General features: G+C 34.6%; 1 protein-coding gene across 1 annotated transcript; it reads left to right on the top strand.

Moving 5' to 3' along the window:
* Nucleotides 1-49,054: 49,054 nt before the first annotated feature.
* On the top strand, nt 49,055-254,546 carry CPNE8 (copine 8). Its single transcript, XM_081311441.1, has 20 exons — nt 49,055-49,262; nt 77,437-77,477; nt 78,667-78,713; nt 95,005-95,108; nt 102,425-102,464; nt 134,220-134,296; nt 158,691-158,754; nt 167,176-167,279; nt 170,847-170,951; nt 172,168-172,209; nt 194,979-195,054; nt 200,338-200,391; nt 201,406-201,467; nt 215,646-215,692; nt 223,979-224,160; nt 231,256-231,383; nt 239,005-239,107; nt 240,824-240,881; nt 245,015-245,088; nt 252,625-254,546. Exons 1-20 carry the CDS (start codon nt 49,126-49,128, stop codon nt 252,811-252,813), a joined length of 1,734 nt encoding a protein of 577 aa, XP_081167567.1. The 5' UTR covers nt 49,055-49,125; the 3' UTR covers nt 252,814-254,546.
* The last annotated feature ends 33,812 nt before the right edge of the window (nt 254,547-288,358 follow it).

Below are 288,358 nucleotides of genomic sequence, written 5' to 3'. Positions count from 1 at the left end.
TCAAGTTTCAAGGATTTTAAGCAGAAAACATTGTAACGCCTTCTAAAAGGATGGGAAATGGCTGACCACAGGGAAGGAAAGGAAAGGAAATGAAGGAGTCCAGAATGACTTGGAAAATGGCTTTAAAATAGATGAAGAGAAAATGAGATACCATAACAAAATGTGAAAGATAAATAACTAACTTAAGGATAGATGAATTAAATGTCCTGGTCACAAAACTCACTTTGATTATGAGCATGCAAAGAATAATAATCAACTAAGGTGTTGGCTGAGCTAAAACACCACAAATGGAAAGAGTTCACGGGGAAAGTACTATAGCAAGGGAAATAGCATGATGCATTTCATGTCATCGCTCAGGGTCCTGGTAGGTATATGTTTGTCTTTGTGGATATGTGAGGGTGTACACACACATACAGACACACACACATACACACACACAATTTGCTCCCACTCTCCATACAAATGCAGACATTCACTAGGCGTGGTGCCACACGCCTGTCTGTAATCCCAGCAACTCAGGAGACTGAGGAGGGATTGCAAGTTCAAGACCAGCCTTAACAACTCAGTGAGGCTCTAAGAAACTTAGTGAAACCCTGGCTCAAAATATTTTTTTTTAAAAAAGGGGAACTGGGGATGTGGGTTTAATTTAATTTTTTTTTGTACCAAACAAAAAAAAAAAGAAAACAAATGCAGATATTCAGTAATGAGGCTAGAGAACTATGTAAGTACTGTGGCCTTTCAACTTGTGGATTTTCTAAAATAGATAATGTAGGTATGCACATAAAGCTAAAAGGAAAATATCATGTAAAACAGAATTTAAGGAGATAATCAAAGGTATTTTCTCACTATGCTCAAAGCAGCTTCCTGGAAAAACAATGTCATGGCATAGATTTGATCCTGCTAAATGTTGCTTCTTAGTATGTTGTTTTAAATCAGATTTTAAGTGCACTGAAGGCATTTCTCTTCTACTAAAGGTGAATAGAAAAGAAGATTGCTTCTGAAGAAGATTGGGTCACAGGGACCAGCTACCCTCCCACCTTAGATAGCTACAACAATAGCCACACACACACACACACAAAAAAAAAAAAAAAAAAAAAACATAGGAAGCAGGAGTTTTCAGTGCAGCACAATAAGGTAAGCCCTGGAGGTCCCCACTTCCTGCCTGGAGAGAGGTTTCAGGCCATGGAGTAGGGAGGGGACATAGCCACATAGGGGACATAGTTGACTCCCCAAGTCAGGATACAAGAGTCTGGAGTCTTGGGAGGCCAACACAGCTAAAATTTTCGTAGCAGAGGACCAGAGAAGGAAGAACTGACTTATATTTCTGTTAAAGAAATACATTTCTTTGGTTAGAATCAAAGAAATAAAATATTTTTAAAAAGCCAAATGCCAACCTATGAATCTGCTAATCCAAAACTACTCACCAATTCCAATCTACTTCTAAAATAGTTCCATTTTAAATGCTAGTAAGTGATACAATTTCTAATCTACAATAGCTTTTCCTAAAATCCAGTGTTATACCTGTAGTTGAACTGAAGCTGTAACATGTTGAATTCCTCATGCTCTAACTCCCCAGAACCCAGCAAGACACTGGAGTGGTCCTGGTCTTGACTCTGGTAGCATACTAGTAAATAAGTAGCACACCACAGAATAACCCTATAAATGCAGAGGTGAGTCTGTCATTTGATTCTGGTAAATGTTGCCTCTCACCGAGTTGCTTTAAATCAGATTGAATGTGCACTAAAGGTACATTTGTTCCATTGCTCATGCCTCCAACCTTTCCCCACCAATTCTTCATATTCACTATTACAAAATCTCAGGTGCCAAAATCTCCTAAAACTCTTGTTAAGGGAGAAGAAGCTGAGGGGGATGAGAAAGATTCTTCAGCAGTCTTGGTGGAGGAAAATTAGGAAGAGCAAGGACTGCCTAAACTCTCAGACACTTTTTCCTCCTCTTGCATTGAGTCAAACAACCTCTCCAGTGGCATGTCCTAAGAACAAAAGAACTGAGTTTTGGTTATTCTTCAGAATGATCAGTGCTAATTTGTAATTCAAAATTGTTTTAGTCAGTTTTTTTTTTCCTGCTATGACTAAAAGATCTGACCAGACAATTGTAGAGGAGGAAAAGTTATTTGAGGGCTCATGATTTCAGAGGTCTTAGACCATAGAAGGCCTGCTCCATTGCTTGGGGCTCAAGGTGAGGCTGAACACCAGGGCGGGAGAAGGTGGTGGAGGGAAGCAGCTCACATCATGGTGACCAGGAGAGAGAGAGAGAGAGATTCCACTCTCCAGATACAAAACACATACCTCATAGCCACACCCCAATTCCCACCTCTTCTACCCACAACCTACCACTTCAGTTAATTCCAACAGGGATCCATTCACTGATTAGGTTAAGGCTATATCCCAATCATTTCTCCTCCAAACTTTCTTGCATTGTCTCACACATGAGCTTTCAGGGGACATCACATCTAAACCATTCAATAACATTTAATATGGATCACTGTGACCAAAATAATAATTCAACTCTAAGTATTCTCAGTATTCATTTGGGAAAGACAAATTGCTAGGAAGAATTTAAAAAAAATATTCTGTCAGGATTTTAAAATATTGAATTTATTTGTTAGAAGCAAACAGTTTAGAAGCCAGAAATAGCATTCAAGCCAGCATTGTTTCTTGAATATCAGGTCATTTATTTGAGAATCTATATATATGCGTGCGCACACACACAGAGATAGGTGGCAGATTCCTCCCACATAGATTCTTATCAGTAAGTAGAGAACTTTCAAATAGCTCTCACAATCAATAATAACTGAAAAGTATAGAGGTGATGCTGAGAAATGGACTTATTAATGTGATGATAATAACTCATGAAAATTTGTTAATCTCTATTGAAAAGATAATCAAATGAGATTATTGCACATTCATGTATCTGCCAAGTTCTGAGTAAAATTTCTTGATTGCAAATTTTTAAGCATGAATTTTAAGCTGTTATAACTGAAAATAATCATAATTTTCTTGAGGAACAATATTATTGAAAGAGATATACAAAACTACATTAATATTTAAATTCTTTGATTTAAATATTACCAAAGATACTCATAGAAGAATATCCTACAAATAAAACCTTTTTGTTCCTCACACTCTTGATTTTTGTTTTAGCATCAAACTGAAATGTAACTTTTGTTCTCATCTGAGAGTTTGAATGAATCACATAAGCCATATCTTGCTGTAGAAATAAAAGTTACTTATTTACATTTTTTAGACATAATTATCAGTGAGGTAGAAATAGGACTTGCTAAGTGAAGGGTGCAAAGATGTTTTTAAGTTGAGGCAATCTAGTTATCTATACTAATGAGCCATGTATATCCTAGGCTTTGTTTTGTATAAAGGTTCAGATCTATCTTGAGAGATATCACAGGACCTTTGGCAGGAGAAAAATATGAAAAGAAGATCAGTAATTGCACTACTGGAATTAAATAGAGACATAAGAAGAGAAATGAACAGTGAGCTTAGGGTTTGCTAGGTGAGAATTACCTATTACCAGCATCCTCACATTGTATTCCAAACTGAAAAGATGGGGAGCTAGGCGTGGCTGTCAAGTTTTGGTCTCTCTTTCTCAATAGACTGATTCTTATCCTCTCCACAGAAATAATTGCTTGGGACCACTTGAATCAAATCCCCCCTCAGCTTTTATTCAGAGAGCTGGAGACCAACACTAACACACCATTGTCAATGCAGAGCAGAAAGGAAGGTGTGCTGTGATAGAAGATTAGACCTCCTGCTTCAGGGAACTAAGTGAGAGAGTGACTCACTCCAGGGGAAACATGGAGACATGAGAGTGAGAATAAGAGGGGTAGCATTATCATTTGAGAGAAGAGATAGTTTATAAAACACAATTTTTTAAAGTAGTAATATAGAATTTGCAAGCCATACCCTGATAAACACAAAGAAAAAAGACAATAAATAATTTTTTTATAAGTAATGCACTCAAAAAGCAATCAAAAGCAAAGAAATTTCCTATGATAAATTTCACTTTCTAAAGAAGATAGAAGGTTAAAACTTAAGGAAATTTGTGATTAGAGAATTTAAATCCATGTTTACTTGGGACAGCCTTCAAAATGTGTAATACATGGTTCTGACCATCTACCCAATTGTATCTAGAATGCAATTTAAAGGTTTTTTTTTTTTAAGTAAGTTTCTTGTAGAAGGCATAGAGTTGGTAAGTCACAGACATAGGAGAAAATCGTACAAATTATGTATATAACAGAGTACATCGATCCAAAATATATAAAGATTGCTCATAATCAACATATCTTAGATACAGAGATATGATAAATTGTGGTATAAAGGTGTATCAAGAATTGTAATGCAAAAAACAATAATTAATAAGAGATCTCATGTAAAAAATAAATAAAAATTTTAAAAAAACAATAAAATAAAAATTTCAACTAAAAATGGACAAGTAACTTCATCAAATAGTTTGCCAAAAGAATAATAAGAATGTCAAATAAATACATGAAACAGGTTTTTTTTCTTTTTTTCTTTTTTTTATTATTAGTTGTTCAAAACATTACAGAGCTCTTGACATATCATATTTCATACATTTGATTCAACTGGGTTATGAACTCCCGTTTTTACCCCAAATACAGATTGCAGAATCACATCGGTTACACATCCACATTTTTACATAATGCCATATGAAACAGGTTTGAACATCATTGACCATTCATTAAAATTGCACAGCTACTGAAATGTCTAAAAATTAATTGAAAATACCAAGTGTCACTAAACATGCAGAGTAAGTGGAGCTCTTATTAATTACTTGTGGGACTGATAAATGTCAATACTTTTTTGTAAAGTATTTGTTTTGCAGAATTTACTTTAAAGAGTCATAGTAATTTGTCTCTGTCTTGAATATTTACCCTAGGGAAAAAAAACTAATATTCACACAAAAACCTGTGAATGAATGATTATAGCCCCTTTATTCATATTTATCCAAAATTAGCAAGAATCTAAATGTTCTTTAGTTGACAAATGGATAACTAACTAAAGTACAAACATACAATGAAATGTAACTCATTAATAAAAAGAAAGAACTGCTGATACATGATATCAAGTTGGTGAAATCTAAAAGCATTATGCTGAGTGAAAGAAGCCACTTTCAGAGTAACAAACTGTATGATATAAATTGAATGGTGCACTAGTCATGATATTAGTTGCCCAGAAAAACAGAACTAATGTGATGTGCATGTATATATAAAAGATTTATTATAAGACCTTTTTTTGTATGATTGTTGAGGTGAGAAATTTCCAAGATCTACAGGATGAGTTAGATGACTAAAGAACAAGGAAAGCTGATGGTTTTATACCAGTCTAATCTAAAGGCCTGATCTCCAAGAGAACTAATACTTTATTACCTGTCTGAAGATGAGCAAGTATGAGACTCAGGAAGAGTGATATCCTCATTTGAAAAGAATCTGTCAGGGAAGAATGATTTCTTACTCAAGAAAAGATGAGACTTTTTGTTCTTTTCAGGACTTTAACTGATTTGCCTAAATACATGCAGCAAAGCAAATTGCCTTCCCTAATGTGGAGAAATGCTTTTCATAGTTTGTCAATTAAAATGTTAATTTCATCCCAAAACATCCTTACAGAAACATTTTAAATAATGTTTGATCAACTATCTGGACACTACATGCCCAAGCCTAAAGGGCACATAAAATTAAACATCACATGTCTATCTAAAAAAAAAAAAAAGGTTTTTTTTTCACATCTTTTTGTTTAATATGTTCTATTGAGTTTGTGGGAAATTAATATAATTTTTGCATATTAAACATTGCCTAGTAAGATATGATTGATAGATTCTTGAATTATATATATATATATTTGGGTACCAAAGGCATGTAAAAACTAGTAAACATGAATAGTATTTATATTTGAATTAGTAGTATTCATACCATACTGCAATATCAATATTATATACCGCTACAAATTTCCTGATTTTGGCAGCATATTAGGATTATATAAGATGTTTTCAATGGGGGAAGCAGATTGAAAAGTAGATAAGGATTCTATTTTCACAAGCTTTTATGGGTCTTAAATGATACAAAAATAAAAGGTAATTTTTAAAAGTATTAACTGGGAAGATATTATGTGAAAGATGCTTGTACTTTGTTATTGTTGAATTTGCTTTGGGGTTTATGCTAGATGCATAAAATAAATTAGAACTCTTCTTTTAATATACATCAAAGGTACTTTGTATTAGGGATTATTAAAATATATTGATTATCACTATCTGATCACGTTACTTATATTAAGGAATAAATTACCTAGTGTAAAAAACCAACTGTGGTAGCATTTATATAACTTGTTAAAGGTGAAACAATGAATGGACTAACAGTTTCCAGTTGGAGATGTTTCTGTTCTATAAAATGTTATAAATTCATTCTAGGTTCTTAAAATCAAAAGAAATCTCATATAGCAATTAATACAATTTAGGCTTCTGTAATTCTTTTTGTAAGAGCTTCCCCATCATTAACTATATGCTAAATTTTAAGAATGTGGCCTTTCAATGAGCAAAACAGACTGGAGTAAAGAAATTCATATTTATAAAGTATCTATTGTGTATCAAGCGCTAGGCTGGACACTTCCCTTTTCTCATTAAATCCTCCTAATGACTCTGCAAGTCAAGTATTATTATTTCCACTTGAAAAATGTGGAAATTGACTACAAGAGATCAAGAAAGTTTTCAAAGCTTTCATAGCTAGTAAGTGTTTGAGGCTGTGATTTAAACTCAGAACCACAGCTGTCATTCAGTCCCCACTGTCTTCTGCTGGTAGGGCATGATTCTGATTTTGATACTTGCTCAGTAATTGCACTTGTCTATAGAAATAATAAATCTTTGATCTTTCTTTAGCCTGGAAAAGTATTCTGTTTTGATCATTATGTCCTTCTAATCTGTCTACACTTCTGGGGAACACTTGTTCATGTACAGACTAAATTTTAAATATTCCTGAGCACTTGCAATTTTCTCCGATGTTTCATGAAGTGATTCAGTCAGTTATCCACACCCCTCCAAACAACAGAATCTACCTGTACCATCTCCACAGAAAAAGAATTTATATATATTTGAAAGATATTGGATAGGTCACAAATCCCCTAGTGAGGTAGAGAAGCTGGAAATAATTTTCAACCATGGAAATTTAGCTAGGACTTGCCTAGCTAAAGTATCATCTGCTGCTGATGCTTGATTTCTTTTACTTTTAGAACTGGATATCAGGATCTGTACCTGTATCACACCAGCCAGAAAATCAACAACCTTCCTGAGCTTAAACACAACCACATAATACAAATTTTTATATCCAGGACTTATGTTGTTAGATTGGCAGAATTTGAGTCATATGACTTCATTTGGAATAAACAGGAGAATAAACAGGAGACCAGGTCTATTTGAAGAAAGACCTTTCAATGGTGACACAACTATTGTAAAATCTTCATTCTGGTCTTTGTCATTAAAATAGCCATTTATGGTATCTACTCAGTGCAGAAGGAGAAATGCCTAGGAATTTCAGGGCTAACAGAACTCTGAACTGACATGAATCCCAGATAACCTAAAATGATTTTATGCTTCATCAGTCAGAGTGGGGACCAATGGAAACCAGGAAATAAGTGGAGTTTGGGCTCAAGTTCCTTTCAAAGTGGGTTTCTATGGCCCTGAATCTACTCTAGAGTTCTGAATTTGTAATTTGGATAGATGACTCAGCACTTGCTCAATAAAATACTTGCCAGCAGTAGTGACCAACACTGGGCATGTGATATGGCACCATTTCCTACAGAAGCATCTAACTCTCTTGCCTTCCATTATGGATGGTGAAGCAATTTGATTTCACTGGACTAGACATCAAAGGTATTGATTTGTTCCCCCTGCCCAAAATGTTTTAGCCAGCATTATAATCCAGAGATTTACTGTTTGCTTTCTTGAACATCATGGTATTTAACAACAATATTTCTTCTGGTCAAAGGGCAATTGTTACACCAAAATAAGTAAAAGTCTTGTCAGGCTCATATCCATGAGAATCATAAGTCTTTTCACATGTACTGTACTGTTAATAAAAGCAGAGACGTGATAGAACTATTCATAATGTATTAAAATTTGAATTGTGGAGTAAGTAATGAAGAGTGAGGGATTGATTAGATACCCCAAAAGATTCACCAGGAACTCTAAACCTTTCCAGTTTGTGGTGTTTTATTTCCCATACTCAGAACACAAGAGGCTAGAAACTAAGGGTAGAAAAAGGAATTTACACTAAGTAATTATTTGCTTTTAAGGCCCTCAAGTCTGAGTCTGTGAATTTAGAATTGTTTCTGAGGAATATAAGGAAGGGAGAAGAGTCACTGTATTGGATAAAGAGGTTGGTTCCAACTGTCAATGAAAAAGAAAGCACTGCTACCCAGTGGAGATCCAGAGCAATACGAGACTGAGAGGACTACATAGGGTGATTCTTAGTGTTTCCATACAGTGATTGAAGAATGGAAGACTACAGTATCCTAATTAGGAACACAAAGGACCCTGGTTCTTCAAGAATAAGGGTTTGAGGAATGAAACTAGGTAAACAAAAAATCAAAACAAAATTTTGACCAATCAGGAGACCAGATTAAGGAATGTTAGAATAAGGGAATGACAAATATAAAAGTGAGTTCATAATTTGGTAAATAAATTAGGACTATAATAGCTGTAAATTGTTTCTTTCTTTCTTTGATACATGTATATGTTTTGTAAACATTAATAATTTCATCTCCACTCTGTAAATTTTATATAGGATGTAAAGGTGATGTTTTTAATCCTGTAATTCTGTAGTTGGTTTACAGGATATCAAAAAGAGATAATGACTGCTTAGAAAAAAAAAAAAAAAGGAATGACCATTATCCACAGATGGATTTGGTATCTTAGGGGAATTGTGCCTATTTTGCACATAGGACTCTGATTGGATTCCACAATGAGAGACAATCTTGATGAATTCATAAGGACAGGTGGAAAAACAATTATTCTTCAGTAGCAACTACAAGAATACTCATGAACAGTAACAGACAATAATATCAAAGCTGACACGGGTTAGACATTTTAGCCTGCTTGCATCAAATTGGCCTGCCACTGTTCATAAATGCTGGCAAAACACATGAAACTCCTGGGCCAGAAAAAAAAAAATACCTGTATCACTCATGGCACAGCAGGTAGCATAAGCTTCATGTGCACACCAGTTCCTCTTGCCCACGTCCTGTGGGAGTGATGTGGCACCACATAGATAGATGCTGGATATATAGTGACTTTGCATCACAGCTGAGAAATCCTGAATTTCGGAAATCTCAGTCTTCTAAGGGATTGATAGAAAATCTGAGCAAATTTTGCTCAGGGGAAGGACAATATTTTTATGATCCTGATAAGAAATAAATCTACTCTCTGCCCCAGAAGGCTCCTAAACAGCTTTGGAAAGATAGTACAGAATGAGACTGGTCTGAGATATGCATGCAGAAATATCATGGTGAATGGTTTTTTAATAAACTGACAAAGAGGCACTAAATCCCATCTACTCAAATTACTTCTTTTTTTCCTAAGTAAATCTGAGAAACACAATTGTTTTCTGTAAACTCTAGCTAAGGTGATAATATATAAAACAGAAATAAAAGAAAATGGGAATAACATTATCATTTGCATGTCACAAAATTATGTTCTAAGTATATTCCTAAGATCTGCTGAAAATATTGGGATTACTACTAGAATACCATTAAAGTGACTGGAAAAAAAATATATAAATATACAAGTTTTAGTAGCTCTCCGAGGCATCGATAATAACTTGTGATAACACCTACTTAAAATAATTCAGAACCAAGTATAAGGTAGTCACAAATATCTAGGAGTTAATTTAAATTGAGAAACAAAACTGCATGAAGAAATCATTATTATTGATACATGTGAACAAAAATTGAATAACTGAAGAGAAATATAGAACACTTGGGTGGTATAATCTACTAATATACTTAAATTCCCTCTAAACTAAAGCCTTAGTACATTTTTTTCTCAAAATTCCAACAGCATAAAAAAGGCTCAGAGTAAAATGAAACTATGGGTGAGAAGTCTATCATCAAATATCTAGCGAGAGAAGAAATCAAGTCTAGATGGGTTAGATAGGCATTAGAATCATGAAAACAAGACAGAATGTTGATGAAATGTCCATAGTTCTTTCATTTGAGTTCATTTATTGTGTCATATTAAAATTTTAAATTTTGTTTGCATTTCTATCTCAAAGATGAATGAATAATTTTAGTGGAAGTAATTCTAAGGCAAAACATTAAATGTTCATTATTACTGATGAATGTGACATTATTGTCAAAGACTTAAAATGCTTCCAATGGGCTGAGGTTTTTGTTATGCAGCTCCCACCCGACCCTGCCCCCCCCCGTGTTTGGTAATATTACTGCAGTTTTCCTTCTAGGGAACCACTTCTACTCCTTTCACATAACAAAGGTTTCTGTGCATTTACTCTTCTCAGCTCCAGGAGTTTGCTTGAAAATTTGAAGAAATAGGTAAATGCAGGTAGGAATGGGGCTAATCCATTGGAGCATCTCATGGCCACTGTGATTGAATCAAAGTTTTGCACGGGCTCCAATCAGACCTAATGGGATCCTAATAGAATAAGTTATATTCCATATATATATATATTATGTAAAAATACATTCTACTGTTGTTTGTATAAAAATAACAAATAAAAAAGGAAATATAATGAGATATTTTATATCAGGATCACTGAGGGAGAGGCAAGTCTTAATTTCATTGTAGCTGCTGGAATTCAGAATGATGTGAAACTAGAGCTGTCTAGAGTATGATAATGTAGCCATCAGAGGGATAGGAGTGAATCATTTGAACTCTTAGATCAAGCTCTATTAAAAAATATAAATATATATATAAATACACATATATATGTGTATGTATATATAGCATATATAATACATATGTATTTGTGTGTATATGTATTCTATATAAATATTATAAATATAATATTATATATTATACTTATATAATTTATATAATATTATATAAATATCATAATAATATGATATAATAGCATATAATATATACTATATAATATTACATATACACACACATACTTTTACATATTTTTTAACAGAGCTTGACTCAGGAGTTCAAATGATTCACTCCTGTTCCTCTGATGGCTACATTATCATACTCCAGACAGCTCTAGTTTCATGTCATTTTGAATACCAGCAGCTACACTGAAATTAAGACTTGCCTCTGCCTCAGCGATCCAGGTATAAAATGTATCATTACATTTCTTGTTTTAAATTTTGTTCTTTTACACATATATACATATACATACCCCCCAACACACATATATATAAATTTACAGTTTTTTGGTTGATTCTTTTCATAAATTAATTGGGTGTTCTATTACAGTCAGAAGCCCTAATTGAACCAACTATTTTAAAGTGATTACAGTAATACATTTATTATAACAAAGTAGAAAAATCTTATATAACATACAAAATCTGAATGAAATACAGTATAATTCAGTGGCAGTAATTTTTAAAAGCTTTTAAATTCTATTCATAAGATATCTACAGCTTTTAATTTGAGATAAGCACTCTTTTGAGAGATACTTGCTTTGTATGCAAATTTACTTAATAATATTTAAAGAACTCCATTGAAGAAGTAATATATAATAGGTGATACTCAAGATAAATATGTATTCATACTTATTAATTATTAACAAAAGCTTGAATCATTTATAGAACAAAAAAATTTAGCTTGACTACTGAGTTACTAAACTGATAATGCATGTGGATATAAAAAAATCCTCTTTTCCTAATTGATGTCTTTTATATATCTCCTTGTCACTTCCTATATACCTGGTGGCTTTCATCCAGCTTGGGGGATCTTTACATCCATGTGGTCAATCACTGAAAAACTTAGTCTCCTTTATTCCCATTCAGGATTATATACAAGGAATATTTATTAAGCTTGTAGTCTTCATTTGCTATGGAAAATTAAATTTCTCCCCATGATGAGCTTATCCCTCACTTGAAAAGACTTGAAAACTACATATTATAACACCAGGTAGTCAGAGACTATTAAATAAAATAATGCAAAGACATACATTTTGAACATTATCTAAAATAATACTATTTTAGATAGAACAGTCAGGAAGTGATTCTGAGGAGTGACATTTAAGCAAAGATTTCAATGATCTAGTGAGTTACACCATCTTAGGAGAGAGTTGATAACAGTGCTATCCATAAAGCCTGTTCTGTTGGAGGAAGAGCACGAAGTTCACTGCCCAGAGTAGAGTAAGTGATAGAAAATGAGCTCAGAGATGTAGCCAGAAGCCAGATTCATATGGCCTTATAGGTGGAAGAAGTGTTGAATTTAATTCTAAAAAGCCATTTCTAAAAGTCTTAGGCAGTGAACATTAATGGTCATTAAAATCAAAAGAGCAACAACCAGAAATGATATAGTTTATGATAGCAGCACACAATATCACATGTATAGTAGTTTTCTAAATAGCTGGTTCTGAGTCTGAGCAAACCTTTGGATCTTACTATCAATATAAAAAATAAATAGATGGTGGGCTGGGGTTGTGGCTCAATGGTAGAGCGCTCCCCTAGCATGCACGGAACCCTGTGTTCGATCCTCAGCACCACATAAAATAAGTGAATGGAATAAAGGTATTGTGTCAAAAAATAATAAAAAAATAAATAGGGGACAGTGGAGCATGATAATTGATACAAAAGAGATGCAATCAGCAAAATTCGGATGGGGAATGCTACAAACAAATGACAAGAGTTTCTGCCATAAATAAATTACAAAGTTGGGAAGTGGAGGAAGAGAGAGAGATGGATATTGATAGTGATAGAGCTAAGAAGAGAAAGAGAGTGTGTATATTTAGGTAATTTATACATATATTTATGAATTACAATGTGTGGACTTTATTAATTCTCACATTACACTGATTCAAACAAATAAACTCCAAAAATTATTAAATAAAACTATCAAGGAAATGTGAGTACTGACTGGATATTTAACAGTAATAAGGAACTGTGCTTAACATTTTAGGTTGTATGTTAATTTTGAAATTCTGTTTTTAAACACAGTTTCTATCTTTTAGAGCCATGTGCTAAAATATTTAAGATGGGATGATATTATATCTAAGAGTTGCTTCAAAATTACTTGGGGGAAAGGTAGAAGGGAGTTAGATACAGATGAAACTTGACGACTTTGGGTAGGTAATTATGCAAGACAGATCATGGGAACATGGGGTTTTAATATGTCATTCTTTATACTTCAACTCTTTTGAAAATGTTCACGATAAAACCCTAAATTAAAATCGAAGCAATTCCTTATCCTTCTTTTCCTTCTCTTTATCTCTCTTCCTCCCTCCCTTCTTTTCTCTCTTTCTCCTTCCCTGTCTCTCTCTTTCTGTCTCTATCTCTGAAATCAGGACTAGAAAAGATTAACAAATATACTCAAGGAACATTAATTTTCAAGGATCAATTTTGGGAATACAGATCAGATGATCACTGATTTCATATACCTGCAGGAAATACTCATATATGCATGTGTGTGTGTGTGTGTATATGTGTGTGTGTGTGTGTGTGTCTTTGAGTATTTGCCACCTGGAAATATTATTTTTAATGGACTCTGAAAAGAATGCAGAATCTGATATGGACTCAGAACTTTAGAGAGTAAATATATTCTATTTTACTTTAAATTTTTCATTAAATGATTCACTTTGTGTATTGAGATAATTTTTTAAATTAACTATAAGTAATAATGTGTTTGAAATGTTCTACCTTCAGTCCTGACCAAATTGCAGCTGTAAAATAATTGGAAGCTTCATCTCTTAGAATTTTATAGTGAAGACAGGAAGTTTTGAGTTCTGGTTGTAAGAAATGCAAAAATAAAATGCCACTGACAGTGAGTTTCAAGGCCCACTGTATTGGTACTATGAAAAAACATAGTACCAATAAAGGCAGTATCTGCAAATTATAAGTATAAAGAGCCACCGAGACATTTTCCTTGGAATAGTCTCTACTTAATTTAGCCATTCAGAATTTTCTATGAATTTATCTTTCTATATATTTGCAGAAATGTATGATTTTTAACATACATAATGGGGAGCACTATATATGTTTTTCTGTGGCTTGCTTTTTTTTCCCTCTTAACAATAATCATTAACATATAATTCTTTGTAAACTTCTGAAGATTATCTCAGCCTCTTTTACCATCTTATTTGAATGAATAGTATGAATGTAGCATATTTTAACTATCCCTATACCAATAGATACCTAAATTGTTTCCTGTGTTTGTATTACAAACACATGCACATCCTTGCATGTGCAACTTTGTGGGCATGTGAAAATTCTTCTGTTAGATATGTACCTGTTGTTAGGATATATACCCAAAAGTGAAGTTAGGGGTCATTGGCTCTCTTTAAAGTTGTAGTCAGTCCTACTGAATTGCCCTCCAAAAGGTTATCTCAGGACAACAGATTGTCTCAACCCTGATCTCAAGGAGGCCTAGAACCCACACACATGAAAAAAAAAATTGTACAAATTACATTTTCACTGACAGTGAGTTCAAGGCTCATTTCCCCACATCCATGGTAATCAGAGTTATTATCGATTCACTTAATCAAATCCAATGTTAAGTATTAAAAGTAGTAACATATATTTTCCATATACTGGTCAGTTTGAATGTTAGTAACAGTTTTAGAGACTGTTATTATTTCTTTCTTGCATTTCACTCTTCTTTGTAAGATTAAGAACATTTTTGTAGACACTTATTTTATAAAACAGATACTAAGTTTTTATTACATTAATTTCATTTATCTTGTCAATCTTTCCCTAAGTCAAATTTTGATTATCATGTTCTTTGACAGAGTTTTAGTTTTTATGGAAATTTTAGCTTATGAACCAAAGTGATATTTCTTTCCTGTAAAGCCTCATCATTATCAAAATATAGAAATATGAATTGTATTCTAGTAGTATTATACACTTGTTTTATGTGTTTGATCTATAAACAATTTATTATTTATTTCTTTAATAAGGTATGAGTCAGATTATTTTTTACAAATTTCTAATTTTCTTAATAGCACCTATTAAATAAACTATCTTCTCTGTTGAATTATCAATTTTAATATAAACTACATTTTCTTTAAGACTTTTTTTGAAACCAGTTCTTGTGTCAACACAGTACTCTTTTAATTAACAGGATCTTTCATGTACTTAGACATATATTATTGACACATTTGTGTGTGTGTGTGTGTGTGTGTGTGTGTGTGTATGACAATAATGTAAACTTTCCAAATAATTCTTTAGGTTATTCATGCACATGCACATTTCCTGTTCTCTGTGAACTTTAGAATCCAGATCCCTTCTGGTATTTTATCAGTTTCATAGAATTTATAGTCATTTAATTTTTTTTTATTTTAAATTATTTAATTATTGGAAAAAGTAAAATGTATTTAATTTATTGGGGCTTCTTTCATATCTTTCAGCCAAATTTGATAGTTTTGTTGTCATAATTATTAGATAGTTCTTATCATGTTTATTCTATTTTTAGTAGAAGGAAATGTATAGGATGAGTCTAAAATATCTTTTCATACTGCAAAGAAAATAAGCTATTAAAAATTGTTCAAGCCATGTCAGGAAAGGAGTCAGGAGCCAGGAGCCATGTTCAATGGACTCCCAGACCAACAATGAGAAAACATAGTACCAATAAAGGCAGTATCTGCAATGGCTTGAAACTAAATTATGTTGAAGTCCCTATGTTCAGCACTATGAATATATATTGGATAAAAGATAGCCTCAACAAATGGTACTGGGAAAACTGGAAATCCATATGTAATATAATGGCATTGAGCCCCTATTTCTCACCCTGTACAAAACTCAACTCAAAATGGTTCAAGGACCAGAGCTATGGTTGTGGCTCAGCTGCAGAGTGCTTGCCTAGGATGTGTCAGGTACTAGGTTTGTTCCCAAATACCACATCAAAATAAATAAATAAAAAATAAGAAAGGTATTGTATGTAACTACAACTAAAATATATATATGGATATATATATATATATATATATATATATATATATATATATATATGGATCAAGGAACTAGGTATAAGACCACAGACTCTGAAAAATTACTAGAAGAAAATGTAGGCCCAATTCTCTATCATGTTGGCCTAGGAACCAACTTCCTCAAGAAGATTCCTAAAGAGCAAGAAGTAAAATCAAGAATTAATAAGTTGGATGAATTCAAACTAAAAAGCTTCTTCATAGCAAAGAAATATTTAAGAATGTGAAGAGAGAGCCTGCAGAATGAGAGAATCTTTACCACCTGCATCTCAGATAGAGCATTAATCTCCAGGATATGTAGAGAACTCAAAAACTGAACACACACACAAAAAAAAATAACCAGACCCAATCAATAAATGGACTAAGGAACTGAACAGACACTTCACAGAAGAAGAAATACAATTGATCAAAAAATACACAAAAATATGTCCAACATCTCTAGTGATTAAAGAAATGCAAATTAAAACCACACTGAGATTCCATCTCACTCTAGTCAGAATGACAATTATCAAGAATACAAGTAACAATAAATGTTAGTGGGGATGTGGGGAAAAATATTCACTTACACATTGCTACTGGGACCCTAACCACTCTGAAAAGCAGTATGAAGATTCCTCAAAAAGCTTGGAATGGAACCACCATTTGACCCATTTTTTCCACTCCTCAGTATATACCCAAAGGACTTAAAATCAGCATACAACAGTGATGTAGCCACATCAATGTTTATAGCAGCTTGATTCATAATAGCTAAGCTATGGAACCAATCTAGATGCCCTTCAACAGATGAATGGTAATGAAATGATGACATATGTCCATAAATGGATAGAACTGGAGAATATTATGCTAAGTGAAATAAGTCAGTCCCCAAAACCAAAGGCTGAATGTTCTGTCTGATATGTGAATGCTAACACACAATAAAGGAAGGGGGGACAGACGTTCATTGGATTAGACCAAGGAGAATGAAGGGAAGGGAAAGGGTATGGGATTAAGAAAGACAATAGAATGAATCAGACATAACTTCCCCGTGTTCATGTATGAAGACACAACCAATGAAACTCAACATCATGTACAACCACAAGAATGGGATCCTAATTAGGATAAGTTATACTCTGTGTATGTATAATATGTCAAAATACACTCTACTATCATGTATATATAAAAAGAACACATAAAAATGTTAAAAAATAATCTCTATCTTCAATAATGATACTAAAAAATATCCTTTGTTAACTTTGGAGATTGCTAAGGAAGTCATTATTTGGAAAATTGGTAAATAAAATTAAAAAATCAAGCATTTCCCTTCCCTTCCCAGTGTAAACTGTACCTCAGGATAGGCAAACTTTGGGTAAAGGATGTTTCTACAGAAGCATTTCAGATAATAACCAAAGAATGAATGCATTTGAAATACAGATTAATTGAATGCATCTGTGTAATTATACTCAATGGTTCATGATCTAAGTGATAGGGATAAGCAGGAACCATAGGAAGTCACAGAGATGCATTAACAGACGGAGATAAAATTAGCTCTCTAAAGAACACAGGATGTGCTGTCAGCTGTCTCGTGAGAACAGGATGCCTCAACTCTGATGCCAGCAGGCCTACAAACTACAAGAGCAGAACAAGGAACCCCGCCCCATCTCCCCTCATGTAAAACAGGCCTTAAAACATAAGCTAATCAGCAGATTCCACCATGGTAATTGTGGGGCCCATCTACATACTACCTTGCTTGTTCTCAATTCAGTCCACACGCCTGACAAAACCAGGATCTAAAGGTGTACGTAGAAACGACTCCCAAATACACAGGTGCGGTTCTCACTCTCGAGACCCACCATTGGGTGTCTTTGCCAAACGTACTTTTGCTTTCAACAGACCTCTGATGTGTGCAGCTACATGTGCTTGCACAGGTGTGTGGTGCTTGTATGTGTGTGTGTGTGTGTGTGTGTGTGTGTGTGTTCATTGCCATCTTGTAATCTTGCCTGACTAGAACACAAGAATGGAGGGACCATGCTTTCTGGTGGTACATTCCTGGCATTCCCACAACATAAGGACAGGCATTATGTACCTCCTAATGGAAGTCTATACCACCACTTATCAAGCTTCCATGAATGAATCCAATCAAGCCACTTAATTGAACTACCAATTGCCAAGAAATACAGGGAACAGAAGAACAAGTTAATAGATAAAGCAGTTAAAAATAAAACACAAAGATTTTAAGAAACTCTATTAGATAAACAATTTAATTCTTTCAACAAAAACAAGTCCCCTAAAAATATTACCAGGAAAAAATATAGCAAGGAAAACTAGAACATAAAAAAAAAAATTGAGAGGGTTATCAAGTAGCAAAAATGCCCATTTTGTTTTCTGATTCCAAGGAATTAATGAAAACACTGAATGGTTAAATGTAAATTGACTGGGTATGTGATGATATAAGAAAATTTGTGTTGCATTTTGAATGGCAAAATGAACTATGTTTTAAACTACATTCTGGGGATAATTCTTTTATTTAATTTTCCAGCTTAATAATACAATCTTTAGCTAGACTTACATTAGTATTTAATTCATTTGCTGAAAATTTTTTCCATTTTAACAATCACTGTTTACATTTCTACAATCCTTTTTCCTATGAGTCCATTAGTATTTTATGAATGTAATAACTTTTAAAATTTTCTTTCTTTTTCTTTTTCTCTTTTGTATAGTAGTGGGGAATGAACCCCGGTGTGCTCAACCATTGAGCTATATCATTCCCAGCTCAATTTTTTTATTTTTTAAAATCTGAGATAGGATATTGCTGAGTTGCCCAGCTTGGTCTCAAACCTGGACTCTTCCTGCCTCAGCTGTCTCCCTTCCCCAGTAGCTAGGACTATAGTTGTGTGCCACTGTGCTTGTCTTTAATATATTTTAATGTATTTTTTTTGTCCTTTCATTCCACCCCCCCTCAGATGTTAGCTGTTCTGTTGACTGAATCTAGTCATTCATGATGTTGATTTTCCCTGAAGTTTTACAATTCTTTTTTTTCTCTTGTTTCAACAACTCTAGTATCTAAAGGAAGGCCTAAAATATCGATGGGAAGTGTCTAGAGAAGACAAAGGGTATAATAGGAAAAGTGATTAAAGTAAGAAGAAATAAGGGATAAGTATGGAAATGCACATTATTTAGTATGGCTGAAACGAAAATTGTGGTGATGATAGAGTAGGCTAGACAGTTGAAAAAAAGATGTCACGAAGGGTTTTTGTACCATGTTAGGACATTTGGAATTGTATTTTCAAATCAATGGGGAGTGATTTTATGATATTTGTGACTTATAAAGATCTTGTTGGGTAAACAGTTTTCAAAGAAATATAAAGCCACCCCTTAACAAGCCATAGAGTTAGAGGCTTTGTTTCATGGCTGGATCCACAACTTGTAAGCTTTGTGTACTAGGACAAATTGCATTACCAAGCAACCACTTTCTGAAGTGCAGTATACCTAATAATCCTTCCTCCTGGCGTTATTGTAACAATTAGATAGTTTTGTATTGCACTTACCACAATAATGTAGTGAATACTCAAGGAATTACAGTTTAAAATTATGATGATCATTATGCCAGTAATTCTTCTTTTGGACATTTTGGGGTTGTGTTGTAAGATATATTAAAAGCCTTAGCAATTGGCAATTTATTTTGGACACAGAGTCATAGCATCCACCCAATAACCTTTATTTGCTTGTGTATCTTGAGCTAAGTTTGAGGCCAGGTGATTAGTTCTGGTCAATAAAATATGAAAAGTGATATATGTCTATATCATAACGAACTCGTAGGTCATGTGTTTCATGTGACATGGCTAAAATATAAAGGTGTGATATGTGAAATAAAACTTAGTTGTGTTAAACTACTGAGATTTGAGGTTTTATTTGTTACTGTACCATATTGGATCCCAATAATATTCAAATATGCCACAAATGATAGGTGGTAGAATGAAGAGTAGAAAAAAATTTAAACCACTGGAATGTAGCCAAAATGTTTTTGAGAGAAAGCTTGCAATTTGGCTGTGGGTTAAAAGAGAAAAACACTGGACAACAAGAAGAAAAATTAGAATGTGGGGAACATTTTGAAAAGGCAGATTCCAAGGCCCCACCACAACAATTTGAATCCTTTACAAGTGACCCAGATGATAAAGTTTGAGAACCAACCATCTGGAAAAAAGCTTTAAAACATTAACCACATAACTGAAATAGAAGAGAGTGTGCATGAGAACTGTCATGTAAGATGTTCAAGTAAACAGTTAGGACAGCTCAGAGAACCTGTGTAAGATGATCTTCATTAGCCACTAGGGAAGATATGAAGACGTTGGCACTGAAATGAGAGACGGAGGGATGATAAGATTTAGGCAGATGAACACGCAATTCAGGTGAAGGAAAATGGCTTATATAGGGGAGTAGAGATAAGGTATTGAACTTGCACCTCATAGTGATATTTATAGCCAGTCTAGTCATTAAGTAAATAATTGAATTAATTAAGGGAAAGGATCATTGAATCTGGATGTCCAGATTTAAGCTCTTCTTCCAAATCTAATTATAAAGACAAATGTTAGGGATTTTTTGGTTTGTTTCATATAGATACTTCCATACTTAGAAATTTACACTACAATATCTTAGAAATACTTTGTGAAAATAACAATTTCACAATTAGAGAAGTAACACTTTTCTTTTACTGTTATAGGCTGATTTTCATCATAAATTTATAATGTGGGATTTAAATTTATTACTTGTTTAGATTTTTTTTCCCATAAATTACTGATCTTTCTTGCCATGAAAACTGATGGGTTTTCCCAGTCCTTTTACCAATAATAGTTTTTAGGACTCTCCTTAGATCCTGAGTCATAAAAGAGCTCCAAGATGTGTTAATTAATGACTTCCAATGGAAACAAAGAAGGAAGTTGTGGGGGAGTGATTGATATTTACATCCTGTGGCAGTTGAGTTCAATTATACCATTGAAACCTAGAACAAAGCAATGCTTTAAAGACCAGCTTCTCATATTCTTAAATGTTCCCTGTCTACTTATTCTGGAGAATTGTAGGTTGCTTACAGGTTTGGGAAGAAAGGCCTTTGTACATTAAGGTAGGTGCAAAAGCAGCATTTTGAGTCTATTATTTGTGATGATACCTTGTCATCTACTGCTACCACTATGGCACTTACACAATCTTTCTCTTAAACCCTTTTAGTATGTTACTATGGAAACACATTTTCACATAAAAATACCTCTTTTGATTTAAAAAATAAGTTTATCTCAATTCCCTCCTATTCCACAAAGTTCCTCAAGTCACATGTATGGGGTTCTCTGGAACAAGTGTCATAACATGGAATATAGTACAAAATATGTTTTTCTAAAAACATACTCTGTATATAAAAACTCTGTGTTAATATTTCCTACCTTTCAGAATAAAAATGCTTTGTGTTATTTCCTACAATTACTTGGTAGGAACTATGTAAAAAGGCACAATAAATAAAACTTTTCAAGTCACCATCTTACAATAAAACCAAGTCTCAGAATAAGGCACATAACTTCCTATCTAACTTTAGGCATTGTTACATAGTGTTACTTAATGCCAAAATAAAAGCAGGAAGTAAGAGAGTTCATTGCCTTTTGTAAGAAAGGTATTAATTGAGTGATCCCTGGCTTCAACATTTATGGGTCACTGGGCTACCATTTCAAAACACTGGACCTGCAACATTAATCTTTTCTGAGAAATGGCCTATAGTTTGCAGTTCTGATCTAAATTTCATACTGGATAAGAGGGAAAGTAGCCTACTGACTTTTAGTTTAATTTTGTAAGTGTTCTTTTTTTTATTTATTGGTTGTTCACAACATTACAAAGCTCTTGACATATCATATTTCATACATTAGATTGAAGTGGGTAAGTGTTCTTAATACAATCAGCTTACTTTTTGCTGATTGAAGGTCGCAATGTAGGATAATATAATGGGTGGAATAGTTCATTACTGTTGAGGTTACAAAACTAACAGTTTTTCTGCTAGTTCATTATTCTTTACTCATTCAATCATTAAACCTTTTTAAGTATCTATTCTATAGTAAGGATACTCTTATAGATTTCATGAATCAATAAGGAAGTGAATTAGATACAGTCTTATCCCTAGTCTCCAGAAATTAATACAATCTAGTGGAACAGTCCAGAGGGACAATCTAATGATTATCTTGCATTTGGGGGTGGGACATTTTTGGGAGTACCAGGGGTTGAACTCAGGGCACTTGACCACTGAGTCACATCCCCAGCCCTATTTTTTTGTATTTATTTACAAACAGGATCTCCTTGAGTTGCTTAGTGCCTTGCTTTTGCTGAAGCTGGCTTTGAACTTGTGATCTTCCTACCTTAGCCTCCAGAGCTGCTGGGATTATAGGTGTGCTGCAAGATGTGCCCTGGCTCGGGGGTAAGATTTTAATAGCTAACCATTTATATTTGATGTTTGTAAACAACTACATAAGTGTGTACGATTGAAGGAAATTTTGCTGGTTAAGAAGGTACTATATTCCAAACTGCTAATTCAGAGAAGGAAAAATTTCTCTTTCTACAAAACTCAGGTTCCAAAATGCAATTTTCTTTTCTTTCTTTCTTTTTTTTCCCCTGTAGCTAAACTTAGCTTCAGTTAAGTTCTTCTTCCAATTAGTGGTAAGAAATCTAATCTTGTAAATTTAGGATATACTCAATCCATGTTATTGTTATTGTCTTTCCATTCTATCTCCCCATGCATTTAGTTTTCTTGAGGCTTTCATGTTATTATAAAAGCCAAGGTTCAAGATTTGTTATTACTATTAACTAGGAATCATATTTGCTTCCTACTTCATTATTTCTTTTACTGTAATGTGAGTTCAGTAAACAAAACAGTGAACCAACTACATGAGTATACAAGGCAGGAATGCTTTCAACTATAGTTGGTATAGGAATGGTTCTGTTGGATTAGAAGCTGTGAATTTCTGCTGGATAAATGCTTCTTATTTAGCTTTTTGAGGCTGTTCACTTGCCTGGCATTTAGTAAATACATGTTTGTGGTCTAATGTTCTGATTTGCATGAGATATCCTAGATTTACCACATACCCCTACATTGAGAGACAATTTTTCTTTCTGACTTTTCTTAAACAGTACAAGATCCAATTACAGTGCCATCTGGGAGACATCCTTTTAAGGCTGAGGTGTTCTCCTATATATAGGATGCCTAATATACTCTGAACTCATTGAATGGTGATTTTTTTTCTCATAGTCACAGTACTTGCTGCTTATGTGTATATCTCTGGTTCTTGTAGCTTACAAGTTTGAGTATATTCATGGAAGAATACTTTGTCTTGAAGATACTTAGGGTTCCATTGAATTTCATGTGGAGATTGTTGCCCCCAAATTTTAGGCTTCGAATGTCATTGAAGCAGGCAATAGTATCCAGGGTTATGTTCTTTGCTTGGGTGATATAACCTGAAAATCAAATGGAAACAAGTTTGCTGCTATACAATGGAGATAGAAAGAAGAACAGATAGAACCCAGGTATATCATGTCAATTAAATGGAGTAAAAAGCAATGGTATAGAGGTAAAAATTTCAGGGATTGGTTTCTAAGAAATAAAGTTGTAACTTAAAAATTTAGGCAAGGAATTATGCTCAGATTTGGTTTTGGTTGAATAATAGGGATTGAATAAATGTGATTATTGATGAGTATGGAGGTCATAAATACCAATTTTAGATATAACCAGTTGTAGAGGAACAGCCATGACATGAAGTTGAATATGCTTGCATTTTTTTCTATAGCCATGTATACACATACACACACACACACACACACACTTTAAACTAATCTGCATTTCTTTCTTTTCTTCCCTCTTTCTCGTTTTATTTTAGTTCATTTATTAAAGATCATTGACACAGGAATATGTTAGAATAAGAAAAAGAATGGCATTCCCTAAAGGTCTTGAAACTAGATGTGATAGCTGATGTCTTTGTGGAAGAAAGGAGTGCATATTTTATGAGCAAGATATAGTTATAGAGTGCCATATATAATCATACATGTACATCATCCAAACATTTGTATATTTTAAATAAGGAAAGCCTCACCAGACATGTTTTTTGTCTTCCAAGTGCAATAATGCCTTTCCATATTTGGATAACTTTTACTTTGTGAGTTTTGGTGGCATACAGCTCATTTGTTTCTATAAATGCCAATTAACTCTATATATTCATCTTCACAGCTTCCCTTTCATACCAATTTTAGATATAACCAATTGTAGATATGAAACAGGAACATGTGTTTGGCTTAGTGTCTCCAAAAAGGAGAAATGCAGTATTTTCTCTTTGTAGTGATGGAAATGGTGAGGAAGTTGCAGAAGAGGTGGTGAAAATGGTGACAAGGGTAAAATATATGGTGGTTTGGGGGCGGCGCTGCATGAGTGTCCATTTTCCAGGGCCAGTAACAGGAGTGGAACTAGGGGAAGCATTGAGTATCTATGCAAGGAACAGCCATGACACAGAGCATCATCTAATGGTTGTTGATAGAAGCAATGGTATAATCATTAGACTCATGTTGAATTCTCATCATTGGGCACGGTTTTCTAACTCCATTGTCTTTTGAGACTGGATTTCTTGAACTCGTAGTGATTCTGGGAAATCCAATTAATTTGGTAATTTTGGCTTAAATCAACCTGCAGCAGCACTGGTTGCTTGCAATTACATAACTCGAATGAAGAGACCTGTTGATTCAAAGCCTTCCTCTGAGGGAACAAAAGGATGTGAGGCCAGGGAGAGGTTTTGTTCTCGTAGAAAACAAAGATTTCTTTATTCTTCTTTTGGTTACATTCTTCCATTGAATATGAGCCTCAGAATTTCCTAGATTAAACCACAAAAATCCCGTCTTCAATAACATTAAAAATATATCATTTACGGGTACTTGAAATTACTTCCCTAAATATTAAATTGGGTTTTTCTTATCATCATTATAAGTTTTCTTGTATGTTATTTTCTGGGGTTTCCTGTTGGGGGGTCCTCTCAAATTTTTTTTATACTAAATGGCTTATAAAATCTTATTTTTTTGATCAAGGTTTTGGCTCAGTGTGAGACAGCAAAAAGCAAGAAGACTATTTAAATAAAGCTGCAAAAGGACCATTAATTAAGTACTGTGTGCCTGGAACTTAAAAGATGTCTAAATTTAACAACAGTTTAAAAAAGTTACACTGGTATATATTTGTTACAGGAGTTATAAGTGAAAACGCCTCAGAATGAGAAAATGCAAAGTACTTCAGGCTTCTTTAAATTAACTTGGTTCTAAAATAAACTATGTTAAAAGATAAAAAGATAACAGTTTTGAAAGGTACCATAAATGTGCAAGGTAAAAGATAAGAAAATGTCCACCTTTATGTTTATAATAGAATTCAAAGTAATTTAAAGAAAATATGCCTATCACTATATCAATTTTTTGCTTGTTAATGTTTACCTTGTCATGGAGAATTTAACAACACAAGCTATAACTCTCCTCAGGAAAAAAGAAAAATCACTCCCCCAAACATGTTTAATATTATCTTTTAAGATTAATTTGTCCCTTGAAATATTTATAATAACCCTCCCCTTTTTTTCCCCTCTGGTGGTACTAAATTCAGGGCCTTGCACATGCTAGGCAAGTGCTCTACCACTGAATTACGCTCTAAGCCCTTTTTATTTTGTTTTGACCTGAGGTTCTGCTAAATTGCACAGCAGGCCTCAAACTTGCCATCAAACAGCCTCAACTGGGATTACAGGTATGTGCTACAACATGGCTCCATTAGTCCTTTCTTAAGGTTTTTGGCTATCATTTTAGAAATCTCTGTTCTACTCAAAAGCACATAGAGAATGTAAATTTTTCTGCCAGTTTGGTTTTCAATTTATATTATTATATTATAGATCTAATTGCTTATTTAAGAATTTAAGATTAACTGGTTATAAATAACTTAATCTTTTTTACATTGACTGTCCTTCAGAGTAGAGTTTAGGGGAAAATGCACTGAAGAATAATTGCCATTAATCATCTTTAAGAGAGAATTTTATTTCTATTTGACTCAAGCAAGACTTTAAGTAGAAGGAAACACACATATGCACAAAAATCTAGTAAAAACGAAAGTAATACACAAATCTGAGTCTGAGCAGTCAGAGCTGTTCATGGCAGCAGGAAGGAAATGCACTGGCAGATGTGTGGTCTCTGGTTATTTGTACTCACCAACCACCTGCAGGTCAGGTAGTTTGAACTGTGAATATTCCCAACATGCTGCATGTGTGAGTTGAGAGCCTGAAGAAGGTGGATATCTTTTCACAAAAACAAAACCTGTTGGGAATCTATCTCTTTAGGTAGCTAGCTACCTACCAACTTACCATATTTCTACTTTCTAAAAGGAGGTATTGTATCATAGAATAATTCTCAAATCCAACTTCAAAGCTTGTAGATTTCATTTATGATGCATGACATTTGTTTCACATTTGAAATGAAACCCGTTGTGTGTACAAACAGACTCTAGTGTTGAGGTTGTTTTTCCTATTCACTGAATCTCTTTCCACCAAAGTACATATGTTATGTTATATGTTAGGAGAAGAAGTTTTAACTGAGATGTACAAATAATTCTTGGAAGAAACTTATTTATCTATCCATAAAAAACTGAGATGATGGTAGAATGTAAGGTACCTATCAATACCTCTTACAAGTGATTTCAAAGATTATGGACAGCTCCTTAAAGTAATCATATACAAGGCTATAAAATAAATCTTCACATACCCTAAATGTTGTTTTATAATTCATGTTAACTAACAATATTGCAATTGGATTATAAATCAATAATTAAAAAAGTGAAAAAGAGTGTCCTTGGAGAAACAAAAATACTTTCTTAATTAATTGATTAATTATACATGAATTTAAAGTGAAATTGACAACATATGTGAAGTTGAACACAAATTACTATATGTTAAAACTCATGGGATGCAGCTAAATCAGTGCTAGAAGGAAAGTTATAGCTGTCAATCCATTTATTTTACAAAAAAAAAAAAGATAAACTAAGCATTAAACTTAGTAGCTCAGAAAAAAACATAAACAGGATAAAGACAACCCATTATAAAAATAAAAATGGAAATTAATAGAAAACAGATAATATGATCTACAAAATTACATTATAGATTAGGCAGCATCAGCAGAGCTCAATGATTAAGAGCAATTATAAATGTTGTGGGAGCTCAGAGGAGGAAGAAATTGACTGTGATGGAAGGGAAGTTAACTTGCCATAATGAGAATAACTCTGGAGTTGACTGGAGCCATTTGCTACTTGTTCTAGTGTTGTGACCTTAAATAACTTAGTGAGACTCCCAAAGTCTAAATTTTCTTGCCTAAAAACAGGAATAAAGAAAACCAATTCAAAATACTACCTATTTCACAAAGTTTTGGTGAGAAGTAAATGATATTAGTTATTAGCATTATTTAATATATTTCAATGTTGGCTTTCATTACCTAAAGAGTGCTGTGATACAGTGAATTTCATTCAAGGCTTTGAAACGCATGATATATATATACATTTAAATGGCTTTCAGTCCTGCAGTACATGTGTGCAAAAGAAAGCAAAATCTTTTATGATGAGATTTTCAGATTTTAAAATTCTCTGGATTGAAAAATCATACTGCCACCTATTAACTCTGCCAATTCATCTTCATATTTAAAACAAAAATCTCCCATTTTTAATGCATTCAATACATATTTACCATAACTAACTGTGCCAGGTCTGGACCTCAGGAGTTAAGTGTCTTGGCTCATTCTCAGCTGATGGACAGGTACCATCTCTTGGAAGCTGGCTTAGTTAATTTTTTTGTGGGTTATTTTGTTTTGGGTGAAAACATATTTTGTTTTCATAGTTGCAGAGGGCAGAATAGAGATCAGTTTCAACCACAAATAGGGAGAGGGATTATTTCAAGATTTTAATGTTTTTTTATTCCCCCCTCCCCACTGGTTTGATTATGTTTTGGATCACATGCAACTGTTTGCTTCCTTAAGTAAATCTATTTATGTAGACTTTTCATATGGTGGTTAAATAGCAATCTGGAGCTCTGTCATTCACTTGTGAATGCTGGAGTCATGGAGTCACCACTTGCGTGATAAAAAAGTAGGCTCATGGGAAGTGATTTGCACAGATGAAGTTATCTAGCATTCCCCCTACCAAGGTTACATAATACTGTGCTATTTTTGGCTATACTTGTAATAAAGATAATGTGGTCGGATGAAGTCTCATGAAAAGAATAAGAATATTGTGTCCTTCAAATCTCCAATTCTTTAAATGTTAGTGATTTTTTTCAAGAAGGAAAAGATACCAGACTTTTATCTTTTGTAAATGCAATATAATTGTCAATCTTAGTAATCAGAATAATTAACTGCCAGCTAATACAATGAATTACATTAGAAATGCTTCTTAAAACAAGTATGCAAACACCATCCCCTTCAAACCCCAAGATTTAAAGGAAAATGTTTTTAATGGCTTCCTTTTAAAGGTAAGCCATTCTAAAAATATAAATGGATTTTATGAATAGGCCATTTAAATGTTAATCATTGTTTTATGTGTGTTGATATTATTGGAATATACATGAGTTAATTTTTAAATGTGTCTAATAGAGGTATGTATGGTTTTGAGATTCTGTAAATACCAGATAGAATATATAGGAATCAGTCATTACCCTGTAGAGATCTACTACATCCCCAATACAGAGTATCCCAGAAGTTGCTAAAAATCTCGTGGCATCATGTGATACTAATAATTTATGAAAAGAAAACAGACTGAGGTAGAAAGAGTGGAGCAATAGGAAAGGATATTAGAGAAAACACCCCTGCAAGCAACAGCTTGTCAGTCTGTGGCCAGTGGGGTTGGAAAGGATCCAAGCTGGAGTAGAAAACAAGCTACAGAGGTATGATTAAATTGCTTGAATATTTTTCCACTTATCTAACAAATATTTATTAAGTATTAAAAGAACCAGGCACTGAGGTTGTGGCTCAGTGGTAGAGCACTTGCCTCACACATGTGGGGCCCTGGGTTTGATCCTCAGCACCACGTATATAAACAAACAAATAAAATGAAGTTATTGTGTCCATCTTCAACTATGTTTGTGTATGTGTGTGTGTGTGTGTGTGTGTGTGTGTGTGTGTGAGTGTGTGTATTATAAAGAAGAACTAAGAATTTTCACTAAATGTATATATAACAAATATAACAAATATTTGGAACTAAAAGTTGTCTTCCTGTAACTGAGCGAGAAGCCTTAAAATCCTATTTAAGGCTTGAAGGATGTATTTTTCTGATGCCATGAATGCAGCATTTTGCTTAATTTGTAAGAGACCTAAATGTTCTGACACCTCTCCTGTTTGTATCAGCTACCACCTTATGTCTATACTAGAGTCTAACTACCTCAAAATATTTGCATAACTAGGTAAGAGTATACAGGAAAAGTATTTCAAGTAACATTTAAAGCAATAGTAAATGTCTGCTAAACTTTGGCTCTTTAAATTTTGGTAGTGATATACAATACAATAAGTAAAGCAATTTTAAAAGGGTTAAAATACAGTTACTGGGTTTGACATTATACAGAGGTGGCTCTGATAAAGAAATGAACAAAATTCAGAAGAAACTAGTGGGCATACAACAAAAACTCTCTTGTCATTCTTTTGTCCCCAAACCACCCATGGGTAAGAATGCACAATTCAAGCAACTCTTACAAAGTTTTATTTGCACCCTCCAAGGATAATATTTTACCACTTAAAATATGCATCATAATTATACCTGTTTCATTTTCAAGTACAAAGGTGAGCATGACAGACACATTGCCCTGCATTTAGTTTTTACTAATTGATCTATTAGTGATTTTCCCCTAGCAGTAGAAAAGGAAATTGTTCTTTATTTTGTCTGTCTAATATTTAACTGTGAAATACAATTTATCTATTAATTTCTCTACTGATAAGCACTCATTTGTCTGTAGTCTTTTGGTATTATTAACTACAGTACAATAAATAACCTTTGGCAGATATCATTTCACATATTTGTAAATATTTCTGTAGAATAGACCCTTGAGTTAGAATGGCCAGCCCAAACAGTATATGAATTTTTTAAAAAAGTTTTTTTGAGGTGTTATTCACATAAAAGAAACTACACATAATTGAAATGTATACAGTTGGATGCTTTAACCTATGTATTCAATCAAAAAATTATCACTACAATGAAGATTGTGAACATATACATCACCCCTCACAATGTCCTTGTGTCCCTTTGTAATCTCTCCTTGCTCTCCTCCTACCACCTCTTAGTTCCTAGACAATCACTAATCAGTGTTTATGTCCCTATGAATTAGTTTACATTTTCTAAATTTTTATGTAAATTTAATATACACTAGAATGTAGTCTTTTTATCTGCTTTCTTTTAATAAGCATACTTATTTTTAAGATTAATCTATGTTGTAGCAGAATACAACAATTACTAATAGGGCATTATGTAAAATTGTGGATGTGTAACCGACGTGATTCTGCAATCTGCATTTGGGGTAAAATTGGGGGTTTATAACCCACTTCAATCTAATGTATGAAATATGATATGTCAAGAGCTTTGTAATGTTGTGAACAACCAAAAAAAAAAACAAAAGAAATAAGATTCAAATTTAAAAAAAAATCTATGTTGTTGCCCATTTTAACAATTCATTTCTTTTTTTGTATGCCTAGATCACTATTTATTTGCATGTCTTTTGGTAAAATTCTGGGTTGTTGCTAATTCTGGGGTATTACAAATAAAGCTACTGTAAACACTCCAAGTATTCATCTTTGTAAGGACATGTTTTATTTATCTTGCATAAGATATCAAGTAGTAGAATAGCTGGATCATGTGGTGAGTGTATGCTTAACTTTATGAAACTGCCAAATGGATTTTTAAAAATTAATTAATTAATTAATTAATTAATTTTAATTAGGTATATATGACAGCAGAAAGCATTTTTATTCATTATGCATAATTACATTCATCTTTTCATTTCTCTGGTTGTACATGATGTAGCATTGCACCATATGTGCAGTCATACATGTACTTAGGGTAATGATGTCCATGTCATTCCACCATCTTTCCTGCCCCTATGCCCCCTCCCAACCCCTCCCTCTCCTTTGCCCAAAGTTCCTCCATTTATCCCATGCCCCCGCCCCCCCATTATGGATTAGCATTCACTTATCTGAGAGAACATTTGGCCTTTGGTTTTTGGGGGATTGGCTTACTTCATGTAGCATGATAGCCTCCAACTCCATCCACTTACCTGCAAATACCATAATTTTAATTTTATTCTCTTTTAATGCTGAGAAATATTCCATTGTGTGTGTGTGTGTGTGTGTGTGTGTGTGTGTCTGTATATATATATATATATATATATATATATATATATAAATTTCTTTAACCATTCATCTATTGAAGGGCATCTAGGTTGGTTTTACAGTTTAACTATTGTGAATTAAGCTACTATCAACATTGATGTGGCTGTGTTACGCTAGTATGTGGATCTAACGTCCTTTGGGGTATGGACCAAGGAGTCTATACCCCAAAGGTATAGTATATACCCCAAAGGTATAGTCTATACCCCAAAGGTATAGTCTATACCCCAAAGGTATAGACCAAGGAGTCTATACCCCAAAGGTATTATTTAGTTCTATAGTTTATTTGTTTAGTTTTTGTTTGGAAGATCTATTCAGTGGTGAGAGAGGTATATTAAAGTTACCCATTATTATTGTGTTGTGGTCTATTTTGTTCTTGTATTTGAGAAGGGTTTGTTAGACATACATAGATGTCCCATTGTTTGAGGCATAGATATTTATGATTGTTATGTCTTCTTGGTGTATGAATCCCTTATGCAGTATGCAGGGATAGCTGGGTCAAATTGTGGTTCCATTCCAAGTTTTCTAAGGAATCTCCATAGTGCTTTACAGATTTGTTGCATCAATTTGCAGTCCCAGGAGCAATGTTTGAGTGTGCCTTTTCCCCCACATCCTAGCCAACATTTATTGTTGTCTGTATTCTTTTTTTTATTATTAGTTGCTCAAAACATTACAATGATCTTGACATATCATACATTTGATTCAAATGGGGTATGAATTCTTATTTTTCCACGTGTACAGATTGTAGGATCACATTGGTTATACAGCCACGTTTATACATACTGCCATATTAGAGTGATAACTGCCATCTGACTGGAGTGAGATGAAATCTTAGAATAGTTTTTGATTTGCATTTCTCTAATTATTAGAGATGTTGATCATATTTATATTTTCATATATTTGTTGATCAAATGTATAGGCTCGTCTGAGAAGTGTTTGTACAGCTCCTTAGCCCATTTATTGATTTATTGACTTGATTTTTTTTTTTTTTTTTTTTTTTTTTTTTTGCTGTTAAGTGTTTTGAGTTCTTTACGTATCCTGGAGATTAGTGCTCTATCTGACATGCATGTGGCAAAAATTTGCTCCCCAAATGTAGGCTCTCTGTTCACCTCATTGATTGTTTCTTTTGCTGAGAAGAAGCTTTATAGTTTGACTCCATCCCATTTATTAACTCTTGATTTTATTTCTTGCACTCTAGGAATCTTGTTAAGGAAGGTGGGGCCTAATAGGACGTGATGAAGATTTGGGCCTCCTTTTTCTTCTATTTAGGTTTAGGGGCTCTGGACTAATTCCTTGGTCCTTGATCCACTGTGAATTGAATTTTGTGGATAGTGAGAGATAGGGATTTATTTTCATTTTGCTGCATATGGATCTCCAGTTCTCTCAGCACCATTTGTTGAAGAGGCTATCTTTTTACTCTAGTGTATGTTTTTGACACCTTTGTCTAGTATGAGGTAACTGTATTTATGTGGATTTGTCTCTGTGTCTTCTATTCTGTACCATTGATCTCCATGTCTATTTTAGTGCCAACACAATGCTGTTTTTGTCACTATTGCTCTGTAGTATAGTTTAAGCTCTGGTGTTGTGATACTTTTCTGCTTCACTTTTCTTGCTAAGGATTGCTTTGGCTATTCTGGGTCTCTTATGTTTCCAAATAAGTTTCATGATTGCTTTTTCTGTTTTTATAAGGAATGACAATAGGATTTTAATTGGAATAACATTGAGTCTGTATAGCACTTGGGTAGTATGGCCATTTTGACAATATTAATTCTGCCTATCCAAGAGCATGAGAGATCTTTCTATCCTCTAATGTCTTCTTCAATTTCTTTCTTTAGTTTTCTGTAGTTTTCATTGTAGAGGTCTTTCATCTTTTTTGTTAAGTTGATGACCAAGATTTTTTTTTTTTTGAGGCTATTGTGAATGGGGTAGTTTTCCTAATTTCTCTGTCAGAGGATTCATCAGTGATATATAGAAATGCTTTTGATTTATGGGTATTGATTTTATATCCTGCTAGTTTTCTGAAATCATTAATTAATTCTGGAAATTATTATTGGAGTTTTTTAGACCCTGTAAGTATAGAATCATGTCATCAGCAAATAATGCTAGTTTCACCACTTCTTTTCCTATTTGTATTCCTTTAATTTTTGTCATCTGCCTAATTGCTCTGGCTAGAATTTCAAGGACTTTGTTGAATAAAAGTGGTGTAAGAGGGTATCCTTGTCTTGTTCCAGTTTTTAAAAGGAATGTTTCCAATTTTTCTCTACTTAGAATGATGTTGGCCTTGGGTTTAGTGTTTATCTTTTAGAATGTTGCGGTGTATTCCTACTATCCCTAGTTTTTCTAGTGTTTTGAACATGAATGGGTGTTGTATTTTGTCAAATGTTTTCTCTGCATCAATTCATATAATCATATGATTCTTATCTTTAAGTCTATTGATATGATGAATTATATTTATTGATTTCCGTATCTTGAACCAACTTTGCATCCCTGGAATAAACCCCACTTGATCATGGTGCACTATTTTTTTTTAACATTTTTGTATGTGATTTGCCAGAATTTTATTGAGAATTTTTGCACCCATGTTCATCAGGGATATTGGTCTGAAATGTTCTTTCCTTGATGTGTCTCTACCTGGTTTTAGTATCAGGATGATACTAGCTTCATAGAATAAGTTTGGAAGGGTTGCCTCCTTTTCTACTTCATGGAATAATTTGAGGAATATTGGTGTTAATTCTTATTTGTATATCTTACAGAACTTAGCTGTGTATCTGTCTGGTCCCGGCTTTTTTTGGTTGGTAGGCTTTTGATGATGTTTTCTATTTCTTTGCTTGAAATTGATCTGTTTAAATTGTATGTGTCCTCTTGATTCAGTTTGGGTTGATCATATGCCTCTAGAAATTTGTTAGTGTCTTTGAGGCTTTTTATTTTAAATTTTCAAAATAGTTGCTAATTTTTTTTCTATATTTCAATAATGTCTTTTGTGATATTTCCTTTTTCATCACAAATTTTAGAAATTTAAGTTTTCTCCCTCCTATTCATTAGAGTGGCTAAGGGTTTGTCAATTTTACTTATTTTTTCAAAGAACCAGCCTTTTGTTTTGTCAATTTTTGAATTGTTTCTTTTGTTTCAATTTCATTGATTTCTGCCCTGATTTTAATTATTTCCTTTTGGAAATAACTACTTTTGGTTTGTTCTTCTTTTTCTAGGGTTTTGAGATGTAATGTCAGGTCTTTTATTTGTTGACTTTTCCTTCTTTTAAGGAATGAACTTAATGCAATGATCTTTCCTCTTAGCACTGCCTATGTAGTGTCACAGAGATGTTGATAAGTTGTGTCAGAGTTCTCATTTACCTCTAAGAATTTTTTTAATCTCCTCCCTGATGTCTTCTGTTATCTATGTGTCATTCAATAGTGTTTTGTTTAGTCTTCAGGTATTGAAGTAGCTTCTCTTTTTAATTTTATCATTTATTTATAATTTCATTCCATTATGGTCAGATAGAAGGCAGGGTAGTATCTCTATTTTTTTTTTTTTTTTGATTTGCTAGGACTTGTTTTGTGACATAACATAAGGTCTATTTTGGAGAAAGATCCATGTGCTTCTGGGAAGAAAGTGTATTGGAATATTCTATATATGTGTCTGTTAAGTCCAAATTATTGATTGTATTATTTAGTTCTATAGTTTATTTGTTTAGTTTTTGTTTGGAAGATCTATTCAGTGGTGAGAGAGGTATATTAAAGTTACCCATTATTATTGTGTTGTGGTCTATTTTGTTCTTGTATTTGAGAAGGGTTTGTTAGACATATATAGATGTCCCATTGTTTGAGGCATAGATATTTATGATTGCTATGTCTTCTTGGTGTATGAATCCCTTATGCAGTATGAAATGTCCTTCTTTATCCCTTTTTACTACCTTTGGTTTTTAAGTCCATTTTGTCTAATATAAGGATGGAAATCCCTGCTTGTTTACATGGTCTATGTGAATGGTACATTTTTTTCCCATCCTTTCACCTTCAGTCTGGATGTCTTTTCCTGTGAGAGGAATCTCTTGAAGACAACATATTGTTTGGTCTTTTTTTAAATTAAAAATCCATTTTGACAGTCTATGTCTTTTAATTGATGAGTTTAGGTCATTCACATTCAGGGTTATAATTGAAATATGATTTGTATTCCCAGATATTTTGGTTTATTTTTGGTTTTTAACTTGACTTGGTTTCCCCTTTGATTGGCCTTTCCTTTAGTGTAGTTCCTCTCATTGATTATTTTCATTTCCTCCTCCTGGAATATTTTGTTGAGAATGCTCTTTAGTGCGGGCTTTCTCACTCTAATTTTTTTTAACTTTCGTTTATCATGAAAGGTTTTAATTTTGACATCAAATTTGCAGCTTAATTTTCTAGATATAAAATTCTTGGATGGTATCCATTTTCTCTCAGAGCTTGGTGTATGTTGTTCTAGGATCTCCTGGCTTTAAGGGTCTGGGTTGAAAAATTTGCAGAGATACAAATTAGTCTCCCTCTATATGTGATCTGATTTCTCTCTCTTGTGGCATTTAAGATTCTATCCTTATTCTGTATGCTAGGCATTTTCATTATAATGTGCCTTGGTGTCGATCTGTTAAATTTTGTACATTTGGTGTCCTATAAGCCTCTTATATTTGATTTTCCAATTCATTCTTCATGTTTGAGAAATCTTCTGATATTATCTCATTGAAGAGATTGTACATTCCTTTGGCATGAATCTCTGTGCCTTCTTCTAGCCCAATCAATCTTAGATTTGGTCTTTTGATGCTATCCCATTATTCTTGGAGGTTCTGTTCATGGTTTCTTACCATCTTCACTGTGTGGTCAACTTTATGTTCCAGATTGTATACTTTGTGTTTATTATCTGACGTTCTGTTTTCCAAGTGATCTAGTCTGTGGGTGAGGCTTTCTATTGAGTTTTTTGTTTGATTTATTGTTTCCTTCATTTCAAGGATTTACTATTATTATTATTGTTTAGACTCTATCTCTTTTTTGAAGTAATCTTTTGCTACCTGTATTTGCTTTCTTGTCTCTTTGTTGTTGTGATCAACTTTTGCCTGTATTTGCTCATTTATGTCATTATTTATTTCACAGATCATTTTAATTATGTATATTCTGAACTCTTTTTCTGACGTTTCAACTGCACTGTCCATGGATTCTATTATTATAGTATACATTTTTTTGCCACTTTCTTTCCTTGTTTTTTCATGTGGTCTATGTGTCTTCCTTTCTTGTAGTGTAGATCTGAGGTAACACTGTTTCTACCCTATAATGTTGTAGTATCCCTGCAGATTATCTGTATATTCCCTTAGTGTTGGGCTTCTAGACCCTGCCACTGTACCATGATGAATACTACTTCAACTGAAGTTGGTGGATACAATAGCGGAGGTAACTCGAGATAGCAGTGGAGGAGCCCAAGATGGATACAACCTCTTTCAGAGATGGGGCTAAAAAGGTAGGCTTTACACTGGCTTTGGGATGCCTGTTCCAAGAGGCAGCTGCTTCTAGGCCTTGTGTGTTGTCATAAGGTGGAGGCTACTGTGTGGGGAGGTCTATGTTGATGGCCTGGGGCTGGAATAAGGAATCTGTCTTCTGGCTGGCAGGGGTGATTCTGGGCTGGGGCTTGGGCTCTGGAGTAGATCTGCAGGTGGGTGGGGGCAGTCCTGGGCTGGGGCCTGAACTCTGGCCTTGGTCCGCCAAAATGTTTTTTAAAGTGTCTGCATCATTTTACATTTTCAACAACAGTATAAAAAAGTGCAAGTAGCTCCATATGTTCACCAATATTTGGGATTGCTAGTCTCTTTCATTTTATCTATCTTAATAAGGATGAAGTAGTGTCTCATTGTGATTTTAATTTGCAGTTTTCTAATGATTAATAATTTTGAGCAGTTTTGCTTCTTTGCTATCTGTGTATCTTCTTTATTTACTTGTCCATAAAAATGTTTTGCCCATTTTTGAAATTCGGTTGTAAGTTTTCCTATTATATCTTGAGATATAATATCAAGAGCTCATTATATCTTCTGGTCATTGATCAGATATATGTTTTATAAAATATTTCCTCTAGTGTGTAATTTGTCTTTATTTTCTTCACACTGTCGTTCAAACAATAGTAACTTGTGATTTTTAATTTTGATGAAGCTTAGTGTACCAATTTGTTTTTTAATGGATTTTATTTTCAGTGTTATACCTATGAAATCTTTGCCTAATCTGGGATAATAAAAATTTTCTCCTATATTGTCTTCTACAAGTTCTATAATTTTAAGTTTTATATTGAGATCTATAGTCTATTGGGGTAAGTTTTTATATATGGCATGATGTATGCATCCAAGTTTATTTTTTTAAAAAAATGAATATCTAGTTGAATAATTTTCAATCTTGATAAATATTGCCAGATTGTTCTCTATTACGATTATACCATTTTGCATTTCTACCAGCAATGTATGAAGGCATCAATTTGATTGTCACACAATGCTTAATATTAGGAAAATGACAGAATTTTCACTATTTTAATTAGATTTTAATAATTATAATTGAGATTGAGCACCATTTCATGTTCTAGAGTTACTTGCATTTCCTCTCTGTAAACTTTTTCTTTTACTCATTATTTTCTATTGGGTTATCACTTTTTGGTATGTTTTAGGGAATTAATTTAAAGTGTTAAATTGTATTTGGTTGCATTTAAAAAATAAATAGATCATCATACATAAACACTGTTTGTAAAAAATTTCTTGAACTTTTAACACTCTAAAATAGTGTTTTTGAAGGAATTCTCAAACCAAATCAGAAAACTAGTGCTGAGTTTAAATGGGACTCCAAGATTCAAATTGCCTAATTCACAAGGAAATTTTTTTGGTGACATGGCATTAACCAAGCCAATGTAATAGTGAAATGGTGAGGCCCTGTAAATAAGCTGCTTTAACTTTAATAGATTCAATGTTTTGCTTTCTTTTACTATGTATGTATTTGCAAAACAAAACCACAGAATCCAAATGCTTGGCTCCAGTTCATCAAATACTTGTGGGCTTCCAACAACCAGGTTGCTGTGGCTCTCCTTGAGAGACTAAAGGCTATTCAGCAGAAATATGAGGGTTTGGTCCCTCAGCATCAACAGGCAAAATTAGAAAGATTTTATGGTGCTGCAACTTTATGAAAGCTAATTATTCCCTTGGATAGCTGTTGGTAGATCAATTTTAACTAATGGTGAGCTTTATAACAGCAATCAGTTCTCCTTTTATTAGAGTAGAAACTAAACCTTAACACATTTTCTTAGAATAAACAATTTAAGTTTTTCCTCCTTAGCCAAAGTTACTATCCTCAGAGACTGTCAAACTTTCTTTCAATATTTAAAAACCCAAAAACCTAAATTTATTTCTATAAATCTTACTCCATTCTAAGGAACTCTTTTGAGAAACCTAATGATTTAATTATTTGAATGTCCAACAAAAAAATTCTCCATCTTCTGTGTCAAATTATAGTGAATTTAACAGCAATTATTCTGGTTATGAAAATAATTTTGTTAAATCACAGTATTGCCTACATCTCTTGGACAGGGTCTCACTAATTATTTAGGGCCTTGCTAAATTTCTGAGGCTGGCTTTGAACTGGTGATTTTCCTAGCTCACTTTCCAAGCCAACATTTTAGCAAAGATCTTTTTTCTTTTTTTTTTTTTTTTTTTGGTATTGGGGATTGAACTTAGGGGAACTCAACCATTGACCCACATCCCCAGCCCTATTTTGTATTTTATTTAGAGACAGGGTTTCACTGAGTTGCTTGGTGCCTCACTTTTGCTGAGGTTGGCTTTGAACTTGTGATTCTCCTGTCTCAGCCTCCTGAGCTGCTGGGATTACAGACCTATGCCACCACATCTGGCACATTTTAGCATTTTTAAGTTAAAATAACTATTTTCAAACATACCAAAAGCTAGTGATCCCAGCGGATTGTTAATTATGTCAAGTCATTAAACACCCAAGGTTTATATATATTTTTCTCTTTGTCTCTTGTTTCCAATAAAACTTTTTATTCTTTTGCATGGTCGTGCATTTTAACTGCTCAAGCAGGCAAGAAACCAGAGTAGACCCACCCACATATTAATGAATGCTTATCTGCCCTGCTATAGTAGAGATCTAAATCAGGTTTGAAAATTAGGCATTAGTTGCTCATACATTATGGTCATAAAAGGCCAGGCAGCTTGCTCCTGTGCCAGGTCCTCAGTGATGCATGGCTTGCTTGAAACTTATTTTCTGCATCAAAGACTTATGAAGTAGGATGCTCTTAACACTCAAGACAGCACTACCACTGACATTTCAGCCAGATGAATCTGAAAGACAGATGTGGGGTGATAAATGAAATCTTTACAGGATTCTGTAAAATTGGTACCTGCCCAAGAAAAAGAGGCAACCCACAGCAGTACCAAAAATAAGGCAGAATGTGGCTTCTGAAGCATCTGCTGGAGTGATCCTTGTTCCTCTTAAGAACCTTTTCTCTTTATTGTTAGAGTCTTGATTCTGTATTCCACCCTGCCCCCCCCCATCTCTGTTGTCCAAGTTCTTTCTGACCCATTGCCTTGGTGGGACCTTCTTTACCCTCCTTTTTCCAAGGCAGACACTCCTGGGAGTTGATCCTTATTTTCACTCTTCTTTCCTTTGTTCCTGGAATGTTACCTCCATTCTTGGCTTCAACTACTAATTTTAAGCTACAGATTCCAACCCCTACAATCCTGTCCCCCTCAGTGTCCCCAAATACCTGTTTGACATTTTACTTGAGTGCTCAGCATCCTGCTTGAACTCATCATACACAAGTGATCTTAGACACTTTCAATAGACCTTGGCCACTGGCCCCTGACATCTGACTTCATCAGTGTGTACTCTGAGGGCAGAAGAGAATCAGAGAATCAGACAGATAGACCCTTGTGCTCTTGAGGCTCCAGGACTAGCAGGGGAAGTAGGGATTAAGCAATTGTCACATAATCATTATTTTAATTATGACAGTTAAAAGTAAAAAGATGCCATGACCTGGCCTGTTTGGGCATCTAGAAGGTTTCTGTAGAAGAAAATTATTTTAGACGTCATAGTCCTATTGTAAGAATGCATTCTTTCTTAACATTCCTTTGACAGCTATCGATTCTTTAGGCCTGCCCTTTCTGATTCACTATAGCAAGTGGCTTTCTTGTGGCAGCCTTGAAAAATCAAACTCTCTGAATTAGCAGGTTTAGGGCAAGGCTACTTAGGAGAAACTTTTGATACATTCAGAGGCTGAAAACATTTATAGAACTTGTCTTCTTCTGTGTTTAGTAACTATGAAAAAATATCCTTGTACAATTCTTCTGACAGGCCACTTTGAAAGACATCTTTGAAAGACATCTACATTTTAAGAAATGTATGCATTATTCTAAGGTTTTCGAAATCACCTGGTTATCATTGGATGATCATATTCAAATAAATGTCTATAACTTTAGAAGAAATAAAAGCTGCCATTTTTAAAAACTATCTCACATTTCTTATTTTCATTTCTTCTCTACACATAAATTGTCCTGTTAGATTCATTATTTAAAAAGCAATGTATGAAGGATAGTTTTTGGATACTTCCATGAGGAAATGACATTTTAGACAGGGCAAAAAGACTAAAATGGGAATTTGGACAAGGAAAGATGGAGCTAATAAGTATAGTTTTAAAAGCTTTAAGAAGGAGAGGGACATAGTAGATTAGACTAATTCATGGAAGGAGATGTGGTTGAAACATAGTGAATGTGGATATCCTTTGGATTATATGAATCACACAAGTAATTTTAAATTATTACTTGGAGGATAAGGTGGCACTTTATATGGGACTCTGGGAAGTTTGCATGAAAAAAAAAAGAACCAGGAGTGTAAACCATCATCATCAAATGAATACTACATCTTTATAATCACTATTACAATCTCACATATGTGCTAAATGCTAACTGAGTTACATATCTTATCTCTAATTTTCATGAACTTTGTATCAAGGGCAATGAAATTATTTCCCAGATAAGAACACTGAGGTCAAGATATCTAAAGAGTCTTCATCAAGGACATAGCATCTAATCTGGAGCTAGAAAAATGCCTAAGGGTTACTTAAGGAAAGAGGGGAGAGAGGCATATTCTGGAAATAGAAAATAGCAAGAATAACTTTGGCAGGACATTGTCAACATGAGATTCATGTTTTATAAAGAGCATTCTAGCTATGAAATGAGGAGAAGACGGAGAAGGGTGTGACTGGAAACAGGGAGGTGAGGTAGGAGTGTGGCTTTAACCCAGGTGAAGGATGCTGTTAGACGGAACTACTCACAGTGGCAGAGGGAAGGGAAAATTGAATAGTTTTCAGAAATATTTAGGAAGTGGAACAATTGTCAGCACTCTTCAACAGAACTTTATTGGGTTAAGGAAATGTTCTATAACATGCAACTGACCAATAAGGTAACCACTAACCACATGTGGGTATCGAGCATTTGCAAGTTGTTAGATAACTTAACTAGCCAGTGAACAGCATTCTGAACTTTATTTAGTAGTAATTTATTTAAGTAACCATTTGGACTCCTGGCTACTTTATTGGATAAATTATATAATTTTGTTTACTTTTTTTTTTTTACATATCATGCCTTTAATTACAAGCTCTTTTAAAATAACCTCAATCTTTCTAGCCTAATTTGCATATTTCTTCGCTAGTGAGTTTAGGCTTCTCTCTACTGTACAAACATATGCAGTACTTAATTTTGTATTTGCTTGTATTTCCCCCTCATTTGAATTTCTTTGTCATCTCTTTTTACCAGTTGAAAATATGAAGTCCTGTATCTGCAGGAAAGTTTTAATGATTATTCTTTCTCATTAATATGCCTTTCCTTGAGCATCACTCATAATATATACTATATTACCTTATGATGAGTCAATGCTTATGTATAGTATTCCTGTACTCTTCCTTGGTATAATGAGTCAAAACTAAATTTCTCACCAAACTGTAAGATATCTGAAAACAAAGGAGGTCTTCTTCATGTTTTCTACATTTCTTTCTCCACCTCAACTGTTCAGCATGCAGGTAGTATAGCAATTCCTGAAGACAAATCCTTGCTCACTACTATGAGTGTTCAGTTTTTTTTTTTTTAATAAAGGTTTGAGTTTAAAAAAAAAGTTGAAAGTAGCAGAAAATTAAAGTGTTTTTTTCTTAAGTGAAGGACATGTTTAATTTTAACCTTCATTGAATTAACTATTTTATGTAGGTAGTCTCCAAAGATGCCTGCCATTAATTCCATCTCCCCTAACAGGTGCATGTTTCTCTACTCTTTAAGTCAACCTAGTAACACACTGCTGCTCCCACCACTGCCTGGGCTGGGCTTGTGACCTACTTTGACAAGCAGAAATCAGTGAAAGTGACATAGTATCAATTCCTTTTGAAGGAGGTCTGTGCTGTGGAGAAGCTCAGGAAAGACTGCCGCTTGAGAAGAAATGACAGAGTACTGACATGTGGGAAGGCCATTGAACTTCTGGACATGGGAATTTCCAGTCCAGCCAGTCTCTAGCCGCCATGTGTCTGACCCCAGCTGATACAACTTGGAGCAGAACTGCCTGCCAGGTCCTGCCCTAATTTCTGACTGAAAGAATCATGAAAAGATTAAATCATGTTTTTTTTTGTATGATTAAATTTTGGACTGACTTGTTATACAGCAGTAGAAAAATTGAGATACTCCCATTACAAAATCAGAAAACTCAGTTATACAGGTAACTGAACAGACTTCCATCACTTCCATTATCTTCCTCTCCTCTGACTCCAGCAACTTTGAGGTATCCCGTTCTTGAATAGCCAGGGGTTGGGGCCAACTTACTCTGTGAAAGGAAAAACTAAATATTATCCAAACCAACTCAAGATCTTCAAATATTTACATACTTAAATACTAAGTGTGTGAAATTTTTAAATTTAAAGAATTCTGCATTCCAAGTGCTACTTTGAATGTAAAATTCACTTATCAAACTCAGAAAAATATATATTCTTGACAATAGGTTTACCTAAATACCCGTGTACAATCCCTTAGAATAGTGTTATTTGATTGAAATATTGGATTTAATATTACCAGACATTTCTTTACAACATATACGAGCTGTGCTATTATTTGTAATATTTTTAAAGTTGATTTTAAAAGTGATATTTTTTTCTGATTGTCCTAGACATGAAAAAGTTAGTAATTTCTCAGATTGGTGAGATATTGATTTTTAATGATAAAGGTAACTGCAGGATTAAAATATCTGTGATGCTGGCTGTTTTAATATATGCAGTGATTGAATTCTCTGCAGATTTCATCCACTTTTGGTTGTTCAGATACAAATGGTTATCAAGTCCAGAGAGAAGGCAGGTAATCAGAGAACAAATTTTGGCCAATCATTAAATTGTCTCCCTTTATGTGCCGTTTTCCTGTAGCTAAACTGCTAGCCCATTCTTTTCTATTATGTAAATTTATTTTATTTTTAGCTGTGCCTTCATAAAGCAGGCCACATGGCTAAATTGATTGTACCGCTATCCACAAAAAGCAAGGCCCTTGCCCTGCATTTTCTGAGGCCATTTTAAAGTTGAACACACGCCAATGTTGGTATTTTGGGCTTATCTCGGGGTAGACCAGTTGTTGGGTCCAACAGACAAATGTTCCATTGATGTGGCTCCAGTCTAAAAAAATACTCAATCCACCATTTTCTCAAATTTAATTAAATTTCCTTTTTTTTATGTTTTGTGAATTGACACACCATTTGCTTGTCAAGGTAATGTATTTGTCCTTATAAGTAAATGCTTTTTTAGGCACCGCTGATTCTTCAAAATGTATGCCCCTCCCCCCACCCCTTTTTGTTTGTTTTCTTGCTCTTATTGGCGTGCCAATAGTTTTTGTTTGTTCTGGTTTTCTCTCCATTTGTTTTTCTCATTGGCATCACCTTAACCATACTATTTCGTAAATAAGTGCTTCCGAAAACAATGGATAGTAACAATTTCATTTACAAACTGAGGTCTTCTCTTACCTTATATTAAAATCTGAGAAATGAAAGGAAATCAGTAAGTCAGTCAGTATAAGCTCTCTTCAATCATTTATCTTCTTGCCAGTTTTTACTTAGTCTATAAGTACCAGTAGGAGTTTCTGTCTTGAATCTAGCATAGTGCCCGATATGACTAATGTGTGGTTGAATCAGACTCAGTGAATAATGACGTATTATAAATTTTGGTAAGTATAATTTATCTTTAATTTTTAGCACGTGTTAGCTTTTCATTGCTGTTTCAAAATACATGACAAAAGCCACTTAGCAGTTTATTATGAACTCACAGGTTCAGTCCAAGGTCTGCTGACTCCATTGCTCTTGGCCCAATATGAAGCAGAACTTCGTGGCAGAGTTAAGCTGCTCAGTTCTTGGCAGTGAGGAAGCAGAGAGAGGGAAAGCAGGAAGCCAGGGACAAAATATAATCCCTAAGGGCACATCCCCAGGGACTTACTGAAAGGAAAGTGAGGAACCCAGAGACAGGTGAGCGAGAAATAGAAGATGGAGACCAGGCAGAGATATTCAGGAGAGTTTATTTGTAGAGCTGACAAATAAAGGCACATCTCTCCATAGAAGGAGAGAGGCAACACAGGCTTGGGATTCCAGACTTTTATGGGGAGGCTCAGGGATTAGAGCCAGGTGAGTCCTAATGTGGGCAGTTAAGGGTGGGGTTGGTATGAGGCCTTTCTCAGAAAGTCCCTTGGGCGGGAAAGCAAATTTTTTCTTAAGATGGCAGCTGTCACTTAAGATGGCCACCCAGATGCTAAGCAAGAACTTTACACCTACTTCCTCCAACCATGCCCTCCCTACCTGCTTAGAGTTATCACCTAGTCGTCTATCCAAATTATTAATCCATTGAATGGATTAATTCACTGATGAGGTTACAGTTCTCATAATCTAATCATATCACCTCTGAACATTCCTGTGTTGCCTAACACATAAGATTTTTAGGGTACATTAAATATCAGAAACATAAAAGAATATTTATTTTAAGGTTATTTATATTAACTTAAATTGATTTTAATAAAGACAAAATTTTAATTAAAATTTTTCTAAATGAGAGCCTGAACAGAAATTTTATAAGTTATGAGATTTATATATTATATATATACGTTATATATGTACATATATATATTTTTTGTGGTGCCAAGTTTTGAACCCAGGGCCTTGCACATGTTAGGCAAGCAGTCTACCACTGAGTTACATATTCCATTCCAAAACACACCTGTTGAATTGGCTAAAATTCAGAAGACTAACAATAATAAATGTTGACAAGGATGTGGAGACTGGAATTGTTATATACTGCTGTGGGAATAGAAAATGGTAAAATTAGTTTGGTAAACAGTTTGGTAGTTTTTTAAAGAGTGAAACAAATACATCCCATATAACCCACCTAATCCACTCCTAGACATTTAGCCAAAAGTAACAAATGCATATGACCATAGAAAGGACTTGCACAAAAATGTTCAGTTTTATGTTTAGTAGCCCAAACCTGGAAACAACCAAAATGTTCATCAAGGTGAACAATTTGTGGCACATCTGTATTGTGGACTACTACTTACTATGGATGCACTCAATAACATGGGTAAATCTGTAAAGATTTTTTTTTCTAAAAAGCTAGATTAAGAATAGTACATGTTGTAGAATTCCATATGTACAATTTAAAAAATGCAAATTATAGCGACAGAAAGAAAATTATTGGTTGCCTTTAGCATCGTTTTTAGGTGAAGGGAAGGATGGCTTACAAAAGGGACATGAGAAAACTTTTCAGGTGATGGAATGGATGATTCATTATTTAGATGGGTGATGGCTTCACAGGAGTGTATATGTATCAAAATTTATCAAGTGACTTATTTTATGCATGCTTTATTATGTATAACTTATACCTCAGTTAAGTGAAAAAAAATTAAGATTTCTATGGGTTGAGTACTATTTTAAGTTCTCAACTTCAATAGACTTCCATAAAAAAAAATCATTTTACATACATGTTTTCCTCCAAAGTATTTTGGGTAGCATAATAGAAATGCCTGAACTTTTTTTTTTTTTCCATAGACGCATTACTTTAATCAAAACCTGGGGCTGGGAATACAATACAGTGTCAGAGCACTTGCCTAGCAAGTGTGAGGCCCTGGATTCAATCCTTAGCACCACACAAAAAATTAAAAAGTAACCCAAATCTGGAAACTACCAAAATATCTACCAACAGTTCAAAGGTTAAATTGATTTTAGTTCAGACCTATGGTAAAACACTATGCATCACTGAAAATTAATAAACTACCAGGCCAGGTGCAGTAGTGCATGCCTCCAATCCCAGTGGCTCAGGAGGCTGAGACAAAGAGGATTGCAAGTTTGAAGCCAGCCTCAGCAACTTATCAAGACCCTAAGCAACTCATTAGGGCAACTCAGCAAGACCCTGTCTCTAAATAAAATATTTTTTTAAAAGAGTGGAACCAGGAGCAGTGGCACACCCCTGTAATCTCAGTGGCTCAGGAAGCTGAGGCAGGAGGAATTTAAGTTCTAAGCCAGCCTCAGCAAAAGCAAGGCTGCAAGCAATTCAGTAAGACCCTGTCTCTAAATAAAATACAAAACAGGGCTGGGGATGTGGCTCAGTGGTTGAGTGCCCCTGAGTTCAATCCCTGATACCAAAAAAAAAAAAAAAAAAAAAAAAAAAGCTGGGGCTGTGGCTCAGTGGTTAAGTACTCCTAGGTTCAATCCCCAGTACAAAAAAAAAAAAAAAAATTAATAAACTTCTTCCACTTGCAGAATGGATGAATCTCATTTTTTAAATGTTCTTTTTTTTAAAAATATTTTTAGTCGTAGATGGACACAATACCTTTATTTATTTTTATGTGGTGCTGAAGATCAACCCAGTGTCTCACAAAGCACTCTACCACCGAGCTACAACTCAAAATGCCTGAACTTTTGGGGGCAGTTTTAGTCATACGCTACAGTTCAATTTGTTATAAGTCAATAGGAAGAAGAACGTAGAACTTCTGAATTTAAGGGATGACTAGTGGTGAATGAGGAGATCAGAAAAGAAAACCAAGAAAAAAACAGGGGAAGTGCACGCGGCAGGGGGAGGTGGCAAGAACCTCTACATTCTCACCTGCCAAGCTATAAATTCTCTATGCAGGTGGCTCAAAGAGGATTACAAGGTTAACCAGAAGCTGGATCCTCAGCCGCGAAAACAGCTTTTCCGTGAGTTAGCCCAGCCAGCTGCAAACTCCGCACTCCGCGGGTTAAGTGCGCGCGGACACCAGCCCATCGCCCCCCTACTTCCCACAGCTCCGCGTTCTGCTCTGGGTCGCCCCCTGGTGGCAATCGCCCGAGGACCCGCAGGCGCACAGGAGAGGCCGGCGGGAAGGTGCGGGTAATAAAGGTCACAGTGGTGGAAGGGCTCTTCAACTACCTCCCGATACTCTGGCCGCTTCTACATCTAAACACCAATCCCACTACCCTGGCATTCAGTGTCCCAAATGCAGCGACCACTTTAGCTTCTCTTTGCTTCTTATTCGTCAGGTTTTAGGTTTTGTGGTTGGGAGTTGGGATGAGATAACTGCATTATTTGGTTGTGACCTTCCGCTTTCAGGGCAAAAACTGCATGCATTTGGAAACGAGGGACGCAGTAAAACTCTGTAGGAGGACTGTCACCGTTAGATGCTCAAGCTCCAAAGAACCGAGAAGGGAGACGCAATCCAGAAGCATCCCTTAAATAAATATATATCTATTCTATATGTGTGTATGTATTCCCCCACCCACCCACTTGAGTCTTCGGTCGCCCCTATTGTCCCATGTATTTGTCTGCCAGTTTATCACCGGGAGCCGAAGGTTGGAGAACGCCCTCGTGTCCCATTGTCCCCAACCGTCAGGTAACCCAGAGTTGGCAGTTCAGAAGCCGGGGCTCAACTCAGCTGCTCGTGGTCACAGTGGGCGGAAGCCCCGGGGACTCCGAGGGGGAGATGAGAACCTGTGCGGAGAGTTAGGGACGGCAGAGCGAGCTCACCTCCAGCTTCCAGCACAGGCGAGGAAACTGCGTTAAATTCCCGTGCACACCTGACACCAGGAGGGAGTCAAGGCCCAGAAGGCGGGGGATGTGTAGAGGCGGAGACAAAAACCAAAACTGCAGAGCCCCCCAGGGGCTCGCCCTGCTAGACGGTAGGGGTGTGCGTTGTGGTACCACAAACCCGGCCAGGCCCCGGGGTAGTCCGCAGAGACTGACGCCCAGAGCCGGGAGGGGGTCGCAAGGTGGCTTCCCCGTCCCGCTGCTGCCCGAAAGGAGGGGGCAGGGTAGCCAGGAGTCCCGCACGCCACTTCCCCCGGCAACTCCAGCTTCACCCGGGACTGACTCTGGGTTCCCTCCCGGCTCTGCGCGGAGGTCCGCCTCTTCCCTCCCTCTTTCCCTCCCCCTTCCCGTGCTCTGCTCTGCCTCCGCCTCTTTCCTCTGCCTCCACCCTCCACCCCCCCATCCCCGTCTGTCGGGAGCTAGGCTCCGAAGGAGCCCAGAGTCTGCCTGAGCTCCGGATGTGGGCGCTGGACAAGTCCACTGCGCCTCCACTCAAGATGGACAGCCGCTACACCAGCACTGCTGGCATCGGGGACTTGAACCAGCTGAGCGCGGCCATCCCAGCCACGCGGGTGGAGGTGTCCGTGTCCTGCAGGTGAGGACGTAACCTTTCCCCTTTCTTCAGTCCTCCCGTTTACAGGTTTGGGAGCGCTTGGCTGGTGCTTGGGTTACCACGAGGCTTTACGCGGGTGAAAAGTTGCCGGATGAGTGGGGAACACCCCTGGTTATGGGGTGGAATCCTCCCTAACCCCCTCCGCTGGATCAAGTGACACGGAGTGGGGAGCGGGAATTAGAAGCGAGTGATGAGCTCTGGGACTGAGACTTTTTTCTTTCTGGGAAATGCTGTAAAAGTTGGCTGAGCTGTGACTCAGCTACGGGAACCCTCGGCCGCCGCCCACTTTACAAGCCCTTTTCGCGTCCCAACCCCTCGGGAGCTGGATGGTTGACTAAAGACTGGAATTGAAGGGACAGCACTGCCAAAAGCGCTCGTGACCGCTGCGCGCAGTGGCCGGGCACTCCCCCTGCTAGGCGTGTGCAAACCTCTTGCCACGGTTGGCTCCCCTTCCTGCGGTTTCCTACCCACCCACTTCCCGGAGCCAGCCAACTTCCTCACCCCCACCCCCACCCTTTCAGGTTTTTTGCCTCAGGCCTGATAGAGATTTCAGCTTCAGCCCTCCTTGGAGAGGAATCTGTGTATGCCTTACCTAAGATCTGGCAAGTCACGACTTTCTGCCTGCTGGTAGACGCATTTGAGTGCTTACAACAACTCTCAATGTGCCAATGGACTATACCTTTCAAACTCATTTTCCTGACATTCAGTGGGTCAGTTTCCCTGAAAAGAAAACAGCATAAATGCTGTATCCTGGAAGATTTCAAGGACGACACGGGCTGACTATATTGTAATTGTAATGGCAAAAGAAGGAGTGGGAAATTCTTGCACTATAGACTCCGGAGCCCCCTCCCTTGTTTGTATACTTCCATCTCTCTCAGTGGAAAACCCATTTATCCATTTTTCCTCTAAGATTGTTTTTAATGCCTTCAAATCCTTCCCTTCTTTCTGCAGCAAAACTTGCTTTAAAGAAATCTTACAAACATAGGTAATCTTTGATGCAGTTAAGCCCTGAAGTTTAAAATGCCATCAGCTTTAATTTTTGCAGAGGAACTCATGGAAATTCAAGCAGCATCACCCCGAGTAGTGGGGTTATTTCGGGGCAGGGAATAGCCTTTAGCTATCCCTGAGATTATATCTTATGATTGCTTGCTTTGTCTTAAGGCTGACTTTAAACTAAGAAAATAATAATGCTGATAATGATAGCTAACATTAAGCTCTTGCTTTATTGGGGTCACTGCTTTTAGTACTGCCTGAGATTTCTTTCTGTCAATAGAATGGGGGAAGCTTGTAAAAAACTCTTTTCTAGGCCTTTTTTTTTTCCTTTTCTTTTTGTGGCTGGCTTTGGATGCTAGAAGGTTATTGATATATAAAGATAATGGATAGCCAAAATTCCTACAATACAATGTTTTCTAGAGTTCTTATCCTCTGCTCAATATCCTGCAATGTTTGAATGGCATGTAGCCTGTATGTAAAATGAATAGAAAAGGTTATAGATCTGAATGTCCCCCAATTCTTTAGGGGTGGTGAGAAAGTTATACTTTGGCTGATCATTTTGCCACAGAATCTACGTTAATTTCTCCCTCCCCTCTTTTGATGCTTGTTTGCTGGGAATACTGAGGTCAATTAGATTAGCCAGTGTGTTTCAGCTTGCTACCACAGGCCCTGGAGATCCCCTTCTCTAGCCACTTTGTGTACTGTGGCTTTGGCATTTTTTTTTCTTTAAATTTTTTTAGTTTTTTATCAGAAAAAAAATAAACCTTGAAGGAAGATCCAAGAACTTAGTTTCAAATATTCTGCTAAGGCCACTGGTTAGTCCATTATTTGAGTTGCTTTGACTCAGTTTACTATTTATTTCTTGGTAAGTTTGATATATAATACATCTTTTGGGTAAACAGAAACACCATTAAATTCTCAGGTTAGTGCCTTATGGTGGGTAAATTTTATTTTTATATTGCTGAGAATTGGATCTTGTAATCACAGGATGTGTTACAAATTCTGGCTTTGTCACTTACTCTTGTTCCCTTGAAGTGAGTTTTTATTTAATCTCTCTAAGCTTCTTCATCTCTAAAAATGAGGATAATTACAGTCTTGACTTCATATAGAGTGTTATCAGGATTTAATAAAATGAGGTGGGAAAAGTGCTTGCATAGTACACAAAAGAATAATATCAAAATGCTTGCTATTATTATAATATTGGAAACATCATTTATTGAATAAATGTGTCATATTTGAATCATTTACAGAATTCTGTAAGTAGTCCTTCTATTGGTTAAAGAAAACAAGGACAGAACCAGCACTGGGATACTTGTTTCCTCTTTTTCTTTCTTCTTTGATGTGCATAAGGCACTTAGTTCCCAGGGTGTTTGTAGAGATTTCACTTAGCAACAAGGCACAATCATAGGCCTCACTATGGGCAAGAGAGCACAGCATTCCCCTGTTTTACTATATCAGAGATTGCTGATACTTCAAAAGCAGCTTAGGAGTAGGATCTCTTTGATATCTGTTCACTGTCCCCTATCATTGAAGGCTTCATCTTCACTTTGGGCGAGGTGACAGGGATCAACCACTAAAGCTTGAAGCAAAATATAATTCTATTCACTCATCAAGTATCTGAATGTCTTTTATATGTCTAGAATTATGTCATGCTCCATGCAAAATGAAAGATAGTTTCTCCTCTCTGAAAATATAAAACCTGGTTGGCAGATAAACATGACATAAGACATGATAGCCTAGGACAAAATCCAAAGATGAGGCTCATGCATGAACAGGGAAGGGATATTGTGCAATAAAGTGCTTAGAACATATTATATAGATGAAGGCAAATGGGGTTCTAGCAGAGACATGATGGATAGGCATGGTTTGAGAAAAGTGACAGTATCCATGTTGTTAGGGTGGGGATAAGTGCACTTTTCTTGTTTTATTTATGTGAAGGCAAGCTCTTACTTTGACTTCCTTCTTCGTATATCTATCATATAGCTATTCTTGCAATCACTTTCTTTATTAAAACAATTTGTAGATTTTTAAGTTAATTAGGTTACCTAATTAACCGAACTTGTCTATAGCTGCAATGATACAGCTTTAGATAGACAAAATAACTTTTCCATTTTATTCTGAAAAACAGATTGATACATAGTGGGGGAAAACCAGTGGGAAAAGTAATTTAAAGTAATCTGTTTTCCATGGAGTTTTGGTTTGTTTCATTATTTGAGTGATTTTTGTCATTTTCTGTGATTGAGAAATCAGTTTATTGATTATAAAAGCAGTGAAAAAGTTGATCTATACTTGATTGCTATCACATAAAGTTCTAGACAGCAATCAAGTATATATCATTTCATATAAAGAATCCTTTAGTGGAAAGGATAATAATTTTTAATGTTACTTTGGAAAGAAGTGGATATTTATTACTTGCCTACTTTGTGTTAGGTCTGAAAAGCCAGACCTGACCTTAACTCTTTTGCTTCATCAATCCTCACATGAACTCTTACTGAACTGAGTCCAATAAACACATGCTTACTATATGCCAAAACTCATGCCAGATAAATATGGCTACAAAATATGAATAACAGGCACAGTTCCAAAATGTGTGTCAATATTGTAGCTGACTGCACTCTTTGTGCCTGTGTGGCTATGCGCCTGCTCTCATGCTCTCTCGTCTTCTTGATTAAATTGTGATCCTTCTTCAAGACTCGGGTCAACCATCATCTTCTCTCATGACTCCTCTCCCAAGCTGGATTTTTCCGTATTCCGAAAGCAGCCACTATGACCAGTACTGTAGATATATAGTAATTCTTGGTGCCTGTATACTCCTTGAGGACAGTTCTTGTCTCTTTTGTGTTTGTGTATTCTGGGTATGGTACAGGCTGCATAGTCAATAAATGATGCTATCGTTCTCTAATGAAGTCATTTCACGTGAGGAAGAGGGATTCCTGTTAAAATAGACTCCTGAGCCCCATGGCAGATTTACTGAAACAAAATCTCTGGCAATGGGACCTTGCAATCTGGACTTTTAAACAAGTTTTCCACATGCTGATTATGTGCATTACAATTTTTAATTTACTGGTTTCATAAGTAAATGTGTAGTTTCCTGAGCTGAGTCAACAATACTCTGCTACAGGTTTAGGATAATACTGTTTGATGGTGTGTTGGAGCTGGCTTAAATGGGCTTGAGATGGGAATTTGTGAGCCAGTTGTGAAACAAATTGATTGTTAAACATTAAGTTATGTAAACTTAAAATTAAACATTATATTAAAGACAAGGCTAAGGGATAAAACTTATAGCTTTGTAATTATTGTACTACATTTTATAATTCTTTGTGTTCTTTATTATCATCTATCTTTTTATGTATGTGGTTAAAATACTGTGCAATGGTGTATTATTATTCATCTCTTCCCAATTCATGTACAAGGATGTCATACTGGTAGCCATAGCAGGAATATTTACACCATAGAAAGCAGAAGACTACTACACTTAAGAAAGCATTCTGTGTTAATTACTGAGATGACTTTTGAATTTGCAATCCTCCTGCCTCAGTCTCCTGAGTCACTGGGATTACAGGCTTGTGCATGGGGGCTTGAGGTTCCTTTGATAAAAGCACATTAATCCCTCTTAAGAAGGCTTTACCCTCGTGGCCTAATGACCTCCCAAGGCCTCAACTCCTAACACTATCACATTGGAGTTTAGGATTTCAACATACGAATTTTGGGGGAAACACACATTCAGTCCATAACACCAGACTATCAGTATTAAAAGTGATTATGTCAGGTTTGGCATTATGTATTGTCATATCTACTGGAATATTGGGGTTGTGTGATATTATAATCCATGAAAGGTCATGACAGCAAATATATTATGAAGGGAATCAGAAGCCAATTGAAACTTTGTGGTTTTACTTTCTCCCCCTCCTTTTCATGTGATCCTTTCAATATTCCTTATTTTCTGACTTTGAAATTTTGTTTGTTATTTTTATTTTTTGTTTCTCCATCTGCTGCCATTTTATCCTTTGCAGATTTACATGTTACAGTTCCAGCGACACTTAGTGATGAACTGAGTGTGAAAGCACATTCAGATTCCAGGATAGAGAATCTGACTGGTCCTGCTGGAACTGCCCCAGTATAAAACAAATACCTGATTTGTTCTAATTATTTATGTTGAAAGAGAATCGAAGTATTCCAACACAAATTATTCATCTAGACATTCTTTACCTTTCCTTACTCAGACAAAAATTTTGAAGATATTCTGTAAATAGGTTTTCAAATGATACTGCTCCCTGGTAAATTCTAGTACTTTAAGCTGGGGGATATTAGAAGGCCTATTAGGATGAATGAACCATGGGTGAAGTTATTGCATGACCATACATCCCATTCTTGTGACTCTGCAGTTCCTGGGGTCCAGTGGTTCAAGATTACGGTCACTTCATAGTGCTTTTTTTTTCTGCCATATTTGGGTTTGTCTTAGCCCCAAATATTCAGGAAAATCTTTCCTAAGATCATTTCCCATCTGTAATTTGACATCTTAATGTGGATGTGGCCCAGGTACATCTTTTCAGAGAAACACCTTGTGTTGTTGTTCCACTGATATTTTGGTCTGCCCTTCATGTCTTAGAGTTTGGGATCCCAGGGTGTTCTAAGAGAGCCCAGGGATATGGAGAATGTGAGTCCAGGAGAATTCACAAAACAAGTCCCCAGGAGAGGGGTGGCATCAGCCATGTGTTATTTGTGCAACAGAAAGAGGCTCCATCCTCTACGTGAGTTTACTCAGGGAAGAGAAAAAAATGCGATTTTCAAAAGGATTTATTCTGCAGTTAGCCTCCTTTATATCAGTTATACTTGCTTAGCAGAGCCAGTTTTGCTTAACCTTAAAGAACATGGATGTGAAGTAGGTTAGTTCTACCACTTTTGAATTGTAACTCTTGTATTGTGTACATAAGATAAAATATAATTATATATTGTCTACAGTGTATCTCCTATGATTTTCCGTTAACATTTTATATCATGAATAGTTTGCTGTCATTAGGCTTTAAAAACACAAACTTCCTTTTCTGCAGTATTCTATTATATGGGTATAATATACTTATTTAATTTAGCTCTTATTATTCAAATTTTATTTCAAAAAGTTGCCATTCAAAACAGTGCCAACAATTAGTATTCTTATTCACAAACATTTAACATCTCTAATTTTTTTTTTCTGGGGTTAGTTTTTTAGAGCTGAAGTTGCTCAAAAACTATCTTCTCAAGGGGATTTCAATAGCTTGTTTTGGTAATTTCTCCCCCATTTCTCTAAGTAAGCAGAATAAAAGCTAAACTACTGACTGTACCTTTCTAAAAACTTTTATTCCCCTGAGATGTTTTCATTTGAGATTAATAAGAATTTGGGGCAGCAGAGTATAGCAGCAAGAAAATGGAATTAGGAGTCAGGCAGATGTCTTTAAATTACATTTTTATCCCAATATTATTTTGGGTAACTTCAACTCTTGGAATCTCATTTCCTAATCAGTAACATAGAAATGATTTAGAAGCGAATTTTCAAGGTTGTTGGGCAAGTAAATGAAATAAGTTCTGTAGTGCCCAGCACAGGTATGTCACAAGAAAAATACTTAATAGTTTTTTGTCTTATCTCAGTTTCACAAGAGTATTTTACTGGGTGACATATAAGCATCATAGGAGAGAGTAACTTTACTTTGGAGAAATTTACAAAGCAATTTAGAGAGACATAGAAACATAGTGATAATTATAAAGCTGTATATTAAAGATAATACATTTTATCCCAGGCTGAATAATTCAGTGTAGTGGGATATAGAATAAAATAGTGGTCAGAAGACTGTGGATTTGGAAATGCAAACACAGTTTCTACAGATAGCACTCCATGCTTCTACCCCTGCCAAGACACACAGATATGTGGAACTACTGGGATGTGACAGGCAGGAGGTTGTCTACCATAACAAAGTTTTAGAACAAAAGAACATTCTAGCATATTCATATTTCTGACTAATAAAATCAACATGTCTACTTTTAAGATAGCTCTTTATTGTTGGATATGTGATAAAGCAGAGATTGCAGTAGGTTACACCACAGGCTGAGGGTGGGTAGGTGTTTATTGCTATTAATAAAATGAATTGCATTTAAAAGATGCCTGCCCGAGTGACCGCTATTCACTGCCTGACACAGTCCTGTAATATTTGCAAACATACGACAGCTGTCAATGTTTATGCCTCTCCAGCCGGGAACATTGCCTACTAGACATTCTCTTTCCAGTGATGAGATATTTTTTCAACTTTATTCTATGAGGAATAGTGTTCCAAATATTCCAAGGGAATAATCAGTTGATTTTCTAAAAATGAAAAAATATCATTGATAATCCCTGAGAAATATTTGTATTTATTAGACAGTAAAGTAATTCAAACATAATCTATACTACTGAAGCCAAGAAACAAGAAAGCTTTGGATGTTTGCTATGAATTTGATTTAAATTAATGTCAAAGTCAAACTCTATGATAGACAATATGTAAAGCACTAAATGTAGGTTAATTTCCTCAATCCTTACAACAATTTTTAAAACAGATGATATTAGGTCCTGTCTTACAGATTTGGAAATTGAGGTTCAGAGAGAGTTTAAATAATTTTGTCTAAGTGATGCATCTAGCAAATGACAAAATTGAGTTCTTCATCCATATATGTCTAATTCCTAGGCATATGCTTTTGATTGCCAGTCATATGCTGTCACTCTTCCATAATTTTTTTTTTAATTTTAGTCTTGAAGGTATGGCTCTTTTCTATCAGTATCACTGTGTTATTAATAACTGAAAAGGAATTGAAAACCTGGGAGACACAATAGGTAATATCAACACATCCCAAAGGAAATATTTCTCTGAAGGGGGAAATAGGGAATTCTTTTGTGTTTTTCAGCACCCTATTGATGAGAGCTATGAGTAGAGCAATTCAGGGGAGTGGCATAAACTTCAACAAAAAGATGTTACATTTCCAAGTACTGATTCTTGTCATTCTTATGATACTGCATTGCCTAATGAAGCTGTGGGAAATTAAGTAATGAGAGGACTATTTAACTAGAAATCAGCAGGCAATGTGAGATGAACACTAAGTGCTGGAAAAAGGTAACGAAAAATTAATTGAATCAACTCTGTGACCTTCAGATCCACTAGTGAAGTTGAGAATTAACCTTAAGTTCCATCATTTTCAGTCCACTGCTTTCTTAATGGGGAAGTCATGATTTAACTTGCTAACTTTTTGTAATACTCAATTCCTGGATTGCCCATCACAACAAACTTGGAATTCCATGTAAATAAAATAACTACTTAGATATTGAAAATGTCAGCATGTTACTCAGACATGAGTTTATAAAAGTCAGTATTTTTTACCTTGCTAATTACCTGCTCACTTGTGCTTCCTCTCCATATATTTGTGTAAAATAAATAACAAATGACACATTCATTTTACTAAGAAGGATCTCAAATGTCAGAGAGTGTAATGAACCAAAGCAATGATTATAATTGCCGTAACTATTTGAAACGAACACATTTCTCAGCCTTGTTAGCATAATGGTGGTTGTACAGTCCATTTTGGGAAATGAAATTGCTCCTTGTTGCCTGAAGATCCTTGATTTTGCATCATCTCAATGTGTATAACTCTGGGCATTCCTAAAAATCTCTTCTATCAAAATGTCCTCCTGTAAAGAGAGTATCACATTATTTGTAGTTTTCTAGGTAACTGAAAGAAACTCAGTCATTCTTCTTCAATGTCTTTAGTAGGTTTTCAGGTTTTTCAATAATAAACAAAGAATATGAGAGGGAGGGAGGGAAGAAGGAGAGAGGAAGAGAGAGAGAGAGAGAGAGAGAGAGAGAGAGAGAGAGAGAGAGAGCGAGAGAGCTCCAGAGCAAGAGCAAGTGAGTAAAACTAAGATATTTGAGAACTATACCAGAACAATAACTTTTATTTGCTAATATTCTAAATGACTTACTATTTTGATCTTTTTTGTTTATTTGTTTTGGTACTGGGGATTTAAGCTGGGGGCATTTAACCACTGAGCTACATTCCCAGCCCTTTTTAGTTTTTACTTTGAGACAGGGTCTTGTTAAGTTGCTTTACGGTCTTGCTGAGGTGCTGAGGGTCGCCTTGAACTTGAGATCCTTCTGCCTAAGTCTCCTGAGTCACTGGGATTACAGGTGTGCTCCACCTCATCCAACACTTAGCTACTATTTTGGATTTAGCTTATTATCTAACTTACCTTAATATTTCAGTTTTCAACTTGATTGTGGAAACAGAGATAGTAGAAGTTGATTATAATTGATTTTTATGTCAGTGATTTCATTCAAAGCGTTTTTGTAGGCTTTGGGAAATGGAGGCATAATCAATATTCTTAGTGACCTTTTCTTTTAATTGGTAATTTCACTGAGCAAATTTAAACAGATTTTGAGAAAAGTTTGAAATATATACCTTAAAATGATTGATTTTTCAACTCAAGATTCATCTTATAACTTAATTTTTCTTGGTTTGGGTTAAATCATTTTTTATTCCATTTATGCCATTGGAATGTCAGTGTTTTGCTTTCTTATGCCACACAGCAAAGTGTATTTAGAATCCCTAGGTTTTCATTGCCTCTCTAATTAGTTTTGTGACTTTGATAATTGTTCTATTTCTCTGCATCTTAGTTCCTATAGAAAAGTTGGGTCCCTAGCCCAAATGGTCTTTTATGTCACTTGGAGCTTTATAATTCTATGATAGGAGAAGTAGTACCTTGAAATGAAATATAGACATGCTCTAGTTTAAGGAAATCTTGTGCCTGTCAATGCACATTTGCAAATTGGCTAACCTGGGTGGTTTATAAAACAAACAAAAAGCAAAGGATATTTCACCCCTCAAAACATTTATCTCAGATTGTCTTTTGTTTAAATTTCTTTTTAGTTGTAGATGGTCACAATACCTTTAATTAATTAATTAATTTTTATGGGGTGCTGAGGATTGAACCCAGTGCCTCATATATGCTAAGCAAGTGCTCTCCCACTGAGCTACAACTGTAGCCCCTCAGAGTGTTTTTTAAGCAAATGATTTCTTTGATGTATTAAAATGATATTTATTTATAATTTTAATAAGAATAGATTTTAATAATAAACAGAAAATGAAATATAGTACTATTTAATGAAGAACTTTAGGATCATGGAAAGTTATTTATTATCTGAGTTTTTTGATAAATGAAAGTGAGTAAAGAAAAGTCAATAGGAAAAAGTTTAGATTAATATGTATTTAGAGAAATCTCCATTTTCTCTATCATGGTATAATTTTATTGACACAGTATGCATGATTTTCTGAACATAGTCTCTTAAGCCTTTGTGCGACCACATGAGACTTTAAAAAGTTAGGACTTAATTTTAGTATCTGAGAATTGTTTAAAAAGCTATCATGATAGATGATTTTAAGTGCGAGCCATGGTCTATTTCAAAGTCCTCATTTTACTAACTCCCCAAAGGGGTGTCAAGTTCTGCTGTCACTGTTCTAGTTTTTCCTCTCAGTAGGAACCTATAGCTAGTTTTTCATCTTAGGAATGAACAGTGTTTGATATTAATAGATACCTGTGCCTTTCCTGCAATTTGTTTTTGTAATATGTTGCTGCTTTTTATAAATATATATTTTCATTGATGACCATGTGGCAAATAGAGTTTTCAGTGGAGATGGTAAATGGATTTGATCTTGTGTGCTAGCTGGTCAGTTGCTGCTGAGTGCCAGCTGCCTAAAATTATCTGGCGGAGTTCAGAGGGGACACCAGGGCTTTGTGGAGAAGAGTTGACTTGAGAAATAAAGTACACTGTAATATGCGGCATGTGTACTATTAGTTCTCTAGCCACACTTGACTTACTGTATTTCATAAAACTTACAGTTACAGCATGTTGCTTTTTTTTTTTTCCTTTTGGAAGATTTTTTTAACCACATTTTTCCACTGGTGCCTTATAGTTATACAGACCAATGGGATTTGTTGTTGCATAGCCAATATCATTCCCCAGCACTGCCCTGCTCACCTCTCACCTCCCACTCCCTTGATCCTTTAGTGAGATCTGTTCCCACCCTTCTTTTTCCTTTTACCACTCCACCTTTCACATATGAGAGAAAATACAGGACCCTTGATCTTCTGTTTGACTTATTTCACTTAACATAATGATCTCTAGTTCTATCCATTCTCCTGCAAATGAGATAATTTCATTTTTTTTAATGGATGAGTGAAACTCCATTGTATATACCACATTTTTTTTTTCTATTCTTCTGTTGATGGACCCCTAGGTTGGTTCCATAGTTTGGCTGTTGTGAATTGTGCTGGGTATGCGTGTGTCCTATGGTATGCTGAGTTTGATTCTTTAGGATAAACACCAGGAAGTGGGAGGACTGGGTCATATGGTGGTTCCATTCTTAATCTTTTGAGGAACTTCCATACTGATATCCACAGTGGTTGTTCTAATTTCCAATCCCACCAACAGTGTGAAACTGTTCCTTTCTTTCCACATCCTCTCCAGCATTTATTGTTATTTATATTCTTGATGATAGCCATTCTGACTGGTGTGAGATGAAATCTCATTCAGCATGTTTTTGTTAAATCACTTTGTCAGTCACTGAGACTTTCCTGTGTCTCACCTCCTTTTCATTTCTGCTGCTACCATGCTGGTTCAATAAGTAGTCACTTTACCCCAGACAATTAAAGTGTTCTTGGAATTATCCTTTCGGATTCTAGAATTAACTTGTTTCATTCTTCACATGTTGTGTGGTTTCCCAAACAAAGGTTGAGTTGTCTGATTTTTCTTTTGCAGAAACATACAGTATTTCTCCTTGTTTACTGAATAAAGTCCAAGCACTCTCCATGGTATTCAGGGTACTTCCTCATCCTGCCAGCCAGGCATTTCCATTCTCTCCTAGACATTGGACATTTGAGTCAAAGTGAAGTATTTGCTAATGGCCACATTTATTTATTTATTTATTTATCCGTCCAGTACTTAGGGTTGAACCCAGGGTTGCTATACTACTGAGCATCCAGCCTTTTTTATTTAGAGACAGGGTCTCACCAAGTTGCTCAGGTTGGTCTGGAACTTGCGATCCTCCTGCCTTAGTCTCCTAAATTACTGGGATTATAGGCATGCACTACCACAGCTGGACAAATTTCTTATTTATATTCACTTCCCAACATATTTGATACTGTTTTACCGTCTGAAAGCCTTTGCCTGTTTCTGTCTATTTGCGGTTGGCTTTCAAGGTTGACGTAGAAAGAACTCATGTTTTACTCGATTCTTGCAAATGGAATTAATTAGTTCTCACACTACATTTCTTGTACTTTAATTCAATTCATACTTAAAATCATTCAGATTTTTGCATGTCTATGTCCTCAACCAACTGTAAAAGTACCTGTTTTGATATTATTATAAAATCTAACTTTGTGCTTTTCACATAAAATATTTTCAATACAATAAAAGTTTGCCACTTGGGACTGGGGTTATGGCTCAGCGGCAGGGTGCTTGCTTGCATGTGTGAGACCCTGGGTTCAATCCTCAGCACCACATAAAAATTTATAAGTGAAATAAAGGCATTGTGTACAACTACAACTAAAAAATAAATATTTTTTTAAAAAATAAAAAAATAAATATTTAACACTTGATGAACAAATTGGAAAAATGAAATCTGAACATTCATTATAACCAGAACTTGAGTACGTTTACACTCTTGAAAATGGTTTATATGGAAGGGTAATAAAATGACTGATTTTTACTAGTACAATTTAATAAAACATAATCACTTGACTTTACTCATAGAGCATATCTAAGTAAGAAAATGGTTACACATATATTTCAACCAAGAAAGATTCTATTTTGGGAAAAATATTTTGAATAACTTATTTGGTGAGCTGATGAGATGCTGCAGTGTGTGATGGTGTTACTTGGGTATAATCTACAGTATAGAGAGCTGCTTGGTGGTCTGGCCTCTTGAGGGAGCAATAGGATATTTATATACTGATGTTCTCTCTTCCAGACCCTCGGTATTTGCTCCAACAATTGTAGTTTTGTACCACACAGTACAAAAACAGAATTTTCAAAAAGTCCAATTCAAGAACAAAATAAAGTCTCAAGAATGGTAAGATGGAAGGAAACAATACAAAAGAAACTGTTTTCATGGGCACAAGTTAAAAATGGATGAGTTTTACTTAATCAAGTCACTACCCATAAATCATGCCATTTCTCACACTTGTCTGGCTCTAAAGTTTTGTGGGATTGTCTGAGTAATTTCTTAAGTGCTTCTAACACAGCTGAAGAACCTAAGTGCTCAATTGATTATATTTAGCCTAACATGTTGTCATGCCTGATTAGATCAAGTCTTCTCAGAGGCACTAACCTCACTAATGGTTGTTTTGATGAGAGTGACGAATAGGTGAATTAGTTTAATACATGGTAGTGATGATGAGCAAATCCCAGCCCGCCTAGGACACTCCCTGATTTTAAAAAAATGCAATTATTGTGTGGTTGTATCTTTTTTATTTGGGGGCATGGTCTAAACCATCTATTCTCAATCGGGGTTTCATCAGAATTGCCTCAGAGGTTTTTCAGACTACATATGAGTGCTCTGAAAAATTTTAGTTCACTTCTCTGCAAAGAACTAAGTTCTTTCCACCATTTTCCCTATGTTCTGACTCTCTAGTAAACTCCTGTCAGTTGAGCCTCAAGCCCTTACTGCCTGTCTCTTCTGCTTCCTTATATCCCTTTATCATGGCTGACTATTGTCCTGACTGATTCAGGCCAGACTGACCCTTAGAGAGAACCAAGTTCATGTTCCTTGACTCTTTCGAACTCACATCTTGTCTGGTCACCCTCTCCTCCTTGTCATCAGTTCTGCAGTTTGGGCTGGTAGGGCCCAGTTAAAAGGAACAATTACCATTATACTATGGCTCGCTTTTTGAGAACTCTTTAATTGCCTGTGTAATAAGGATCTTTTGAATCCTGACCTAACTTTTCAGCTTAATCTCTTTCTCTCCATGTCCTACCACCCTCCTCCTCTGCATTGTTCCCTCTAAACTCTGTCCTGAACTTTGAGTCACTTGAGGCTGCTTGTGTTTCCTGAGAGCACCTGTGACGAATACATGTGTTGTCTCTTGTAGGAGACTCCCTCATCTCACCCGAGGGAGTCCATCAATGGTACACAATGATATTCCTCTCATTGTGAGGACTTTTTCTGAACCTTTAAATAGAATTGACTACTCCTTTCTTTCTCTTTCTCTAATCTGTAACAAATTGTTTTAGGATCCCACATTTTACTGCACATATTTTTTTTAACAAATCCTTATGAAATATAAATAACCTAGGGCCAGGAGCTCATGTGTTCATATCACAATCTCCAACACCAAAACTTTTTTTCCCCACTCTGGCGCTCAGTAACATAGAGCTTGTTGAGTAAACATTTGGAAGAGTATCAGATAGCCATTAAACCATAAATTCTCATAGAGCAGATACTGTGTATTACTTAGATTTTGGTCCAATACCTTTATATGTTGAAAGTGCTTAGTAATTATTCATTCAATGTATAGTTGAAGAAAGGAGAGGAGATCATCTCAGATGAATGGGAATCATGTATGGCATCAATTGAGTTAAAAAAAAATCAACTGTAAAAAGTAGAACCAATACGACTTGGCTAAGCAATTGCTTATGCTGGATTCATTCTGTTGTGTTTTAGGGTTTGTAGAAGTATATGTAGCTTAGGTTTGTAGTTACAATTATTGTTGTTTTTTGTTGTTGTTTATTTATTGTAGCTAGATGAGTGCTTTTGAGTCGGGGACGTATTTCTAAACACTTGTGATGCATATAACAGATGCATATTAGGGAATTATTTTCAGGCTTCCTATATCAGTGGGTCTTTATGCTTACGTGCAAATTCTCGTTCCAAATTAATTCCTTCAGTTTGAACTCTGTTGTTGAATCTGCAAAGCTCAGATTGCTGTTAGGAACATTTGAATTATTCAGTGATTTAAGCAAGTTACAGAAGAGAGAAACACCCTTGCAAATCTACCTTTACCTTTCTAGGCATATTATTGTTCTCACTGGCATAGTGTGCATATTGATGGGCGAATCTTAAAGATGGCTTACACAAGGCAATCTGGAATATAAAGATTTTCTTTTGAAGCGTTATCATGTTGAATCTGAAGATCAATGAGGATTTCAACTTTATGTTGCTCAACAGTTTATGGATAAAGAACAAATAGTTAGGAGACGTGGACATAGGTTTATCATATTTGAGGAGTGCCTAGATCAAGGAAGAAACAGCTGAGCTGATGTTGGTTAAAGTATTCTAGCCTTCAACTTTCTCCTTCCTGGTGATTTGCAGACATGGCACAATCGTGAACACTCACTTCTTGGACCACACATGCTTCATGCATTGACTCTAGGAGAAATAAATGCCGAAAGACTACTAATCTAGCCAATTGTCTAAAATATGTGGAAACTCCTTGCCCACTTAGCTGTTAGTAATGAGTTGAAATATGGTTACTATTTGCAGAGTGTCAGGAAGAGGGATTGGGAAAAATGGTGATATGAAATTCAAGTGTGTAACATAATTAGGTGAGTGTATTAAGGAGCAGAGTGAAAGTTAAGAGCCAGAGAGATCTGGTTTTAAACTGCAGCTCCATTCATTACCAACTATGACAATACAGATTAATTAATCTCTGTGCTTGTTTATGAATAGGAATAGAAGCTGTTTCTCATAGTTGCTTTGAGGATTGTATGATACAATATCAATAAAATGTTTTGAAAGTTCAATGTCACTTGGCAAGAAACTCTTAATTTTTATATTGGCATTCAACTGAAATAGTTGGAAAGCAGTGAATTACATCATGAAGATGGGGAAGGCTCTCTAAAGAAATCTAAAAATCTAACAATGTTTATAAAAGGGCTATATGATCATTATAAAAATACATGGAAAACCAACCCAAGCTGTTGAAAAGAGCAAAAGAGAAAATACAAATCTGTCCAACTTCCCCACCCATTAATAAATAAGTCATGCCAGCTAGACATCTCTCTTTGCATTTATTGATTTGCATGTAAGGCACATTTCCATTGAAATCCGTGTGATGACCACTTAGCTAAGATGAAAGTCCAACTTTTAAAAAATAATTCTACTCCAGATAATAACACCTGTGTGTGGTTTCCTCTTAGCAGCTGGTACCCTCTGCCTAGAGAGCACCTTATCAAGTGAATGACCTGTGCTATGAATAGGTCACTTTATCAAGTGAATGACCCACGCTCTTTTCTTCTCTCTGCCTCCAGGGAGCCTTTGCTGCTGCTGAGAGGGACCCTGGAAAGTGGTAGTGTTGCCCCATTGTTGCAGAGCCTGGTACATGCTCATTGCCTCTTGGTGCCTGGCTCCCTTGATTTACCAGATCTTTGTGGTTCTTTTTGATCTCTCCAGGATCATTTTAACCACAAGTCCCCCTTTGTAGAAATTCTCTAAACATCCTTAGTTCTGCAAATCCATATATGCACAGATTTTTTTTTTTTCTCTGTGTCACAAACTACACAGCTCCAGGGTTCAGGTTGTCTGGGTCAATGCCTTGTCTTTGAATCTGGGTTTCCAATAGGATCTCCACTGACTCTAAGAGACAGAATCCAGGCAGGGGCTCCCATGTATTTTCTTCCCATCCAACCCCAGCTGTCCAGGAGTACCATATCGTAATCTTTCTTTTTTTCCAGGAGGCTCTTTGGCCTTGAAGGGACATCATTACCTACCAACCCTGCCAGCCACAGGCCACGTCAGCCTCGATATTATTGTGTTTACTTTCCCCCCTAGTTGCTTTTTCTAGTTTTACTGTATGCTAGTATATTCTAAGGACATTTTTGACTAACTCATTTACTCCTTGGACAACTCTATGAGGCAGATTCTATTATCACTTATTTTTTTTTAACAGAAAATAAAGTGAAGCATAGAGAATTTAGTTTACATGGTACTGAGCAGAAGAATTAGTGATTCCAAAGACTGTGATTATAATGATTGCACTATGCTTCCTCTTCAATGCTAAATTTTCACTAAAATGCTTCAGGACATTATTTTTTTTTGGAATCCAATCTTTTAACCAATCTTCATTTTATGACTCGTTAGTTTTACCTTCTTTTTTTTTTTTTTTGTACTGGGGATTGAACTCAGGAGCACTCGACCACTGAGCCACATCTGGGAATGCCCAGAGACAGGGTCTCACTGAGTTGCTTAGTGCCTCGCTTTTGCTGAGGATGGCTTTGAACTCATGATCCTCCTGCCTCAGCCTCCCAAGCAGCTGGGATTATAGGTGTGCACCACCACACCCGGCTAGTTTTACCCAAGTTTTTAAGAATTATAAGTATATAGTATGTAACTATATAAGTGAAAAGAATGTCATTGTGTATATATATATATATATATAATATATATATATTATTTACTTCTGCACTTGTCTCTATTTCAGGAAAATAGATTGTTATATCACAAGGAATGCACACTTACCATTTTGACGAACATGTTAAAGCTTTGGAAAATACATCAAGATGGATTTCTGCCTTGTTTTATGAGAATTTCAGTTCCCCACAGACTCTCCAGTCTTAGTAAACTGGATATTTGTTTAAAACTATGTAAGCCTTCTTTTTCAGGACAGTAACTTTCTAACAACATTCACAACAACATTCACCATGAAATTGTACATTACTGTGGCCACAGGAGTGAGCTCTCTCTCTGCCTCTTCTTCACCTCATCTCACCCTCACTTTCTTCTACTGTCTCATGTCCTTTGCACTTATACTGTCGGCCTAGCGCACTACATGACCAGATCTTCCCATGCTTGCCTCTTTTTACTTTCTCAGTTCAAATGTTGTGTCAGAGAGGCCTTCCCTGAAACGAGCCTCTAGATTTTAATGTCTCCTCTGTTCTTAACACTAACAGAAATGCAAGTGGCCACCTCTCTATGGGTTGCATCTTTCCTCCTCCTGGGAACTGAACTCAGTATCAGGCTTTCACTGTTCTCTTATACCATTTTATGCCTACTTCCTAGAACAGTGGTTGTTATGTATTAGATGTTCAGTTAATATGTGTTGAAAGAAAGAGGGACTGTGGTTGAATGAGTGTGACCCTTGTCCGTGATCACAGTGTATGACTTAATGTATACACATCCAGCCACAGTTGGTTGTCTCAGAGGTAGGCATCCTGCCAGCTGGGGATAAATACATGAGGTTTGGTGACTGTAATGAAGAAAAAGATGGCAGCCCTTCTAGGGTGCCAGAATTATAAAATGTAAAGTTTAAGGTCTCTAGGTATCTGTGTTTCCTTCCACGTGGACAAGAGAAGTAGAAGAAACAGTTAAAAAAAAAAAAGGCTGATAATAGATGCTCACAGAAAAAGTTTTGCTGTTTCTGTCCTTGTTTTAGCTATTCTCATAGGATCAGCTGCATGGATTTTCATCATAGATTTCTCTTTTTTTCTGTCACAACTAAATGAGCCCTCATATGTCATTTGCTACTGAGTAGCTAATATTTGTTTCATAGGAGAAAACTAGCTTTTTATTTATTTGCACGTCGATGCTCATTATTGAGGATGAATTTCTTTGAGTGTGCTCAAAGACCAACTATATTTTTACTTTCATAAAATACAATGCCTTGTTAACTTCTTTAGCCAGATGTTTTCTTATGGGGTGCTTATATTTTTTCCTTGGTAATTTAGAGAATGATTCGTATTTTTATAGCCATAACATTTTAGCTATGATATATGTAGCAGATGTTATATTTTAACTTTAATTATTGAATCATTTTTGTACAGAATTTTAAAATGCACTAGTTATCAAATAGGTTAGTCTTTCCTCTGGGCTTTATGTGACACTTATAAGACAATCTTCATGCCAAGATTTAAAAAATGGGAACATGTTTTATTTTCTTCCCATCGTGTCCAGTTACTTCTGGTAGATAATATATTTTTTTGCTATTTACTTTCAAATATTTTAGCAAAGGCAGTGTCATAAATGTGTGTTTTAGGCTGTAAAGTTAAATCTGAATCATTTTAATCAGCATAATTTAGATGTGGTGAGATAGTATTTGAAGTTTAATCATAAGTTCATATGCTCTGGACTACTTACTACACCATCAATGGTTAATGAGCACCAACCTGTGTTGTAATTATTATGGATGTCAGAAATGTTTTTTTTTTCCTTTTTTCTGGTAATCAGATGTATGGATTAGTTGCTTCATACAACATATGGTTATAATACAAAAGACAGGCAATAATAAGTATTGGAGAGAATTTGGAGAAATTAAAACCCTCATCCATTGATGGTAAGAATATAAAATAATGCAACCACTTGGGAGAATGGTATGGCAGGTCCTCCAAATGTGATAAGTGTAATTACTAAAAGGCTCAACCTTCCACTGCTGGGTATATACCCAACAGAAATGAACATATGTCTGCACAAAAACTTGTATACAAATGTTCACACCAGCATTATCTGTAATAGCAAAAAATATGGAAACAACCCACGTGCCTAACAACTGATGAAAAATATGTGGTTTAACTAGGCAATGGAATATTATGTGCCCATAAAAGGTAATGAAGTACTGATTCATGCTATAACCTGGAAAAGTCATAACTTTTATGACTAGTGAAAGAAGGCAGTCATAAAAAATCATATATTGAATGATTCCATTTGTATGAAATGTTTACAAATAGGAAATAAAGGAAGACAAATGAATGATTACCAGAAACGGGAAAATGGAATAGGCTATGATTATTAACAGGCACAGGATTTTTTGGTGGGAGGCAGAGAGGAAAGAGGTGAAAATGTTTGAAAACTAAATAGAGGTGATAGTTGCACAGTTCTGTGAACATGCCAAAAACTAAATTGTACATTTTGAAAGGACAAATTTCATAGTACAAGAATCATATCTGAATAATGCTGTTATGAAAAAAGATTGCTTAACAACAGATATATGGAGATGTGTCAGTCTGCTGCTGGCCTAATTACAGTAACCTTTCTTGTATATAACTAAAAGAAGTATACTCTAAAATAACCCTGATTAGTGTAGTAAATGCATAAACCAGTAAGTCATATATTGTCATTATCAAATATTATATAATATACATAATTCTATGTGTTCTACACTTATACAACTGGCAGCACGGTAGGTTTGTTTACACCAGCATCACCACAAATATGAGTTAAGTGTTGGTCTGTGATATTGGAATGGCGGTGATGTCATTAGGTGATATGAGTTTTTCAGCTACATTATAGCCTCATGGGGTCACGGTTGCATTTGTGGCCCGTCCTTGATTGTGACTATATTGCCAGAGAGAACAGGTCACACATGCCTAGTGAGCCCTTGCTTATGCCTTTAGAATGTTCCCCTGGGCTTAAAGACTCCTGAAGTCCTGGGTACAGAATGTTTAGGGAATTATCTACACTGATAATTCCAGAAGCTCAGATGAATTATGACAACAGACCATAGTCACATCTGCTTTAAAGTGCTGTTTGGAGTGCCTGCAAAGACTGAGCTGAAAGTTGATTAAACTCAGAGAGCATATTGTGTGACTGTTGTGGGTCCTGCTTGCTAATGAATGTTTGTCTCTTTGGTACATTTGGTCTGAGATTTGCTTTGGGAGTGCAGTTATAGTGAAAGAGAGCTGCCTAACCCTCACATACTTCAACAAGGGAAGGCAGCAGATCTTTATTGAAAAGCCTGAATTGGATAAAAGAATTATTAACAGTTGGTAACCCAGAGTTGACCTTCACCTTTCCCCCCTGCTTCCAATCACTTTACTGAATTATCTATTAATTTTAGAAGCTTTTATTAGTTAATTCTCTTGTTTTTCTCTATGCAAAATTAAATCTTCTATAAGTAAAACTAATTTTTCTCTTTCTACTACTCTTGTCATTTTATAGCTTACTCTCTAGAACATCCAAAATGATGCCAAATGTTAACGTCATTTGCCTGTCATTTAATTTTCTTGTCAATGATAGCAACCAATAGTTAATATAATCAATACAAACATTAAATATCAAAAAATAAGACCAAAGTTTTATTTTTAATTATAAAAAAATGTATCTTAAGCACTTCTGTGGCTTTGACCACTTTATTTAACATCTCTGAATTTTGTAATCTCATCTGGAAAATGGATTTTGCCAATAATCACTACTTGCTGGGACTATGGTGAGGATTAGATGAAATGGTTTATTTAAAGTGCTGAGCTCAGAGCCTGGAACTGGGTCAGTGAATAAATAGTAGGTGTGGAATTTGTGATATAGGTTCATTTTGAGTGAAGTGGGGCACATTGGAGGGAACGATCAGTTCTCCATGCCTAGGTGATAGCTGTGGGAGAGTTTGAAAGATGTTGGTGTGGAAATTTCTGGGGGAGAGAGTGCTGTGGATAGGTAGTTTAGGGGATGCAGAAATTCTGAAATGTCTGAAGAAGAGTCTATGAAATACATGTGTAGAGGTGCCCCCAGAGACACAGTCAGGTCTATATTTGTCAGAATGTGGCTAGTGCTATGTAAAGAGTTTGGGCCAGGCATGATGGCATACATCACAAGTCCCAGCTACTCAGGAGGCTGAGCAGGAAGATTACAGGTTCAAGGCCAGCCTTGGCAACTTAATAAGACACTGTCTCAAATAAAAATAAAAAAGGGTTGAGGATAGGTTGGTGGTAGAATCCTCTGGGTTCAGTCTGTAGTACTTAATTAAAAATGGAATTCAGAATTTCTGTTAGCAAATGAATTTTGTTTTTTGCAAGGGAGCCATCTATTTAGGTATTTTCTGTGGAGAAGTATCTCTAGGAGGCATCTTAGTGAAAGAGTTGGAAGATGGGAGACAACCCATTAAGAAATCTTAGGCTGGCTTCCGAGATCAGACGAGATCGGGCGTGTTCAGGGTGGTATGGATGGCATTAGAGCAGATTATGCTAAGTGAAGCTAGCCAATCCCTAAAAAACAAATGCCAAATGTCTTCTTTGATATAAGGAGAGTAACTAAGAACAGAGTAGGGAAGAAGAGCATGAGAAGATGACTAACATTAAACAGGGATGAGAGGTGGGAGGGACAGGGAGAGAGAAGGGAAATTGCTTGGAAATGGAAGGAGACCCTTAGGGTTATACAAAATTACATACAAGAGGAAGTGAGGGGAAAGGGAAAAATAATACAAGGGGGAGAAATGAATTACAGTAGAGGGGGTAGAGAGAGAAGAGGGGAGGGGAGGGGAGGGGAGGGGGGATAGTAGAAGATAGGAAAGGCAGCAGAATACAACAGACATGAGTATGTCAATATGTAAATCAGTGGAAGTGTAACTGATGTGACTCTGCAATCTGTATACGGGGTAAAAATGGGAGTTCATAACCCACTTGAATCAAAGTGTGAAATATGATATATCAAGAACTATGTAATGTTTTGAACAACCAATAAAAAAAATAAATGCATTTGACAAAAAAAAATCTTAGGCTGGGAAAATAGCTGGTTATGAAAGCACACATCATGGTGGTAGAAGCTTTAGGTTTAAAGGAGAGGAGAAAAGGAAGGTGACCCTGGAGTCTTGCTTGGAAAAGTGTATGGACAGTGTTGTGCTATTAGTTTCTTGTGGCTGTTGTAACAAAACATCACAAAGTTGTTAGTTTAAAGGAAACAAAAAAAAATTTTTTTTCACAGCTCTGGAGACCAGAATTCCTAAATCAGTCAGTGGGTTGAACTCAGTGTGTTAGCAGGATCACTCTCCAGTGGAGGGCTGCTGGCATACCTTGATCTGTGACCATAACACTCTTACAAGGCTGCAGGTCTCCCTGCTCTGTTCCCATTTCCATTCTGACTCCTCTGTGGGTGTCAAATCTCCCTGCACTTTCTTCTTATAGGAATGCATGTGATTGCATTTATGACCCACCCAGAGAACCCAGGATAATTTCCTTATCTCTAGATTTATAGTAGAGTCACATCTACAGAGGCTTTTTTCCTTTTCCCAAATAAGGTCACATACATAGGTTCTTGCAATTGGAACTTGTCATGTTCACATGGCTCTTATTTCACCTTCTACAGTTGCCATTCACCAGGATAGGAAATATAGGAGCTGAGAGATTGGGGAGAGATAGTGAACTAAATTTCGTACCTGAGTTTTAGGTTTTTAAGAAGGCCCATACTGCACTCTGTCTTTTTTTCTATCCATTTTTTAAAATACAAATGTTGTATTTCTTTTCCCCAGCTGAAATCAGGGATTGCATGCTATACCTTTTTCTGGAAACTACATCACCCTCAAGTAACTCCACATTTCTTCAGGTCATTAGGTTCTGTTTATTTCAGGTTAACCAGAGCAAATTGTCAGATTGTGACAGAGCTGGGCTACTTTGAAGTAATTTCCAAGAGTATCAATCACAATCGAATGCCTCATAAGAAAAACTAAAAACGTTTACTGCTAATTGTCTTCCCCTCAAATTTCTTTTAGTATCTAAACTAAACTTTGCTGATGCAGAAGTTGAAACTGTATTTTTATCACTGGCCTTTTCAGCTCAGCAACACTAATAGATAAATGTTTGGAATAACTAATTTCAGCAAAAACTGAAAAATAAAGTTTCTATTATTCCCAGTGTGTGTGGAGTAGTATCTGTCATTTATGATAAAGTTCTACCTGTATGCTCAGGCTTTCAGAGGAAACTGTTGAGACAAATTTTTTGGTCTATTTGTGCAACTTCAAATCTAAAAGTCTATTCCTACTTTCTTGAAAGCTGAATAATCTTGTTAAGTACTTTCCAATGACCCTATCTTTCAAAATTACTTGGTATCTTATTAGATTCTAGCTGGGTTTGGCTTTTGAGCAAGTTTCAGTTTCAAAATACTTCATTTTTTTTTCCATTTCTAAACCTACTTTTGCCTCTGAACAGTCTGTCTCCTTTTGCCATAACAGTTACAGTTTGGAAAAAAATATATTTTTTTCTTAAATATGTATGCTGAATGTCCAGAGATAATGTTTGTTCAGTGAGTAAAATAATGAATAAATGAATCAGACGATGTAAATGTTACTTTCAAATCATTCCTAAAGACTAAGTAAATTTTCTTTCAATTACTCAATAGATATTTTGATTTCCTTGTCCATAAATAAATAACAACTTCCTAATTCTAGACCATGAGGTAGTATAATACCCCAAATAAGAACAACAGGGATGGCCTAGTGACATGGGCTCCTTTATAATTCCAATGACACTGCCGCGGTCATGTGTTTTCAATTAATGGATTACTTATTAGGGCAAAGGCCCCAAATAGCACCTTCCTCTTCTACTCCACTTCCCATAATAAAACACCTCACCATAACTGATGTGAAAAAAGTTGATGCTTCTGATTAGATAAGAAGATTCTTCATTTATGCAGCAGGTGTTTGGCTTCTGCTTATGTTTGAGCTTTTGCTAGTTTCTGAGCGAGCCTTAGCAATATTTGGGAAAGACTTTGCAAGCTGCCAGTGGTCCAGACAGTACACTGAAAAATAGCAAATGAAGGCTCTTAATAATTTTCAAATTTTAATTAAGCCCAGATTTGTTCTGCTTATTGGTACAGGACAATTTGCAGGAGAGACTGTATGATACAGAGATGTTGGTCTCTGTCAACGTGTGGAAAATTTATGCTGGAAAATATTCATCAAGTGATAAGGCATTGTTGACTCTAAATATTTATTAGCTCTATTTATATCTACATAGGAAATTAAATAGATTTGTTTTTATCCTTTGTCTGTATTTATAAGCTATATTTCTACTCCTATTAAAAAATTTAGTGGAACAGTTCCACCCAGTTATAGCAGTGAAGTCCTCTGTGTGTTGTTGGAGCTTGGCTGGCCACAAGTGACATTGTTTTTTGGAACTTACTCCATCCCTTCAATATGAGGACTTACTCTGTAAAATACCTATAATATATGGTTTTCTGAACTAGTAATTTAAGAGTTCACAGATACTCCACTTGTTAATACTCTGAAACTATTAACTTTGGAGTTCATATAAATGCCAAGTAGATTTTCTTTTCCAAGTCACATCTGTGGTAGGATAATGTTTCTTTTTTAAAAAAGAATGCTTGTTAGTTGGTTTCAGAAATGAGGAAGTAGGAGGCCTGTAACTACTGGGTGAACCCACAGGTCACTTTTAGTACCTCTATTCCTTAAATAGGTCATTTTGTAATGTTCATTTTATGTATGAGGAATTTGAGGGTTTGATTTTCTATTATTAAAACTTCATCATATATAAATAAAAAAGAATATTTGAGACTTTTAAAACTTAATACTTATTTCAGCTTATGTATTTGTTTAGATTATTTTAATAATGTATAAATATCTATGTTTTTTTTCATAGTATGGTTTAAAAAATGATTGGAATAAGAACTATCCACGCTACCTGATTTTGTTGTTGTTGTTGTAGCTGAATCAGTTTGGCTGTTTTTAGGTTCCTATACCTTCTCCCCATTACACACTGTTATTTGATGTACCACCTAATTTTGCTACTTAATTGTTTCTGTGAATTTCTTATCCCACTAAAATTCAGGCTCTTTGAAATCAGGGAATGTGTCTGTAATATTTATATATATGTTTGCTAGTGCTTTGTTCGGTCTTGGACATTCAATATTTGTTTGAAAAATACTTTCAGAATTGTGCAGAAGTTTAAAGAGAATTGTTATTTTTCAGTTCGAAAAAGGAAACCTGAGGTGCCATTTCAAGAGGCTTCCTGGCTGTTAAGTGTGGGACACAGAATGCCAATGGACAGTAAACTCCTGACATTCATGTTCTCCACTCAGCTCATTTTCTGGGCTTAAAAAAAAATGTATAGGAAGATTTCTTAAAATAGGAAAGTGGCTTGTTGAGCATTTAATTGGAGGAGGTAGGCTTACCACATGAGCTGACTGACTGTTGTCATCAGGGAAGATAGCTGGGTGCTCTACTGTTTGGGACTAATAGCCACAAGGACTGGACAGTAAAGAGGGCAGACAGGGAATCCTTTCCCCTGGATGCTCTCAGAAAGATCTTACTAAATTCTCACTTATCTACTGTCTTCTTGTAGATGTATGAAATATGCCTTTTCCATTAGCCCAGTGTTTCCTGATACTGGTTAGAGTTAATTGTCCAGGTCTCAGCTTTAGTTGTGTTGTTTTAATCATCTTCTTTTAAGTCCAGAGACCAGGAATTTTAATTGGAATTTGAGGGTGAGTGGTTATTAGAACAAGTTGGGCAATTCACTTACAATTTTGATCATGCATTTCTTCAGGTATTATTTCTACCTCACTATTATTTCTACCTTCATTATTATTTCACTCTGTTTTTTCTAGAACTTTTTATTTTTTTCAAGAATTTGTTCTCATTCTGGTTTTCTCTCTCTTTCTCTCCTGGTTTTGGCCAAACAATTATAAAGTTAAATTTCATGGAGTTTTACTTCTTGTCACATCATTTTTTTTTTTTGTTTTTGCCTTGTCATTATGTGTGATGGATCATAACTGTGGGAAGAAACAATGTAATGAGGAAAGTCTTTTCATTAAGGATATTAATATCTGTTGTTGCTAAAAATCCTTTATTTTATATTTATGATTAACAATGTAATCTATCTTTGCATAACCAAGGCACTGAAATTGCATTATTTTCCTTAAAGTATGGATATATCATAGTTACAGGGTCTGAACCACACTGAAGTATTTTGCTCTATTGATTTTTGTGTACTTTGAAAGAAAGTGCTTAACTAACATTTTCTTAGGATACTTAATGAACAAAAGCTGGAGCTACAGGAAGGGTTAGAGAATTTCCACTCAAGTGGAGAACTAGCTTTGTAAATATAATATCACAGTAATTTTTCAAATGGAAATGTTTTAATTTACTGTTTGCCAACCATTACTGGAGTCATGGTGTCTGCTTAGGGGACAGAAAGGATTATTTTAATTTGATTTCTGACTAGTGGTCTTTTTTTATCTCTTGTAATTCCAAATATAAATATATCTGATGTTTTCTTTCCAGGAATATTTCAAAACATATTTCATTTTATGATCTGTGCTTCATTGTTCTGTTGAATATGTTTTTATTTTCTTAGTGTCCAGTGATTCCATGGAAGCAATCATGTTTGAGGACCTGAATGAATTAAAAATGGATGTCAGGTTGATATGAAAAAAGCAGGCCTGTTCAAATACCAAGGGCACAACAAATATATGCACAGGAGCAGTGGTCCTGCGGAGGAATAAGACAGCTTGCACATGAGATTTTCATTAAAGTATTAGAGACAGAAATATAATTTAGCTATTATTACCAATAAATGGAGGATGAATATGAAGTACAAATTTGAACTTTTGGAACCCTCAAGCCATCACCATTAATAACCCCTTTTCAGAAAAAGGATGTATCTTCAAATTGTCCCTTTAAAAAAAAAGTCAGTTTTAGTTAGGATTTTTTTCTAATTCAACTTAATAATTGCTTCCCTTGTTGATCATAACATATCAATCTTAAGTTTTTATTAATTGCCCTGTGTTACTCTTATGAGCATAAGGTATAGGGCTGTGTTACTGCCACTGAGGATAACAGGATACCTCAATATATACTTTTCTGATTTCGATTCTTTCATAAATGTATAATATATACCAAAAAATAAGGTACTGATAATGATGGTCTGGTCTACTTGTTTAATCTTTTCCTTTATTGAAAAGAATCTTTACCCAAGATCTGTATGTTCATATTAAATTTCCAAACTGTAATAGCAACATAAAACTCATCAGGGTAGATGTGACAAATGGCAAGAGACAGTGCTTCTCTACTTTGTTCTAACTGATCATGGGCTCTGAGTTCCAAACAGTTTTGCAGGATTCATAACTCATGTTTCAATTCAGGAAGCATTTCTGAGCATGTAAACTTTCAATGAAAATTTAGAAATAAACCTGAAACAGTTACTTCTCTCAAAGAGATTTTAATGTTAGTATGTGAAGAGTTCATGTTAGTTAACTGCAAGGCAAGGCTGAGGTAATAAACCCACGCCCTGCCCAGCTTCCTGTGCAGTGATATTCAGACCTCTAGCACATTTTTAATTAGTTACATATACCTAAGTATATACACATATTTTATGTACTTATAAACATTTCATACATTTATATAAATATAAATGGAAATGTTTTGGCCTTATACCCATCTAACATTTTCTGTTTTATTCAACAGAAATCTTCTTGACAGAGACACATTTTCTAAATCTGATCCAAGTAAGTATTTATTAACTTGCTTCTATTTATTTTGCTTACTTTATTTTGCAACAATTATATGAAACTCATAGTTCCAGAGGGAGATGGTCCCAAGCTTGTTTATCTATCTGGGCAGAATTGTGGCTAAAGATGAAGTGGCTTAGCACTTTGAGAATAAGGAAATGCAGATAACTCCAGCATAGGACAGTTTCCTTTGAAATTAAAACTTCATGATATGGGCACATGGTAGAAATACCATTTGAAAGGTAGCCATAGTAGGCTGTAAGTTTTAAAGAGTTTAAGTCACAGAATAATATTTCTTTTAAAAAAATCATTGAAGTGGTATAAAAGGCATACCAACCAGTGAAATGCTGGCACGAGCTGAATTTGATTACTAAGTAAAGAGATTGAAATTTACGAATAACTTGCAAAATGAAAATGGTAGTTTGAATTAGAAAACAGCAGAAGTGAGTAAATCAATTAGTGTTTCCAAATCTCGTAATATTTAGAAATTCATGTGCAGGAGTTCTGCATCTCTGCAATGTATGAACAATGTGGTGAATTACAGGAAAGAGGTCTTTGTCAGGTGCTGGAATATTCTTGAAGAGGTCATTGGGGAAAAGGCATTAGAATTTTGGGGATTAAAAAGTCTTGGGGTTTATTTTATGAGTAGATGAGATTCTTTTTATCCCTTAATCTTTATCCAAAGCCCTTAAACTCCCTTTCTTGGACTCTCTTTATTGATTGATACAATTTCTTACCTGTTTAAAAATATTGAGGGTAGATGTTGTAATTATTAAATGGAGACTATGATTTGTGCCAGTTTGTCCCTCTTAGGATGACTTTGAGCACTTTAATTATCTTAGAAGAAATTTGACTTATACTTCAAATTATTATAGTTTGAAAATTTACCTCCATCTGTATGTAATAGAAATAAAGATATTTTATTAGCAAATAATTATAGTGTTCTTTACATGTCAAGTTTGTATGCATATCAAATTTCAAAGGTCTGATATAGTTTGTTCTCTGATTCATTCAAATAATTTTTAATCATTTGATGATTGACTAGTAATTTTCTTGCCAGGGTAAGGTTAGGAGTTAGGCATTTAATTGTGTTGTAGCTTTTGGACCATTGAAAAGGAAATTCTATGCATTCCCATCCGGTGTTTATAAGAGAAATTTATATATGTATTTTTTTTATCTTTTGTAGTTTGTGTCTTATATGTACAAGGAGTTGGAAATAAAGAATGGAGAGAGGTAAGACAGAGTATTTTTAAAAAAATCACTGTTCTTGAAGATATAGTATAAGCTATATTTTAACAATTTAATCATAATAGAACGTCCCTGTTTTTAAGTCTTTTCAGTCCAAAGATTTTGTCTTTCATTTTATGACAGCTATCTTTGCATCATAGTTTTTAATATTACTGAATGCTTATGACAGTTTAGCTTATTTATGAGCTTGTGAAATATTCTAAACCTGAGACTTTGGCTTGCGTTAAGCCTAGTGTTTTATTATAGTTTACTTCACATGATTCCTCCTGCAAGTATGTTAACTTAGTCTCCCATTCAAAGGTCAACTGATGTTTTATAAAATTCCACATAAAAGTGTTTTGTGTAGTGCTTGATATCAAATATCACATGACTATTACCGGTTATTTGTTTAAAAATAGACACTTAGTATCCTAATACAACTAATGCTGTTTAATGAAGCGAAAGCAGAGGCTGAACTATCATTTTCATTCATTTATTTTCTAGTGCATCTCCAAGTTTGAATAGAAAGGTGATCCCTGGAGGGTGGGTGCATGTTAAAACATGAGGCATTCCATGTATCTGTCATTTCTGGCTATTTCAGGAAGAGAGTGCATTGTTTTAATGGTGTTTGTTTCTGGGTAGATTTTCCTACAGAGATTTGTGCTATTTGTTCTCACAGATTGCTTTGTATCAACCATGTTATCAGTGCATCTCAATTGTGAGGTAGAGGGTAAGAGTAGATCTTTGTAATTTATTGTCATAACTGGGGTAGAAGACACAATTCAAAACTTGTTGCTACTGGTAATAAGTTGGTAGCCATTGGGATACTGAGCACAAGATTCTTATGTTAGTCAGCTTTCACCACTATCATAAATACCTGAGATGATCAACTTATAGAAAGAAGGTGATTAGTTTGTCTCACAGTTTTAGAAGTTCCAGTCTGTGGTTGGTTGGCTCTTTGGCTTTGGATGAAGCATTACATCATGTGGGGGATACATGATAGAGCAAAATGCTCACCTCATTGCCAGGAAGCTAAAGAGAGAGAGGAAGAAGCTAGCCTTTCACAATCCCCTTCAACCACCATTGACCTAAACACCTCCCACTAGGCCCTGCTTCTCAAAAGTTGCACCATTTTCCAATTGGGCCATCCCGAGGACCAAGCCTTTAACACATAGGCCTTTGGGGGAACTTTAAGATCCCTGTCCCTGGTCTGCTAAACTTCACGTCCATCTTATAATGAAGAATGCATTTAGTCCATCCCTAAGAATTAAAAAAAAAATAAAAAATCTGTATGGCCTTGCAGATTTCTGTTTCACCATTTCTCAAAAGTTTAAGTCCAATCTCCTATGAGATATAAGGCACACTCCACTTTGGGCTCTATAAGGAATTAATTATAAAAAAAGTTACATATTTCCAAGATACAGTGGTTGGAATGGCATAGGGTAAACATTCCCATCTCTAAAGGGAGGAATAGAAGAGTAGAAAGAAATTGTACTTAAGCAAGACTGAATGAAACCTAACAGAGCAAAAACATTAAATCTGAAATCTCCACATCTCACAGCTTGTGGCAGGATGTAGGCTCCCAAGGACTTGGTCAGTCCCCTGCCCTATGGCTTTGCTGTCCATGTGGGCTACAACCAACCTTTCCTCTTAAAAAATTCCGTCTTGGGCTGGCTCTGCTTGCTGCCTGCTCCTTTCCCTGATGAATGTTGCATGTTGCTGGCATCAGTAACTTCCTGGGGTCTCTGTTACAGCTTGATCTTTGTCTTACAGTTCTATGCATTGCCCTGTCATGGCAGCTTATAGGACTTTGAACCTGCAGAACACTGTCTTGCCTCAGGCTTTCATTTCAGGTCTTGGTGAAGCTTCTCTGACTTCATTATGTTTGCATTCTGCATACCTGGAAAACTAGCTTTGTGTAGGTGACATCAGGGTTTTGCACCAGCTTGAGCTGTACCTGGGCCTATTTGTACTATGATTGCAGTGGCTTTTTAGCAACCCGATGACTAACCATAAGGAAATGATTCCCTAGTGGATCCTAGGTGAAGAGGGTGCCCAGGGACTCTCTTCTTAAAAGAAAGGCTTGAATACAAATTTGCATTTCTGTGCCTTTGGGTCTGTGATTCCTAGGATGGCCTTGCATATTTCTGAGATGTCCCTTAAAGATCTTTCCTATTATCCCAGTACAGAGACTTCTTTTTATCACTTTCCTATTATCCCAGTGCAGAGACTTCTTTTTATCAGTGTTAATCCTGGCACTGTTTTTTTTTTTTTTTTAAATGTGTCTCCTTTTCTGGCCAAACTGCAAATTTTCTAAAATTTTCTGCTCTGCTCCTCTTTGTATCTGATTCTTACTTTAAATTTGGTTATCGGCAGCCCATACTACCAATGCTGCAATTTGAATGCTTTATTGCCTTGAAATTTCCTCTGCCAGATAAACTAGTTCATCATAAACTTAGCCTCCCACATGGACATGGACAAAAAGCATCCAAATTCTTTGTCATGTCGTAACAACAATAGTCTTTGGTCAAATTCCAGTGCAGTCCTTTTTTCCATCTAAAACCTCATTAGCATAGCCTTTACTATTGCATCTCTATTAGCATTCTGGTCTGCATCACCCAATGAAGCACCACTTATTACATTTTAGGGCTTTTCTAGCTTGCTTCTTTAAACTTTTCCAAATTTCTCCTGTAAACCAATTCCAAAGGCTTCTCTACATCATCATATGTGTAGTAGTGATAAAGATCATGCCACTTCTTATTACCAATTTTTTATTAGTCAATTTACTGTTACTCTAACGGAGACCTGCAATAATTAATTTATGAAGAGATTCAATTTAGCTCATAGATTTAAAGTTCCAGTCCATGATTAGTTGGCCCTGTTGTTTTGATTGAGGAATTACATCATGACAGGAGTAGGTGGCATGTCTCCATTGAATTCAAGACCCTCAGGGGCATGTCTCCATTGAATTCAGGACCTTCCACCAGGCTACACCTCAGTGGCCCTAGCACCTCCCAGTAGCACCACCCTGGGGATCAAGCCTTTAATTTATGGGCCTTTGGGAGATATTTACTATCCAAGAGCATCATATCTAATTGCTTTTGCACATTGCTGTATTGTTGTTTGGTACTTACCTTGAACTCTAAATATCCAAAAGTAAGCTCCTCTTCCCTACCCTATGTCTGTTCGTGTTTGTTGCAGATATGGTCAATAACATCATCAACCAAAATATAAAACCAGTTTTTATAGTTGTCCTCGCTTCCTCCCCACTTGTGATTGAGTCAGTTACCCAGCACTGTGAATTCTCCTTCATGAATAAAAACAAAACAATAACTCTCATACAAGCCTTGCCCTTTATTCAGATTTAGGTTGCCTTTTGTCTTCCTTGTTGCATCATTTTCCTGTCTGTCTCTTGTTCATCTTTCTTTTCATTCCTTTGATTTTTCCTCCTGAAGGTCACGCTGTCTCTTATCATTCACTCTTGAGTTCTCTTTCTCAAAGGCCTGGGACAGTCCAATAGGGAATTTCTGACTGGCAGAGGTACCAGGCTGCATGGAAGCTTAGAATATACTAGGAGTGTTCAGAACATGGTATTACTTCAGAAACCAAGAAAGGAACCGGGCATCTGGGTCAATGCAACTCCCTAATGATGGGGCAACTTGAAACTTCATTAGATAAGGAGATTTGTCAGAAAGAACTATAGAAAATATTTCAGAACTGAATCAAGGATCTCATTCTTATTGAGTGGTAAAGGACAGGCTGAACTCCTTGCTTGAAAATTTCCTATTTCTTAAGCAGTGAAATATAAGTTTCTTGCATAACTTACAAGTTCTTTCATAATAGTAATGGCTAACTACTGTTTCAAGCCCTTAACATATATTGATTAATTTAGTTTTTACCACAACTTTAAGAGTTGGAAACTATGATAATCCTTATTTTATGAATGAGGAAACAGAAACACAGAAAAGTGAAGTAATTTGACCATATTTACTTGTTTGTAAATGATAGAGTGAAGATTCTAACCCAGACTGACTGGCTCCAGAACCATTAGGCCAGCCTACTATGCAACATTGCTAATCTGATCTCAACCATTACAGTCTGGTTTTAGAAATGGAAGGACATTTTGTATCAGATTTTGGACTTTTACAATGACTTTCTTGAGTTCAATCTGAAAGAAATTCAAGTAGGAAGAAGTTTATTTTTTAAAAGTGGCATATTATTAAACTTAAACAAAGAAAACAGGATATTTTGTTGCAGTAGAAAGTTGGTAAGAGGAAATCATACTCAAACTGGATACTGAAAATAAAGTAAACATGGAGAAGATGATGAGCAATAGGACCCGAATTGTATAAAATGGGTAGGAGATGGAGATGGAGAGTCACCAGTTTGTTTTGTGTTGCTATAACAGAATAGCACAGGCTGGGTAATTTATAAGAAAAAACTATTTCTTTTATTCCTAGAGGCTGGGAAATCCAGGATCAATGCTGAGAGGCCCACATCTTGAGAGAGCCTTCATGTTGCATTATCCAGTGGTGGAAGGTAGAAGGGCAAGAGAACAGGAGGGATGAACTCATGAACTTATTCGTATTACAGGAACCTACTCACTCCATAATGAACCCTCCCCTGAGATGATGGCATTAATTGATTTGTGAAAGCATTACCTAATCATCTCCTGAAAGTCCCAGCTTCCAGCACTGCTGCATTGGAGATTAAGTTTCCAACCCAGGAATTTTGTGTTGGGGAGGTGGTGGTGGTGGTGGTGGTGCATATTTATACCATATTAACAATGAAGAGGTGATTTCAATGGAGTTTCAAAAGAGTTAAATGTGTTCCAGAAGGAGAGACAGTATGGAAGGATAGGAAAAAAAAAAAAAACATGCCAGATGCAAGAGATAATCATCATGTAGCATTTAGCAATTAAAGGAACTTACTGGGGAAGACATAGGGAGGAGAAAGTGAAATATACCACATTTGTTGGTAGGCCCCATTAAACATTTTGAGAAAGACAGTTTTCTTTGTTTGAGAGCCATGCACTGCATCTCTCAGTGATTCTGTTTCCCCATCTGTAACATGAGGGAGGATGATAATGATTTTATGTTGTATGTTTGTTCTGACGATGAAATGGGAACCACTGATAACAGTATCTGGTACCTAGGAAGCATTATACCATTAAAGATACATTGGGATTCCAAGAGATTAAATGACTTGCCTTGAAAAAAAATAGCAAGTGGCAGGTAAGTAAATTTCTACAGTATATAATTTTATAAAATTCTTTACACAAGCTCAGCAGTTGATGGGAAAATGACCTATGGGATTTACTTGGCCTCAAACCTAATCTGAAGCTGTGGTGTTACACAGCTGTTAAAAAGCTAATGCAATCTGAGGCTGCATTGATGGATGTGCATTGCTCTACATCAAGGAAGATAATACTGTTATTCGGAATCATATGAAATTGTCATTTTTGTAGGTCAAAAGTGGTTGAGTGTTGGCAGTTACATGTGATTCAGAGTAATACTGTTGTATTTTGCTCTGGTGGGAGAAAATTTGGAATGTTACTTTTTCAGTTCTACCTTTTAGTCCATCAAAATGCCAAGTATGGCCAGATGCCTTGGCATATACCTGTAATCCCAGTGATTGGAAGGCTGAGGCAGGAGGATCACAAGTTGGAGGCCAGCCTGGCCATTGTTGCAAGATCCTGTCTCAAAACTCAGTGGTAGAGTACTTCCCCTAGTTTTCATCCCCAGTACCACCAACAAAGGAAAAAAACAAAAAACAAAAAACCAAGCATGTATTGGAGGAAGATTACCATGTTGAAGTAAGGGATAGAAGCTCTGCCATGTGAATAAAGGAAGGTTTACTCTGAAAAATGTGGAGACTGAGTAGTCACAAAATGATTGTCTTCAAACTCTTAGAATATTTTCATTGGTAAGGGGGGCTAGGCTAACTTGATACTGTTTAGGAGGAAACAAAAAAAAAATAGGAAAGGCAGCAGAACACATCAGACACTAGTATGGCACTATGTAAAACAGTGGATGTGTAACCGATTTGATTCTGCAATCTATATTCGGGTTAAAAATGGGAGTTCATAACCCACTTGAATCAAATGTATGAAATATGATATGTCAAGAGCTATGTAATGTTTTGAACAACCAATAATAAAAATTAAAAAAAAATTTGATCCAAAGGTTGGAGGGACAAAGAGGTGATGTTTAGTCCTCCATGAGGAAGAACATTTTAGCACATAGAGCCTCTCAAAGTAGAATGAGTTTCCTGGAACCATATTTAGGGACTATAATGGAGGTACCATTCATTACAAGCAGTGTTCATACAGGGGCCACATCCAATCATCAGGAAGAAGATGGACTCAGCTTTGATATCCTTGCTAGTGTCTGTTTTATGATGTTATGGAGTTTAAAAAGAGTTCCCTAATCATTTTATCAATTTTCCAAATACCTTTTATATATTAAACATTATTTTATAAGGATGAAAATTAGTTGTGATATTTCAGACTGGGAAACTTTGGGTACTTTATTAAAAAATACCCATTTATCAATTAGACCAGCATTTAGTGGGTGCCAAATGTGTAGCTGGAGTGGCAACTGAAATTTAAATAGAGTGTTTTTATCACAAGGAATATATATATATATATATATATATATATATATATATATATATATATATATAGAGAGAGAGAGAGAGAGAGAGAGTTTTTATCACAAGGAATGAATATATATATATATATATATATATATATATATATATATTCATTCACACAGAGGGAGAGAGAGAGAATTTTCTCAGCAATCTTGGTATATCTATAAAATTAATTTACTGATTTATGTATCAATATTATCCTAATAACATAGTGATTGTGTTTTTATTTGAATTCAGATTGCTATGGAAAAGCACATAGAAACATCAGATTTTGTGTTCCAAGATAAATTTTTTTTATTGATTATTTAAAGCATTACATAGCTCATGATATATCATCTTTCATACATTTGACTCAAATTGTGTTTTGAACTCCCATTTTCACCCCAAATACAGATTGCAGAATCACATCTGTTACATATTCACATTTTTACATAATGCCATATTAGTGACTGTTGTATTCTGCTACCTTTCCTATCCCCTACTATCCCCCCTCCCCTCCCCTCCCCTCCCATCTTCCCTCTCTACCTCCCCTGCTGTTGTTCAATTCTCTCCCTTTTTTTCCCTCCCCCTTGCCCCTCATAACCTCTTATAATTCTATGTATCATTGAAGGTCTCTTACTATTTCCATGTGCTTTCCCTTCTCTCTCCGTTTCTCTCCCCCCATTCGTCTTTGTTTACTGTAGTCTTTTCCTCATGCTCTTCCTTCCTGTTCTGTTCTTAGTTGTTCTCTTTATATCAAAGCAGACATTTGGCATTTGTTTTTTAGGGCTTGGCTAGCTTCGCTTAGCATAATCTGCTCTAATGCCATCCATTTCCCTGCAAATTCTATGATTTTGTCATTTCTTAGTGCTGCATAATACTCCATTGTGTATAGATGCCACATTTTTTTTATCCATTCATCTATTGAGGGGCATCTAGATTGGTTCCACAGTCTAGCTATTGTGAATTGTGCCGCTATAATCATTGATGCAGCCGTATCCCTATAGTACGCTCTTTTAAGGTCTTCAGGGAATAGTCCGAGAAGTGCGATAGCTGGGTCAAATGGTGGATCCATTCCCAGCTTTCCCAGGAATCTCCATACTACTTTCCAAATTGGCCTCACCATTTTGCAGCCCCACCAGCAGTGTACAAGTGTACCCTTTTCCCCACATCCCCGCCAACACTTATTGTTGTTTGACTTCATAATGGCTGCCAATCTTACTGGAGTGAGATGGTATCTTAGGGTGGTTTTGATTTGCATTTCTCTGATTGCTAGAGATGGTGAGCATTTTTTCATGTACTTGTTGATTGATTGTATGTCCTCCTCTGAGAAGTGTCTGTTCAGGTCCTTGGCCCATTTGTTAATTGGGTTATTTGTTATCTTATTGTTTAATTTTTTGAGTTCTTTGTACATTCTGGATATTAGGGCTCTATCAGAGGTGTGTGGGGGGGTAAAAATTTGTTCCCAGGATGTAGGCTCTCTATTTACCTCTTTTATTGTTTCTCTTGCTGAGAAAAAACTTTTTAGTTTAAGTAAGTCCCATTTGTTTATTCTTGTTGTTAACTCTTGGGCTATGGGTGTCCTATTAAGGAATTTGGAGCCCGACCCCACAATATGTAGATCGGAGCCAACTTTTTCTTCTATCAGACGCAGTGTCTCTGATTTGATATCTAGCTCCCTGATCCATTTGGAGTTAATTTTTGTGGATGGCGAGAGAAAGGAATTCAATTTAATTTTGTTGCATATGGATTTCCAATTTTCCCAGCACCATTTGTTGAAGATGCTCTCCTTCCTCCATTGCATGCTTTTAGCCCCTTTATCAAATATAAGATAGTTGTAACTTTGTGGATTAGTCTCTGTGTCTTCTATTCTGTACCATTGGTCCACCTGCCTGTTTTGGTACCAGTACCATGCTGTTTTTGTTACTATTGCTTTGTAGTACAGTTTGAACTCTGGTATCGCTATACCTCCAGATTCACACTTCCTGCTTAGAATTGCTTTTGCTATTCTGGGTCTTTTGTTTTTCCATGTGAATTAATTTTACATAGTAAGGGGTGGAGGAGTGAAAAAAGAGCTAGAAATATGAAACAAAAAGCTCCAAATAATGAAATAGAAATTATTTTAAATTAATCTGTATTTGAAACCTGCAATTTTAAAATTACCCCTGTCACTATTAGAATCACCTCTTTTTCTTTAATAAATTCTATTTATTGTGATTGTGAATTATGAAAAGCTTTTGAAATAATGGATCTTTTAAAACTAAAATGATTTTCAGTGCATAATAATGTCAGAACTAGAAATGATACTTAAATGCCATGAATTATGAAAGTCTGAAAAGCTTTTATGGCAAGTGGATATAGTGAAGTAACATTTTTAAGGGCACACTTCAAGAAGTTCAGAAAATATTACAGTTAACTTATTTGAGTTAGATTTTAGTTATATATAAGTAATCCACTTTGTGAATTACCTTTAAATATTTATAATAACTGAGTTGGTTCTGGATTCCCTGACTTAGTATGTAATGAAAGAAAGCAAGCTGAAGTTGTTTACAAACCACAGTGATTGTAGTTTAGAGCAAACCATTCTACTATAGTTTGATGTTGCATTATTTCTTTGACATGGAGCTATTTTAACACCCATTCATCTACATACTAAGAAACACACACATGTGCACACACACGTGTTGAAGAAGGATGAGGAAATTCTTAACACTTCAGCTGAATTGTTATTTTTCCTTGTAAATCTCCTGCTGGTGGAGTCTTGGTCCCCTCCTTGCTGTCTGAGGTTGAGGGATGGATGGATGCAGTCAGTCACCTGACTGAAGCAGTTCCAGTGGCTCTATCCATGGATGTTGGCTTGGAGGCAGGGGTTTTGGGGTTCTGCCCAATACTTTTTACCATGGGGGCCAGATTCTGGGTTTTAATTCTAAAGCTTGGTCATAAATCTCTCTCCTTCCTCCAAGTGAGGGGTATTTTACTTCATACTGTTTGGAGTGGAGGAGGGATAATACTGGCAACTTTTTCTTCCTGCCTTATTCAATGCATCTGTTCTTTTTATTATGCTAAAACCAAGTACTAAGATCTGTCATCTGGCTTTGTTAGCTCTTGAGATGATGGTTTGTTCTGTGGGGAGAGGAATACTGGAAGAACTTAGCTACCTTTGGGCTCTGTCTCCAAACTTTACACTTTTCAAATCTATTACCAGTTGAATTTGGATAATCATATAAATTAAAATAATCCAACTTAAAATAATTGGAAGATTCAAATAATTTTGTATTAATCTGTGTTGTGTGCTATAACAAAATTGTTAAGGCTGGATACTTTATAATAAAAGATGTTTATTTAGCTCACAATTCTGGTGGCTGGAAAGTCTAATAACATAGTGCTACATCTGGCTGCATTAAAACATGATTTACTAGTATTCAGGGAACATGGCCATGTATAGGACGGCATATACGCAAGTAAGGAAGCAAGTTACCCAGGAGTCATCAGGCTTATTACTTTTTTTTTTTTTTAACATTTTTATCAGACCTGACTCACTCCTGAGATAATATTAATCCCTTCCTGAGGGTGCCACCCCCATGACCTTGTTACCTTATGTTAGACTTCCCCTCTCAAAGGTTCTGCCCCTTCAACATTGCCACATTGGGTACCAAGTTTCTAGTTCAGGGCCTCTGGGGGACAAGCCACAGCACTTCATGATTCATTTAAAAAAATGTTCAATCTCATAAATATAAATATTTAATTGATATATGAGAAAACTAACTCATATTCCCCCAAATTAAGTCTGTAGTTTTTTTTCATTATACAGTAAAATATATCTCTAATCACACAATCAATAGCTGGTGATAACTTGTGAAAATCAATCCCTTTAAATATTATTTTTAAGAATATGATTTGATTTTCAAAAATGTTTTCAGTATAATTTAAACCTTGATAGAGTTTAATCCTTTCTATAAAATGCAAAGATATGATCAAGGTATTTTTTTTAAATATTTTAAAATTGTAGATGGATACAATACTTTTATTTATTTATTTTTATGTGGTGCTGAGGATTGAATCCAGTGTCTCACCCATGCTGGGCAAGTGCTCTACCACTGAACTACAATCCCTGCCCCAGTATATGAGTTTTGATGGTTAATTATTTAGGTGAATTCCTAATAAGATCTTAAAAATTAAATGAAGTTTTTTTTTAATGTGAAACATTGTCTTAACCAAGAATATTAAGACATGTACTTCTCTTCCTGTGTATTCGTTATATTTTTGGTTCCATCTCATTGACCTATAATAATGTAAGATCTAGATAGAGTCTTTGGATTTTTAATGTCATCTTAGAAAAAAATGAATTTCAGATTATTTATTTGTGAAAAAAATCTGTCATGATGAATTACATGACAGAACTACCTCTCTTTCCCCCAAAGAAAGAGGGCTGTCAATTCTTTGATGAGGTGTGTTTAACTTCTATGAGCATATATATGAGTAGATAGATCTTTTTTTTTTCTTTTTCTTTCTTTTTTCTTTTTTTTTTTTTTTGTGTGTGTGTGTGTGTGAGCTTGCCATCCTCTATGCAGGTGGGATATTTATAGTCCTAAATGGAGCATTTTGGTTTGAATTAATCTTAATAGCTTTTATTAATATTGTTTTCCCTACAAAGTTTATTTTCTTCTTTTGTCTAATCTCTGGGAAGTATCCTATATATGTCATTAAGATTTAATTATGTGGGATGGTGTTGTAGCTCAGTGGTAGAGCACTTGCTTATCAAGTGTGAAGCACTGGGTTGGATTCTCAGCACCACATATAAATAAATAAAATAAAGGTTCACTGACAACTAAAAACAATTATAAAAAATGTTTGAAAAAGATTTAAAATTATGTAAAATTAATGATGTGTCCTAGTTCATAGGACCTTGTTATTACATCATTTTCTGTTCAGTTCAGTTGACAATCAAATGTGAGACTGGGGTTTGTGCTATCCCTTTACAATTTATTAAACCCTTCTGAACATTTTTCTTGAAACAGCTCAAGTACTTGGTGCCATAAATAGATGGAATTACTGACTGTTCTTTCCACTACTGTTCCTCTAGAGCAGTTTAACAATTAGTTGATTTAGAAATCAGGAGTATTTCCAATCTATCATTTTCTGCAAGATTTGTTCCTAAATTGGAAAAGTAGGTATTTATCCGATTAGCTCAAGCATAAAACAAAGAAAAACCTTCAAAGACTTGATTGTGAATTGTTCTTTATGAAATTTTTTTGCTTAAAGTTTTGCAAGAAGCAATGTTTTATGTTCTAATAAAACTCACAGTTTGCATGTTTTTTCAAATAACTAAAAGCTTTCATATTTTGTAAATTAAAAAAACAGTTCTCTAATTATTAGTTGATGAAAACTGAATATTATATTATTATGTAAAATTTAATTTGTATATTTTTATTGTGTCAGAAATTATTGTAACCAGGCTTGTACATACTTTTGACTAAATCTAGATTGGTTAATATTCAGAACAAGACTTTTTGGGACACAAGTTATAATTCTTTCAAATGTAGTTATTCCTGTACATTTATCATCAGTAAATATTATTAATAATTGTCTCTCCTCAATATTTTAAACCCATCTGATATGTGCAAAATGTTATATAGCTGCCTATTTTCTAAAGAAGTAGACATTTTTTATTTAGCAATAAAAGATATTAGCTAAGACCTACATTTTATTTCAAGTCAAAAAGATTAATCATTAGGTTGAGAGCTAATATATTCTAGCCTCTGGGAAGGAACCAACATATTTCCCATGAGCTGAACTAGTCATAATGTATTTGTGGATTTCTTATTATTTTCAGTTTTCAATTTTCAGAGTATAATGAATTAAAAGCAGGAACATTGTTTAAAGTTTTTTGATTCTGATATTTAAAATAAAATGTATTCATTGTAGGAAATTGGGAAGACTTATGCCAAATATATATCAAATTAAAAATATATACCAAATTAAAAATAATATAACATTCTGATTTACCTTCTATTTTTATGTATGTGTTTGTGGATATACTTACAGTTTGTCAAAATTGGTATTATACATTGCTCTTGACCGTTTTTCCCCCTCTGCATAGTCTTTCTGATTTATTACTCTTTAGTTGTTCATTTGTTCAATTTTATTCAGGTGTAAATCAAACAGATATGTATGTCCTTTGCCTTCATGGAACTTGTTGCCTAGGGGAGGAAACATAAAACAAATGTAAATGTATATTTCCAAAATGTAACTTTTGTGAAGGAGGAAAAAAGTTGGTATGCAATTAAATGTGGGTAAGTGGGGCCAACTTTAGATTAGATGCAGAAATGCTGACATGCTGGATGCTTATGCTGAGGCTTAAAGAGTGAGAAAAGTTAGCCCTGAGAGAATGTGGTTAGCAGCATCCTAGGAAGAGGAGTTTTCAGGTATAGAGTCTACCAGGTAGGAAAGGGTTTGATGTGTAGATGAGTCTAACAGAAGGCCAGGAGGCCAGAGCAAGGAAACAGAATGTACTGCCCATGTGAGATCACAGAGGAAGTCAGGAACCAGGTTTTATAGACCAACGTGATTTTATTTTGGGTACTCTGGGACACCACTAAAAATTCTAAGGTAGTGAAATAGCAAGATCATGTTTATATTCTTCAAAAACATTACATTGAATGTTGTATGGAGGATTAATTGAAGGAAAACAAGAGTAGAAGCAGGTGAGTTAGGAAGGCTTTTGGAAGTAGCCCTTGAGAAAGATGAAAAGCTTGAACTCAAGTTGATGACATGAGATATGGAGAGGAGTAGACAATTGTGTGGTATGTTTTGGAGTTAGAATTGGTAATTTATGAGGTGGTGTTGAATAGAAGCTGATGCGTTGAAAGGAGAAGATAGGATAGATGACTGTATATGACCTGAGCAATCAAAGTGGATAGGGGTATCACTTATTGATAGGATATAGGCATGGAAGGTACCAGGAGTGTATGTGTGGGGGTTATTTTATATAAGTATGTCTGGATGATAATTTTGGGGGGCCTATAAGATAACCACATATGTAAGTTAAGGCAGTTGTATGTGTGAATCTGTAAAGAGGTGAGTCTAGGCTGATGGCATACATTGGAAATTATCATCAAGTAGCTGGGATTTAAAGCCAAAGGAACTGTCTTAATCTGATTTGTGTTGCCAGAGCAGAATGTGACACTAGGTAATTTATAAAGAAGAGAAATTTATTCTCATGAGAGACTGTCAAGTCCAGGATCAAGGTGCTGGCATCTGGTAAGGGTCTTCTCAGGTGGTGGCAGGTGAGAGGGCAAGCCATAATTGAACACCCTTGCAAAGCTTCTTTTATAAGGGCCTTAATCCCACCCATAGGGGAGGAGCCTGCAGTCACCTCTTAAAGGGCCCATCTCCAGGGGCTACCACACTAGCAGCACTTCAATTTTGGAGAGGACACTTTCAAACATGAGGAAACAGATGGCATATCCTGGAGAAGAGTGACTATGGAGAGATGAGGAGAGCCTGGAACTGTGCTCTGAAAACAGGAGATGTCAGGCCTGAGAGTCTGAGTACAAGAGATGCATAGGAGAGTATGCTACCAGAAAACCAGGAAAGACTGCTTCAGAAAGGGTGGAGTGGACAGCTATGTCAAATGCTGCTGAGAGGGCAGTGCAGTGTGGACCATAGAGTGACCACTGGATCTAGCAATATGAAGGTCACTAGTGATATTCTCAAAAGCAATTTCAGATTATGTGTCAGAAGACATCAAAATGAATATAGTCGTACTTTATAGATGATTAGCTAAAATCAGAATGGCTACATATTAGTCTTCACCAGAGCATACTCAGCTGTTCCTATTGCTGATGAATCAATATTCAAAGCTCTTAGTCCCTGGGGAACTACTGGCTTGGAATTCAATTGAGCTTACCCTGGGAATTTCACTCTGTCATCTAAATTTTCCTTTAAGTGTGGATTTGGGTTAAAATTCATAAGACAGATTTGGGTGCTCAGGAATATGGATATTGGCTGAATTTCTGTTTGAGAGACTTGTGTTATTTTGCAAATTTGCCAGTTTGATGCTCTGTGCTCAGGTTTGGAAACCATTCGCCTCCTGGCAGTAGGAAGGCTGCGGGGGCCCAGGCACTCTCTACTTTACACTCAAACTCTTGTCCTCTGTCTTCTTTTGATGTGTGTGGCACTGCCAGCCTGTGGTTATTTAGGTACATTCTCTTTTTCCTTTTTCTTAAAATTAGAAAGCACCGATAGATCCATAGTTGGATCTTCCCCAGGATGTGATATGTTCTGTGCTTAAATAGAGGCAAATCCTAGAAAGAACGCAGATATTGTAACCAAAGTGGCTTAGGTTAATATCCTCTGCCTCAGTATTCTCATCTATAAATTGAGATTAATAATACTTACCTTACAATTCTATAGTAAAGATTTAAAGTAAAGTAGGACAAGTGCTAAGTACTTAATACATAGTGCCTTGGTGCCTGAAATTATTAACATTGTCCAGTGTAAATGGTCATCATTTTTGAAATGTTGGATTAACTACCCGAGTTATTACCTGTCTGTATGACATTGGTCCTTGATATAGAATATTGTCCAATGACATAACCCTCTGTCCATTAGTGCTTTTTTTTGGTGGGGGGCCTTCTATTTGGTAATTGCCCTAGTAAATCCTTTATCAGTATTTTATACTATAGTTTTATTAATAAATTTAAGAGACTTTCTGACCTTCACATTTTAATGGATTAGCACAGTTGTTCTCTTTTCCTATTAAAAAGATAATATTTCCTTGAACTGTAATGAAAGTTCCTTCTTTGATAAGACAGCATGCTTGATTGCATAATGTTATGCAAGAGCTAAGGTTAAAATTCCCTCATTAGAATTCCATGGCAGTTGGAGGGGAAGAATATAAAAGCCAAGGACAAAAAGATCTGTAAAGTTTATGTTTGTGCTCTGTCTTTAGGAGTGGTGCCTAATGGCCTTCCTTCACATTGAAAAAAGGAGGACCTGATGTGGATTTTTCTTTCCTGGTTTCTATTTGCTAAGAGATGTGGAAACTTGTTTTTTTTTTTTTTCTAAGTTAAAGTAAAATACATATCTAAAACACACAAAAATTATTTCAGCTTATAGATTACATAAAAATTATAGAAAAACAAAACAAAAATGACTGATCTTTGTGACATCAATGTGTCACAGGAAAATTCTCCCCCAAACATGGCTGATAAACTCTACTGGATGAAGGACTGTTTTTGATAAATACTGAAGATGAGAAATCTGAGTATTTGACCCCTCCAATTGAGACTTTTGTGTGTTGCCTGGATTATTTATATATAAGATTAGGGAAATAATTTAAATTTAATGAACATAACTTCTTTTGAGTAGAAATAGATTTGGCTTTCAAGAAAACAAGAGAGGAAGTGTTACTGTTACATGAATTTTGAGGAGGAGCTCAGCTTTTGATGAACTCAGAGCTCATTTTCTGATTTCCCTGAGTGAGCAGGAATGATGATCTGATCTCTAAAATTTTTTATAAAAGATTTTATTTGATCAAATCATTTGGATATTTATTGCTTATGTTTTAAAGGAACTGTATCAATACTAAAGATTATTCTTAAAGTAATCAACCACGTGAGGCTTGATTTTAACCTCTGACTTTCTCTGTCTCTCTCAACAGTTTGGAAGAACTGAAGTGATTGATAATACTTTGAATCCTGATTTTGTAAGGAAGTTTATTCTGGACTACTTTTTTGAAGAAAGAGAGAATCTTCGTTTTGACTTGTAAGTTCTACCGAAACTTGCAATTTTTAAAATTGAGTCTTAAAAAGACAATTTTCATAACATAAGTTGGGGTCCTATGGTTGCACTGAATGCAGGATTATATTGGCAGGAAAGTAGATTCATTCTATTCAGAGTGTAGACCAACACTGCTTTGCATTTTGTGGGGTTTTACCTACATGCTTGTTGAATAAATAAGTGAACAGTTTCACTATAATAGGCAGTAAATATGGGTGTTCTTTCAAACCTCTGATGTCTCAGTGAGTTTCTTACAATTTCTCTGTAAACTCCAGTTTGATAGCTAATGTCTTTCTGTAGCTTCTTAGCGTTGTACATGGATCTCTGCTTACCTGTGCCTTCCTCTTATCTCTTGATAGCCCAGTATTTTTAAGACCCTGGGTGGCAGATATAGCATTTTTAATATTTTAAATATTCTTACTACTTTGATGCTGAATCAAGCATATAGAATTATTATTTTCAAATTCAAATTCCTGTCCACAGAGACCTGGAGTCATTTTGTTTACAAGGTATATTAATTAGAGTCTTTGTTCCACAGAGGGAAACTCTGGTGATTGTTGAAGTTTCTGCATATGATTAAAGGAAATCTATTGGGGAGGAGAGAAGAAATATCATACATTACAAAATTTGCTTAATATGTCAAAATACTTAAAGGGACTTTGTAAAATATCACAACCAATTAAAAAGATAAATATCTTTTTTGATGCAGGGTGGTACTGGGGATTGGACTCAGGGGCACTTAACCACTGAACCACATCTCCAGCCATATTTTGTATTTTATTTAAAGGCAGGGTTACTTGCTTTTGCTGAGGCTGGCTTTGAACTCATGATCCTCCTGCCTCAACCTCCTGAGCCATTGGGATTACAGGTGTGCACCACTGTGCCTGGCTAAATGTCTTATTTTAAACAACTGAAATATTAAGTATGCCATTATCACAATTTATAAATACTTTTTCAATAATAAAAACTGCCAATATCTTATTTTAGAAAGTTCTAATTTGCCTCCTAATGTAAAGATAAGATTTTTTTCTGTTAATAGACATTTTCATTTTCCTCTAAAATGTATGTCATAGCCAGGCATAGTGGCAATGCCTATAATCCCAGAGGTTTGGGAGACTGAGGCAGGACAATTGCAAGTTCAAGGCCAGCCTCAGTGACTCAGTAAGCAACTCAGCCAGACTTTGTCTCTAAATAAAATATAAAAAAGGGCTGGGGATGTTGCTCAGTGGTAAGCACCTCTGGGTTCAATCCCTGGTATCAAAAAAATAAAATGCATGCAGTAAATAACCTGCAGTGCTTCTTTTTGAGCATCATCTCGTAACAGCCCCTTTTCTTCAGAGTACCAAGTATTCATCATATTTATCAAACAATCTTTATTAAGTTCACACTGGTTTTTATTTCTTAGACACTCCTTTCTAAATAATAAAAATACGGTTTATTCGAAGAAAATTTGGAGTGCAATGTAATGACTTCCTGTTTATCATGGAGGTTGCACACAGTGTTGTTACTCAACACCAGACATAAGTCATGTAGAATGTGGCTGTGTGCTTCCCTTGTTCAGGTCTTCATAGCCATTGCTTTTAAGAATGTTCTTTCTCATACCTCATGGTACCCCCTCAACTTTTCCCCTTAGTTTCAGACTTTTATCTTAAAACCATCCACTATTTCATGATCCTTTGTTCTGTTTTTCTTTTTCTCTTTCCCTTTCTTATTCATCTGTGTTACATTCTCTCATTTAAAAGTAATAAATATTTATTATAAACTAAGTGATATATGTATTTAAAAATAAAGATTCCCTGCTATCCCAATATTTTAAAAAAAAGGTAAATAATTCAGTGCATATCTTGGCAGGTTTTTCTTTTGCGTGTGCAATTCCCGTACCTTAAAATTTTCAGATGTTTTTCTATGCCACCAAATATGTATATACCTCATTCATTTTAAAGCTTCTGTAATTTTTATTATTTGAAAATAATAATTTTCATTATTGATTAAACATTGATTGATGGACAATTTTGCTTGTTCCATTTTTTTCTTTTACATGTGCTCTGATAAAAATTTTCTGTAACACATGTTTATAATTTTTGTTTGTACTTTCAGAGGATAAATTACTCAGAGTCAAATTTTAGTATAGAAGGACATGTGTAAGACTGCTTACTGCCTGGTCATCAATCTTTGAAACTGACTTGGAGACCCTGTGAGCTGTGTTCTTCCCTGAACTCTGTGTCTGCTTTTAAGCTTTAACTTTTAGAGCCATTTTTTTTTTTTCCTGGGTTCTGCTGGCTCTTCTCTGCTGACAGGCCCTGTCATCTTTCTGAGTACCTCTGCCAGGTGGCTGTACCTACCCATTTTGCCACTCTGTTGTTTCACTCTGGCCCTCCTTCTGCCAGCTTCTTATGTCCATGTCCTGCTCATGATTCCTGATGCTTACTGCTGTGGCTGTTCCAGGAACATTTCTCTCAGTGTGATAAGAAAACATAAAGAAATTAGTCTAGGTAAATTGATATGTTTTAACATCTTCAATTTCCTACAAATTATAGTAATTCTCACAAAAACCGTGCAATGTTTTGAAAAGTGAAACATTGCAAAATTGAATTAAATAGCTATCAACTCTTGTCTTTTGAATGCATTTGGTTAATTTCGGAAATTCAATTCAAACAACATCTCAATTTTATGTGATCTCTAAAATATTAAAACAGGTATCTCTGGAAAGTGTTACTTGGCAAAGATTATTAAGAAAAGTAATGAGTACATTCTCTGGGCTCATGATGTATCTTTGATATCACTTTAATTCCTTTTGATTTCCAATTTATTAGAATAGTGCACATAATACTTTTAAACTGTTTTTTTTTTACATTGTGCTAATTTTTTTCAGTGAATAAGTGAAATAAGTATGGAAATAATTTAACAGTTTACCAGTTTTATAAATATACCTGAAATTGTCTTTTTTTTTAAAGAGAGAGAGAGAGAGAGAGAGAGAGAGAGAGAGAGAGAGAATTTTTTAATGTTTAATTTTTAGTTGTCAGTGGACACAACATCTTTATTTTATTTTTATGTGGCGCTAAGGATCGAACCCAGTGCCCCGCGCATGCCAGGTAAGCGCGCTACCGCTTGAGCCACATCCCCAGCCCCTGAAATTGTCTTTTAACATTTGTCTAAGCAAGGTGCTGTTCCTTGGAGAAATAATATAAGTTCATTGTAAAAAAACTGGAAAACAAAAAATGGATAAAGTGAATACAAAAGTCATCTGTAGTACCAACCTCCATCGCCTAGAGAATTACTGCAAATATTCCAACATATCAGCAGTAGCATGACCCTTGATGGAACAGTTATGCAGAAAGTCACACCACTGTAAAATGGCCAGAAGATAGATGGAAATGATTTTCTGAATTGTTTTCAATTTAGTTGATGTCTGTTGATTTTATAAAATTATGAAAGTGGCTGTCAAAACATCTTTTAAAAACTTCAACTGATAAAGAAAATTATATATCTCTATCTATCTATCTATCTATATATATATATATATATATATATATATATATATATAGAGAGAGAGAGAGAGAGAGAGAGAGAGAGAGAGAGAGAAAGAGGGAGGAGGGAGGGAGACACAGTCAGAGACAGACAGACTGACAAAGACTGTATTCCTGGTATCACTGATCTAAATTCTTATCAGTTCTGGTTAGTAATTTTTCTTTTGGAGCCATAGTGGTTTTTGCTATTATTGCAGTGGATGCCAGAGATGCATTTTAGATTAGTCTATCAGTTTTGTAGCTTCAAATTCTCTTGTCTTTTAATCTGATGTGTACTTATTCATTCATGAGACATGGTCATTGTCATTGTGCTATGTATTTATCACATTATAAACTTTGGCATTTATTTTCATTATAATTATCACACTGATAGTAATATGGGTGCCTCATAAATATTCTTTGTTGTCATAGTTTAAAACCTTATTGGTAGAGTACCTGTACCAAAATGTCTTTGTGCAAGAAGTGTGGGTGTCTTATCAATAATAGTATGTGCTGGAATACAGAAGAAATGAGATAGAACCCTCTGAGGTGTTTCTTTCCATATACTTAAAAATCAGTCTAGATTTGTCCATCCAGCAAATTATTTTCCTTCTTGATAAATTAAATGGTGATAATAGTGAAATGTATACTATTATTACAACCTATTTTTGGAGGATCTCAACATTTTAGAAAAAATGTTGTTTCATTTTTCAATAATTGTCCCAATGTGTGCATTCCATTTTTTTCCCATTGATTAAAGGTTTCCTTAACAAAGTCCAGGCTGAATTTCATGAATTTGCGGTCACTTTTATTAGAATCATCATATATTCTAATTGTTGGGTACATGTCACTTTAAAACTTTAATCTTGAACTTATTTCAAAGTTCTTCATTTCCTTTTTCTCTCTTGGATCTCCCCCAGCTCTTTTCAGGAGAGAAGAGAGGGGAAAAGTAGGACGTGTTCCTAGGTAGAGATGTGGTTATCTTACCTTCTAAAAAACTTAGGCCTCATCTTAAGTACCAGCTTGAGGGACACATTTTTAGCACTCTGCTTATCATGTCATTGTGATAGAGAGGGACCCCCCGCCCCCCCAAAAGAAAAGGAAGTTGCTCAGGAAAAGGAAAGTGTTCCTCAACTCTCAGAATGGGCTTCCTAGAACATTCATGGAACATTGTTTGTTACTGGGAGCCTCAGGGTGGACCTGCTGGGGAACCAGATTTTGTCCTTCACTTCTCATAGGTAGCCTATATTTTGAAGCTACCCCCTTGCTTGGCTTTGTGGAGTGGAAAAGAACTTCCCTCCTGCCTTTTATTAGGGAGGGAATACTTATGAATTCAGGGTTGATCACAAGACCATGGACTGGTTTGACCCTAAGGATCCTTGACTCAGGTAGCTCTGAGCCAATATGAGGGAATTCTAAGCATCTTGTGTTGTCCACTTTGAGCAATGGATGCAGTTCCAGAAATTCAGAAATTATTCCCATTGACATCTGTTCCTCTCTAATAGAAAACATATTAAGATCCCTTCAAATCAGATACTGTCAATTCATTACTGTCATCATCAAGTTTCAATAGCAGAATGAAGTAGTTTACTTATTCCCCTTAGTTAGTCCACTTAGACACAGTGGGATGCCCCCTCCACTGCTCAGCTTCCTACTCTGTCTTGGTTTATGGCTTCTTCAAGACACTGTGACTCTCATAATCATAGTCACACATAGAGACATTTAGGATATAGTGTGCATGTTCTGACCTGTGAGGGTGATAACTATAATGGTCCTGATATTTTTAGAAAAGTTAGATGGAAAATTCATTAGAAGAAAAAAATATAGTAATTTCTAGTGCTCTATAATCCAGCATATTATCTAAAGTCTGCAGAGGAATGACATAAATTAGCTATTTTTGAGATAATGGTATCAAAAGTGTTTTGTTAAATACAGTTAAAGAGGATTGTATTTGAAGATACTTAATCTCTTTGTGATGAAAACATGAACTTTTTTTGTTAAATTCTTCTGATTGAACTGAGCATCGTATTCTTCTTGGCCACAGTAACCTAAAAGACATTTTCAAGGGTTGATTTGTGAGAAGGAGCCAGTCTAGCTTTGTTTCCTATCTATCTGTTATTATTATTATTATTATAAAATTATCTTGAATAAAAATTATCTTTGAATTAACATCTGTGGGTCTATAGTGGATATGGTATTTTGCTGATCTGTAATTCTAAGCTGTAGCTGTTGGAAAACAGTCAAAGTGCCCTGATGTGAAGTTGAGAGTGCTTTGTGATTATTCTCAGGCATGTCTTTATATCATACAATTTTAAAGCCAGTTTGTGGTAAATATTTTTTTTGCTAGAGAGTGAGCTCATCTCTGTGCCGCAGTCTTGGCTGGGCACAGAATCACGAGCCACCACAGCTTTGTAGATTCAAACAGCAATTCTTTATTCCCGAACTCACACCGGCCTCCACACACGTTCTGGGGCATTCCCAGTTCTGCTGCCACCCAATTCACCTACTCCACGAGGCTTTCTTCCCAAAATCCACTCTGAATCTCACGAGAGTTCAACAGGAGCTTAGGCAGCGGGAACGCCCTAATTCCAGCAGCAATAATCCTCAACATCGAACTTCCCTAAAATCCAAGGTCTTAAACTGGGAATGCCTTAAACTTGTCTTAAACCGGGAACGCCCTAAACCCAAGGATTGGGATACTTCCTCAAACTGCAGGATACACCCTAATCCTGGATCCACCCTAATCCTGGATCCACCCTCGTCCTTGGGCAGGGTCACCTAACATGCAATGTCAACAGCGAAATTAACATGGGGTACGCTGGCAAGGAAATTTCCTACTTGGTAATGGCCCTCAGCATCTCTGCCCATCAGGGCACTCAATAAACTGTCCCTCCCCCTATTGATTGAGATGCTTTGTTTCATTGTGAAAACAGTATTTATACATGAGAGACTTTAATTAACCTTTTAAAAAAAAAGAGTTAATTTTTGGTAGGAAGCGACTCACAAGACATATGAAGGGAATGGGATTTGCGAGAAAGATTGGAACCAGTACAGATATTTTCCTATGAAAGAATTTGGCACATTGAAGTTATTTTGACTGTTAGTGGTCTCTCCATTTCTAAAGACTCTTCAAAGCAAGAGGCTCAAGTGATGGTGAATGATATCATCCCAAAATCTAAAAGATAATGGATTTTTTGGTATCAACCAGGGAAAAGCAGAACATGGAGTAGTCCAATGGAAATATATTCCTATTTCTATAAACACTCAGTTTGCACAAGTCCTGTAATCAGGGAAAAATACTCTCATTACTTCAGTTTCCAAAGTTAACAATACTATTTAAGACATTAAGTAAGAATTATAACAGCAACTATAATAGCATTTAAGACATTAAATAAGAATTATAATGTACAAAAATGACAGCCTGTTGTGGGGACCTGTTTATTTTATTACTTATATCCAAAGAAGAGGCGTTTTCAGTTCTTACAGAGTTTTGAAGTTACTTGAGCATTACTAGGATCCTGCTGATGCCCCAAAAAGATAAATTTTAAAATTCCCAAACAACAGAATTGATGATTAGGCAAATAGTAAGACTTCCTAGATTTGTAAAAATGAAAGGATCCAGGGTTGTGTAAACTCTTTCTTTTGCAGATAGGTCACAGACTATTAGAAAATTCTTAATTTGCTAAGTTTTTCTCTCTTTTGGTATTTTTTTGTTCATTTTTACATATTGGAAAATATTAATTTTCTAGATTTACTTTGTGGCAATAATTTGAATTTTTTATTTCAATTTTTCAGGTATGATGTTGATTCAAAGAGCCCCAACTTGTCCAAACATGTAAGTTCATATTTTTATGTTTTAATGATAATTGTATAGTGTATATATATATATATATATATATATATATATATATATATATATATATATATATATTATGATGATTTATTGTTAATACTTATGATTATTTTATTAATATTAAAATTATATGTTTATAACTTTTCATGTAATGTGATTGTCATAGAAAATAAATAACATTTCTTTTTTTCCCTCTCTACTGGGGATTGAATCCCAAGTCTCACACATGCTAGGCAAATGCTTTATCACTGAACTATATCCCAGCCCTTTTTATTTTCTATTTTGATACAGGGTCTCACTAAGTTTGCTGGGCTGGAATTTAACTGTTGATCTTTCTGCATTAGCCTCATAAATAGCTGGGATTACAGACCTGTGTCACCACTCTAGGCTATAAATAATATTTTTTTTCCTTTTATTTGGTTTGAGGATAGAACCCAGGGTGCTCTACTACTGAGCTACATCCTGTTCTTTTTATTTATTTTTTTTTATTCTTTTGAGATAGGGTCTTGCTCAATAAGTTGCTGAGGCTGGCCTTGAACTTTTCATCTCCTGCCTCAGCTTCCTGAGTCAAGTTGCTGGTATTATAGACATGAGCCACCTCCCTTGGCTATAAATAATATTTTGAAAGAACCTGAGAATCAATTTTGGGAAAAACTTATTAAAAGAAAAGTAAAATGGACTGAACTTCTTATTTTATATTTTCTATATTTAAGAGATGATGACAGTTCCTTGTTATCATTTGGATCAGTTTAAGCAAGATGAAATAGCGAGCTTGTATCTTTTTGGAAGGCTTCAGTTCTGAAAGAACAGGAATTACTTGTGTTTGGGTGGAGTGATTTGTCATCTGCTTTCCGTTTAGTTCCTTTGTTTATCAAGGTTTATAAAGTTCCTGAGAAACGCCTTAGTCCAGGCACATGCCAGTTTCTGAGGGTTCAGTGTGAGCAGGAAGGATATATTCACTCTGTCCTCAAATCACATGCAGTTTTTTAATGTCTTATGTAGTCCTGATCTCACCCCCCACCTCTTCTACCCATTCCTCCTTCTTAGGGGCTTCACTTGCCAGACAGTACTCTACCTGGGGTAGTTTACAAATCTGGAGCCATAGCGTCCTTGAGCACGGCCATTGAAAGGCAGTGGCAGGAGGGGAGGAAGAGAGTGAATTGTTCCAGCCAGGCACTGGCATTCCCTCCACCTGAGAACAGAAATCAGACCTCACCTAGTAGGAAGGGCTGAATGGGGGTGAAATTAGCATCCTGAAAAGGGTTCAACAAGATGCAAAGTGAAAACTGAACACACAGACAGAATTGACACTTGTACTAGGGTTGGGAGGCCAGATGGACCAGTACTTGCTCTCAGGGATTTTTTATTTTTGTATGTGGTTCAAATTGAATAGCTGGGCAATTGTTATCCAGTGTAGCTTAAGATAGGTGGAATGTCTTAATTCAGAGGAGAGAGATAACAAAAAGGATTATTATAAGCCAGGAGATAAATTTGGGGAAACTGGGAACCTGGATTGTTGATTTAAAAAATGACAATTCATTACTCTTTATTTCTTTGAAGAAAGTATGGTATTTATTGGTATGATGAAGCAAGCAGGAGAATCATGTGAAGTGTTCCAAAATATTCAAAGTGATTGACTTTTCTATCAATTGAAAAAATGCTGTAATTAGCTCATCCTCTCCATAATTAACTTCATTGCAGCTTCCATGGCACCTTCCTGCTCTCCATGGGCAGACGTACACCATTATGAATGGACATTTAAATTGTTTTACGTACCTTTGTACCGGAAGTTTCCAAATGTCCTTGGAAGAATGAGGAAAGGAACCATATTATCTCAGTAAAGGAAAGAAAAGAGAAGTATCCACTTATGTCACAGAGGGGTTTATTAAAGATTAGGAGCATTTCATAAATATCAGGTATAGCTTGGCCTCCTGAGAACTGAAGCTGGAAACAGGAAGTGGGTTGGAACTGAAATACTTAGATTTCTCTATTTCCCTCTCTTACTCTTTCACTCACTTTCTCTCTCTCTGAGGCCATATATTCTTTTTACTGTGCCTTTTCTCTGATCTTCTGTTCTCCAAAGAACAGGTATCTCTGTTTATCCATCTTTTTACATATGGAAAAATGAACTCCCTAACCCTGGCTGATCATAGATATCTAAGTCCTCATTCTCCATGAATATAATTTCTGTTTTTCTTAGTTCAAATTATTCAGAGGGCATTGTACCTGGGCAGTTAGGGATATTCCATTAAATGGATATTTGGAGGGTAAGTGTGATGGTTCCTACCAACACAGTTTCTTGTGTTTAGGGAAGAAAGTAGGATATGGAATGGGAACATGCCTCTGACAGGGCTGTCTTCTTCAATGATCAGGAATTATTAAATGATACTATATGACATATGTCTCATCGAAGGTATGAAAGATACATATTTTAAATATCTCTCTTTTATGGGAAATATCCTTTTCCCCTACAAGCAAAGTTTCATATTTTTCTCATCCTAAAGTATTTTGTTTTAATTCTGACTTACCCTCATGATACATCTTGAACTATGGACTCATCGCCATCCATCTTAAGGATGCCTGGGTTTGTATCATAACTTCCTTCCTTCCCGTTCTCTTTTCAGCTAATTGGACTCTAGTTTCCACTTGTACTTATACTACTCTGACACAGTGTGGGTCAAGATTTAGTGCCCACTCTTCATTCTTTACCATAGTTGACTTCCTCAATTTGGGGGACAGAATTAACTGTTCCCTTCTAGAAAATATTCACTTCCCCTGAATTCCATGGAAACTTCCTCTGGGCTTCTTCCCCTACCTCTCTGTTTACTCCTTATAAAGCTAATTTCCTCCACCTATCTCTCAATATTAGTGTTTCTTACCAATTATTTTAAAATTTTATGTCAACTTACTCTATAAGTTCTTAGAAGAACTCAACCATTTTCATAGCTTAGCCCGATGACTCCCAAAGGTTAATCCATCCCTGTGTATACACAAGTAAATCGAGTTTCTGATTGCTCAGTAAGGATTTTTTAGTAGATGGCTTACAGAAGCAAAACCAAAATATATAAAAAATTTATGACCCTTTTCATGTCAATCTTGTTCTTTTGTCTATATTATCTGCCTTGGGAATAATTCATCAACATAGTTTGCTTAGAAAATTTGGATGCATCATTAACAACTTTCTGTCACACACTCCACGTTTAGTGAATCAGTGAATTCTGTTATTCTGACAAAGAATTGTTTCTGTGTTCTTTTTTGCTGTTAGTGCCTTAGTTCAAATTCTCTTCACCTTTTTTTCTGAAGTCTTGCATAGTCTCCCATATAATCCTATGGTTCACATTATCTCACTTTTTAATCTGTTCTTATATTACTGTGCTGTAATTTTAAAAATATATTCAGTTGACAGGATAAGTTGGTTAATAAGTGCCTCCATTTGTAAGTGGGTGAAGCATGTCAAAGAGAAAGGAAGTGTGATTTTGAATTATTGTAAGAATTGTTAGAGATGACTGCCTTGAAATTTTGTTTGAAATTAACAGCAGTAAAAGCCCTTCCTTTCTTGAAAGCATCAAGAACAGATTTTAGGTAAAGAGCATATAACTCATTCAGCCTGAAAGAAATTCATGATGCATTTGAAAATCAGAGGAACCAATAAGTAACTAGGGCTAATCCCTGAGGATATGAATGTTTAAGGATATGAATGTTTAAGGCAGGTTGTGCACCTGCCAATTTTACAAAGTGAAATATAAACTGGAATATTTTAAGAAAGATTACTGAGTGTTTAGGCTTGCATGTGGAGTTAAGGTACTTTTTTTCTGTTTTACAAAAGATTTTTTAGCAAGAGAATCTTTTATTTTTCATCATAATTTTTGATAATTTTGAAAGAATTCCCATTGGGATGATATTATTTGGTGTCTAGTACTCAAGGGTCTTGGGTTAAACTTTTTTATATACTATTAGAGAAAATAAATCTATATTAGATTTTGAATATTGTAAATGAATATAAGGTGAGATATAAAGGGTCCATATAACTAATTTGTTCTGCTGGTAGTGGAAAACTTTTCAGTGGAAAACATTGTGCTCCAGGTGAAAAATTACAGAATCCAAGCACACCTGCCTCTATAATACTTGTCCCTTTTGTGATTCTGAGGAAATATCTTTACTAAAATATATTTCCCAGGAAGTGTTAGGTACTATGAGCAAAAAATGGTATTTTGAATTCCAAGTTTGTTCTCTGAGGTGCCAGTGAACCCACTCATCTCAATGCTATTAACAGAACTACATAACATCCTTTCATTTGCATAATTTAATTGCATTGACTGAATAATTAATAAAACAATTAATCAGAGGCCCAGAATTTGTGCATCTAGGATCCTTCTCAGTATGCTGGACCAGATGACAATGACACTGTACTTTATGTACTAAAATTTCATACCCACTAGGCAATCAAAAATGCATTTATCCACTTGATTGATCTCAGAAGGCACCCACTAAAATTGATCACACTTAATAAAGGCTTACTGGATTATTTTGGGCACACGTCACTAGCTTTCAATAAAGGCATGTATGTTCTTTGATATAAGTATCATGCATATAAACTTCTAGTGTAGATTAGTTGTATTTTTCAATTTCATTTGAAAATTATTTGCACCATGAAACGAACTTTTGCATAGGAACAGATTTATAAATGAGGCAAGGTTCTTTCATTATATTATAAAACTTAGTTAATAAATATATAACCAAACTGAATTTTGTGTGTGTGTGTGTGTATATTTATATAGTCAGGCAACAAATATTTTACAGCCACGGTTGTGATGCTGGTGAATAGGCAAGATCTCTGTCCTAAAACAGCTTACATTTTGGAGTTGGGAAGGTGAGGTGGGAAGATTTAGTGAATGAACATGAATTCACATAAATGATTAAGATAACAAATTTTCTTTATAAAAGTTACATTAGTAAGATAATAATACTGAGAGAGAGAGAGTGATTGGAAAAGCAATGTTAGCTAGAATCTGAACAGCATGGTGTTATTCCAGTTTTCACCCGAAGTATATACTTACTGAAGAAAAAGAGGGGACTGCCAAGAATGTGGGATAATAGTATTCTAGGAAAAAGGCACAACAATTCAAAGGCCTTGAGACAGGAAAATTTGGTATGTTGGTATGACAGAAAGATGGCTGGCAAGTATAGAATATTATGAATGATGAGGAGAGTGGATTGAACTAGTTTGGAAAGGGATATATGATACAGAAATTTTTAGGTCACATATAAAAAATAAATTTGGGTTTGTTTTTTGAGGATATCACAGGAGAGTACCTTATCTGATTTGTGCATTTAAATGAAGGCTATGATAGTTGAAGAGGAGAAGCCAGATTGGAATTAAGGAGACCAGCTATGTTGCAATTTGGCTGTGAGCAATGTTTGGTGGTTAAAGCCATTATAGTGGTAAGAAGTTGTGGTTAGGTTTGTAATGTATTTTTATGTGTGATTGCTGATGATTGCTGATGAGTTGGATGTCAGGTATAAAAAATAAGAGAAGGTGGAATGACTCCTGGATTATTAACTGAGTAAATAGTGATGCAATTGATGCAACAAAGTCATTGGGGAGGAAGAGACTGAGGCAAGGAATGAAGATTGATAAACCAGTGGTAAAGCTTGGTTCATGTTAAGTTTGAGACCCCAGTAAGCATCCACATGGAGATACTGATTAGGCAGTATCTGGAGATTAGAATTATATATTCAGGAACCATAAGCCAGTACAGTTGGAAATCAGAGTCATCTAAAGACAATAGAAATGGAGAAAATAGTAGGATAGAATCTTGAAGGAACTTCACCATTTAGAAATTATTGGAAGGAGCTAAGCCAAATTTGTCATTTTAAAAGCAAGTTAGTTAGAATAGTCACTTTCTATTCAATGCACTCATGGCTTTCCCCTCTCTTAGGTGTGCTGTAGCCCCTGTGACTTCTCCTGTTCTCACTTCCTGGCTTATTCTGCTCTAATCCACTGGTTCTCATGCTTTTCCACAAGTACCTGGAGTACCTGAGTACATTCTTGTCTCAGGGACTTTGTGCTTTCTTTTTCTCCTGCCTGGCATGCTTTTGCCTCAAATATTTACATGATTCTCTCCCTCAGATTAGTCAGGTGTTTCTTAATTGTCACCTCTGAGAGTTCTTGCTCTCCACATCATCCTCTGATGCCTGGTTAAAAAAAATGGTATTATTTCTATACATAGGCCTTCCTTCTGGCCCTTTGTAGATGGTAAAAGCTAGCCTTAAACAGCTATTCAAACTGAAGTGTTTATGTACTTTATAAGTGGGTTGTATTTCCCATTTACATTTTTTAATAGCGTCTTATAGAATCTACTCTAGACTTTGAGACAGAGATAAGGATAATGCCTGGGATGGGTTTGATCAGAGTAATTTTAGCACTTATTAAGTTATATTAGGTAGTATTGTTCGTGTGTAAAACTGGCCCTTATGGAGGATTTAGCATTTAATATTAACATTGTGATAGTATTATCATATTTAATAGTATTCTTTAATAATAATATTTTTATATATCTAATAATTTTAATAAAAGCATAATAAGTAATAATGTTTGGTAGGTTTTTTAGTTTTTTGGCAAGTCAGTTGTCTAACTATATTTACTAGCAATAATATATTTACTTACTTTCAATTAGCATGTTACATTTCAAATTTTTTAAAAAATTATTTATTCTAATTTGTTACACATGATGGCAGAATACAGTTCATTTTCATATTACACATATAGAGCACAATTTTTCAAGTTGTACACACAATAGAGTCACACCATTTGTGTCTTTATACATGTACTTAGGGTAATGATGTCCATCTCATTCCACCATCCTTTCTACCCCCATGCCCCCTCCCTTTCCCTCCCTCCCCTTTGCTCTATCTAAAGTGCCTCTATTCCTCCCACACCCCTCCACATCACTATTATGAGTCAGCATCTTCATATCAAAGAAAACATTTGGACTTTGGGTTTTTTTTCTTATTTATTTATATTTTATTTTTTTGGGTTGCTTTATCCTTTTTTTTTATTGATTGTTCAAAACATTGCAGAGCTCATGATATATCATCATACATTTGACTCAATTGGGTTTTGAACTCCCATTTTTACCCCAAATACAAATTGCAGAATCACATCGGTTACACACTCACATTTGTACATAATGGCATATTAGTGACTGTTGTATTCTGCTACCATTCCTATTCCCTACTATCCCCCCTCCCCTCCCCTCCCCTCCCATCTTCCCTCTCTACCTCCTCTGCTGTTGGTTCGATTCTCTCCCCTTATTTTTTCCCTCCCCCTTGCACGTCACAACCTCTTATAATTTTGTGTATCATTGAAGGTCTCCTACCATTTCCATATGCTTTCCCTTCTCTCTACCTTTCTCTCCCCCCATTCGTCTTTGTTTACTGTTAGTCTTTCCCTCATGCTCTTCCTTCCTGTTCTGTTCTTAGTTGCTCTCTTTATATAAAAGAAGACATTTGGCATTTGTTTTTTAGGGATTGGCTAGCTTCACTTAGCATAATCTGCTCTAATGCCATCCATTTCCCTGCAAATTCTATGATTTTGTCATTTCTTAGTGCTGCATAATACTCCACTGTGTATAGATGCCACATTTTTTAATCCATTCATCTATTGAAGGGCATCTAGGTTGGTTCCACAGTCTAGCTATTGTGAATTGTGCCGCTATAATCATTGATGTGGCAGTATCTCTATAGTACGCTCTTTTAAGGTCCTCAGGGAATACTCCGAGAAGGGCGATAGCTGGGTCAAATGGTGGATCCATTCCCAGCTTTCCCAGGAATCTCCATACTGCTTTCCAAATTGGCCTCAACAATTTGCAGTCCCACCAGCAGTGTACAAGTGTACCCTTTTCCCCACATCCTCGCCAGCACTTATTGTTGTTTGACTTCATAATGGCTGCCAATCTTACAGGAGTGAGATGGTATCTTAGGGTAGTTTTGATTTGCATTTCTCTGATTGCTAGAGATGGTGAGCATTTTTTCATGTACTTGTTGACTGATTGTATGTCCTCCTCTGAGAAGTGTCTGTTCAGTTCCTTGGCCCATTTGTTAATTGGGTTATTTGTTATCTTATTGTTTAATTTTTTTAGTTCTTTGTATATTCTGGATATTAGGGCTCTATCTGAGGTGTGAGGGGTAAAAATTTGTTCCCAGGATGTAGGCTTTCTATTTACCTCTTTTATTGTTTCTCTTGCTGAGAAAAAACTTTTTAGTTTAAGTAAGTCCCATTTGTTTATTCTTATTAATAACTCTTGGCCTATGAGCGTCCTATTAAGGAATTTTGAGCCCGACCCCACAATATGTAGATCGGATCCAACTTTTTCTTCTATCAGACGCAGTGTCTCTGATTTGATATCTAGCTCCTTGATCCATTTTGAGTTAACTTTTGTGGATGGCGAGAGAAAGGGATTCAGTTTCATTTTGTTGCATATGGATTTCCAATTTTCCAAGCACCATTTGTTGAAGATGCTATCCTTCCTCCATTGCATGTTTTTAGCCCCTTTATCAAATATAAGATAGTTGTAACTTTGTGGATTAGTCTCTGTGTCCTCTATTCTGTACCATTGGTCCACCTGCCTGTTTTGGTACCAGTACCATGCTGTTTTTGTTACTATTGCTCTGTAGTACAGTTTGAACTCTGGTATCGCTATACCTCCAGATTCACACTTCCTGCTTAGAATTGCTTTTGCTATTCTGGGTGTTTTGTTTTTCCATATGAATTTCATGATTGCTTTATCTATTTCTACAAGAAATGCCGTTGGGATTTTGATTGGCATCGCATTAAACCTGTAGAGAACTTTGGGTAATATCGCCATTTTGATGATGTTAGTTCTGCCTATCCATGAACAGGGTACATTTTTCCATCTTCTGAGATCTTCTTCTATCTCTCTCTTTAGGGTTCTGTAGTTTTCGTTGTATAAATCTTTCACCTCTTTTGTTAGGTTGATTCCCAAGTATCTTATTTTCTTTGAGGATATTGTGAATGGAGTGGTTTTCCTTATTTCCATTTCAGAGGTTTTGTTGCTGATATACAGGAATGCCTTTGATTTATGCGTATTGATTTTATAATCTGCCACTTTGCTGAATTCATTTATTAACTCTAGCAGCTTCTTTGTAGACCCTTTTGGGTCTGTTAAATATATTATCATGTCATCCGCAAATAGCAATAATTTAATTTCTTCTTTTCCTATTTTTATGCCTTTAATTTCTTTTGTCTGTCTAATTGCTCTGGCTAGAACTTCGAGAACTAAATTGAATAGAAGTGGTGATAGAGGGCATCCCTGTCTTGTTCCAGATTTTAGAGGGAATGCCTTCAGTTTTTCTCCGTTTAGGATGATGCTAGCCTGAGGTTTAGCATATATAGCTTTTACAATGTTGAGGTAAGTTCCTGTTATCCCTAGTTTTTCTAGTGTTTTGAACATAAAGGGATGCTGTACTTTGTCAAATGCTTTTTCTGCATCTATCGAGATGATCATATGGTTCTTGTCTTTAAGTCTATTGATGTGGTGAATAGCATTTATTGATTTCTGTATATTGAACCAGCCTTGCATCCTACGGATGAATCCTACTTGATCATGGTGCACATGTTTTTTGATATGCTTTTGTATTTGATTCGCCAGAATTTTATTGAGAATTTTTGCATCCAAGTTCATTAGAGATATTGGTCTGTAGTTTTCTTTCTTTGAAGTGTCTTTGTCTGGTTTCGGGATCAGAGTGATGTTGGCCTCATAGAATGAATTTGGAAGAGCTCCTTCTTTTTCTATTTCTTGAAATAGCTTGAAAAGTATTGGTATTAATTCTTCTTTGAAGGTTTTGTAGAACTCCACTGTATACCCATCCGGTCCAGGGTTTTTCTTGGTTGGTAGTCTTTTGATGGCTTCTTCTATTTCTTCCTTTGTTATTGGTCTGTTTAAATTGTGTGTGTCTTCCTGTCTCAATCTGGGCAGATCATATGACTTACGAAATTTATCGATATCTTCACTATCTTCTATTTTATTAGAATATAGAGTTTCAAAATACTTTCTAAATATCTTCTGTATTTCTGTAGTGTCTGTTGTGATATTGCCTTTTTCATCCCGTATGTTAGTAATTTGAGTTCTCTCTCTTCTTCTCTTCATTAGCATGGCTAAGGGCCTGTCTATCTTATTTATTTTTTCAAAGAACCAACTTTTAGTTTTATCAATTTTTTCAATTTTTTTTGTTTCAATTTCGTTGATTTCTGCTCTAATTTTAATTATTTCTTGTCTTCTACATTTGCGGTTGTTTTGCTCTTCCTTTTCTAGGTTTTTGAGGTGTAGTGTGAGTTCAATTATTTGTTGGTTTTTTCTTCTTTTGAGGAAAGAACTCCAAGAAATGAATTTCCCTCTTAAAACTGCTTTCATTGTGTCCCATAGATTCCGGTATGTTGTGTCTGTATTATCATTTGTCTCTAAGAAATTTTTTATCTCCTTTATGTCTTCTGTAACCCATTGATCATTCAGTAACATTTTGTTCATTTTCCATGTGATGTAGGATTTTTCCTTCCTTCTTTTATCATTGATTTCCAATTTCACTCCATTATGATCTGATATGGTGCAAGGTATTATCTCCATGCCTTTATATTTACTAAGAGTTGCCCTATGGCATAATATATGGTCTATCTTTGAGTAGGATCCATGTGCTGCTGAGAAGAACGTGTATCCACTTGATGATGGTTGATATATTCTATATATGTCAGTTAAGTCTAGGTTATTGATTATGCTGTTGAGTTCTATAGTTTCTTTATTCAGTTTTTGTCTAGAGGATCTGTCTAATGGCGAGAGCGGTGTGTTGAAGTCACCCATAATTATTGTGTTGTGGTCTATTTGACTCTTGAACTTGAGGAGAGTTTGTTTTATGAACGTTGCAGCTCCATTGTTTGGTGTATACAAATTGATGATTGTTATGTCTTGTTGGTGGATGGTTCCTTTTAACAGTATATAGTGTCCTTCTTTATCCTTTTTGATTAACTTAGGTTTGAAGTTGATTTTATTCGATATGAGTATGGCCACTCCTGCTTGCTTCTGAGGGCCATGTGAGTGGTATGATTTTTCCCAACCTTTTACCTTCAGCCTGTGTATGTCTTTTCCTATCATATGAGTCTCCTGAAGGCAGCATATTGTTGGATTTGTTTTTTTGATCCAGGTTACTAGCCTATGTCTCTTGATTGGTGAGTTTAGGCCATTAACATTTAAGGTTACAATTGAGATATGATTTGTACTTCCAGTCATGTTTATTTATTTATTTATTTTAGTTTGGCTAGTTTTACTTTTTGGTTATTTTCCTCCCCCTTTACTGAGATACCTCCTGCTGCTAGTTTTGGGCACTATTTTTCAATTCCTCTTCTTGTAGTATTTTGCTCAAAATGCTTTGCAGTGCTGGTTTTCTTGCTGCAAATTCTTTTAGCTTTTGTTTATCGTGAAAGATTTTAATTTCATTGTCAAATCTGAAGCTTAATTTTGCTGGATACAGTATTCTTGGTTGGAATCCATTATTTTTCAGCATTTGAAATACATTGTTCCAGGATCTTCTTTCAAAGTCTGTGATAAGAAATCAGTCGTTAACCTAATTGGTTTACCCCTGAATGTAATCTGCCTCCTTTCTCTCGTAGCTTTTAATATTCTCTACTTGTTCTGTATGTTGGCTATCTTCATAATTATATGTCTTGGAGTTGGTCTATTATGGTTTTGAATGTTTGGAGTCCTGTAGGCTTCCAGGATTTGGCAATCCATTCCATCTTTCATCTCTGGGAAGTTTTCTAGAATTATTTCATCTAATAAGCTGTCCGTTCCTTTGGTTTGAATCTCTATGCCTTCTTCTATCCCGATGACTCTCAAATTTGGTTTTTTTATGATATGCCATATCTCTTGAATAGATTGCTCGTGGGATTTAAGCATCTTTTCTGTGTTGACCATATTCTTTTCAAGTTGATAAACCTTGTCTTCATTATCTGATGTTCTGACTTCTACTTGATCAAGTCTATTTGTAATATTCTCGTTTGAGTTTGTAATTTGGTTTATAGTTTCCTGCAATTCTAAGATTATTGTTTGATTTTTTTTTTTAAGATCGCTATCTCCTGGTAGAACTCATTCTTTGCCATTTGAATTTGTTTGTTTAATTCATTTTCAAAATATACTTTTATTGCTTGGACTTGCTGTCTCATGTCTTCTCTAATATTCCTTTCCATTTGAGTTAGGTATGCCTTGAGTTCTTTCCCTATCCCTGTTTCTGCTGTTTCTATGTCCTCCTGTAGAATTAAGTTGTCCTGCATTGTTTGTACTCCTTTTTTCCCTTGTTTTCTCATGATGTTCACGTTACTTTCCCGCTCTATTTGATTGCCGTGTTTCTGCTCTCTTCTATAGATTTGTTTTGGTTCTGTATTACTCTGTATCTCCTTTGTGTCGTTAAACTATGCCTGCTAAGGTGGATTCCTCTGGGAAGGAATTCCGACGGCTGAGCTCCAGTGACGTCACTTCTCTGCTATGACGGGCCCCAGGTTCCTTGCCGGGGTATCCTAATGGGGGGGTGTGACTGGACTGTCTCTGTTTGGTTTCACCTTCCGGTCGCGGAAGTCAGGCGATCGCCAGCCGCCCAGTAGCACAGGCAGCGGGCGAGTGATCAGTCGCCGGCGGGGGGGGGGGACTCCAGCCATCCAGTCGCGCAGGCAGCGGTCTGGCTGTCGCAGGTGGGCGGGCTATCTCTAGCCACCCAGTGGCGCAGTCGGTAGCCAGCAGGCGGGCGTTCTCCTGCCGCCCAGTTACGTGGGCAGCAGGTGGGGTGTTGCCGGCGGGCCTGCGGTTTCTGGCTGCCCAGTCACAAGGGCCTGGCCTCTAGTCCCCAGGTTTCTCCTGTTAGTCTTGGTTTCTCCTGCTAGACCAGATTTCCCCTGGGTGATGGCTCTCGGCAGTTCAAACTGTACTCTGGGCCTTCCATTTGTTGGGTGTGGATGGTGGCTATTGGGAACCCCGGCACTGTATTGTTTTGTTTTCATTGTGGGGGATAGAACTGTACCACTTCCTTCTCTGTCTGAAATCCCCTACTCAGCCCGGGGGTTAGTGCAGGCTCAGCTGGCGGGATTCCACGGAATCGCAGCCACTTTTTTCCCTGCTTGCTAATTAATCGCTTCTCTGCGGCGCCCCACCGTCTGTAGCCGCGGGGCAGGCCGAGCGAATCAGTCAGCCCGGATCTCCGGTCCCACAGTTGGCTATTGGGATCCCCGGCACTCTATCGTTTTGATTTTTTCTGCTTGCCCCTCCCCCCAGCGCTGGCTAGACAGGTTTCGTTTTGGCTGCTGATGGGAGGGGGAGTTGAAGGTCAGGTGTCTCTAGTTTTCCCCTAGTCTTTATGCAGGCTCACTCTGATACTCCCTCCCCCGGAAAGCCTAGGAGAGATTTTATGTGAATTCCCCGATGTATGGGGGATGAGCTGAGTGACATACACCTGTTTTGTTGTTGCAATCTGTCGGAGAGTGGCGGTGGTTATTTCAGCTCTCCAAGATGGTGGCCGCTGATTCTGGACTTTGGTTTTTTAGGATTGACTTACTTCACTTAGCAATTGTATTCTCCAACTCCATCCATTTACCTGCCAATGCTATGATTTTTATTCTCTTTTAATGCTGAGTAATGTTCCATTGGGTATATATACCAAAGTTTCCCCATCCATTCATCTACTGTAGGGCATCTGGGTTGGTTCCACAATTTAGCTATTATGAATTGTGCTGCTATAAACATTGATATGGTTATGTCCCTGAAGTATGCTATTTTTAAGTCCTTTGAGTATTAACCCAGGAGTAGGATAGCTGGGTCAAATGGAGGTTCCATTCTAAGTTTTCCAAGGAATCTCCATACTGCTTTCCATATTGGCTGTATCAATTTGCAGTCCCACCAGCAGTGTATGAGTGTGCCTTTTTCCCCACATCCTCACCAACACTTATTGTTGTTTGTATTCTTAATAGCTGCCATTCTGACTGGAGTGAGATGAAATCTTAGAGTAGTTTTGTTTTGCATTTCTCTAATTGCTAGAGATGTTGAACATTTTTTCATATATTTGTTAATTGATTGCATATCTTCTTCTGAGAAGTATCTGTTCATTTCCTTGGCCCATTTACTGATGGGTTATATTTGTTTTTTTGGTGTTACGGTGTTTTGAGTACTTTATATATCCTAGAGATTAGTGCTCAGGATGGGGACATAGCTCAGTTGGTAGAGTGCCTGCCTTGCACCACAAAGAGAGAGAGAGAGAGAGAGAGAGAGAGAGAAGAGAGAGAGAGAGAGAGAGAGAGAGAGAGAGATATTAGTGCTCTATTTCTTGTGTTTGTGGTAAAGAATTACTCCCATTTTGTAGGCTCTCTATTCACCTCACTGATTGTTTCTTTTGCTGAGAAGAATCTTTTTAGTTTAAATCTATTCCATTTATTGATTCTTGGTTTGAATTCTTGAACTATAGGAATCTTATTAAGGAAGTTGGGGCCTAATCTGACATGATGGAGATTTGGGCCTACTTTTTCTTTCATTAGTCCCAAGATCCCTGGTTTAATTCCTAGGTCCTTGATCCACTTTGAGTTGACTTTTGTGCATGGTGAGAGTGTTTTAATTTCATTTTGTTAAATGTGGATTTCCAGTTTTCCTAGAACCATTTGTTGAAAAGGCTATCTTTTCTCCAATGCATGTTTTCGACTCCTTTGACTAATATATGATAATTGTAGTTATAGGGGTTTGTTTCTGTGTCTTCTATTCTATACCATTGATCCACAGGTCTATTTTGGTGCCAATACCATGCTGTTTTTGTTACTATTGCTGTGTAGTATAGTTTAAGGTGTGGAATAGTAATGCCATAAGCTTCATTCTTCTTGCTAAGGATTGCTTTGGGTATTCTGCGTCTCTTATTTTTCCAGATGAACTTCATGATTGCTTTTTCTATTTCTAAGAGGAATGTCATTGGAATTTTGATTGGGATTGCATTAAATCTATAAAGTGCTTTTGGTAGTATGGTCATTTTGACAATATTAATTCTGCCCATCCCAGAACAAGGTAGATCTTTTCATCTTCTAAGATTTTCTTTAATTTCTTTCTTTAGCATGCTATACTTTTTATTGTAGGGCTCTTTTACCTCTTTCCTTAAGTTTATTCCCAAGTATTTTATTTGTTTTTGAGGCTATTATAAATGGGCTAGTTTTCCTAGTTTCTCTTTCAGAGGATTTGTCACTGATGTACATAAATGCCTTTACTATGGGTGTTGATGTTATATCCATCTACTTTTCTGAATTCATTTATTAATTTTAGGAGATTTCTGGTGGAATGTTTTGGGTCTTCTAGGTATAGAATCATATCATCAGCAAATAGTGATAATTTGAGTTCTTCTTTTCCTATTTGTATCCCTTTAATTTCTTTTGTCTGATTGCTCTGGTTAGAGTTTTGAGAATTGTGTTAAATAGAAGTGGTGAAAGAGGGCATCCCTGTTCCAGTTTTTAAAGGGAATGCTTTCAATTTTTCTTAATTTAGAATGATGTTGGCCTGGGGCTTAGCATAGATAGCCTTTGTAATATTGAAGCATGTTCCTGATATCCCTAGTTTTTCTAGCATTTTGAACATGAAGGAGGATGCATATTTTATCAAATGCTTTCTCTGCATCTATTGATATGATCATATTATTTTATCTTTGAGTCTATTAATGTGATGAATTACATTTATTGATTTCCTTATGTTGAACCATCTTTGCATCCCTGGGATGAACCCTACTTGATAATGGTGTACTATCTTTTTGATATGTTTTTGTATTCGATTTGCCAGAATTTTACTGAGAATTTTTGCACCTGTATTCATTAGAGATATTGGTCTGAAATTTTGTTTCTTTGATGTGTCTTTGTATGGTTTTGGAAACAGGGTGATATTGACACCACAAAATGTGTTTGGAAGTGTTCCCTCTTTTTCTATTTAATGAAATAGTTTGAGAAGTATTGGTGTTAGTTCTCCTTTAAATGTCTTGTAGAACTGAGCTGTGTATTTTTTCCGATCCTGGGGTTTTCTTCATTGGTAGGCTTCTGATGGCATCTTCTGTTTCCTTGCGTGAAATTGGTCTTTTTAAATTTTGTATATCATTCTGATTTAGTTTGGGCATACTATATGCCTCTAGAAATTTGTCGATGCGTTCAATATTTTCTATTTTATTGGAGTACAAGATTTCAAAATAATTTCTAATTATCTTCTGTATTTCTGTAGTATCCATCGTAATATTTCTTTTTACATCCCATATATTATTAACTTGAGTTTTCTCTCTCCTTCTCTTTGTTTTATTTAAATTTTTTTAGATGTTGATGGACCTTTATTTTATTCATTCATTTATATGCAGTGCTGAGTATCATACCCAGTGCCTCACACATGCTAGGCAAGTGCTCTACTACTGAGCCTCACCCCAAGCCCCTCCTTCTCTTTGTTAGCATGGCTAATGTTTTATCAATTGTATTTATTTTTTTCAAAGAACCAACTTTTGTTTTGTCATTTTTTCAATTGTTTCTTTTGTTTTAATTTCATTGATTTCAGGTCTGATTTTAATTATTTCCTGTCTTCTACTGCTTTTTGTGTTGATTTTTTTTTCTTTTCTAGGGCTTTGAGATGTGAATGTTAGGTCATTTATTTGTTGTCTTTTTCTTCTTTGAAGGAATGAACTCCATGCAATGAACTTTCCCCTTAGAACTGCCTTCATAGTGTCCCAGATTTTGATATGTTATATGGTGTTCTCATTTACCAGTAATTTTTGCTTATTTTTGTTACTTAGCTTTATTTGGTTTCTCTTTTGGTTAGCTTTTCCTTTATTGTAGTTCTTCTTCTTTTTTTTTTTTTTTATTGGATGTTCACAACATTACAAAACTCATGACAAATCATATTTCATAGATTAGAATCAATTGGGTTATGAACTCCCATTTTTACCCCAAATACAGATTGCAGAATCACATCGGCTACACATCACATTTTTACATACTGCCATATTAGTGTCTGTTGTATTCTGCTACCTTTACTATCCTCTAAAATCCCCCCTCCCCTTCCCTCCCATCTTCTCTCTCTACCCCATCTATTGAAATTCATTTCCCTCCATGTTTGTTATCCCATTCCCCTCGTAAACTCTTATATATAATTTTGTATTACAATGAGGGTCTCCCTCCATTTCCATGTGATTTCCCTTTTTTTTTTTCTCCCTTTCCCTCCCGCCTCATGTCTCTGTTTAATGCTAGTCTTTTCTTCCTGCTCAGCCTCACTGTTCTGCTCTTAGTTGCTCTCATTATATCAAAGAAGACATTTGGTATTTGTTTTTTAGGGATTGGCTAGCTTCACTAAGCATAATCTGCTCTAGTGCCATCCATTTCCCTGCAAATTCCGTGATTTTGTCATTTTTTAGTGCTGCGTAATATTCCATGGTATATAAATGCCACATTTTTTTATCCATTTATCTATTGAAGGGCATCTGGGTTGACTCCACAGTCTAGCTATTGTGAATTGTGCTGCTATGAACATCGATGTGGCAGTATCCCTGTAGTGTGCTCTTTTAAGGTCTTCAGGAAATAGTCCGAGTAGGGCAATAGCTGGGTCAAATGGTGGTTCCATTCCCAGCTTTCCCAGGAATCTCCATACTGCTTTCCAAATTGGCCGCACCCGTTTGCAGTCCCACCAGCAGTGTACAAGAGTACCCTTTTCCCCACATCCTCGCCAGCACTTGTTGTTGTTTGACTTCATCATGGCTGCCAATCTTACTGGGGTGAGGTGGTATCTTAGGGTGGTTTTGATTTGCATTTCCTTGACTGCTAGAGATGGTGAGCATTTTTTCATGTACTTATTGATTGATTGTATGTCCTCCTCTGAGAAGTGTCTGTTCAGGTCCTTGGCCCATTTGTTGATTGGGTTGTTTGTTTTCTTATTGTCTAATTTTTTGAGTTCTTTGTATACTCTGGATATTAGGGCTCTATCTGAAGTGTGAGGTGTAAAAATTTGTTCCCAGGATGTAGGCTCCCTATTTACCTCTCTTATTGTTTCTCTTGCTGAGAAAAAACTTTTCAGTTTAAGAAAGTCCCATTTGTTGATTCTTGTTATTAACTCTTGTGCTATGGGTGTCCTATTAAGGAATTTGGAGCCTGTCCCCACAATCTGTAGATCGGAACAAACTTTTTCTTCTATCAGACGCAGAGTCTCTGATTTGATATCTAGCTCCTTTATCCACTTTGAGTTGACTTTTGTGCATGGCGAGAGGAGGGGATTTAGTTTCATTTTGTTGCATATGGATTTCCAATTTTCCCAACACCATTTGTTGAAGATACTATCCTTTCTCCATTGCATGTTTTTAGCTCCTTTATCAAATATAAGATAGTTGTAGCTTTGTGGATTAGTCTCTGTGTCCTCTATCCTGTACCATTGGTCCACCCGCCTGTTCTGGTACCAGTACCATGCTGTTTTTATTACTATTGCTCTGTAGTATAGTTTGAAGTCTGGTATCGCTATACCACCTGATTCACACTTCCTGCTTAGAATTGTTTTTGCTATTCTGGGTCTTTTGTTTTTCCATATGAATTTCATGATTGCTTTATCTATTTCTACAAGAAATGCCATTGGGATTTTGATTGGCATTGCATTGAACCTATAGAGAACTTTTGGTAATATCGCCATTTTGATGATGTTAGTTCTGCCTAACCATGAACAGGGTATATTTTTCCATCTTCTAAGATCCTCTTCTATTTCTTTCTTTAGGGTTCTGTAGTTTTCATTGTATAGATCCTTCACCTCTTTTGTTAGGTTGATTCCCAAGTACTTTATTTTTTTTGAGGATATTGTGAATGGAGTGTTTTTCCTCATTTCCATTTCAGAAGTTTTGTCGCTGATATACAGAAATGCCTTTGATTTATGTGTGTTGATTTTATATCCTGCCACATTACTGAATTCATTTATTAGTTCTAGTAGTTTTTTTGTAGACCCTTTTGGGTCTTCTAGGTATAGAATCATGTCATCCGCAAATAGTGATAATTTAAGTTCTTCTTTTCCTATTTTTATGCCTTTAATTTCTTTCGTTTGTCTAATTGCTCTGGCCAGTGTTTCGAGAACTATATTGAATAGAAGTGGTGATAGGGGGCATCCCTGTCGTGTTCCAGATTTTAGAGGGAATGCCTTCAATTTTTCTCCATTCAGAATGATGCTAGCCTGAGGCTTAGCATAGATAGCTTTTACAATGTCGAGGTAAGTTCCTGTTATCCCTATTTTTTCTAACGTTTTGAACATAAAGGGATGCTGTACTTTGTCAAATGCTTTTTCTGCGTCTATTGAGATGATCATATGGTTCTTCTCTTTAAGCCTATTGATGTGGTGAATAACATTTATTGATTTCCGTATATTGAACCATCCTTGCATCCCAGGGATGAATCCTACTTGATCATGGTGCACAATTTTTTTGATATGCCTTTGTATCCGATTCGCCAGAATTTTATTGAGGATTTTTGCATCTAGGTTCATTAGAGATATTGGTCTGTAGTTTTCTTTCTTTGAGGCGTCTTTGTCTGGTTTCGGAATCAGGGTGATGTTGGCCTCATAGAATGAATTTGGAAGAGCTCCCTCCTTTTCTATTTCCTGAAATAACTTGAAAAGTACTGGTATTAATTCTTCTTTAAAGGTTTTGTAGAACTCCGCTGTATACCCATCCGGTCCTGGGCTTTTCTTGGTTGGAAGTTTTTTAATTGCTTCTTCTATTTCATCTATTGATATTGGTCTGTTTAGGTTGTGAGTTTCCTCCTGACTCAGTCTGGGCAAATCATATGACTTAAGGAATTTATCGATGTCTTCACTTTCTTCTATTTTATTGGAATATAGGTTTTCAAAATAATTTCTAATTGTTTTCTGTATTTCTGAAGCGTCTGTTGTAACATTGCCTTTTTCATCCCGTATGTTAGTGATTTGAGTTCTCTCTCTTCTTCTCTTCGTTAGTATGGCTAGGGGTCTGTCGATCTTATTTATTTTTTCAAAGAACCAACTTTTTGTTTTGTTAATTTTTTCAATAGTTTCTTTTGTTTCAATTTCATTGATTTCTGCTCTGATTTTAATTAGTTCTTGCCTTCTGCTACATTTGCTATTGTTTTGCTCTTCCTTTTCTAGGGCTTTGAGATGAAGTGTGAGCTCATTTATTTGTTGGTTTTTCCTTTTTTTGAGGAATGACCTCTAGGCGATGAATTTCCCTCTTAAAACTGCTTTCATTGTGTCCCATAGATTCCGATATGTTGTGTCTGTATTTTCATTTATCTCTAAGAATTTTTTGATTTCCTCCTTTATGTCTTCTATAACCCATTGATCATTTAGTAACATATTGTTCATTGTCCATGTGATGTAGGATTTTTCCTTCCTTTTCTTATCATTGATTTCCAGTTTCATTCCATTATGATCTGATAAAGTGCATGGTATTATCTCAACCCCTTTATATTTACTGAGGGTTGCCCTATGGCATAATATATGATCTATTTTTGAGAAGGTTCCATGTGCTGCTGAGAAAAAAGTATATCCACTTGATGATGGTTGATATATTCTATATATGTCAGTTAAGTCTAAGTTATTGATTGTGATATTGAGGTCAATAGTTTCTTTATTCAACTTTTGTTTGGAGGATCTGTCCAATGGTGAGAGAGGTGTGTTGAAGTCACCCGTGATTATTGTGTTGTGGTCTATTTGATTCTTGAACTTGAGGAGAGTTTGTTTTATGAATGTCGCAGCACCATTATTTGGTGCATAAATATTGATAATTGTTATGTCTTGTTGGTGAATGGTTCCTTTTAACAGTATATAATGTCCTTCCTTATCCCTTTTGATTAACTTAGTCTTGAAGTCGATTTTATTCGATATGAGAATGGGCACGCCTGCTTGCTTACGAGGACCGTGTGCTTGGTATATTTTTTCCCAACCTTTTACCTTGAGCCTGTGTATGTCTTTTCCAGTCAGATGTGTCTCCTGGAGGCAGCATATCGTTGGATTTGTTTTTTTAATCCATGTTACCAGCCTATGTCGCTTTATTGGAGAGTTTAAGCCATTAACATTTAGAGTTACTATTGATATATGTTTTGTACTTCCTGCCATGTTTGATTATTTATCTCTTTTTTTTTTTCCCTAATTTAGTTTGTTTCTCCATGATTAGCTTTCCTCCCATCCTCTGTCTTTACTGAGGCACTTCCCACTGATGGTTTTGGTTATTGTTTTCCATTTCTTCCTCGTGTAGAGTTTTGCTCAAGACGCTTTGCAATGCTGGTTTTCTGGCTACAAATTCTTTTAGCTTTTGTTTATCATGGAAGATTTTTATTTCGTTGTCGTATCTGAAGCTTAATTTTGCTGGATACAGGATTCTTGGTTGGCATCCATTGTCTTTCAGTGTTTGAAATACATTGTTCCAGGATCTTCTCGCTTTCAGCGTCTGTGATGAAAAATCCGTTGTCAACCTTATTGGTTTACCCCTAAATGTAATCTGCCTCTTTTCTCTTGTAGCTTTTAATATTTTCTCTTTGTTCTGTATATTGGATAGCTTCATAACAATGTGTCTTGGCGTTGGTCTATTGTGATTTTGTGTGCTCGGTGTCCTGTATGCATCTACAATTTGTATATCTGTATCTTTTTTTATTTCTGGAAAGTTTTCTGTAATTATTTCCTTCAGTAAGTTACCCATTCCCTTGGCATGAATCTCTGTGCCCTCCTCTATCCCGATGACTCGTAAGTTTGGTTTTTTTATGTTATCCCAAATCTCTTGGATGTTTTTCTCGTGGTTTTTTACCAGCCTATCTGAGTTGGCTAGACTCTTTTCAAGGTGATATATTTTGTCTTCATTATCTGACGTTCTGGCTTCTACTTGCTCCACTCTGTTAGTGATACTCTCGATTGAGTTTTTAATTTGGTTTATCGTTTCCTTCATTTCTAGAATTATTGTTTGATATTTTTTTATAATTTCTATCTCCTGATAAAGATGCTTAACTTCCTCTTTTATCTGTTTTTGTAATTGATTTTCAATGTGATCTTTAAGGTTCCTTTCCATCTGTCTAAGGTGTTCCTTGAGTTCTTTATATGGCCATTTTTCTGATGACTCCAGGTCCTCCTGAATATTTAGGCTGTCTTTCATTGTTTGTACTCCTTTTCTTCCTTGCTTTTTTATGCTCATGATACTTCTTGTTCTGTTTGACTGTTGAGTTACTGTTTACTCTTATAAGTTTATTTGATGCTTGGGAGGAGAGGTATTAGAAGGGAAGGGAAGAAGTCACTAAAGAGAGCAAGTGTAGGCAGGTGGAGTTCAAGAGAGGGGGAATAAGAAAGTTGAAAAGAAATGAAAAGACAAAAGAAAAAAAAAAGTGAGAAGAAAGAGAGAAAAAATGAAAAAATAGAAATTTAAAACAAACGAAAAAAAAATTATAATGGTAATAAAAAATGGAACTTGAAGTTTAAAAAATAATAGTAATAATAATAGAATAAGAAAAATTAACAACAAAAAAAAAATTGAAACCATTAGTAAGAAAGTTAAAGAACACAACAACGTCAACTACAAAAAGTGAGAATAAAAAAAAAATACTAATAATAATCTTTAAAAAAATAAAAAAAAATTACTAATAATAAATGCAGTCATAAAGCTCGATTGAGTTCTCTTCCAGTGGGTGGAGCTATGCCCACTGGGCCAGGCTTCTCCTCTTGATAGGTGGGAGCCAATCACTGTGCCTCAGCTCTTCTTCCCAGACTGTGCGGGTCTCCAGTCCTGAATGCCTGGGTCCTTTTCTTGTGGTTCCTCAATCCGGGCCCCACTCGCCTGTGATGCTTATTGCATTTCTGTCTACACGTCGGGTCTGCTGCTCCTGGGAGCCCTGTTTTCATGGATGTCTGGGCACACCCTTTCTGTTTGCCTCCCTCAGGCCCTAAGTTTGTAGGGTTTGGGGCTGAGGACCCCCAGCGAATTTGTTTGCCCTCAGGTAGCAACTCCCCTGGTAGGTGGTGCAAGGGACCTCTGTTGTCGGCCCTGGTGGGGGCGATAGCCGGGAATTCTGTGCCGCTAATCCCACATCACTCCCGATTCCCTGGGTCTGGCTATGGTGCTGTTTTTTTTTTTTTTTTTTTTTTTACCTCTGTGAGATCATGTGGGCCGACTAGTTATTTCAGCTGGGTCGTTAGTGCTGAGTCACGAGAAGCAGGCGATCCGGGGCTTAAACGCCACAGATACGTGCTCAGTGTGCGTTTTCTGAGGGGCCCAAAGTGTACGCCCTAGCTCCACGTCAGCTCAGCATTGCCTAGTGATCCTGAGCAAATAGGCTTTAGATAGCAGCGCCGCCGCAGCCTCCGCTGTTCCTCGGCCCGGTGCCTAGCTCCCGGGGCCCAAGCGGCTGCCGCCGCGGCTCTCCAACCGCCTCCTCCGGAGCACGGGTCCTCTCGCACGGGGATGCCGAATGACCCAGCCTTCGGAGGACAGGGCTCGGCACGCAGCCCCGTTTTAGTCTCTAGCTGCTGCAGCTAGACCGAGTAGACAGGGCCCTCAAGGCAGCATGCCGAAAGCAAATGGCGGCTCCCGTGGAGTGGATTTTCGGCCCCGAAACCCCAGCCCAGCCAACAATTTCAGTCCACTAATTCTCCTAATTTCCGGCAGGTCTCTTTTCAGCGGAGTTTTGCTCGAAGTTCATCAGTAGGTAGAATCTGGGTGTATTAATGGATCTTTTTGATCCCGTTACTGTAGAGATACTGAACGTGCTGTTTCCTCGCCGGCCGCCATCTTTCCTCCCCCGACCTGTAGTTCTTCTTTTTGCAGACTTTCATTGTTGTTTTTCATGTCCTCCTCATGGTATGTTTTGCAAAGAATATTCTATAGTATAGGCTTTCTTGCTGTAAGTTCTTCTAGCTTTTGTTTATCATGGAAAGTTTCTTTTCACCTTCAAATTTCAAGCTTAATTTTGCTGGATATGATTCTTGGTTGCAGTCCATTATCTTTTAGAGCTTGGTATATGTTGTTCCAGGATCTCCTGGCTTTGAGAGTCTGGGTTGAGAAGTCTGCTAAGATCTGAATTGGTCTTCCCTTATGGGTAATCTGATATTTTTTTCTTGCAGCATTTAAAATTCTATCCTTCTTCTGTATGCTAGACATTTTTATTATAATATCTCTTGGTGTAGATCTGTTGTAATTTTGTACATTTGGTGTCCTATAGGCCTCTTGTGTTTGATTTTCCAATTTATTCTTCATGCTTGGGAAATTTTTGAAATTATTTCATTGCAGAGATTGTGCATTCATTTGGTTTGAATCTCTGAACCTTCCACTATCCCAATAAATCTTAAGTTTGGTCTTTTGGTGGTATTCCATAATTCTTGGATATTCTGTTTATGGTTTCTTATCATCTTCACTGTGAGGTCAACTTTATTTTCAAGATTGTATATTTTCTCTTCATCGTCTGAGGTCCTGTCTTCCAAGTGATCTAGTCTCTGGTGATGGTATCTATCGAGTTTTTAATTGGCTTATTGTTTCTTTCATTTCAAAGATTTCTTTTTTTTTCTTCCAGTATCTCTATTTCTTTCTTGAAGTAATCTCTTGCAATCTGTATTTGCTCTCATATCTCTTGGTTGGTATGATCAATGGTCACCTGTATTTGTTCTCTTATCTCTTTTTTTGGAGTGACCAATTTTTTGCCTGTATTTGCTCACTTGTTTACATTTAGGTCATTCTTTAATTCCCAAATTATTTAAGTTATGTATATTGTGAACTCCTTCTCTGACACTTAACCTACTGCCCTATCTATGGATTCTATTTTTTACTATCTTGGTTTGTTTGAGGCACTTTCCTCCCTTGTTTTTTCATGATGTGTATGTGTCTTCCTCTCTTGCAGTGTAGATCTGAGGTATTACAGCTTCTGCCCTACTGTCTTATAATGTCTCTATAGGTTACTTATACCTCACTTTTAAGGAGGAGATCAATATTACTCTACTCAATGTACCCAATGTGCAGCCATATATCAATTAGCTTCTATTTTTACATTAACAGTTTAGTCATTATAATCAGAAAAGATGAGTTCAATTATCTTCTACCATATAGTCAATAAGTTTGTGTAATGGTTTGTAGTGTCTAATGGTATAAGGGGACCTGGGGGTTGTCTGAGATGTTTATGAGTTAGGATGTGAGAATATGGAGTGATTAGATTACATGTAGGGAGAGGATGATCATAAGAAGTTGGCTGTTATTAAGAAAAACAAGAGATAGGCAACTCCATACAAGATTCCCTGTTACCTCAGCAATAGAATAACTATTAGCACCCCTAGTAGAGAAACCTCTGGTACAGCCAGGCCCACAGGTACCTTGGTGGCATCTTACTATGTCCTTATTGTTGTCCCTTGATAAAGTGGCGATATCCCAGTTTCGTGGTCATGGCAATCTCAAGTTTATATGTACCCTGATGTTGGGCTGTGGAGACACACTTTGGTGATTAAGATACCACAGCGTGGGGTGGCTCTCTGAGTGCAGCCACCAGGTGGGCCTCTCACCGGATCTGTGGGACGTTGGGTAGTGGGGTGGGCGGGCCTCCCATTCTAAGCTTCTTTATTGATGAGAGCTGTACTACAAAAGTGATATGTCTCCAAGAGGTAAATATTTTTACATAGGTTTATTCTTATGTTTGTGAATAGTATATAGCTTTTTAAGACTTTATATATTACGTATGTTTACTAATATTAAATATATATGCATAGATAATTTAAAAATGGATTAATTTTAATCCATGATCATCCACTCCTTAAAAGATTAATTTTCTTTTTTTCTTGGTACCAGGGTTTGAACCCAAGTGTACTTAGCCATAGAACCACATCCCCAGCATTCTCTCTCTCTCTCTCTCTCTCTTTCTCTCTCAATATATATATATATATATATATATATATATATATATTATATATATATGTATGTGTATATATACACACATATATATACACTCACACATGTATATATATGCATATATATATATGCACCCACACAAATATATATACACACACACACACACACATTTATTTTGACATACATATATATTTTAATTTGAATGTCTTAGGGCCTTGCTAAATTGCTTAGACTGGCTTTGAACTCACCATCTTCCTGCCTCTACCACCTGAGCCACTGGGATTATAGGCATGTACCACCATGCCCAAACAAAAACTTAATTTTATTTTGGTGGCTTATTTAATTGCCTCATTTGGATGCTTAGAAAGCCACAAGTAACTGGAAAATCATCAGTTGTGCTGGGAGAAAGAAATAAATTCAGCTTTAAGGTATAATTTTTTAAACTATATTTGTAATTTATTCAAAAATGTGTTAATCTCTTGGAGGTAGGATTAACATCTTTGAAAGTGGATCTGTCCATTCAAAAGACAAATCCTTGCTTTGAAAATAAAGTTTTTTATAATGCTAAAATGCAGCAAATTGTTCTAATATGTTGAATCCATTTATTTTCATGTTGAGTTGTGTTATCACCAAAATCATGTGAATGTGTTAACAGTCATTAAAAAGGAGCTACTACTGAAATAAAGAAGTACCATGTTCAGTTATTAAAAATGATTGTCATATAATACACAGTGCATAACCTATGTTACATCTTGGTCTTTACTCTTGATGTTATTTATATTAATTTAATTAAATACAAAGCAAGTCTAAAATATTAGAAAGGAGTAGCAGCAATAAAATATAAGAACCAGTAATACAATTTTTGCAGATAAATTTCCCCACTGATTTTTACCACAATTATTAAAATATTGCAAAAGTAAGAAATTTCTATTATGTGTGTTCTCTAGTTCTGATTGCCTTGGTATGAATGTGCTAAAAATCAGTTAACATATCACGAAATACATAGAAGGAATAAAAAGAAACTAATCATGTCTCTGTCTTATGAAGAACTCTAGTGATTAACTCCTGAACAGTTGACTACACCCAATTACTATACTATATTAAAACTGAACTATCAATGAAACCATTTAATGTCTTTCAATCTAAATCATCTATTAATTAGGGGAATAACATTTTCAAATTCTCATTGATCACTTTATAAAACAGGAAAGTCATTTAAAGATCATCTTTAGTGGAACTTCCAGGAGAAAGACACTACTGTATTGAATGCTTATGAAATTGTTTATAATGATGCTAATCATAAATTACATATGTTGATTACCTTATAGTAGTAGAGAAGTCAGACATTTTCATTGCAGTTAATGCCTTATGGCTCCGCACATAATTATTTTCAAAATGTCACTCTTTTACATGTGTATGTTGATTTTATGTATACTAGTCAAATGTAACACAAGTTGGTATATAAGGCTCATTTGGATTTCATAATAACATTTACAATAAGCATTTATTTAAACAAACCTGTCTTGACCATGAATGTAAAATGGTCTTGGAAGAGAAAATATAGTATTTTACTTAAACAGTTATAGAATCTCTAATAATGAAATCCAGTAGCAAGTATTAAGTGTATTCTTTTAACCCAGGGGAGTAGGATGATGAATAAGTCATTTACTACTAGATGTTTATGTTCCAAGCATCTGTCCTAAGTGCTTTGCATAAATTATTTTATGTAGTCCTTGTAACAATCCAGGTGGTAGGTATTATTATGTCCATTCTTTAGATTAGGAGACTGAGATATGAATGCATCAGTCTGGATATGAACACAGGCAATTTAGAGCTTAATAATTTTCATTCTTAAGGCGTATGTTGTATTGCTTTACAAAATAAAAAATGTGAATATGTACATGTATATGTATGTATAAATTTTTTAAAGGACGTACAGGAAACGTTAAGTTTTGTACCTAGCAAGTGAGGTAGCAAACAGACCAATAAACAATACCAGTTCTTTTACTGAGAAGTCAGTTTCACTTTTATATATGCAAAATTACTAAAGCCCATGATATTAATGTAATTTTCATGAATATAGACAAATAGTAATCTACAAGATAAAATATAGTTTAGGTACAGATAACTTATTGGTACTTAAAAAATAATTAAATCAATAAATTTGAAGGAATAAAAGTATTATGCTCATAGAATAGACATTCTCCTGTATATTAATAAAAAAAGAAGAAACAAATGTGTATAATAATAATTTGGAACCTAATAATATAACAATGCTTCTTTAGAGTTTGAGCCAGTTGTTAGTAATAAAATCTAGATTTAGATTGTACAGGAATAATCTGAACTGCTCTTTCTGAATATTTGATTGATTTTTTTTTTAACTATGTAACGTAGGCTGGAGTTGTGGATCAGTGGTAGAGCACTTGCCTAGCATGTGTGAGGCACTGGGTTCAATCCTCAGCACCACATAAAAAGGAATAAATAAAATAAAGGGCATTGTGTCCATCTGCAACTAAAAAAAATTTTAAAAACTATGCAACATGAAACATATTATTATTATATATTTGCCTCGTCTTGGTGAATGTGCTGCTCATCTCTTAGCTCTTCCACCTCTCACTGTTAGGTCCTTCAGTTTTAACACCCGCCTACTGAATTAATGATGATATTTAGATTCATTTTAAGAGTATTGGAAATCATCCTGTGTATTAGCAATATGGTTTTTTATACTTAAACAGATACCAAAACTAAGTTCTATCAGTTTATTATTATTTAATGTAATGATTCATCATTTCCAACATTTATTGATTTTATGGTTGGTTTGAGGAAGCCCAGTGGCTAAAAAAATGATTGAATAAATAGAAGCATTTCTCAGGAGCTGGAGACATTCCAAGTAAATTTGGTCTATGTGTGGGTTAGAGTTGTGGAACTGGGCCTGGACCTGTTACTGAAAATATTACCATAATCTAATTGTAATGACTCATTAGTGGGAATACAGTGGTAGAGGAAGAAACAATAAAGCAGCTCAGAGCTAGCTTGCTTTCATTTCCATCTTTATCTAACTACAGACCAAAGTATCTAAAATATTTATTTAAGGATACTGTGTTACTAGTATTATATATGTACGTAGGAAATGTGAATCATGAGAACAGCTAAAACATGAATTTGGTAGAACATTCCCACACAATAAGTAGTTAATAAATATGATTTGGTGTCTTTGCAGTGTGAATAGTAAATGTGCTGCTGGATAGGGAATATATCAGCACACAGAAACTACTACATAAATGCTGTCCATACATGGGGACACAGTGTGTAATAACAATATGGTCAGTACCTATTATATTAATTAATTCTTTAAATTTCTTTTCAGCAATGATGATTCAATGATATTCTTTTCTATTTGCTAGCAGGCATGGACCCTAATCTAAAACATGCTCAATATTTTCTGATTTGTTTTCTTGAATAATCACATCACATAGCTTTTACTGAGACTACTCAGCCAAATCTATTTAATATGTAACATTTGCAGCTGTCCATTAGTGCAAGTAAGCTTAGAAAAGAGTTCTAGAATCCCTCATGCATTTTTTTTTGGAGCTGACTCAGAAAAGCAATGATTTATTCCAAATAAATGTTCAGTATTCTGCTCTATCGAGCTATCATGAGATTTAGATGAATTTAGGTTTATTAAACTCCCATAACCATATTTTAAAATCTGTTTTGAAATTAGTAAGGATATGCTGTTAAGAATGTTTAATTTAAATTTTAATGCTTCACTTTTTCTTTTGGCATTCCTGAAAGCAAACTTCAAATGATTTGCCGTTTTATGATGGAATAGCCACTCTGTTAGTTGCCACGTTCTAGATTCAGTTATTTTTCATCTCCCTCTTCTGGCCCAGCTGCCCCCAATGTGCAGGAACAGTTTTCACCATCTTTTCTCTCTGTTGTGTACTGTTCCCTACCATTTGCTTCAACCTTAGTTTGGGCCTTCGCCCTGCTTCTTTTTAATTCCTGTGGCCTTCTGATTGGTCTGACTTCCAGTTTTTCCCTTACTCTTTGGTACATTCTATAGACTGGTACTTGAATAATTGTCCAATCGAACTATTCTAATGGTGTCCCTGAAATGCCACAAGGCTCTGGTCACTTCTGATTACGCTAACACCACTTTTTCATTTAGCCAAGGGGGTTCTCCACAATAGTCTTGTCTCCTCATCTCCTTTTCATTTACTTGGGCTCCTTTCTTTTCTCATTTTTTTTTTCTTGACTGTTAAATCTGATCTGTTCTCTAAATCTAGAGTGGCCAGTTCTCTTCTCTACAATCTGATTCCTACCTGGCTCTCATAGCTTACTTTCTCTGGGAAAAACTTCCCCTGACTATCTTAGTATTTTTTCTATCTTTTGACTCAGAGCTTCTCTACCTTCCCCCTTTTTTTCCCCACGGAAAAACATAGTTCTTACTTTGATGGCTTGTTAGGTTTCTGTGTGTCTGGGTCTCATTGTTCCCCTTACACTAGAAGTAGAGAGGTGTCAAGGAGGGGCAAAGTACTTAGTGGATGAACCTTGGATTTGGACTACTGGGCCCACATCATGGCGCTGAGCAAGTTGCATATTTTCTCTATACCTCAGGTCCTTTATCTGTAAAGTAGGATCGGTGAAATTTCCCAAGCATGAATTGGCTTTTTTTAAAAAATAATTTCTCTGTAACTCCAGTGAACAAAGTATAATGATTTGTATATTTAATAAATAGATTTGCTAAATTGGATTTACTAAAAAAATAAAACATTTTGTTTACTGTTAGTCCTCTGTTCATCCTTAGGGCTTCTCTAGGGCCAGTTCACTGTACAATCAGTTCTGATAGATCTCTCATCTTCTCCTTCAGGTCAGTGCAATTCTTTGAATCACAAACAGGCTAAACTGGAGGGGTGGGTATTTTTCCATGAAATAACTCCCTATTTCTTGATCCACATATTCAGATGGTGTTGGAACCCTTATAGTATGAACATGTGAAGTTAAAATGTATTTTTATTGAATGGTGGCATGTCAGTTTCTAGCATCCAAGTATTAGAGTTAGTCCTGGCTCTGCTACTTACTGACTGCTTAAGACAAAAAATTAACCTCTTAGATTATTAGTTTCTTTTTATGTAAAGTGTATTTCTCATGTTGCAGGGTTATTCTGTCTTGAAGAATTTTTCTAGTTGTATGCTAATGAACACTATATTTTACTTAACCCATTTTTAGACAAGTACTATATGCTAACATTAACTCATACAGTAATTCAGTGAACCCTCAGAGCAATGCTGTGGGTAGGTACTAATACATTTTAGAGAGGAAGAAACAGGAGAAACTAATTGCCATAATTGCAGGTGTTGAGTGGTGGTACTGAAATAGACACATGGCAGTGTGGCTCTGGACCCTGGTTGTGGCTGTTACCTCACAACACCTTTCTCTAAGTAGTGCTAGCTCATTAGCCACCTTTGCCATGTGCACTCTAGATTTGTCTCCTCAGCTAGCACTTTGGAAGCCTTGGCATTAAGTCAAGCATTCAAAACCACAAACATTTTTTTCTATTTTCATTTTAGTTTAGACCATAAAACAAACACCGTGTCTGAAAACTCAAAGTAACAAACCTGTTCTGTGATTAAAAGCACAAAATACCATGCAAAGTTATGGGAAGGCCTTATGCTAAAATTAATGCAGATTGGGCTTATTTATTATCAGAAGTTAAAAACGCAATACTTCATTAATGAAAATAATGCAAATGTGATGTACAAAATATATACTGAAAGGATAATTTGGGAATTGATGAGCTTTAATTTTTTTTATCTATTTTAGGACTTTCTGGGGCAAGTGTTTTGTACACTTGGGGAGATTGTTGGTTCACAGGGAAGTCGCCTGGAAAAACCAATAGTGTAAGTATTTTTTAATTCAGACAATGAAATGTTAAGTCTTCCATTTCTGTTTTGGCAGTTTGGGATTCATGAACATGTGGCTGTAAATCAAAAGTGGGCTTTAAAACCTTGTTTGATTTTTTTCTTCTAATAATTAATTTTAGACATATATGTAAAGAATAATTTATATTTTAGCTGTTATGCTATGCTAAAAAAATGTTTACAAGATGAACAGACTTAAACAAGGAACAAATAGTTTTCTTTCTGGTTGTACCATTATTAGATCAAGTGCTCTTTGAGGAAGAGATATTATTCCTTTGGATCAGGGACTATATGTAACATCCCATTTATACCATGTGTTTAATAAATGTGTTTTTGACGATTGAGATCTTAAAGATGTTGTTGGCTATAAAAGTGATTTGTGGAGAAAGTGGTAAGTGTGCAACTGTTGAGAAGGCCATTATTAACAATCGCACCCTCCATCTTTTTCTTCCATTTCAGTAGCATGTTTAGTTTTTGAGTTGTTGAAAGAGATGATACTATTTTTCCCATTTCCAAATAAGGAAATTCTAGAACTTTTTCATGTGTCTTTTCTTGCCTGTTCCTCCCCCTTTCTCCTCCTTCATTCTGAGTATTTTGATTCATTGACCAGTTTATAAAAAATCAGAATGAAAAGTGTATTTGATAAATATCTCTGGTTTCATCAATCTTGATTGTTTTTTTTAAAAAAATGACTTATTAGTTTAAGAAGTTCTTGTATAGCACTGAATAGTGACATTGTACAAAACTAAACACAGTGTCAACAGGTTTGGGTACTTTTAATCTCTGTCTTCATCATTCTTTTAAAAATCTCAAATTCACAAAATAAACTGTCAAAACTAAATTTGTTCATTTCTGACATCAAATACTCAAAGTGTCCAAAACATCATCCTCACATTCTGTCAGTAAAATTAAACTTCATATTTAGTGTCATAAAGCATTTCCACTTATAATATTTTAAAAAAGTAAAGACAGCTATTAATCTTAACTTCTCTTGTTTAGCTTTATTTCCTTAGAAAATTATTACTGAATATCAATTTGAAGATTTACACATTTCAACTCCATTTTTAATATTCTTTTTATGTGTAATTTCTTTTCATGTCATTGGATAACTTGGATGCTTATTGTTAAAATATTTTATGCTAACTTTAATAAGTAATAAGTAATCTGTAAAGTAAGGATAACTATTTTATTAAGTACATATAATTCTTACTGCATTTTCTAATCCAGTGAATTAGACCCACAAGGTTACTTAGAAAATTACTAAATCTATCTCATTTTTGGTGCACAAAGAATCAATATTATATATAATGCCACCTTGAAAATCCCTTTAATATTTTTCAAGAGAAAACAAAAGCATGTAAAATATTGAATTTTCATTTCACATCAGAGCAAGAGAATAAAGATTTTTATGAAGTGACATACATATTTTTAAGTTGGTGATTTCACTGGAAATTTTTCTGTTGTTATTTTCTCCTTAACAGGCAATCATAATTGTAATTTCAGAAAACTGTTGAATTACAAATAACTTTTCCAGGTGGAAAATCCTATTTGTATTAATTTTGAAACATGAACAGTTGATATGATGTTGGTTGGGGTATTTGGTAAATAGAACATAGCATACGATCATAGCCCTTATTCAGGGGATCCAGAATTTCCACTGGACAAGACCATCAAATACCAATACATGCTAAGAGATGAAGATATCTAGGATGATGCTTGGATAAATATGCAAATGTGGAGAGAATTTACCTGTGGTTGAGTCATGATCATTTTCCATAATCAGAAAGATTGGGTTGACCTTTAGATTTTTCTTAGCTCTTGCTGAGGATGGGATGGCATAATGAGGCAAAGCCTTTGAAACCTGTTCATGGGATGTGGAACTATTGTGGTGCATGCTGTGATTCATCTAGAGGGTACTTTGAAATTTAGACAGCTTTGTTGAATGTGTTGTTGTTCTGGCTATCCCTTGGGAAAAAAATACAGTTCCTTTAATTTTCTAAGTATATGTATGTAACTAATATTTTATTCAGTGTTTGATTTTATTGAGCAATCTTTTAAGGCAAACAAACATTAACAAAAGGTTTAAAAGTGGGCTTACTGTTTGGGCAGTGGGAGATTTTTAGAATTTTACTAAGGGAGCTTAGCCAGGCTTAGTTGTAAGTGGGTAATGAAATGCAGAACTTGAGTTTAACAGAGAGATTGGCTAAAAAAGAAAGAAGTAAAGAAATATAACTAGGAACTGAAGAATGGTAGTTGTTACATGAGGGAATGTAAATTAGACAACATGAAATAAGCAACAGAAAAAAGGTGAGAGAAGAAAATCAAATAGAAGACATAAGTCAAAAATAGAGTAAACCTGAGTGTGCTTGGTTTACTAGTAAAATGATATTTTGGCTTGGTTACTTGGAGCATGCAGTAGTATACTCACATGCTGTCACCTCAGCATGCTCCAACCCAGGTAAATACACCGGATTGGAGAAAATATTTTGTGGGTACCTGTTCTCTGGCTTGAAAAAAAAAAAGTTTGGCTTTTATGGAAAATTCTGTGAGAGAGGCATGAATCTGTAAGAAGAACATATAAATTGAAGAACAAGGTGCATTGTGTTAAGCATGAGATTTAAGTGGGTTGAGTGAAGAGGCAGCTTCTAGGAAATTGTATTTGACTCTCTTACCTCAACCTCAAATTAAAGCTATCAAAACCATTCATGCTTTTTGTTAGAAAAAAGCATACTGGGTTGAGGAAGTGTGAAATGTTGTTTTTCGTGATTTCTGGAATCATAATAGGAAAATGGTAGGGATAGGTGGGAAAATGGAATGACCCTGGGATGTTTTAGTGGAAGAGGGAATGGCTTTGGAAGGAAGGATGAAGCCAGGGGGAATATCAGGAAGATTTTTTTTTTTGTGACAAGTGCAAGTCCTAAAGGTGTCTTGTTATATCATACAATATATAAAAACAGTGCATTTTATGAAATGATGCAGTTCACATTGGGGAAATAATAAGTGTTTAAGATACAGAGTGTACATCTGTTTCCATAGTCCCAGCTGCCTTCTCTAGTGTATGAACCTACCCTGGCTGGACGTGTGGTCTCTAGTTAAAGGTAACACTGTAGAGCAGTCATTACATATTGGACTATATTTTTCATGATTGATTTCTCATAACTGGAGATTGAAGTTGTACATTGTCCTGTTGCAGCCATCACCTTTGCTATCTTGCTAGGGCTTAGACCATCTTCCCTGTCTGGGTGGCTCTAGGTTTCTGATTTGCAACACAGGATGCTTCCTGAGGCAGATAATCCACCCACAATTAGCTAAATTGACTCATCTTGAATTTAAAAAGTCCTCCTGTGTCCCAAATGTTTTTATCCTAAATAGCATTATCCAAGTGATTTAGCTCTTATTTACTAATTTGTTTTAGACTAGAGATTTATTTTCTAATTAGTTTCCCATTTATATTCTAAGCTATTTAAAATCATCCCTTGTTTTCTTCTCTTTAAATGTCCTCATTTAAATTATTTTCTGATAAGGTATTCAGGATAATTTCTTCTAGCTTCTGAATTGCAATTGTGTTATAATATCTCCTCGGAGATACTATTTTAAATTGATGATAATTGTAAAATTTTGGAATATAAGGGAGACAAACTAGAGTTCTAAATTATTTATTAGTAATCACACCTTTAACAACTAAGCCAGCTTTGTTACAAAGAAAAAAAAAATTGTTACTTATGCATAGCCTCATGCCTTATTAAATAACCAGAATTTGAATTTCAACTTAAGCCTTTTCACTTTAATACTTTAATTATTATCATTTTAAAAATCAGATTTTCTCTTCCTATTATGAAATCAAAATTATTATTTTAAATTATTTTTAAGAAATAAGGTGATGAATTCTCATTTATTTTTTTAATGGCAAGTCAAGATTTTGACAATTTACAACAATCTTCTGTTGGATTTAGACTTGTAGCAAACACATTTCTCATATCTTAATTCCATCCTATACTTTTGGTCTTTTTCCCTGAACCCTCCCAAAATGAGTGTTGAGCTACTTAATTCATCTGCAGCATTTACTGTGTCTTTCAATGACTCATTGGATCCTCTCTTTAGATCCCATGCCATTGTTATTTAGCATTATTTCCACTCAGCAGTGTGTTTGTCATGCTGTGAGATTGTATCCAATTTTCTGTGTGATGCTGTCAGAGCATCTCACTTTGTCTATCTTTAGGGATCTCTGTGATGGATTCAGCAAGCCTTCTAAAATGCTAGAATCAGCACCAGTTTAAGAAAGATTGCCATTCTCTCCTTTTGGGGGAAAACATTCATTATGTTCATCAAGTAACAGACCTGTTTGTTCCTGTTGCTCAAAGTCAGACATGATTGTTCTGTATAAGAAGATGGAGCAGGATAGCAAGGACTAGTGATTACAAAGTAGGTTCCTATTCTGGGAAGGAGCAGCGATCTCAGGGGTAACTGAACCAGCAGCTGTTTTGGTTACAGAAAGTTAAGGAGGGAAGAAGTTACATTCTTTTTAGGCTGGCAACAGCACTTTGTGAACTGGGTAGTTTGTAGTGGATGGAGGATAAAGGGAGGGATCCAAGATGGATCAGTGAGTACCCTAACAACTGTGAAGGGCACATGGACAGGAACTAAGATGCCGGTTATAATCAGAAGGCAAGATGGGAGTTGTGTAGTACTTGCAGGATTCCCAATTGTGACACAGCATTCAAAAACAGAACCAGATGGGTCCACAAGTTATGCAGGGAGAGGAACAAAGCAGAAAGGATAATTGGGAATAAGGCAGGAAACCAAAACAAAAGAACAGGGCCCAAGGGAACTTGAGGCTCAGCCTTAAAGTATTGGCTTAAGGATCTGGACTCAGACGTGAACTTACCTTGAATACCATGTGGTGACTGGGAACACAAGAGATCAGATGTCATTGTGAAAGGAAGAGGAGGAAGAAGAAGGCTGAGAGATGGTTAATCTTGAAGAAACAAGCATGAAAATAGAATAAAAGGGTAATGTCTTCATTGTGCAAACATTTGCATGTGAAAATAGTCAATCTTGAGATAAATTTTGGCTCTCAAAGTCATCTTTATTTTATTATTAACTTCCCTGCAAATTTGATTGTTATTTTTATACTTCCTAATTTGGATTGATATCTTTATTATCTCTAATTTACTTTATTGGAAAGAATATTGGGCTAGAATTCAGAACATATTTTTAGTCCTATATGTGCTACTGATTTGTTATGCTGTCCTACATTTTTATATCTGCATTGTGTCAGTCAGCTTTCTGTCACCATAGCCAATTCTTGAGATAATCAAGTTCTAAAGAGAAAATGTTCATTTTGGCCCATAGTTTTGGAGGTTCCAGTCCACGGTCATCTGGCCCCATTGCTTTTGGGCCTATGGTGAGGCAGCAGTCATGGTGGAGAGTACAGGGTGCACCAGAACCACTTACTTAATGGCTGGGAAACAAAGGAGAGGGGAAATGACAGGGTCCTACTGTCCCCTTTAAGGGCATGTCCCCCGTGACCTAAAGACTTCCCATTAGACCCCACCTCTTAAAGTTTCCACCACCTCCCAGTGGTGCCACCCTGAAGACCAAGTCTTTTCAACATTTGGGCCTCTGGAAGACACTTGAGGTCCGAACTATAGGATATATTATATTTTTACATCTGTAGTCATGTTTATAACATAAAAAACTTTCTTCTAGAGAAATGGAGGTGAGAGTACAAGAGTCTTGCAGCCAGTCAGACCTGGATTTCACAGTTTATTATGTCTGTAATTTGAGCACATTCATTTAAATTCCTCAGCCCCAATTTTCTCATTTAAGATACCTTAATAGGACTTGGGGTTGTGGCTCAGTGGTAGAGTGCTTTCCTAGCATGTGTGAGGTCCTGGGTTCTCTCCCCAGCAGCACAGAAAACTAAATAAACAAAGGTATTCTGTCCATCTAAAACTAAAAAATATTTTTAAAAAGTTACTTTAATAATATACTGTTAAGTGGATTACAATAATAAATAGCAATATTTTGTATATTTCTCGTGAAAACACTGGAATTTCATAAAAACTCAAACAGTGATTAGTTAATATTGTTATTAGAATAGTCAATGTCTTTTAGGAAAAACCTATTTTTATTTTTATTTTCACTTTCTTAGCCACAAATAATTTATTATTCAGGTGTGAATTTTTTGTTTCTTTTTTTTCTACTTTTTAAAAAATTGATGCATTATAGTTGCATATAGTAATGGGACTTGTTGTTACATATTTGTACATGCATATAATATAGCAATATAATTTGGCCTGTGTTACTCCCCTGCACTTTCTCCCTCCCTCCTTTCCTCTATTGATCTCGTTTTGATTTTTAAGAAATCTCTGTCCCATCCTTTCTTTCCCTTTCTCCTCTCTAGTTTCTACGAATGAGAAAAAGCATATGATTCTTGAACATCTGAGTTTGGCTTATTTCACTTAACATAATGGTCTCAAGTGCTATCCATTTTCCTGCAAATAACACAATTTCGTTCTTCTTTATGGTGAATAAAACTCTATTTGTGTATACCACATTTTCTTTATTCATTCATCCATTAATGGAAACCTAGACTGGTTCTATAGTTTGGCTATTGTGAATTATGCTGCTATAAACATGGGTATGCATGTAACTGTAGTGTGATGACTTTTATTCTTCAGAATAAAATACCAAGGAGTGGGATAGCTGAGTCATATAGTGGTTCCATGCCTAGACTTTTGGGGAACCTCCATACTAATTTAGGAAAAACTTCTTAAATCATCTAATATTCTCTTTCCTTCCTTCCTTCTTTCAGTCTAACTGCCTCCTATTTCCTCTCTCCCCCCTTTCTTACTTTCTTTCTCCTTCCCTTCCCTTTCCTTTTCCCTCCCTCCCTCCTTTCCTTCCTTCCTGTATTTTTATCTGGTAAGGTAAGAATTCAGGGGATAATATTAAACCAAACTTGATTACGTTGTGTGAATTAAGTACTATCAAAATGTAAATATTTAAAATTATTTTGTCTGTTCTCAGTATATAGCTGAACAGTCCAATTGGGGAAATGAATTATAGTTCTGTTTTTCATTAATTTGGATATTATAAGATAGTTTTATATAGTTTTTTGGAAATGTTCAATATTTAGCGGTATTAGAACTATGTTCCTATGTAATTGCAAAATAATCTCAACTTCAATATCTACTCATTATTTTTAGTCTTTCATTTTCAAAGATCACACAGATAAATACACGCATATTATCAATGTTCATAGGATTCAACATATTAAAAACTAGACCACTGGTTGTATTTTAGAGTGGTGCTAGATTCTTTATCAACCTGGAGTAAAGCATTTATCTAATTCTGGGAGAGCCTGTCTGAAAAATCACATATGTTATTTAAAAGGATAGAGGTAGAAGGAATTTTAGTACATTCCTTATATATATTTCTTATATGTCTTTCAAGGCATCTGAAACTTACCTGTGATAAAAGTTTAATAAATATTTAGCTGAACCACTGTCTAACATTTATTTTTATATCTGAGTTCATGCTCTGGAAAGATCACCAGGAATGTAATTGTTTATTCCAAATTATAAAATTGTTCACAACTGCAAATTACATGACTATTATGCTCAGAAGTTTCAGTAGTTACAAATAATTTCATAGAATGAAGGACTTTTCTGGATATAGAGCCTTATAATTGGTGTGGTCAGTCATGAGAGATTTTAGTAAAATGCATTTTTCTCAAAAGTGCCTTTAACACTCCCATCAGAGACAAGCCCCACAGTGGTTAGCCTGTCACTTTGACATGCTGTGACATTTCTCTTGCTCTTATGAGGCTTGTGTGTAAGTAACTCCTTTAGGCATCCCACTTCAAGAAAGAAAAAAACATAAAAAAGTATTTTATGTCAGTGCTTAATATACTGAGCAAATAATTTACTGATTGAGTTTATTTACTTCTCTGCTGGGTAAACAGAATCAGAGTTTAATAGAAGCCTTAGGGATTATTTTTCAAATTGATTTACTTAACAGATCTTTACTGGGAACCACTTATGGACTAGAAACTGTTAGGTGCCCAGTATAAATGATGAAAACGCAACGTCGTTCTGGTCTTTAATATGTTTACTATTTATCCATTAAAGGACTAATTACATAAACAAGTATAATTACAGACTTATATAAGCTCTATGAAAATTAGACTATTAGCTTAGACCAGAATATGTACACCATTTTTAGTATTGTGAATTTTACCATGAATGTGAGGGGGAGAATTCAGGATTTTTGTTTAAAGAGGATCATTTCTTTCTGTTTGGAGAATGGTCGTGTGTGGTTAACCAAAATGACGATAGTTTGGACTAGAAAGATGAAGAAAAATGGGAAGATTCAATATATGCTTTGAAAGGTGATTTCTCAAAGCTTGATGACAGGTTAATAATCTGGCTTGAAGAAGGTTTCAGAAATGACCTTCAGATTTCTTGCATGAATAACTGGATATAATGGGCTGGATGCACTACATTCTGATAAGAGGATGAACATCAATTTCTGACCTTGCTGTTACCTATTGGTAAGCTGTAGAAGGAAGTGGGTCATTCTGTCCTTGTGTTTCAGGTGCCAGAATTTGCTTAGACTGTAAAGATTAGCAAGATGCTTTTGTTTGTGTTTGCCTAGCCTCATTGGATTGGAAAACCTAGTGGAAGATTTTGTCTTGAAGGAAACAAATGGTGAGACATGATCTGTGCTATTTTAGAGGATGTGTTATAGGTTAATTAGCGCTTATCATATGGACTGCATAAACAGTCCTAATTTCAGTAAGTTTCAGTATCAGATGTGTTTCTAAAGGATCACCCTTTCTATAGACAGTGTTTGGAAATCATGCTGGGACAAGGTTTTTCAGAGAAACTACCATTTTCTCTACACAGAAATTCATTGCTCCTTTCTTCTTTCCAGCCTCATGTGCATTGCAGAATTTGATGATTCTAGGATTCAAGTTGCAGGCAGGAATAGAGTTCTATAGTTAAGCAAACTAATAGGTAAGGAAAGACCATTATGAATCAACATTATTATTCTCATCTAAGTCTGAGCTTTAGCCAACTGATGAAATGGATGTTGGAAAGACATGTTTGGGGATTCTTTGCTCTCGTACGTGTGTTCAGTTGGTTCTTAGTTATCAAAGCAAGTGTGTTAGTCAGATTTTTGTTACTGTGAAAAAAAAAATACCTTAGAAAAACCACTTAAAAGGAGGAAAGATTTATTTCCTCATGCCTCTTCAGAGGAAATCGCAGGTTTCATAGATTTCAGTCCATGGTCACTTGGCCACATTTGTTTGGGCCCGTGGCAGCACAAGTACATCAGGACAGAAGCACAGGGTAGAGGAGGCTGCTCACCTCATGATAGTTGGGAAAGACAGAGGGGCACTCGGCAGTTGGGAGGGGTCAGGGTCAGGGTCAGGGTACACCCCCAGCAACCTCATTTTCCTTTCTCTAGGTTCCACCTGCCCACAATTCGATTACCTCCCAATAATGACACAGGCTGGTGATCAAGACTTGAGCTTGTGTGCCTTTGGGAAACAGGATCTAAACCATTAAGCAAGTGAGAGAAACCATGAATTGTTTTCAGTACAGCCAATGGCTAACTTGATTGTATTCAAGTGTCAGTTGCTATTCTACCTGCTTTACATATACTAACTTTCTTAACCCTCATAGCTATTTTTAAGTCTTTTTAATATTGTTATCCAGCAGAGGGAATAACTGAGACAAGGATTCTGGAGAAGCCAAGCTAAGAGTAGAGGTGGTTTGGCTTCTGAGCACATATGATCAACCACAGTGGTATATTGCCTGCCACAAATGAATTTATTTATGTATAGTTTTGAAAGAAAATTCGGACTTTCCTTTTATTTTAGTAATATAAAAGTACTTACTGAAAAGTCCTGAACGTCTCTGGATGGTTAGAAGAGCTTTCAGGGACTACTGATTCTGACAGGTCTTTTCAAGGATGAGGTTCCTTCGAACATCTTTTACCCACACACCTGTTACTCAAGTATAGTACAAGTTCCCACCTTTTTCTGAGATAAATAGCACTCAATGCTCAATTGCTTATCAACACAAAACCCAAGTAATCCAAACATAGGAAGACTATTGAAGCCTTAAAAAAAATCCATATCAAGTTTTTAAAAGAATTAAATAAGTACACCAGGATTTTCCCCCTAATCTGGAAAATCATCATTTTGAATTTATAACATGATGAGAAGAAAACTGCATGGAGTTCCCATCCTTCCTCATTTCTTCAGTTTGGTGCTGAAAGATGACTTGTCTCCATCTCTAATCATACTAAGTGTCTTAGTCAGCTTTTCTGCTGCTTTGACTAAAAGATCTGACCAGAACAATTGTGAAGGGGAAAAGATTTATTTAAGGGCTCATGGTTTCAGAGGTCTCAATCCATAGACAGCCAGCTCCATTCCTCTGGACTCCAAGTGAGATAGGAACAACGTGGTGGAAGAGCATGGCAGAGGGAAACAGCTCAGATGGTGATGAGGAATCACAGAGAAAGATTTCACTTGCCAGATACAAATATATACCCAAAGCCACGCCTTAATTCTCACTTCCTCCAGCCACATCCTACCCCTTCATTTTCCACTCAGTTAATTCCTATCTGGGGATTAATTCCCTGATTGGGTTAAGACTCTTCCAACCCAATCATTTCTCCTTTGACCCTCTTGCATTGTCTCACACATGAGCTTTTGGGGGACATCTCATATCCACACCATAACACTGAGCTTTTTGGAACTGTTTTCAAAGTTCCTGCCTGAATGGCTCACATATTCCTTTGGAGGATGAGAAGGAGATGAGATTAGACATACTATTAATATTTTTATCTATTTATTATCTTCTTTTAAAAAAAGTTGTTGTGAATATTTAGACCTATGGCACCATTTTAGGTATATAATGACTCAGAGTACATTAGACTTCCCTGAGAATAAATTCCAGTAAGTGAAAAATCTCAGTAATGTGTGTAATCCACTCTGTGCTGTAATATTCACTGGACCCTCCCAGTAATCATGAAAATAGGTCAGTTGGATCTGAACTCTTTCTCAGATTGAGTTAACTGATGAAAGCCTCAAAGTGACATTTCCAAATACAACTACATTCTGATGTGCATTTTTAACTCATTTGCATGAATTATGAGTTTCTCCCAGTGTTACAGTGAAGATTCTATCTCCCCCTTCCTTTTATACTATCTTTGTTTTAAATTTTTTATTGTCTTTGCTTAAGCAGATTCACTTAAGAACAAAATTCAAAAATAGCAAACACACACACACACACACACACACACACACACACCCCACAAACAACAAACAAAAAACCAAAGCATCCTCAGTAGTTGTCCCTGCTCCTTTCTTAATGATTCTCCTGAGAGCCAGGCTGCAGGCAGTTCCATAGCAGTCAAGGAGCTGAATACTTTCCACATCCCTTTCTTCACATAACAATTATGAAAAGACTTAAAAAGGAACCATCCTATCCCCTGCATTGTATGGAGCTGTTGTGTCTTGTAAATATTCAAAACTCAATGAATGCTTATTGAACCAAATATTCCAGACTAATAGTCACATTTATGTGTCTTTTTTGTTGTTAAGTATTTTTAAATGTCTCTTCTGCACATTTTAACTTTGAACTCATTTCTCAGGACTTGGGATGTAATTTTTAGATTGTAAAATCCTTGCTACAAATGCAGTTTACTACATTAAAAATGCAAAGTGCGATTTTAGTAATACTAACCTAATATTTCTATAGATAGATCTAATTTATCAAAGCACAATAAACTAATTTCTTAAAATGTTTTTGGCATCTGACAATTAAGAGCTAGAACCATTCTATATTCAGTTATTGCTTTTTAAAAAAGTGTGACTTGCCAGAGATTATGAACAGATTATTTTGTTTTTGTTACTGAAAATTATGTATCCAATACATTGGTTGTACCTCTTATGACTTTGTACCATGATAATAACCAACTTTCTTTTCTTTAAGTGTCAACATTTACATTCTAACTATAAAATGAAATCACATTTTATTTAATTGCAGCATTAAAGAATACAGGGTAACAGATGGATTTACTGATGATCACAGTAATTCAAATTTTAACAAAAATTGCAATTTCAGTTTTCTGGCATATGATATATTTTATCAGCAACACAGTATTTTTCATTTTGAGATAACTGATGTACTAAAATCTTAGAAATGACATTTTGTTAAGAATTTGGAGATAAGACATATTGCATAGAAAGATAAATGCATCAGAATTAAATTAAGTGATCATTAGTTTTGAAAAACTGCCCTTGCATGGATCTTTACACAATTTCCTCATGTAATTAGATCTCTGAACAAAATTAATATACTAAATTTCTTTTCACATACATTTTAGAGTTTTCAGTTATTTGACTCATCCCGACTCTGACTCTTTTGTTTGCTCTAAGGAGGGACTTTTGAGATATTATGGCTACACATCAGTTTGGCAGGCCTACAACATATATTTTAAGGCAGTTTGGTATCTTATGTAGATAGCGACTACAATATAGCTTCTCATAATGTGTATTCTGTTCTAAATGATATAATAACTGTCACAACTGATTATGACTTGTTAGCAACTAATAAAACTCCCCATTTTTTAGTATCTTTATAGAAATCTATATAGATTCACCATGAATCCCACTGAAGTAATTTTATTTTACCAGTGAATACCTCAACAATTTTAAATGTACATTTATTGTCCTCTTTAGCCACATGTGACCTACAATACCTATGATTCATTATTCCCTTCCCTTCCTTCCAGTGAACATGCATGATCAGACATTTCATTGAATTTGTTGTCAGATCTTCCAACCTTTTCACTCCTGTCTCCTTCCTTCAGGCTGTCATAAACCCTGGCTAGTTACCTCTGTGCGTCTACACCCACAAGTCCCAAGCACTACAGGACAGGACAGACCCACACAGGTTGGTGCCCCCACTAACTGTTCAGCTGTTCAGCCAGCCACAAGTCTACCCACAATGCACTGTGGCCAAGGAGCACACTTCCACTTTCTACTCAGGAGCTTTTTCAAAAAGGCATAAATGACCTTCCAGCCATCCACCTCACACCCTTTCTTGTTCTCACTTACTCCCAGCCTTTTCCTTTTACATTTTACAAACTAAATTTCCTTAAACTGCCGAGAAAATAATGCCATTATAATTATCAGTGCTTGTATTTGTTATTCAATACACTGTCATACTGTGCCAAGAGCTTTTCATTTATCATATCTTTCAGTCTTTCCTCAACCTAGCAAAATATACTCTACCAGTACATCTCATATTTTCCAGACGAGATGAGTGAGAATATGTTAAGTTTAATTCCTTGTCTTATATCGAGTCAGGACCCAAACTGGTTTATAAAATTCAGGTCTGGCACCTTAAACTTCCATCAGAATTTCATCTTAACTACAGATGAGATTCTTTTTACCTCATCCTGTCTTGGTTTAGATCAGCATTTATAATTATTCTTTACACAGGCAGTTCATTTGAGAGCTCTGGATCACTGCTAATATATCTCCCTCCCCTTCTCTTTACCTCCCTGCCTGCTGGCCTCAGAAGCATACAGCTATTTCTACCTGTGCTACAACTCTCCCTCCATTCTTCCCTTCAGGGCACGAAGACTCTTGTCTAGCTCTCAATTCCTGCTTCCTCTTAGCACGTTCTTTATGCATGCCCTCAGATGGCTTACTTGGGGTGCATTCACAAAGTGCTTGCAGGTCTCCTCTTATTTGGCCTCTCTATGGCTCTTGATACTCTTGCTCCCCTCTTCCTTGTATCTCCTCCCTCTTTGTTTTCAGGACAGCATGCTACTCCTGATTTTCTTCCTGGTTTCCTGGTTAGTCTTCTTACTCTCCTTCATAGGCCCAAGAGTAACCTAAAATTGTATGAAAAATACCAGATGACAATTTTCTTCTGAAAAATCTGCTTAACTTAAAATCTCAAAGTTGTCTATGAATCAACAAAGTTTAAGATCTGTAGCCTACAGTGTATGATAGCTGAGTGACCTCATACATGCCCTGTTTCAATTGGCACTCACATGCCAGCAGTGCTTATTTCTTATACCAATCTTATTTCTCTCCTTATCACACCTTCCTATAGAACATAAATGTTCTAAAAAATTGCATGCCGGATATGCTTCTAAAGTGAACTTATCATTTATACCATCAAAACTTCTTCTCTTTTTTTCCTCTGTGGTAGCATCACAAGATAGTTTTCAAAGTAGGATAACTGGGAGTCATATTGCATTCTTTTCCCCCCTCTCCTTTTCCCAATTACTTTTTCAGACTCCTGTGTCCACCCCATATCTCTTGGGCAGCAACTCTTCCTGTTTAGCTGTAAGACTCTCCCAGATGGTCTTGGTGTCTATGGTTTTAATCTGTACTCATCTCGTCTGTGTGCAGCAGCTCCCACTGGTCTCCTGGTATGGGATCTAAAATTCAGCTACTTCCCTTTTATGAAATCTTCCCAATTCTTCTCCATTATCTTTGAGGAAAACTAATCTCAACTTTTTGTGATACTACTTGAGATGTAGCAGTGCACTCTAGTTTCCCCAAATACATATTATGCTCCCACTTACTTGGATTTCCTTCAGTGGACTATATTCCCATAATACTATATTTGATTCCTTTGTCTGGAAAGTACTTATCTTAGTCTGTTTTGTGCTGTGATAATAGAATACCTTAGACTGGGTCATTAGGGGAAAAGAATAAACATAGAACTTGATGCTCTCAAAGTTGTAAAGCAGGAAGTGGAAGGTGAAGTCACCAGCATCTCATAAACATTTTCTTACTGCATCCTCACATGGTGCAAAGTGGAAGGACCAGAGAGAAGTGAACTCTGTATCCTCATATAACAGAAAAGCTGAAGAGAGAGAACCCACAGAGAACCTAAATGTGTAAATTTTCCTAAATGTTTATTTTTACAGCATTAATCCACTCTTGAGGGCAGAACTCTCCTTGACATCTCCTGTTTTAGTCATATTTTTCGTTGCTGTGACTAAAAGATCTAACCAGGATAATTTTAAAGGGGGAAAAGTTTATTTGAAAGCTCACAGGTTCAGAGGTCCTAGTCCATAGAAGGCCAGTTCCATTCCTTGGGGCTCAAGGTGAGGCAGAAGATCATGGCAGAAGAGTGTGGTGGAGGGAAGCAGCTCACATGGGAATCAGGAAGGAGAGAGAGAAGAGAGAGAGAGAGAGAGAGAGAGAGAGAGAGAGAGAGAGAGAGAGAGAATATGAATGAGAATGAGACTCCACTAGCCAGATACACATATATACCCCCAAGACACACCCCAATTTCCAGATATATCCCACCACTTCAATTACCACTCACTTATCTCTTCCAGGGGATTAATTTACTGATTGGATTAAGACTCTTAACACCTAATTATTTCTCCTCTGAACCTTCTTGCATTGTCTCACATGTGAGATTTTGGGGGACACCTCATCTAAATGATAATACCTCCCAAGAGGCCCCATCTCCCAACACTGTTGCATTGGAAATTAAGTTTCCCATACACAAACTTCAGAGGGGACACAACATGGAAACCATAACAGTTTGTCTACACTTTGTTCCATTTGCTAGTTTGTACTTAAGCATTTTCTTAGACTCACTTTCTATTACCTTATTTCTGCCAGACTAGGATTATTGTTCCATTTTGGTGTTCCAGAACCTTCACCTCATTTCACTGGTGGTTCCCAGTCACCCCTTACTGTTACTGCATCAGCTATGGATGGTAACTTTTCTGTGTTTTTTTCTTTTTCTTTTTCCTTTCTGCTCAGTTCCTTTAGGCTGGGAACCATTTCTTCTTCCACTTTGTGCCTTCTCTGTCTCATACAATACCTGTGAAAGCATAAGCACTCAAGGCATCTTTTAAAAATGTTTGTTATAAGACACATCATCACATTACACTCTGATTTAATAACATTAAGTGTTATTAAATCAGAGTGTGATGTTCACAGTGAAATACTTTATTGTGCTACTGGGTAATTCTTATAATTACATTAACATTTTTTTTAAATTTATATATAATAGTGGAATGCATTACAACTCTTATTACATATAAAAAGCTCAATTTTTCATATCTCTTGGTGTATACATAGTATACTCACACCAATTCGTGTCATCATACATGTACTTTGGATAATAATGTCCATTACATTCTACCATCATTAATAACCTCATGCCTCCTCCCTTCTCTTCTCACCCCTCTGCCCTATCTAGTGTTCCTCTAATCCTCCCATGCTCCCCCTCCCTACCCCACTATGAATCAGCTTCCTTATAGCAAAGAAAACATTCAGCATTTGCTTTTTGGGGATTGGCTAATTTTAATTAGCATTATCTTCTCTAACTCCATCCATTTACCTGCAAATGCCATGATTTTATTCTCTTTTACTGCTGAGTAATATTCCATTGTGTATATATGCCACATTTTTTTTATCCATTCTTCTACTGAAGGGCATCTAGGTTGCTTCCACAATTTAGCTATTGTGAATTGTGCTGCTATAAACATTCATGTGGCTATTATGCATTAACATTTTAATTTAATTTTTTAAAAAAATCAATCCTGAAATATTTTTTAAAAAAATTGTTTTTGCTCCAGTCATAATAGATTGTGTGACATACAAAAAATATTGCTCCATTATTTACCCTTTTAAGAAATAACCCTGATTAAAGCCTATGTCCTTTTCCCCCAACCTCTCCAAAGTGGGAATTAGCTGATTAGTAGAAATTGGTCAAGTCTGTATACCAAGTTGATAAATTTGGTCCTAAGGATGTCCCTTGATAAGGCAAAACATTTGGCAATTCCATTTTTCCCCTTTAGCTGTCCAACATTCTGTATGAAGAACCTCCATTCTGTTTCTTTATCACTTGCCACCTTTTTCCTGCCCACATTCAAAGAATGTACTACATTTTATTATATTCTCACCACAGACCTAGTGTAATAAGCTTATCAGTGCTAGGTTTTAGCATGCTAGGCATGCTAATCTTAATTTGTTAGTCTTGTACATCCACTGTGAGTTATATCATTTAGCTGTAGCCTCCTGAAATCATTCTCTTAAATCAAAAGTATTTAATTCAACAAATGTTTAGATGATATCTGAAAAAATGACAGACATCTCTAGTTGTAGACATATAGAAGGAGCATTGCATAGTCTTTCAGTTTCTGGAATTCACTACCCTTAGGAAATGATGTATGTAAACATATAATACTATAATCTATTGAATACTTACCCTGTGCTATGTTTATTATGCATGTGACATTTAAAACACATTATTATCTTGATTTCTCAGATGAGGAAACTGAGTTTTAGAAAGGTTAAGCAACTTGTTGAAGGTCACAGTCGTCTGTTGATGGATATGGGATTTAAGCTGCCCTATGTAAACTCTCATTGTAATCTCTGTGTACTGGGTCTCAGTGTACCACAGTATGAATGTCTATAAGGTAGAGAGAGGTGGGGGTAAGAACTAACTCTCATTTTGGGAGACTGAGAAGTGACATCTGGGTTGGACTTTGGAAAATGAAGGCAATTTTACCACGTGAACAGCATAAAGATAAATTTGAGATCCTGAACATTTTAAACATTAGGAAAGGCTAATGAAGGGGATACTTTGAGGCAGAAAACATTTTATGTTACTGAAGACATTGTTGCTTTTAGTCATCAAAAACAGGTTAGTTTTCTGAAAAATATTAAACCTTATGACAACTCTTTCATAATATCAAGTGTGTTTTTTCATATTTGTCCAATTGATATAACTGAAATCATATATGTTTTTGTGTGACTTGATTTTTTCGCTCAAAATAATTTGTGAGAACCATTGATCTTGTGTGAGGCTGTAGTTTATTCATTTTTTTCATTGCTGTATCAGTTTCATGAATTGCAAGTTTACCTAATATTAGGCATTGGGCTTTTTTGTTGCTTTGCTATATTTTTTTTCTTTTTTTTTCTGTGGTGTGGTAATCCATTTTGTGAATTACAAATTTACCTAATATCAAGCTAGTGGACTTCTTAATAGTTTTATTTTTCCTATACAAGCAATGCCACAATAAAAAACAATCATATACATGGGAATGAAAACCTGGGACTTGGGGGTGTGTGCAGTGTGGAGTGGAGAAGTTTGGCTTCTGTGACTTGTGGTATGGTGTCCCATTTATAGTTACGCTACTTTACGAGGAGAGAGGAGATCTGTGGATCTAGTTAAGGTTGGTAATCAGTTGAGCTCAAGAAAGAGGTTTATCATGATTATCTAGCTAAGTTTCCTATGATCACATGAACCCTTCAAAACAGATGAGAAAAGGCAGAAGAGGAAGTCAGAAAGATTGCAACAGGTGGGGAAGCCAAAGAGAATCAAAGCTTGAGAAGGACTTGAGCTGCCTTTGCTGACTTGAAGCTGTAGGGAGTCCTTGGAAATCATGCCCAGGAAATGAGTTCTGCCAACTGCTAATGAGCTTGGAAGTTAATTCTTTCCCAGATCCTGTAGATAGAAACCCAGACCTGCTGACACTTTTTATTTTTCAGCTTTGCAAAATCCTAAGCAGTGTGTGTAGCTGAGTCTGCAGAAATTCTGATCTACAAAATAGCCTGATAATGAATATTATTTTAGCCCATTAAGGTTTTGGTAATTTGTTAGGGCAACAATAGGAAAAAATAGAAATAGGAAACTGAAACATTTTGGTAGCTGGAATTGAATGCTGCCGTAATAGAAAGCTAAAAGATTATAAGTAGCTTTTAAATAAAGGAGTGGGTTGAAGATGGGAGAATTTTGAAGAATATGTTGGGAAAAAAAAATAGACTCTCTTGAGCAGAGTTGATAAATTGGGAAACTCTCTGCCTTTTTAAATGCAAAAGACTCATGCAAGGAAAAAGATTGGAGATGTGACTACAACTCCTGCTAAAACGTTACTGATATCTAAAAATGTTAGTATTCAGTTACTCAGAAGTCTCTTTGAAGAGGCCAAGTGACTCCTAAGTTCTCCCAGGTAGGAGTAATCCATTTGTAAACATCCAAAAATGGCCTGTGGAGGAGCCTCTTGCCCATGACATGTGCAAGAGCCTCACAAAGAATTGAAATTTTTGTTGCAGGCAGAAACACTGCTGTCTCAGAGCTGAATGAGCGGAGGAGAGTACAAATAAAAGTGGGCTGTCAGACCCCCTATATTCTACTGGCAGTATACCAGCTGATAAGGCTAGCCAGTTGCAGTCTCTTGCTACCTTTTCTGAAAAAAGGAAGAACAACCCAGGGGTGCTACCGTGAAAACTGATAGTATTCAGCTGGACTTTATAAAACTCACCTTCTGCCTTTTCTTTCTTCCATGTTTGGACTGAATTGTCTACTACTATTATCCTGTGTTTACATTTGGGGAGCAGGAAATTTGTTTCTTTAGAGACATGGGCCCCTCTGTTTGATCTACTATAAAATCTACCCATTGAATTTTATATTTCTGTTTTATTATTTATTATTTGTAATAAAATAGAAATACAGTAATAATAATCTAATGATTTTTTTAAAAAAATTTAAGTTGTAGATGAATACAATACCTTTATTTATTTATTTATTTATTTATTTTTATGTGGTACTGAGGATTGAATCCAGTGCCTCAAATGTGCTAGGCAAGTGCTCTACCACTTAGCCCAAGCTCCTAATGATAGTTACTATTGTTTATAGAATTTCTATTTGTTTTTTCCAAATATTCTTTTTTTTAAATTTCATTGTGTATATTTAAGGTGTACAGCATGATGTTATAGGATAATATATATAGTAAAAAGGTTACTTTTGTGAAGTATATTCATGTATCTGTCCTCTCAGTAAACAGTTTCCTGTTTTTTGTGTTGGTGTGTGGCAAGAACAGCTGAAATCTACTCAGCATGCATCTCATATGCAGTTCAATCTTGTTTCCATAATCTTGTTATTCATGAGATTTTCAGATTGGTTCATCCTAATATTTTCTACTTTGTATTCTCTGGCTTAGATCTTCTCATTTCCTCCTCTCTTTGACAATCACCATTTCCTTCTCTATCTCTGTATTTTTGAATAGTTAAAAATATTATTCATATGAGATAATGCAAGTATTTTTCTTTTGGGGACTGGCTTATTTCACTTAGCATAATGTTCTCATGTTTCATCCATGTTGTGGCGAACGGATCTAGTTCATTATAAGGGCTGCATAATATTCCTTTGTATGTATGTGCCACTGTTTTTTAATCTACTCATCTGTCAGTAGGTACTTAGGTGTTTTCAATATCTTGGCCATCACAAATAGTGTTACAGTCAACACAGGAAAGCAGATACCTTTACTAAGTGGCCATTTCAATTCCTTTGAGTACATACCAAGAGGAGGGATTGCTGGGTCATATGGTAATTCTGTTTTAACTTCTTAGAAACATCCATAGTGTTTTCCATAATGGCCATACAAATGTAAGTAGAGTTCTCTTTTGCAAATGTTCACCAATATTCATTATCTTTTGCCTTTTTGATAATTATCATCCTAACAATGAGTATGTGGTGCTATCTTATAATTTTGATTTTTGTGGTGATTAATGATATTGTGCAGCTTTTCATATACTTGTTGGTCATTGTTATGTCTTCTTTGGAGAATGGAGAAATGTTTTTTATTTCATTTGATTTTCACATGTTCTCTAAAAATTCTAGATGCTGACCTCTTATCAAATCCATGGTGTGCAAGTAATTTTTCCCATTATGTAGGTTGCTCTTTCATTTTGTTAATTGCTTCCTTTGCTGTGCAGAAGCTTTTTAACTCGATGTAGTCATGTTGATTTATTTTTGCTTTTATGGACTAAGCTTTTGGTGTGACATCCAAAATACCATTGCCAGTGCCAATATCCAGGAGCTTTTATCTTATGTTAGCTTGTAGTAGTTTTATAGTTTCTGTTCTTACATTTAGGTCTGTTATCCATTTTCAAATTGATCTTTTTGTTTGAAATAAGATAATCATACAGTTTCATTCTTTTTTATGTGGAAATCTACTTTTACTACCACTATTTATTGAAGAGACTTCTCTATTTTCCATTTGTCCTGTTGGTGCCTGTGTCAAAAGTTGGTTGACTTTGTATGTTTGAATTTATTTATGGGATCTCAATGCTGTTTCAAGTGTTCTTAGTTATTTTTATAATCCATTGCTAATTATCACATTTCCATTCTTCTCAATTTTGGGTAAATTATACATGCTTATATTTTCAGTACTGTGAATAATACTTTCAAGTATTCTAAATCTGTGTTTGATTCTGTAACCAATTGTTTTGGAGATTCCAATACATAGTGCATTTGTATTTTGTGATATGTAAAAATAAACCTATGTATACTTTTAAAACTTTTAATGTGAAAATATTTTAGCATCCAATTTAAAGGCAAACCTGCTTTTACCAGGCACCTATGATCAATTGAATTAAACCGAATTCTTGAAGTTTTGATTAACTACTCACTCACATGGTAGCGATTAAGGCAGTAAGCCTCATTGAGTTTTAAATTATTAGAACTGTTTTTTCTCTTTTATTCATCTAGTTTTAAGGCAATGATTTTTATTTTGTAAGTACCTCCAAAGTGAATGTTTGTATGTAATTCATGCTATGGTCAAGCAATCTAGTCATTAAGACTCAAACTTTCTGCTGAACTCCCACTTTGGGTGTTCCTTTTCCTCCCCTCTCTTATCTCTATGTACTAAAAAACCATTAAGAAAAAAAGAAGGGGAAGATAAAGGAAAAGCCCAAGAACAAATTCCCCTGGATTCATTTCAGCTTCTAATTGGTCCTTGCTTTCCTGCCAGGTTATCAGAACATTTATCTAAACCTTGACATATTTTATTTAGCATTTTATAGTATTTCCAGGTAGATGCTCAGTCCAGATGCTTAGTTTGTCACCATGCTGAATATACAAATCTTGTGATTAACAATAGAAAGAAGAAAAGAAAGTTACTACTGGGTTAGAAAAAATAAGGCACACTGGAAGGATGCTAAAAATGATATATGCAATATTTTAAGAAAAATGTGCATAGATTAATTGAGCTCTTAGTCAAAAGGATCCAAAGAAATTAAAGATTCTGACATGTGCAATTTACCTGATGGGGAATAAGGATGTGGTGGAGACCAGATTTTGTGATAGACAATTTATTGCACAAGCTATGAGCTGGCATTGTTAGTATAAGCCTGAGTGGCATGCTCCAGAAGATTTCTGAGAACAAAGAGAGAGTATGCAGTAGGTTTCAAGTGAACATAATTTATATTAATATATTTGCAACCCTAGTATTATAACTTTCTATTATTTCACCTTGTTCTCAATCATGATATTCAGACTACAATTCTATACTTTGAGATAAGAGAGGTAAGGAACTGGTTGCATATATGTTGTAATAAATTATTGGGAATGAATTATATTTTTGAAGACAAAAGTACTTTTGTTGCTACCATTTGTAGTTCCCAAGACACACAGGAGGGTCTGGGATATGGTTCATGACAGGGCAAAGAAGCACAACATACACCATTAGAGTGTTAGGATTGCTCTTTGGAAACTTCTCATGGAATTGTCTGTATGTTTCCTTATATAAGTAGGGAACTATGTTGATCAGCTTAATGCTACTGTGACAAAAAAAACAAAAACTGCCATTAACTTATAAAACATAAAGGTTTACTTTGTTTCACACTTCTGGTGTCCCATCGTTTTGGATCCCTGGCAAAAGTGATGCATCATGGTGGGAGTTATATTAGAGCATACTAGCATACTATGTCCCTCCTGACCCTGGAAGGAAAGTAAGACAGAAAGGGGCCATGTTCCCACAACCCACTTTGAGAGCATATCCCCAATGACCTAAGAACTTTCTACTAAGCTGTACCCACTAAAATCCACAGCACACTGGGACTGATGTTTTAACCCTGGTGTACCACCCTGGGACTGATTTTTTTTTAACACATTGAACTCTGGGGGACATTTTTCCAAACCATAGGCACTGTACACAATCTTGCATGTAAGAATATTGACTTTGTTCTTGGAGTCAGCTGGAAAGCCAAAGCATGTAGAGATTAAATTTAGTGTGGATTTTACTTTGCTTAGGTTTGCTTATATATTACATGCTTGCTTACATAATGTGTACCTGCCATGCGTAGATGTTTAACTCTGTGGATTAGCAAGAGGTTTATGTCATGACATTTGCTGCCATAGAACTTACCAACTTGAAAAAAGAAGGGGCAAAAATATGTGATTTTAACAATTTAGGACTAGTTAAATGCTAATCTGTATGGTACTAACTTCAAGTGCAAGTAAGTATACAGAAAAGGCATAAGATTTTTCCTGGAACTTCATCTTGGGTTATGGAAAATTTGAGACATGTAGGGAACAATTAGCAAGCTATAGTATGTCAGATCCAGGCAGTGAACACAAAGAGAGAGAAGCACAAAAATAAGGAGCCTTTTTGACGAAAGAAGAGGGAAATAGTGGAAGGCAAGATTTCAGGTGTTTTTTTTTTTTTCACCTATATATAGTATTGAACTATGTGAATATACAGAAATAATTGTCATTTATCTTCCTAAAAATTGATAATAGGTATGGTACTTTATTTCCTTTTGTTTTGCTGGGATGAATAGTTCTACTTTAAATATACCTTTACACATCTCAGTGTTGTACACAACAGCAAATAACTGATAACAATTGGAATTTTGCATAGAAAAAATTCATTGTAACTTGGTGCAGACAATGCCAATATGTTTTCCTTAATGGTTGCTATATAAGCTACTCGATCTTTTTTAAATATATAATTGTTCTTTTTAATTTTTTAATATGTTTTAATTAGGTATACGTGTCAGTAGAATGCATTTATGCACTTTGATATATCATACATAGATGGGATGTAATTTCTCATTTTCTGAGTGTACATGTTACAGAATTATATCAGTCATGGAGTCACATATAAATATACAATAATAATGTCTGTTTCATTCTACTATCTTTCCTATCCCCACATCCCTTTGCCCATGCAGGTTTTTAATATCATTGTTGAAACCTTAAGACACCATAAGGGAAAGTTTTATTATAGTACACTGTGTTATGTATGGTATATCTTAGACAATACAGAGATATTGAAGATTCTTGAGCAGAGGAATAACATGTTGAAGTAATGTGAAAAGTTTAGCTTAATCGATAGATGTGGATCTCTATAGGATAAACTAAGGGTTGAGCCTGGGAATTTATTTTGTTAGAGAAGAGTCATCTATTAGTAGTATGCTCTTTATTTGATCACATGAAAATATAGCATATTAATTTATATTGGATATTAATATAAGGGACTAATGTAGATAAATATATTTTTGTTGTTCCAGAGGAATTCCAGGGAGGAAGTGTGGTACCATCATACTTACAGCTGAGGAATTAAACTGTTGCAGGGTAAGTAAATATTTCTTTGTTTAAAGTCACTTTTAATGCTTATTTGAAATACTTTTTCTAAAATTCCACTTAAATAATTAATTCTGAAGTAATCTTAGCAAAAAATTTGAAATTAAGTGTTATATCATTCTATTATTCATAAAATATTATTCCTGGTATTTAGAACTTTGACCAGAGAAACTATAATTAATAAGCTTTTTAAAAAATAAAAAGTAGGGGGCTGGGGATGTGGCTCGGGCGGTAGCGCGCTCGCCTGGCATGCGTGCGGCCCGGGTTCGATCCTCAGCACCACATACCAACAAAGATGTTGTGTCCGCCGAGAACTAAAAAAAATAAATATTAAAAATTCTCTCTCTCTCTCTCTCTCTCTCTCTCCTCTCTCACTCTCTCTTTAAAAAAAAATAAAAATAAAAAGTATTAAACTAAAATCCATTATCAATATCTCTTTTTCTAGGCTTTATTATAAGGTATTGTCAGTTACACCAATTGGTTCAGTTCCTGAAAGAAATTTGGCAGATTTATATCTAATTTTGTTTTTTTAATTAATGAATTTATTTATTAGTTCTGTAGAGTTATACATGACAGTAGAATCCATTTTGATATAATTATAAAAGCATGTAATATACCTTAGTCTAGTTGGGACCCCATACTTGTGTATGTACATGATGGTGAGATTAACTTTGATGTGAGATTCATTCATTCCACTGTCTTTCCTTTTCCTATCCCTCCCCTTTCTTCTCTCTATCCCCCACTGCCTGATCTACCTTTTTCCCCTCTCTCCTCTTATTGTGGGTTAATTTCTACATATCAGAGAAAACATTCAACTTTTGGCTTTTGGGGACTGGCTTATTTCACTTAGCATGATAGTATCCAGATCCACACATTTACTGGTAAAAGTTGATTTATGCCTAATTTTGAAGGAGTTTGCTCTTTTTTTAACCTTTATTTTATTTATTTTTATGTGGCGCTGAGGTTTGAACCCAGTGCCTCACACATGCTAGGTGAGGACTCTACCATGGAGCCACTATCCCCTTGAAGGAACATTTCTGATCACTCGATTTAGCCTTTCTGTACAAGTATTTCTCCTCATATTTCTAACAGAATTACCCCAGAATTTATACTGGTTCTATCTTCTGCTAGCTTGGGAAGTTCATATTTGAAGAAAGGACCAACTGCCACTAGAAATGGGAGTTTGACTTGTAGAATACATTGACTGTATTTTTAGAAAAGTGTTATTTTTAGTTGTGATTTGCTGATACGCCCATTGACTCATCTTCAATAATTTCACTCTCAATAAGAAATGGGGTGATAGCTGTGACACTCTGCAGTGGAGGTAATGATGGCTTGCTGAATCCACCATCAATATTATCTGCTTAAAATGTGGCCCAGTGAATCTCTGGGAATTGTTATTTCTGGAAGGAAAAAAAAAAAAGTTTGCCCTAGATTATACCTCTAGGGCTTTTTATTTTCAATGTCTGCTTGATGATTTTAGGAACAGAGACTTCCGAAGAATACCAAAAACTTAATACTTTCACTTTAGCATCAATTTTTATATAGAGTAACAGTGTTTTACTATCTTGAGGATGTTTAGATTTTAGATAATACAGTGGATTTATTTTACAATATATTTCGGAGACAATCTTATCAGAAAACTACAATATTATTGACTAGGAAATGATAGGAACTGAGTATTGAAATTGATTACATAGTTTTGGGATCCTAATGGGCAAGGGAGGAGGAAAAGGTGAAATAATCACAGGAAACAAAATCATAGGAGAGTATGAAAACAGGCTTAATTCTGAAGGGAATTAAATAAGAATCAAGCAAAAATGTTAGAGTCTTAGGAGCTAAAAACTTGCAAATTGAGGATTTTTGTTTTTATCATCCTCCCAATGTCTTTGTCTTCTTAGGCTGGCTACAAACACTACTTTTCTCATCTGTAAAAACCCAGAAACTACCTGCAGTGTTAAAATCCCTCACACTGAAATAGAATTTTAGTCATACTATGAGTTTGTACTTTGTATTATCAACTTACTTGACTGCTTCAAGTTTTACTTTCCATATTTAAAGGAAAAAAAAATAAAACATGTGAATCAGCTACTGAAATATCTTCAAAAATTCTTTGAGCTCTGATAATTGACCCATAGCATTAAATCTGATAACACAGTGTACATAAAAGTACTTTGTATGTTTTTATAATGCCTTACAAAAACATCATCATTGTTTAAATGAAGAAATACTCTCTTCTCCCCACTGTCGAAAAAATAAAATAAAATAAAATAAAGTGGCCCGATGACTTGAAGTAGTCATATTTTATGCTTCTTGTCTCTGAATTCATGTATGTTGGTGATAATATGTGCTTTGCAGAATAATAAAGGAGGGCGGAGAAAAGGAAGTTCATGGTCAATAAGATACATGTCCTTTATGGGAATATTAATATGCTAGTTTGTCAAAACCTTGAGTTCATTGAGCTAGTTCTGTTTTAAATTTGCCATGAACACACTGTTATAAGTTCTGTTTCAAATAGAATTAAGGTACCAGGGTATAGGTTGAGCAGAGATGTTCAGGTTGTATCTTAAATATCTTTCATGTTCAATTCTATTGTATTGCTTAGAAGAATGTGGAAATTCTTCATGGTTTCCATGCAAATGAAGTAGAACTTGTTACTTGTTGATCTGGGTACTTCCCCTTTTCTACTGTGAAAGCTTGAAGAACATCTGAAGAGAGAGAGAGAGAGAGAGAGAGAGAGAGAGAGAGAGAGAATTTTTGCCCTGTGCATGCCAGGTGAGCATGCTACCGCTTGAGCCACATCCCCAACCCCTCATTGTATATTCTTTAAGTTCTGATTCTTAGTTATAGCCTTATGATGGTCAGCATCATTAATAATAAACCTAGAAACAGAATTTCATTCTATACTAATATAGTAGATGCACAAGTGTATTCAAAATAGTGTTTACGGAAGAATTAAGTTTTTTTGAATTTATATTTTAGGGAATTTTTAAAGTATCAAGCATTATCACTTAGAATTTTAAATGAAATAATTTTATTTCACACTCAACACCATACAAAGCTATATTTCTTTCTTCTTTCAAACAAGCATTGGTTGTTAACTTGTACAGTGAGCCTAAGCTTTAGAGTCTAAGTGCCTGAATTTCATTCTTGTCTCTTTTGCTAGTCAGCTGGAGGAATGTTATATACTTAGATCTTTAATTTCTGCAATTTAAAGGCTACTATCCTGTTTTAAAAACCAGTTTATTGAGGTGGATTGACATACAGAAAGCTCTATATATTTAATGTGTGCAACTTGATGAATGGAGATGAATATGTACTTGTGAAACTCAGCACAATCTATACTATAAACTATCTTAAGTTTCTCCCAACTTCTTTATTATTGTTGTAAAAGTTGTTGTAATAGGAACACTTAAGATCTACCTTTTTAGAAAATGTTTAAGTATGCAATACAGTATTGTTAACCATAAACACCACATTGTTCAGTAAATCTCTAGGACTATTCATCCTGCAAAACAAACTTTGTGCCTTTTGACTGATACCTTACAGTTTTCTCCTCTCAATCCTTGCAACCATCCTTCTACTTGTTGCTTCTGTGAGTTTTCTATTTTAGATTCCTTGTATAAGTGGCATTGTGTACTATTTATCTTTCTATGTCTAGCTTATTTCACTTACGTAATATTTGTTGGGTTCATCTATGTTATCAAAAATAACAGGATTTCCTTCCTTCATAAGGTTGAATAATATAATATTCCCTCTCTCTCTCACTCTCTCTGACACACACACACACACACACACACACCTAAAACAAAACAAACAACAAAAAACCTTCAAGCACAGGCACACATTTCTGGAAATTCCTTCACTGACGGGCCAGTTAGGTTGCTTCTGTATCGTAGCTATTGTGAACAAAGGGTACAGATATTTCTTTGAGATACTGTTTTAAATTTCTGTTGCTATGAACCCAGAAATGGAATTGCTGAATCATTGAGTAATTCTATTTTTCATTTATTGAGGAAACTCCATACTGTTTTTCATGGTATCTACACTAATTTTTTTTTTAAAGAGAGAGTGAGAGAGGGGAGAGAGAGATAGAATTTTTAATATTTATTTTTTAGTTCTCGGCGGACACAACATCTTTGTTGGTATGTGGTGCTGAGGATCGAACCGGGCCGCACACATGCCAGGCGAGCGCGCTACCGCTTGAGCCACATCCCTAGCCCCAATATCTACACTAATTTGCATTTCTATCAACAGCTATAAGGATTTTTTTTCTATATCCTTTCAACACTTGTAACCTTTTCTCTGTGCATTTTCATAATAGCTATTTTAACAAGGGTGAGATGGTATCTCATTGTAGTTTTAGTTTATCTTTCCCTGATGATCAGTGATATTTGGACTCTTTCATGTACCTTGTTGGCTACTTGTATGTCTTCTTTGGAGAATCATCTATTTAGTTCCCTGGCCCAATTTTTAAATTGAATTGGTATTTTTTTTTCTTTTTCTGACTGAGTTGTAGAGTTCTTTTTATAGTTTGGAGATTAACTCTCCATCACTTATTTGTTTCACAAATATTTTGTCCCATTCTGTAGTTTCCTGTTTATTTGATTGTTTACTGTGCAGAAACTTTTTATTTTCATGTAATTTTACTGGTCTATTTTTGCTTTTGTATCTTGTGTTTTTGGCATCCAATCCAAATATATATATATATATATATATATATATATATATATATATGTATAGAGAGAGAGAGAGAGAGAGAGAGAGAGAGAGAGAGAGTGTGTGTGTGTGTGTTAAGGTCAACAGCAAGAAAACTTTCCCAAGTTCTTTTCCAAAAATTTAAGTATTCCTAATACCTCTTCCAGGTGGATACTGTGTATGGAAAAAAAGGGCTTCATTTTAGATATTTATCAATATTAAACTTATAAAAATGTTTATTTTTATTTGATAATCCTAATTTTCTTAACTTAGTATTATATATTTTTATTATCTAATATAATGACAGTGGAAACTAATATCATTTAAGTCATACTGGGAATGTGTTTTAAAAATAGCTTGAAATTATTCAGCAAAGAATATTTTTTGCTTTCATGATTGATGTCTTGATTCAGTAATATTTACAGAATGTTGAAATGTCCCAGGAGTGGTTGCTTGGAATGTAATGGTGAGAAGAGGTCCTTGTCTTTAAAGAACATTTAGTTAGGTGGAACCACAGACATTACCTAGCTGGCAATACAGATAAATATATCATGATCTATTCTAAGTGATTCAGATCTATATGAGGGAGTGCAGTGGGCATCTGATTTATATTGAGGAGGGGGTAACTGCATTCTTCTTTTAGAATGCAGCATTTAAACTCAGACCTAACAGGAGCAGTGGTCTGTCAGCCAAAGTGTAAGAATTCCAGCAGAGAGCACAGCTTGGGTAAGACTGGGAAAGAAATGTGTCCAGGTGTGATGACCAGGGACTGGCAGTAGGGGATAACTGGGTTAAACTTTCCCCAGATATACGTAGAAAAAAACCGGTCAAAGCCCATTTGATGCTGGCTTTTGAAACGATGTTCAAAATTCTGCATTTCTCCTAAATGCAAGGGAAATCCTTGAAGAACATTAAGCTGAGAGCAGCCTGATTTCTTTTATATTTGAAAAATCTTATTTTATCTGTTGAATGTTCAGAGAATGGATTGGACAAGGTCTAAAAGTTGAAGAAGGAGAAAGGAGTAGGTGCTACAGCACATGTGTGGGTGAGAGGTGAGGTTGGCTGGGACTGAGGTATGGCAGTCAATGCAAAGAAAAGGTTTGTGAGAAGTTTTACAGGTGGAATGGAACAACCTGGTGCTGGATTGGATAAAGAGTAGTGCAAAGCAAGGAGCTAAGGATGGCTTCCTTGAGCTCTTGGGAGGACAATTCTGCCACTAATTGAACTGGTAAAATTGGAGGAGAAATAAGTTTATGGATAGACAGTAGATGCTTCATTTTGAACTTGTTAGACATGCCTGTGAAACATCCAAGCAGATTTCTTTAGTAGGAAGATCTTTATACTGCAGTGAAGCATCAGCAGAGATCTTAAAAATCTATTTGGTGGCACAAAGTGAAGAGAAAATGAAAACCTCAAAGCTGCGCAATGATGCTGGTATATTTATAAAAGTATTTTAATGCTTATTTTCACCCCACATTAGATTTCTTTTGAGTTTAATACATTTGTGTTAAAAATATTTTCCTCAACATCACATAATTTGCTTCATTGAAAGCAATCTTTATTTTGAATCAGTTATTCATTTTTATCAGATTTACGGAATAAAATTTGAGATATGAAATGTTGATATTAAGCTTACTAATGATCATGTAAAGTTAATGCTTTAAAAATAACATATCTTTGAAGTTTTATTCACAATTTAAAATACACATGATTTATTTATTTAAAAAATATTTTTATATTTTAGTGATGCTGGAGATTGAATCCAGGCATGCTCTACCACTAAGATCCATCCCCAGGGCTTTAATTTTTTTTTTTTAATTTTGAGACAGGATCTTACCAAGTTGCTGAGGCTGACCTTGAACTTTCAGTCCTCCTGCTTCAGCCTACCCAGTAGCTGAAATTACTGGTGTGTACCACTGCACCCAGTTTTTACATCTTTTTTGCATTCTAAGTATATGTTCCTTGGAAGTTTATGTTTTGTTCCATGCACTTCACAGGGGTATATTGAGAAGGAGTGATTTTTCTGCATCAAGAACAATGTCATTGTAATGTCTCCTGTTCTTAGAAAACCACTGTTTCCCAAGAGCACTTCCATATATGTATATATAAAAATATATGAAAACAAGCAAAACAAAACAGTCCTTCCTTTTTAAATCTGTTCTTGTGATTATTCTCTCATTACGGATAGTATAGAAATTTTTAATCTTTGGCCCTCAAATTAGAAAGTAAAGTGATCATATTTGATTACTTTTCGCTGGAGGTGACAGAAGTCTATACTGTTCTTATTTCTGTTCTTTTAATTTTCTTCAAAATGTATATTACCAATATGCTTGGCTATGTTCCCCTGACAGAAGTTATCATAGCTATATGCTAAATAATAAAGTAAAATAACACTATACCATTATCTCTGAAAGTGAGAAATTTAGAGTTGTGTGTGCTGTCGCACATCTGCAATCCCAGCTGCTCAGGAAGCTGAGGCAGGAAGATCTAAAGTTCAAGGCCAGCCTGGGCAACTTAGGAAGACCCTGTCTCAAAATTAAAAAAAAAAATTAAAAATAGCTAGTGAAGTATCTCAGTGGCAGAGCATCCCTGAGTTCAATCTTTGGTATCTAAAGAAGGGATGGGAGAGGAAGGGAGGAGTGGGGAAATCTAGAACTATGACTTTCTAAATGCAGAAATTGTCTAATCACCCTATTTCCAAGTCTGACTTGGATTTCTTGAGAAATATTTGCACAGTAAATGAATGGATGGATGATAAAGAGAGCATCATCCTTTTCATTGTTTATAAGTATTGTTGGACTCCCCCAAATAAAATAGTGAATAAGTCTGATCTTTTTAGGCATCATTAATATTTCCACCACATACTACTCAAAACTGTGACCTCTTCATTTATTCTGAATTGCTTTTCTACTCTACCTCTTCCTAAAACTTTTACCATCTCCTGTCAGTTAAAACAACAACAACAAAAAATCTCCAAAGTATTACTTTTAATTTTTAAAGAACTCTACATTATTTACCTTTTAAACAAAAACTTATATAATCAATGTCTAACTTCCCTACATTGAAATCATGTAGATTATGAGTTCCTGAATACATGAATTGATAGCAATGATTGGTTTGGCATAATAATTCACATGCAAATATTAAAAGAGTGAAAGGAAGTAAACTCTTTTAATTTTCTTGAAACTCAGTATCATAGAAATTATTTTTAATAATTATTCAGACATTTTGATGTATTTGTTTATAATTTAAGAAAGAATTCACCACCAACCCTGCCAAAAAAGATCCTGAACTATGTTGTCAGAGTGTGTCTATCGTGTTGCCTTCAAATCATTTAGTGTATTTCAACATCTAATACATGGCAGGTGCATGGCTTGTTCTAAATCTGTACCTGAGTGATTGAAAACATGAATGTAGCTCCTATATGGCAATCTCGAATACCCAGAGACATTCAGCTTAATATCACTTTTTAGGGAAAGAATGTTAACAGGTTTTGATAAGTAAGTTTTGTAACTTGAATGAAAATTTCCAGGGCAATTTTTAAAGTTCCACAATCCTTGAAAAAGAGATTTTATGTTGTGTAGAGCTCTTCCACACTTGGCAATTTGCATTAAAATGACAAATTTGTTTTCTTGTCAAGTCTTGCTTGAGGTCTGCAGTTTCTAGTTATTTATAGCCCAGCTTTTGAGCCTTTTTTATTAATTTTGTTTTCAGGATGCTGTTTTGATGCAATTTTGTGCAAACAAATTGGACAAGAAGGATTTCTTTGGAAAATCAGACCCTTTTCTTGTATTTTATCGAAGTAATGAAGATGGCAGGTAGATTTATCTTTTATTCATTTTAACTCTTTGGTGAGAGTGATATTTGAGTTATTACATTTGAGTCAGAGGAGCATATTAAGTTGATAAATGGAGGAAAATATTTTGGTACTTTAAAAATTGATGTGATTTTTGTGTCTCAGTAGTAATGTGTAACTTCATAATCATTTTGTATATTATATTTGATACTTAAGATGAATGATTTCAAGTTTCACAGAAACATTTCCTATTTACTTTTTATGCAATTATGATATTGCCTTAGGATTGTGGAAGAATGATATTGTGTAGAAACCCAAAATGCTGAAACAAATGTATTTTGTTGTATTATTGAACTCTTAAACCATTTTCTTTAGAAGGATATGAACCTATATGGATTGCTTTTTATGCTAAAGTGGTTTTTTTCCAGTAATATCTAAGTCCAAAGTCAATAATTTTTTTTAGTATATTATAATAAAATCTGATGTTTTTGCTAGTTATTATTAGATTGTTTTTTTGTGTTTTTGAGTACATGTCTATGATTTACAGAGCATAATTTAGCATAAATAATTACCATTAAGTATATTTGATTATCATGTTCTGTGATTCATGTTGTACTTACTGTCAGTATTCATGAAAAAAAATTTAGTGGTTAAATATATTATCAAAATTATGTTGTCAAGGTTTAAATCATAATCATGTTACTTAACAGCTATAGGCCTGTGGGTGGGCATTAAACTATGTTGAGACTCAGTTTTCTAATGTATAAATTGAGGTAATGATCATAGTTACCTTCCAGGATTGTTAAAAGAATTAAATGACTTATTACACAAAATGTCTAGAAGTTTTTCTAGCATGTAAGAAGAATTTAAACATACTTATTATTATTGCTATAATTATTATTGTTTTATAACAATAATTAAGAGAGTAAATTAAGAGTGAAGGGCATAAAATGAAAAATAATTTGTTAGTACTGCTACACTTTAAGTAAAACACACAACATGTTAAAGTTATGTGGAAACTCATAAGATGTCAAGTAGAAATAGAAAGTTTGCTATTTAAAGTGAATGCACTGGGCAGTTTAGAATGATGCTTTACTTATTGTGAGATTTTTGCTGATGAACCTACTAAGTAACTGTTGGAAATTTTTGTTGTAGTGCCTTATTATTGTATATGTCATTTGAATTTGGTGGTAAAAATGTAAGAGTGTGTCAGTTGCATTTGTACATCAATTATAGCCATATGAAAAATATTGAAGAAAGTAATCATATTTCCCAGGCATTTCAAATGTAGAGAGAAACAAAGGAATGATTCAGACTTTCTGGAGTAACAAAGTTCTTGTCTTCTCTTGACCAAACTATTTATTTACTGAATTTCCTATTTTTCTTCTTACTACTTTATTTGTAAAGATTAGTTATACAAGCATAGGTGTTCAGGGTATCATACATTGGATGCTATGTCTTTGTTGCAAAATGTTATTATGCTTTTAAGAAAGATACTCAATCATTAAAAAATAATTATTAAGAAAGAATATAATTGGGGCTGGGGATGTGGCTCAAGCGGTAGCGCGCTCGCCTGGCATGCGTGCGGCCCGGGTTCGATCCTGAGCACCACATACCAACAAAGATGTTTTGTCCGCCGAGAACTAAAAAAAAAAAAATAAATATTAAAAATTCTCTCTCTCTCTCTCTCCTTTCTCACTCTCTCTTTAAAAAAAAAGAAAGAATATCATTTAAAATTATAAAGCAGAAATTGCTAAAATTTGATAACTCTCATTTCAGAAAACTTTCCATATATATTTAGACACAGAAAACTAGTTCACTAGCTAGAGCCAAGTGTATTCATTAATTAATAAATGAATTAATATAGATCATTCTGTTTTGATGGTGAATGAGTAAAATGCTCTGAAGTACTCCTCACTTTTTACATGTATGTCAATTTCTTACTCAAAAGATTTTGCTTTATTTTTATTTAATTGAACATGGAACTATTTCAAAAACTGTCTCTCATTCATATTGTGTGAGGCTTATCTTATTTTAAAAAGAAGTAACTTCTTTTCTACTAAAAAGACTAATTTAAAACCTCTTTTTTGCTTTCACAGTTATTTAGTAACTCGACCTTTGTAGTAAGTAATCTTGGTAAATAGATTTAGTTGAAGTATCTTCATATAGATTATTTAATGAGTATTTTTCTTACAGTATTTTTGTGATAGACATCTATACACATTTATATTCATATCCATACTCCTGAATATTAGAAAAAGCTACATCAGAATCCTGTTAGAATTTCCACCAACTACATCAGCTCTGGAATTCTTACTGGTGAAATTTTTCTGTCCACATCACATCTAATGTGTTACAAATGAGAATGATTAACAGGAGAAAAATGAGTACCTGGCTCATCAATATCTAACTAAGAAGATGAGTCACTTTCTTATGCAGAGAAATTTCAAGTGTCAAATTATTTAATCACTGGGACTGGTGACACTAGGAATATACCAGAAATTTTCATTTAACCATAAGCAAATTAGCCCAAAAGTCAGTAGACTGTTGAGCATGTTACTTTAAAGATGGTCAGTTGGTTTTTATTTTCTCTTGTCTACTGTCATTGATCTGAAGTACATTGCTCCAGTCTTTCTCTCCTTTCTTTGACACATGGTATGATTTCCCCTCTGCTAGATCTTTTCATTTGTCAAACAATCTTGTAGTTGTTTCTTCTGTCATGAATAACAATAATAATAAAAATAACAAAAACCCTTTCCCTTATCTAATTTTTTTTTAACTTTAAGCTATTGTATTACTCAACTTTCTGTGGCTGGGAAAAAATATCTGAGAAAATCAACTTAAAAGAGGAAAGGTTTATATTGGCTCATGTTTTCAGAGGTTTCAGTCCATGGTCAGCTGACTCCCTTGCTTTTGGACCCATTTTGAGGCCGAACATCACTGTGGGGAGCCCATGGTAAAGCAAAGGTACTCACCCCATGGTGGCTGGAAAGAGAGAAAAGATTCCCCATATCTCCTTCAAGGACACATCTCTGATGAACTAACTTCTTTCCACTGGGCCCCACCTCCTCAAAGTTCCACTATTTCCCAGTGGCACTGCAGATGGTGGCCAAGCCTTGAACACATTGTGGGATTCATTGAAGACCCAACTCATCTGAACTACCCTCCACTTCTGTTTTTCATTTCATAGCTGCACCATTCAAAAATATTGTACATGACTCTTAGTTTCTCTTTTCCTTATTAAACCCACTTCAACCAGGTTTTTCTCTCCAACACTCCAACAAAATCATTCGTTTTAGAGTTATAGATCATCTTTGTATATGGCCTGTGAGTTTTTATAAAAATAACTTATAAAATAGCTTTAGGTTTATTGAATCTGTGGAAAAACAGTTGTGATAAACTTATAGCGAAATCTCATTGCTTTATATTATAGTGAGCTAATCTTAAATGTTTTCAAGTCATTCTCTTTTTCTTAAATGGTGTAGCAACAAGAGTGGGATCAACAACATTTATTCTGCATAAAAAGAAAGAGGATTGGCAATGATCATAACTGAATCATGAAAGTAACTGAAAACATTTTTTTTTACAGTTTTACAATTTGTCATAAAACTGAAGTTGTCAAAAACACTCTAAATCCAGTATGGCAAGCGTTCAAGATCTCAGTCAGAGCATTATGCAATGGAGATTATGACAGGTAAAATAAATGGCAACTTCTCTGAGGATTTCAGATGTTTAGTATAGATCTAATAATGAAGCAAGATTATTTTTTAAATGGTGGGCTTTTTTGCTTATGTAAATATGTATTTATAAATGGTTGTTTAATTTATTCAAAAAATTTTAAATGACTCTTTTTCGATAATGATTTGGGCAATAGATGTAATTTGGTTAATTAAAATTTGGTTAAACTGATTTTCCAAAAATGAAAATATGCATGAAAATATCCAAGGTATATTGAACATTAATTTAAGCTTTAACTTGTTATTTGAGAGTCATTTTGGAATTCTGAACATCCTTCTCGAGTGGAGTAAGTACATATACTGGAGTTACAAGACAAGGACCACATTATTGTCACATAAAGTCTTGAAAATGTTACTTGGCACAACTGATGTCATGGTTGCTGATTCATAGAAATTCTATAGATATAGAATGTTGTTTTGATGAGTACCCAGATGAGGTGGTCCTGAAGATATTCCCACATTCCTGATGATTTTTTAAAATCAATTTTTTTCTCTTTTAATGAAAGTAAATCATAAAGTTATCTTATTTGCATAAAAGAAAAAGGAAGTTTACTCTATTAACCAATATTATACAAGGAATACTTGATTACCAATGTGTCATTAAGTTTACTTTAAAATGTGATATGCTACTTAATTATCATGTAATTTATTTAATAAGACTGCAGGTTTTTTTTTTTAAACTGGACTCATTCTTTTTCTGAGAAAGTGGTTCTTATAATGTGATTAGTTATATTTGTACCATCTGGTAATCTTGTAGGAATTCAGATTTTCAGGTCCAATTCCAGACCGATTGAGCCAGAAACTCTGCATAAGAGGTCCAGTTACCTGTGTCTTGATAAGTCCCCATATGATTCTGACTTTGAGAAATACTGTGCCAAGAGAGTGGTTTTCAAAAGTGTGGAAGTGGGGGCCTGCCTCCTGGTTGAGGAGCTTCATCCCATGTACTTTCTCTAATCCCATTAAAGAATCAGTATAGATTCTAGACATTGACTTAAAATCTGAAGTGAATTCTAGCAATGAAGTTAGCTAAATCACTTTTAAATTACTTTGTAAATATCTACAAGCTGGCACTGTTTTAACTGTCAATAATATCTGACAAATTAGTTTTTAATTCTCAATCATATTATTTTGATCATACTAATTAATGTTAATGTGTGTTTTTCCCATGGACAGAACAATCAAAGTAGAGGTTTATGACTGGGATCGAGATGGGAGGTAAGACATTTTCTTTTCTTTTATTCACGTTTTTCAAACTACATATACTTTAAGAAGCAGGTACATGGAAATGGCCCTAATTTTTAATTTCCATTTTTAGATTGCATATTTTGTCTGTTTTTTTCAAATGACATTGAGATGTTTACATGAGATTTTAAAAGAGTGTATCTTCTTTCAACTTGGAGATAAAAGAGATTTTCATCATTTACAGTAATAAAGATTTTTCACTCTGGACCTGATGTTTTTCTCATGGCTTCCGACTGGAAGGTGTCTAGTTTATTAGCTGTAGATCAGAGATTCTCAAATTTCTGCATCCTGAAATCTCTCTGAAGATTCCTACAACCTTTATATTCTGTACCATTCAAGGGAATATATCTGAGCACCAAACACACACTCTTCACTCCCCCTGCAGAAACAGAGACTAGACTTATCTCACAAAGAAACCCTAGAATTGTGTCTGGGGATTGGTAGGGCAAATGGTTGTTCAGAGCTCTGCAGGACACTCTCCCCCTGCATATCACAGTAGATGCTAAAGACTAAAAGGGTGGAAACACACTACTTCTTCCTTTTCTTCTTTGAGCACTTTTCCAGTGTTTCTGCCATTTTAAGTAGAATTAATATTGAGATATCTTCAAGTATTCAAGCCAAGGACCCAGAAATGCTCAAAATTCCAGATAATTGCCTTTCTAGGTGCTTCCAGAAAGGACTGAATGGACTCATGACAAAAGAGAATGACAACTGGGAAAGTAGTAAAGGGCTCTTTTAATTTTCCACTTGGCTAATGCCCTAAACCCCAGCCCACAGCTCACTGGTAAATGGAGCTGAAACAGGAAGTCAAAGCTCAAGATGCAAGCATGCAAGCAAAGTCCTTCTCTCTGCAATCCATAGAAACCAGCAACCATACCCAGAGATGGGAGTGAGCTCCCTGAGCACTCCTGTGGGTACAGGAACAGTTTCAGAAGCCCAGCCTATGCCTAAAGGTCAGCCTCTCTCATTCCTTTGCTGCATAGGTAGGAAAATGTCCAACTGGACAGACACTTTCATGCATATATGTGACATTTGCCCACATATTCTCACACATGGTCTAATAATGTCCAAAAATTTGAAAAAAGTAGTATTTTTTCCTTTTTAAAAAAGAAGTGATAAGGGAAGATGAAAGAGAGGTGGAAATTTTATATCACATTTTAGCTACCAACAAATAACTATAAGACTTAAAGCTTTCAGTCTTCAAACTGTATCTCAAACATGATTGTCCTAAAGTCCGAAAGTCATGGTTTGGAATTTACTCTTGGCAATAACCTGTGTTATACCACTGATAGTTGCATTTCTGCCAGGTATTCATTGAATTAATTTTTTGGGTTTCCTTTATAAGAATTTGACATGCATTCTGGAGTAAAATCTTATCAGAAAACTTTCTGTTTTTCTGTTGGAAACTTATGCTCCATTGCTTCATTAAACTTGATTCACAGAGAAAATGAATTTTGCTTTCTAGAAAAATAGAAAAAGAAATAATGCTGCTTTAAGTAAAGAAGAACTTTAGGCCCTTTATCATATAAGTTATTTTAAATTTTGAGAATTGGGCAAAACTGGTAGCCTTTTCCTAATAATTTTTACAAGTTGGGGAGATGGTTTTAATTTGACCACTTAGGAATGAGGAGTGTAAGTTCAGATTTCATTGTATCCATGAGCATTCAATCGTGTTTGCAGATTTGTAGATATTATATTATCTATCTCTGAAAGATGTGATTCTATGACTCTCTTTCAATATTCCTCTTAAGTTGCAAGCATTTCAAATACCTTTGAGTATCAGAGTTAACTTGGAATGTGATTCTTCTTTCTTTTGATTTGGGGGTTTTGAGTATTCCTATCTAAGATATGACTTGATGAATGTTTCTATTGTATCAGGTATTCTCTAAGCATTTTTCATGTTATTATTAATTTAATTTTTACAATAAATGATAGGTATTCTATTAATTCCATTTTAGAGATGAAAGAAACTGAGGAAAAGAAGTTACTTGCTTAAGATCATATGACTAATAAAGGGTAGAGCCAGACTTTGAAACCTGGTAGTATGCTTCCAACAGTGCAGTAATAATTAATGCACTGTGTTTCTATAGGATATACCCTAAAATTATAAATTCTTCTACTTATATGAAAGCTTTTTTCATTAACATTGGTCACGATACTTTAGTAATTGATAATGTGTTAATTATGAAGCATGCAAAGGCTATTTAGGAAACCATTTACTATAGTTTGACTATTTCGTTACCTGAAATGTTATATTATCGGGAAAAATGTTCTTAAGTAGCAAGTCTTGTATAACCAAAAATTAGGTGCAGATAAATGAGTATTATATATTCTTAGAGATTTTTAACAGATATTGAAATGGGCAATAAAATAGACACATAATCTGGGTTACACATACACGAGAGATAGAGTAAGAGCAAGAGAGAGAGACAGATAGACAGACATACACAGAGACACCATTTATGAACAATTAATGGAAATGGAGGATTTAGACCATTAGATTAGGGAAACATTTTTCAATAAATAACTACTTTTGAGACATCAAACTTAGAAGCAAAGAAACTATTTTGATATTGAGATTGACAAATTCATTTAGTCATTGGATTGTTAACTGCTTGATATGTTGATTTATCTTTTAATTTTTGCTTCAATATACCATCATTAACAGCACATTCATAAGAGGTCTGAACTGTAAGACTGAAAATAAAGAGGGTGAGGTTGGAAGTAGAAAACATTATTATGGAGAAATTTAAACATTCCTTGAAATGAATTATAGGATTAGCAGAATGAATAGTTAGGGAAATGGATTGCAACTTTGTAAGTGCCTTAATATATTTTTAATGTTATGGTAGAATACTTTTTCTTTAGTTGAAAATGTAGCTCAATATATTAATAAAAAATTCAGTGTACAATTCTGTATGATACATGTGCATCAAAAAACAGATTTTTTTCAGTGTTAGCAAGTTACTGGGTTGTGGATCATATATGAAGCAAAATTAAGATAATTTTTTCTCATTAACTCTTCCAATTAAGTAACTTATTTAAAAATTAAGAGGTATGTTAGTTCCCAGTAGGAAATAATGCATAAAAACTTTATAAATTTATCTTTATATAAATTTTTAGTAATTTATAGTAACTTATAAATTTATATTTATATACTTCATAATATAAATTCAAATTTATATTACCATATAAATTTATAGTAGTAGTCACCATATGGGTTGATACACAAATTGATATCCAGCTGTGGATAAATGTAGAACAATAGCATACTTATTAAGCTTTTTACATGCATTTTTGTTTTTCTGACATAATTTCCCAAAGTTAAGTGTCCTTTCATTAAATCAGAGTGACTATGATATGACACTCATTATTTTATGACACAATGTTATGATTAAGAGACTTTCTTATTCACTGTTTGTCCTTCTGCTCTCTTTAATATTTGTTCAAAATCCTGTATGCTTATCATTTTATATTCCATATGTACATCCAGAACTTTTGATGCTTCTTATTAGAATAGATTATTTGCTCAGTGGGTTTGTTTTTTACACTATACACTACCATTGTTCAATGGAAATATAATGCAAGTCCCTAATTTTACATTTTCTAGTGGCAACATTAGGAATTAAAAATAGGCCAGTGAAATTGATGATATAATATATTTCATTAATTCTGTGTATTTAAAATGTTATCAATGTAGAGTCAGTATAAAAAATAAGGAGAAGTTTTACATTTTAATACTGTCTCTGAAATTTACAATGTGTTTTATGCTTACACCACATTTTAGTTCATACTTGCCACATTTCGGGTGCCCTCTAGCAACACATGGCCATCAGCCACCACACTGGACAGCACTACCATAGTATTTAATGAAGCCCATCTGATAAATATCATAAGTAACTTTATATTAGATGGAATGTTTTCTTGGCATTTAATAGAAGTTTAGAACTGTCCCCTGACAGAGTGGGAAAAATTGGTCATCTGTCTATATTATTTTGTGTATAAATTTGACCTTAGGAAACCAGTAGAGTAATCTGCTCTTTCAATCTGGGGAAAGTATTTCAGGTAAAAATTAAAATGGGGGCTGGGGATGTGGCTCAAGCGGTAGCGCGCTTGTCTGGCATGAGTGCGGCCCGGGTTCGATCCTCAGCACCACATACAAAACAAAGATGCTGTGTCCACCAAGAACTAAAATACATAAATTTGAAAATTCTCATTCTCATATTCTCTCTCTCTCTCTCTCTCTCTCTCTCTCTCTCTCTCTCTCTCTCTCTCTTTCTCTTAAAAAATAAAATAAAATGGAAAGTGCTTGGTTAGTTTCCACCTACTTAGAACATTTAGTTTTTGCAGCAAAGGGTACTTCAGATAATTGTGGTCACAATGATATTCATGGTCAGGGAACTTCAGATAGCAGTGTGGTCTTGTCAGAATTCTGATAGTATTTTTAGCTATCAGATTAATAGTTAATTCATCAACTTGAAATTAATTCTGTGAGGAACATCTCATGAATCTATGAAGTATACACAAATGTGGTAATGCTGTTAAGCAAGTTAGCACTTAATGTTAACTTAGGTACCCTGAGCTAATCTAGAAGAGAAGAAATATAGTCATCTGTCCCTTTTATTTAAACATACTGACAATGTCTGAGAGTGCCAGGGGCATTGCTTGACCTTAGGATGAGTAATTGGTTTTAATGCACTTCATTTTCAAAAAGTTAAAATCACTTTACTAAAATCATTCCCTTAGATTCCACTTTTTCTTTAAAGGATGAGAAGGAAGATTATTTTAAACCTCATTTTAACAATTGGAAGCTAAAGTACTGAAAAACTGACTTGTCTGAGTTCTGGAGCAATCAGCGGCGGTGTCCTTGAAAGGCTTCAATTGCTTGAAGTTGCTTTAGCTGAATTTGTAGCTTAATTTAAAATTCAGTGAGCATTAATGGAGTAGCTCTGCATTAAGTCCAAGTATCTATTATATGGGACTGATTGTAAATGGGCTACCAAGTAGATCGCTGTCTACCAGAAAATGATGATTTGATGAAAAGGCTGAGATAGTGAACTGCCAATCAGGAAATTCCAGCTTGCCAAAGTCTCTTGAATAGGAACAGTAAAAGTTTCATTGTTACCACTCTGTATTTTGTTAAATGGTGTCATTTAATAGGGGCATTTATTATAACTAAGTGCAAACTTCATTTTGCTATACAAATACTCTTTTTCTAGTACGTTACCTTTGAAGCTAATATTTGATAAATGCATTTGATGTTTTCATTCTGGGATTATGCATCATCATGTCCAAGTGATTCCCGGCCCAGTGCTTGAGAATTGTGAGTTGTTTAAGATATTAGACCTCCTTTTAGGAGGATCTTTGTAAATCTTTTATGTTTTTCATTTGTTTTCAGTTTCTTTACTCACTCTAGCTAATCTCCCCTGAAATATAACACATCATTTGCCTATAATTAACCCTGAATATCCTGTATATTCAGTAGATAAGATTCAATCTTTTCCTTATTCCATTGCCTATTCTTTGAGATTTTTAAAATATTAATAAGTGGAATTTCTTAATGTGCATATTATTCACTGACATATCTATTTCCCCCATCTACTAAATGATTCTTCTCAGATATAGCTTGTGAGTTCTTCATTGCATTTCCCTTTAATCTATAATTCTTACTCTTAAGAAAGGCTGATTTAATTATATATCATTAGGTACTTAGTATGGTAATCAACTTTTAACTCTTGAACTTCTTCATTTATTTATAATCCAGTAGAAATTCTGTTAATTAATTTGGAATAAATTGTCATTGAGCACACATTGTGTTGAACAGTTTACCAGGTGATGCTATTTAACTAAAAAAAAAAAAAAAGAAAGAAAGAATGCTTTATACAATAATATATTAATCACATTTAAGTTTTTAAAAATTCTTCTACTTTAAATGATTTTGGATTCTCTCAGATATATATTTCAAGAAGTGCATACATCTTGTCTTCAATTAGATTATTTTTAAAGAAAATTTTATAACTCATTCACACAGGCCCTTTACTAACAGAAAAATGCAAGACAGATTTTGGAAAGTGGTACTCTAGCCAATTTCCACCATGCAGTCTCATGTTGGGCCTGTCCTCTTCCATTGTGCATTTACTGAGATCCCTTCACCCCTTGGAAAACCCTGCTGTGTTCTTTTTGCCTCTTGGTTTTCTGATTGGGCCAAATTTAAATGCCATCAATTGTATGAAAGCTTTTATTTGTCTCTGAATTCATTTAATCCCCCTCTCCTGTGTGTTTACCACCTATGAATGTTTATTAGCAGACTTAATACATTTTGACTTGTATCGAAATTATTTGTTTCTGCTTTGCCTTTTGTGATAATTATTAACTCCCTAAGGTCAAGAACTGGGTTTTATCTTTTTATTCCTCACAGGGTAGATTAACTGCCTTTTACGTACTAGCTCCTTGCTGTGTTATTTTTCAATATTACAGAAGAGAGTATTTAAAATAGCTGTTATCTGTTTAATGATCACTCAATCCTCTGTCAATACTTGTTGTTTTATCTCTTCATTATCATGCTTTAAATGAAAATATTTTGAATAATATCGGTGCTTTATTTCTACAGTGGAACTTCAGGGAGTGAGTTTTGAGCTGTCATTTCCTGAGTCTCTGTTTTACTGTTTGCAGTTATCCTTGGTTTCACATTCATGTATTTATGATCTTATGATAAAAATTGATATTTTTTATTTTATTTTGTGTTCAAATACTGATAAATTTTCACCCACTACACAGAGTTATCAAATTCAAATCAACCTGTGTACCCATATTGTTAAATTTCATTTTTTTATCACCTTACTATTTAAATTCTTTTGTCTCCATTAAAATGTTATCATTCAATTGTGAAATATAAATTAATTTCTAATTCCAGTACAAGGTAATATTAGAATCCTTAGGACTGAGAAAAACTATTCAAATTAAAACTCTATTTTACAAAGAGGAGATTGATTTTGCTTCATTCTGTCCAATCCTGAACTAGTCATCAATTTCACCACTAATTCTGCCTTTCTTCTCTCAGGTTTATTCCATTGTGAGATTTCCAGGGGTGATGTTAAAATGTTCATACACCATCAAAATAGAGAAGAGCCATGCAATGGGAATAGGGATCTGCAAGCCCTTTACATTGCCAGGGTCAGTCTTTTAGGATTAGGGGATAACCTGGAAAGTCTAGGGGCATCCATGGAATACAGGCAGTAACAAACCACACAAGAGACTGAGCAGTGACTAATTATTACCAGGTGGGCAGGTCTATTATCTTTCTATTTTTATATTTACTTTGGCTCTACCAATTAATATTTCTTGAAAGTAAGTCCTCTAATCCCAAACATGCAGAACTGAAGGATCATAATCATTTTTGGCCCTTCCTTTCACTTATCCACAGTGTCCAATAAGTTGTAAACGCCTGCATCTCTCAGAAATAAACAGTGAATAACAGCATCACTGTCACTAGAAGAAATTAATGATTTTCCTAAAATAGTTCTGTAATTATCTGTAGTTTCCATGAGGTGAAAAGATGAAGTAAATACAGATGTAAATAAAAAGAGTATAAAAAGTTACTAGAATTTGCTTTGAAAGAATACTATAATTTATACAACAAAACACTGGAAATGATTTTTTAAAAAGTAAACAGATACTTGGGCTGGAGTTGTAGTTCAGTGGTTGAGCCCTTGCCTCGAGTGAGTGAGGCACCGGGTTTGATCCTCTGTACTACATATAAATCAATCAATTAATTAATAAACGTCCATTGACAACTAAAAAAATGTTTTTTTAAAAAAGTAAACAGATGCTGGAAAGAGAAGAATAGTAAAGAGAACAGCATAGCAGTAGGAAGTAATTTTATAATACAGCCCAGGGGGAGAGAAAATAAATCAAGAAAAATGAAGGCCTGAATATTACAAATGGAAAAAAAGGAATGTAGGCAGAAAGGACTGTCCAAAATAGGACAGAAATATTCTAGCAAGCTTTGGAATAAGGGCAAATGGGTGAAGCTAAGGTCTTATTAATGTCTCTTCGAAAGATTTGGATTTTAAGTCCACCTTTCCAAAATACATCATTTTATGTCTTCAGGGCCACTATTGCTGAATTAAAGTTAACTATCACAGAAAAGGAACTTAAACTGCGTGAAAATGTTAGCTTTTAGTTTGGTCTATAGATAAGATTTAGTATTAAAGTCTGTAGTTCTCTGAATCCAAAATCCTACAGCAACTCAGGTTGAGACCTGCCAGGGAGGCAGGCTGTTTGAAGGCAACCAAATTCCTTCTTTTGAATTAGATTTGGAAGAATGAGAAATTAGAAAATAACCAATTTAGCCTTTCATACGATTTGAGATGATTTTTATATAAGATTGAAACTAACCTAAGAATTAATCAAGACTCAAACCATTAACAAAATAATTTCCACTAAATGGGAATAACAGAAAGAAAAGAAAATAGAAGGCTAGGAATGAATTTCTGAATTCAAACCTCCCTTAAACATAATAGGAGATGGAACTTATGGGTCCATCTTAAGAATGACTTTTGTGATTCAATTACAGTTCACTGCAGCAAAGTGTGCAAGTCCTAAATTCACAGTGTAATGAAGTTGCACAGATTGATCACACCCTGTGAGGAGCACCTGCATGGACACACAGAGGTTCAGCAGCAGTTTAAAACGTTCTCCTGCCCGTTTAAGTCACTATTTACCTTCTTCAAAACAGCCACTTTCCTTCCTTCTATTACCATGGCTTAGTGTTGCATATTTTTTAATTTAATATAATGTATTCTCAGAGTAACTCCTCTTTTATGTCTGGTTTTGCTTGACATTGAGAAAAGTTTATGAGATTCATGTTGTTTTTGTTCATCGCAGTATCTTTAGCTTATCTTGCTGGTCAGTAAGCTACAATAAATCGAATTAGTCCACGCTTGGTGGACCTTTTTTTCAATGGTTTTGGTTGTTATGAGCAGTGCCGCATGAACATATTTGTGTATGTCGCTTAGTTGGACATGGTGAAATTTGATACAGTGGGATATGTACCTGGGTCTGGGTCCTGTATTTAACTTTAGTAGGGTCTCACCAACACTTTTCTAAAGTGATTTGCCAACTTACTTAACAAGGAACATTGTGTGAGAGTTTTAGTTGCTGTGTATCCATGTCAATATTTGGATCCAGTTTTAAATTTTAGCCAGTTTTGAAGGCATTTCATTGTGCATATCTCATTTTATTTGTCCCTGGGGACCAGTCACCAGTCAGGTTGACTGCTTTTGACAGTTATTGGCCATTTGAAGAAATCCATAAATTTAAATATATAAAGCTTTATAGATAAAATATAATTTCTTTAATACATGAATACTCCTAGTATAATAAGAAAATGCCCACACTCAATTACAAAGACACAAAGACTTTATCATTGATCAGAAAAACACAAATAGTAAATTCATAAGAAAATAATCAAGTCACTAGTAATCAACAACAAAAACAAAATTTCAAACATATATATATATTAAATTACATTTAAGCCGAATAACTTTTTAAGCCAAACTAGAAAATATTTTAAAATACATTATTTGATATTGATCATGGGATTGAGATAGGTGTTTTATACTTTAATAGGGTTATAAATGGTAACAAAATATTGGGAACTGATTTGTTTACATCTATTAATGTCTTTAAAAATACCTCTTTAACTTTTCTCTACTACTTTCATTTCTAAGACTCTAAGATAATTATCATAAAACAGAAAAGAAGGCTTATGCTAAAAATGTTCAACTCATACATAACAATTTAAGTGTTCAAGTTAAATTCTGAGACATCTATCAAAAGGAATATTATGTATTTATTAATAATATTGCTTTCTAGGGAGGTTTAATGATTTGTGGGTATGCTTTTAATAATTTTAAAATTGAAATTTTAGAGTACTATTCAGTAGAAGTAGCATATGGTCACATTTTTCTGGTAGCCACAGTAAAAAAGAATTATAATCTAGTGAAATTATTTTAATAATATATTGTACTTAAATTGATGTATCTGAAGTATTATTTTTCAGCATGATTAACATCAAGATTGTTAATGAGATACTTTTTCTTTTATGCATTGTGTTTGAAATACAGAATATTTTACATATTTCATGCAAAGCTCCATACTGGTCATATTTTAGGTATTCAATGATTCTGCCTAGCTAATATCTAGTAAATTTAACAGTGTAGCTTTAAGTGCTGTATCTGCAATATTTAGAATATGTAAATAGAAAAGATACATCAACCATCAGAAATGTTCTCTCTTTTTACTTCTTTTTTTATATACCTTTCCATATTCTCAAAAAATTTCTCCATGGTTTCTTAAAATATATTAAGAAAAGAAGGTGTCAACCAAATGTCTAGAAATATCAATATTATAAATAAATCAGCTTGACATATCAACTCTCTAGTTCCATTACGTGGCTTAGAGAGCTGAGTTCCTAATGCATTTCATACCTCTTTACCTGTGGATTGAGAGATGGTTAAGTAAGCAAGAAGAGACTACCTCTGGGGAGAGAGAATAATGGATGATAACTAACAAATGTCAGAAGATATTCTATCTAGAAACACTGGCCATAACTCCAAATATTGGTAATAATATTTTTATTGTTAGTAAAGCATATAGTGTCTTCATAAGAAATCACAGCTTGCTACTTTCTTAAAAATAATAATAGCACAATGGGATGGTAACAATTCACAACAAAGTATATTTTATAAGAACTAGAAGAATAGAGTCTGAAGCTTCCCAACACAAAGAAATGATAACTATTTGAGAGGGAAATGCTAATTATTTATTATACATTACCTACATACATTGACTGAATTATCTCACTGTACACCATAAATTACATTTCATTTAGAAAAAAAATGAATTCAGAAAATCTGGTTGCTTCTGAAAAGCCTGGGACGATCAGATGAGTAGAATTCTATACTCCAAAGATTGAGGCTAGGAGTTAAGGGTGAAGGATGTCTCATGTTAAACTGGCAAGCAGAGCACCAATTTCTCTAGTTTCCAGTTTCTCTTTACAGAAACTACATCTTAAGTTTATTTTTTCTCATTTATTTAATTAATATGTTTTGCACTCCCATCTTATTCATTCAGGAGACAAAAACATCTAAATCATATGCAAATTAATTCTGTATTTTCAATATGTAAGATTCCAGGTTCTGCTTTAAGGTTGAGTGGTAACAGAAAGGAAGCTTTTAATTGCACTTTGTTCTTCATAAAAATTAATAAAATGACTGAAATTTACTGCTGATGATTTTGATTCAAGTTCCTGCTTGTGTCTCCAGGGGTTCATAGTTATTGCCCTTAAAATGAAAATCTCCTTGTTATATTCAAAACATTGGAGAATGATTTCTTGTAATGATGCTTTCTCCAAAGAACAATCTCCTGATGAAGGACAGCAGTGTTCTCAATACCATACTGAGAGACTGACACTATGTCAACAAGATATTCAGTTGCTCAACTCTAAAGTACCTCCGCATTGTTCATTTTCATCATTTTTGTTATCTTCTAGCATCCATAGGACCTTCTTAAGGTTTATAAGAAATTCATCTGAAAAAAGAGTTTAATTATAACACACATGAGAAATATACTGAAGTTTCTAAAGAAAAAGCACAAAACCTTACCTGTTTTGTTGTTGTTGTTTAATGGCAATCTTTTTGACAACCAGGTTACTGGATGAAATATTTCATTGATTAACGTATTTCTGACTTCAGGTCATCTTTCCAGTTGCTTCCTAAAAGATTTTTCAATGCATATTCAAAGGTTTTCCCCTGGGCTCACATTGAACATTATTTTTCATATCTCTAAAATGACCTTAAATGACATCTCCACCCTATGAAACATAACACACTGACCTTTTAATGTAATCAAGAGCAAATTATTGAAATCGTCTCACTGCTTGCCAGAGATATATATTGCAGACCATTGGCAGTGGTGGTGGTTTCAACTGGAGGTACATATGAGGAGCTTGCTTGAAACTGTTGCCCATCCAGATGCTGCTTCAGTAGACTCAGGATAGGATACAGTCTAAGTGTGAGGGATTTTTTTTTTTAGAAAAACTCTGATTCATTCTGATTCAGATTTGGACTGACAGCTATTTTAGAAACTTATTCTGGAATTGAATAATAAAAAGATTGCAGTCGATGAGACCAACTTTTTTTTTTCTGAGATTAGGAACAGAAGGTCAATATGTTAAAATGAAGAAATGTTTTTTGAGCATCTATTCAAAGCAGGTTGCTGTATGAGTTACTGCATGGGAATTAAAAATGATTAACATACATACAGCCCATATATTGAGAAAGATTGTGGTCCTACAGAAGATACAGTACAACCTCTGCAGCAAAACACTAGACAAAGCATGAACATTTCATGATAGGACTATATCATAAAATGAAGCTGAATTTCAGAAAAAAATAAAAATTTACATCTGGGTGGGAATGTTCCAGATAAATTTGTGGTAAATTGATATATGATTTATCTGAAAGGAGAGCAGGAAATACAAAAAGAAGGGATGTTGTGAAACCAAGGATTAGAGGATTTTGTTTTGGCTATGGTTCTGTGTAAATAGGTTATCATATATTTAAAAAAAACTAATGACAAATACAGATATAAAAAGTAAGGTAAAAGTATGTAATGAAAGAACTCTAGTGACAGATGAGGTTATATAATGAATTCCATTGGAATTTTGGAGCTGTTGAGATTTTGATTCTCAGCCGGGGACATTTTAACATGATCAAACTATAGAAAAATATCTGTGCAAACAGGGAGAGACAGAAGTACAAAAGCTATTTGGGAGGTTTATGGAGATTGTTGGGATAGTGATAAAAACAGGTTGGTAGCGAAGACAATGGAAACAGTATTGAATTCACTGTCAGGTACAGCGCCTATACACTTTGAATATGCTTAGAGTTTGCAGTTTCCAACGTACTTTTACGCACACTTTCTCATTTAACAAAGGTGAGAATGGATACTTGAGCGAGTGTTAATGGGTTGGATTCTGTGAGTTTATAATGGCTGAATGGTTTCAGTTGGAGACTGAAATAAAACAAAATTTTTGGATTCCTAATATAGATCATAAAAGAAATCATGCTTTATTGATAGAAACAGCGGAATAACAAGTTGCTAACTTGTCAGTTTTAGAAGTGGATATGATGGACTTGGCCTTCAATTTGATGGATTTAAATTTCCAGTTTAGCCTTTGCTTAGTCTTGATAAAGAGACTAATAAATATATAAATCTGGTGCATGTGTGCAACACAGATGATACTAGAACTCATGCTCACCTCCTGCTGGAAAAAGAGAAACATGTCAGACCTTAGCAACTGGATCCTACTCTGCTTTTAAACATAAGACTATTCCTAAAAGATCTAGATATTTGTGAGTACTAGCTGTGTTTCATCTTGGTTCTCAGAATTCTAAGATATTACTGTATCTCCTTTACTCTTTCCCATACCTAGCTCCTCTTTTTAAAATTTTATAGCATGTGGAGTTGTGTTTCAGACTGTTAGAGATTTGGGAACTAGGGGAGAAACTGAAATATAAATTGAAGATACAAATTGAGGAATGTTCTAGTTAAATGATCTGTTTGAAACAACAGACATATATGTGATTGCTCAATGAGAATTTTAGGAGAAAAATCAATGGAACAGGTCAAAGAGATCTTACAAGTTAAATTTCTGGATATTGTGAAGACTTTTGTATAGTAATGATGCTTGTTCTTTATACAGAAGAGTGATTATTTTCTATTACTATTTTCTCTGTAATTTTAAAACATCAAGGCAATTTGAAAATTTAGCTTTTGTAAATATTGATGTACATTTGAGTGCTGGTTTTATGTATTTTAAAGAACATTTTGTCTGAATGACTGGCATGTGCCTTCCTGGTGTGGGTAAAGGCCAAACATCAGAAATTCCATTTTATATCTTAAGGTCTGTTGTGCTGTATTACTTAACCAAACACTTCTGCTCAATGTTTGAATTTTAAACTCTGGAGTTCTACTACAATATTCTTAGTTCCAGCCTGCTTGTGAGCATTATTTTGGATATTCATAATTTTAAATGGTGTCTACACAAGTAATTTTAAGGAAGACAACAAAGCCCTCTAGACCATTTTATTTGAAACATACAAGTAATAATATATTTGAATTATCTAAGTAACTGCCTCAGTTATCCACATTCTTATAAATGGAAGAAAGTTTTTTGTGTATAAGATACTTCAAAATATTTGGGTTCATTTCTGTATTTTATTTGAAACCAGGTAATATAGTCCACATAAAGATAGATGTTACTAAAAATCTGGAAATTTTAATATTATGCTAATAAAATGTAAAATGAATATTTTTTGTGTTTTGCTGAATTTGATATCTCAGGGAACAACTGAGAGAAGAAGCCATACTCTTGCATTTTTCTTATCCATCCTATATGTATATTTAAACTTTTTTAATATAATTATTTGGCATTAATGTTCAGTTTCAAAAAGTATTATGTAATTGCTTTTTGACTAATAAATACTACCTTAAAAGAACTTGAGGTTTTATTCATATTTTTTCTATGACTTATATTTGTTTTTTTTTGTTTTTTTTTTTCATTTCATTTTTTTATTATTGGTTGTTCAAACATTACAAAGCTCTTTTTTTATTGATTATTTAAAGCATTACATAGCTCATGATATATCATCTTTCATACATTTGACTCAAATTCTGTTTTGAACTCCCATTTTCACCCCAAATACAGATTGCAGAATCACATCTGTTACATATTCACATTTTTACATAATGCCATATTAGTGACTGTTGTATTCTGCTACCTTTCCTATCCCCTACTATCCCCCCTCCCCTCCCCTCCCCTCCCCTCCCATCTTCCCTCTCTACCTCCCCTGCTGTTGTTCAATTCTCTCCCTTTTTTTCCCTCCCCCTTGCCCCTCATAACCTCTTATAATTTTATGTATCATTGAAGGTCTCCTACTATTTCCATGTGCTTTCCCTTCTCTCTCCGTTTCTCTCCCCCCATTCGTCTTTGTTTACTGTAGTCTTTTCCTCACGCTCTTCCTTCCTGTTCTGTTCTTAGTTGTTCTCTTTATATCAAAGCAGACATTTGGCATTTGTTTTTTAGGGCTTGGCTAGCTTCGCTTAGCATAATCTGCTCTAATGCCATCCATTTCCCTGCAAATTCTATGATTTTGTCATTTCTTAGTGCTGCATAATACTCCATTGTGTATAGATGCCACATTTTTTTATCCATTCATCTATTGAGGGGCATCTAGATTGGTTCCACAGTCTAGCTATTGTGAATTGTGCCGCTATAATCATTGATGCAGCCGTATCCCTATAGAGCGCTCTTTTAAGGTCCTCAGGGAATAGTCCGAGAAGTGCGATAGCTGGGTCAAATGGTGGATCCATTCCCAGCTTTCCCAGGAATCTCCATACTGCTTTCCAAATTGGCCTCACCATTTTGCAGCCCCACCAGCAGTGTACAAGTGTACCCTTTTCCCCACATCCCCGCCAACACTTATTGTTGTTTGACTTCCTAATGGCTGCCAATCTTACTGGAGTGAGATGGTATCTTAGGGTGGTTTTGATTTGCATTTCTCTGACTGCTAGAGATGGTGAGCATTTTTTCATGTACTTGTTGATTGATTGTATGTCCTCTTCTGAGAAGTGTCTGTTCAGTTCCTTGGCCCATTTGTTAATTGGGTTATTTGTTATCTTATTGTTTAATTTTTTGAGTTCTTTGTACATTCTGGATATTAGGGCTCTATCGGAGGATGTCAAGATTATCTCAGGTTTTCTGGTAAATTATATATTTAGTTAAATAAACATAGAATCATTATCATTGTGTATACAATGCTAAGAGTATTGAAGAATTATCCAGACCTTTTCTTCTTCAAAAGCCAAATATTCTAAATTTCTATCATGACTCACACTTGAAATAAAATATAAACATGAAGGCATGAGTTTTTATGAATTGTACGACTTGTGTTGTTGATCTTCCTAATATTATATGTCTAACTCTAATATATAGAGATATAAACTTGTTAACTTATAGTGTTTGAACTCATATTTGTGTTGTTGTATATGGACTAAAATTAACATACAAAACAAGAGTAAAAAATTTCTGATGTGCTCTTTTTCTATGGCTATGTCTTTAAAGTGAATTCAAAACTGAAATTTTATTCAGCCACAGAAAAATCTATTTATATTGGAGTCTTCACATTCATGATATCTCCTTGAAAACATGACTATCTTAACAGTTCCATAATGCTTTATTTCCTAAAGATATTAGAATGAGATATTTAATATGTAGGAAATATCTACCATATCTACTATATAAAGTTTAGGTGATATTTTAATTCAGAATATATTAGAATATAGTTCTAATAAATCAATCCATTAGAACACATATATTATAAATTTATAATTTAATCTTTAAAATTAATTTCAACATTGTTTTAGGCAGCTTTTTCTCTGCTGTGACTTCTAACGGACTAAATTGTGTTTTTGAAGTTACAGCTAGGTGTAAAAATATTTTATTCCAGGAAGTTTTGGTCCTAAATATAATATGCTTTTTATTTGGCCAGACAAATTTTAATTTGAGTAGGAAGCAGTGTTTTCGTGTACTAAAACTAAACAGTGGTTTAGTGTAATAAGCTTATTAGAACTTAATATAATAGAAAAAGAACTTAATATAATTGTATAAAAAAGTTTCTATTTTATGTGCAAAGTTTAAGTTCTGTCTAATAGATTTGCGTACAATAGTCTAACATTATAAGCAGACTTTAATTATTTCTATATGCTACTGTCTTTAGAAAATAGGAAATACTATCAAGACATATAATAATGACTCAAATGTGATAACTCATCACATAGAACATTTCTTTAATTATGGAATGTATTATTTGCTGTATCAGTGGGGTCCATGTCAAAAATATTCATCTTAGAAAACGTGCTCTGTCCAACTGTTTGTGTGGACACAATAAATAAATGAAAATAAAATTTATAAATAAAATATACAATAATCATAATAGATTAAATATAAACATTAAAACTTATGATTGTGTAGGTATTATATATATAATTGTATATATGAAACACAACGGACAAATATATATTACATATATTTTATACATATTATTTTATATATATTATATATGTAGTATATAACTTTAAAAACATTCCATCTATTAGAATTGGATTAAAAAGCAGGTGTGGATAAGACTGATAAAATTGGTCTAGTTCTCCTGCTGAACTCCTAACATAAAGGAGTGATTATCCATTTCCCTCTGTAGTCCCTGATGTACTTTTGTAATCTATAGGAAGCTCAGAGAAGATGCATGCCTCCTGAAATCACTTAAATTTTCCATAAATCTGGAGATAAACAATGACTTCTACATTCAATGTGTTCATCTGTATTTTATTCAAAGTAATTCCTACTAATAAGAACACAAGTTATGAAGAGAAATTTACTTTTATCAGGGTGTGTTTATAATCTGTGTTTATTGGGGCAGTTAATTAGGAATCATGCTAATTCTACAAATTTAGACACAGACCAGCTCCTAATCTAGGAATATTTAAAGGTCAAATCTCTAAACTTTTTTAGAAAACTAGATTCTCCATCAGAATTTCAGGTAGTTATCACACACTCACACAAACACACACACACACACACACACACAAAAGAACTTGCTTTTGTTGAAATGTTTAAATAAAACTGCTTTCTAAAAGAAATCAGAGGCGCAGGGGTTGTAGCTCAGTGGTAGAGTGCTCACCTAGCACATGCAAGGCTCTGGGTTCGATACTCAGCACCACATAAAAATAAATAAATAAAATAAAGGTATTGTGGTCAACTACAATTAAAAAAGTATTTTTTAAAAAAGGGAATCAGAGAAGGCTAATGTTATAAAACATTCTTAAATACTGATGAGTGTGTAAAAGAGTTACAACTAGAAGAAAAGCAGAAAAATTTTACATTCGGGGGAAACAGATAAATTTTTATTATCTAAACTTATAAACAACTTTTTCTGGTGATCATGGTCAACCTCCTTTTACATGGTGACTTGTAATCATGGAACTGGTGCTTCCTTTCCAGTCACCTATGGACGATGACTGGCGCCCCTCCTATAAAGACAGGTTTAACCAGTGAGAATGTCTGCAGCCTGTGCATTGAACTAACTATCCTTCATTTTAAAGAAGTTGCCATTTCCATAACTGCTCAGCTTTCAAACTCCTGCTTTTTTCAAATACCTCCCTGTCTTGATGGGAACAGGATCCGCAAGACAGGGAAACATGGGCAATCACTGCACTGAAGTACAAATGGAGGAGACAAAATCTAAGGCTGTTTTTCCCATAAGGAAGATCAGTCATGCCAATCTTTTTGCCCAAATGTTTTCAGTATCCAAATTAGAAAAACTGTCTTTCATTTAAAATTCGCTTAAAGATCTTCTCTTGAGATATCCTTCAATATATACCGGAAACATATCACACTGTGATATATTCCAAAGGAGAATGCCTCATGAATTAAGGACTCTTGCATCAGAACAGTACAAGCCACATGAGTATGAAAGTTCACAATATCATGATGTACCATATCAATTCATAAGCCTAATCCACCTTCATAAATGACTTCCATTAAACTTCTTTATTGACTACAAGTATATGTGTCTTGAACTATATTTTTAATAGTTAAGATGTATTCTAGTGTGCCACTTAAAAATGAACATTGCAGAAAGAGTCAAATTAATTCTCTGGGTTTAGTTTTGAAATAGCACATAGGCATTACCACCAAATTTTAGGTGAAGATACAAGGTAGATCCCTGAAGTTGAAAGACTAACTCAAAACTGCATGATGGTAGAAAAGACAATGAGATGGATTTAGTACATAGTTGCAATGTGTCCATTCTGTGCAAAACTATTAAATGACAACAGGAAAATAAATATGCAGTTCATCAGAAGTGACAATATTCTCCAGTTATGCTTTTCCTTTAGCATGATTATGCAAGTGTGTTTCTGTGGGGAAACAGTAGTCATCTGCATTACTCTCAGAGTTGTTTTTAGGAGGTAAGATTATAATGTTTAATATGATTGGCACTTGTGCAATTCTTTTGGACTGCATTTGAATGATGTAAAGTAAAATGGGTAATATTTCTGGTAAGGTAAGATCACAGCATGACTGAAATTTTCCTGAGTGCTGCAACATTTGGCAGTGCCCATTGTTTGCCAGGCACTGAAATAGATGCTGGGAAGACTGAGCTGGATTTCTCTCTCACCTTTCTCACCTTCAAGTGTGTTGTAGGCAGAGAAAGGAAATATATAAACAGTCGTGTAATACAATATAGTACATGTGATGTTGGAGAGATGCTAGGTGTTTTGTTTTTGTTTCTTGCTTTTTGTTATTGATTTTGAAGAATAGAAAACACTGAGATAAAGCAGGAAAGGCTTCTCAGAGGAGATAACTAAACTGTAGAGTAAAAGATAAAGGATGCAAGGGAAGAACGTGCTAACTGTCAGAGAGAATGAAAGAGCTTGTGTGCAGTGACTGTCCTACAGGGTTCAGGTATAAATGTGAATGTACGCTGTATGATTTTATCCACTATTAATAGAACATAGGTAAGATTGGTAATATACAGATTTTATTCAACACTTTAATCTCTTTACTAGAGGCTTTGTAGAGCCAAATTAGTAGCTATGGTCATAATCACTTTGCTCTAAATATCTCTTTAATGTATTCCCTTAGACCTTACATAGTATTTACACATATAAAAACTATGAAAGAAATAGATATATAAACAGACACAAACCAGGTAAATGGATCTAGACCAAACTTTATTTTGTAAATGCCATCAGAGAGCTTGGGATTCATAATATAAAATAACTATTTGAGTTACAATTAAATTAACAGGAAATAGCAAAATAGTATTATTGAATCACAAGGAAATTGTTGTTTGTGATTTATTATCAGAGTACTTCCCAAGCTATTTCTTAGTGTAATAAGAAATGTTTCAATATCATATAGTATTGAACATCATGAACAGATAAAAGTGTTCAAGTGAATTCATTTTCTTTCTTTTTTTATTGATTATTTAAAGCATTACATAGCTCATGATATATCATCTTTCATACATTTGACTCAAATCTAGGAATCATTGATAAGGATCAAGATAACTATGAGAATAAATCAGTAAAACCACCTTTAATATTCTCTTTAAACTACTTGCCTATGATTTAATATATAATATTTGAAGTAGGACAGGTTAAAAAAGGATGGAAATTATAAAAATATCCATGTATTCAAAGAGGTTTATAACAAAATTAACCTGAGAATCTACCATTTATCTACCCAGATTTTATTCTTCAGATTTATTCATGAGAAAAAGCCCCTTATTTCTGGGGTCGGTTGCTGTATTGCTACCTCCATTTACTGACTGATTTTTGTGACCTTTTGCAAGTCTTCACTTTTTATTCATTTCTGTGAATGCAGAATAGATCTAATGCTATATTTTCTTTGTCTCCTAAAGATGCTGTCTTAGAGGCTGAAATAGGATTTGGAACTCACTTAACAGACTTTCTCTTCTATAATGCAAGGATAGCATTGTATTTGTATTACATGCAAATTCATTATTTTTATTCAAAATAATCATCTTGAACAAGATTCAGAATGGAGGACTAATATTTTTTTTTTATTTTTTCATTTATTTATGCCCTATTTAATTATGAAAAGGATCCATGGCCGCTTATAGAAATATATAATAAAATAAAATATGTAAAGATACTGAAGCAAAGAGATTAAAAGGGTAAGAAATCTGAAAAGTCTGCAGAAGATATCATATTATAAAGACATAATGTGTTGGAGATAGACCACAAGTTTGACTCTAAGCTCTCTAGCAAGTAACACAGAGGAGAAAACTCTCCATTTCATGAACAAGGGTCTTTCAGAACAGAAAACCCACGTCAACAATACGGAAGCACAGTTTTCTAGCATGGAGACCCAATAGATTGTACCCTGTTATTCAGAACTCCATGAAGAGTAACCAGTTTAATAGGAACAAAATAGAACCAAATGTCAAAGATCTACTTCCTAGAAAGTTCCATGACTTTAACATGGGCATATCAAAGGGCAGTTTGGGCATTCCCACACTTGTAACTGTTAGATTGCCTGTACCCAGGTGGACATATTACATGTCATAGAAATGATAGCATAATTGCATTTATGTGAGACCAGTAAATATGGCTTCTGTCTAACAAGTTTAGGATGAGTACCTAGTGGTAGGAATTTAATGTTAACAATTAAAAGCTGAACATTGGGACAATTAACCAACCACAGAATAGATTAGTACAATCAGAAAACTACCCTCAGGGCTTAAATGATCCAGACATTTTTATGGTTTCTGTATTAGGTTCCCAAGACTGCTGTGGTGAGTTCTGGTTATATAAGACTTTTTCACACCTATCAACATCAAAGTGTTGTGTTTGAAGTGCTTCAATAGAACCTTTATCTCAGTGGTTACTTAAGACATCTGAAACTTGCATAGCAATAGGAAGGATGGGTTCTAAATAGAACCTCCATAACTCAAAAATGAGTTTTATGGTTTTAGTGAAAGAAACCGTGAGTGTGACCTTATGCTTATGAGGGTCAAAAAAGAATCATTTCATTTATGCTGGTTAAATCCACATTGTCAGATTTCACAGGAAATTTACTAACACTAGCGGACTGTGTAACACTAAAATACTGTTTTGTAATTATCCCTAACTTGCAAGAGTGAATTCTAGTGGTTTGGGTTTATCACTATAAATATAAATATTTGTCTTCAGACCCCTTTCTTTCTCTCCCTCTCTCTTCCTCTAACATTTTCATGTATGTAAATCTGCTTCTGAATTTTAAATCAGAAGAAGTCAAGGTGATGCTAGTTTAAAGAGGAATGCCCCCTTGTAAAGTACTTTGATGCATGTCTAAAATCTTTCAGATAATGTAGAACTGGGAGACTAGGTATTAAAATAAGCCATACCTCAATTTCTTATGGCAAAAACTCTGCTAAAATTAATAGCACCTAATTTTTTCCCAAACCTTTAGACATTGTATTTTGGTTACATAAATACAACTTGTTAGTTGCTGTTACTGGTCATCGTCAGATCTACTGAAGGTCCTTGGCTTCTAAGTGATCACGGTGAAACATTAACACAGGAGGTTTTGCAGGACAGTCCCTTCACATGTCAATGAACAGCTTGTGTTTGGAAAATGAATGGGTCAAGCTTAAATTCTATGATACAAATAGCTACTGTGACGTCCATCATGTTTATTATACTACTTTGGCTCCAACAGTCTCATCTTTTTCCTGTTATGCTTCTCCATTCTACTGAATACCAGCATTTACATTAATTTCTCACTACTATGTTTCAAACTTAGTAAAATAATTAATTGGATAACATTGATATGGTATGTTTTTTGAGATATGAGCTATTGAAACAGAAATACTTATTTTAGATGATTTTGTGTATAAACTAAATATTTGAATATTAATAAAATGTAATTGTTGAATATGTAAAATTTTGGACTGTTGGATAATGAAGTTGTCAGTTTCTTAAAATATTTTACATTCATAAAAATAGCAACTTTTTTCATATTGATTAAATTATACCTTTCTAAAAGACTTTACAATGTAATTCACAAATGTATGAAGTTAATGCTATATATTTTTTCTTCTTAATTTTAGTCATGATTTCATTGGAGAATTTACAACGAGCTATAGGGAACTTTCAAGAGGGCAATCACAATTCAACGTATATGAGGTAAGAGACACTTTGTTTTACTACTGTTTCTTCTACAGTAAGTAAATTTGTGCTTTAAAAGTATGGAATTCGCGAAGAGTAATTGCAAGAGTTAACTAAGTTTACACACACATACATGTAAATGTATATATAAGTTTAAAGGTTTATATGATATTGTATATATGTGAATTATTGAGCTGTCTTATTTCTCAGATCAAATGATGTTACTTCTCTTCAAGCCATGTGATATCTTTTAAGTCTGTTTTGAGAGATTTTTAATTCTTGCTTATAAATCTCTTTCTTACCTAACAAAAATCAATATGGATATAAGTTCAGTTTCCCTTAAGCTTAAGCTTCTGCATTTTGTTTTAATACTGATGTCTTCACTCGTATCCTAATTAAAAAAAAATGCATTTTACTAGTGTCAGCATGGTATTATAAGAAAAACTATGATCTGAGCACCTTCCCTGTTGTTTAGGTGGAGACTGAAAGAATGATAGGGAATATGTAGTCATTCCAAAAATCCAAGTTATTAAAGTAAACACACAGTAGTTATTTCTGTTTTAAAGTTCCTTGCCAGTTAATCATCAGATTTGTATTGAGCATATGGAATGTTTTAGTACTGTTCATCTTTTAGTTGTGTTATTGTTGTTTAATTTTTAAATTTAATGTCTGTGGATAGTTGGGGGTTTTAAAATGTATATGGATAGCAAAAGAAAATATCTCAATATTTAACCAATGACAGGTATCCTCCCTAGTACATTGACACTAAAATTTACCTTTTTTATAGTACCAGAATATCCTAAAATTAAGACCTTTTTCCTGGGCTAAAATAGTTGTATTTCATTCATACATCATTTATTCATTTGTTTATTTAATTATAAAAAGATATTTTATTAAGTTGTGTCTATACTCCTTGCTCTGTGAACAAAAATTTCAGTGTATAATTGGAGAGGCAAACAATTAAAGTAGGTTTGGTATAATTTTATATATGCTCAAAAGAGTAGTATACTTAATGAACTATATGGTTACTACAGAAGGGCCAGATTCAGCTCAAAACAGCTTTTCAGTAAAAAACAAAGATGAAGAAATAAATCAATCTCTTCTACCTGGGTCTTACAAGAAAAGAATATTGACCCTAAACTGGCAATGACAGTGATATGACAGTGTGTGAGTAAGCAAGTGCCTGTTCTCCCTGCCCAGCTTCAGGGCTGAGGAGGAACGTACCCCCATACCAGTTCTGGCTAGTCCCCATGTAGCCCTGAAGAGATCAATAAACTTCTCATTTTTGGTTGCAGCTAGACCTCACTTTCTTTCTTTCTTTTTAATATTTATTTATTTTTTTTAGTTGTAGGTGGACACAATACCTTTATTTTATTTATTTATATGTGGTGCTGAGGATTGAACTCAGGTCCTCGCACGTGCTAGGCGAGTGCTCTACCACTGAGCCACAACCCCAGCCCCAGGCCCCACTTTCTCTTGTTCAACAGAGCTTGCTAAAGGAGAAGACTGGTACCACATCTGAGGAAATGACAAAAATGGCTAATAGTGTGTGTGTGTGTGTTTTTTTTTTTTTAATTAAATACCCTGTAAGAACTTGGGGCCTTCACTTCAAATACAAATGTTGTCTTACTTTGTATAACATCAGCACAAGACATCAGTCTGAAAGAACTTGAAGTGGGGAGCTAATGTGTATTACAAACAACTAGTTTTAGGATTTCTTTGGAGAACCTTGAAATAATATATTAGACACTTCACTTTCTGCACCCCTTTTCTTGGAGGCAACCAAGACAATTTTTAGCCATTATTTCTTCTAGTATTCTTTCTGCCCTTTTCTTTCTCTGATCTCTTTTTGGTATTTCAGCATGTATATGTTGGTTTTCTTGATGGTGTCTCATAGGTCTCTTAGACTGTTTATTTTTTTTCTCCCTGTTTCTCAAATTCAAAAATCTCAATTGACCAACTTTTGAGGTCACTGATTACTTTTTCTTCCATCTCAAATATTTATTGAACCCTTCTAGTGAATTTGTCATTATAGTTATTTTTTTTTAGTTGAGAATTTCTATTTGGTACTGTGTTAAAATCTCAGTTTACCTGTTTACTTAGGTGAGACATTGTTTCATACTTCAATTCTTCAATTCCTTAGTTCTTCAAATACATGCATAATAGCTGATTTAAAGACTATTTACTAAATGCTTTATTTGAGAGTACCAAGACAATTTATATTGACATGTTTTTTCCTATGTGGTATATAAGTTCCTATTTCTTTGGATGTCTTATTTGTTGTTGAATGCCAGAAATCTTAAATAATACATTGTAGTAACACTACAGGTCAAATCAGGTTCCTGTCTATTTTATGCTACTATAAAAGAACACCTGAAAATTATTTTTTCTCATGTTAGCTTCAACAACTGTCTCTGTCCAAAAAGCCTAATTAAATTAAAAAAGAACAGAAATTTAACTTTCACAGTTGGGGAAACAGGTACCAGCATCTGTTGAGAGCTTTCTCGTTGTATCTTCAGCATGGTGGAAAGTAGAAAGAAAACAAACAGCTCTCTCTGTCATATCCCTGTATAAGGGCATCTAATTCCATTCACAAAGGAGTAGCTCTTATGGCCTGATCATCTCTTAAAGACCTCACTGATTAATACTAACACTTTGGCAAAACCTGAATTTTAGAAGGAATATATTCAAAGCATAACACCCACATTTCCCAGACTAGAATTTGTGTGCATTGGCTGCTCCTTATGTGCTCCAGTGGTATACAACACTGCCTTAGCTTTCGTATGCTCTTTGGGTAAGGACTTGAAAGGTCAGCCAGAGCTTAGGGACTGGGGCTTCCTGAGTTCCTTCCTAGGCATATGCGTACCCCTTCATAAGCACATGGTCTTCTCGATCCCTAGCAGTACACTAGAGCTTTTAAAACCCTCTATAAACATCTCATTCATTTCCCAGATCTTCTTTTTGATTTTTGCATCAGGCTTTTATTTGCCCAAACTTGTTTCATCCCCTCTGGCGGACTTGCTGTTACACAGTTGCCTCTGACTATTTCCAGTAAGTGCTCAGAAGACAGGGCTTTTCCCATTGGTCAGACTTCAAGTGGGGTGAAGACTAGTCCAACCTCCATTAATTGGGTCTTTTCCAGGAGCTTTTGAATAAGTCAGTTAATGACAGTTCTCTGAAAATGATACTTTTTAGTGAACTCCATACCCATTCTCTCCCCTTCAGTGGCTTTTAGACTTGTATTTACACAGCTACTACGGTTGCAAGGTTGGCTTATTTTCAGCACCACGGAGTTAAGGCAAATGAGATTGGAATAGGAAAAGTTAAAATGCCACAAAGTGAGACTCAGCCTTTTTTTCCTTAAATGATTGACCCCTAAGATTGGTGCATGCTTTTGAGTTTTTTCAGATTCTTGGGGGGTGGGGGGTGATTTTGACATTTTTTTTCCTAGTGTTCGCATTTGCCTTTATGGAGGAGGATATTTTCTGAGATTCTTATTTCACCATTCTAAAAATGTTTCCCTAGTCCATTTTTTAATGTTAAAAATAATAATGCTATTATATTTACATTTTATATAACTAACATTGTTATCGCTATTACAGAAGGTACTTTATTTTTGGTAGTTGAAATTGTCCTATGGGACTAAATGACAAATTCTCATGTAAATTGATCACAAAATTGAATAATCTAAGATAATTCCTCTGGACTCTAGTTAATGATATCTTGGAAGCCAAAGAGATTAGTATGATTTTTTTAAAATACTTTTGAAATTTTACTGAAAATTCAGTCCAAAGATGCAGGAAAAATCCTAATTCTAGATGGTTGATTTTAGATCACAAAATGCCAACACACAAATTTTCAAAAAATTAAATCATCAAATTTATTTCTTATCTTTTGATTGATTTCATGTTATTCCATGGTTTCTCCTGTATTTTTTAGTACTATTCTCCTCAATTTTGAGAAATTCCTCAAACTTCAAGGTCAAACCTGACCCTTCTACCACTGAAATAACCTTCTACATAGTTAATGCTGTTACTCTCAAGACATTTACTTAATCTGAAAAATGTGTCATTTTGCTGATGGTGTCCTATATCTTAATCATTGTATGGTTTTTTTTTGCATGTGAAATATGCTTGGTAAGGGTTCTGCAAATATTGAAAATAATACATTGAATGAATGGATGAGTCAATTTGTATTTTGTGATTTCTACCTATACCTACTAAACCCAGCTTATTCTATGTCCCAGATTTTTCCTGTGAACTATTCTCAATGGTACTAACTTATTTAATGCAACATTACTTCTTGGGTAGATGATTTATATGGCCCTAACTGTTGCCTCCACTTTCTGTTCTTAGAACTCTATACTGAGGATCAGTTATATCATTCTCCCATTTAAATATTAATTGAATAATACTCAAACTCTCTAGTTTTGTACTGAGGATTTTAATGTGGCTTCTGCTCACCTTTTAGTCACTTTGTATATACCCTCTTTTTCCTCTTTTTAACATTGTATTTGTCAATTTGTTTTCTGTTAGAGCCCTATTTAAATATATACTAGTTCAAATAATATTTATTCATAAAATCTTTCATCTTTCTTTCCCCATCAAAGGCTTTCTCCATATTTTGGACTGAGAAAAACTGAAGGATCCTCTCTTAGGGCACTTATGTATTTAATTTCCCCTATTTGATTGACAGGTCCTCCTCATTTTTATATTCCCTAGTGTCTTGTGGGGTACAGGAATGCAATATTTTCCCCATTGAACTATTAATAAAAAATTCAACCTTATGTTCTTAAACCAGACCCTTACTAATTATTATGTTCCAATCATGGTATCTGGTAGAAATTTCTAGTGCTATAAAACAATAGTTAGGTCGATAGATTCCTTAAATATTCATGCTTTGCCTGATTTCTATGTTAGTGTATTTAATCTAGGATGTAAAAATTATGCCTCTCCAATATGCTTTTCTTTTAGCAATCTATGATTTTTCTACAAAGCAATCAACATTTTTTAGGACCTTAAATATTAAAAGTCTCTCTCAAATGTAGAAGATTCAGATGGTTATAGGTAATCAATACATAAAATGTGATTGAGAAGAATATTACCAACAAAGATTGTGTTTTAAAAGATGATCCTAGTAACTTTTGCCAAGACGTTTTCACCAAATAACTATCTAGGAACCCTCCTGAAGGTACTTACAAATGAAAACCTGGACAGGAAGTGAAGCAACATGATCAACTCCATCTTTTTAAAAAATTTCAGTATAAAATCTAACATTTTAATTGTTTAATTGCTTTTTAAGGTGGTGAATCCCAAAAAGAAAGGAAAAAAGAAAAAATACATTAATTCTGGAACTGTAAGTCAAATTTTATGTTATTCATTAAGGATTCAAATTAATGAATTATATATGATGTTTTTAATCAGAATAAAAGCAACTAAAGCACTAAACTTGTTTTACCTCTGATTTTAATATGAAGGACTACAGCAAAAAATTTACTTTCTTGTTGGAGTGACTGTAATGGATAATTCCTCATGAAAGTTAGTGACTTGGTTTCCTGCCTCCTTTCTTGGAGTTAGTAAGGTCCCAGAGGGAAGCTGAAGTTTCTTCTGAACTCTTTGACCAGTGGAATCAGACTGGAGAATCAGGCAGACCTGAAAAATTTTAATTGGTTGTAAGAAATAGTCTTTTTTATAGGCTACACTTACCTATTAGGATTCATTTTATGGGTTATGAAGGTGTCCATTTGTAGTACATTCTCTTTGGAATGCCCTTCTAACTCAGCCTAGGAGTGGGCAAAGATGAAAGTATCTGAAAATTGTGAAAATCCAATGTCCTCCTATTTTGAGAAAAAAAAAAATGTCCTAAAGATTCTTTTCTAAGATTGATTGACTCTCAAAGAAGCAAAATCTGTTTTCTTCAAGTGTCCTTTCAAAGATTTTTTAAACCAAGACACTTAAAATATTAGGTGGACTTATTATAAAACCATGACAAAAAGACACATCTCTTCTGGTGTAGCATAGCTCACTGATTCCAGTTTTTTTGGTTTTAACCATTTTCCAACACCCTTTCATCTTTCCTTTTATCTAAAATGGAAATAACACAGTGTCCTTGTGGATAAGTTTCATGCTGTTCTTCAAAGAAAGTAAACTGATCATAGGAAGAAGTTAATTTAATATTTTTATCCCTTTCCTTCTGATAATTTAAAATGTATGAACAATCAGTCCTAGCAGATTTTAATAAAGAATAATGTCTTTAGTGATTTTTGAAATGCTAGGAAATATTATTTTCTCTTTAACACTTAGAAAAAAGTCCATTTGGGGTTATAATTAGTACTAACAGGTAATTCTGTCTCTCACTCTCTTTTTTAAGGTAACTTTACTTTCTTTCTTGGTAGAAACCGAAGTTTCATTCCTTGACTATATTAAGGGAGGGTAAGTCATTCTTTCAAATTATTTCATTGTTTTAGCATTTCTTTGAAAGTGTGTAGCAAGTGCTACCACCAGGCATGGGGGCAAGTTTGTACATTTTGATGCAGACCTACTATATTTTTGTTTCAAACTTACACAGAAAAATGTACATTCCCAAGAACTATTACTTCTGGTACAAAATGTAACTTTTCTCTAATCAAGAAAAATAGTTTGTTATGCCATCAATAGTTGTAGATAAAACTATTATGTACACTTACAAAGAATATTTTTACTTGCCTAACACAGGACTTTTTAGTTGTACTTTTTATTGCTTTTAGAATAGCAGAGCAGCTTGAGGGCTTTATTTAAATGCATATGCTAACTTCAGAATATTAAAGAATGTACCTTGTCATAAAATCATAATGCAGACATGCATTATAATTATGAATAGTCATTTAGTTGTTCTGTTAGCTCCCAGGCAAGAATACATTTCCTTAAAAAAAAACAGTTGTTGTAACCATTTTTAAATTTTCCTAAGTTCAGATAGATCCCACATTAGTACTGTCTTATAATTTCTGGTAAATAATTTTCTTCCATTTTGAACCTAGGTTTTTCTTTTTCTTTTTCTTTTTTGTTACCTGAGTATTCCTAAAGATTTTTTTTCAAAAAGCTTTCTTTTTTTTCACAATACAAAATATTCACATCTTTATTTGCTTTCATTTTATATTTATAATGTACAAAATTGGTAAGGTAGATTTGACTGTTTAGTAAAGTCATGATGAATAACAGCCAGAGACATCACTTCTGTAAACCTTTTCCTAACTATGTCAGCAATTTTTTTTTTGCAAGACTTATTTATTGATAGAATGTCATTGGGCCAAAGAAAACAATAAGGGAATGAGGGACCAAAGAAGCAAAGATAAATACCCAGAAAACAGAGAGCTGGCTCCTTTTTACTCTTTGTTAAGAAAAGAAACCAAGCAAAAACCAGTACCTGCATTAATGGGAATTATGGTCTCTGTGGGTATCTTCCAGTCTGTCCCCTGAATCTATGATGGTGGTTTCTATAAAGTTTAAAGTACCAAATTTTAAAAAAAAGTTTGCCTATGTATTCCAACATCTGTGCATATTTTTTATCATTAGAGGATGGAAAAATAGTAAGCTGAGTTTGATACTATAGATTTTATTCCTCTATAGATAAATTAATTAGTAGCTATAGATAATAGATGGTAAAGAAGAAAAAGTAAGACAACAGATATACTTTATCATGTTCTTTATAAACAAAGTGCTTCATATATCTGGTTGTATTTTGCATATTGAAATAATGACTTGAAGTTTTGAAATGTTATATTCCTTTTGGTATTTATTTCTTGTTTTCCTTCGTGAATGTTTGAAATATGTGTATGTGTGTATGTATAAAAAAACACTAGTGTGTTTTGTCAGTAGTGTACACATCTAGAGATATTTTGGTGTGAGTCTATCAATAAAAATATTTCCTAAATTATTTCCAATAGATCACTTTTATTTGGTTGTTCATATTCTCCTTTTGAAAATCCTCATAGCTAATCAGAGCAAATGGTTTTCTACACTACATACAACAATGATGGTCTTGACAGACTCACAGTGTTCTGTGTTCTGTGGCTTCTGACCTCTACAATTCATTGTGTTTCCATACTTCCTACTTCCAGCACTGCCTGTACTGGAGGATGTGCCAGGAGGCAGTGTACTTGTGGAGCCCCAGCTTAATAGGTCCACCCACTCTTCTACGCTAGGCTCCAATCCTGACTCCCTGAGTCCTCTCTAAGAACCCATTTTTTATTTATAAATGGACCTGGGGAAAACAGAGCTTGAATTTCACTAGATAATTAATCTAACTAGACTTATATTAGTTCGTGTAGAATCTACAAGACATGTTCCAAGATGTCCAGGGATGCAGTGAACCCTATAGATACTGTGCTTTTCTTATAGATACACATATTTATTACAAATTTAAAAGTATAAATTAGACAAAGGAAGAAATTAACAACAATAATAATGAAGCAAACATTAAAATGATTCTATAATAAAAGTATTTAAAATTTATGAATTATTTCTGTGAACTGGTTGACTATTTTAAAGAAGTCTCTTAAAATAACATGGAAAATATTGTTTATGGAAGTATGTTTAATAAATGTATATAATGTCTTTTAAAGATGTTACAATTATACATTTACATATCATTCATCACTGTAGTATCCAAAATAAAACAAAGAGCTATAAATATATCATCTCTCTGACAGTGGAATCCAAATCAACAGCAGTAATAATTATTTTATTGTGTGACCTTATGTGTGTTTGTTCTGAAGACCTTGTTATAAGTAACTGGGCACAGAACTTCTGATTTTTATTAGTTATCTAGTGAGCAGATCTACTGTATTATGACATTACTCATTTTACATAATAGGCAAATGATTTCATATATGTAAACTTCATTTTCCTGGGGTTCACATGAATCCGATGTTCCAAAATGATTAATTCAGCTGGATCTTCCAACTAGCCAACGGTTCTCTTATTTATTCTATCTTCCCTGGAATTATTTTTTATATTTTTTGCAGGGACTTAATCTAAACTGTCAGCTTACTGTACAGTATAATTTGCATATCTGATAGCTCACATTTGCTGACCACTTATCACATGCTAGGCCCTGAGATAAGTGCCTGAAGAAAGCTCTCCCATTTTCCATGGGCCTCTCACCTTTTGTTCTCCCCTTTCTCATTCTTCCTTTCTTTCATGAGCAATATTCATGTTGGTAATATTCTCTTTTTGTTGTTACTGGGGATTAAACTCAAGGGCATTTACCCGTGAAGAACACCCTCAGTCCTTTTGTATTTTGAGACAGTATCTTGCTGAGTTGCTCAGGCCAGCCTTGAATTTATAATCCTCCTACCTCAGGCTCCTGAGTTTCTGGCATTACTGGTGAGTGGCATCATGCCCAGCAATAATATTCTCTTTCCAAAAATAGTTACAATAAATAAATCATTTACTTGCATTTACGTTTTGGCATTGGTATAATTAATAGATGACATCTAATTACTACCAGTCAAAATAAAGTATCAATAGTGGCTAATGACTTTTGTGAATGACAGAAGTCTTCTGACATAACTGACAGTTCAGTCTCTTGCAATGGAAAAAATAGTCTGAAACTTTTTAACACCTCGGTGATATTTAATATGCTTTATAATAATTTTTTTCTAAAACTACAGAATGCTTTAGTTCTATTATATCTTATTAATGTTTATTAAGGTATTGGAGGACATAGGTATCAAGACTTTCAAATTTTAAAATACTATATATTTTTTTTATTTCACACTGTAAAGATAAAAGATAAAATGATAAAAAGAAAAGTTAGGTAAAGTGAGAAACCTTTAGTGTTACATTAAAATTCTCCCATAATCATATACCCTAACAATAATCACTGTTGGAGACTTGATATTTATTCTTGCCTGTTTATTTTCTAACACGTGTCAGTATTTTTAAAACAGTGGGATATGCACAGTTTCCTGCATTGTATGTTTTGTTCATTAAGTATATTGTGCATATTTATTACCAGGCCACTGCTTATATATCCACCTTATTTTAACAGATCCAAATTGTATAGCTATAGATAATTTAGTTTAAAAGTTTCCTACTGACGTATATTTTAATTGTATCCAATTTTTAAAATTATAAACAAGACTGTACTTTAAATTCCAGGTACATAGCATTTTGTGCACATCATTAAGCATGTCTTTAGAGTCACTGCCTAGAAATAATATAGGCTAAATAGTGTATGTATTTTATAGTTTGTACATATTTTTAATGGTATTGCTAAAAGTCTATAATAATTTATGTTCCTAACATCTGTTTTTGAGTGTTTATCATATCCTTACCCTTCCTAAATAGCATCTCTCCTTTTTTATTTTGCCGATTTTAATAGATAAATTTGATCTGTTTACCAAGTCCCATGTTAAACCCATTGTGTCTTTGAACACACAGCTTTCAAGCCTCTTTTTCTCCACTATCTCTTTCCTCAGTTCCATTACAAAGGACTTCAGTATTTTCAACTGAGGACATCAACAGGAGGGCAGCTTGGAGCTGCTTTCCTTAGATGAGCAAGGCTTCAGCAATACCACCCTATGGTTCATGCCTTGGTCTTGATGCCAGTTCTCTTCAGCATGCATCTGGGGACTAAAACTAACAATCTGACCTTGCCTTTTACCCTCTGTGGACCTGGGAAACAATGAAACAAGCAAGTGTTTCAGGCTGTGATCAACCAAAAAACCAAAATAGCATATTGGAGTCATATTTATTAGTACATTTGAAGATTTGTGGGATTCTCAAGATTAATTGTTTGGAAGAGGTGCCCTATCATATTTCAAAATAGGTATGATATTTCAAAAGAAATTAGTAGAAATTACACAATTCAGTATGGCTTTAAGGATGAATCAGAATTTTTTAAATCAGTGTTTCCTATATTTTTATGAATTTTTAAATTTTTTAATTAATTAATTTTAATTAGGTATATATGACAGCAGAATGCATTTGATTCATTGTACACAATTGCAGCCCAACTTTACATTTCTCTGGTTGTACATGATGTAGCATCACACTATATGTGCAGTCGTACATATACCTGGGGTAAAAATGTCCATCTCATTCCACCATCTTTCCTGCCCCCATGCTTCTCCCTCCTCTTTGTCCTATCAAAGTTCCTCCATCCCCCACCCCCCGTTATGGATCAGAGAGAACATTCAGCCTTTGGTTTTTTGTGATTACTTTGCTTAGCATGATACCCTCCAACTCCATCCATTTACCTGCAAATGTCATGAATGTATTCTCTTTTAATGCTGAGTAATATTCCATTGTGTAATTATACTATAGTTCTTTATCCATTCATCTATTGAAGGGCATCTAGGTTGGTTCCACAGTTTAGCTTTTGTGGATTGAGCTTCTATAAACATTGATGTGGCTGCATTACTATAGTATGCTGATTGTAATTCCTTTGGGTATAGACCCAGGAGTGGGATAGCTGGGTAAAAGGATTGTTTTGTTTCTAGATCTGGGAAGCATCAATTTAGGGTCACACTCATCATTTAGGGTCACTTTTCTCATCTGACAGAATGTTGAGTTCTGCCTATGTTGAATCTTAATTTATGAAGAAAGCTTAAGGTCTTCAAAAGGATGGGTAATCATCATATAAAATTAGATAATAATAATTAAATTGGTACTTATTCTAGCTAACTCTGCTCCAACCAAAGTAAAGTTAGTTGATGTTTTCCTGAATTTACTTTGTCCTCAAGATTCACCATGATGTGGACTGTAGCAGTGTTGCTGATAGTCATAATTGGGATTAAATGCATAGAAATATTTAAATTTCACTTTAAAAATTCAACTCTTTTTTTTGTTCTCATAAAAAATTAAATAGAAAATTATAAAAACATCAAGTTATTTGTTTTCTCAGAATTCAGGTATAAGTTATGCAGAGTTAAGAATGAGCACATTTAAATATGAAACAAAATTATTTTCATAGTCCTTTAGTATCTTTCCCTTTCAAAGGAGCTTCCTTTTAGGCCCAATTCTTGGTATCAGACATTCTGGTCTTGCCTTGCTGTCGTCTTAATTGATATAGATATTTACATGAAAATATACCCTTGATTGTTTGTGCAATCAATATGGTTGTAGCTTGTTATTTTTCATTTATTGTCTCACCCCCTTTAAAACACTGTGTTTGGCTACAGTAGATGGGTGATAGAATCAGGTGAGGAGATGAGACAGATGCATTCTTAATTAGCCAAGATCCAGTTTTTATGCAAATATTCTCTGAAATAAAAATCTAATTTTTAGACTTTGTTTTTTTGGTTAAACACTATCATGATTTTCCTGGATCATGGGATACATTCTATGACTTGAAAAGTTTTATTTTCTAAATAGAATACTATTTAAAAGGAGTTCTAATTCATAATAACAAAAACTGCTAGTCTCCCCTGAATTATTGACTTTGCAATCATTATTTTGAGTTATATCATATATAGATATATACATAAGATATATAGATATCTATATCTATCTCTCTATATATAGACATAGATACATGAGGTTTTTTTCACTTTATATATTTAAAATGATTTTAGATATTAAACATCTGATGTATTTGTTTCCTAAAAATGTTTATTTACTAAAACCTAATTCATGGCATTGAAAATTTAAATTTTCATTAATGAGGACAATGTCATATTCATTCCAAATCATATATTGTTCTAAAATACTTTGTTGGGTAACATCATCATTATTTTATTATTATTTGTGAAATGGGTCTATTTGCCTATACAGAATACAAATCTGCATATTCCCAACAGCTCTCACTCTAAGAATCTAAGGGCAAACTTTTAAATTTCAGTTTGTTTGCTTGCCCTTCAATCCTCTGTGCCTCCCAGGTCTTTCTGAATCTGCACTCCACCAAAATGACTCAAGAACACATACCCATGAAGTTTTCATGTCTCTCAGACTGGCAGATGAAGGCAGGGAAAGAGATCACAAATGTTGTTGCATACTGAGAACCTGGAAAGCTACTGAAATTTCATGTCAGCCTGAAACCCTGGTCTGCGTTTTTATCAGAATATTGAGTGTGTTAGAAAATTGGAGTTCTGCAGGCTATCATATTGGGAAGATTCCCAAACTCATCTAACCACCCCAAGTGAGTAATACCTAGCCTTCCCACATATAGTCAGTGGGTGCTAGCCTCCCTAGGTGTCATTTTAATTGTCCATTCTTATGTTTGTCTCTTCATGGAGGCATAATTTTTAGATATTTTTATAAGGCTGAACTCAAGGTAACCATTGAATAAATATGGATTAATTAGACGATCATTTTAAGCATGACTTTCTACCTTTTTCTGCCCAAATCTCTCAGTGTAATTAAAACATGAACAAATAGAACTTTAAACAGAGTGTGATAATTCAGACCTTATCAGCTTGTGACCTTCCACTGTCTCTGCTCCATACAACCATCACCAAACAAAACATATGGACCAGGTTTTCCAGGATAAGAAAAACTATGCCCCCCCCCTTTTTTTGCCTCCACAGAAATTATTTCAGCTGTACTTCATATCTTGGTTAGTAGTTCCTTAGAGGAAAGGCAAGATCAGATTAGAATCATGAACTGCTTCTTTCTGTACATCCTAACAGAAGGGAGCATAAATGAACATAATGTATGATACTGGGTGGGCAATTTCCAGGAAGGAATTTCAATAAGGGGTAACTATTTGGCGAATAATCAAAACAGTTGCAAAAAAGGTGTTACTTGAAGTTGAGACAGTGCATGTAATGGCCACGAATTTGAGTTAAATTGCACAGTTCAAATCTTAGATCTGCCTTTTGTCAGTGAAAAATAGAAATAAAAATAATAATGCCTATCTTATAGACAATTTTGAGGATTAAATGCTATATGGTTAACACTCGACTGATTTGTTTTGAAAAATGTCAATGTGTTTAAAGTTTCACCATATCTCAGCAATGGTCATCATAACATTGTTAGTGGTGATTGCCCTCATTATCAGAGATATTGAGAGAAAAAAAATGTGTTCAAATTTACTACATCAGTAATTTTCTTGTGTAAATTGTTGGAGGATATAACTCACGGGCACTCACTTCAGACATTCCTGTTCACCTTACCCCAAGTCTTCATCTGAATCTAAACCTTATCCACAATTATAGACAAATGGATATCCCATTTAAAAGAAGTGAAAATATATCTTAGGGGGCAAGAAAAAAAAGCTGCCTACATATCATAAGCTCATTTTAAAGGCTGAAATGAGTTTCTTGATATTGCTTATTTTAAAGGCAAGTTGAATATCAGTAAGTGCTTTTAACAACAAGCCCCACAAGATTTTTTTTCTTTAAAAATACTTAAAGCAAATACAATAATGACATAAAAATGTTTGCCTTAGTTTAATAAAATTTATGGTATTGTATTGGATATTTTGCCTCAGGGAGCACATTTTGCCCGAACATGCAACACTATAAAGTTTTTTCCTAATCCAATTTCTTACTTGGAAACTAAATATACAAGTCTAGTGGTGATTTTTTTGTTTTGTTTTGTTTTTATAGGGCTTCTTGTTGTGGCACCCAAATGCTTTGCATTTATCAAATCAGTAGAGAACTAAATCCTGCAGGCTGAATGGGGATAAATCTAATAAAAATAAAGCCATTCTGCTTTCTATAAAAATTCACAGAGAACATTATCATATCTCAACTAAACTCATTTAAACTAGGACTTATAAAAGAAACTTCTATGAATATTAAAAAGTCTTATAAACATTAAGAAGAATCTCATAAACATTGTTTGGGTTAATGTTGTATTCTAATTTTTTGTACATTAAAATGCATGCTTAGAAAAGCTTGGGTATCCAGTTATGTGCTTTATGATGCATTTTACAGAAAACTCTTTCATAGAATTCCATTCAAAGTCAAAGAAAGTTGTATGCATGCTTCATCATAGGGAAATAGTGCTAATGTAGCCAAAATATTGACAATTTATTTTGTAGCATGCAGTTTCATAGTTAATTTTGCATGGTTACTCTGCACGTTTAGCCAACCAAAGCCAAGTCTAAAGGAGCTGAGTGCTGTAATAGCAATGGAATTTTGCAGACCTATTACTAATACTAGAGCTACCCTTTGCATCTTTTCATACTAATGATGGGCTAATTATATCTGCTGTAAACATAGAACTTTTTTAAATATAAGAACTTATGTAGGAACAAAATTTTATTTATTTAAATTATTGTATTATGAACAGTAGACTTTGCCCTCTAAAATAGTTTCACTTTGGTAGGCAATTGAAAGGTTGGTGACAGGAGAAATAATAAAACAATAGTGGCTTACCAAAGGCAGGTAGTAGCAGGGTACTTGACATTGCTTAGAATTGCTAATATTGAGTGAAGACTGCTCCTTAGTAGATTGCATTATGGGTTGCTTTTAACTTCTCTGCAGGCAGTGCATTTCTTACTCCTGCATTGGTGGGCGCTTTACTGCTTCACCCTTGAACCACTGACTGACAATTATAAGAAGGATTAATGAAAAATAAATTTATGACAATTAAAGAGACCTTGCCCCTTTTGACCCAACAGTGATTCATATGAACCAGGAGAAGTTGTCATAAGACCTCATTCTCTAGCATGCAGGGGTGTTTGTAGTGTGCAGGTACTTAAGAGTTTTATTTCTAATATTTAGTGGACTTCTTCAAAGAAGCCATTACCTGTTTCTCAAAACAGTCATGCAGACAGTTGTTAATTTTTCAAAGAGACACAACTCTCTGGCTAGTTGTGATCCTAGAGCTCGAGCTCTAGTCTATATGATTGACATCTCATTGTCTTTCTTCTAGGTACCATTTCCTCTCTAGTGCCCAGCTCATTTTAAATGGAATTCTGGATAGTGTATGTTAATTGTGGTTACATGTTGTGGTTTGATTTTTTTTTTGCTTATTTTGATTATGTTACTTATGAGATCCTTTTTAAGTAGTGGTTAGAAAAAAAAAAGATTAGTAGTCTTGCATAGCTTTTTGACTTGGAGTTCTTGAAGATGAGCTAGCCTCCTTGTGAAGTTGTACTTTAGAACATACTGAAATCAATCGCCAAAGTCTGGAGAAAGAACATTTTGTTAATTTATGATAACTAGATTCTCTAAGGACCAAGAATACTAGCATAAACTATTGAGGAATTACACCACTTGTCCTCAAGTTTCTTTTTAGTTCTTACTTTTAATATTTCAATGATCCTTTTGAAACCTAGAGTGTTTGGAAGGATAGAAAGGAAATAAGCAGGAGGTGGAAGCTCATAATTACTTCATACAGTAGGATTTTGTTTGAAGAGGTATCCAGATGATACCTTTTAAAAAGATGGATCATTCATGGTGCAGTCTTGGGTTGGGCAGGTTGGGACTTTAGAAGATGGTGTGAAATTTTTAAAAAATCTGACATGGTAGGATCAGATTTGAGGCAATAACCTGTAACTCTGGTAGACCCAGAAATTTGTTAAGCACTGTATATTCTACATTCAAGGAAGTATGCTGAATTTGGGTCCTAAAACACTGGCATCAATATTAGATACAATAACTAATTAATTTTTCAATGCCTTCTATGCACAGGTGTTTTTCTTGTCCCATCAACAACAATCCAAGGAAGTTTTCTTTATTATTATTACAAATGAGTTGCAAAAGAGGTTAATTAGCTTTCTGAAAGGCACATTACCAATAGCTGGAAGTGTTTATATTGGAATTCACATTTGTATCTTAAAACCTGCCCTCATTTAGGCAAATTTCTATTGTTGAGGACAGTATTCCTGGGAATAGTTTATGAACAGGGGAAGCAGCAATTTTGAACAGGCAGGAAAGTTTGGAATCTAGCAACTCAGTACTGTCATTAAAGTACTTCAACTACTTTTAAGAGAGAGGAAAAAGTTAAGACAAAAAAGGGCATAAAGTTCATCCCATGATGAGATAGGGTCACTCAGGCTGGTGACAGTGCCCGAGGCAAGGGGCCTAAGAGTCCACAGCAGGTCCCAGAACTGAGGTATAAACTAGGTTGCATGTTGGCAAATCGAGGCAGAAGCAAAGTCCTGATATGCATGTTAGAGTGGGCATCCCAGTATTTGGGGGCTCTAGATTCCATGAGCTGGTGAATCTGAATCTGTTTGTCAGAATTAAATAAGGATGGGGGAATTCCATCTTTAGGATTCATAATGTGCAGTGTGTACAACAGGATTTGAAATTGGAAATCAATGAAAACAGTGTTTCTGTATACTCCCATTACAACTGTTAGTTCATAATAATTAATTCATAATAATAGCTATAAAAAATTCTGAGATGATAGTACTGTATGTGTGTGTAATTTTCTTTGATGTGTGTGTGTGCATGTGTGTGTATACATTCTTGTTTTCTGTGGGTCTTGCTGTACTAGTAAATTCTTTCCATCTTGACATTTAATTTTTCTGTCATTCACAGTTTTTGGAAAGGTGGCAAAGTAAAATAGGAACACTTTCCAAGTATATATTTTTGCAGTACTAGGACACATGCATTGGGAAGTCTCATGAAATGTTGGTACTAGCTTGTGCTATTTGGCAGGCATAACTTTTTTTATATTCTAGGATATGGTGCTCCTATCTTGGATTCTTGAAACCTTGCATTTCTTTTTCTGTTTCTAAAACATAAAATGACAGCTAAAGTAACCCTTCCTAAGCAAAATGTTTCAAGGATTTATATGTGATTGTTTTTATGAATATTCTATCAGGAGTCATCTGTGTGAATTCAGATTTTTTACTTTGACAAGTGATTGATTTTTTTTCCTCTAACATTAGACTTCAAGCAATATTAGAGAATGAAAAGGACAACAAGATTATTGGTGGTATTTTTGGGCTTGCTTTTATAACAGATTATTAATCATTGTTTTCGAGAAATCTGCCTTACAGCCTAAAGTTGTCATATTGATAACATCTTTAAAACATTTATTAATTAATATTTTCTAAATATATAGAATATGGTATTTGATATGACAAATATACATTATAGTAGAAATGAAAATGCTCAGAAATCATGGAAATGAATAATCTGTTTCTCACAGTAAATGTGCAGTTGAGTTTTAGTTATACTATTGATAATCAATCAGTGATAAAATGCCAGGATGTTTTTGTCATTGTTTTTAAGAATAGAAAGTTGAAATTGTAAAATCTGTGAGATCAAAGATGGCGCTTCATTTGTTTTATTTCATTTCATTTCAGCATAGTGCTTTCCAATTGGAAGATGCTTAATAAATAATTGCTGAGCTTTAGTTTTTTAAAGGAAAAAAATTAAGTAGTATTATAGTAGGCTAAGGGAACATCACTACCATGAGGAGAAGCTTTCTGTTGTGAGCCACATTTCCCTTCTGATCTGAATAGTGCTGCTGATTCAAAGCAATAAAGGGCAGAAAATCTTTCTGACATGCATAATGAGACAAAGAATTAATCAAACTTTGTAATTATTGAGCCACCAAATATGCATCAAGCACAATGCTTTACTTCTTGAATATCTCTCTTACTCTCTGATTACCAAATGGTCTTATTTACCCTTAGTGCTAAATGCATCAATCTTTTATATTTAGTATTAAACCATCCTGGGTCTGGTCTGAGTGGTACTCCTTAGGCTGGCCTGACTACCTGCCTGCCTTCCTTTCTCTTTCTATCCCTTTCTTTTCTTATCTTTTGTCTTTTTAAAATAAATTCATTATATATATATATATATATATATATATATATATATATATATATGAAATATGTATATTTATGTTTATTTTATATATATATATATATATATCTTGAAAATTAAATATATTTTATGTATATATAAAATAAATAAACATATTACAGGATTTTATAATTTTGTTTTTACCATTGGCATAGGAAGATACTAAGTTTTATGAGAAAAACTTTAATTCTGTAAAAGTAAGACAATAGTTCTTTATCAAATTATTGTGCATATAAAATATATTATATGTATTATGCACTTAAATATATTTTGCATATAATATTTTATGTAGTTATCTTTCAGTTTTCTTTTTATTATTGTGTGCCAGGAACCTGCCCTCAAAGTTGGCTGAGGTCACCAACTGAGTTGCTGGGACTTAATCCCTGTCCTTTCCAATTCAAAAACCATACCCTTTCTAAGATACAGTATCCTACCCTGAATTATGGTCACTTGTTCATAAGAAGTTGCATGGCCAAGCAGTGTACTGATGAGGACTGTTCTTTTCAAGCCCTCAAAGGATTTTGGAAATGTTCTCCCAAAAGCCTCACTGTATTCTTTTTTTGAAAGTTTGTATGCATTTTGGTTCATATTGGTTAGTGTTTTGTTCCATGTTAGTCTATATTGTTAGAATACAAACCTGACTTCCACTTTGAAGAGAAATTATTATATAAGGGAATATAAAGGAAATCTACATTAGTTTTTGTTAAATGTAACCACAAAAGGTTTTTCAATTGTTTAGGGAAAAGAATGAATGAATTTGATTAAATCCCTGAATAGTATTTAAGTCTTTACACTGAATTTTTGGAGAAAGAAGGAAATATTGTCATATTTTTTGCTAAGAGAACAAGGTACCTTGAGCCAGATAATTTTTTAAATTCCATCATCATCATCATCATATATCCAACATTTCCAAACTTTGAAGCATTGCATGGGTTGTTCAATGTGTCAAAAGTAATTTTGGCTAAACAATAGTCCAAGTATCATCTTTTCAAATGATTTCCTTTTTAATAGGAATTATTTTTATGATTATAAAAATAATGATTATAGTTATAGTTATAATAACTATGATTATAGTTATTACAAGAATCATATCATCATCATTATTTATGTGTTTGATGTCTTCTTTGGTAAGAAAGAGATGAAATTACTTAACAGAAGGAGCCATAAATATTCTGAGTAAATTTTTTAGGTGAATGCCACCTGTTTGGTTTCAAAATGAGAAAAAAAAAAAGCTAACATAGTAAAAAACACAAAAATCTGACTAATTCAGTAAAATAGTTTTGTTAATTACCTGGGCTGATAATTTTTAAAATATATGACAGATCTCATTAATATCTCCATATTTATGATGAATGAGTATACATACATACACATAGAGGAATACTGCAATTAGAGATGAATTTGTACCTGGAGTTCTTGATTTCTAAAGAAAATAGAAGAGAATCCTACTTTCAGAATTGCTGAAAGAAAATTAGTTTAAGCAATGACATTAGAAATTATTTTAGCAATGCAATACTTTAAGGTGTAGTATAATGACTACAAAATAATCTTGATCTTAATATAAATTAGTAATAAATACTGGTATTCGAAACTGGAAAATATTTGCAATTTGACATCTTCACTGTGAGCTACTCCCATAGTTATTGTCCAAAATACAAGTTACTTTTATTCCTAGGACTTTAATTTTTTTTATTGTATGGTAGTATGAATATATTTTTATCAATGGTATTTTTATCAAGTTTTTATATTGTAAAACTGTCTATCTAATGCTATCCAATGTATATTGTAATATATTTGCATATAAGTAACATTTAAGAAGCTTAGTCACACTAAAAAATATACCACAAATGGAAAAAAACTCCTTTTGTGCACTTATTTGCTTATTAATGATTCTCATTTATTTATATTCTAGAACACAAATCAACTTCACAGTGGCTATTGATTTTACAGCATCAAATGGTGAGTATTAAGACTATAACCTGATAAAAGCTATCACCAATAAAGTGAAAAATACATTTTTATTTTTATGAGAGGTATTTTATTTTTATCTTTACATACTTCTGAAGTTTTTAATTAAAAAAATATCACATAGGCCAGGTGTAATGGCACACACCTATAATCCCAGTGGCTAGAGAGGCTGAGGCAGGAGGATCGAAAGTTCAAAGCCAACCTCAGCAAAAGCAAGGTGCTAAAGCAACTCAGTGAGACCCTGTCTCTAAATGAAATACAAAATAGAACTGGGGATGTAGTTCAGTGGTCGAGTTCAATCCCAGTACCAAAACAAAACAACAAACAAAAAAAAAAAACACGTAGTTTTTCCTATATTGTTAGCATTACAAAAAGTTAAGATATTTAAAAGACTACAAAAAAATGTCACAAAGATGCATAACAGATTTATTAAATGTTGAAATATTGTCCTTTTTGTTCCACATGTATTTAAGAAGAATTCAAGTTTTAGAAATTGTTAATCTCATTGTCTATCTCTGGCCCATTCATATACCCTTTATTCTTTTCCATATATAAATATAATTCTGATGTGTGTCTAATTATAATCCTCATTTTTGTAGTAATTTTTTGCATTCTAATCTATATAGAGCTAATTTAGCAGTACATGTACCTTGCACAACTTGGTTAATTTTTACTCATTTATTTTTAAGAATTACTCATATTAACATATTTATATCCAGTTAATTAACCGGGACTGACATATGATATTCCATGTCTGAATATTTGTAATTCATGTATGAAACATTTTAAGAAAGAAAATTAGTATACATAATCTTATTTGGAACCAACTTTGTTTCAAGTAGACCAACCATTTGAAATTTATTGTTAGATATCACAAGATCATGAAATTCATTATCTTTTCCCAGAAGTAGCAACTAGTTTTATTTGTCTACAGTTGGTCTCCAACTTACAAGGTTTTGACTTACATTTTTTTTTTCAACTCTAAAAAGGTATGGAACAATATACATTTAGCAGAAACCACTTTTCAATTTTGCATTTTGCTCTTTTTCTTGGGCTGAAGATATGTGGAACAGTATCCCCTCCTGGTGCTAGGCAACCTCCACTCCCAGTCTGCCACACCACCATGAGGATGAATGCCTGGTTCTCTGGAGTGTGCTGAGTTGCTAGTCCATAATATTCAGTAGGTTTCGTGTACTAAATACATTTTTTATTTATGATATTTTTCAACTTATATCCCAGTAAACATGCTACATAAACACTCTTCAGTCATCAATGAGAAGCATCCTTAGGGTTATTTCTTTTTTTTTAAAATTATTTATTGTGCCCATGGCTTTCACATTGTAAGATCTTTACTTCATATTTCTCTTAAATTGACTCATATTTTACAAAATAACAGAATTTTTAGGGAAAACTGAACCATAGGAGGTCACTTAATCCACCCTTCTCTTATGCAAATGAGGAAACTGAGAACCAGAAAATCTTTTTATTAATAAAAAGATTAGTCCTAGAGGTACAACTGCAGATGAGAAGACCAAACTGTAATTTGGTTTTCCTGTCACTGTATATTGAGTTTATTCTCTAGTATTATTTCAAGTTAGTGGTTTTTACTCATTCAGTACAATATGAAACAGAAGTAATAAAGGCAATTGGTTTAAAAAACTTGCTTTTTATCTGAACTGATAAATTTTAGCACAACTAAGAGAAGGGAATAAATGTCAATTAAGACAACAAACTTCTTATTTAAGAAGAAATAGACAATCTGAATAGACCTGTAACAACAGATTGAATTAGTAATTTAAAAAAAAAAAAAAAATCTGTCCTCAATGTTTATCTGCCATGACACTCCGACAGCTTCACTGGTAAATTCCATCAAACATTTAAAGAATTAATACCAATTTTTCACAAACTCTTGCATAAAAAAAAGAAAGAAAAAGTTATTTTCGCTAGTTTATTCTATGAGTTATTATTGCCTTAATGCCAAAGCTAGACGTTAGTTACAGAGGTAAATATCCTCAACAAAATACTAACAAACTGAATCCAGCAACATATAAAGATAATTATATCTTTTTATCCCAGCATTGCAAGATTCCTTTAATATTAAAAAATCAAATAATGTAATATACTCTATTGATAGAATGCAAAAGCCATGTAACTCCCAACTGATAGAGAAAAACCATTTGACAAAGCCCAACACATTTTCATGGTAACAACAATCAACAAACTAGAACTATAGAGGGACTTTCTGACCTTATGAAGGGAGTCTTGGACAAACGCAAAACCAACCGTATACTTCCTGGTGAAAAGCTAAATGCTTTCCTCAACAGTGTTCTGGAGGCTGTGGCCGTGAAAGTTAGGCAAGAAAAAGAAACTTAAAATATCCTGAATGGTGAGGAACAACTGAAACTCTATTTGCAGGTAAAGTGATCTTATATATGGAAAATTCTAAATTGAGATATATATATATATATATATATATATATATATATATATATATATATATATCAATTTTTTAATATGCCCATCTAAGGAATGATCTTAAAATGATCATAAAATGAAATTAAGAAGACAATTCCAAGCCAAGTGCAGTGGTGCATGCCTGTGATCCCAGTGGCTCAAAAGGTTGAGGCAGGAGGATCACAAGTTCAAAGCCAGCCTCAGCAACTTAGAGAGTCCCTGTCTCAACATAAGAAATAAAAAAGAGCTGGGGATATGGTTCAGTGGTTAAGTGTCCCTTGTTTCAATTCCTGGTACCAAAAAAAGGAAGACAGTTTTATTTATAATAGCATCAAAAGAAATGGTATGATTAGTGATACACTGAATAAAATAAGCATCAAATTTATACTCTGAAAACTATTTCTGAAAATATTGTCAAAAGAAATTAAATATTTTGAATAAATAAAAATATTGCCATGTTCCTGAATTAGTAAGACCTGATATTGTGAATATCGAAGTATTCCTCAAAATGATTGACAGATTGAATTCAATATTTATTGAAATTCCAAAGGCCATTTTTTTCTTTGAGGATTGGAAAATTCATATTGAAAATTATAAAGGAATTGCAAGGGATCCAGAAAAGGCAAAGCAAACTTAAAAAAGACCACCTAGGTAGATTCACATTTTCAACTTCTAAAATTTACTATAAAACAACAGTGATCAAGACAGTATGATGCTGGCATAAAAATAGATATAAAATCAATAAAATTTAAAACACAAGAATAGGGTCCTAATTAGAATAAGATATACTCCATATATGTAGAATATGTCAAAATACACTCTACTGTCCTGTATATCTATAATGAAAAAAAAAATTTTAAAAATAAAAAAACCCAGATTTAAGCTAACTTATTTCAAGGATACCAACACAATTCAATGGGGGAAAGAATAATAAGAATTTTCTACAATTTATTCATTTATTCTAATTTGTTATACATGACAGCAGAATGTATTTAAATTCATAGCACATATATAGAGCTCAATTTTTTATTTCTCTGGTTGTACACACAGTAGAGTCACACCATTTGTGTCTTCATACATGTACTTAGGGTAATGATGTCCACCTCATTCCACCATCCTTTCTATCCCAATTACCCTTCTCTTCCTCTCCCTCCCCTTTGCCCTATCTAAAGTTTCTCCATTCCTCCCATGCTCCCCCCACATCCATTATGGATCAGCATCCACATATCAGCCTTTGGTTTTGGGGGGAAATTGGCTTATTTCATTTAGCATGATATTCTCCAACTCCATCCATTTACCACAACTGTCATGATTTTATTCTCTTTTAATGATGAGTAATATTCCATTGTGTGTATGTGTGTGTATCACAGTTTCATCATGTCAGATTAGACCTGACTTCCTTAACAAGACTCCAATAGTGCAAGAAATGAAATCAAGAATCAGTAAGTGGGATGGATTCAAACTGAAAAGCTTTTTCTCTGCAAAAGAAAGAATCAGGGAGGTGAAGAGAGAGCCTACAAAATGGGAACAATTTTTTACCACATGCATATCAGATAGAGCACTAATCTCTAGTAAATATATAAAACTGAAAAAAACTTAACACTAAAAAAATCCCACAAATAACCCAGTCAATAAATAGGCCAAGGAAATGAACAGATATTTCTCAGAAGATTATATAATATCAATCAACAAATATATGAAAAAATGTTCAACATCTCTAGCAATTAGAGAATTGCAAATCAAAACTATTCACTCCAGTTAGAATGAGAGTTATTAGAAATAAAAACAACAATAAGTGTTGGTGAGGATGTGAGGAAAACGGCACACTCATACATTGCTGATGGGATTGCAAATTGGTGCAGCCAATCTGGAAAGCAGTATGGAAATTCCTTGGAAAAGATGGAATGGAAACAGCATTTGACCCAGCTATCCCACTCCTCCATCCATATACCCAATGAACTTAAAAACAGCATACTACAGTGATGCAGCCATATCAGTGTTTATAACAGCACAATTCACGATAGCTAAATTGTGGAATCAACCTAGATGCCCTTCAGTGGATGAATGGATAAAGAATAATAGTCTTTTTAAAAAATAATAGTCTTTTTTAAAAAGTGGTGCTTGGACAACTGAATGGACATGCAGAAGAATGAAGTTAGAATCTTACCTCTATCAGATTAAAAAAAAATCTCAAAATGGAACATAGATGTAAATGTAAGAGCTAAACTCAAGAAAACAGGTTGTATCTTGCATTTGGCAGTTGATTCTTACGTGTGACACCAAAAAACATGAATAGATAAATTGAACTTCATCAAAATTAAAACACTTTTGTTCCAAAGGAGACTATCAGGAAAGTGAAAAGACAAACTGCAGAATGGGAGAAATATTTGCAAAGTATACATCCCATAAGGACTTGTATCTAGAATATATGAAGAACTCTTCTAACTGAATAAGAGAAAAAAATAACCAAATTTTTTAAAATAGGCAAAGAATCTGAGTAGATATTGTTACAAATAAGATATACAAATGACCAGTAAGCACATGAGTAGATTCTTGGCATGCATAGGCTTCAAGAAATAGACATCAAAGTGTAAGATTTCACAACTGTTTGATTGGCTATAATCAGTATTGGTCAGGGTGTGAAGAAACCAGATATTTTATAATATTATGAATGGGTACATAAAATGATGCAACCACTTTTGAAAACACAGTTAGTCAAATTGTTAAATAAAAAGTTACCATACGACCCAGCAGTTTTGCGTCTAGATATATGTCTAAGAGAAGTGAAAACATGTGGATAGAAAAACTTGCCAGTGGATTTTTGTAGCATCAAAATAGCCAAAATATGGGAACAATGCAAATGTCTGTCAACTGATAAATGGATAGACAAAATGCAGTGTATTCATACAATGGATGTTGACCCACAATAAGCAAGAGTGAATAACTGATGCGTGCTACAACATAGACGGATGTTGAAATCACAAGCTGGTCACAAAGACCACATATCATGGGATGCCATTGTATGACATATTTAGATTAGGAAAATCAGGAGAGACACTCACTGTTTAGAGATGGGGTGGATGATAAGGGGTCAATAGCTAACGAGTACAGGGTTTCTTTTTGAAGCAATGAAAATGTCCTAAAATTGATTGTAATAAGGATTGTGCAATCTGTGAGTATATTGTAGTAAAAATGATAGAATTGTAGTTTGCAAATGATGTGAACTATGTCTCAGTAAACAGCTAACAAAGAATCTATTTAAGTCTAATGTTCTTAGAAAAGCCTGGTGTTATCTCTAAAATAAAATCAGCTTAAGTGTGATATTATTCTAGGCTTAAAATTATTGTAAATACCTTAAGTAAAGAATGATAACTAAGGTCAAGAGCTGTGGAATCTGACTGCTTAAATTCATATTCTAGTTTTACCAATTATTTATGCTATGTGATTTAGAGCAAGTTATTTAATTTGAAAGATGGGTATAATAAAATTACCCATGCCATTGGTTTGTTGAAATGCTTAAGAGAGATATGAAATAAGATGTTCAATATATGTTAGATTCCCTGTTATTATGAACATATCATATTAACCTATTACAGTTCATACTTTATAAACACCATTGCAGATATAGAGGAAAGACAAATATGGTCAGAGACTCTTGGAGTTGGCAGTTAATTTTTTAATTGCCAAATGTTGTAGTGCAGAACATCAGAGCCATAAGGATATAAAAGAAAAGATAGCAAGGGCCAAGCTAAAGAAGAACGTTGTTTGGTACACAGAAGACATAAGCTGGAAGAGAAGAAAGTTATTTTCAGGTCAGGGTGGCAATTTGAGAAGTCCGTAGAGATGAGAGGGAAGTATCATTGGTGTACAGTGGAGATGGTTCAGATGAAGATGCTGAGAGAGGGGTGGGGTCCTGCTACGCATGAGAGGTTAAGATGTTAAGCATGCTGGGATTCTAATGGTTTGGGGGGGAGTTGTTTTGTGGGTTTTTTTTTTTTTTTAGAGAAATAGAAGTGTTTGTCATATTGCCACCATTATTTGAGAGTTGCATTAAATAGCCGTTTAGTCCATTAATGGTATTCCTGTTTCTGACTACAGTAGACTTTTGACCAAATGACAAAGTCCCTACTTTAGAAGGACATAACAGAAAAAAATTGCACTGGATGAATTAAAAAGAAAAGGAAGACTTTATTCAGAATTATAGCAGTAGGGATCAAGAGTTAAGAAGAGAAAAAAATTGAACTCTGGGGCTCTGAAGCAAAAGGCTGGAGGGATTTGAATGCTAGGGTGATTTAGTGGGACGTTAACTAGGAGATTGGTCTATGTGAGCAGGCCTCTGTGTTTGCTGATTGGCTCTTATTGAAAGTAGCCTCTTAAATATGCAGAAACTGGAAGATAGTAGTACTGTCTTTTTAAATGATTATATTTCAAAGGAATGGCCCCCCAGCTTCTTAAGGAAGATACTTCATGGTTATAGAATTTTTCTTCTTTGAGAGGGAAAGAAAGAATTTACAGTTGCAAGTTTTCTAAAGCAAATGCTGTAAGAAAAGTGAGGTCAGGGTCCTAGAGTCAGGAAGAAACCATTCAAAAGTCAGTCAAGTTGAGGTGAACCTTCAAGACATCTATAGAAGACTGTCTTAGAAATTTTGTCATGCAGAACCAACATGTGAATGCTGGTAACCCTTTGGAAATACAAATGCATTTGTGTAGTTATATGTATTATAAACCAAGAGGAATCTCTCTTTTATTTTGTCTCTCTCTGAATTGCAAGTATTTATTGTTATTTTTTTTTCCCTTGGGGGGAAAAATGTCTCAAGACCTTCCTTCTTTGGGCCTTGGTTTAATGTGGAATAGAGTTGTATGAGCTATTACAAGTCCAATCAAACTTTCCATTTTCACTTAAGAAACTGAATGGACTTGGAGGCTGCCTTTGTGCTGGCAGTTAAGGTGACTCAGTGTGAACTTCAGTGTGTCTGAGTGGTGTTTTACATTGGCTCTCAAGGTCATCTCCATTCAGATGCATCCCCTATATAGAATAAGCATTTTAGAAATATAAAACCTTGTGGATAACCCAACCAATAATAACAGTAGTAGTTAAGCCTACGATTCTGTGATACTTTTTTTTAATTTTAATAACTTTCAAATACATAACCTTATTTTGTCCTCCCAGAAATCACTAAGGGAGGATTTATTTTACAGATGTTCTCCTGGAAATGGAGAAACTTACCTCTGGGCCTCTGGCTCCTAACTTACTATCTAGTTAGCAAGTCTGAATGTTTCCAATCTAGGTATTTAATCACCTTGAAATTGAAAATCACTGTGCTCTGCTTTTCTTGAGTGATAAGTTGGGATAGTTCTCCAAAGTTCAACTTATATTTATAGTTATATTTTAGGAAGGGCTTACAATTATTGAACGCATAAATCATGTCGGTCCTCTGACTGCAGGCATAAGAATTCAACCTGAGGTCACACAATTGTCTTAAAATAAAGATTAAAGTACATGAACATTAACAAAGGTATTTTCATGCATTCCAGAATGGAAATTCAAAAATAGCCTGTGCCACTTACAATAAGGATTTATTTCTGAAAAATTTTTCATATGCTTTGGAATTTCTTTGAGAAAGTTTCTGTATCTCTGATATATTGTAATAAATATTTATATGTTAATATCCATCAAAAATGAAACTATTAGACACACTATGGTAATAGGCAGGAAATCATGATTTTGAATATTTTATCCTGAAATGGACATCAGAGAACAATGTTGTTTAAAAATATCCTTAGCCTGATGACTTACGCTTGCAATACATTTTCTGTTGTCAGGCAACCCTGCCCAGCCCACTTCTCTCCACTACATGAATCCTTACCAGCTGAACGCCTATGGCATGGCGCTGAAAGCAGTGGGAGAAATCGTCCAAGACTATGACAGTGATAAGATGTTCCCTGCACTGGGTTTTGGTGCAAAGCTGCCTCCAGATGGAAGGATATCTCATGAATTTGCTTTGGTAAGAATATACAAAGGGATTTGGTATTTTGAAAAATTCATATGTTAGCTATTTTTAACATTGATTTTCTGCTTATTCTTTACTCATTTGTGCACAAACTTTCATAACCATAGAGTCAGCTTCGTTTTGGTAAATAGTTGACTTAGAAATGTGATCTTAATGGAAAAACGCAGATAAATTGGACGATGAGTAAATCTAACTGAAGTATTCTAATTTATAAATTGGAGGTCTCTTCTTTTTCTGTTACTGCATAACAGACATCCCTAAAACTTTGAGGCATAAGACAACATCATTCCTTTATGCTCACAATTTGTGGGTCAGAAATGTGGATTAGCACATTTCTCCTTTTCAATAGCTGGGGCCTCAGCTGCTATGACTTGAATGACGAGAGAACTGCATTTGTTGGTTGGGACCATACTTCTGAATTTCAGTTCTTCTATTGGTTGAATTCCTCAGGTCTTCTCTGTGTCATGTATCCAGGGGTGCATATGTTCCCTACTATCGCTTTTTCATCTGAGTTCATGTCCAGTGCCTGGGCTGAGATGGCTGAAAGGGCTGGGGCTTCCTGGACATCTTTCCCCATTTAGATCTGGTCTATCCAAGGTTGTTGTGGGCTTCATCCTTATATGGTGGCCTCATCATGGTCACATGGCCCAATGAGTATTTACGTCTGAGTCAGAAACTCCAGGGCCATTCATAGAATAGATGTAGAAGTCTCTATTCTTTACGTAAGTTACTGAGGCCATCCCAGGTTTAAGGTAGGGAAATTAATTTTCACCTCTCAGTGGGAGGAATATCAGAGAATGCCTGGCTATCTTAATTACCACCTTTCTTCACACCTGAGGAAAGGAATGACTATGTTAAACTAAACGAAGCTTATTAATTTTTCTTACAAATGATACTTCTCATCCTATGTGTGATTTTTTTCTTCTTTTCCTCTAATTGTTTCGTTTTCTGCTTCTACTTCCTCATTCATTCCATGTAACTACACCAATGCAGATATAAACTGTTAAGGAAGGATTTTTTAATTCGCATTTTGATCTGTTCTTTGATCCCAAAATAACACGTATAGGATAGAGATTGCTATGGTTTAGATGGGTCCTCTTCAAAACTCTGGTGTTGCCAATGGAATAGCATCAAAAGATGGGAATTTAAGAATTTAAGGGTTGATTAGACCTTGAAAGTCTAATGGAATTAAAGCCTTAATAAAAGAAACTTTAGCTAGCACTCAGTCTCTTACCCTTCTACCTCTGTCATATGAGGACATAGCATTCTTCCTATCTGTAGGATATCACTCAGCAGACAACCATACATGCCAAACTACCAATGCTTCAGAAGCGTGAGACACATTCTGTGTTATAAATCACCAGCTTCAGGTATGCTGCTGTTGTAATTCACAATGGACTGAAACAGAGCTCTTTAAACCCTATGAAAAATAGTCTCCTAAATTGATGAAGAGAGCAACAATAATTATGGTCAATGATGATGATAATGTCTCAACTTTGTACATTATGATTATTTTTTACAAAACCCTTTTTTTTTTTCTTGAGTAGGTAAAACAGGGTGGGTTAAGTGATCTTGATTCAGTGAGATGGTATGTGATTTGGGACTCCATAATTACTATTGAGGCATACACTTTATACTTATTATCTTCTGTAATCTTTGTAACTCCTGGGAGTTAGATATGTCATGGCGGATACATTGCACTTCTCCTATTGACCCAGTGAGGAGTGTACCCCCAAGAGTTGTATATGTCAAATTCAGAGGCTTGGAAATTAACCAGAGTTCCAAAGAATAGGACTTGAACCTCATTCAGTCTTTTTTCAGGATCTGGGCTCCTAACTGCTACCAAACTGTATCCTATGAAATCACTCTCATCCTGTCACTCAGATGCATGCTTTATCAACACAACGATATTTCCAAATGCTTTGATATGATTCATTTCATCTTCGTCAAATATGTTTTGAGAAGAGTATTTTTATTTCTGTACTTATTCTTGCTTTTCTATTCTGTCACCCAGACACTTTCTGGGAAGGTTGCTGCAGGGTTTAATTCTTTCTTCCACAAAATAGCCCACATGTCACACTCTCAGTGTCAAATAAAAATGAGTGTCTGTTTGGATTTTGTTGTGTCTTAGAGAATTAAAATCTCCCAGAAACTTATAAAACCATGAAAATCATTCATGTGATCCTAAGTCTTAAGTGCCTCAGGAAAAAGGTCATGAGCTATTTTGAAACCTAGGAAAAGGAATAATTGTGTTAAACTAAATGAGGTTTATTAATTTTCCCTCTACACTTTTTTTTCACCCTTGTGTATAATTTTTTCTTTAAAATCTCTCCTACTTTCCTTGGCTCTGCTTTTTTCTACCTCTGTATTCACTCCATGTAGGCAAACTTATACAGAGATCTACTTGTAAGGAAAGATTTTTTTTTTATTATTTTGCACCTTAAGCTTTTCTTCTAACACAATTCAAATCTTTCAGCATAGGTATCCTACCCCCTGAAATCTATGAATGAAGCCCAGTCTCCCAAATTGATGATAAAAATAATGGTTACGTGGATGGTAATGATCTGAATGCCTCCATTTAGTATTACGTAACAATGGCATTACTTTAATTTTTTTCAGCACACTTTTGTTTTCTTGGATAAGTAAGACTAATGAGGATTAAGTAGGTCTTGAATGAGATATTTGATTTGATGTCTGCTAACACATTACATTAACCTCATCCTAAATCACTGTAATAGATATAGAGAGAGGTACCAAACATGGCAAATACAAAAGCTTGAGTCCTGTAAAAATCTGACAATTAATGACCACATAGTAGTAACAAACCCTCATATCTCCATGGTAAAAATATATGATGTACATTAACTGCCAATGTAGTGAGATATTGACATATAGTGAGATTGAGATATAGTCACTATTTCACCAAATCGATTATTTTTTTCAGGTTGCAAAGGAGGCATATTTGAAAATAAAATAATTCCTAGTGAGTGATTTTGGCTAGCACTGATGTTGAAATTGAGCTTTTGTTTATCAACAAAGTCTCAGATAAACTGAGTCTTTAATGTGAAACGTGTATAAGAATAGATACCACGGGGAAAGAAAAGGGAAGGGGAAAGGAAAGAAAGAATTTCCTACAGTTTTAACACTTCAAGTTGTAAAAAGAATGAGTCATCTCTCCCCTCTCTTTATAACTTTTGATGACTCCTTGTAGGGCTATTCTAAAATGCAATCATGTGGAGTTCTAGAAGAATATTTCCAATGGGCATGTGGCCAGGGACCTTTAAAAAGAAAGGCTTCCACATTGATCAGCAGAGAAATGCTACTCCTGTCCAAGTGATAGCTCCTTCTAAATGTCTAAAGCTCTTGCATACCTTTCACTTATTTTGGCATTTATAGAAATCTGTACATTTTAATTTTTACATAGATATCTTTCTTCCAGCTAAACACTAACAATTTAATAAACAACTGTTTTTAACACATACATAAAATAAAAGCTCAAAAGATGTTTGTTGGTTGAATAAAAGGAATAATTCTCCCACATTTTTCCCATAGTAAAGAAAATTTCCAAGCAACAACAGACATATTTTATAGCACAGCAATAGCCTCTAACAGCTTCTCTTCAGTGTCTTATCAGCTTGTTAGCCCTGCTGAAAACTGTTATAGGCTACAGGCAGCAATAGATGCTATGGGTTTCTGGCATGGAACTGAATCTAAATCTCAGTAGGATTCCTGAGGCAGCCATGGGGAGGGAAATGCATGAGAGCTTAGACACTTCCAGCCAGGTAGGTTTCTGTGGTTGAATTATTGCTCATTTGACTTCAGTTCTTTATTTTTTTCTACATATTTACAACTCAATATTCATAATTTTATAATATAAAAAGTTATTAATTAAAAATAAGTTACGAAGTAGAGCATCCTTTGCCTCCTTCATTAATAAACAACAGAATTAAGTGAATTTAATTTTAAAAACATCTAGTTTTTATCTAGCTCTTTTATGCAAGAGCCACGTATATATTCATTTCAATTTCTTTTAACAAGCAAAAATTGATTCCATGTATAATTATTTAAAGAAATTAGTTTTTAAGCAGACTAAAAATCCTTTGTAACTCATTACAACTTTACCATTAAAAAGAAAATCTCCTTGGGCCTGAGGCTGTGGCTCAACAGTAGTACACTTGCCTGGCATGTGTGTGGGACTGGGTTCGATTCTCAGCCCTGTGTATAAATAAGTAAAAAATAAAGATCTATCAGTAACTATAAAATATTTTTTTAAAAAAGAGAAAAATCTCCTTTGAGTAGCCATAAAATATTTAAAATAATCCTGACATAATACAGACCACCTGTGAAAAAGAAGATATGATTTTATATTACAACACATTCTTATTATCATTTAAGCCATTTGAAGAAAGCTTAGAGCAACTTATGGTATTAGGAAGAATTCAGAAATCAAAGCTTAAACCAATCCATGTGGTGAATAGTGTCTAATGATTATCTTCCCACTACCAAAAGAAAAAAACAAAACAAAACAGGAGCCTTGTTGTAATTTCAGTTTTAGAGGAAAAGAAGGAAATAGTTTCATAGAAATATAAAGCCCTGGGGCTGGAGATGTGGCTGAAGCCGTAGCGCACTCGCTGGCATGCTCAGAGCTCTGGGTTCGATCCTCAGCACCACATAAAAAAATAAAAAAATAAAAAAATAAAGATGTTGTATCCACTAAAAACTAAAAAATAAATATTAAAAAATTCTCTCTCTCTCTCTCTCTCTCTCTCCCCCCTCAAAAAAAGAAAAGAAAAAGAAATATAAACCCCCAGTAAAATGTTAAAATGCTGATCAAAAAGGAGCTCAGAACTATCCTAGTTTGTAATTGTTCCCTTAAGGCAGATACATACGACATTTTTATATGTTCAAAATTGGTAATGAGTTTTAATTTTAATTAGCTTCATATCTTATCAAGGGAAAAGAGCACCATAAAATCTTACTTAAAAGAAGGTTAAATAGGCCAGCTCAGATTAACATCAAAACCAATCATCAACTGTTTTGTGCTAAATGTTAAACTCTTACACTTTAATTTCAAATAATCTGTGTAACCAATTTTATAATTCACAGAGGTCTTTTATAATTTTTTTATGTAGAACATTATGTGAGAGTTAATAAAAACTGAAGAAGAAAGAATAATAAAAGGAAAAAAATGATTAAAAATCCTTTTCTTACAAATAACAAAATTGAAGTAGCTGGTAATTTCTGGCTCAGTTTCCAAGTTCTCCAACTTTGCGAAAAGTTTAGTGTTTCATAATGTGGTGATGTAATGGTGATTAAGAGAGTGAGCTTTGGAGTTAGACTAACTAAATTTCAAATCTTAGGTCTCCTATTTGTGTTGTGTAACTTTGGGCAAACGAACTCAGTGCCTCAGTTCCTTTATCTATAAAGCAGGGATAATGACAGTACTTTAAGCTACCTTTTTGGAGGTTATTATAAAAATTATATATGTAAATACTTTAAAACTTGGCATATAAAATTCAACAAGTTTTAATTATAGATTGCCAGTTACTTGTGATTTTTTTAAAGATAAGAACACTCAGGCCAAAATGATTGCTAACTGTGCTTAAGTGTAGTTACTATCCCTGTGTTTCAAAATATAACTACAAAATTTTCCATATGCCCCTTCTTCACAGGTGGAGCCTCATTCCCCTTCCCTTGAGTGTGGGCTATCCTTAGTGACTGGTTTCTAGCAAATTAAGTAGAAGTAATGGTATGCCGCTTTTTAAAATAGCTTATGAAAGGCCCTTGGTGTTTTGTCCTTGTCTTCTCTCTTGGATCACAAGTTCTGGGGGAAGTTAGCTGCCATGTTATGAGAAGCAGCACTGGGAGAGTCAATCTGGCCTCTGATGGACAGCCTTGTGAGTCTTGGAAGTATTCAGATAACTACAGTCCAGGCTAGCATTTTGACCTCATGAGAGATCCTATTCAAGAGCCACCCAGTTGAGCAGTCTCTGGATTCTCCCCAGGTGTGAGACAATAATTGTTTATTGTCTTATGCCACTATGCAAAAGGGCACAACTTTGTGTACCATGTGTTATTCATTATTAGTTTTATTTGTGGAATGTGAATTAGGTGAATCAGATGGAATAATGACAAGAACATGGAAGGCAGATAAAGCTCTACAAGTTGTCCATCTGGGTACCATCCCCAGAATCAGAACTCATTAGTATCATATTCATTTCCCTTGAACAATGTGCATATGTTTCTTCAAATATTTTTCCTTTTACTTTGTCTTGATGTTTCCCACTCCAAATTATCATCCCTCTGATCCCTTCTCTAGTTGGAGTTATCAGTTGTAATCTGAAAATTGTCCATGTGGCATTTATTTTACATTTTTCCTTCTTTCAGTTAAAATAGATTAAAGTTATACATTTGGATTTTTTTTTCATTTTAATGTATGTTCATTGTATGCATTTTTGAAAAAAATATATAGAATAGGCTAAAGAATGAAATAAAAATCACCAGTTATCTAACCACCTGGATGTAATCGCTAATTTGATGTTCTTCTTTTCAGAATTTTGATATGTTCATCTCTACCTATTTATCAACATGTGTGAAATTAAGACAGTATTCATTTTACAATGTGTGATATTCTGTTTCTCTTAAGATTAATTTGAATTTTCTTGTCTATGCATTTTATATCATTGTAATATATATTAATATCATATTGAACACTTTATTATATTTTTGTTTTTATAAATTCTACAAAAGAATATCTCTTAAAAGTAACTTTATGTATGTCTGTGTGTATTATTCCCTTTTTTTCATTTGATCTTCACAGAGACGTTACTTTTTCTTTTTCTTTTGGTACTGGGGATTGAACCCAGGAGCACTTAACCACTGAGCCACATCCCCACCCCCTTTTTACTTTTTATTTTGAGGCAGGATCTTACTAAGTTACTTGAGGCAACTTGCTAAGTTGCTGAGATTGGCTTTGAACTTGTGATCCTCCTGCCTCAGCCTCCTAAGCTGCTGGGATTATAGACATTCACCACTACACCTGGCTGAGACATTAAGTTTTTAATTTTTTTGCCCTCTAACTTTCTACAGAATGGCAACCCTCAAAATCCCTACTGTGATGGCATTGAAGGGGTTATGGAGGCTTATTATAGGAGTCTGAAATCTGTCCAACTGTATGGGCCAACCAACTTTGCTCCTGTAATTAACCATGTGGCAAGGTAAGTATAGAATAGAGAAGGTATTTATTCTAGTTTAATGGATGATGATATTTTTTGGAATGACTCCACACATCAAAGTTGCTTTCTTTTTTTTTTAATTTATTTTTTTAAAGAGAGAGTGAGAGAGGGAGAGAGAAAGAGAGAGAGAGAGAGAATTTTAATATCTATTTTTTAGTTATCGGTGGACACAACATCTTTGTTTGTATGTGGTGCTGAGGATCGAACCCGGGCCGCACGCATTCCAGGCGAGCGCGCTACCGCTTGAGCCACAACCCCAGCCCAAAGTTGCTTTCTTTAATATACCTCTAATAAAATGAGGAAAAAGTTAAAATGGTAGTGCCCATATTAAGCTGTCAGGATACTTTGCTGAGAACTTTACATCAGAATGTTAAGTGAAGAAACATACACTAAGTTATGTTAGGACCTGTCTTTGTTCAACAAAATGGAATGTTATTTTTTTTTTTGAAAAAGCTTTCATGAGAACAATAACATGATTGATGATGAGCTCAACTATGTTAGTCATTCATACTTAATGTCATGTTCCATAGTAGCATAGAAGTAATGAGACTGAATTCAATTAAGACAACAATTTGAAGCTTTATGATATATATATAGGGCACATTATTTTAACTTCTGGAATTAATATAGTAGTTAATTTTATAAATTCCCAGTGCTTTACCTATATATAGTGCATAGTACTGAGATCAGAATATAATTGCTTATGACTCCATCTATTACATGTTCTAAATAAAATGTTAAAAATCTGAAAATCTATTTATACTTATTTACCATTTTATTCATTAATGCACTGCTTTTCAAATCCCTAAAATGTTTCACTTGAGCCAATTGCAAATCCTATGAAGCTCTGTCTTATTTTGAGATAACCAAAAAGGAATAGCTCTATGTCCTTTCAAATATGTAACCAAAAGTATCTCATTCTCACCAGTTTATCAGTGTACAAAGGTCATATGAAACTCTAGTTCTCTGAAGGTTCTGTTACTTTACCACCTCCCTGCTGGACATGACTAAAAATTTTAATGTGTTCTACTTTCCATTATCTGGGACATGGACAAGATGCTAAAGTACCTGTGCACCCAAAGCTGACCTCAGTGGACCTCCCCAGGGGAAACTCTACCTTGGAATGACAGTGATACATTAAGGAAAACTGTGAATTTTACCCATTAGTTTGGATTTTTCTAACATTTTATCTCTAATCTGTGCTAAAATGTGAATTTTACATCTCAACCTTATACATACACAAACAAAAAATTTAGTTATAGAATGATACTTATTCATTATCTCATATTTTCTGTTTCTGTGGCATGCTATTCTTTTCTGTTCCCAATTCAGATTTGGCCCACAAAATTCATTTCACAATACACTAATAGGTCATTACCTGTAATTTGAAAGACATATCATACCTTATTATATTAGCCTGGGTAAGAAATGTTATACTACAATTTCCTAGTTTTTTGATGATTTTTTTTAAAAAAGCAGAATCAATATCATATTAGTACAAGATAAATTTTAATTGATTCATATTACCTAACAGATCACATTTTTACAAAAAGGTAAGACAAGAATGGCAGAACTTATTTTGTGTGAATTCCTGCTAGTTATTATAAATTGTTCATCAGTGTTTACAAATTAATTTTAAAATTTTCTTGTCCTGGTATACCGCCATTATAAAAATTAAAATTACAGACACAAGATTTCTTGATACATTTGTATATACTATTTATAGTATTCTATTGCCATTTTATGTTTTGCCCAGCATTTTGTAAATTCTCAAATATAGAGGTAGTTGCTAGCTAAAGCTTTTAGACTGAAAATAAGACATAATCTAATAATTCTTTATTGTTATTTTTTTAATGGAAGAAAATAAGAAAAACAATAAAGATGCTTTTTATGAATCATCATTTCTTTTCAACACAATAGGAAATGCTGTGTATCTATCTCTTATTACAGATATGTAAAAGAAATACCTTTATTCATTCCCTTATCTTTAAATGTTATGTTTGAATTGTTTTTAAATTTTTATTAAAACATTTTGTCTCATCCAAAAACTTTATCAACTACAAACAAGGTACTATTTATTTCTACATCAAAATAAGTGCCATATCATATTTAAAATGAGTGTGACCTTTACTTATATAAAATTTCTTATTCATCACTTGTAACTGTATTTCTATAGTACTTAGCACCATGTCTATCATATAGGCAGTAAGTAATCAACAAATGCCTAATAAAAGAATTCTAAATATACTAACTTATTGCTATTAAAACTTGTTTTAAGTCGAGACAATATTTGTATATACTTTGTCCATTTGTTTCATTTTTTTTGAACCTTCAGAAGTATATTTCTTAGACGAGGAAAAGCTTAGTGGCTTTTTATCATTTCTATTGGCATTTTTGAAGAATGCTTATTCTTCTTAAGAATGACTTTAAGCACATGCTCATTTTGGGAACTGATCTCTGCGTAGTAAGATTGCTGACTTACAATATTAATAGGATGACAGACCATGAAATAGAGAAGACTCTAGATATAAAATTTGTAATATTTTAAGGTTTTATATGCTTTTCTGAGGATTTCCAACCCTCTGCTTCCGATTTCCGGCTTTTTCAGTTGTCTTTTCCCAAAGCTGGCCAAGGAACAATATTTAAAATGATATAAAAGTTCTACTCAACATCTGTTAATACCTTGTCATAAATCTAAGTGGAGATATCTTAGCTAGGCATTCAAGAACTTCCAATATCAAGCCACTTCCCATCCATCTGACTCCATTTTACTTCACATTTTCCCAAATGTACCACAGTTCAGTCACAGTGAATCATTGCTTCTGCTTGGTGGTATCATTCCATCACAACACTTACCTAATTTAATGCTGCTCAGTTGTCACATTAAGTAGATATTTTCCACATTGAAGGTAGGAACTGTTTATTGTGATTATATACTTATATATGTATATACACAGTAGTTTGCATATACTGAGAAATCCATACCTGTTTAATTAGCTAAATATTATACATTATGAATGTATTATAATTACCAAGATTATAATTGAAAACTAAAGAAACTTTTCAATATAAATGCTTAGTCTGTCTTAATCACTTGTGGAAAATGTGATTGTGATTGATACCTGTCCTATCAGGTTTCTGCAACAAATAAGAGACATGTAGAAAAAGATATACATGTAGAGATGTAGTTCAAAGAATTGACTCAAGCAGTTGTAGGTGCTGGAAGGTGTGATATTTATAGGAGAGGTGGACAGTTTGGAAACTCAGGTAAGATGATACTGCATTCTTAAAATAGAATTCTCTTTTTCTAGGAATGTTAACAATGTTACAATGAAATTACATGGCTACATTAGATAGGTTAGAAATGATAATCTAAAGCTTAAATATATCATCATGTTAATTAATATTATATTGTAATATAATTTTGTGTTTATTATTATAATTGTATGTTATGCAATTATATTACATATTATATCTATGCATATTATATCTAACATATATTTATATATGTTCCAAATCTGGGACAATAGGACAAAACAAGTTAAGGCCTTCAACTAGTTGAACAAATTTCCTTCACTTAAAAGTCATTTGATTGTAGAAGTTAATGATATCTACAAAATCCCTTCACAGCAATGCTTAGATTATAATTAGATTAAATAACTGGGTTTTAAATCTAGCCAAATTGACAGAAAATACTAATCATCATATCTACCAAAGAAAGAAATGTTTTACCATTGTGTTGCAAATTGAAAGCAAGTTTGAAATTGGAGAAATAATTTGGGGGGCTTCCATATAATGACCTTACTAAGTGCTTAATATTTGTTATGATGTTTAAATTTCATTAATTGATAACAGTAGAGAGAAAATATGAAGGATATTATGTGTAGGTATATATGCGGTTTGAATAAAATGTAGTTTTAACTATCCCATGATTAATCACAGTTTCTTCTTGGCTATGGTAACACATTTCCATTCTTATTTTTTCAAAAGTTTTGATTCATCTAAAATTTTATATCAATTTTAAATTTTCTGAGATGAATATTATGTACTGGTATATTTTTAACAACTTAATACTTCAAAAATAAATATACCAGTGAAAATATCAAATATATTTCCAGACTACCATAAAATTTCTCCATTTTCTTCACTTGACATAGATATATTCATTGTTTCCTTTTAGCCATTTGTTTCCAGTGCTTAATAAATTACTTGTTTTGAGGCATTTCTGTTTTTAAAAGAGGGATCTAGCTGAGTGTGGTGGCACACAGCTATAATCCCACAGGCTCAGGAGAGTAAGACAGGAGGATCACAAGTTCAAAGCCACCTCAACAACTTAGTGAGGCCCTAAGCAATTTATCAAGATCCTGTCTCAAAATAAAAAATAAAAAGGGCTGGGGATGTGACTCACTGGTTAAATGTCCCTGGGTTCAATCCTGGTACTTGAGAACACTGAAGAATCTAGATAATCAGTCAAAATTAATTTTCATTCTTCAAAAAAATGACATTTTTATTTTGGAATTTCTAAATTAATTTATAGAGTGTAGTCTATTTTATTTCTTCCATATGATCAATAATAATAAAATCTAAACAATCACTATTGAGCCCGTGCATTATCTCAGTGCTGCAATATGGATTATTTCTTTTAATCTTCATAATAACTCTAGGAGATTACAGTAGTGTTATTTTTCCTATGGTACCAATAATCAAGTGGGTATGGTAAGTGGCTAAGTATGGTGGAGCTAAAATTCCAACCTAAATAGTCTGACTTCAACTCCAGTCTGTTCTGACATCTTGCCTCTTTAAACCATTTTGTCACTGCTACAGAGGTAAAGATACAAAAGGAACTGAAGCAAGGCTACCTGTCTTTGTGGATGTATTTGGTCATTTCATTACACAGGCAAAAGTAATTTGGGGTGATGACTTGTTAGCATAAAATTTACAGTTCCTTTGTTTTGAAATATTTAAATGTTTGCATTCCTTTACTGGATAGTAGGAAGATTCAATCCATTGTATAAGTCATAATTGAGTTCCTTAAGTAAAACATTCCTGAGCCAGTTTCTTAACTTGTCTTCATGCCCTCTCCATTCCTGTGAACTAATAATAAGTTGAAATAATGTTTCACAAAAATGAGCCAACAGTTTCTGAGCTTTTATGTGAACAATTCTAGAAACTTGGACAGAAACTCCAAAGAAATATGTTTAAATTCCTCAACCCTGACAAAGCTAGCTTTTCTCTCAGATTGATCATGGTAATATTAATATGTAAATTATAGATTGGCTATGTTTGAGAAAAGGCAGTGAGGTGACTTTTAATGCAAGTTTTAATTATGTGTTTACTGAATGATTAATCATCAGGTTCTGTTAAGGAACAAGCTTCCTTTAAAATATGATCTGTTCTGCCCAGAACAAGACCTTTAAAATATGATCTGTTCTGCCAATCCATGTATCTGTGTCACCTCCTGGAAGAGGAATCCAGGTGTGGCCAGCATAGTCTTTCTACTTCATACAGTTCTGTAGCATATTAAGTACATATTTAAGAAATACTAAGTAATACTTTTAAAATAAAAGGCTAAATTAGAAGAAGTGGTAGTACAACATTGTATTTGTATAAAATTTAGATTTACTTACAAAGTGGAACAGTATACCACTGCATAGGGCAAATGCCATAGAAACAATAAATAGTTTTAAAATATTGACTTATGCTGCTGATAAAGACTCAAATGGATTGGATGCTTTTATATAAAATAATGTAATTTATTCTTAGGTCAAATATATTTAGTGGTGGAAGGACCCACATAATAAAATGAGTGCATCTTTCTACAGCATAAGTGTTCCTCAAAGTTAAGAAATATAAAGCATCAGTACAATTGCATATATACTATAAGTGCAAAATTCCTATGCATTTGTAAGATAAATAACAAATTTAAGAGAAATTCCCAGTTTACTATGATCTGCTTCAGTTGCTCTCCCCTATGAATGGGGAGAATATGAATATGATCTCCTCTTAGGCATATATACTGGTGAATCAAAAGAAAGTCAGCTAAGTTACTTGAAGTGGTATTTTTGATGTCATGTCGACTTAATATTCAATTTTCTGTATTATTTTTGAACCTGGTAAAAATTCACCACTACTATTTCTAACCTTCCTTTAATTACACTCCCATGTTTCAGAATTAGGGCTAGTAAGAATGCTTTTAAAAATGCTGCTATTTAAATAGTAAAAATTGAATTCCTGAGTGTTGTGAGATTTCATAAAAATATTAAGTAGGTTCCTAACTGCTTTGGATTGTTTCCCATTGGTTGTAGCACAATCAAATTAATGCACCTTCCTTAACACTCAGCATCAGTTGTTCATATTCTCTTCATCAGTCCAGAAAGTTACCCGTCATTTTATTAGAAGCATGCATACATATTAGTTTCAGTAGCACCACCTAAGAAACTAGTAAATATATTTTTTTTATTCATATGGTTGCTAACTCTCCAGTCCAAGAAAAATATTGTTCACTGGGATGATGTGCTATTTGTCTGTCCCGCAACCTGTTCAAACAGATTGGAAGGAATTTCATTGGCCAGTCAATGGAGTTTTTTTTAATTCAGTGATTCTGATAATTTTTTAGAAACTTGGACCATAGTTTTCCTGTTCACTATATGTCTCTTACAAGGACCAGTGAGTGTTTGCTTGTTACTGGACATGGATTGCATACCGGTCAGGCACAGAACTCATACAAATTATCTAGTTGACAATATTGACTACGAATCTAGAATGAAGAACAGGAAAAGAAGAAATATAGTAAAATGTAGCAAATTCATAAAATCTGCCTCTGAGTTATTATTTGGTGAGAATTCTGATAAACTTTAAGCACTAGAATGTAATTATTCTACATGTAATTTTTTCCATATTATAATTTTTTTCCCATTTTCATCAATTACGTGTGTATTAAGAACTTGAACTGTGGGTATGTCAAAAGGCATTTCTTCTATTACATTTTTTTATTGAGGTGAAATTTCTATTCTATAAAATTAACCATTTTAAGGTGTACATTTTAAAGGTATTTAGTATGTTCACAATGTTTGTGCAATCATCACCTCTATATTGTTCCAAACAGAAATCATTTTATTATTATATTTATTTTATTATAACATCGAATTTTATTATATATTGAGTACCATACATGCAATTCTTTATTACTTCATCCAACAATATAGAGATCTGTTATTATCTGATTTTTCAAGATAACAAAATACAGTTCAGACAGCTCACATAATTTATTGAAGATCATAATATGTTGCTTAGTCAGGGCAAGTCTATTTCCAAAACCCTTGTGTATCCCATTGTGCTAAACCAGCCCTCATCTTAGTAAAATTTTTATTAAAAACAAACTTCTAAGGCATTCGTATATTTTTGTGTGCCGGCAGGCACTAATGTTGCTGTTATTCCACTGTGTTATTTCAGAAAAGTGTTTTCACAAGAGTTTGCATTGTGCAGACTTCTAACATGTCTAAATATTTTCTCAAGATTAAAAGGTTTGTTTACTGTTGTTATTTAGCAACCATCATATGGAGATAGAATGTTTTATTTACCATAGTATTCCTTAATTTTACAGATATGCTTCTTCTGTGAAGGATGGTTCCCAGTATTTTGTGCTCCTGATTGTGACAGACGGTGTTATCTCTGACATGGCTCAAACCAAGGAGTCCATAGTTAATGTGAGTAGGGATCTGGAGTCTTGGGCTAAGGAATAGCATGGGGCCCCTTAGGTTGAGAACAGAATCTATTTTAGGTGACATAACAGTGAAATAATATGCCCATACCTTTGCAGCAGATTGTATTCTTAACCTTATCCAGGTAATTCATGTATATCTTTACCATTGATCCATAAGGACACGTCTGGGTAAATAGTTCAACTGGCACAAAATTCTTGCCTTGAAAATAGAAAGTAGCAGTATTAGCTTAATGTGTGTTAGTGTATTTACCTCTGTTAGTTGATATAATTGTATGCAGTGTTATGACTTGTAAAGATTATTTCATAACATTTGCATTCCAGTTACAGAATTGTGCTGTCTAATTCTATAGAACTGGGCTTGATTTAAAAACCATCCTCATTTTAATTCTTAATTGTATGTTTAGTTTCTATTACTATATAAAAAAAATTTTATAGTACTGGGGGTTGAACCTAGGGATGATTTACCACTGAGCTACATCTCCAGTCCTTTTTATTTCTCATTTGGAGACAGGATCTTGCTAAGTTGCTAAGGCTGGACTTTATCTTTCAATCCTCCTTCCTCAGCCTTCCAAGTTATTTTGATTACAGGCACATACCACTGTGCCCAGTTCTGTTCTAAATTGTCTATAGAAGTCTTTATTTACTGGATGATAATCTATTAAATCGTATCCACTTTTACTCACCTTCTACACCTAGGCTTAGCAATGATTGGCACAATGTAGACATTTAATGAAAAATTAGTTTTAATAAAAGAGAAATACAACTGTTTGGTGTAAGAAAAAAAACAGTTACATGTGGGGAAAATCAAATGCTTTATAGATTTTCTTAGAAAAAAACAAACATACAAAAAGGTGGTAAAGGCAGACAATTTTTTGTTTATGTGTTTTTAACTAGACATGCTTGGAATTTATCTACTTCCTTGATGCTTTCATCAGCGGCATTAGTTTGCACTTTAAAATATGGACTTAATAATTTAGGGTTTAACTAATTGGACATGATGCACTGAGAAACAATTATTCATAATTTATTGACCTTAAGACTGAAAATGTGTTTGCTATAGAGTGCCATCTATCTGTTGCTGGATCTCATCTTCTTGCCATTTAAATATTTAAGGTGATAATATAAATTAAGTAATACAAATGATGGAAAAACATCAAGCATTGAGTATCCCTCACAATTTCCTGGATATTTAATACATAAATTAAGAATTCTGAAAATTATTTTCTATAGTGATCATTTTTTTTCCTCATTTACTGTGAAAATGGCTTTTTCTAACCTTTGGTATAAATGAAGTAAAATATGGTAGTACTATTTCATGAATCTGGCAATGATTTGGTTTCCCCCATCCCTTAGCAACTGATAGATCCAGGGAGGAGAAAGAAAATGAAAAACCAACTGAAGACACCCAACATCAGCTTAGAAAGATTTTGGCTGAAAATAGCAATGAAAGTATACGTTCCTTGGTTTTGTATAGAGCTGGTTATTCCTGAAGAATGCTCTACTGGGTTAGCATACTTAGAGAGTTTGGAAAGGATAAGAGTGGAATCAAGTATATCATTCTATTAATAATTTTGGATACGTTTAAAAACTGTGTTAACGAACATCTGTGAAAACATCAAATCAAATTCAGAATATTATTTTCTTCTTCTTAATAACTAAGTTTCTCAATTGAAAGCTAATTGTGTTATTTTTTCCAAAGGCCTCAAAACTTCCAATGTCAATCATTATAGTGGGTGTTGGACCAGCTGAATTTGATGGTAAGTAGTAAAATTGCAATAGCATTCCTTGGAAATCTATTGAGTTTGATATGTCAAGCTCATAGACTTTTATTGTTTTTTCCTTTGTAGAAGGATGTGGTTGTTTGGGTTTGGATAAAATTTCCAGGTAAACATAAAAATAGACAGTTCATGATGATGTCTGTTAAGGTAAACAAAGTAAAAGGTACCATCTTCCAAATAGGACATTCTCTCCCTAATTTTCAGATTAATTCAACATGTAGCTTACCATTTCATGAGCGATAGTTTATACCTCAAAATAATATTTAAGACTGACAGGGTGATAAATTGAGTTTTGGTTCCCGAGGCAAAACACATTCTGAGTTCACTAAAAACCTTTAAGGATAAGCGCTAAATTAATAAATCATCAAGTTGTGAAAAGAAATGTTAAATAAGCATAATATGTTGATTTAATAAGTTTCCAGACCCTGGTTTGTTGATAGACATTAGTTTTATAAATAGAGAAGTGCTGTCATGTGAAAGAGCAAAGTAAAACGAATTGGAACTGACCAGTTGAAATTTAATGAGACCTTAGATGATTATGCTAAATTGGCTCATGAGTGGTTTTCTTTGTGGACCCTGGCCTCATTCAAATGTCAATTAAGTTACAGGTGTTTTGTAACTAGTGATCTGGGTAAACTAGGCATAATCTGTTTCTAGTCATCTGGTGAATTCCTTTTAGGAAACTGTGCTGAACAATATCCTGACCATAGAACATTCACGTGGTTCTAGTATTTTTATTAACAATGGCTATTTATTTAGCTCGGGACTTTGGAAATGAAAATACTTTTAGAATGTTTGGAACCATCCTTGGTAAGTTACTGGTTAAATTAGGCACATATGTGGCTCATTTGAGTATGATTATGACCGGGTGATTCTTGTTTAACCAGCAGACTCCCTGCCTAAGGATAGGGCTGATCTGTCAGTCTCTGATACAGCACAAGGGGCAAAGCTATCTGGCTGACTTTGGATTCCCTTAGATTTTTTGCTTGACAGATCATCCTTTTCATGATCGTTATCTTACAGTTTCTAAAGCAAAAGTCATTTAGTCCTGACTGCTACTGCTTCTGCTAATATTTTCTCTCAGTGTTTGCATCAGCTTACATAGTACTTCAGGCGTGAATTTGAAACACCTCTCTGGAGCTAGGAATGCCTTCTTTTCGATGCTTGTGCACCTGATAACGTGCAGTAATCAGTGATGGACTGTGATTCACAAACATTGCTGATTGCTGGACTAAACTCATTTTTTCTTCAGCTACTGTTTGCTTTTAGCTCTAAATGACTCACCACTCATGGGTACATCTCAGGTCTCCAGACACCTATAGAATTTTGCTGTTAAGTGTATGACCTCCATGATAGTCAACCTCAGTCCCATCTTCTTGTTCAAGAACCCCCACACATGGTGCATGACTACAAAGCACTTTCCTGATATTTTTGGTCATGTATTTCTATGAAGAACAGCAGGTACAACCATCTGGACACTACCCTCATCCCACAGCCACATCTATTTATCTTCTTTTTTCTTTTGTTCCCAATGAATTTGTTATGTTTTGAGGTATAATTCATCATTTCCCTCCCTGATTCTGAACTAATTGGAAAAAAAAAATATTCAGGCATCACTCAGACCAGCATATCAGCTTATATTACCAGCAATGCAGAATTTGAGATATGGGGTGATCCTGTGAACAGAGTTGGACTTTCCATTACCTTTAGATTAAATGACCTCATTGTTATCTGCAGATCTCCTGATGGGGTAGAACTTTAGCTGGTAAACATTCTGTAGGAGAAACTACATTTATTCCAAGGATAGGGGAAGTCAAGTTTATTTCTTTCTCCTAATCTTAGTAATCTTATGACTCACTCCTCTCTCAGAATGTGGTGGTTACAGATAGAAAGGGAAGTTACCTTCCAAGTAGAATCCCCTCCAGGAAATTAGACTGAAACTTTCCCTGGGGAACATGTGAATATGGAATTAGTATCATGCAACACCTGGTTTCTATTTTCACCAGAAATAACTTTTAATAGGATGGAAAACTTTCAGGATACTCAAGAGTACTAGAAAAGTCAACTATCCTGTTAGGAGACAATAATGCATAATATAGAAAAATCTCTGACTTACAGTCAGATTACTGCTATCCTATCAGAAGATCCTCTTTTGGAACTTTGAAATCTACCATAGAATAAATTTACATTTCATATATATAATCCAGGAAAGTAAAGAATGAAATCCAAATTGCAGATTATATCTGTTAATCACATAAGTCTACATTTACACAGTTTTAATCAGAAAGACATGGTTGGCATGAACAAGAAATGCAAAATTTTCTATCTGTTCTTGAGAAGAGAGGAAATAAGAATAAACTATTAGATTAGTGAATATTCTCATTCATTTATACATATGTGTGTGCAATGTGTATATATGTGGGGGGGGGCGGGGTGTGCACGTGCACTCAGGATTGAACTCAGGGCTGCTTAACCACTGGGCTACATCTCCAGCTTATTTTATATATTTTATTTAGAGACAGAGTCTTGCTGAGTTGCTTAGGGCCTCGCTAAGTTGCTGAGGCTGGCTTTGAACTCATGATCCTCCTGCCTCAGCCTCCCAAGCCAAGGGGATTACAGGCATGTGTCACTGCACCCAGCCATTTCTATATTTTAATAAGAATAGTTTTAAATGCTCTTTGTAATTTTCCTTGGTGACTTTCCTCTCCAATATAAAGCACCTTCATTAATAAAAAATGATTCCTCCAAATATGGTTTCTTTATCCTTAAAAGACAGTCAAAGAGTAAACTTAAAGTGGCATCTGGCCATCAGCTTTGATGAAAGTTGGGGAAGGACTAAATAGAAGGGATTCTAAATTCATTTTCTCTCATGGCTAGAAAGAAGTGCAGGTCTGTCTCTCCTGCACCTCTTTCTGGGCTGGGATACCTGTAGGGAATGGGACTCATAATCTCTGCCTCCTTGAGAATAAGATGGTCTGAAAACCTGAAGAGTGGATGTGGCCCCTCACTACTTGCACACCATCCCTTCTCCTTCTCTCAAATGCAGAGCCTCCAGCTCTTGCTGCCTGAAACCTTTTAACCCAAAGGGCACGTTGAAAAGAAAGATATGCTTAATAAGATCTCATCCTTATATGGATTACCTGAGTTATGTCGTTGTCTTCATTAATGACAATGAAACATTCTCAAAGACCGATAGATATTGTAGAGGACTGTGGAAGGTGAGACCTAGATTATCACTGGATTATTGTATTCTGACTGAGCACTATTTTGTTTTGGGGGGTAAAGAGGCAAACATAATTGCAAGTGGCTCTCTGGAGTCTGGTGAATGTCATGTGAATACAAAATGAATTATAAGTAATAGAATTATACTTTAAGCACAAATTAGCATCCCTCATGTAATTAATTATTTAGAAAATTCTCACTGAAAACTTAATAAACTCTGGAAAATGTTCTTAATCGCAGCATGGCATTCTGTGCCACCAGCTGCCCCATTGTATCACAGCATTTCCAAATACCAGCTGATCTATGCAATGCTGAAATTACTTCTTCACCACCACCAATAACAACAAAACAAACTTTCTAAAAACCGAACTATCCAATCAGTATAAAGACTGATAAAATGTCACTTTATTTTGTAATTTATTTATAAAGTAAAAATTGGGCAATGTGGACATATAGCTTCGTTGTAGTTCCAATGAGAATGCAGTTTAACTTGGCATCCAGAATTCTAAAATTGCTGCCAAATTTATTAAATTGGAAAGAAAAATTAAAATTTAATGGGCTAATATTACTTGCCCAATCAGTCATAAAAGCATGTAACTAAAGTTTAGAACCTGTAGGAGAGAGAGATGGACCCAAAGACTGTTCCTGAATGTACTGGCTCTGCCTATCTCTGAAAGGGCATTCAAGGTCTTGTCTTGCTTTTATCAAAAAGTGGTATACTCAGTCATGTTTTGTGGGAGAAATAAATGAAGAGATGAAGGTGGCAGGCTTACTGTCATTACATAGAACATATTGCTGTGTACATATATATACTGATATCTTACTGTCTATAGTTTTAAATTTTGATAAAAATATACTGAATAAATCATTGAGTGTATTTTATTTTGAAGCAATGGTTGAATTGGATGGTGATGATGTAAGAGTCTCCTCCAGAGGAAAATATGCCGAAAGGGACATTGTGCAGGTAAGAAACTAAGCAAAAATTGCCAGGTGCAGTGGTGCATGGTTGTAATCTCAGTGGCTGAGGGGAGGCTAAGGCAGGAGGTTCATGATTCCAAAGCCAGTCTCAGCAAAAGTGAGGCACTAAGCAACTCAGTGAGACCCTGTCTCTAAATAAAATACAAAATAGAGCTGGGGATGTGGCTCAGTGGCCAAGTATCCCAGAGTTCAATCTCTGGTACCCCCAAAAAAAGAGAGAAGGCGGGGGAGAAACTAAGCAAAAATTATGTTTTGTTCATTGTGAAGAGCCCATGTCTGCTCTAATTTAAAATAAGCAACTTACTTACATTGAAATCAGAAATTTTAGATTCTGTTTAATTAAGTTGGTTAATTCTCTGTGAGATGTTATATTAAGTATTTCTCCTCCTTCAGGTTCATTGGTATAAGTGGAATTACTAATAAGTGTTTTTCCTACTTTACTATTTTCAGAAAACATCATTGTGACTTTTAGTAAAATCAAAAGCTAGAAACATAACAGTCTTTTAAATGATGCCTGTCTATTCATTCTTTAGTCCTCAGGAAAAACTAAGTGTTTCAAAACAGCTGACATATATCCAGATTAAGTAAACATAGTAAAAAATGTACAAATAAAATAGTTACAAAAAGATTATAATTATTGTCACATTTTCCCCATAGATTATAGTAAGGAAAGTGGAGAAATAGATCTTAAAATTACATATATGTAATATGTGTGTATAAAATATATAACAATATGTTATAGTCATAAGTTTTACATATAAAATGTTAGAATTAAGAAATAACCTAATTTATATACATACAGAGATATGAAAATTGTGGTATATATGTGTAATAATAATTGTAACGCAAAAAAAACAAAGTACATGTATAAAGACATGAATTGGCATGAACATACTTTATATACAAAGACATGAAAAATTGTGCTCTATATGTGTAATAAGAATTGTAATGCATTCCACTGTCTTGTATTTTTAAAAAATAAAAAAAAGAAATAACTGCTGAATACTATTTGGGGAGTGAATAGAATTAAAACATTCAATAATCAAAGATTCAGCTAAAATTTATAACTGAAAGCAAGGAGTTAATTCAACTAAACAGTTGCATATTTTAGAGTGTCCATACTTTTTAGGTTATGCAAAGGGGAAAAGGCTTTGAAGCACATCTTTTAACTAGGAAATGAAGAGGGTCTTAGTATTATTTAAGCACAGTATATAGAAGTTTTTGGATGAACAAACAATGGACTTCAGTATTATCTCCAAAATAATCAAACTTATATATTTACCTATATTAGAGCTATTCAGAGAATATAATTTGGAATCATTCAGAATTTGGTTCAAATCCTGACTTGTGATAATTGGATAAACTCTCAAAATTTCAGTGTTCTGCAAGGCAAATAGCATTGTGAAAATTAAGTGAGATGACTTACATAAAATATATTTCTGAAATAGAAGTCACTAAAAACAACAAAAATGATTAATATAGTGAAAGAGAAAATAATGTTAGTTTATAATCAATTTATGAATATGATCATGTAAAGAGTAAATAATGTTCCTAAAGATTAAAAAAACACTTTTGCATTAATTAGTAAAATTAAATTTTAAAACAGAAACAACCATATAAGTTTTTTTAAAAATAATTAAATATGATTTAAACTTCCACTCTAACATAATTGGTAAAGTAAAAAGCACACAGATATACAATAAATGATTATAGACTAAAAGCATCTGAGAAAGATGACGTGTTGATGTCATGTACTTAAGAATCTCATGGTGTTTTTTCATAAACATATAATTATTCACCAACCTCATCAGTATAATTATAAGTCCAAGTAATTACACACTTTATCTAAAAGCTTTCTGTAATGTCCGGCTCACAGTTTCCAAGAAATCACATTACCAGAGGGAAGTATGAATTTGAAGTCATTTAGAAAGTGTCATGTTGCTGTTGTGATGCATTGTTATGAAATTAGCAAGGGACACCTTATATCTCATAGTTCCTTCTAGATGATGCTTGAGAGAAACTTAGTGTACTACTTCCTCCCCCAGGAAGTAGTCAAGATTGTTCATATCACTAAGATTTTCTTTAAAAGAATTGATATGTGAGTGATAACAAAGAGTTATGCCTGCTTGCATTTATAAAAACAATGCCCTTTATTATGCAACGAGGCTCTCAGTGGATTTACTCCATTGAGTAGAATATTAAGATAGGACCCATATATCTGTGAAAGTACAATTTTGACACAATCTTGAAGAAGCCAGTAAATCTCTAGTGACCTTTGTTTCATTGTGTGTGAACTCAAGTTCCTTCATCTTCGCTCTTCCCATGATGAGTCTCAGAAGAAGTAAAAACATAAAATACTTGTTGTCTACCAGCATAGACATATGTTAGTGTAATTATTTAAGTTTCCTGTTCTTGATAATCAGAATCCTTATAACTAGTCCTTCAATGATACCGGGATTTCCAAAGGTTTTGAACATACCTGGGGATATAGGCAATGACTTGAAGGATTCTGCCACAAAACACTGAGCTGAAAGAGTAGGGCATTCTTAGAGACATGGACAGGAAATTACAGTACAGCCAGCAAATGAGGAGCCTCCTAATGACAAGGGACATCTTGTTTTACATTTCATTATTCAGTTAAGGAGATTTTATGCACTCTTCCTAATTTCACAGAGATGTTCCTCAATGGGGATTGACCTTTTCAAAATAGTAAGCAAGCCAAACATTTACATTATGTTGAAGAACTGGCATCTTGTCTCACATCTTGAATAAGGTTAAATATTCCACCTTCAAAGCTGTCCATGTTCTCCCAGCCTTTGTAAACTGCTTTAAATGAGTTATTTTCAAGAATAGAAGCATTTTTGAATATTTAGAATATTGAGGTTGCAGGGGCACATCTAGGATAATATTGTCAATCTTCCCTTAATATTGTCCATCTCCTCTTGGCCAGAAAATATCTATAAACAAACTAGCTAAACTATTACCAGAGAACAGGGTCCATTTAGACTCCTTTATTTTTTTCTCTTCTTTCCATTTCTTACATTTTGAAGCTAATCATGTTAAATAAACCACAAATAAAACAGATTTCTCTCATAAACAAACAAAAGCCTAGGACTACAAATAATATGTAGTTGAGGTTCAGCAGAGACTCAAGGGAGTCAAGGATAGTAGATTGGGTATTTATTTTTACATCAAATCTTCAACAGCTTCTTCTCATAGTAGAAATTTCTAACTCTGACATGCTTTATGTGCTGGTCTTGGTACAGCATTACATAACTCCCTCCTTAATTAGCTTTATGAAACAGGTACTTGGATTACTATATTTTACAAAAGAAAAAAAAAATGAGTTCAATTTTCTCTTGTCCATAATCACACAGCTAACAAGAAGTGGAATCTGGATTTAATTCTAATATATCTGATTGTAATATTCTGAAGTATTCTGTATGACTTTGATTCTAAAACATCAACATAGCATTTAAGAGTCTCTATGACCTGACCCCAGTTTTCCTCTTCAGCTAAATACACACACAAACATACTAGATTTTATGTAGACAAATTAACTGTACTTATACCACATAATTTCATAATATTTACTCTTATTCTGTTGTCATTTTACCTCTGATGTCATTTGCCTCATCTGTACTGATGGAAATCTTCCATTTTAAAATTTCCCTCTGTCTTACCCTCACTCTCACACCTGAACTAGTTTCCTCTTCTTCACTTTGTTCCCGTATCATCTTATATCCTCCTAAACATGCTAGTTCCTTTTTGCCTACATTCTCTTGCACATAAAGAAACTGTGGCCTAAGTTGGGAAGCTAAACAACTATGCCAGGTTGCTTAAGTCATAAATTGATAGGTCGAGATTTCCAACACCATTCTGATTCCCAAACCTGTATTCTATGATAACATGCCTACTCCCTTAAAAAGCAAAATTCTAAACATTATTGGGATCTATTCCCTTTTTCAGATTCCTATAGTAGATAATGGATCAGAGTTGGATTAATTTAGGTTCAAATAATGACACTTGTTACTGTCTGAGAGGTGAGTTAATTAAACCGTCTTGAGTTTCAGTTTCCTCTTATGTAAATTTAAAATATGGATAGACACTTGTGAAAATTAAATGAGGTATTATACTAAAAATCCCTTAGCAGAAGTCCTTTCACTGAAGAGTTGCTCAGTAAATACACTAATATCAATATCAATATCAATTATTATCATCGGCTAGTGTGTTGGCACAGTGTGATGGGAAGGCACTTGTTTGTCACCATTTCAAGTATCTGTACCTTGACACATGTAGTGAATCTCATGAGTGATTATGTCTCATTGCCTTGGGATTCAATTTCATATGACTATAATATAAACAGTAAGCAAGATGAGTTCCTGTGGTTGTTATTCTAAAACTTAAGTGAGTTATTTCCTCAAGTCAATATATGCAAAGGCTTTTTATTTGTTTGTTTGTTTGTGCTGTGGATTGACCATTGTGTATAACTCAATGCCATTATTGCTAGCTGCATGCAGTTGCTGACCAGCATATCATTTCCTGAAAAATTATATTTAAATCATATTTTCCATTAAAAGGAGAATAATAACCTTGAAGGCTTAGACTTGAAAATCACTAATGGAGCTCTGCACAGTAGGAACAATCAAACAAAATTGAGCAGAACAGCAACTAAAAGCCCATTTGCCCGAACTAATTCCAACTTGTTTTCACAAACAGGCAAAGCCAGCCATTAGAGCAGCCATGTGGAATGTTTTCCTTATACTTGTGGATTTTGAGAAAAGGATGTAGAGTATAAAGGGTACCATATTTGTATACATAATGCATTTATTGATATTTATCATATGAATGTAATAAATTATTGAAGAGTGAAAATTTCTCTATTTATTTATTTATTATTTAATTTGAATGTTTTAAGGGTCCAGCTGAATTCATGGTCAACCTGCAGCCACAAATGTGTGGGAATTTTTTTGAACAAGAAGTCCCCAAGTTGAGGACTCAGAAATGAGGTTGAAAGAGAAAATAAAGAGTGGCCTGAGTAGTTGAGTATGAATCTCTAATGGTAGAAGGCCATGATCCATCTTCCAAGAAAAATGAGGGCATATTTCATCATGAAAACTATAAAATATGACACTAATAAGAGGTAAAGGAAACGAAGAGTCATTTGCCATTTTCATTTCTCACTTATAGAGTGGACTGAAAAATTGAATGTTCCTTTGGAAAAGATATAGATCATTTAGGTTAGTGAGGAGAAAGTTTCCAACTTCTTTTTCTACTCCCCACATATATGTAGGATGAAATGTGCTTCTGTGGAGGACAGTGACTTGCTGGGACAGCAATTCTCAACCTCGGGCTCAAGTGGCACATTAGAGTCTATGACCCCAGCTGATATGCCTAAATTATATGAGATACATATTCCCATGCTTGGTTGAAAAGTAGGGTTTCTTTCTTACCCATCATTTATAAGGAGACTTTACAAATCTGTATAAGTGTGTGAGATGTGAGAACAGTGGCTGGGAACCTATAGTTGTGACATTCTAGAGAATCATAAAAGTCTGAAATGAATTTTAATTTACTTCAATTTTAAAAACCTATAGATTCTATAACACCTGCTAGTAAGATGAAAAAAAAACAAGTGTTCAACATACCAAAATTCTATGAATTACTGTTTTAGATTAGTTGCTATCGTACTTCCATTTGAGAGAGATAAAATATAACTCTTTATTCTCAATGGTTGATATGAGTGTGAATAGAAAGCTGTTGAGAAAAGCCTCATATTTAAATTGATAACTCAATGAATGAACAAATGGGTGAATAGTATTAGCAATGATGATAATGATAACTATCATATATGAGTACCAAAATCAGGCCTCAAACCTAAGAAGTCTAATTCCAGAGTATGTGATAATAAAGGGTTAAAAGATAAGTTTCATGTCCATGATATGATAAGAGGTAAAGAATCAAACAAAACTAAAAGACCAAAGTTAGGGTAAGACACAAGCAGACATGATCTCCCCTTTTTCTAAAGAAATATCCACTGTTTTCTATTTTCCCAAAATGAACATATTAGCTACACGTTTTCAAAAAACTAAACCTATAAAGAAATAGTTTAAAAAATAGCTATATGTATACTAACTGTATCAATATTCCTAAATGTTAATTTGTAAAATGTCATGACTTTTAAAGAATAAAATAACTATAACTGCAATTGTAATTTGTTTCCTCTTAATCCTTACCTACATTGATTCCTATTTTCTCACTGTTCTAATTCAAGTTTCAGAGAGAATATAAACTTTAACTTTTTTTGTCACCTCTCTGATTTTTTGTTAAAAATGTCAAGTCTTGTGCATAGCTGTATAATGTGACATCACAAAAGTTCACATCCTCCCTGTTCTCAGCTGAATTACGTTCACTCTTAAGTTTTTCTTACCCTGACTTAGCTACCTTTAGGGGTAAGAGGAAGATGTGTCACTTTTCTATCACATTGATTTGAAATCTGCTCTGAGTTTTACTCCTAATAGCAAAACAGGATAACATTTTAGTGACAAAGGTATGCTTCTGCCTGTAGCGTGACTTCTTTTTTTTTTTTTTAGTTTTATTTTTTTAGTTGTATATGAACTCAATGCCTTTATTTGTTCCTTTTTTTTATTTTAATGTGTTGCTAGGATTGAACCCAGTGCCTCACACTAGTGACTCAGTGCTCTACCACTGAGCTACAACTCCAGCCCAAACATGACTTCTTTTAAAGAGAATGGAGTAATTTTCTCCTTTTAAGAGGCTTTCACTTTGTTACAGACATTACACCTGCTATTTGATTTTTCAAAATCTTAACTTGGTTTACTGTAGCAATGTGATCATTTTGTGTTTCCTAACAATAGTTGTTTTTTAAATTAATTTATTTGTTCTAATTTGTTATACATGAGAACAGAATGCATTTCAATTAATATTACACATATAGAGCACAATTTTTCATGTCTCTAGTTGTACACAAAGTAGAGTCACACCATTTGTGTCCTCATACATGTACTTAGGACTGTTTAATGATATATACTTTTTTACACTGAATTGAGTAATATTTGCTCCTTTTTCTGCATTGGGTAATAAATACTTTTGGATCCGAACTCAATTAGACATGTATTTATTCCATTTGACAGGAAACTGAGCCCTGAAGAGGTTACATGTTCCATCCTTTGGGGGCATCTGGCTGGATATAGAACTCAAAACTGCAGAACACATGTAGCAACATAATCAGTATGTCAGAACCAAGTGGCATTAGTTTTGCAGGAAAAAAAAGAAAACAAAAGAAAAGAATTGTACCCCTTTTTAGATAAAGTATATATTAAAAGCATTTGTTTACTATTATAGTTGCTTATAGTGTATCAAATATTTTTAAATGTACTATTATCATTCATCTCCTGGTTATCCTGGGCTTCCGTGATTCTCCTCTCACCAAATGTGCTGATTTTTGTCTTTTATAGAGATTATGAGCCTATGAAATAACTTTCTTTTGCCTCTGTTTTAGTTTGTGCCATTCAGGGATTACATTGACAGAAGTGGAAACCACATACTGAGCATGGCTAGACTGGCCAAAGATGTCCTGGCTGAGATCCCCGAGCAGTTTCTCTCCTACATGAGGGCCCGAGGAATCAAGCCATCACCTGCGCCTCCCCCATACACCCCACCTACACATGTGTTGCAGACACAGATATGACTGTGCCCCCAGATGCTCGTGTTACCTACACATCAGTCAGAGCTGCTGAGTCAATGCTTTGTGCCTGGTGCTCTGTAATGAACCAGGGATCAAGATACTTCTCTCAGTTTGGTTTCAGCAGTACTAGTTAACGTGCTTTCTTGGATCCAAAATTAATTCTCTTCCTAAACCAAAACTGTAAATATGGTTGTTGCATGAGCAACAGAAAAAAATGTTTAAATGCTTGAAGCAAAGTACGGATGTCTTCTCTGAATCTTTAATTTTTTTTTTTTTGACTGAACAGCTAATTTCCAATGTATTGTTGGGAAAAGCACAAACTATGTTTTTAACTCAAATATTGTCCTCGACTGCTATATGTATAGGAGAGCAGTCTCTCTGTATCAATGTTTACATGTTACTACTTTTTAAATTTCAATACTTTTATAACTGTTCTTAAGAATAAGAGTTTTGAATATTGAATCCTTTGTCTTCTAAATTGCAATAGTTATAATCACAAGAGCAATATCTCTTTGAATGACTGTCTGGACAAATACATTTGCAAATAGGGAAAGAAGATACTCTTGTATTTCTCAGAAACTGAATTGTCTTAAGAAGCCACATCTGCTTAGTAATTAATTTTTCTGCAATGTTTGCCAAGTATGGGAGTTTACGATTAGCAGATGTCTATCCTATAAGAATACAATTTTTTCCGGTTCTAAATTTAGACAGCAGTCAGTTTATATTTTGTAATGCTGAATAGAAGTAATAAAAAGTCAAACATTGTGAACTGTAAATGCACAGAAAATACATTATGTAAAAAGTAGCATCCTTATATTATAATGCTGTTTAGAAAGACTAAAAACCAAGACTATTTAACTATGAACCATGTAGCAGATGTTTTAAACTTTTTATTCCATTACATCTTGTCTAGATATTTTAATTCAAAGGGATACTGGCTCTCTTGATTGGAATTCCTTGTTCTCACCATTCCACTTTGCCACACAGGGTGCACAGGCTGGAGTCTTTTGTGAAATTCCCAGTTCAATATATACAACTATGTGACTTAGTGCACAACACATTTGTGAAATAAACTACTCCTATATACTGATCTGCCTGTCCACAATTAATTGTAAAGTTTTTGCATGTACAGTTTTTACAAGAATTAAAGTTTTGTGAAGTTGTGTCTAAATTAAAGCATTTCTTTAGAACAAATGGCCTTAAACTCTCACAGAATTCCTGGAAATGATTGTGAATTGCCTTCAAAACATAGAGAAGTGTTTTTATTTATTTTTCTTTTGTGTCAACAATGTAACTGCTTTATAATATTTTTTCCTTACCTATACCCTATTTAATACCAGGTTTATTTCTACTGTACGTGGTTCTCTTTGTTCCAACTTGACCTACGGTGACTTTTATAAGCATGAAACTATTTTACTGAAAAACAAACAAACACATTCATCCACATATCTAACAGAATCAATGGTATATGACTGTAATATTAAATTGTCCATTTTTAAGTCTGTATTAAAATCTTCAAAAGGATAACTATTTGCTCAGTATGTTTCATATATGGGTGACATGAAGTTTTATGCTTTCCTCTACTCTACTCATCTCAAATATTTATGCCAGTCTAATTTATTAACCTGCAGATTTTTTTATTTACTTTCATTCATCCTTTAAAAAAACAAACAAAAAATAAACATGATCAATATTTTCTTCTTGTCAAACATCAGTTACTTTTCTTTGGACTCACCAGAAAAAATAATGCACATGTTCTCATCTAAATAATACTGTACACAGACCAAGTTGGAATAGATGACCAGGAAAGGAGCAATCTCAATTACAAATCTTATTGTATGTGTGGCTGAGAATAATCAGAAATATATGTGATGCTACTTCTCTATGTAAAATTACAAAATGTCTAGTATTGTCTCTTCATTGGCCAAATGAAGAAACTAAGACTGAAAGGATTAAGTAAGGTTAGTCAGATAAGAGCTCATTGCTATTGTGAAAATATTTGTTATACTCACTTCAGTTTTTGAGTGGCTATTAGGTGCTGTGCAATGAAAAAATTCCAGGAACACCTTGCATAAACTCAAATGCATGCTAGTCGTTGCATCTACAAACTAGGTATTGGGAAATTCAGACATTAGAAAATGAGCAACAAGAAAGGTATATATTGAGAGATGAATAATAGATCCAAGTCATCCGCTCTACTACAGAAAACAAATTTCAATCTAGGAATGGGTGTCCTTGGGAATCTCCAGCACTTTCAATGTTGTCCTCTTGAGAAAAGCCTCAAATTACCATTGTATCTCCACAATGCATTCTTCACCTTACATTCAATCTTCTCCATCATCTGATCTTGCCCACTTATACCAATTCCCATTGCTTCACAAATGAGTATTAACACTGTCCAGGCCTCTGATCACTTTTTCCCAACAGACCTGGATCAGTTTGGAATCCCAGTCATAATGCCCACACTGCTTTTGTTGGGCCCTCTCCTAATGTCCACTTAAAATATCATTGGCATTTTCCAGGTCAAGCCCCAATTCCTCTAAACTGTGTTCTTTTAACCCCAGCCAATAGTAATCAGTCCTTTCTATGAATTAGTCTTCACAGTGCATCTTAGTATAATCATTACCTCAGATTATTTATAAACTATGTACTTCTTATGAGGCATCTTGTCTCATCATCCTGAGAGAATATGATTTAATGGCACCTGGATATAGATAAATTTTTAAGTGTTTCCCAGTTTAATATGTAACTAGGGTGTATAACTGCTGCAATTAAAGATTATATCAGATGACTCAATCACTATATTTAAAGGCCTCTCTTCCTGAGCATGGCACATGGAGAAAGAGGTGGATATGAGTCTAAATGTTGGTGTCAGGGAAGGAGGGCACTGGGAGCAGGCCTGGAGCATAGGCTATTTTGTTTCACATGCTTAGTAGAGATAATTAGCTGGACCCTTGCACATTTTTATTACTTTCAAAGACAAAATTGTAACAAATTTGGTCGTAGATCTAATCGACTTATTTGCACTTCATCAATCAGCTCAGTCTCCTGTTTAAAAAATGGAATGAGAATTGAGTTGTGAGCAATAGCAGAACAGTGGATTTTGTAAGGTGAGGATGAGGAAACAGCATCAGGAAAAACAATTGATATTTTTTTAATATCAGGTTACAGTTTTGCAAGGGTTGAAGCAAAGGGAGCTTCTGCTGTCTTGGGTAGATTGGAGTATCCTGTTTTCAGGAAAATCTTATCTACCTCTTTAAAGTTTCGGATTGATTATATGGCATTTAGCAAGACTGACTCCATTTTTGTTTGGTCTGGTCTTTAGAGGCCTACTGTAGGAGTTCAGTCCAAAACCATGGTCTCCTATCTTTTAACATTATTGTGACCTACAGGACATAGATTAGGACAACTTAGGACATAGATTTCTCTCGCCAGGGTGAGGTTGTATTTTAGGACCCACAGCTGCCAAAGATTTTACTGAAGGTATACATTTACTTTTTAGCTTGGATGTGTTTTAACCATTGTATGTTTTTGCATTACTTATATCTGACACAGAATGGCAAGACACTTAAAAAATTCTGAATAATTTCTGCCATTATTTTCCTAATCAAGAAACATCTGGAGAATTTGGGGTTCCAGTCTCCAGCATTCTAATTAGCTAACCTCAGGCTGTCTTATACATATCCCCACTATTTATGTCTTGACCCAAAAATGAAGTAATTACATTATCTCACTACAGAGATAATTTCTCAGTCTCTGTTTACAATAGGTGTTGCCTTCAATTTTTCTCTACTTGCATTCTATATTAGTCTGTTTTCCAGTATTATAACAAAATGCCTAAAGTAGGGATTTCTAAAGAGAAGAGGTGTGTTACCATATGGTATGTAACACAGCAAAGAAGGTCCTCGCCAGAACCAAGCAGATGTTCACACCATGTTCTTGAACCTCCAAAATTGTGAGCTAAATAAACCCCACTATTTACAGAAAGCGAACGTTCTTGAATCTATCACTAAATGACCCATGTGACACTGAAGCATAAAATCAAAAGTATTCAGGGTTTTATTTCGTACAATAAACACAATTCTATAAGCCTTTCCTTCCTTCTCACAACTATTGTACTCCTCACCCCACTTTTCCTCCACCAAACACTCCTCCATTTGCACTACTGATACCTGAATGGCATTTATCAATGGCAAAGCTTCACATCCCTCAAAATATAAGGAGACACTGAGATAAAATAGGTGGAACTTTAAAGCATTAATAAGTGCATCTTATAAACTTACTGACATAATTCTTTGCACCAAAAATTGTTTCTAAAAAATGTATCTTTTTTAAGATATGATTTTGACAAGGAAGATTTGGTATATCATTAACATACAAATGCTTGCAAGGGCATCTTTTGAAGATGTGAGGAGAAATTACAGCATCAACAAACACAAATTTTCCCTCACAAGTTATTGTCCGAGCTGTTTATAATCTTAATAGATGATCATTCTAGCAGTGTTCACATCCCAGATTTCAAGTTTTACAATGTGAAATGAAGAGGCACGAGGTAGAAGTATAAACTTGTCCAATACAGAGTAGTGTAGATGTCAAGGACAAAATTATTTTTTCTTATTGTAACCCCAGCAACCATTTTACTATGTGGCAATAGTAAGCTGTTAAACATTGCATACCAGCATAATACACCAAAGTCTTCAAACATAACATATGTATGAGGAAGACTACAAAGACATAATAGTTCTAATTTCTATCTCAAACTCCTGAACAGTTTCTGAGGAAGCTTCTTCAGACCTCCTAAGGTAGGACTGTTGGTCCCATCAACCCACCCCAAACCTAGAAGCTGACTTTGTTTCCTGGGCCTTGGAGAGGCTTTGAATCTCAAAATACAACAGGAAGATGACCACTGAGCTCTTACCATGGAAAAAGCAAAAGCAAACTGATCTGAAGATTTGCTCATTTAGTTTTAAAGCAACTGTGGCCATGACCTCATGATGTTCTCATCACTTATTTAATTTCCATGAAACAGGCCTGCTGGGCATTCGTAATGCATTTAGATAAGCTGATTTCATACAGATAGGATTTGCTATCAGTGAAAGGAGTGAGTATCATTGACCTTACAAATTAGGAGGAAGGGTGAAGGAAGAAATATGCTTAGGGTTGGATTAAAAATAGCTATCTTTCACAGACCTTCACTCTACAAAATAAGCAAATTAAAAGGACATAAGACTGATTCAGCCATTTTTACAAAGAACAATCACCTTGATAACTCTTACAATTTCCACAAAGCGGTGTTGACAAGAAAAAAAAATGAAAAACCTTTCAAATCTTTAAAAATGATTCGAATCTGAATCTACCTAAAATTAATAAAAATATTTTACTCATCAAAGACATTTCTACCTTATCAAAATCCAAGCTAGCAGCACAGCCTTTATGGCATATTCCATAATTTAGAGAATGGCAAATTTGGCACACATTTGAGATAGTTCTGCACCACATCTGTAAGAAAGTGGTTGAAGCCTAAGTAAACAAAGCAACAATCACTAGAAACCCCTTGATGTCCAAGAACCTACTTTATAATATCCAAATATGGATATTACATGGATCTAACAACAATAATAAAAATCAATTCTATAGTTTGCACCTGACTTAGGTCATCAAATGGCAGACTTGAAGATTAATAATCATAGGTGCTTTTAATTATCATTTATTTTATGAGGATATTTAGTAATTTTAAACCAGGGATTTGAAACCTAAATCCAAAGAATTATATACATGCTTGATGTCTCCTATAGGCTGTTTCCAAAACTCCTAAAAATTTCACCAGGAGTCTGATTCATCGGCATTCGATATAGTGGTAGCCAAAGGACTTAAATTTCCATCATATCAGTCTGCTTTTGGAAAAATATCATGTAAATGCCCCAACCTGATTTTTTTTTATCATTTCTTTAATGTGGTGATATTTCCAAGGGTCCTCAAAGCACTATCCTGCTGTTCTCTCAAAGTCAGAAGTTGCTTTAATTAGAGCTCACCAGAAGCTTGCATGTTTAAGATCCAGATGGGAGGAGGTTACTGACAGAACTTGAGCTATCAAAGAATCTTCTGAGGGATTGTGCAAGTGAAAAATCTCTACTTCTAATTCAAAAAGGCAGGTTATTAGCTTAGCCATTACTCCAAGTCATGTATTGTCAGTATTCTTCTCTTCACCTGAGAACACAGAAGGTATGGGAAGGAAGGGAGAAAAAGCTGACGTGCCAATGCTCCATGAAGTCTTTAGACCTATTTGTATGTGACCCTGTGCCTGCACTCACAAAGACAGCCATTGGCCTTCCCACTTCCTAGTAGTCTTCAGAGTGCTCAGAGGTGTTTCTCGACACTCAGAGATTTGCCCTACACAAAGACCACGGCCACTCAAAACAAATATTTCTTATTAGGTAATATCATTTGATGGATTGCATGCTCTCTGCCTGCACCAAATGCTCATCCAATGCTTTTACTTTGCAAACTATTACTTATTCTTCTTGTGTCCTCTTTAGCACCATTCCCTCAGAGACCTTCCCTGATAGACTGACCCAAACCTCCTTGCTGTGCATACCCACCTCACCCTGCCCTATCCTCCTGCCATCAGCTGTACAATTATGTGTGTGCTGTCTGTAATTACAGTTTCCTCCACAAATTCCACCATGGAAAGAAGCAGGGAAGTCTAATTTACTCATCTATTCCTAACACATGACAAGGCCCAGCTCTAGCTAGATCATTAGTGGAATTATGAAAGCCAATTGAATCAAAAGACTGGTTACTATGAAGGTTACAATAGCAACTGGTATCTTAAGGCAAGCCTGAATTTCATTGTGTCCAAACTTAGAGTGAAGATCTGTAAAACAAAGCAGCACCAAACCTCACTTTTCCCATTTTTCTTTAACTGTGAAATGGAGTGCCTAGAGATCAAAAACCTCTCTTTCTCTTGCTTTCAGGGCTAATTAGCAATGAAGTGGTCAAAAGGCAGGCAAGCAGCAGGGGAGAAGAGATTAATGAAGCTTTGACATAATCTGATAGCCGCTTGGTCCGGGAGAAAGCATTTAAAAATGTCAAGATTTTGTATTTATGTGCATTATGAAATTTCCTTTGCCAAGCATGCTAACCCCAATGCCAACCAAAATATGATAAATAACACACAAGACTCTATTAAGCCTAATATTGGCTCACATTGTCCCTTAAACTTGGAGAAGTGGCAAGATCTTATTTTTTAGGTACTGGGAAAGTGTACATTTTATCTGTGTGCATTTCTAAGTGGATTGTGTGTATGCGTGGGGTGTGACATATGCTTACTCCCAGATGTGCTCTCATATATGTATACCAACAGACTATGTGAACACAGTAAATAAGGGGACCGGGTACGAAAGAAATGACAATGTTCTACATGCATTTGCCACATTTTCTGGTGTCGATTTTTTTTATTCTCCAGGCAATGTTGATGGCGTCTTCAGAATGTGGACACGAATTCTGAAGGTTAAAACTTTACAACTGCATTCGTAATAGATCAGGTTGACTTGCAAATCCTACTGTGCTAATATTTATGATTTTAATGTATTCTTGAATTCCCTGCTTAGCAACAAGGGAAAGGGATTTAATGAATATAAATTTGACTGTAGGGAAGAAATGTGGAGGACTGTAGTTATTACATGTTGACATTTTAACTCAGAATTCCACCCACTGGTTGATAAGACTGAATTCCATTTGACTTTCTGAGAAGAAATGAATACATACTCAAAATCCTACCAGTATCCACCATTAAATGATCCATTTCCTGTAGCCATGAGTGTAGTAATAACTTTGCTTCAGCATTTAATCACTTAGGCTATCTCACTTATAATCTCCTGTCTACACCTGTCAAAACTACTCAGGTGCTAAGGCTTGAAACAAAAAGCTCTTTTTCAACACAGCTTTCCTGTTTTCCGTTGCTTACTAGAAATCAATCCTTCTTTCCCAGTCTGTATGTAGGTATTCTGCTCTGCTTCTCTAGGGGCAGGATGTGTTTGCAGTGGGGTGGTCTTACTGCCTTAAAGCTGTCAGAAGTCGATGTCTGACCGAAGAACATTAGCAGGAAGTTCACATGCCTTAAAGATGAGTCACGTTCTGCACCCTGACCTTTGCCAACAATAAAGGTAATGCTTTTTTCTTCCATCTGCACTACTTCTTTGTCCTCGTTTTCACTGCTTGTGCAAAGAAGAGGGTGATTTATCCAGACTTTCAAAGACCTAACAATCTCCCCATGAGTTCCTTGCCTGCAATGTGACACTCCAACATGGCTCTGGGCATGGGTTCCCCTGCCTTGCAGAACAGAAATCACAATTCTTAGTTTGTATTCTCCCATAAAGCAGAATCCAAGACAAGGACTGGGTGAATATAGTTCGTTAAGGAGGAAATCTTCTAAAGTGAGAATGAGGGACTTGGGAGAGGGAGGAAACACAGAAAGCTATTATAAGGGTGTATTATCAAGGTTACCACTGAAGGTAACAAGCCTCCCTTTTTGTCCTCTGTCATCTTATGAGGATCATAGAGAATGCTTCTCAGAATTGTTTTTGGCAGAAAACAATAGCAGGCATGCACCACCCTGCCTGGCTAGTAGGGTTTAGAGAAATTAGTAATCTACCACCTCTCTTGCTTTAAAGTTTATTGGTCCAAAATTAGTATAGCTAAGTTAGGATTCTTTTGCTTGGTATTCGCATTTGTATATTTTTAACATTCTCTTACTTTCAGTTTTTCTTATTCTGTATTTAAGGTTTGTCTCTTGGTAGCAACATTTACTGGGGCTTATACTCTGCTTCTCCAGGAACAGCTTCTGAATTTGTAGCAGGGAGGACTACCTGAACTAGCACTGTAGTTGGGTTAACCTGTATGATTCTGAAGTTATTCAGGAGGCTTTCTGCCAAAAGTTGCATTCTCCAGCGTGACTGATAACTTCATCAGTGGTAAGGGTAAACCTGTGTTTGCCAGGTCCAATACATCATGTTTAAATTGTGATTTCAGATAAGCAGTCTTTTAGGACTAAAACACTATTCATCATTTATCTGAAATTTAAACGTAACTGGATGACATGTGGTTTTACTTGCTAAATCTTTAGGTATATCCAGACTGAGAATAAAAATTTGAGTATTTTGTCCAATAATAGTTGATGTAATTACTAATATAATTGATTAGCTTAATATTTACTATCTAAATATTTTTTAGAATTCATTTCACTTATTCTGATTTGATTAACCAGTATTTTTAATCTCATAAGAAAATTACCAATCTATTAGCCTCTTAGTTATATATTCTTTTACTATTATTTTAGTGTTAGTATATATATATATATATATATATATATATACACTCTCCTTGACTTAGTAGGGTCTAGAGAAATTAGTACATGTACCACCTCTCAGGTAATGCAAGACTTGTAGACTATTTAAACTCTAAACTAGTGTGATTGTGTTGAAATGTATGTTAATTCTACATATATGTTAAACTCCACAACATACAATGATTATTTTTTCACAGTTAATATTAGTTTTTATTTGCCCTCATATCTAACTTTTCTATGATTCTTCATTTCTTCTTGCATTTCAGTGTTTCCATTTGGGATAATTTTCCTTCTGTCTTAAAAACTCTATTTATATTTTATTAAGATTCTGCTGGTGAGAGAATCAATATTTATTTTTCTAGACACGTCTTATTTTGCATTCAATTTTAAAAGATATTTTCTCTGTGCAGAAAATTTTAGATTGACTTTGTTTTTAGGTCTGTACCTTTAAGGTGTCACTCAATTTTCTTCTTGCTTTCATTACTACTTAGAATATGGTGTTTATCTTGAAAGGTAAAATGCCTCTTTGTTCCCACAAAAAGACTGTTCATTTGTCTTTAGTGTTCAGCAATTCTACAGTGATGTAAAATTGGGTTGTTTTCCTTGTATTTAGTTTTGCTCAGAACTATTCTTGAAGGTGTGGGTTGCTATTTTGATCAATATTTAAAAATTCTCAATCATTATCCTTCTTAAATTTGTTTATTTACTATTTTCTCTTTTCTCTGCTTCTGGAATTTCAATTACCTGCCCTATAAATCATTACACACTTTTAAAGTATTCCACTTATTTTTATCAATGTGCTTCAACTGGATATTTTCTACTGATACATTTTCCATTTAATTAATCATTTCTAGAATGCAGTATTCTATTAAACCTATTTATTATAGTCTCAATTTCAATTATTATATTTTTACTATAGAATTTTCATTTTATTAGATTTTATAAATTTCAGTTCTACAGTGACATTTTTATATTTTCTATTTTTTAAGCATATAATTAGTCATTCTAAAGTTTCTATCTGATAACTTCAATGTATGTGATGTTGATGGATATATTTATATTTTTTATTTAGTATCTTGTCTTGTTTCTTAGTTTGCTCAATAATTTTATTTAATGCCAGAAAAATGTCTGAAAATATATAAAAATGTTTCTCCATAGAGCATTTTTTCTACCTACCAATAGGTAGGTGAATAGATTGTACTGAGTGAACCAATTAAGGAGTAAGTTTTAAAATGCATGATTGTTACCAATGTCACCTCTGCTTCACATTTGTTCCTGGAATACTTTGCTCTGCAAGTTTTCCAAATAAGGTAGTAGACTGTTCTCAGAGTCTTGACTTCACACTCTTAAGCGATAATTCCTTGTATCCATGAGAATGCTGACGTCTTGGTTGGCTGCTCTCTTTCTTAAAAGATACTCTCATCCTTTTAACCTCATCCCCAAACCCCAAATCAGCAAATGTGCCAAATGAAAAGAAAAACAAAAGCAGGATGTTGAGCCTGGGTAAATGTGCAAATTCATCTTCTTCAAGACCTTGGGCTCTCTTCAGTTCTCAGTGGTAGCATCACTTTTCCCTGAACCCTTTCCTTAGCCATTCAGCGTGGTGTCCTTAATGTGTCCAAGGATGAAAACCACTACCAGATGGCATAGTTATCTTCTAACATATTTTTCTTTTTCTTCATCCTCCTCATGAATTATATGTTCTCTTCCTCCTCCCACTCTTCCTCTATGTTTTCTAGCTTTTGTATGGGAAATATTGGTGTGTCACAAGTCCCTTAATTCTAACTAGAAATGAAAGCTCCTAGAATTATTAACCTGTCAATATTTCCTACCCTACTAAAATTTACTAAACAAGTATAATATGCTCTTTTATAGGGATTAAATTGATATCTCCTAGATAAGAAAGAGTTCATCTTTAGCTGAGTGCTGTTGGAAGAGGTAATATGACTTAAGAAGTCAGAAAACTGGCATCTACCTATTTGAAAAGAGGAGGGTCAATGCTCACAGTCATTCATTCATATGATTTTTGAGTTTCATAGTATTTTGTGATGTTCAAATATAGGACAGGAGAAACTGAGGTCATGCACAGGTACAATGTAATCTGAAATTAGAGAATATGAATGAGAATTCATTTTGCTTTTCTTCCTTCTTGACTTATAGTCAAAATGTGGAACATTTCAAGATCTGACTTCAGTTCATTCTTCTAGCCTTATTATTTTATCTCTCCAAACTTCAAAACCTGTGCTTCAACCATACAGAACTACTTGCTGTGACTCAAGGTCATAATCTCTTTTATTTGCAGGCTCATACACGTCCTTCACTATCCTTCCTCTACTTTATTCTCCTTGTACAAGTGTCACTTCAGAGGTTATTTCCTTGAGGACCTTCCCCTGGTCCTCCAAGACTGGCACAGCTGCCTCGTGGTTATGCTCCTACTGAGTCTGGGGCAGAGTATTTCTATTTTCACAGGTGGAATTGCAACACTATTTCCCCACTTATCTGCTTTTCTCACTATAGTGTGAGCTTCCCAAGGACAGGGACTGCATTTTGGGGGTTGATTACCTACAGTCCACCCAGGGCGTGGTACAATTCAGTACTCAATACCCACACTTCAAATTGAGTCAAATGTCCATTGAACAAAAATGATAGGAATAGTCTAGAACCAGGTGTATGTAATTTAATTACAAAGAAAATTTTGAGTACTTCTCTTATTCTACTAGCTTTTCTAAGAAAAGCATAAACTCAACAGAATTCACAGTGTCTTCATCTTTTTGTGAAATAATCAGAATTGCAAAAAGAATCAGACTTTTTCTTTTTCCTGTCATAGGAAGGAAGTCACTTCCGCAGTCTCAAAGTAGCAAACCCATCGAAGGATATTGTTTTGCTATACAATATCATTATGACTAAAAAAAAAAAAAACAGTTCTGAAAGCCTCAAACTAGTTTCAGTGGTTGATGTTTCTTCCACCCTCTGGTTAAAAAATAAACTGCAAGATGAAGATATTAGCCCACTAGTCACTAGTCAACACCTACCTATTAAGCTTACCTCTGCTCTGCCTTTCATCTAAGACTCCCCCTGCTCATTTCTTTGGCAGAGATATGAACCACCAATCAGTTTAGTGAACAATAAATTCTTGTAAGCTCTTTGTTTTGTAATGTCATACTTTGGTTACTATTTCCAACATATTTTAATTCTTGATGAGACATCTTCTTAGAACATGAAAATGTATTCACTCCTATTTAAAGATTGAATCTGAAAAAATTTAAAATGTATCAAATAGTAGAAAAAAATCTAATGCATAAATATGTGTTGATTTATTTTACATAATTACAAATAGAAAAAGCAAGGCTCTCTGTAAAAGTTACAAGGAAGCATGTTTTGAATCAATATAAATTTTTTTGACAGTAAACTTTTTATCTGAAGAGAAAGAATTTTGAATAACAGGAACCCTAACCCTACCTTCTTCCCATTACTTATATCTTTTTCTGAGGCATCTGCAATAATATTTGTAAATGTGACTTTTTGGTCATTTGCCCTTAAGTATGGGAACACGGGAAGATGTATGTAATTTGAGAAAAAAAAATACATTGCTTTTTAAATATCTCATACATTAGTATAAGATCCATTCAAGGTGCATGATAGACATGAATTTTAAGATGGCAGGTTATGAACTATTCAATGATAGTTTTTCAAGTTCCATATTGCAAAGAAGCTTTAAATTAACATTTCTATCATTTTACTGTAGTGTCAATGGTGAATAGTGACAGTTATAGCAAAAAGTTATTAAAATGTTCCTACTACCAAAAAATTTTTGAAAAACAAATATCAATCTTTTATCTACTGAGTATCTTGACCAATGAGAGAACAAGTTTTCTTTTACTGAAAAGAAAAAGCTGGATGACCTTTGGGCATGTCACAGAAAGTTTTTAGCAATAGATTTTTTTTATTTGTTCTAACTAATTATATATGACAATAGAATGAATTTTGATACATCATACATGATGGTGTACAACTTCTCATTCTTCTGGTTGTCCATAATGTAGAATCATACCAGTCATATAATCTTATGTGTACATAGGGTAATAATGTTTGATTCATTCTATTATTCTTTCTCCCCACACACCCCGTCTTCTCCCTTTACTCCACACTGCCTAATCCAAATACCTTTATGTTTCCCTAGTCCCCTTGCCTTATTGTGAATTAGCACCCACATTTCAGAGAAAACATTCAGCTTTTGATTTTTGGGGATTGGCTACTTCACTTAGCATGATATTCTCCAGCTCTAAGGATTTACTGGCAAATGCCATCATTTTATTTTTCTTTAAGGCTGAGTAATATTCCATTGTGTATATGTACCACATTTTATTTATCCATTCATCTACTGAAGGATATCTAGGTTGGTTCCATAGTTTGACTATCATGAATTGAGCTGTTATAAACATTGATGTGGTTGTGTCACTATAGTATGCTGATTTTAAATCCTTTGTGTATAAACCAAGGAGTGGAATAGCTGGGTCACATGGTGGTTCCATTCCAAGTTTTCCAAGGAATCTCCATACTGCTTTCCAGAGTGGTTGCACCAATTTGTAGTCCCACCAGTAATCTATGAGTGTGCCTTTTCCCTCATATCCTTGCCAACATTTACTGTGGCTTGTGTTCTTGATAATTGCCATTCTTACTGGAGTGACATGAAATCCTAAGAGTAGTTTTGATTTGCATTTCTCTAATTGCTAGATGTGTTGAACATTTTTTCATGGATTTGTTGATTGATTGTATTTCTTCTTCTATGAAGTATCTGTTCAGTTCCTTAGCCTATTTAATGATTGAGTATTTATTTATTTATTTATTGGTGTTGATGTTTTGTTTTGTTTTGTTTTTGAGTTCCTTATATATCCTGGAGTTTAATGCTCTATCTGAGGTGCATGTGATAAACATTTTCTCCCCTTCTGTAGACTCTCATAATGTTGTTGTTTACTTTTCTAAGGATAAGGAGCTTTTTAGTTTGAATACTTTCCATTTATTGATTCTTGATTTTACTTCTTGCTCTATATGAGTCTGGTTTAAGGAAGTCATTTCCTAAGCTGACATGAAGATTTGGGCCTACTTTTTCTTCTGTTGGGTGCAAGGTCTCTGTTTGAGTGCCTAAGTCTTTGATCCACCATGAGTTGAGTTTTGTGCAGGGTCAGAGAAGGGGGTTTAATTTCATTTTGTTGCACATGAATTTCCAGTTTGCATAGAACCAACTGTTGAAGAGGCTATCTTTTCTCCAATAAATGTTTTTGGTGCCTTTGTCTAGTATGAGATAACTGTATTTATGTGGGCTTGTCTCTGTGTATTCTATTCTGTACCATCGGTCTACATGTCTGTTTTGGTGCCAATACCATACTGTTTTTGTTACTATGGTTCTGTAGTATAGTTTATGGTCTGATATTGTGATGCTTCCTATTTCACTCTTCTTGCCAAGGATTGCTTTGGGCATTCTAGGTCTCTTATTTTTCAAAATGAATTTCATGATTGCTGTTTCTATTTCTATAAAAAATATCATTGGGGTTTTAATAGGAATTGCATTAAATTGCATTAAATTGCATTAAATTCTTTTGGTAGTATGGCAATTTTTAAATTATTAATGCTGCATATCCAAGAATAAAGAAGATCTTTTCATCTTCTAAGTTCTTCTTAAGTTTCTTTATTGTTCCGTAGTTTTTATTTTAGAGATTCTTCACTTATTTTGTTAGATTGATTCTGAAATATTTTATTTTATTGAGGCTATTGTAAATGGGGTATTTTTCCTAATTTCTCTGTCAGTGAATTCATCACTGATGTATAAGAATGCATTTGATTTATGGGTGTTTATTTTATATCCTGTTACTCTGTTGAATTCATTTATTAGTTCCAGAAGTTTTCTTGTGTTATTTTTTTTGATCTTCTAAATACAGAATTATGTCATCAGCAAATAGTGATAGTTTGAGTTCTTCCTTCCTTGTTTATACCCCCTTAATTTCTTTGATCTAATTGTTCTGGCTACAGTTTCTAGGATGATGTTGAATAGAAGTGGTGATAGAGGGCATCCTTGTCTTGTTATAGTTTTTAGAGGGAATACTTTCATTTTTTCTCCATTTAGAATGATGTTGGTCTTGTATTTAGCATAGATAGCTTTTACAATGTTGAGGTACCTTCCTATTATCCCTAGTTTTTCTAGTTTTTTGGACATGAAGGAGTGCTCTATTTTATCAAATGCTTTTTCTGCATCTATTGTGATGATCATGATTCTTATCTTTAAATCTATTGACATGATGAATTACATTTATTGATTGCCATATGTTGAATCAACCTTTCATCCTGGGATGAACCCCACATGATTGTGTTGCACTATCTCTTAAATATGCTTTTGTATATAATTTGCCAGAATTTTATTAATAAATTTTGCATCTATGTTCATCAAAGATATTAGTTTTATTACCTCAGTGTGTCTTTGTTTGGTTTTAGTATCATGGTGATACTGGTCTTATAGTATGATGTTGGAAGGGTTCTCTTCTATTTCATGGAATAATTTGAGGAGTATTAGTATTAATTCTTCTATGAAGGTCTTATAGAACTCAGCTGAGGATCCATCCATCTGGTCCTAGGCTTTTCTTGGTTGGTAGTCTTTTGATGGCATCTTCTGTTTCCTTGATTGAAATTGGTCTGTTTAAATTGTGTGTATCATCCTGATTTAGTTTTGGTAGGTCATGTGTCTCTAGAAATTTTTAAATGCCTTCAATATTTTTTTTATTTTATTGAAGTATAAATTTTCAAAATAGTTTATAATTATCTTTTGTATTTCAGTAGTGTCCATTGTGATACTTCCTTTTTCATCATCAATTTTAGTAATTTGAATTTTCTTTCTCTTCATTAGCATGGCTAAGGGCTTTTCAATTTTTTTTTTCAAAGAATCAACTTTTTGTTTTGTCATTTTTTTTCACAATTGTTTCTTTTGTTTCAGTTTCATAGATTTCAGCTTTGATTTTAATTATTTCCTGTCTTCTAATGTTTTTGGTATTTATTTGTTCTTCTTTTTGTAATGCTTTGAGATGTAATGTTAGGTCATTTATTTGTTGGCTTTCTATTCTTTTAGTGCTTGAGCTCAATGCAAAGAACTTTCCTCTTAGCACTGCCTTAACAGTGTCCCAGAGATTTTGATATGTTTTATCAGGGTTCTCATTTACCTCAAGTATTTTTTTTATTTCATCCCTGATTTCTTCTGCTATTCTTTCTTATTCAATAGCCTATTATTTAGTTTCCAGGTATTGGAGTGGCTTCTATGTTTTATTTTATCCTTGATTCCTAATTATATTCCATTATGATCAGATTGAAAGCAGGATATTATCTCCACTTTTTTGTATTTACTAAGAGTTGCTTTGTGACATAAGATATGGTCTATTTTAGAGAATGCTTCTTCTGCTGCTGAGAAGAAAGTTTATTTGTTTGATAATGGATGAAATAATCTATATATGTCCATTAGTCTAAATGATTGATAGCATTATTTAGTTCTACAGTTTCTTTGCTTAGTTTTTGTTTGGAAAATCTATCCAATGGTGAGAGGTATGTCAAAGTCATCCTGTATTATCATGTTATGTTTTATTTGATTCTTGAAATTTAGAAGATGTACATAGATGTTCTATTTATTGTTTGGAGCATAAATATTTATAATTGTTAGTCTTATTGATGTATAATTCCCTTAAGCAATATGAAATGTCCTTCTTTGTCCCTTCTGACTAACTTTGGCTTGAAGTCCACTTTATCTGATATAAGGATGGAAACCCTTGCTTGTTTCCACAGTCCATGTGAGTGATATGTTTTTTCTGATCCTTTCACCTTCATTCTGTGGATGTCTTTGCCTATGATGTGAGTCTCTTGGAAACAGCATATTATTGGGTCTTATTTTTTAATCTAATCTGTCAGTCTATGTCTTTTGACTGATGAGTTTAGACCACTAACATTCTGGATTACTATTGAGATATGATTTACATTCTCCTTCATTTTTGTTTCTTTCTGGTTTTAATTTGACTTAATTTCTCCTTTGATTGACTGGCCTTTAAAATTCTCTCCTTATTCTGTATGCTAGGAATTTTCATTATAATGTGATGTGGTGTAGGTCTGTTGTAATTTTGTGCATTTGGGGTCCTATCAGTCTCTTGGATTTGATTTTCCATTTCATTCTTCAGGTTTGTTAAATTTTCTGATATTATATCATTGAAAAGATTGTGCATTCCTTTGATTTGTAAATCCACACCTTCCTCTATCCTGATAAATATTAAATTTGATCTTTTTTATGATATCCAATAATTTTTGGAAGTTCTGTTCATGGTTTCTTACCATCTTCTCTGTTTGGTCAATTTTATTTTCAAGATTATATATTTTGTCTTCATTACCTAGGGTTCTATCTTCCAAGTGATCCAGTCTGTTAGTGATGCTTTCCATTGAATTTTTTTTTTGAGAGAGAGAGAGAGAGAGAGAATTTTTTAATATTTATTTTTTAGTTCTCGGCGGACACAACATCTTTGTTTGTATGTGGTGCTGAGGATCAAACCCAGGCCGCACGCATGCCAGGCAAGCGCGCTACCGCTTGAGCCACATCCTCAGCCCTTTCCATTGAATTTTTAATTTGGTTTATTGATTCCTTCATTTTGTGAATTTCTGCTTGGTTTCTTTTTATAATCTCTATCTCTATTGAAGTGAACTTTCACCTCCTGAAATGTATCTGTGATTTTACTCCTTACATCATCCTTTGTGTCATGAATCAGTTTAACTGTATACATTCTGAACTCCTTCTCTGACATTTCTTCTACTGTGTTGTCAATGGATTCTATTAATGGAGCATCTTCATTTGTTTGGCACTTTCTTTACTTGTTTTTTCATGTTGTCCATGTGGCTTCCCATTCAGCAATGTGGATCTGAGACAGTACATTTTCTACCCATATAGTATCCCTGAAGATCTCTAGTACCTCACATTTAACGGGGAGATCAATAGCACCCAATGCAAACAATATACAGCCTTAGACCAAATAGTTCTTATTAAGATGTCAGGCACTTTTCTCTCAGACAATGTTGGGAGCTGAGCCCCAGATTCTGTGCATCTATCACAGATAGCTGTTCTGCATTGGGCAGATCAGGACCAGGCACTGACAGCTATCAGTTAGCCATGTAGCTGTGACCACTGGCTAGGTTGATGGTTAGGGAGGGGTTGAGAGACTGGGAGTGCAGAACCAGAGGGCTCTGTTGGGTGCTGGACTAATGCTGGACCTGGCAATATCAGGGGACAGTTGATACAGGGACTGGGGAGTGAGGCAGGCACTAGGGTGGTGCTGGGGCCCAGTGAGTGCCAGCCCAAGTGGGCCCCAGGAAACTGGTGGATGCCAGATCACCTGGCTGGGCGAGCTGAGAGCAAGATATGCTCATACCCTCATCCTACCTTCCAGTCCACTGTTGCCAGTGCCTGCACACTTCAGGACTTGTGGAGCTGGGGAGAGTCCAGTTCTCTCCTGTTTTTGCAATAAGAGAGTGGCTACAAGCACACCCAGCAGGAAGACCTCAGATGTAATCAAACCTGAGGATAATGGACCTGCAGGCCCTGGCCAGTGTCCCAAGATAGAGGCTGCTATGTCTCAAGATGGTGATGCGGTGGCAGCAATGTCCCAAGATGGAGGTGGCCATATCTAGAGATGGGCAGCAGTGGCGGGTGGTGGTGCAGCAGTGGGCCTTAGCAATATATTTTTATGAGACAACCTTATGGTTTTAATCCAAATAAATTTGTTCTCATTGTTGTTTCTCCTAACTTATGCTTATAAAATAAAACATATAAGATTCTAAGTGTATGCTAATAAGTAGAATGAAAAAAAATAGTGTTGTATTCCTACTTTAGGAATGTGCATTTGGGATCCTGTAAGTCTCTTGGATTTGATTTTCCATTTCATTCTTCAGGTTTGGTAAATTTTCTGATATTATGTCATTAAAAATATTATGCATTCCTTTGATTTGTAAAAATAGTGCTGTACAGACAGGAGGTCAATTGAAATCTGAAGACGAAAATCAACCTTTCAGGATCCAAGATGAGCAGTCCTTGGTGAGGAAGCAGTGAGCAAAAGTCCCTGAGTGAGGGAATAATTTGTCATGGCAGAAGGTCAGGAAGAGGGCCACTGTGCCAATAGGCTACTGAGCAAAGGCAGGAGTGGTACAGAATTAGGTGGAGGAGTCAAGTCTCTTATTCCCCACAAGTTTTGGAGAGCCAACAGGAAAATACAATGTTTCTGGTACAAAGTTCAGGAAAATACAGTGTTTCTGTGTTAATAAGCTCTTTGTTACTGTCACCAAAATACCGGACAAGAACAACTTGGAGGAGCAAAGTTTATTTGGGCTTATGGTTTTAGAGGTGTCAGTTCATGGTTAGCCAACTCCATTGTTCTAGGTCTGAGATGAGGCAGACCATCATGGCAGAAGGGCATGGTGGAGGAAAGCTGCTCAGTTTGTGGCAGCTAGGAAGGAGGTGGTGGTGGTGGAGGATCAGGGACAAGGTATAATTGCCAAGGACACAGCCCCAGTGACCCACCTCCTTCCAGATACACTCATCTGCGTACAGTTAACATGCAGTAGTCCATTCAATTTTTAATTCATCAAATGTAATTAGGTTATGGTTCTCATAACCTAATCTTTTCACCCAATGAGTTTTCCAGGGGGAATTGATAGATCCTAGAAGAATGTGTAACAGTTGCTCTCTTTATCCATAACCAAACCATCTCTCCTGGGTTTGGCAGGTAGTGCTGTCCACAGGTAGTGCTCTCTCTCTGCAAGTGGTATTCTTTCTTACTGAAGCCAATTAATGGAACTGTCAGATGCTATGATCATTCATTTTCCTAGTGCAGAGTAGATGAAACTTTCCCATTCTGTTATTATAGAACATTAATAGAATAGTTGTGTTATATTTTAAACCTGTACTTTTGATTATTATATATAATTCAAACAATTTCTTTAATAAATATTTTATTAGACAACACATATCTGTTTAATGCCTAATTTTATATGTGTGTGTATGTGTGTGTGTGTGTGTGTGTGTGTGTGTGTGTGTGTGTGTATCAGACAAAATTCCATGAGCATGTATCTAATATGGGAGTAGAATCATCTAATCATCTACGAATCTCTAGTAACATATGAATTATGGGTCCTTCAACTGTTGAACTCATTATTTGATAAAACTATATTTTTCTGGCTATTTCTTCCTTTATCATCTTCCTTTATTACCTCAAGGAACTGTCATATTTCCTCCTACAACTAGAAGATAGTGATTCAATCCACCCATTAAATAGATAACAGATTATTTGAGCCTAGTGGCAGGCCTGGCATAAGCTATTAGTATTCTCAAGAATGTTGAGTTTCTCATAAAATGAACTTAACAGAGCATGACAATGTTCTAAAGCTGGGTTGTGGTGATGGCTAGATAACCATGCAAGTATACTAAAATCAATGAATCTTATATTTACAATGAATAAACCTGATGACATGTCTACTTCAACAAACTTTTTTTTTTAAATCCAGGGGTAAATATCTGCTATAATCCATGGGTACCAATATTTTAGGAGAGATTAATCCAAAAGAAGTATGTTCTTTTTTACATGGTGTCAATTATTGCAGATAACATAAAACATCAATTTCTCCATATATCAAGCTTTGCCTGGTTTACTGAAAGATATTCCTGTGATTTCCATAGTGCTTCCAAAGTATACCTTCAATCAACACATTCTGAAGGCATCAGAGATCACAAAACTCCCTCTTTAGCTCACTACTCTTCTAATTGAATTATTGTGGTATAAATTAATTAGAAACACACACACACACACACACACACACACACACACACACACACACACAAAAGAAGTGGCAGTGGCCAGAGTTTTAAAATAGGATCCTGGTAAAGGGAATCATATTCTGGCCTACATTTATGGGTTATAGAAATTAGGGATAAAGATAAAATTCTTAAATAAATTAACTTTTACTAAATTCAAATACATGGTAAAGAAAACCAAATATGTTGAGGTAACACATTGTCTAGATTCTTCCTTGAGCACAATAAATATCTTTGATGTCAGTTTTTCCTAAACTGACACGGCAGCTACTTCAGGGGACATCACAGTTCTCCATAGTTCTTTGCTACTTTGCATTGAATTCCAAAATAATGCAAATGTATAAATTTATTTTTAAGTGAAATGAAACAAAATGAAGTAAATTAATTAAATAAAAATAAAAGATAAAATTTACAATTTTTAAATAAATTTTCCTATTGGTTTGAATTCATTTTTGGATAATTTTGCCTACTATGTTAATTCAGGAATGTGTTCATAAAATTTTAAAATTTGTATCTTGCTTGAGTAAATGCACAGAATTATTAGAGAGCACTGTTGGAACAAGTAACAGAGCCTATGCTGAAAGCTATTAGCTTCATTTTGATATGTAAGTGCCTGCATGATTATTAAAAAGAAGTGTCATTATCTCTCAGATATTATAAGAAAGCTCCCTAAAGCAGCCTTAGTATTCTAGATGTTTGTATTGCAAGGTCTCTGTGGTAGGCAATAATCATGTTTGGATGCACTTCACACTGGCAATTAAATTTGAATGACCCACTAAAACCTCAGTACACCTTTAGTTATTGTTTTTCTCAGTGTCTGAGATTAACAGTAAGACCATAGGGCATTTGCTGGGGATTAAAGTCTAATAGCACTGTCTGGCCAAATCAGCTTCAAACCATTTACTGTAACTACTTGTTACACCCTAGAATGAAATCCAAGGGGTAGATATTTTACTTTATTCTCCCATTGTTGAGACTTTTCTTTCTTTTTACACATGCATGTGTTACACTGTCAGAAATGTTCCTACTGACACTTTGCTCACTATTAATCAGTAGATTTGTCATGATCAAATGTAACCCACATGTGTTATTGTAGTTGGTGGATCTTTGCTTGTTCTCCATCTCCATGAAACTGGAATTTCCAGTCATATCTGGGCTGCCAACTTTCTTTTTTTTTAAATTTTTTTTGAGAGAGAGAGAGAGAATTTTAATATTTATTTTTAGTTTTTGGCGGACACAATATCTTTGTTTGTATGTGGTGCTGAGGATCAAACTTGGGCCGCACGCATGCCAGGCGAGCGCGCTACCCCTTGAGCCACATCCCTAGCCCAGGGGCTGCCAACTTTCCATAATACATTGAACTGGATCACTTCTCTACTTAAAATACTTCAGCAATTCCTCATAACTCTCAGGATAAAATTTAAACACCATTTCTTGTCACACATGGTCTTAATAATGAGCCCGGTTCCTGCATGCTGCTTCAGGCAGTTTCCACCATCATCCCACCAACCTCATATTCATCATTTGGAACTTTCTATAGCTCCCTCAGACATCATGCTTATGGACTTTTTTCTGCCATTCTCCTATACATCCTTGATCATGATATTGTTGACACAGTGCTGTCATTGTTGAATTAGTTGTTGTTGTCCTTTAATAAAACTATATTTCTTGAGAGAAAATGCCAAGTATCATTTGTCCTGAAAACTCAGATTCTAGTAAGCGTTCATATTGGTAGTCAATGAATATTATTCAAATAAGTAAATTAATGCATGAGGAATGTTTGTTGTGCTCCATCCCATTAATTGAACAAATACAGTAGTAGTTCCTCTACTATGAGATGAAAATCCCCACAGTCATCCTAAAGTCTTAGAAAGTAACCATAATGGCTTCCACTAAATCTGAGTTTTTTTTCATATGCCTTATAGCTATAGCCATTCTCATCCCAATAAAACACACCTAAAAAATCTTCCTCTCACCTCATCTTCTTTATATAGCTACAAAATATGTCTGCCTTAGTTTTGTTTTTTTATTTTTATTTATTTATTTTTTTTAAAAAAATTTATTGGTTGTTCTGCCTTAGTTTTAACCCTAACATTTCAAATTATAAAATCCTAGAGTTAAGTAGTCATATGTTGAATTAATACTTTATTATTTATTGAAACACTAACAAAGTGTTCTGAAGCCTTAGCATACATAGAATCAAGCCAGTTTTGTCTGTGTTTCAATACCTGATTGATATAAATTTCTTTTAAGGGATTCTTTGGAGACATGTTTGAAATTCACAATTAAATGGGAAGTTATTCATAAAAGCACTTTTCCAAAAATCTGACTTGTTCTTCTTTGACTTTTAATTGCCTCATCAACTTTACTTTCTCATATATCTTGAACCTCAGAATGAGTTGTTAAAAATCCACATTATTTATTTGCCACATCCCCAGTACTGTTCCGAAAGCCTCTCTGTCCAGGAATGATTATTATAAGAGAGGCAAGGGTATGCTCTGAAGTTGTTCTGTTCATGTGCATCCCTCCCTCTGGAATAGGCCTTGCTGGGACTTCAGAGTTTGAACAAGGTCAGTTCTTACCATTGTCAATAAAAGGAAATAATCACTATTTCTATAAACAGTGAACACATTCTATTTTGTATCTTAAATACCTCTCAAATCCACCAACTCCTATTTTCTACCACCACTACCCTAAGTAAATCTACCAGTATCTCTAACTTGAACAAATATGCTGGTCATCTACCTTGATTCCCTTCTTCTGTTTATTGCTGTGATTTTTCCACCTAACTACAGCTAGGAATCTTTACCAATCTGATGACTTTGGTATCCTTCAATAAATCTATCAAGAGTTGACCACTGCCCATAGGAAAATGCCTTCATAGGTTATTATGGTCCATGAGCCCAATTTGCATGTCTAGATTCATGTCCATCTTTTTCTTTTTCACTAATTCCTTCTCAAACATACACACATGAACATACACACACACACACACACAAAAAAAAAACAACTCTTGATTGATCCACTCAATCTTCAATTTCTTGAATGTGACATTTTAATCTCCTCTACCTTTGCCTGGTTACTCTTTTCAGCTCCTATTAGGTGCTTCTGAAGTATTCTGTTACTTTGTGTTGTAATATCTCTTTTTCAAACACTGGGTCATAGTGTCATTGAGGGTCTTAGACTGGTTAGATATTCAAGTCCTTACGGAATCAAAGAATGAATAATCTATTCAAGATTCAAAATCCATATTGATTGGATGGCTTGTCATATGACACATACCTTATATAGTGTCTTGACTTTTATTGAACAATTGATTTCTTTGATAATACACAGCACTGATTTTTCATCTGAACATCTAACAGATGTACTCATAAATAACTAAGGAAGTGTGGTTGACATGAGTTTCCATTAACATTTGATATCTCTTGTCTATGAAAACAATTCTAGTGTAAATAATTTTAGTGAAAATTCCATCTTTGAGATTTTTCATATATGCCATACAGTCTCTGTTCTGGAAGGGTTCTGGATATGATGATCTATCTAAATAATGTCCTGATTAGAGAAGTTAACAATGCATGTAGTTCTGGGATGACTTCAGAAAGTCCTGCATCATCTTTCAATGTCAAAAAAATTAAATTTTGAGAAAGACCTCTTCAATCTGAGAGAAGAAAGATGAGCCAATAATAGTAAACAAAACCTTCCTTAATGGAACTGGTAGAGTATAATTTTCATGCTCTCCCTTGTACCTCCTAAGACTCTTCTTAATATACTCTACCAGTTCCAACAAAGGCTTACTGAATTGAAGGCTGTAGTGCACATCAAAAGTGAAAACGTTTTCTCAGGAATGATTGTTACAATATATTCCTTCTGATTGTTCAGTAAATATATTTTCCAGACAATTCTGCTTAATACTCCATAAAACATTAATAAAAATCTCCTCTTAAACTTGCCTTGTTTGGAACTGCAAAACCCATTCAAAGAGACAATCTAAAATTACAGCTGTGCAGATATTAGTATCAAGGGAATTATGTACGTTCTGTTCTCTGTACTACCTATTGAATTTTGGGGGTGAGTTATGTAGGTAATGATGCTTTTCCTGTTCAACTTTACTGAATTGATTCTTGCTTTCCTAATTTCCATGCCCTTTACCACAAAAGACATCACTTTTTCACTTACCAAATATTCAATGAGAACCTACTGTATGTATAGAGCTGCACAAGACAATGGGATTCAGCAGTGGAGAGAGAAAAAAAGAAAAACATTCTTATTCTCATGAAATCTACTTTTTAGTAGGAATGATAGTTAACCATAATTAAGTTCATAAAAATGGCCTCTGACCTGATCTATTTCAAACTATCAGTAAAAAGAATCATTATTGTTTGAATAATTAGATTGTCAGAAATAAAGGAATTAACTGGATTATTTATGAGAGAATTAGAGCAAGTTTCTCCTAACTTATCCAGCACTGCCCTGATGTCTTTTATTTGGGAGTTACAAATTCTTAAGTGGGCCTTACCATTTTTTTTTTTGTCAGTGGTATAGAACATTATTTTTATATTTGTATTTTAACCAAAAATTCTATATATATTCTTTTACCTTTGGAATAATATCCATTAAAACTGATTACAACTCACTCATTTGCCTGAGCACAAGAGGATTTATGTACATAAATAGAAGCAGTACTTTTCAACCAGTACCAACCTCACAAAAATCTATGATGAAATACTTATTTGTAAAATTTTTCTTTTCCTTCACATAGGTGACTATCTGTGCCAAAGCAAGGCCTAGATAATTGCTATAAAAGCATTCTTATCTTACTAAGCCTCTTGGGTGAATAAAAATAGGACACATTTAGTTCCAGTGAATGAGAAAAATCTTTAAACTTCTAGGTTCTTATATTGTTTTGCGTGGGAGAGGAAAAGTATTAAAACAGGGAACAGTCAGACTTTCAACAAAACAGTATTTTATTGCTAAATAAGTGCTATTTTCCTTCAGGGCTACAATAGTAGATAGTGTCTATTTTTTACTCACAATTATCTATGAGAAATATTGAAAATCCAGCAGCCAACTAAGGCACCCATGTGGATAATTAGAATCACTTAACTCCACATTCTATGATGGATGCAATAGTTCTGTTATAGCTTGGACCTATAATGTTCCCCAAAAGCTGATTTATTGAAAGCTTGGTCTTCTATGAAGCAAACTCCAGAGTTGGGGCTTTGGGAAAGTGATTGAAACATAAAAGCTTTGACCTCATCAGTGAATTGATCCATTAAGAATTGAATGGACTACTGGGAGGTGGTGGAAACTATAAGCAGCTGGACATGGTTGGAGGAAGTAGGTCACCAAGAGCATGCCTTTGGGGACTATATCATCTCTGGTTCCTTCCTCTCACTTTTTTTTTTTTTTTTTTGCTTCTACTTGCCATGAGCTGAGCAACTTTTCTCTGCCACACTTTTCCACCATGATGTTCTGCCTTTACCTCAGGCCCACAGCAATGGAGCTGGCTGACCATGGACTAGAGCCTCAGAAACTATGAGTCAAAATAAACCTTTTCTCTTTCAAGTTGTTTGTGTCAGGTATTTTGATTACAGTGACAAAAAGCTGACTAACAAATACTTCTAGTTAGCACTGTAATGGATTTAGAATTGCATTCTTCCTCTGGGATGTCCTTCTTGTTTAATTTGAACATAAGGAGTTTGAGGAGGGACTACTATAATAAAAAAGATTTGAAGCTTTCTCAATAGAACCAAATTATTGTCATTCATTCAACATGGATTTCTTGAGTACTGATGTAAGGAAACAAGTGTCACTATAAAGAAACTCCCAGTTTCCTTAAGATAATCAAGCCAAGATCCTCTATTATGTGGAGAGATGCTCATTTTTGTCTTTCCTTTGGGAATTGCTCGAAAGCTCTTGCTGCCACCACCACACTGACCTTAGGATCCTTTAAAGAACAAACGCCAAGCACTATGAACATATCCGAGCATGCAAAGGTAAATAATGTATCATCCCTGTGTTCAAGGAAGTTTAGGAGACAGAGAGGTAAGAGAGCTGACAGTTTCAGGAAAGTGTGACATGTCCTAAATGGGTATGCTTAGGATGAGAAATGATCCTATATGTTTCAAAAAATAACTACAATGGTCCTCCATCTCTGGAAAGCTCCATTTCATCTATCTAAACTAAAAACTCTTCTGTGCTTTCTTAATACTCTAAATGAATTGAAAAGAGACCACCATGAACAATTATGTACAAAAAAGTGGATAATATAGAAGATATGGTTAAATTCCTAGGTATGCACAGTTTATCAAGACTGAATCATGAAAAAACAGAAAATTTGACAGATCAAAAATGAGAATATTGAATCAGTAATACAAAGTTTCCCATTAAAGAAGGGCTCAGGACCTGATAGCTTCATGGCAGAATTTTACCGAATATTTACAGAACTATTACCAATTCTTCTCATATTATCTCAAGAAATAGAAGACAAGGGAATACTTCCAAACTCTTTTTATAAGGTCAACATTACTCTGATATCAAAACCAGATGATGACACTTCACTTCCAGAAAATAAAATTATAGACCAATATTTTTGATGAAAACAGATAGGAAAAAAACAAACAAACAAATCAAACTGAATTCAACCACACACTGAAAGTACCGTCCACCATGATCAAGTTGGATTTATCCCTGGGTTTCAAGGATGGGTTAAAATATATGAAAAAATAATATGATATATCATATTAATTAATAAAGGATGAAAAGTATATGATCATCTCAATAAAATTAGAAAAAGTGTTTGACAAAATTCAACATACTGGGCTGGGGATATGGCTTAAGCAGTAGCGTGCTTGGCAGGGCGCTGGGTTTGATCCCCAACACCACATAAAAATAAAATAAAGATGTTGTGTCCACCGAAAACTAAAAAATAAAAATTAAAAATTTCTTTCTTTAAAAAAAATTCAACATACTTTTATGATAAAATTATGATAAAACTCTTTAAATTAGGCATAGAAAGAATGTAGCCAACACAATAAGGTCCATGAGAGTCTCACAGCTCACATTATACTCACTTTAAAAAAAAAATTTCTTAGTTATAGATGATCAAAATACCTTTATTTTATTTGTTCATTTTTATATGATGCTGAGGATGGAACCCAGTGCCTCACGCATTGTGAGGCAAGCGCTCTGCCATCGAGCCACAACTCCAGCCCTATACTCACTTTTTAAAAATTATTTTTGTAGTTGTAGATGGACAGAATGCCTTTATTTTATTTTTTTAACTTTTTTTTTTTTTTATTGTGGTGCTAAGGACTGAACCCAGTGCCTCACACATACTAGGCAAATGGTCTGCCACTGAGCTACAGCCCCAGCTTCTTATACTCACTTTTGAAAAATTCAAAATCTTTCCTGTAACAAAGGCTTAAATACATGCCCATTCTCACCACTGCTAGTCAACATAATATAGAAGCCCTAGATAGAGCAATTAAGTAAGAGAAAGAAATAAAAGGTATCCAAACAGGAAAGAAAGAAGTGTCACTGTTTACTGAGGACATGACCTCATGCATATAAAACCTTGCAAGACTACACCAAAAAGCTGTTAGAACTAAAAACCAAATACAGTGAAGGTATAGGGTACAGGATAGGCACACAAAAGTCAGTAGCATTTCTGTACACTAACAATGATCCAAAAAAGAAAACAAGAGAACAATGCTATTTGCAATAGCTGCAAAAACATAAAATACCTAAGAATAAATTTAATCAAAGAGATGAAAGAGCTGTGCACTTCGAACCATAAAATATTGATGAAAGACAGTAAAGAAGACACAAATAAATGGAAGGATATACTGTGTTGTTGGATTGGAAAAATTAATGTTGTTAAATGTCCAAACTATTCAAAATGATCTACAGATTCAATGCAATCTCTATTAAAATTTTAATGTCTTTTTTCATAAAAACAAAACAAACAATTCTAAAATTTATATGGTAACAAAAACCAAAACAAAACCAACCAAATAGTCAAGGCAATTATGAGAATATGGAGCAAAAGTGGAGATATGACACTACCTAATTTCAAACTATACTATAAAGCTATACTAAACTATGAAGCATGATGAGAGAGAGAGAGAGAGAGAGAGAGAGAGAGAGAGAGACCCCCCAATGGGAGAGATTAGAAGACTAAGGAATGAACCCTTGCACGTATGGTTTTTCGACAAAGCACCCAAGAATATAAAATGATAAAAAGATAGTCTCTTCAATAAATGCTGTTGGAAAAATTGGACATCCAGATGCAGAAAAATGTAATTGGAGCCTTGAATCACACCATACAAAAACCAACTCAAAACTGAATGAGTTACATGTAATATCAGAAAGTGCAAAATCTACAAGAAGGAAACAGAACAGTCAGCTACATGAAATTAGTCTGGGTGATGACTTTTTGGATTTGACTCCAAAAGTACGGGGAGCAAATACAAAAATGGAAAAATAGGATTCCATGAAACTAAAAAGTGTACAGCTAGCAAGGGAAATAATTAACCATGCAGAGAGACAACCTACAGATTGACAAACTATCTTGCCAACCTTGTGAGATGATAATCTGACATGGGGTATGGTGGTTAATCTTAGTTGTACATTTGACTGAACCGAGAGATTCCTATAAAAGTGATAAAACACACTTCTGTGTGTGTCTGACTGGCATGTGGGTTAGCAAATTGAGGGTCTTGCTCAGTTTGCTAACTGAGCAAGATCTCCTTGAATGTGGTAAGCACCATCCAATAGCCTAGGGGCCCTGGTAGAACAAAGTAGAAAAAGTGGGAAGCATGCATGGTTGGGCAAGCTCCATTTTCCTGGAGCAGGTGCATTTTCTTCTTCCACCATGACCTGTGGAAATTAGACTTAATTTCTTCAGCCCTTGAATACAACTTGTACAAGCAGTTCTCCAGAGAGACTCTAGGCCTTCAGCTCTAACAGAGGCTGCATCACTGGTCTATTGTTCTGAGACTTCCAATTTCTTGGACTGAGCAGCTATTCCTTTGCCCAGGTCTTCAGTCTGCAGGTAGCCATTGTGGAACTAGTTGAGCCTCTGATCATGTAGGCCTAATGCTAAGGTCTTTCTATGCCTAATTTGTGTTGTTGAATTCAGTTTGATTTTTTTTTCTTTTAGTTTTTTCCATCTGTTTTCATCAAGAATATTGGTCTATAATTTTATTTTCTGGAAGTGTCATCATCTGGTTTTGATAAATCTGCTCTAGAAAACTTTAAATAATACAAGGGATCACTATTGAAAATATATCAGAAGCTCAAAAAACTCATTAGAAAGAATCAAAACTCAGTTAAACCTTAGGAAAGAAACCTGAATAGACATTTGTCAAAATAAGACAGGCAAATGACCAAAGGGGATGAGAAAATACTCAGCATTCCTAACTATTATGGAAATGCAAAAGAAAACACAATGTAGTTAACAATGAGATACCTCTCACTTGTCAAAAAAAAAAAAAAGCTATTATCAAAAAGGCGAAAGATAACAAGTGTTGATGAGGATGTGGAGGAAAGGAAACCCTTATGCCCTGCTGGGGGGAATGTAAGTTAGAGCAATCATTATGGAAAACTGTAGGGAGGTTCTTCGAAGCACTAAAAATAGATTTATTATATGATTTAGCAATATCACTTCTGAGTATTTACCCAAAAGATCTTAAGTAAGTTTGTCCAAGAGATGTCTGCGTTCATTTTCATTGCAGCACTGTTCACAATAGTCAAGTTATGAAACCAAAGTATCCAATAACAGATGAATGGACAAAGACAATGTACATATACAGAATGTAATCCTATTCAAACTTCAAAAAAGGGAAATTCCTTCATTGTGATAACATGAATGAAATTAGAGAAAGTGTTAAATGAATAAGGTAGGCACAGAATAACAAACACTGCATCATGTTTATATATATATAAAACAATAGGACTCTTAGAAATAGAATGGAATGGTGGTTATGGAGGCAGGGGGATGGGGAGAATGGGAATGGTTGTTACGGAGGCAGGGGAATGGGGAGATGGAAGTCAAATGGTACATAATCTCAGACTGGAAAATTATGTTTTTTCTTTAGTTCTGCCGCATACCATCATGAATACAGTTAACAATAGAATATTATACATTTCAAGATTGTTCAGAGAATAAATTTCAAATGCTCTCTCCATAAAACATTAAGTATTCAGGGTGATGTATATATTATGTAGCTAGAGTTAATTATTCCATTCTGTTTTCATAAATCATATCACTTTATATCCCATAAATTTATGTAATTATAAATTATCAATTTACAGTTGAAAAAAATTGCAGGAGAGTTTAACAAATGAGGAAGTTAGCAGAGGGGAAAGGATATACACATTCCAAACAAAGAGATTAAGAGAACAATGGCATGAAATAGCACAGCGTTCAGGAGCCTATAATTACTTAGATATGAATGAGTAAAAGGTATGTTTAAGAAAATAGGATTAAGTAAGTCTAGAGAGGCAGATAGCAGAATATCTATGAAATATGTTACATCATAGAATGAGAAATTTGAATTTTGTTCTTCAAGCTTTATGGGAGGATTCCTGAGGATTTTGGGAGAGAGAACAAAAGATAAAATTTTTAGTTCAGGTGTTTTCTTCTGGTAGCTGTGGAGAGTATGACAGGTGGGTTGAGTATAGAGGCAGAGGTATTTGGTGGAGCTCATAGAATCACATGGGCAAGAAGTGATAAGATTAATGATTTTTGGAGAGGAGAGGAAGGAACAGTTTTGAAAGCAAATTGGGAAGGAATCTGTGGCTGATAAGGTTTCCGGGGGTGATGAGGAATATCAAATGCATCTCAAGATTTGTTTGGGAGAACTGAGTGGGTGGAGAATAAAGGAAATAGAACATATATTTTATTACCAAGTTTAAATTCCTATAGTATCTCTTCATGCAGATATTCGGTAAACAATTCATATCAAATGACTGCAACTGTAGAAGAAGTTCTAGATAGAGTTAGTTATATCAAAATGGAAGGCTTTTCTGTGATACTCTTAGATCTTTATTGTCAAAAGAAATTATAACATTTCCAAATCAACTGAACAAATGTATCATGTTAGCATTATTGTACAATGTCTGCAGATCTACTGAATCCAAGCATATCAAATTAAATTATAAAACATAATTTTTTATAATTTATGAACCAAAAATATGAATATATTTGAAACATTTACATAGGGCCACATCTGAATGCTACAAGAGCACATAATTTAAAAAGGCAGTGCTATAATGAGATGGAATACATTCAACCAGCTTTGTTTCTTTATAATTTTATTGTGCAGGGGTTGGGGAAGGGGGCAGTGCTTAGCAATGATCTATTAACTCTGCACAAATGACTTCATGTGCTCTGCCATGAAGTTCAGAGTTTAGTCAGGTAATAGGGAGTTGAAAGGTTTGGCCAGAAAAATAACACTATCAGATTTAATGTTATATAAAGCTAATGCTAGCAATGAGGGGGATGATAAGACAAAATAAGGAAAGATTGTGGTCAGGGGACAAAGTTGAAAAGTTATTTCAATAGTCCAGATGAAAATATGGATCATATACTCACAATTCAAGAACAGATAATGATTCCAGGTATTTTCATAATATTACTACTGGGTTATTAGTAGCAAGAGCTAGTCTTCTTGAGTTTTTCTCATGAATGTGCCAGGCACTTTGGTCACCCTTACGTACATTATTTTATTTAATTCTTTCAAGCATCCTATGAAATAGGCATTATTTTTCCCATTTTATATTTGAGGAAACAAAGATCCCAAAAGTGTAACATGCCCAAGATTGCAGCTAGTAAATTGTGGTCTTTAGATTCAAAATTAGATGCTGTGATTCTGGAGTTCTTACTCTTAAACATTATGCCTCAAAGGAATCCTGGACAGAAAGAAGGGACATCCAAGGTCATTCTGAAGGCATGGGGCATTGTGTAGTTCTTATGGATCATCACTAGAAATGAAATCTCATCCAAACCATTCAGTTAGTATGTCAATAAAAAACCACAAAAAGAAAGAGTCCAAATAGTTATCTGTCTACATCTTTGAAAATGATTGAATTTCCAACCAATTTTATCCAATATCCATGGCCTTTGACTAGGGGTTAGGAAATATCCTTGCTATCCTCAGCTAGCTGAGTAACTAGACTATCACCAGGTTTTGGCTTTCTAAAATACAAGATGAAAAGACATGACTAAATTACTTTCAAGGTCTCTTCCAGTTCTAACATTTTGTAATTCTCAGTGTCAGTCAAGAGAGTACTATAAAGTAGCAATTGGTTTGGGTACGTGGAGGAAGCCTTGGGAGTGATAATATGCTGGGTAAACTAGGCTTATATTGAGCATTCAGGGTAAATGCATCTGTTTTTGTCAAGAATTAATTGCTTCATTTTATGGTCGCATCATCTCAACTATAGTTATTAATGTAGATGGGAAATTTGGAAAGTCGGGGTCAGACTCTGAAAAAACATGCTCCATTGATGCAGTTTACAAGCTGTTCCAAGGTCTAATCATCATGGGGTGAGGATCTAAGTAGAATCTCCTGAACTTTAAGCATTGGACAATAGTAACAAATACACAAACACCAAGAAAAAAAAAATGAACATACTCAGTATGTTTATTTGCTATTTGGAGCTATTCAATTCTTTTTGTTGTTTTGTTTTGTCTTTTAATTTGAACAAAATCAAATGATGTAAGCTGAGCATGATGTCACGTGCCTGTAATCCCAGTGGCTCAGGTGGCTGAGACAGGAAGGTCTCAAGTTCGAGGTGAGCCTCAGCAAATCAGTGAGGCCCTAAACAATTTAGTGAGATCCTATCTCAAAATAAAAAATAAAAAAGGGATAGGGTTGTGACTCAGTGGTAAAGAATCCCTGAGTTCAATTCCCAGTACCAAGAAAAAGAAAAAAAATCAAATGGTCCAGAAAGGTTTAAAGTGCACAATAAATCTCCATTTCCTATCTTCAAGTGTGGTTCCTCAGGGGGTAACCACTATTTGCAATTTCTTTAGCATCATTTCACAGAACCTATTCCCTATAAGCATATTTTATATATGCTTTCCCTCAACAAAGACAGATTTTATTATATTGCATTTGTTTTTCCTAACCTGGCCCTCATTAATGAATATATTGGATATCTTTTCTTATCTACACATACAGTTATACTTGTTTATTTATTTATTCTTTGCTGATGAACAATAATTTATTTGCCTATACCATATTTTCTTGGTTATTTGACTATACCATAATTTAATAAAATAATATCCTATTAATTGGTATTTAGAATTATTTCATATTTTACCACAGCAGATAATGCTTCAATGAAGCTAATTTGCATATTTATAATAAGTCCTTAGATGAGAAATTATGTAACTATTGTTAATTTGAAAAGTTTCTTACATACCTAGAAAATTTATTTTTTCTACAAATATTAGAAATAATTTTCTTAGATTTTTAATTATTTTATTTTTGGTATTCACCTATATCGTACAGAAATTTAAAACCATGTGTGTAATAAAAATTATTTCTTTATATCTTTGGTGTTTTTCTTTTATAGAGAAGAAACATTATCCACTCAGTAATTACTGCCTTTGCTTTCTCTAGTACTTTTAATTTTTAGCACTTAAACATTCAATCCATGTAAAATTTGTTTTGTTATAACAGATGACAAGAAAAAACAGGTTTATTTACTAGCTAGCTCTTAGTCTCAACATTTATTGAGTACTTCATCTTTTCCCTATGACATTTATATGTTAAATTCTATAACAGTATACTTGGGCCTGTTTCCTTTTTTCTATTTTCTCCCGGTTTCTCTACAACAGTCCCAATCTTCTTTAATTGAAGTGGCATTTTAATATGCTCAAATATTTTCTTTGATTATACTCTCCCTTTATTCCCTTTTCTTTTCTTGCTTTCTTTCTTTTCTCTCTCTTTTTTTTTTTTTTACAAAACACATTAAAAATAGCTGAATTTTCCACTGAGCCTAGATGAAAGACATTTTTTTTTTTAAATGTGAGAGCCTAGATTGGCAGACTGAATATACAAGCAAACATAAACATATGTAGATTTGGCATTTGTGATTCTAAGGTCTAAGTTAAATCTTCAGTCTCCTAACACTTCTTTAGATTATTGAAGTATAAATAATACCCAAAGAACTACACATATTTAATGAGTTTGGAAATATATACACTTGTGATACCATTGCCACAATCAAAGTAATAGACATATCCAATATCTTCCAAAGCTTCCTTATGTTCCTTTGATTTGTTGGTTTGGGATTGTTGTGATAAGAAA

The sequence above is a fragment of the Spermophilus citellus genome (genome assembly GCF_964194105.1).
Source record: "Spermophilus citellus genome assembly, chromosome: 10".
Classification (NCBI taxonomy): Eukaryota; Metazoa; Chordata; class Mammalia; order Rodentia; family Sciuridae; genus Spermophilus; species Spermophilus citellus.
Note: the sequence above shows the minus strand (reverse complement) of the source record. Positions and strands in the feature narration are given on the sequence as shown.

Coding starts and splice junctions, on each gene's coding strand:
- CPNE8 (XM_081311441.1), top strand. CDS start 49,126: ATGTGGGCGCTGGACAAGTCCACTGCGCCTCCACTCAAGATGGACAGC. Junction 158,755..167,175: donor AGGAATTAAACTGTTGCAGG/GTAAGTAAATAT, acceptor TTTTGTTTTCAG/GATGCTGTTTTGATGCAATT. Junction 240,882..245,014: donor TGGACCAGCTGAATTTGATG/GTAAGTAGTAAA, acceptor TTTATTTTGAAG/CAATGGTTGAATTGGATGGT.